Raw genomic sequence first — 261,399 nt, forward strand, 5'->3', positions numbered from 1 at the left:
TTACCAATGATCGGCTCCAGGATGATCACAGCCAGTCTCCCGTTACCAGTGATCGGCTCCAGGATGATCACGCACAGTCTCACGTTACCAATGATCGGCTCCAGGATGATCACAGTCTCATGTTACCAATGATCGGCTCCAGGATGATCACGCACAGTCTCACGTTACCAATGATCGGCTCCAGGATGATCACAGACAGTCTCACGTTACCAGTGATCGGCTCCAGGATGATCACAGACAGTCTCACGTTACCAATGATCGGCTCCAGGATGATCACAGACAGTCTCACATTACCTGTGAGGACTGTGACAGAAGACGCCTGTGTGACGCTAATCTCTTACCAAGAAGCTCCGCAAAGTGCCACTGTTAAAAAATTACATGTACTGAAGCGGATACAATGTGCCAAAGAACACATCAACTGGCCTAAAGAGAAATGGAGAAACATTTTGTCGATCGATGAAAGTAAAATTGTTCTTTTTGGATCCAAGGGCCGCAGACAGTTCATCAGACGACCCCCAAACTCTGCATTCAGCCTCAGTACACCCTGCACACAGTGAAGCATGGTGGTGAAACATCATGATATCGGCAGGTTTCTCTTACTATGGTGCCGGACCTATTCACCGCACACCAGGGGTCATGGACCAGTCTGCCGATATTATAATACCTGAAGAGATCATGTTGCCTTCTACTGAAGAGGATACGACCATGAAATGGGAGTTTCAACCAGACAACGACCCTGAACACACCAGGAAACAAGCAAAATCTTGGTTCCAGTCCAACAAAATTGAGGTTATGGAGCGGCTGGCCCAATCCCCGGACCTTAATCCGAGAGATCAGTTGTGGGGGGACATCAAAAATGCTGTTTCAGAGAAAAAGCCAACAAATGTCAAAAATGTGTGAGATATCGTCCGAGCATCCTGGGCTGGAATAACAGGTGACCCAGGCAGAAGGTGGTGACTCTGTGCAACATAGAGGTGAAGCCATTCTAAAAAAAACTGTGGGTAACAACAAAATATCAGGTCAGTGATTCACAGGAATGATAAATCCACAAAAAATACATATTGTGAGTGCGTAAAGACAAATGCAGACACTGCTGTTTATTAGAACAATGTTCATTATTTGTTATTTTCTGTTATAAATTATCTACATCTCTTCATGTTGCGAATTAGAAATCAGCGTGCAATGTTCCTAATGCTGGAAATAAAACTAGGAAAAAGATCCTGTGATAACTCCTGTTTGTGAACACCCGGCTGTTATTCTGAACACTACTGTATACATATTACTAGCTGAAGAGCCCGGCATTGCCTGGGCATAATAAATATCTGTGGTTAGCTATAGCACCCCACTTCTCTTATTTTCCCATCACGCCTCTCATTTTCCCAATCACATCTTTCATTTTCTCCCTCACACCTCTCATTTTCTCCCTCACTCCTCTCATTCCCCCCTAACACTTGTCATTTCGACCTCACATCTGTCATTTTCCGATCACTCCACTATTTTCCCTCACTCCTCTCATTTTGCACTCACACCTTTTCATTTTCACCTCAGTATATACATGTTTGTCATCTCCCTTATATATAGTATACACCTGTATGTCATCTCCTGTATATAGTATATACCTGTATGTCATCTCCCCTGTATATAGTATATACCTGTATGTCATCTCCTCCTGTATATAGTATATACCTGTATGTCATCTCCCCTGTATATAGTATATACCTGTATGTCATCTCCCCTGTATATAGTATATACCTGTATGTCATCTCCTCCTATATATAGTATATACCTGTATGTCATCTCCTCCTGTATATAGTATATACCTGTGTGTCATCTCCCCTGTATATAGTATATATCTGTGTGTCATCTCCTCCTGTATATAGTATATACCTGTAGGTAATATGCTCCTGTATATAGTATATACCTGTGTATAGTATATACCTGTGTGTCATCTCCTCCTGTATATAGTATATACCTGTATGTCATCTCCTCCTGTATATAGTATATACCTGTGTGTCATCTCTCCTGTATATAGTATATATCTGTGTGTCATCTCCCCTGTATATAGTATATACCTGTGTGATCTCCTGTATTAGACCTCGTTCACAAATTATTTGCTCAGTATTTTTACCTCAGTATTTGTAAGATAAATTGGCAGCCTGATAAATCCCCAGCCAACAGGAAGCCCTCCCCCTGGCAGTATATATTAGCTCACACATACACATAATAGACAGGTCATGTGACTGACAGCTGCCGTATTTCCTATATGGTACATTTGTTGCTCTTGTAGTTTGTCTGCTTATTAATCAGATTTTTATTTTTGAAGGATAATACCAGACTTGTGTGTGTTTTAGAGCGAGTTTCGTTTGTCAAGTTGTGTGTGTTGAGTTGCGTGTGGCGACATGCATGTAGCGACTTTTGTGAGATGAGTTTTGTGTGGCGACATGCGTGTAGCAACTTTTTGTGTCGAGTTGCATGTGACAGGTTAGTGTAGCAAGTTGTGTGCAGCAAGTTTTGCGCATGGCGAGTTTTGCGCGTGGCGAGTTTTATGTGTGGTGCCTTTTGAGTATGTGCAAGTTTTGTGTGAGGCAACTTTTGCATGTGTTACAAATTTTGTGCATGTGGCAATTTTTCTGCGTGTGGCGAGTTTTCCATGAGGTGAGTTTTGCACTTGTGGCGAGTTTTGCGTGAGCCTAGTTTTTGCATGTGGCGAGTTTTGCGCGTGGCGAGTTTTGAGCGGCGACTTTTGTGTTTCGACTTTTATGTGGCGAGGTTGGTGTATGTGTGGTGAAATGTGTGCTGAGGGTGGTATATGTGTTCAAGCATGTGGTAGTGTGTGGTGCATTTTGTGTGTGTTCATATCCCCGTGTGTGGTGAGTATCCCATGTCGGGGCCCCACCTTAGCAACTGTACGGTATATACTCTTTGGCGCCATCGCTCTCACTCTTTAAGTCCCCCTTGTTCACATCTGGCAGCTGTCAATTTGCCTCCAACACTTTTCCTTTCACTTTTCCCCATTATGTAGATAGGGGCAAAATTCTTTGGTGAATTGGAAAGCGCGGGGTTAAAATTTCACCTCACAACATAGCCTATGACGCTCTCGGGGTCCAGACGTGTGACTGTGCAAAATTTTGTGGCTGTAGCTGCGACGGTGCAGATGCCAATCCCGGACATACATACATACATACACACACACACACACACACACATTCAGCTTTATATAGTAGATGTATATACACATACAGGCGAACGGTACACCTCCGGAGATCATGTTGCACAGATGATGGGCAGTGACTTTCGCACAGCTGAGGGTCCGCTCCATTTCCCTCTTCCTCTTAGAGGAGGTGCTGTCCTTACACAACATGGAGAGCATATGCTGCCATGGGAAAGGAGGAGATGTGCACTCACTGGTGGCTCCTGATAAGAGTTGAGCAAATATTTTCGGAATCGGTCGCTGAATCTGAATTTGCCACATTCGTGTTATATCAGTACAGCATTCGTGCCGGATTTATATTTGACAATCAATTCCGAACATATTCGGTCGTTTCTACTCCCATTTACTCCAATGACGTTTGGCAAATATTCCAAATGCAATATTCTCTGGCGATCGTAATCGGAACCAAATTTTGAAGAATTCGCTCAACTCTAGTCCTGATACATGACATTCCAGAATACCAGGAGGCAGTAAGAATGTCCAACCTGGAATATTATGTCAGATAATTACATGACCAGCAATTCCTAAATCTTATTGTATGAGAGACACATAATCTCGTAACTCCGTCTTGTACAAGGACTATTAGATCTGCGTGAAGGCATGAGTAATGATGAGATCCCGGGGGAGGGTAATGATGAGTTCCCGGGGGGAGGGTAATGATGAGATCCCCGGGGGAGGATAATGATGAGATCCCCGGGGGAGGGTAATGATGAGATCTCCATCGGGAGGGTAATGGTGAGATCCCCGGGGGAGGATAATGATGAGATCCCCGGGGGAGGGTAATGATGAGATCTCCGGGGGGAGGGTAATGATGAGGTCTGCGCAGGGGGGTTGATGGGCATGAGATAAGAAATGGGGCTGGTGATAAGATGCACAGAGTTAATTGATCAGCTCTGTAAGGAAATAGGAAAGTTCTGATTACTTAACTTACACATACAGTGCTTTCAGCTGCAGTTTGCTCTGCCTGCCAACACAAGGCTTGAATTCTAAGCCACTCTTTCTCCCTCTGCCTGTGTGTGTAATCCTATACTTCTTTCCCCCTCCCTCAGGAATTTATATGGCTCTGTGCTGCAGCAGACTAGTCTCCCTACACTCATCTTTCCCCCCTCCCACCTGATACTGGCTAAAACTGGTACAGAATGCATGGGATTCTATTGTTAGTTTAAGGTTATGTATATTGGCACCAATCAGGGATATAAAGATTATATATTCCGGATGTCCATAGAGAGATGTATAACCCCCTGAAATCGCTAGGTGCTAAACCCAACGAGTGCAAAGAGCGGGTTTCTCCACAAGTGGGTCATGTAACTACGCCATGTTTACACTTAAAAGAATCCCCCCGACGTGGTGCACCTCCTGATCATTGTGTCGTCTGTATACGAGGTTCATACAGCGAGCTATGTCTAAAAATGATGTCACAACTCTAAGGAAGGGGAGGACTCAGCCCCTGAGTGAGGTCACCACAGGGGGAGTGCCTTGGTTTTAGGCTTGGAAATAAGTGAGTGAAGCAGCAGTCTTCACGGGTCTTTTGTCTGGTGCCTTGTTAACCGAACCCCAGTGGTCGCAGTTGCGGACCACGCTAGAACCCTTCCGGGCCATGTTCTCCAACTGCCCTGGAAGGATTGAGTTAGCGTTCCACGAGGTGGACACCGTGAATCGTGCCCCACTATGGCGAACACCCTATCGGATCTCCGACGAGGTGCAGCAGGTTATACGCCAGGAGATCGATGAGATGTTACAGCTGTGGGTGATTCAATGGTCAAAGAGCACGTGGGCCTCACCTGTAGTTCTCGTGCCAAAGAAAGATCGGACCACCCAATTCAGCATGGACTACAGGGGGCTCAACGCCATCACAGCCACTGATGCGCATCCAATGCGGCGCATCTAGGAGCTGCTTGAGCAATTAGCTGGCGCAGAGTATCTGACCATAATGGATCTGAGTCGAGGATACTGGCAGATTTCCCTGAGCCCGAGGCGCAGGAGAAGTCCGCCTTTATCACACCCTTCGGACTGTATGAGTCCACGGTCATGCCCTTCGGCATGAAGAATGCCCCTGCCACTTTCCAGAAGATGGTCAACCACCTGCTTTAGGGACTGGAGAAGTACACGGTGGCGTACTTGGATGACATTGCCATGTTCAGTTCCTCTTAGGATGAACACCTGCAGCATCTTCAAGAGGAAATTCACCAAGCAGGTCTGACCATCAAGCCAGGAAAGTGCCAGATGGGCATGAGAGAGGTCCACTACCTGGGGAACCAGGTAGGCGGGAACTCCATGAGGCCAGATCCTGGGAAAGTGGACACGTCCTAGCCCACCCCCAGGACCAAGAAAGAGGTGATGTCCTTCCTGGGCACTGCAGCGTACTAGAGGCGCTTCGTACAGAACTATAGTAGCCTGGCAAAGCCCTTGACGGACCTCACAGGAAGAAGCTACCCCAAATAGATGACTGGACTGACGGCTGTGAGGGGGCCTTCCAGGTATTGAAAACAGCCCTGTGCAACTCTCCCGTGTTAGAAGCAGTCAACAGTAGTCGACCGTTCCTGGTGCAGACTGACACCAGAGAGTTTGGCCTCGGTGCTGTGCTCAGCCAGGCCAATTCGGGGAACCAAGAACACCCAGTGTTATACCTGAGCCGGAAGATTCTGCCGAAGGAAGTGGCCTATTTCACCATAGAGAAGGAGTGCCTGGCCATAGTCTGGGCCCTGCAATGTTTGCAGCACCTTCACTGTGGTGACCGACCAGAACCCTCTGCACTGGCTACAAGCCATGTGTGGAACCAATGGAAGGTTGCTACACTGTAGCCTTGCCCTTCCGCAGTACGACTTTACAGTCAAACACAAAACGGACAGGGAGCATGGCAATGCAAACGGGTTGTCCCGCCGGGGCGAACCTGCCGAGGTGCGTATGAAGGAGTACCGCGAGGTTCTGCCTCCGTAGTGCAATCCAAAAGGGGAGGCGTCAGGAAATAGGAAAGTTCTGATAACTTCACTTACACATACAGAGCTCTAAGCTGCAGTTTCCTCTGCCTGCCAACACAAGGCTGGAATTGTAAGCCACTCTTTCTCCCTCTGCCTGTGTGTGTAATCCTATACTTCTTTTCCCCTCCCTCATGAATTTATATGGCTTTGTGCTGCAGCAGACTAGTCTCACTACACTCCTCATTCCCCCCTCCCACCTGATACTGGCTAAAACTTGTACAGAAAGCATGGGATTCTATTGTTCATTTAAGGTTATGTATATTGGCACCAATCAGGGCTAGAGGTATAAGGATTATATATTCCGGATGTCTATCAAGAGATCTATAACCCCCTGAAATAGGCTAGGAGCTAAACCCAACGAGTGCAAGGAGCGGGTTTCTCCACAAGTGGGTCATATAACTACGCCATGTTTACACTTACAAGAATCCCCCCAATGTGGTGGACCTCCTGATCTTAGTTCGCTGTATGAACCTCGTATACAGACGACACAATGTCTAAAAATGATTTGTCGTAACTCTAAGGAAGGGGAGGATTCAGCCCGAGTGAGGTCACCACAGGGGGAGTGTCTTGGTTTAAGGCTTGGAAATAAGTGAGTGAAGCAGCAGTCTTCACGGGTCTTTTGTCCAGGGTCTAGCTGCCAGACAGGGGTAATGCATCTGGATATATGCTCACCCATCCCCCCCACAGCACACAGCCAGCCATGAGATGACATGATCTGAACGCAATGTAAGTGTTCTCATCAACTTTAATCCCATTTTATTTGTAATTGTACTGTACATACGATACTTGTCTTCTTTATAATATCTTTTATACTTCTGTAAACACTGCCTATCTTTTTTGGAGAAAAATATAAAATTACTACTTTGTCTCTCCTTGCTCTATAACGTACGGTCACATCCTCTGAAGTGAATTACGCTACTAATCTGGTTTGGCTCCGGACCCGTAAATAATTAAGAAATCGTAGCTGGTGGCAGCGTATTTGTCCTGTGCGCTTGGGAGGGGTTGCAGTGATGGCGGCGTTAATAATTATTGTTCCCGCCTGAGTAGGAGTAGCTATATCGCTCTCACTGCAGTGAGCCCATTAGCCAGTACAAATTAAGGCAGCCTTTCTAGCGACTAATAATCCTAGGTGCAGTACCCGGTCTGACCTGAGGGTAAGGGGGGCTGCAAGTTCCAAACCGGAACTGGGAAGTGGGATATAGATAAATCCCCTTCAGAAAGAACCAGGGGCAACCAAACAACCCCGGATCATGACAAATTGGTGTGAGTGGTGGGGATGATAAAGGTATCCTCCTGGTGAACCGTGACAAGCTCCATGGCTGTGGGTGATGATAACAAATGATAAGATCCGCTGGGGAGAGGAAATGATGAGATCGGTATTGGAGGGAGATAATATCCATGTGGATGATTGATACGATCGTCAAGGAGGCCTAATGACACCACCGTGGAGCCAATAAGGGCATCTACAGTGTCATCGTTAGAAACCTTGCACACATTAGTGACATGTCTGTAGTGTTGATCATTGGGGATCTAGTAGCTAAGACCACCAGCAATCACTTAAATAATCAAGGGGTCTTTGGACTTTTTTATGAAGCTGTGCAGCGCTGGATCTGATCTCAGAGGTCGACTGGATAAAACGCATCAGAAAACTAGGGGCACAGCACTCAGCCAATCGCCTCTTCCCCTTTGTTTTACAGACCAGTGGGGGTCCCGGCGCCTGACCGGCTTCACCAATCAAAACTACCTACAAGTCACTATGACAAGTGCAGAGTTTGTAAGAGTGACAGGGTCTCTGTTATTCAGGGCATCTGGAGTTTTATAACCCCTCAAGTAGGCAGTTATCAATGGCACCTGCAGCAGGATCAGCGCCTGAAGGGTTAATAGTAGAATATTAATGGAGATGATTCCTATCTCAGCTTTAGGCAAAAGGGTAATTAGCGAGGGGCAGAATGCCAGTGTCCACCCTGCAGCACAATGGCCTAAATATGAAGCTGCCCCCTCCTGGCATCCAAAACCGCCCTAAAATCTGGGGTGCCGACATGTCAGACTCATGAATTGTTAGAAATGTCCGGCTACCAGGAAACTCCCCTGATATTAAGCTCACCAGAAAAACCACCGAGACGTGAGGCTAATACTAGCCGGCATTCTGCCCAAGCCGCGATCCACTGGGCTGACAATGCAGCTTCTCCTCTATGGAAAGTATGCACCAGCCGGCAGAAAAGGGCTGAGCATTGTAGTGCCCCCACCATGATACTGCAGCACTCCACAGCGTCCCCATAATAACAGTGATATCCACAGTGCTATCCATATTATAATACTGCCCCTATGTACAACAATATAACTACTATAATACTGCTCCTATGTACAAGAATATAACTACTATAATACTGCCCCTATGTACAACAATATAACTACTATAATACTGCCCCTATGTACAACAATATAACTACTATAATACTGCCCTCTATGTACAAGAATATAACTACTATAATACTGCCCCTATGTACAAGAATATAACTACTATAATACTTAGTGGGAAAAAAAAAAAAATCTTAATTTTTTTATTGTCCCTACCTATGGGGGTGACAAAGGGGGGGGGGGGGTCATTTATTATTTTTTTTATTTTGATCACTGAGACAGGTTATATCTCAGTGATCAAAATGCACTTTGGAACGAATCTGCCGGCCGGCAGATTCGGCGCATGCGCCCGCCATTTTGCAAGATGGCGGCGCCCAGGGAGAAGACGGCCGGACGGACACCGGGAGGCCGGGTAAGTATAAGGGGGGGAGATGAGGGCACGGGGGGGGGGCGTCGGAGCACGGGGGGAGGTGGGATTGGGGCACGGGGGGGCAGCCACACTGCAGCGGTTCTGCACCACAAACCGCAGAAAACCCGCAGATATTTGGAGGTCTATGGGTGCAGAACCGCTGCAGTTCCGCAAAAAGAAGCTTTTTTCGCGATTTTCCGCAATGTGGGCACAGCAGTTCCTGTTTTCCATAGGGTACATTGTAATGTACCCTGCATGGAAAACAGCTGCGGACCCGCAGCGGGAAAATCGCGGCGATTCCGCATGAAAAAAAGGATGGTGTGAACATGGCCTAATACGGTTCCTATGTACAAGAATATAACTAGTATAATACTGCCCCATGTACAAGAATATAACTACTATAATACTGCCCCTATGTACAAGAATATAACTACTATAATACTGCCCCCTATGTACAGGAATATATCTACTATAATACTGCTCCTATATACAAGAATATAACTACTATAATACTGCCCCTATGTACAAGAATATAACTACTATAATACTGCTCCTATGTACAAGAATATAACTACTATAATACTGCTCCTATGTACAAGAATATAACTACTATAATACTGCCCCTATGTACAAGAATATAACTACTATAATACTGCCCCTATGTACAAGAATATAACTACTATAATACTGCTCCTATGTACAAGAATATAACTACTATAATACTGCCCCTATATACAAGAATATAACTACTATAATACTGCTCCTATGTACAACAATATAACTACTATAATACTGCTCCTATGTACAAGAATATAACTACTATAATACTGCCCCTATGTACAAGAATATAACTGCTATAATACTGCCCCTATGTACAAGAATATAACTACTATAATACTGCTCCTATGTACAACAATATAACTACTATAATACTGCCCCTATGTACAAGAATATAACTACTATAATACTGCTCCTATGTACAAGAATATAACTACTATAATACTGCTCCTATGTACAAAAATATAACTACTATAATACTGCTCCTATGTACAACAATATAACTACTATAATACTGCTCCTATGTACAAGAATATAACTACTATAATACTGCTCCTATGTACAAGAATATAACTACTATAATACTGTTCCTATATACAAGAATATCACTACTATAATACTGCTCCTATGTACAAAAATATAACTACTATAATACTGCTCCTATGTACAACAATATAACTACTATAATACTGCTCCTATGTACAAGAATATAACTACTATAATACTGCTCCTATGTACAAGAATATAACTACTATAATACTGTTCCTATATACAAGAATATCACTACTATAATACTACCCCTATGTACAAGAATATAACTAGTATAATACTGCTCCCTATGTACAAGAATATAACTACTATAATACTGCTCCTATGTACAAGAATATAACTACTATAATACTGCCCCTATATACAAGAATTTAACTACTATAATACTGTCCCTATGTACAAGAATATAACTACTATATTACTGCTCCTATGTACATATGTACAAGAATATAACTACTATAATACTGCTCCTATGTACAAGAATATAACTGCTATAATACTGCTCTTATGTACAAGAATATAACTACTATAATACTGCCCCTATATACAAGAATATAACTATTATAATACTGCCCCTATGTACAAGAATATAACTACTATAATACTGATCCTATGTACAAGAATATAACTACTATAATACTGCCCTCTATGTACAAGAATATAACTACTATAATACTGCTCCTATGTACAAGAATATAACTACTATAATACTGCTCCTATGTACAAGAATATAACTACTATAATACTGCCCCTATATACAAGAATATAACTACTATAATACTGCCCCTATATACAAGAATATAACTATTATAATACTGCCCCTATGTACAAGAATATAACTACTATAATACTGATCCTATGTACAAGAATATAACTACTATAATACTGCCCTCTATGTACAAGAATATAACTACTATAATACTGCTCCTATGTACAAGAATATAACTACTATAATACTGCTCCTATGTACAAGAATATAACTACTATAATACTGCCCCTATATACAAGAATATAACTATTATAATACTGCCCTCTATGTACAAGAATATAACTGCTATAATACTGCTCTTATGTACAAGAATATAACTACTATAATACTGCTCCTATGTACAAGAATATAACTAATATAATACTGCTCCTATGTACAAGAATATAACTACTATAATACTGCCCTCTATGTACAAGAATATAACTACTATAATACTGCCCCTATGTACAAGAATATAACTACTATAATACTGCCCCCTATGTACAAGAATATAACTACTATAATACTGCTCCTATGTACAAGAATATAACTACTATAATACTGCTCCTATGTACAAGAATATAACTACTATAATACTGTTCCTATATACATGAATATCACTACTATAATACTGCCCTCTATGTACAAGAATATAACTACTATAATACTGCCCCTATGTACAAGAATATAACTACTATAATACTGCTCCTATGTACAAGAATATAACTACTATAATACTGCTCCTATGTACAAGAATATAACTACTATAATACTGCCCTCTATGTACAAGAATATAACTACTATAATACTGCCCCTATGTACAAGAATATAACTACTATAATACTGCTCCTATGTACAAGAATATAACTACTATAATACTGCTCCTATGTACAAGAATATAACTACTATAATACTGCTCCTATGTACAAGAATATAACTACTATAATACTGTTCCTATATACAAGAATATCACTACTATAATACTGCCCTCTATGTACAAGAATATAACTACTATAATACTGCCCCTATGTACAAGAATATAACTACTATAATACTGCTCCTATGTACAAGAATATAACTACTATAATACTGCTCCTATGTACAAGAATATAACTACTATAATACTGCCCTCTATGTACAAGAATATAACTACTATAATACTGCCCCTATGTACAAGAATATAACTACTATAATACTGCTCCTATGTACAAGAATATAACTACTATAATACTGCTCCTATGTACAAGAATATAACTACTATAATACTGCTCCTATGTACAAGAATATAACTACTATAATACTGCTCCTATGTACAAGAATATAACTACTATAATACTGCTCCTATGTACAAGAATATAACTACTATAATACTGCTCCTATGTACAAAAATATAACTACTATAATACTGCTCCTATGTACAACAATATAACTACTATAATACTGCTCCTATGTACAAGAATATAACTACTATAATACTGCTCCTATGTACAAGAATATAACTACTATAATACTGCTCCTATGTACAAGAATATAACTACTATAATACTGCTCCTATGTACAAGAATATAACTACTATAATACTGCTCCTATGTACAAAAATATAACTACTATAATACTGATCCTATGTACAAGAATATAACTACTATAATACTGCTCCTATGTACAAGAATATAACTACTATAATACTGCCCCTATATACAAGAATATCACTACTATAATACTGCCCTCTATGTACAAGAATATAACTACTATAATACTGCCCCTATGTACAAGAATATAACTACTATAATACTGCTCCTATGTACAAGAATATAACTACTATAATACTGCTCCTATGTACAAGAATATAACTACTATAATACTGCCCTCTATGTACAAGAATATAACTACTATAATACTGCCCCTATGTACAAGAATATAACTACTATAATACTGCTCCTATGTACAAGAATATAACTACTATAATACTGCTCCTATGTACAAGAATATAACTACTATAATACTGCTCCTATGTACAAGAATATAACTACTATAATACTGCTCCTATGTACAAGAATATAACTACTATAATACTGCTCCTATGTACAAGAATATAACTACTATAATACTGCTCCTATGTACAAAAATATAACTACTATAATACTGCTCCTATGTACAACAATATAACTACTATAATACTGCTCCTATGTACAAGAATATAACTACTATAATACTGCTCCTATGTACAAGAATATAACTACTATAATACTGCTCCTATGTACAAGAATATAACTACTATAATACTGCTCCTATGTACAAGAATATAACTACTATAATACTGCTCCTATGTACAAAAATATAACTACTATAATACTGCTCCTATGTACAACAATATAACTACTATAATACTGCTCCTATGTACAAGAATATAACTACTATAATACTGCTCCTATGTACAAGAATATAACTACTATAATACTGTTCCTATATACAAGAATATCACTACTATAATACTGCTCCTATGTACAAGAATATAACTACTATAATACTGCTCCCTATGTACAAGAATATAACTACTATAATACTGCTCCTATGTACAAGAATATAACTACTATAATACTGCCCCTATATACAAGAATATAACTACTATAATACTGTCCCTATATACAAGAATATAACTACTATATTACTGCTCCTATGTACATATGTACAAGAATATAACTACTATAATACTGCTCCTATGTACAAGAATATAACTGCTATAATACTGCTCTTATGTACAAGAATATAACTACTATAATACTGCTCCTATGTACAAGAATATAACTACTATAATACTGCCCCTATATACAAGAATATAACTATTATAATACTGCCCCTATGTACAAGAATATAACTACTATAATACTGATCCTATGTACAAGAATATAACTACTATAATACTGCTCCTATGTACAAGAATATAACTACTATAATACTGCTCCTATGTACAAGAATATAACTACTATAATACTGCCCCTATATACAAGAATATAACTATTATAATACTGCCCTCTATGTACAAGAATATAACTGCTATAATACTGCTCTTATGTACAAGAATATAACTACTATAATACTGCTCCTATGTACAAGAATATAACTAATATAATACTGCTCCTATGTACAAGAATATAACTACTATAATACTGCCCTCTATCTACAAGAATATAACTACTATAATACTGCTCCTATGTACAAGAATATAACTACTATAATACTGCTCCTATGTACAAGAATATAACTACTATATTACTGCCCCTATATACAAGAATATAACTATTATAATACTGCCCCTATGTACAAGAATATAACTACTATAATACTGCCCCCTATGTACAAGAATATAACTACTATAATACTGCTCCTATGTACAAGAATATAACTACTATAATACTGCTCCTATGTACAAGAATATAACTGCTATAATACTGCCCCTATATACAAGAATATAACTACTATAATACTGCTCCTATATGCAAGAATATAACTACTATAATACTGTCCCCTATGTACATGAATATAACTACTATAATACTGCTCCTATGTACAAGAATATAACTACTATATTACTGCCCCTATATACAAGAATATATCTACTACTAGATTGTGGCCCGATTCTAACGCATCGGGTATTCTAGAATATGCATGTCCCCGTAGTATATGGACAATGATGATTCCAGAATTCGCGGCAGACTGTGCCCGTCGCTGATTGGTCGAGGCAACCTTTATGACATCATCGTCGCCATGGCAACCATTATGACATCATCGTCGCTATGCCCGTTGCTGATTGGTCGAGGCCTCCAGGCCTCGACCAATCAGAGACGCAGGATGTCTACGTCCTTTATGACATCATCGTCGCTGTGCCCGTTGCTGATTGGTCGAGGCCTCCAGGCCTCGACCAATCAGAGACGCAGGATGTCTACGTCCTTTATGACATCATCGTCGCTGTGCCCGTTGCTGATTGGTCGAGGCCTCGACCAATCAGAGACGCGGGATGTCTACGTCCTTTATGACATCATCGTCGCTGTGCCCGTTGCTGATTGGTCGAGGCCTGGCGGCCTCGACCAATCAGAGACGCGGGATTTCTACGTCGATGCTGTGCCGGTCTCTGATTGGTCGAGGCCTGGCGGCCTCGACCAATCAGAGAGCAGGGATTTCCAGGACAGACAGACAGACAGACAGACAGACAGACAGACGGAAAAACCCTTAGGCAATTATATATATAGATAATACAGCCCCTATGTACAAGAATATAACTACTATAATACTGCCCCTATATGCAAGAATATAACTACTATAATACTGCCCCTATATACAAGAATATAACTACTATAATACTGCCCCTATGTACAAGAATATAACTACTATAATACTGCCCCTATATGCAAGAATATAACTACTATAATACTGCCCCTATGTACAAGAATATAACTACTATAATACTGCCCCCTATGTACAAGAATATAACTACTATAATACTGCTCCTATGTACAAGAATATAACTACTATAATACTGCCCCTATGTACAAGAATATAACTACTATAATACTGCCCCTATATGCAAGAATATAACTACTATAATACTGCCCCTATGTACAAGAATATAACTACTATAATACTGTCCCTATGTACAAGAATATAACTACTATAATACTGCTCCTATGTACAAGAATATAACTACTATAATACTGCCCCTATGTACAAGAATATAACTACTATAATACTGCTCCTATGTACAAGAATATAACTACTATAATACTGTTCCTATATACAAGAATATCACTACTATAATACTGCTCCTATGTACAAGAATATAACTACTATAATACTGCTCCCTATGTACAAGAATATAACTACTATAATACTGCTCCTATGTACAAGAATATAACTACTATAATACTGCCCCTATATACAAGAATATAACTACTATAATACTGTCCCTATATACAAGAATATAACTACTATATTACTGCTCCTATGTACATATGTACAAGAATATAACTACTATAATACTGCTCCTATGTACAAGAATATAACTGCTATAATACTGCTCTTATGTACAAGAATATAACTACTATAATACTGCTCCTATGTACAAGAATATAACTACTATAATACTGCCCCTATATACAAGAATATAACTATTATAATACTGCCCCTATGTACAAGAATATAACTACTATAATACTGATCCTATGTACAAGAATATAACTACTATAATACTGCCCTCTATGTACAAGAATATAACTACTATAATACTGCTCCTATGTACAAGAATATAACTACTATAATACTGCTCCTATGTACAAGAATATAACTACTATAATACTGCCCCTATATACAAGAATATAACTATTATAATACTGCCCTCTATGTACAAGAATATAACTGCTATAATACTGCTCTTATGTACAAGAATATAACTACTATAATACTGCTCCTATGTACAAGAATATAACTAATATAATACTGCTCCTATGTACAAGAATATAACTACTATAATACTGCCCTCTATGTACAAGAATATAACTACTATAATACTGCTCCTATGTACAAGAATATAACTACTATAATACTGCTCCTATGTACAAGAATATAACTACTATATTACTGCCCCTATATACAAGAATATAACTATTATAATACTGCCCCTATGTACAAGAATATAACTACTATAATACTGCCCCCTATGTACAAGAATATAACTACTATAATACTGCTCCTATGTACAAGAATATAACTACTATAATACTGCTCCTATGTACAAGAATATAACTGCTATAATACTGCCCCTATATACAAGAATATAACTACTATAATACTGCTCCTATATGCAAGAATATAACTACTATAATACTGTCCCCTATGTACATGAATATAACTACTATAATACTGCTCCTATGTACAAGAATATAACTACTATATTACTGCCCCTATATACAAGAATATATCTACTATAATACAGCCCCTATGTACAAGAATATAACTACTATAATACTGCCCCTATATACAAGAATATAACTACTATAATACTGCCCCTATGTACAAGAATATAACTACTATAATACTGCCCCTATATGCAAGAATATAACTACTATAATACTGCCCCTATGTACAAGAATATAACTACTACAATACTGCCCCCTATGTACAAGAATATAACTACTATAATACTGCTCCTATGTACAAGAATATAACTACTATAATACTGCCCCCTATGTACAAGAATATAACTACTATAATACTGCCCCTATATGCAAGAATATAACTACTATAATACTGCCCCTATGTACAAGAATATAACTACTATAATACTGTCCCTATGTACAAGAATATAACTACTATAATACTGCTCCTATGTACAAGAATATAACTACTATAATACTGCTCCTATGTACAAGAATATAGCTACTATAATACTGCCCCTATGTACAAGAATATAACTACTATAATACTGCCCCTATGTACAAGAATATAACTACTATAATACTGCCCCCTATGTACAAGAATATAACTACTATAATACTGCTCCTATGTATAAGAATATAACTACTATAATACTGCCCCTATGTACAAGAATATAACTACTATAATACTGCTCCTATGTACAAGAATATAACTACTATAATACTGTCCCTATGTACAAGAATATAACTACTATAATACTGCTCCTATGTACAAGAATATAACTACTATAATACTGCCCCTATGTACAAGAATATAACTACTATAATACTGCTCCTATGTACAAGAATATAGCTACTATAATACTGCCCCTATGTACAAGAATATAACTACTATAATACTGCCCCTATGTACAAGAATATAACTACTATAATACTGCCCCCTATGTACAAGAATATAACTACTATAATGCTGCTCCTATGTACAAGAATATAACTACTATAATACTGCCCCTATGTACAAGAATATAACTACTATAATACTGCTCCTATGTACAAGAATATAACTACTATAATACTGCCCCTATGTACAAGAATATAACTACTATAATACTGCCCCTATGTACAAGAATATAACTACTATAATACTGCTCATATGTACAAGAATATAACTACTATAATACTGCCCCTATGTACAAGAATATAACTACTATAATACTGCCCCTATGTACAAGAATATAACTACTATAATACTGCCCCTATGTACAAGAATATAACTACTATAATACTGCCACTATGTACAAGAATATAACTACTATAATACTGCTCCTATGTACAAGAATATAACTACTATAATACTGCCCCTATGTACAGGAATATAACTACTATAATACTGCTCCTATGTACAAGAATATAACTACTATAATACTGCCCCTATGTACAAGAATATAACTACTATAATACTGCCCCTATGTACAGGAATATAACTACTATAATACTGCCCCTATGTACAAGAATATAACTACTATAATACTGCTCCTATGTACAAGAATATAACTACTATAATACTGCTCCTATGTACAAGAATATAACTACTATAATACTGCTCCTATGTACAAGAATATAACTACTATAATACTGCCCCTATGTACAAGAATATAACTACTATAATACTGCTCCTATGTACAAGAATATAACTACTATAATACTGCCCCTATGTACAAGAATATAACTACTATAATACTGCTCCTATGTACAAGAATATATCTACTATAATACTGCCCCTATGTACAAGAATATAACTACTATAATACTGCTCCTATGTACAAGAATATAACTACTATAACACTGCCCCCTATGTACAAGAATATAACTACTATAATACTGCCCCTATGTACAGGAATATAACTACTATAATACTGCTCCTATGTACAAGAATATAACTACTATAATACTGCCACTATGTACAAGAATATAACTACTATAATACTGCTCATATGTACAAGAATATAACTACTATAATACTGCTCCTATATACAAGAATATAACTACTATAATACTGCTCCTATATACAAGAATATAACTACTATAATACTGCTCCTCTGTACAAGAATATAACTACTATAATACTGCTCCTATGTACAAGAATATAACTACTATAATACTGCCCCCTATTAGAATCTGCGCCTCTTTACAGGATCTGACGATTTTAAATCTTGTAGTTTTGTCACCGTTGTTATAAATGAATGAGTTTCTTTTCACATCGGATTTTGCTTTAGATTTGATATTTGGGGGTCCAGCCGCCCCCCGCACCACACATGGTCGTGTATAAACACTTCAGCCGTCCTGTGTAGAGAATGTGCAGATAACAGAGAGCACTTCCTCCGTTTACACTCATCTCATCCTTTGTGATTTGTTTCCTAAATACAGAGTGATGTCCCCCCTTCTGCCCCTGAGGGGTCTGCATGTAATATAAATAATGGGGGGGGGGGGGGGGGGGGGGCTGTTATTACAAGAGCTGTTAGCGGGGGAGGGGGGGGGGCTGGGGTCTTCTGCTGTGTGCGATTTCACAATGTACATTACCCCTACATATGATGGAGACCCCCAAGAGGAGGAGTTTGTTGTCTACAGATTTTCGTGGACAAGGAGAAATGAAGGAATAAACTTCACATTATGATGCGACTTTTCTGAGAGTTTGAGATTCTCCAACATTTCAAGATCTCTGTTGTCAGTGGAGGGGAACATTATTGTCAGATCTCAGACTTCCTACAGCTGAGGGTTTGTTACAGTTGTGTCCTGTCTGTTCTCTGTGGGATAAACACTGTAGACCTCAGACTGATACATTGTAACAAACAATCAGGACAGGTTTGTGCTCCTTTTGTCTGCACTTCTCTACGGTTTGGGTTTTCATTCAGTGAAAGGAAGCAGAAATCAAGAAAGACGAGAAATTGAAACACAAAGTCATTAGAAAGTTCCAGAACTTCTCAGATATTTAACAGTTTTTATATATAAGAGTCTAAAACACAACGAGTGACCAAGTGACTGGCGGCAGCGCTCCACCACGGCGGACATTGCAGCTTGTGACTTTGAATGCAGCTTCGGTTGTAACCGGAGAAAAGAGAATCTGAAGATTATGTCGTTATTTCCCATGTTACTAAGTCAGACTCTGCTACATCAGGTTACAATAATGGAGGGCGAGGGGGGTGTTTACTTTTGGAAATGGGTCCTTGTGGAAGCAATGATGGGAATGACAGTGTCTGGCGTCTTCTACTTCTTGGATACAATGGAGGATCCAGTGGAAACATCCGGAGAGGAACCCTGAGGAGAACATGTGCTCCGGTGCCCAGGACTGAGGGTCAAGTGGGCAGAACATCCGCCATGGACAGAGTCCAGCAAGCGGCTGCCGGAATCATGGACGTCGTGGGAATGTTACATTGTAACCAAATACAAAGGTATTTATCAATAAAATGGAGTCTGCAGACCGTCGTCCCCAACCACAGTTGGGGGTCTACAAGGGTCACCTACATCCCCATAAAGTTTGCCCCGGCCATATACACAGACACAAGGGACCAACAAATGACCCCAAATACCAAAAGCGAGTCCGAGATCCCCACAGTGATGCAACACGACACCCCCAGAGGTAGAAAGGTACAACGTAACACCCCCGGAGGGAGAGAGGTACAACGTAACACCCCCGGAGGGAGAGAGGTACAACATGACACCCTCAGAGGTACAATGCGACACCCCTGGAGGGAGAGAGGTACAACACGACACCCTCAGAGGTACAACGCCACCCCCCCGAAGGTAGTGAAGTACAATACGACACCCCTAGAGGTAGAAAGGTACAACGCGACACCCCCAGAGGTAGAGAGGTACAACACGACACCCTCGGAGGTAAAGAGGTACAACACAACGCATCCAGAAGAAGAGAGGTACAACACGACACCCCCGGATGTAGAGAAGTACAACACGACACCCCCGGAGGTAGAGAGGTACAACGTGACACCCTCGGAAGTAAAGAGGTACAACACGACACATCCAGAAGAAGAGAGGTACAACACGCCACCCCCAGAGGTAGAGAGGTACAACGTGACACCCTCGGAGGTAAAGAGGTACAACACGACGCATCCAGAAGAAGAGAGGTACAACACGACACCCCCAGAGGTAGAGAGGTACAACACGACACCCCCGGAGGTAGAGAGGTACAACGCGACACCCGCAGGGGTACAACACGACACCCCCAGAGGCAGAGTGGTACAACATGACACCCCCAAAGGCAGAGAAATACAACACAACACTCCCAGAGGTAGAGAGGAACAACGCAACACCCCCAGGGGTAACGGGGTACAAAACGACACCCCCAGAAGTAGAGAGGTACAACAGTACACCCCCAGAAGTAGAGAGGTAAAACACGACAGCCCCAGAGGTAGACAGGTACAACAGGACTCCCCCAGAGGTAGAGAGGTACAGCACGACACCCCCAGAGGCAGAGGTACAACACAACACCCCCAGAGGCAAAGAGGTACAATACGACACCCCCTGGAGATAAAGAGGTATAACACAACACCCCCAGAGGTAAGGAGCTACAACACACACACCCAGAGGTAAAGGGGTGCAACACGACACCCCCACAGCCAGAGAGGTACAACGTGACACCCCAAGAGGTAAAGGGGTACAACACGACACCCCAGAGGCAGAGATGTACAATACGACACCCCCAGAGGTAAAGGGGTACAACATGAAGCCCCCAGAGCCAGAGAGGTACAATAATATTTAGGAGGGTACGGGTTCTTTACCCCAGTATATTAAAGGCAGATTCATTTTGGGGGGTCTTCTGTGACAGATGTTTGGATAATGGGACATTGGAGGCATTAGGAGGAATCTGGTGTAGCGTCCCCCCTTACGCCCTTATACGCAGGGTCCCCTTTTAATAGTTGCTGCCAGTTCGGAGCAGACATGAGGTGCGGCACAAACCCCCAAATCCCAGAGGTCGAGACCCTGAGGAATGTGGAGAGTAGATTGATGTGGGGGCCCAGTCCTGGGCGTGGGGCGCAGGATGTGGTGTCTGGATCGGACTCCGTTGATTTGTCCACTTGTTTGGCTTTGACTTTGTGGAATGTTTATATGGAAACAACCAGAGATGGTCCTGACCCTCCAGCCCATAAATAACCCCCACTCCAGCACTGGGGCCAAACTTAACCCCTTCAGCTCTACCCACCCATAAACCAATACTGCAAGCATGAAAAATAATAGCGCCCCCTGCAGCTGAACACACAGCACATATGATGCCCGCAAATGTCCTGGTCACACAGCTGAGGGTTTGCGACAATGAATCAATGCCCAGAACAGGAGAAACGTATATCTTTAAATATGAGAGTCCTCAGTGGTTGATACCTTTTCATGGCGAACTGAAAAGATGGTAACAAATTACAACTTTCGATACTTCTCCGGTCTCTTCATCAGATATACTACATGTCATGTTTTCAGGATTTCCTTAGTCTTGCCCAGGTAATAATTGCATCACCTGTGCAATGCAAAGGAAATCCTGAAAACATGACCTGTTGGTGGGCCTTGAGGACTGGAGTTGGGGACCCCTGAGATATAGAATAATACAAAATCTGAAGAGTCACATATTTATGCACAGGAATAATGCAATAGATAAGACAAGTGACGGGAAGCAGATTCTCAAAAGCAATTTGAGGGGTACTGCCCCTCTGTGTATTGGGGTACTGCCCCTCATCTGATGAGGGACAGTACCCCGATACACAGTGTCTGCAAATTGAGATTGTGGTTTGGCTATTATCCTAGGTCATGTGACAAGGCTCGTTAAAGGGTCCACATTGACTTGTAGGATTGCTACCTTCCATAGGTGGCACTACAGTTCTAGTTCTCTTCCTCTCTGAAGAGACAATTTGCATAATTAGCATATTTCCCAGGGGAGCATTGCGGCTTTAAGTCTCCTCATTTTGGCATGCTTATCATGTCAATCTCCACAAGAAGAAACAATACTTCTTGTAATGTGAGACAGTTACCAGGAAAAGAAAGAAGATACAATGTTCAGTCTGAGCGCCGTCTCCCCCCGGTGGAGACTTGTGGTATTACAGGCGTTCTCGCTCCAGCTCTTGATGCCCTGAGGCTTCAGATCAAAGAGCACATGAAGGGGTCAGAAAGCGGCTCCAGACCCTGATTAAAAACTGTCTGTGATTGTGTCCTCACAAGAGCCCCATTCACTGCAGCCCCCTACCTGAATGCGTGAGAGCAGGGTGTGACAGACCAGAGACATGATGACTGCCAGGAATCACGACACCCTGGAATCACGACATCCTGGAGACATGACGACACCCTGGAATCACAATTACAGCCCGGAGACATGACGACACCCTGGAATCACGACAACAGCCTGGAGACATGACGACACCCGGAATCACAACACCCTGGAATCACAATGACAGCCCAGAGACATGAAGACACCCTGGAATCACAACTACATCCCGGAGCCATGACGACACCCCGGAATTACGAGAACAGCCCGGAGACATGACGACACCTGGAATCACAATAGCCCAGAGACATGAAGACACCTGGAATCACGACACCACAGAATCACAACAGCCCGGAGACATTACGACACCCGGAATCACAACACCCTGGAATCACGACGACAGCCCAGAGACATGGAGATACCCTGGAATGACAACAACAGCCCGGGGACATGACGACACCCCAGAATCACGACAACAGCCTGGAGACATGACGACAGCCGGGAATCACGAAACCACAGAATCGCGACAACAGCCCAGAGACATGACGACACACGGAATCACAACACCCTGGAATCACAACGACAACGCAGAGACATCCCAGAATCATGACAGCCCGAAGATATGACGACACCTGGAATCACGACAACAGCCTGGAGACATGACGACACCCGGAATCACAACACCCTGGAATCACAATGACAGCCCAGAGACATAAAGACACCCTGGAATCACAACTACAGCCCGGAGCCATGACGACACCCCGGAATTACGAGAACAGCCCGGAGACATGACGACACCTGGAATCACAATAGCCCAGAGACATGAAGACACCTGGAATCACGACACCACAGAATCACAACAGCCCGGAGACATTACGACACCCGGAATCACAACACCCTGGAATCACGACGACAGCCCAGAGACATGGAGGTACCCTGGAATGACAACAACAGCCCGGGGACATGACGACACCCCAGAATCACGACAACAGCCTGGAGACATGACGACAGCCGGGAATCACGAAACCACAGAATCGCGACAACAGCCCAGAGACATGATGACACACGGAATCACAACACCCTGGAATCACAACGACAACGCAGAGACATCCCACAATCACAACGACAGCCCGAAGATATGACGACACCTGGAATCACAATAGCCTGGAGACATTACGACAGCCCGGAACCACGAGAACAGCCCGGAGACATTACGACACCCGGATTCACGACACACTGGAATCACAACGACAGCCCAGAGACATGAAGACACCCTGGAATCACGATGACAGCCCGGGGACGCGACGACAGCCCGGGGACGCGACGACAGCCCGGAATAATGACAACTGCCCGGAATCACGACGACAGCCCGGAGACATGACGACACCCCGGAATCATGATGACAGCCCGGGGACGCGATGACAGCCCGTATACATGACAACAGCCCGAATACACGACAACAGCCCGGAATAATGACAACTGCCCGGAATCACAATGACAGCCCGGAATCACGACAACAGCCTGGAGACATGACGACACCTCGGAATCACAACAGCCCGGAGAAATGACACCTGGAAAAGATTGCAATGCAAAAAGAGCAGACCTGTCGGCCAGAGGGATAGGCCTCTTGGCTAGAAATGGCGGACAAAGGAAGAGGAACCGCACACAAAGGGAGAGAAACCGCCCACGGAAACAGAAGTGGTGGAGAGAGAGCGCGGGAAACTGTGCTGAAGCCGGAGCAGCAGTATACCCGAGTGACGCGATGGCGGAAGGAGGCGAGCCAGTGCCGGCGTGTGGGGTAGAGGACTCCCTCAGCCAACGGGAAGATCTGGGCCACCAACTGCCTGTCGCGGACCCGGAGCTCCTGGGCGCGAAGGTGGAGGAGCTGACCCGCCAGCTCAAACAGACTCAGCTGGCAGCAGTGACAGGATGAAAGCAGGCCCTGATGGAGAAATTATCCGGGCAGTGGACAGCCTCACCGCCAGTGACATCAACCCCGGAGGAGGGGAAGAAAGAGCCCAGCACCGAGGATATGCAGGTAACGAGCAATACAACAATCACCGAGGCTGAGGAAACACTGGCGGGGCCTCTGAGACCCCTGCCAGCCTGGCTGGGCATCCAGAAATGCATCCTAGGATCGGACGCCAGACTTCTTAGGCGAGATGCCAACCCCATGGACACCAGTGAGTGAGCCTCAGGAGGTGCGCACTGAGACTGTGGTATTTCAAGGGGGACCCCATGGGGCTGATATGATCGAGCTCCAGGGGGAGACCCCGGCCATCATGTGAGAAGAATATCGCAGCTACCAGCGGGTAGCAAAATATGATGCAGAGAGGAGGGCCCGGCAGGAGTGGGAGAAGAGGAACCTGCAGGCTAAGGCCCAAGCCTGTAAGAGCAAGCGCATTGACCAAGGCCCACTGCGGCAAGGGGTTGTAGTCAATTTCAACCTCAAAAGAGGTTGGAGCTTTATTAAAGAGCCCAAAATGATCAACGACCTTTTTGTCACCTGTCGGGATGTTGAATCACATTTATTGGAGGGCTATCCATTTAGAGACTTGCACCCGGGAGATCGGGCCACTTTCACCCGCCACATCAGTGAAAGGAGGTGGTATGCTCTGAACGTTAGAAAGTGTGAACCCATGCAGAAGAAACTAGCAGCTGCAGACATGGCAGCAGCCCCAACCACTGGAAGCGCAGCCAAGCCAGTCACCCAGAGCACTCAAGCCATTCAGACACCAGTGGTAGAGTCAACTTTACTTGCACTGTATGGTGCACCAGATGCACTATTTGATCCTGAACTTTCCCGGCCTGGGGGGGCAGCCACCTGGACCTGCCTGGAAGAAGTACATTTCTATGACTGCTGTTAAATGTTAAAATTACTGTATAAAATCACCGTTTGAAAGACGATAGGATCATGAACGGTGAGTGACCAGAAGTCATTTTGTAAATAGTTAGCACCCGTTGTGCTCCTGATTGGTTTTACACAGTACAGACCACAGAACAAAAACCGTCTGGCGTGGCTGAAGAAGTGGTCCAACGTGTAGACCAGCTATAGCTTGTAGTCACGTCCAAAGACCTACATTGGGGGTTTGAGACAGATCCCCCCATATTGCACTAAAGAGAGGGATGCCCGGTTTGGGATCTCATTGAAACCTACTGAACTTGATAGACAAAGTTTTATAGAATTGGACAGAAAATGCTTCATTGCACTTAATAGAGAATGTTCTATTGTCCTTAACTGAGAATATCTTATTGAATGTGAAAGAGAATGTTTACTGAAAGTGCTAATGCTTTATAGAGAGTAATATTAATGTTTTATAGGAAGTAATGCCTTTGCGTTATCTAAATGCAACGTTTAAGTACCAAATGCCTCCCACAAAGGGAAGAAGAGTTCACCTGTTGACGTGCATGTCCAAAAATATTTTGCATGTTTTCCTGTGATATCTGTTTTACTCTGTTCCAGCCCAAGGACATGCTGTGTTTAATGAGGGGGGGGGGGGGGGGCGGGGGGTTTGGAGGTATGCGTGGCGCGGCTGAGGGTTCAGTCGCCACAGAGGTACTGCACCTCATCCAGAGGTGTGGTAGCCCACTCTCAGGTAAGGATGGGGCACTACTCAGGACTCTAACACCAGCATCCATCACCTCACCACTCCAGTTAGGGCATCTGGGCGTACCCTACGGGAGGATGTCCTCATCCCTGTCTGGAGAGGACAACCATGTAGAGGATGTGGGTGGAGCCAGTAGTTAGGGGAGGAGCTAATTAGGAGGGAACGTGAAGGAGATTCTGAGGGGAGGGAGATGGAGTGAGACATGCTGAGAAGGAGCTCCCTGGGAGAGGGAGCTAGAGAGTGGAGAGGCTGAAGAGAGAAGAGAGAAGCTTCAGAAGCAAGAAGGGGTCCTAGGGGCACGGGTAGTGAGCAATCCACTCGTGGGGCCCGCATCCATCATCACAATTAACAACCTATATCTGCCCTGGGGACTAGCTCTGCCCGTGGAGAGCTGAAACATCTTAGCTGCGTCACCAACTGCCCCAGGGGATCTGAACTGCAGCGTTGGACATATTGACCGAGTATCACAGGTGGCGTCACGAACAATATCCCTCATAAACTTTATTCTCCTTTCAATTTATTGACTCTTATTGGACGCCCAGCGTCACGGACCGGGTCACTGCTGCCGTGACCACATCCCTTTAAGAACCAGCCCGGTACCTAGTATCCCCACATCCCTGGGGGGCACTCCATGTACTCCTCCTAGCCTCCTCTCTCAAAACTAGTCCAGCTCCTAGTCTCCTCTCTACAGATTCCTCTGTACCGCTCCTAGTTTCCGGTCTCGCTCCTAGTTTCTCCTCTCCTAGTCTCCACTGTTCCGCTCCTAGTCTCCTCTGTGCCTCTCCTAGTCTCCTCTGTCCCACTCTTTGTTTTCCCTCTCCTGCTCGCAGTTTCCACTCTATCTCGCTTAGTTTCCCCTCTCAAAGTCTCCTCTGTGCCGCTCCTAGTTTTCCCTCTCCTAGTTTCCCCTCTCCCACTCCTGGTTTCCCCTTTCCTAGTTTCCTCTCTCCCGCACCTAGTTTCCCCTCTCCCGCACCTAGTTTCCCCTCTCCCGCTCCTAGTTTCCTCTCTCCCGCTCCTAGTTACCTCTCTCCCGCTCCTAGTTTCCTCTCTCCCGCTCCTAGTTACCTCTCTCCCGCTCCTAGTTTCCTCTCTCCCGCTCCTAGTTTCGCCTCTCCCGCTCCTAGTTTCCTCTCTCCCGCTCCTAGTTTCCTCTCTCCCACTCCTAGTTTCCCCTCTCCCGCTCCTACTTTCCCCTCTCCCGCTCTTAGTTTCCTTTCTCCTGCTCCTAGTTTCCTTTCTCCTGCTCCTAGTTTCCTCTATCCTGCTCCTAGTTTCCTCTATCCTGCTCCTAGTTTCGCCCCTCCCGCTCCTAGTTTCCCTTCTCCCGCTCCTAGGTTCCGCTCTCCTGCTCCTAGTTTCCTTTCTCCAGCACCTAGTTTCCTCTCTCCCGCTACTAGTTTCCCCTCTCCAGCTCCTAGTTTCCCTTCTCCCGCTCCTAGTTTCCCTTCTCCCGCTCCTAGTTTCCCTTCTCCCGCTCCTAGTCTCCCCTCTCCCGCTCCTAGTTTCCCCTCTCCCGCTCCGTTTCCCCTCTCCCGCTCCTAGTCTCCCCTCTCCAGCTCCTAGTTTCCTCTCTCCCGCTCCTAGTTTCCCCTCTCCAGCTCCTAGTTTCCCCTCTCCCGCTCCTAGTTTCCCCTCTCCCGCTCCTACTTTCCCCTCTCCCGCTCCTAGTTTCCCCTCTCCAGCTCCTAGTTTCCCCTCTCCCGCTCCTAGTCTCCCCTCTCCAGCTCCTAGTCTCCCCTCTCCCGCTCCTAGTTTCCCCTCTCCTAGTTTTGCCTCTCCCGCTCCTAGTTTCCTTTCTCCAGCACCTAGTTTCCTCTCTCCCGCTCCTAGTCTCCCCTCTCCAGCTCCTAGTTTCCCCTCTCCCGCTCCTAGTCTCCCCTCTCCAGCTCCTAGTTTCCCCTCTCCCGCTCCTAGTTTCCCCTCTCCCTCTCCTAGTTTCGCCTCTCCCGCTCCTAGTTTCCTTTCTCCAGCACCTAGTTTCCTCTCTCCCGCTACTAGTCTCCCCTCTCCAGCTCCTAGTTTCCCCTCTCCCGCTCCTAGTCTCCCCTCTCCCGCTCCTAGTCTCCCCTCTCCAGCTCCTAGTTTCCCCTCTCCCGCTCCTAGTTTCCCCTCTCCCTCTCCTAGTTTCGCCTCTCCCGCTCCTAGTTTCCTTTCTCCAGCACCTAGTTTCCTCTCTCCCGCTACTAGTTTCCCCTCTCCAGCTCCTAGTTTCCTCTCCCGCTCCTAGTTTCCCCTCTCCCGCTCCTAGTCTCCCCTCTCGAGCTCCTATTTTCCTCTCCCACTCCTAGTTTCCCCTCTCCCGCTCCTAGTTTCCCCTCTCCCGCTCCTAGTTTCCCCTCTCCCGCTCCTAGTTTCGCTTCTCCCGCTCCTAGTTTCCTCTCCCCCACTTCCAGTCACCTCCGTCCTCTTCCCTCTAGATTACTCTGGAATCTGCATATCTACATGTAGAACTAAGGAATCTCCTTACATGTAAAGCGCCATGGAATAAATGGCGCTATAACAATAAATAATAATAAGAATCTCCAAAGGAATTTCCATGCACTGCTCCTGACAGCATCGATCTGGAGGCCGTCATACACATCACTGTTAGCCGATCCTGCCACTATCTGCTGACTTCGCTGACTGTAGTCTAATGTGTATGGTAGATAAACGAATGGGACAAGGAGGAAATCAGAGGGGATGCCTTTACCAAATAATAGCCTTATGTCTGTGCCTCAATCTGTGGACTAGTCACTATGTATAGAGGTAATGCACTGCTGTGGGGTCCGGAGGTTGCATGGCCCCCTCCTCTTTTGGTATCTTGTTTTGCATTGGGAATGGCGTTTAGAACATGACAGAGTAAAACCAGAGAACAAGGTTGTGACCAGGAGATGGAGGAGGATGGTGGAAAGAGTTAAGGCAATTAACCCATGACAACACTTCTTATAATGTTCTGCTGGGTCCAAATCACTGTCTACGTCACTGTTCACACTTAGCTACAGCTACTCCTTCCCTGCAGGAAAAATTTTTTGTTAGATATAAAATACTCACAACAAGAAGTGTTGTCATGGGGTTACAGGATTAAGGACTTTGTGTCTGCAACTGAAAACCCTAAGACTGAACAATGAGATGGAACCTAAAGTATGTGCACAAGGAGTATACAGCATAGTATATAGCACCCAGATATTCCGGCACGTTCTCATCTCATGATAACATATCTCATTCTGACCAGCACCTGCGAACAAGGAGTGAACAGGACCTAGCTGCTGTGACTGCATTATGTACAAACCAGGGTTCACAGCCGCATATATACACCAGGTTATCTTCTGGAAGTCATTGCTCAGGAGCAGGACCAGTGACAATGCTAACAGTAAAGGCTTTACTGGCCCCTGCTGGTTAACAGTGGGAATGCAGTTTGATATTTGTCTCTTGCTGGTTTTTATTGCCCCCTAGCGGCACAGAAGGTTTATGATAATTTGATGAGCCTCAATCAGGATTTATGAAACTATTTTCTTTCGGGGACCCAGTCAACAGAACATTGTGGCTGCCCACATGGGGCGCAGCATTTGTTTTATAAGGATTTGAGAACATTTGTCATTTTGAGGTGTTGGTGGTTAGGAGTATAGGTGAGGTTAGGATAGTTGGGCTGGAGGGATTATGGAGTAGTCAGGGATGAAGGTAAGTATTGGATACAATTGTGAAAAGTTACAGTGGATTTAGGATGGGAGTTTGGGTTAAGGTATTGGGGGCAAGTGTAATGCAGCCGCTTCTCAGCACGTGACTGCAAGGGTTAATCCATCTCCTCCCTCTCAGTACAGCATTCAGCCTCTGTCCTATGCTACAATGGGAGCACAATTCACACCCCGACACAGACCACACACCCGCTCATACACACTGCCACCATTCACCGAACACATGGGCGATGAGTCCCGAAAATACTACTGCTACTGTCTGCCAATCAACAGGGTCACACACTCTAAGGCTATGGATTCTTTAGAGCATACAAGATTCAAACTTATTAAAGTTTTAAGCTTTCATAGAAAAGGTACAGTGCTTACAATAAAAGATATAAAAATATGGGAATAAAAAGTGACATACAAATATGCAACAGTAATAAAAATAAAGGGAGAAAACTTGCAGAAATATCTAAACTTTGCAGTCCGCTTTCTGCTCCCTGAGGGGGGATGAATGTGGACTGGCTCACATCAGCTTGGCTGCCCCTCAATCTGTGACCAGCTTTCTATGTGTAAAGGCCTAATTCATAGAGTCAACCTGGAGGTCAAATTTCTAGACCAGCCTCTCATGTTAATAGTCAGAAGGTATGAAATGTTTCCACTTGTGTGTGGTCAGGACATCCCCTTGGGGTGAGACTAGGAAGCTTGTCTTTTCTCAGGATAACATAGGCCATGACCTTTGTCACGGATCCCAGGGAGGATATCATCCCCACAGCTCATACTAATGTGTCATGAGGGTTGTTTGGTTGCCCAGCTCTTTCTGAAGGGGATTTATCTATATCCCACTTCCGGTTTGGAACTTGCAGTTCTCTGGCGCCCCCAATACCATCAGGTCAGACAGTGTACTGCACCTAGGATAATTAGTCGCCAGAAAGGCAGCCTTACTTTGTACTGGCTAATGGGCACACTGCAGTGAGGACGATATAACTACTCCCACTCAGGCAGGAACAATAATTATCAATGCCGTCCGCCGCTACAAAGTCTCCCAAACGCACAGGACAAATCCGCTGCCACCAGCTCCAATTTCTTAATAACGGGTCTGGAGCCACCCCAAATTAGTAGCATAATTCACTTCAGAGGACGTGACAGTACATTATAGAGCAAGGAGACACAAAGCTAGTAACTTTATATATTTTACTCCAAAGCATAGGCAGTGTTTACAAAAGGGTAAAAAGGATATTATAAAAGAAGACAAGTATCGTATGTACAGTACAATTAAAAATAAAAAGGGATTAACAGAAGAAAAAACACTTACAGTTCCTTATATCATTTCAGCTCACGGCAGACCATGTGGCTCGGGGGAGGGTCGAGACCTCAAGATGCATTACAGAGCGTCTCTCAGCTAGCTTCCAGGTCAAAAGCTAGTGAAAACTGAGCTCTCTGGGTCTTATACCCCTTGGTCGTGACATCATTGAATGGGCGGCGTGATGGAATGCACTCCTGCTTTCTCAGAGAGAGTCAGAGTTATGGAACATTCATATCCACCATAGCTCCAGGATGCAACCTCATATAGCAACGGCGGAATCACCATTGATCTTGTTTTGTGACTAGCATTCTATTAAGAGCAAACATGACCTGGCTGTCCACCGTGAGTACGCAGTAATTTGTTTCTCAGGTACCAATGGTACAGGAAATTGGAGAACGCACTTGGTGATGGCCCGGCCAATGCACCTACCAAATATATAACTTTCATATCTGTCACTAATTGGGGTCAAGTTATGCCTTACTATTAAATTTGTACATTAAAAGAGCACATGGTTTCAGACAAGCTGGTTTTCTGTGCACTACTCCATACGAGGGGGGGGGGGGGATAGAGTCCCACACTGGAGTTTCAAGATACAGTTGTATTCAGGGGGGAGGGAGTTGCCTGCAGGCCAAGAGAGAAGAGCTTCCTAGGCAGAGTTAAGAGGGGGGTCGGAAAAGCCCACAGCATGTGTCTGTACAAAGCTTTAATGGACGTAGCAGAGCTGAGTGTGCGTGATCATAGGCAATTGAATATATCATGTTCCTGACAACCTTTGTGAAGAGCTACAGCCTAGAACAGATGCTAAGTTACTGCTGGTCATACATCCATAAATATACTGTACATATTCCACTACAGCTCCCTCCTTATGAACGTGCATGGGGGTTGACTTACAGGTCAGCTCCCGAGCACGTATCTGGTTCCGCCCCCACCTTGGCGAGACAGGCCATCAGCATTGCCATGATCAACTCCCTTCTTGTGCTGAATTGTGAAATCATATTGCTGTAATATCAGACTCCTTCTAAGCAATTTCCCGTTGTCCTCAACTACCCTGTTGAGCCAACTCAATGGGTTATGATCTGTGATCACGGTGAAGTTGCGCCCATAGAGATATGGTTACAGCTCCTGCAGAGCCGACACAATTGCTAAACATTCCTTTTCAATGGTGACATAAGCCACTTATCTGGGCAGATGTTTCCTGCTTAGAGAATTGGGTGTTCCTCACCTTGCTGGTTTACCTGGCTGAGGACCGCACCTAGCCCATAGGTGCTGGCATCTGTCTGCACTACAAACCGGCGAGTGAAATCTGGGGCCTGAAGGACGGGTGAACTAACCAATGCCGACTTTAGGGCAGAAAATGATTCCTCACACTGAGGACTCCAGGAGACAATTTTAGGAAGTCTCTTCCTGGTCAGATCAGTTAACGGTTTGGCCAGAGCACTGTAGTTTGGTACAAACCTCCTATAGTAGCCAGCCGTACCCAGGAAGGATAGTACCTGCTTCTTGGTTCGTGGGGTGGCCCAGGCTGTAATGGCTTCTACCTTCCCTGGCTCAGGTTTTAGCAGTCCTCCCCCCACCCGGTGTCCCAGGTATTGTACTTCCCGCATGGCTACCTAACACTGCCCTGGATTAACAGTAAGACCTGCAGTTTTAAGCTTTTGCAACACCTGAGACAGATGTACGAGGTGTTCCTCCCAAGAATCACTAAAGATGGCTATATCATCAAGATAAGCGACGGCAAAACCATCATATCCTTCCAATAAGTGATTGACCAACCTCTGGAAGGTGGCAGGGGCATTCTTCATACCAAATGGCATCACCAGAAACTCAAACAGCCCGAATGGCATTATAAAGGCAGACCTCTCCTGAGCTTCTCTGGTCAGGGGTATCTGCCAGTATCCCCTACTCAGGTCCATGATGGTGAGGTACGATGCTTTAGCTAGCTGCTCTAACAGCTCATCTATCCTCGGCATGGGGTAGACCTCACATGTAGTCAGTAGATTTAATTTCCTGTAGTCTACACAGAACCGGGTAGTATGGTCCTTTTTTGGGACAAGAACCACAGCCAAGGCCCAGGCACTCTGGGATTTTTGTATCACCTTGAGGTTCAGCATCTCCTCTACCTGTTCTCTCATGTGTGTCTTCACCTCTGCTGACACACGGTATGCAGACTGCCGTACTGGGGGATTAGTACCAGGGTCCACATGGTGAGCTGCTAAGTGCGTCCTCCCAGGCTCCCCTGTGAAGACTTCGGTGAACTCGCTGAGCGCCCTCATCAGCTCAGACCTCTGACTGTGGGATTGCTCAGGGTTAAACTCTGCTGACTCCAGGGACTCCATCTACTGAGTCCCGGCCCCCACATCCAGTAACAGATCAGCCTCCCCCTCTTCAGGAAGGCTACAGACAGGTAAGACACAGCTCTCCCTGGCATGATAAGCCTTCAGAATATTCACATGAAACACTTTCTGACGCTTTGCATGCTCATCTAGTGTCACCACATAATTAACAGCATTTAGCAGCTTATGTACAGTGTATGATCCCTCCCATGCGGCCTGCAATTTGTGCTGTAACACCCAAATCTTCTGCCCCTCCTCGTAGGCCTTCAGTCTGGCATTAAGGTCGTACCAGACCTTCTGGTTGATTTGGGCCTGGGTGACGTTCTGATGGGCCAGGTTGCTCAAGTTTTTGCATCCTCTCTCTGAGCCGCAGCACATATTCAACGACCGACACCCGCAGTTTTTCGGTCGTCCTCCCAACAGTCCTTAATCAAATCAAGTGGCCCCCTGACCCTCTGTGGTGAAATATGTGTGAATATATATATATGTGTGTGTGTATGTGCAGTGGACTATGTATAGATTTATTGTGTCACTGGCAATAACTTAACATCTGTCTTGAAAAGCTGCATGTTGCACCGAGGTGTTAATATGTACTTTCCTGGGACAAGTGGAATTCTGTCTCCAATCTCACCAGGGGGTCCTGCTGGAAGCTGAGAAGAAAGGTAACATTTGGCACCTCCTAGCCCTTGGAAGAGAGATGTTAATTACGGCCTGATAGTATCTCTGGGAGAGCTGTTACACAAAGGATTTCAAGAGAAAATAATATATTCATTGGGGGGAGTGGCCGTGGTCCAATCAAAAAACAAACCATTATGATATTAACCGGAGGGGCTGGTCTAGAAACCTGACCTCCAGACCAAAGTTATAAATTAGACCTGAATTCAGAGAATCGTGTTCACATATGAGGGCGACCTGAGAAGCTGATGTGTTCCACCAACTCCATTCAACCCCCCTCAGGGAGCAAAAGCAAAATACCATTGATTTCTGTAAGTTTTCTCCTTTTTTTTATACTCTTTTGCATAAGTTGTATGTCTTTTTATCATATTTTTATACATTTTCTTACTGTAAGCATTGACCCTTTTGTTATTAAAGTATAAAACTTTAACAAGTTGAGCCTTGAATGTTCTAAAAGAATCCATAGCCTAAGGTGTGTGAGCCTTATGAGTGGTAGACATTATCAGTATTAATATTTCTGGGACTCATCGCCCGTGTATTCGGTGAGTGGTGGCAGCGTGTATGAGCGGGTGTGTGGCCTGGGTCAGTGTGTGATTTGTGCTCCCATTAAAGCATAGGACAGAGGTTGGATGCTGGACAGAGTGGGGAGATAGATTAACCCTTGCAGACACACCCCAAGTCACGTGCTGAGAGAGGGCACATGACGAATTAGTTACACCATGGAGTGGGGAACCGAGACACCCTCCTGGCATAAACCAGTTCAAAGGGGGAAAATCCTGTAGACGCCTGGGGTACCTATACGTAGGAAAACAACAGATGGCGGAGGTACGGCTCCCAGTCTACACCAGCATTTTCAGCATTTCTTTTAATGTTCCATTAAAATGCTCGCAGAGTCCGTTGGTTTGGGGATGATAGGCGCTGACCACAAAATGCTGTACTTGTATTCTTTCGCAGAGGCTTTCCATCAGCTCGGATATGAACTGGGTTCTCTGATCGGTCAACATTACCCTGGGGAAACCCACACGAAAGAACACAGTTAGTAAAGCATCCGCCCCTTTGTCTGCTCGGATGGAGGACAGTGCCACAGCTTCCGGGTATTGTGTAGCATAGTCCACCACTGTGAGGATGTACTTTTTGCTAGAGCTGCTAGGGATTGCAAGTGGCCCTATGATATACACTGCCACTCGCTGGAAAGGCTCATCCATCACAGGCAGTGGTATCAATGGAGCTTTCTGTATATTCCCTGACTTTCCAACTCTCTGACAAACTACACATGATCGACAGTAATTGGCAATATCTGTCCCCATCTTGGGCCAATAGAAGTTGTGCGTCAGGCGAGCTTTAGTCTTTTGTATTCCAAAGTGTCCGGCCAGAGGAATCTCATGAGCAATTCTCAATAAGTGTTCCCTAAATGGATAAGGGACGATCAGCCGCCGTTCATAGTCCCAAGATTCTGTAGTGTCCGTGGGGATAGTCTCTGTATACAGTCTGCCCTGGTCCCAGTATATTCTCTGTCAGAAGTAGGGGGTTGGTCTGCAAGACATCTGAGCTTCTTTAGACTGACATCTGTCCGCAAAGCCTCCTGGAAGCTCTGTCAGTCTGCAGGCCCTGGCCTAGTGTGACTGCCAGGCCCTGGTCTGAAGCGGAGCCTTCAGGGTCTGTTATCAGGGACCTTGTTGGGTCTGCCATGTGAGGAGGCTCCAGGGTCACAGTATGGTCCTCCGGTTCTGGCAGTTCTGTCAAACTCATCCTCTAATCTCTGGGCCTGAGTCTGAGCCGCAGCCTGACTCCGGGTCACAGCTGCCACATACATACAGTTCTGTGCATTGGTACATTTGTCCTCCTTGCACGGGATCTCAGGTGGGTTCCTTTCTTCCACCTTCTCTGTAGCATTTACTTGCAAGGGAGAAACATAGTGGGACACCATCCTCCCCAGGTCCGTATCTAGCAACACATTGGTGGGAATAGCCTCTGATTCTCTCAGTCCTTTCCCTGCTCCCCAGTCCAGGTACACACGGGCCATGGGCACGGCATGGCTGACCCCTCCAATCCCGGTAATAGACATAGTCTTTCCTGGTATATCGGCAGGGGTTATCATGGCTGGATGCACCAGGGTCACCGCTGCCCCAGTGTCTCTGAGACCAATGCTGACTTTATTGCCAACAGTGACAGATTGACAGTTCTCATTAGCCCTCACATCAGAGCCGGCCACAAAGAGGACAGACGGTGGGGACACAGACGGCTTTGTGGTGGTAGTTGGGAGTTTCTCCCTATTATGGCAGACAGCGCTAACATGTCCCACTTTGTTGCAGAAGCACCGGCGTGCATCGCCTAGAGGATGTCTATTTCCCGGGGCCCCATAGAAGGTGGGCTTGGAAAGCACTGGTGATCGGCCAGCAGAGGGAGAAGGGTCCCCGTTTGACTTACCTCCCCTCCAGCTGAATCCTGATGGCTTCCGCACCTCAGGCATCCTGTTAGCCACATAGCAGTCCGCAATCCTTGCAGCCTGATCCACAGTTTGTGGCTCACGATTACACACAAATTGTCGTACATCTGTTAAGCCCTCAAAACTGTTAAGAGAAAGTCCCCTGATCCATTGGTGGAATGTGGTGCTCAAGGTGCTCACAACATCCGCACAGCTGTCAGTGGATCCACGATGTAGGTTCCGGAACATTCTCTGATACACTTCTGGTGTCAGGTTGTATTTCCTGATCAGGGCCTCTTATGGCCTCATAGTTCCCATCTAGCTCTGGTGGGAGGTCAGCAAAAATTTCCAGGGCTTTGCCTCTCAACCCTGGGGTTAGATACTGCGCCCACTGCTCACGGGGTAGATGGTACTGCCTGCAGGTTTTTTCAAACCCCCGAAGGAAAGTATCCAAGTCCGTATCCTTCTCCATCACAGGGAAGTTTTCCACACGTGGTCTCCTTGGATTTATGTCATGGGAGGGGGTTAGCTGAGGACTGTTACCCCTTTCTATTTGAGCCATCTGAAGCTTGAAAGCTCTGTCCTCCCGGCGCTCTGTAGCCCAGCCTCTCTCTCCTCCCGATCCCGACGTTCTGCAGCCTCTCTTGGCCCGGTCCTGGCATTCTGCAGCAGCAGCCTGATGGTACTGAAGAATAAGCTGCAGGCGCAGATTGGGATCACTTGTTCCCAGCTGTTGTAAGTCCATTTGTAAAGTAGAGTCCATAGGCTCCTCAGCACTGGCATCTCAAGAAGGTATCTCCGATGCAAGAGCTGCCATTGCTGGGTCTCTCTGAGGTGGTCTCTCTCCTTGGCCAGATGCTTCAGCCCTTTGCTCCATGTCCTGCTCGACCAAGGCGCATATCAGCAGTTCCTTGGATCTGTCGGCCGTCTCTATTTCTCTCTGCTCACAGAGGTCGGTCAGAGCTTCCTTGCTCTGCTTCTTGTATTGGGTTGCCATATCAATGAACAGCCTTTGCCAAAAAAAAGAAAAACGGGGAGGGGAAACTGTTTGCCAGTTTGTCAAAGTAAGCACTGAGTTGAACCTTGTAGAACTGGTGCACTCCTTGCAAGGATACCAATTCTTTAGTACAGGGAATAATTGCATAACCCATGCACTAATGCTTTAATATTGTTATTATATATAGCACCAATGATTCCATGGTGCTGTACATAAGAAGGGGTTACATACAAATTACAGATATCACTTACAGTAAGTAAACTAACAATTATAGACTGATACAGAGGGGCGAGGATCCTGCCCGTGCCGGCTTACATTCTACAGGATGGTGGGGAAGGAGACAGTAGTTTGAGAGTTGTAGAAGCTCCGGTGTTGGTGAGGCTCCGGTAGTGGTGAGGAGGCAGCAGGGTCAGTGCAGGCTGCAGGCTTTCCTAAAGAGATGGATTTTCAGGTTCCGTCTGAAGGATCCGAATGTGGCTGATAGTCGGACGTGTTGGGGCAAAGAATTCCAGAGGATGGGGAATATTCGGGAGAAGTCTTGGAGGCGGTTGGGTGAGGAGCGAATAAGTGTGGAGAGAAGGAGGTCTTGGGAGGACCTATCCCACCGCTCTGCCACCAATTTATCACGTATCTGCTTCTCAGCACGTGACTTGGGGTTGTGCCTGTAAGGGTTAATCTATCTCCCCTCTCTCAGTCCAGAATTCAATCTCTGTGTTATGCTGTAATGGGAGCATAAATCACACACCCGCTCATAAACGCTGCCACCACTCACCAAACACATGGGCGATGAGTCCCGGAAATATTACTACTACTGTCTGCCAATCATAAGACACGCACACTTTAAGGCTATGGATTCTTTAGCGCATACAAGGCTCAGACCTATTAAAGTTTTAAGCTTTAATAGAAAAGGTGCAATGCTTACAATAAAAGATATAAAAAATACGGGAATAAAAAGTGACATACAAATATGCAAAACAGTTATAAAAATACAGGGAGAAAGCTTACAGAAATATCTGAACTTTGTAGTCTGCTTTCTGCTCCCAGGGGGGGTGAATATGGACTGGCTCACATCAGCTTGGCTGCCCCTCAATCTGTGAACAGGTTTCTATGTGTAAAGGCCTAATTTATAGAGTCAACCTGGAGGTCAAATTTCTAGACCAGCCTCTCAGGTTAATATTCTAATCCTTGGTTTGTGACTGGATCTGGCTATTTTACCAATGAATACATTATTTTTCTTTGAACACTGTTTGTGTGACCTTTCTCATAGTAAGTAGGGTTAGGCTGCAATTGGTGTCTCTCTTCAAAAGAGTCAGAAGGTGTCAAATGTATCCACTTCTGTGTGTTCAGTACATCTTCCCCTGGGGTGAGACTAGAAAGCCTGTCTTTTTTCAGGATAACATAGGTCATGACCTATTGTGAAGAGCTGCAGCCTAGAACAGATGCTAAGTTACTGCTGGTCATAGGTCCATACATATACATATTCCACTTGTAGTTAGGAGTAGTGATGAGCGAGTATACTCGTTGCTCGGGTGGTCTCCGAGTATTTGTGAGTGCTCAGAGATTTATTTTTTGTTTACGCAGCTGCATGATTTACGGCAGCTAGCCAGCCGAGTACATGTGGGAGTAGCCTGGTTATTAGGGAATCCCCACATGTACTCAGGCTGTCTAGCTGCCGTAAATCATGCACCTGCGTCAACAAAAACTAAATCTCCGAGCACTCACAAATACACAGACACCACCCAGGCAACGAGTATACTTGCTCATCACTAGTTAGGAGTTTACGTGAGGTTAGGATAGTTGGGCTGGAGAGATTATGGAGTCGTCAGGGATGAAGGTAAATATCGGATACAATTGTGAAAAGTTACAGTAGGTTTAGGATGGGAGTTTGGGTTAAGGTATAAGGGGCTAGTATTGAGGTTACAAGGAACCTGTCACCCCAAAAATCGAAGGTGAGCTAAGCCCACCAGCATCATTGGCTTATCTACAGCATTCTGTAATGCTGTAGATAAGCCCCTGATGTATCCTAAAAGATGAGAAAAAGAGGTTAGATTATACTCACCCAGGGGCCAGTCCCGGTCCGATGGGTGTCGCAGTCCGGGGCCTCCCATCTTCTTACGATGACGTCCTCTTCTTGTCTTCATGCTGCGGCTCCGGCGCAGGCGTACTTTGTCTGCCATGCTGAGGGCAGAGCAAAGTACAGCAGTGCGCAGGCGACGGGCCTCTCTGACCTTTCCTGGCGCCTGCGCACTGGAGTACTTTGCTCTGCCCTCAACAGGGCAGACAAAGTATGCCTGCGCCGGAGCCGCAGCGTGAAGACCTGAAGACAAGAGGACATCATCGTAAGAAGATGGGAGAGCCCGGACTTGACCGCGATGCCCATCGTACCGGGACAGCCCCTGGGTGAGTATAATCGAACCTCTTTTTCTCATCTTTTAGGATACATCGGGGGCTTATCTACAGCATTACAGAATGCTGTAGATAAGCCCCTGATGCCGGTGGGCTTAGCTCACCTTCGATTTTGGGGGTGACAGGTTCCCTTTAAATGAAGGGGATATTGGAGAATGAAGTTTTTTTTCTTATACTCTGGTTCAGGTAACGTAGTGGGTAAGTTCCACAACTCAAATGGGTGATATACTCTCATATTTATCTCACATGCTTCATCATCAATCTTTCAATGCTGCATATAGACTATGGGCAGGGTGACGGGCTTTGTCATTGGAGTCACTATGGCCCCTAGATGCTATTCTTGGAGCTGAATGGCAGGTTATGTCATGGAGTCAGTGTGGCCCTTGCATGCTGACTGCGGGAGAAGGGTGATGGACTATGTCATGGAGTCACCGAGGCCCCTGCATGCTATTCTTGGAGCTGAATGACAGGTTATGTCATGGAGTCACTGTGGCTCTAGCATGCTAATTTTGGAGCTGGATGACAGGTTATGTCATGGAGTCACTGTGGCCCCTCCATGCTGACTGTGGGAGAAGGGTGATGGACTATATCATGGAGTCACCGAGGCCCCTGCATGCTATTCTTGGAGCTGGATAACAGGTTATGTAATGGAGTCACTGTGGCTCCTGCATGCTAATTTTGGAGCTGGATGACAGGTTATGTCATGGAGTCACTGTGGCCCCTCCATGCTGACTGTGGGAGAAGGGTGATGGACTATGTCATGGAGTCACTGTGGCCCCCGCGTTATGTCAAGGAGTCACTGAAGCCCCTGAAAAACATGGCAAGGTATACTCTGTATACTGCATATATTTACATCCCACTTTCCAATTATCACAAGTTGGAGAAATACATTCACCCCATCCCAATGCTTTATGGCACAGGTGGTCAGGGTATGCTGGGAGTTGTAGTTCAGTTAGTAGAATATACATTCGTATCTCTCGTGAAGAACACACAGGAGGCAGAAAGTGAATAGAAAACACAATCTTTATGGTCCACATTACAGTCATCAGGGAGGCAGGTGCTGCTTCAAGTTTAAGGCAAGATTTATATAAATATCAGTTTTTGTGCTTGATCTTTTCAAGAAAAAAAAAAAGAAGAGGAGATTGCAGGATCCCTCATTTACATCCATAATGAGAAGGGAATGACTCACTGCACCCAGTGGGGAATGCATCTGAAAAAAGAGTCCATGATGGTGGCCGGGCTCAGACAGAAGGCACTGACCCATTGTTGTGCATGTGATTGGTACCAGTTGGGGGGTAACAACATAATAAGCAGAATACAGAATGTTGTAAAATACAGAAGCTGGTGTGGAAATGTAACATGTGCCAAGTAACAGTTATATCATAACTAACACCCAGATGGCAACCATCTCTTTATAATCTCGGTACAAAGCTAAAATTGTGGCAGAAAAATGAAAAACACAACGGGCAGCGACATGACAACTGAAGCTGCAGCAAGATTACACCCTTGCACTTACAAAAGAAATTGTGCATGAAAACTCGGAAAGTGAGAAAAGAAATTAGTCCAACTTTTACTCCCAAAAAGTCAAATTGTGCAAAATTGTAGCATGTGTAACCTAACAAGCAGAAGACATAACCTTTAGGCATCAACGATACACAGGTTTCTCCATCAGTAGTGATTGTAGTCACCAATTAATGGAATGTTACATGTGGCATGTCTGCGTCCCCCATTGCGGTCCCGTTTATAAATTATAAGGTGATACATTGGTGATTGCTCAGTTTACCAGCATAATGGGCCATATTAACGGTGGAAAAAAACTCAAATTATCCATTGAAATCAGTGATTTAACCATAACTGGTGAGAGAAAGCAATCAGGATGTCATTTTTTGCAAATTAGATCATAATACAGGTGAAATACAAACCTGTCTTCACAATGACTTCAAGACTCAGCATCAAGACCCCGAGTTCTAGTCCATTCATGTCATTTATACAGGGCTAGGACAGAAATAAAGGACCATCTCCAATAAAAGGCAGTGGTTTTGTCCTATAATATAATGTTAGTTAGGAAGGGTTAAATTTCAGCCCAGTTTTCTAAACTACTACTTGCATTTTTTTTTTTAAAGGAAACATTGATGGTTTTTTCCACATTGAATCAATGAAATACATATTGCACAATGAGAAATAAAAATCATAAAAAACCTATAAAAAGTAATAGGGGCATTGTCTGCCACTTTTGTAACATCTTGGGAAACTAACACGATTGGTGCATTGATTTCTGTAATTTCCTATAAAAAGTTTCAAAAGATTTTCGTTAAGAAAAATATTCCAAAAATTCTCATCCCCACACCAAAATAATAAAAAAAGGACCAAAAATACTCCCATTACTGGTGAAACAGTCCATAGCGCCATACAGGCTTCTTGCATATATAAAAACAAAGAAACAGAATTGCAACAAAAGCATCATATAAGAGCAAGAAGTTTAGAAATTTAGTGCAAATATCAGTAAAGACCCCAAAACATAAAGCCCATAACCCCACCTCAAAGTACTATTCACCTCATTAAATAACCATATAGACAGTCCTATACAGCATCCAGACCAGTGACTCTCAACCACTGTCCTCAATGGTGATAAACCCATCGAATCTGCACAAAAAGCCGTAAACAATTCAATATACCCCCTCTCCCCGGCAGCGCCCTCCCCCGCAGCGACCTTTTCCACCCCTCGCATTGCATGTCCCTCCCTTTTGTACAAAAAGAAGAAAAAAAATCTCATATTTTGGTTTCCTCTGAACGAATCCATTTCAGTAACAGGAAGGAAATGATATAAAACATAGTAACGAGTCCTCAGGACGCAGCAACATGGGCGATATCAGCAGGAGAAAAGACGAGAGCACGTCGCAGCGACCAGCGCCAGACGAGGGGAAGAGACGGAGCCCCGGGATTAAGTGCAACATCCGCTCCGTCCGTCCACGACATAAAATATGTGACAGTGTTTACTACAAAAGTCAATAAAAAATACAGGAACGTGATAAAACGGCAGCAGGATGCGGATCTGATCACCCCAGAGCAGCAGCAGTGACCTTGTCCTCAATGGCGAGCGTACGTGGGTCGTCCATCCAACAAGGGAACATTGGGGGCGAACGCAAAAAGTCAAGACCCCACAGAAAGCATGAAACACGAGCAGCTGCTTCTTCTTTAAGGCAACGAGTCTGTAAGAAGGTGCATGGACCCCATCTTATTGCTTGTGGAGAGTGCAGGACCCCGATACGGCCAAACACTGACCCGGACTGGGGCTGTTGCCCTACAGGGAGCACATGTCATATCCAACCCAAAGGGTCCACATCCCGGAGAAGAGTCGGGGGAAGGTGTCATGGAGGCAGAAGCCATCAGGCACTGCAGGTTTTCCAATCTCTCAGACGTCCATCACTTGGACTCAGTCGCTCTGTACTCGGTTTCACCAGAAGACACTTGTGAAATGCGGCGAGTGGAGCCCCAGAGTTTCCTGGTGAATTGTCCTGTCCTCAACTACAGAGAAAAACAAGATCAGAAATCATAACATGTCCTAGAAGAAGGAGGATGGAGCCGAAAGCACCATAACTTATATTGTATTATACCCCAGAGCTGCACTCACTATTCTGCTAGTGCAATCACTGTGTACATACATTACATTACTGATCCTGAGTTACATCCTGTATTATACCCCAGAGCTGCACTCACTATTCTGCTGGTGCAGTCACTGTGTACATACATTACATTACTCATCCTGAGTTACATCCTGTATTATACCCCAGAGCTGCACTCACTATTCTGCTGGTGCAGTCACTGTGTACATACATTACATTACTGATCCTGAGTTACATCCTGTATTATACCCCAGAGCTGCACTCACTATTCTGCTGGTGCAATCACTGTGTACATACATTACATTACTGATCCTGAGTTACATCCTGTATTATCCTCCAGAGCTGCACTCACTATTCTGCTGGTGCAGTCACTGTGTACATACATTACTGATCCTGAGTTACCTCCTGTATTATACCTCAGAGCTGCACTCACTATTCTGCTGGTGCAGTCACTGTGTACATACATTACTGATCCTGAGTTACATCCTGTATTATCCTCCAGAGCTGCACTCACTATTCTGCTGGTGCAGTCACTGTGTACATACATTACTGATCCTGAGTTACCTCCTGTATTATACCTCAGAGCTGCACTCACTATTCTGCTGGTGCAGTCACTGTGTACATACATTACTAATCCTGAGTTACATCCTGTATTATACCCCAGAGCCACACTCACTATTCTGCTGGTGCAGTCACTGTGTACATACATTACATTACTGATCCTGAGTTACATCCTGTATTATACCCCAGAGCTGCGCTCATTATTCTGCTGGTGCAGTCACTGTGTACATACATTACATTACTGATTCTGAGTTACATCCTGTATTATCATTCAGAGCTGCACTCACTATTCTGCTGGTGCAGTCACTGTGTATATACATTACATTACTGCTCATGAGTTACCTCCTGTATTATACCCCAGAGCTGCACTCACTATTTTGCTGGTGCAGTCACTGTGTACATACATTACATTACTGATCCTGAGTTACATCCTGTATTATACCCCAGAGCTGCGCTCACTATTCTGCTGGTGCAGTCACTGTGTACATACATTACATTACTGATCCTGAGTTACATCCTATATTATACTCCAGAGCTGCACTCACTATTCTGCTGGTGCAGTTACTGTGTACATACATTACTGATCCTGAGTTACATCCTGTATTATACTCCAGAGCTGCACTCACTATTCTGCTGGTGCAGTCACTGTGTACATACATTACTAATCCTGAGTTACATCCTGTATTATACCCCAGAGCTGCACTCACTATTCTGCTGGTGCAGTCACTGTGTACATACATTACTGATCCTGAGTTACATCCTGTATTATACCCCAGAGCTGCACTCACTATTCTGCTGGTGCAGTCACTGTGTACATACATTACATTACTGATCCTGAGTTACATCCTATATTATACTCCAGAGCTGCACTCACTATTCTGCTGGTGCAGTCACTGTGTACATACATTACTGATCCTGAGTTACATCCTGTATTATACCCCAGAGCTGCGCTCTTTATTCTGCTGCTGCAGGTATGTGATTACAGTAAAACACAGTCAGTGGATCCCGACCTCTAGCGGTTGTCCAGCTCCCACCACGATCAGTTTTCCATCCTCTAAGCCCACCAGGATGTGACTATTTTCTTTGGTCACGGACACACAATGTACAGGAACCTTCATGGGCAGCGGAGTGACGGCGAGGCCGAGGCTGTGGAGAAGGGAGATTATTGCATCAGAAATGGAGGATGCAGCTTTGGATGTGACTAGAGTCTATGATATGAAGGTACAGGTGAATGGTCAGTGGGGTCAGTCTGGGGGATTTGGGCGGCTCTCACCTGCGGAGGTCCCGTATCTGCAGCGAGCAGTGCGCGGTGCCAAGGACGACGTAGTCCTGGGTGGCACACAGAGCGGACGCCTGCTCCTCCAGGCATACAGAGGACAGGTGCTTCCCATTCACCGAGTACAGGTGCAGCGAAAACTTATCCTAGAAAGCAGAGGCTGTTATAGGAGGGAGGTATGGGGAGGCTGTTATAGGAGGGAGGTCTGCAGAGGCTGTTATAGGAGGGAGGTCTGCAGAGGCTGTTATAGGAGGGAGGTCTGCAGAGGCTGTTATAGGAGGGAGGTCTGCAGAGGCTGTTATAGGAGGGAGGTCTGCAGAGGCTGTTATAGGAGGGAGGTCTGCAGAGGCTGATATAGGAGAGAGGTCTGCAGAGGCTGTTATTGGAGGGAGGTCTGCAGAGGCTGTTATAGGAGGGAGGTCTGCAGAGGCTGATATAGGAGGGAAGTCTGCAGAGGCTGTTATAGGAGGGAGGTCTGCAGGGGCTATTTTAGGAGGGAGGTCTGCAGAGGCTATTTTAGGAGGGAGGTCTGCAGAGGCTATTTTAGGAGGGAGGTCTGCAGAGGCTGTTATAGGAGGGAGGTCTGCAGAGGCTGTTATTGGAGGGAGGTCTGCAGAGGCTGTTATTGGAGGGAGGTCTGCAGAGGCTGTTATTGGAGGGAGGTCTGCAGAGGCTGTTATAGGAGGGAGGTCTGCAGTGGCTGTTATAGGAGGGAGGTCTGCAGAGGCTGTTATAGGAGGGAGGTCTGCAGAGGCTGTTATAGGAGGGAGGTCTGCAGAGGCTGATATAGGAGGGAGGTCGATAGAGGCTGTTATAGGAGGGAGGTCTGCAGAGGCTGTTATAGGAGGGAGGTCTGCAGAGGCTGTTATAGGAGGGAGGTCTGCAGAGGCTGTTATAGGAGGGAGGTCTGCAGAGGCTGTTATAGGAGGGAGGTCTGCAGAGGCTGGTATAGGAAGGAGGTCTGCAGAGGCTGTTATAGGAGGGAAGTCTGCAGAGGCTGGTATAGGAAGGAGGTCTGCAGAGGCTGTTATAGGAGGGAGGTCTGCAGAGGCTGATATAGGAGGGAGGTCGATAGAGGCTGTTATAGGAGGGAGGTCTGCAGAGGCTGTTATAGGAGGGAGGTCTGCAGAGGCTGTTACAGGAAGGAGGTCTGCAGACTCTGTCATCAGGACGGAGGAGGGGGATGAAGCTGCAGGAGGGACCGATGGGTGGGGGAGGTAAGGTACCTGCAGGGTCCTCACCTTCAGGGAGCTCCGGCCTTCAATGGTGCTGTGGAAGACAATCTGCCCCTCCAGGCCCACAGCGAGGTGGGAGACAGTCAGCGGGAGGGAGCTCTCACAGGGGGGCCTAATGCACCTCATGAAGTGCCCCCGCCGGATGGTGTGCACAATGACCGTCCCGTCCTGCAGCGTTACAGAAAAGCACAACCCATTGGGCTAATTAATCAGCGTTAGTAAGATCTCTGCTTGCTGTAAGAAAATGTCAACATTTCTTTCCATCCAGAGGCAGAAACCCGTCTGTCATCATCATGGTCACAGCTGGAGGTCTGTTACAATTGTATCCAGACAGTCCTGTGTGAGCTCCAGGCTGCTACAATGTAATGAGAGATTTGTGCTAATGTGATCAGCTCACGCTGGATGCTAAAACATAGGAACGAACCCTCAGCTGTAAGGAGCCTCATGTCAGGATGAGATTTACACCTCAGGAGAGAAAAAAGAAAATTTCCATTTCCTGACAGCAATCAGATGTTCACAACATTGTCATTTTCATTCAGTCTTGTTGCTGTGGTGGCACTACATCTCCCAGCATGGCCAGACAGTTGCTGGGAATTACTGCAATAGTAAAAAGGCCGACATGAGGACATCACCTTGGATCCAGAGACGGCCATGTCCAGCTCCGTGCTTATGGCCACACAGGTCACCTCGTCGTCGTGGCCGTACAGCACCTGCACCGGGTTAGGGGACAACCCAGCAGAAAGGCCGCCCTGCACCCAGAGGGAAAGATCGTCAATATACCGCACCCCACAAATCCCGCAGAATACAGGGCCACACCCCTCACCTGCTGCAGAACCTCCCAGATCATACACGTGGTGTCCCGGGAGCCAGATATGAGGTATATCCCGCACAGGTCCAGGGCCAGGCACGTCACCACATCTACCCCGGAAACAGAGACGGCACGGGTCAGACCACAGAGAGGCCCCAATGGTCTCAGAAGCAAAACGTGGCCCCCAAATTACCAATGTGTCTGGTGATGTGACCGATGACTTTGCCCCGGCTCAGGGAGGTGACCCGCAGGCTGTTGTCCCAGTGGCCACCGCTGAACAGTAACTTGGCGTCATGAGACACGACCAGGATCGTAGCAGAGAGGTCAGCGCCCAAAGCAAAGGGGCCGGAGAGGAAGCGATGGGTCCTATATAAAGAGATGTGGGGATCAGGCCGTGTGCCTCCTACACCCCACTGCGGTGGGACAACCCCACGGGAGCAACGAGCAGAGCACCGTAGGGTACTGGTCATTGGAGGCTCTTCTATAGGGACACCGGCGAGGCTCTCCAGCAGGGCCACATGTGGCGGGTCGGGGGTACTCACCTGGCGTTGGAGACAGTGGGGTCCTTTGTGAAGCTGAAGTAATTGGAGAAGTTCTTGTCGTAGGGCAGCCACCCATGAGTGCCCAGGAGGCCGTTGGCACTAACTGTGACCTGTGGGAGTAGAAAGGTGGGCTATGAGGACATCAGGAGAGGGGCTATGGGCCGATGACCAGACCGAGGACTCACCAGCACGTCTGGAGACCCCTGAGTCATGAAGGAATGAGCCTGGTATTTGGGGACCACAGCCTGCACCAACGGGACCCCTTCCATCATACCCTGTGGGACGGACACATGGCGTTACAAATGTGGAGGCCCCCCAACCACGTGAGCGGCCTCCCCCCGTGGCCTCACCTCCACGAAGAACGGCTTCAGCTCCGATAACTTCTCAAACAGATTGGGTGAGTAGGTGTCCATCCTGGAGAGTCTCCGGGCGGCGTGCTCGGCGGTCAGTCGCGGCGGGTGAGGCTCCTACACAGAATGAAATGGTCCAGAAAACAAACGCTCCCCCGCTGAAAGTGCCAGAAAATGACGCAAGAACTAACAGTGTTCCCTGTATCTGCTGCAGCTCTTTAGCGCCATCATTCTCTACACTGCAGCTCTGCTTCTCCAGACTGGCTGCTATGGACCAGCACAGTCTCAACAGAAAAGCTCATGGGGAGGAGGGTGACATATAGTGATATCATAGACTACAGGGGAAGAGTCTCATTATGGGAAGGGGCCTCAATAAGGAGAGGATATGTAAGGTTTCACGGCTGTTTTCATTCACAAACAGCATCACAGTACCATTGAAGAAAAAGGAGCAGAGCTGTAAATCCACACAACTCATGGTCAGGGCCGGCGGGTTAATGTGACGAGCAGCCATGGTTTTCTAATCCTGGAAGATCCCTTTAAAAACTGCTCTAAAATTTCCCTGCATTAAACGTAGCACCGCTCACACACATAGAATCATAAAATGTTAGAGATGGAAGGGACCTCCTGGGTCATCTGGTCCATCCCGCTGCTCAATGCAGGATTCACTAAATCATCCCAGACTGATGTCTGTCCAGCCTCTGTGTGAAGACTTCCATTGAAGGAGAACTCACCACCTCTCGTGGCCGCCTGTTCCACTCATTGATCACCTTCACGGTCAAAAAGTGTTTTCTAATATCATCCCATTGCTTCTAGTCTTTCCTTGTGCAAAATGAGAATAAAGATGATCCTTCTACAATGTGACCGTCCCTGAGATATTTGTAGACAGCTATTAAGGCTATGTGCCCACGTTGCAAAAATGCTGCGGAAATGTCTGCAGCATTTTCTGCAACTCCCTGCCGTGGGTAAAACGCATGCGGAATATGAATGCGGTTTCCCACAAAACACAAGCGTTTTGCAAGCATTTTTAGCTTGCAGAATGCTTGCGCTTTTCCAAACGATTTGAAACATCGCTTAGAAAAGTGATTGACAGGTTGGTCATAGTGCTTGACAAGTGCGACCAACTTTTTCTCTTGATGCTGCCCATGCAACATCAATAGTAAAAGATAGAATGTTAAAAATAATAAAAAAAATAAAAACATGGTTATTCTCACCTTCCGACAGCCCCCGTTCTCCTCAGCGGCGCTCCCGGTACGTTCTGTTTCCAGGGATGCTTTGCGCGAAGGACCTTTGCAACGTCACGGTCGCGTAACCGCGACGTCATCTCAGGTGATTTGCGCAATGCATCCCTGGGAACGGAACGTACCGGGAGCGCTGCTGAGAGGCGGGAGGACTCCGGGGCCATCGGAAGGTAAGTATATCCCTATTTTTATTCTTTTTTTTTTTTTTTTACAGGAATATGGATCCCAGGGCCTGGAGGAGAGTCTCCTCTCATCCACCCTGGGTACCATCTGCACATGATCCGCTTACTTCCCGCATGGTGGGCATAGTCACATGCGTAAAGTGAGCGTTTCAATGCAATCCTATGGTGCCACGATTCTGCAGAAATAATGAACATGCTGCGGATTTTACTGGTATGCGATTCCGCAGCGGGAAAATCCGCAGCATGCGCACAGCAACTGCAAAATCCCATAGGATTGCATGGGAATGCGGTTTTTAAGCATTTCCGCTGCGGTAAAATGCAACGTGGGCACACAGCGTAAGTCTCCTCTCAGTTTTCTTTTCTGCAAGCTAAACATTCCTAAATTCTGTAACTGTTCCTCATAGGACATGATTTGCAGACCAGTCACCATTCTGGTCGCTCTTCTCTGATCTTGCTCCAGTTTGTTGATGACTTTTTAAAAATGTGGTGCCCAAAACTGGACCCAGTATTCCAGATGAGGCCTGACCAAAAAGGAGTAGAGGGCAATAATGACTTCATGTGATCTAGACTGTATGCTTCTGTTAATACATCCCAGAATTGCATTTGCCTTTTTTGCTGCTGCATCACACTGTTGACTCATGTTCACATAATTAACCCCAGGTAACACACAATACCTTGAGGAGCTGGCAGGGCGTCTGCCCAAAGTTACTGATGATCCCCTCCAAAGCTTTCCTCTCCGTCTCATCCGCTATAGCATCTAAGTCCACCACACCTGCCAAAGAGAGAACGATTGGGAAACAAAACCCAAAGGAGCGAGTCCCCTTAAAATCTGCATAAACGCACTGTAACAATCCAAGAACTGTAAGGCTTCTGCCCTGTCCTAGGACCACCAGCATGGTGGCCGCTATCCCTCCCTCTATATAGCTGTCATATCACCTCTGTCCTAGGACCATCAGCATGGTGGAAGCCATCCCTGCCTCCACATCAGGTCATATCACCTCTGTCCTAGGACCACCTGCATGGTGGCTGCCATCCCTCCCCTCCATATAGCGGTAATATCTGCCCTGTCCTAGGACCACCTGCATGGTGGCCACCATCCCTCCCCTCCATATAGCGGTAATATCTGCCCTGTCCTAGGACCACCTGCATGGTGGCCACCATCCCTCCCTCCCTCCACATCAGGTCATATCACCTCTGTCCTAGGACCACCTGCATGGTGGCTGCCATCCCTCCCCTCCATATAGCGGTAATATCTGCCCTGTCCTAGGACCACCTGCATGGTGGCCACCATCCCTCCCTCCACATCAGGTCATATCACCTCTGTCCTAGGACCACCTGCATGGTGGCCGCCATCCCTCCCCTCCATACAGCGGTAATATCTCCCCTGTCCTAGGACCACCTGCATGGTGGCCACCATCCCTCCCTCCCTCCACATCAGGTCATATCACCTCTGTCCTAGGACCACCTGTATGTTGGCAGCCGTCCCTCCCTGCTCAAGGCGGACATATCTCCCCTGTCCTAAGACCGCCTGTATGGTGGTCACCATCTCTCCCTCCACAAGGCGGACATATCTCCCCTGTCCTAAGACCGCCTGTATGGTGGTCACCATCTCTCCCTCCACAAGGCGGACATATCTCCCCTGTCCTAGGACCGCCTGTATGGTGATCACCATCTCTCCCTCCACAAGGCGGACATATCTCCCCTGTCCTAGGACCGACTGTATGGTGGTCACCATCTCTCCTTCCACAAGGCGGACATATCTCCACTGGACTAGGACTTCCTGTATGGTGGTCACCATCTCTCCTTCCACAAGGCGGACATATCTCCCCTGTCCTAGGACCGCCTGTATGGTGATCACCATCTCTCCCTCCACAAGGCGGACATATCTCCCCTGTCCTAGGACCGACTGTATGGTGGTCACCATCTCTCCTTCCACAAGGCGGACATATCTCCACTGGACTAGGACTTCCTGTATGGTGGTCACCATCTCTCCTTCCACAAGGCGGACATATCTCCACTGGACTAGGACCGACTGTATGGTGGTCACCATCTCTCCTTCCACAAGGCGGACATATCTCCACTGGACTAGGACGGCCTGCAGGGTAGCCGCCATCTTTCCCTCGTTCTAGGACCACATGCAAGGCAGCAGCCATCCCACCCTCTCCCCCGTCCTCTCACCTTCATATGTGCAATAATAAAAGACGTTTAGCGCCTCTACAGCGGCCTCCCCCCGCTGCTTATAACCGAAGATCAAGTCTATCCATTCATGAAGATGTGCAGAGACGTACTCCGACTCCTGGTGGAGAAGACGTCACATCACATTATGACAGTGATCGCTGTCCGCCACGATAGATATGTGGCACTGACGTCACTCAGAGGAGAACCTACCAGAGCCTGCCGATGCTTGTGGATGAAGTCCTCCAGCGATGAGGCCCAGCGCGGTAACACAACGTCAGCCACCTTACTATTAGAGACCTGGAGACAGCCCAGATCAAAACCTGGAAGAATCAAAGGGGCGGAATTATTTCATAAACTTTATATAATATTATGGGAGATAAAGCTAATATATATATACAATATATATATATATATATATATATATATATATATATATATATATATATATATATATATATACATACCCGAGTATAAGCCGACCCCCCTAATTTTGCCACAAAAAAATGGGAAAGCTTAATGACTCGAGTATAAGCCTAGGGTAGGAAATGCAGCAGCTACCGGTAAATGTCAAAAGTAAAAATAGATACCAATAAAAGTAAAATTAATTGAGACATCAGTAGCTTAAGTGTTTTTGAATATCCATATTGAATCAGGAGCCCCATATAATGCTCCATAAAGTTTATGATGGCCCCATAAGATGCTCCATATTAAAATATGGCCCATATAATCCTGCATAAAGGTTAATAATGGCCCCATAAGATGCTCCATAGACACATTTGCCCCATATAATGCTGCACAAATGTTGATTATGGCCCCATACAGGCACTTGCCCCATATAGTGCTGCACAAACCTTGATTTTGGCCCCATAAGATGCTCCATAAAGATATTTGCCCCTTATAGTGCTGCACAAATGCTGATTATGGCCCCATAAGATGATCCATACAGACACTTGCCCCATTTGCTGTTGCTGCGATAAAAAAAAATCAAAAAAAAAAAATCACACACTCACCTCTCCGTCGCTCAGGCCCCCGGCACTTTCAATATTCACCTGACTTAGTTCCGGCGCCGCTCCATCTTCAACGTCTTCTGCACTGACGTTCAGGCAGAGGGCGCGCACTGACCACTTCACCGCACCCTCTGACCTGAGCGACACTGCTGAAGACACTGAAGACAGAGCGGCGGCTGGAACGGGGAACAGGTGAATATCGCGCAGCGCTGCGCTCCCCTCCCCGTTATACTCACCTGCTCCTGGTGCGGTGCAATCTCTGCTTCCCCGGCGCCGCAGCTTGTTCCTGTACTGAGCGGTCACCATTACTGCTCATTACAGTAATGAAGGAGGTGGAGCAGCATATTCATTACTGTAATGAGCAGTGCCATGTGACCGCTCAGTACAGGAAGAAGCTGCTGGCGCCGGGGAAAAGACGTGCAGGGACCGCGCCAGGAGCAGGTGAGTATAATTAGACAGCCCCGGCTCCCCCTCCCCTGCCGACCCCTGGGTATGAGTATAAGCCGAGAGGGGGACTTTCATTCCCAAAAAATGGGCTGAAAATCTCGGCTTATACTCGAGTATATATGGTATACAAAAAAAAAACATAAATCATTACCCGACTAGAGGAATAGTGAAGGGAACAGGCCAGGAAGGCGTTCTGTGACTGCTTACTTCCACCTCTCCATCCCCCGCACAATCGCTGACGCTGCACCCCTTCCCCCACGTACCATTCGCATTCTGAAGGAATTCGGGAAAATAGAAGAACTCTGGAATCAGCTCTTTGACATCCACAGGGTTCTCCATGCGGGCCTGCCAGGCGGCGGGGATGGAGTGGAACTGACGGTCTGAACAATCAAACCTGAGAAAGGGGGAAAAGAAGGGATAAGTACAGACTGCACAAACGTGTGCCGTAAACCATCCGGCAGGAAGGCCGCCCCCCCGCCTCACCGGCCGCTCTGCAGCTGAATGTGCAGGGTGGTGAATGGCTCCATGCGGATCATGTAATGCATCACTCCAGCTGCGTTGGAGTAGTGGGTGCCATAATGGAACTTGTCCACTGTTCCTGTGGGGTCTTCAAAGCTCTCGTATCTGCAGGGGATAAAAAAAATAAAAAAAGAGAATGACGCCGGCCACCAGATCTCAGCACGCATCACAGCTCCTCAGGGGCAGGGTCTAATCTACAAAGTGCTGTGCACATAATGAACGACCTAGAAGCCACCCAGCAATGATGGGGGATGTGCTCCCTACTTACTTCTCTTTCACCTCCCGCGCATGCCGCTCATTTACCACCCCGATGGGTTTGGAGAGGTCGCGGTATATCTCCGGGTCACTCAGGTCCAGGGTTTGAGAAATAAAATCTCGTAATATCCAAGGAAACTAGAATAGATGAAATAGACAATTAGAAACCTGGGTAATAGACCAGGGATGATGATGTACAGATGCTATATCACATCTCCGATCACATCCAAAGCTGCGTCCTGTACACTGATATATGGAGGAACTTCAAATCACAGCCATAAACCAGAAATATAATTTATAGGCAGTGAATAACCTAGCAGAATTGTGAACGCAGCTCTGGATATGACATATTGTGTACGCTCACCACAGGATACTGCGACAGGTCATTGTATGTCCTCCCAGCGATCGTATTCAGCTGCATAAGGTACTCGAAATTAGAAATCTGCCTCCACACCCATTTCTGCAGAAAGAAACGAGTCCAGTGAGAAGACGCGGCACAGCAGCAAAATAAAGCATGGTGGGTGCAAAGTAAAGCACGGTGGGTGCAAAGTAAAGCACAGAGGGTGCAAAGTAAAGCACGGTGGGTGCAAAGTAAAGCACAGAGGGTGCAAAGTAAAGCACGGTGGGTGCAAAGTAAAGCACGGAGGGTGCAAAGTAAAGCACGGCGGGTGCAAAGTAAAGCACGGTGGGTGCAAAGTAAAGCACGGCGGGTGCAAAGTAAAGCACGGTGGGTGCAAAGTAAAGCACGGTGGGTGCAAAGTAAAGCACGGTGGGTGCAAAGTAAAGCACGGCGGGTGCAAAGTAAATCACGGTGAGTGCAAAGTAAAGCACGGTGAGTGTAAAATAAAGCACGGCGGGTGCAAAATAAAGCACGGCGGGTGCAAAATAAAGAACGGTGGGTGCAAAGTAAAGTACAGTGGGTGCAAAGTAAAGCACGGGGCGGGGGGGGGGAAATGTAAAGCACGGTGAGTGCAAAATAAAGCAAGGTGGGTGCAATATAAAGCAAGTTGGGTGCAAAGTAAAGCACGGTGAGTGCAAAATAAAGCACGGCGGGTGCAAAGTAAAGCACGGTGGGTGCAAAATAAAGCACGGTGGGTACAAAGTAAAGCACGGCGGGTGCAAAGTAAATCACGGTGAGTGCAAAGTAAATCACGGTGAGTGTAAAATAAAGCACGGCGGGTGCAAAATAAAGAACGGTGGGTGCAAAGTAAAGTACAGTGGGTGCAAAGTAAAGCACGGGGGGGGGGGGGGGGAAATGTAAAGCACGGTGAGTGCAAAATAAAGCAAGGTGGGTGCAAAATAAAGCATGGTGGGTGCAAAGTAAAGCACGACGGGTGAAAAGTAAAACACAGTGGGTGCAAAATAAAGCACGGTGGGTGCAAAGTAAAACACAGTTTTTGTGTAATAATAAAATATGGTGGGTGCACAATAAAACACATGAAAGGATTTTCTGAAAATTCCTTGGCTGTTTCGGTCGTGATGGTCCCTGTTGGATCTTTATTTCCCTGTAGCAATGACATGACGTCGCACATCCACATGACCACTGTAGCCAATCATTTGTCTCAGTGGTCTTGAGTCATACATGCTTGCATCCCCGCTGAGGCCAATGATTGACTGCAGGGTTGCCCCGGATGTCCAGGACATTATATCATTGGCTCCAGATGCCCACTGAGTGTCACATACCTGGGTCAGTCCAGAGGCCTGAAGTAGCTCCTGTGGGGAACGTCTACCAAATAGAAACTGGTTGGGTGGATTTAATCCTAGGATCCGGGAATACACCACATTTCTGACCTACAAAGCAACAGAAAAGTGACTAATCCGAGAAAACGGAAAACTATAACTGGGGGATTGGATGCAGAGCTCCCTCTAGTGATGGCTGTATAACCCTATATGTAGGCAGAGGGGCTTAGTGCCCAGGAATGAAGGGGTCATCCTACGTTATGGATACAAGAGGTCACTGCTCCCACTGGTGAATGGCCCCTTCCTTACCCCATCATTAAATTTGCATCATAAAATTAATAACCAGCATCAGCTCCCTCTAGCGGAGGCTGTATAAATCTGAATGCAGTGAGCTTTCCCTAGAGGTGGCTGTATAAATCTGTATGTAGTGAGCACCCCCTAGTGGTAACTGAATAAATCTGTATGTATTGAGCTCCTCCTAGTGGTGACTGTATAAATCTATATGTAGTGAACTCCCTCTAGTGGTGACTGTATAAAGCTGTATGTAGTGAGCTCCCTCTAGTGATGACTGTATAAATCTGTATGTAGTGATCTCCTCCTAGTGGTGACTGTATAAATCTGTATGTAGTGAGCTCCCCCTAGTGGTTGCTGTATAAATCTGTATGTAGTGAGCTTCCTCTAGTGGTGGCTGCATAAATCTGTATGTAGTGAGCTTCCTCTAGTGGTGGCTGTATAAATCTATATGTAGTGAGCTCCATCTAGTGGTGGCTGTATAAATCTGTATGTCGTGAGCTCCATCTAGTGGTGACTGCATAAATCTGTATGTAGTGAGCTCCATCTAGTGGTGACTGCATAAATCTGTATGTAGTGAGCTCCTCCTAGTGGTGGCTGTATAAATCTGTATGTAGTGAGCTCCCCCTAATGGTGGTTGTATAAATCTGTAGTGAACTCCCTCTAGTGGTGGTTGTATAAATCTGTATGTAGTGAGCTCCCCCTAATGGTGGTTGTATAAATCTGTAGTGAACTCCCTCTAGTGGTGACTGTATAAATCTGTATGTAGTGAGCTTCCTCTAGTGGTGGCTGCATAAATCTGTATGTAGTGAGCTCCCCCTAGTGGTGGCTGTATAAATCTGTATGTAGTGAGCTTCCTCTAGTGGTGGCTGCATAAATCTGTATGTAGTGAGCTCCTCCTAGTGGTGGCTGTATAAATCTGTATGTAGTGAGCTCCCCCTAGTGGTGGCTGTATAAATCTGTATGTAGTGAGCTTCCTCTAGTGGTGGCTGTATAAATCTATATGTAGTGAGCTCCATCTAGTGGTGGCTGTATAAATCTGTATGTCGTGAGCTCCATCTAGTGGTGACTGCATAAATCTGTATGTAGTGAGCTCCATCTAGTGGTGACTGCATAAATCTGTATGTAGTGAGCTCCTCCTAGTGGTGGCTGTATAAATCTGTATGTAGTGAGCTCCCCCTAATGGTGGTTGTATAAATCTGTAGTGAACTCCCTCTAGTGGTGGTTGTATAAATCTGTATGTAGTGAGCTCCCCCTAATGGTGGTTGTATAAATCTGTAGTGAACTCCCTCTAGTGGTGACTGTATAAATCTGTATGTAGTGAGCTCCCCCTAGTGGTTGCTGTATAAATCTGTATGTAGTGAGCTTCCTCTAGTGGTGGCTGCATAAATCTGTATGTAGTGAGCTCCCCCTAGTGGTGGCTGTATAAATCTGTATGTAGTGAGCTTCCTCTAGTGGTGGCTGCATAAATCTGTATGTAGTGAGCTCCTCCTAGTGGTGGCTGTATAAATCTGTATGTAGTGAGCTCCCCCTAGTGGTGGCTGTATAAATCTGTATGTAGTGAGCTTCCTCTAGTGGTGGCTGTATAAATCTATATGTAGTGAGCTCCATCTAGTGGTGGCTGTATAAATCTGTATGTCGTGAGCTCCATCTAGTGGTGACTGCATAAATCTGTATGTAGTGAGCTCCATCTAGTGGTGACTGCATAAATCTGTATGTAGTGAGCTCCTCCTAGTGGTGGCTGTATAAATCTGTATGTAGTGAGCTCCCCCTAATGGTGGTTGTATAAATCTGTAGTGAACTCCCTCTAGTGGTTGCTGTATAAATCTGTAGTGAACTGCCTCTAGTGGTGGTTGTATAAATCTGTATGTAGGTAGCTCCCCCAAGTGGTGGTTGTATAAATCTGTAGTGAACTCCCCCTAATGGTGGTTGTATAAATCTGTAGTGAACTCCCTCTAGTGGTGGCTGTATAAATCTGTAGTGAACTCCCTCTAGTGGTGGCTGTATAAATCTGTATGTAGGTAGCTCCCCCTAATGGTGGTTGTATAAATCTGTAGTGAACTCCCTCTAGTGGTGGTTGTATAAATCTGTAGTGAACTCCCTCTAGTGGTGGCTGTATAAATCTGTAGTGAACTCCCTCTAGTGGTGGTTGTATAAATCTGTAGTGAACTCCCTCTAGTGGTGGCTGTATAAATCTGTATGTAGCTAGCTCCCCCTAATGGTGGTTGTATAAATCTGTAGTGAACTCCCTCTAGTGGTGGCTGTATAAATCTGTAGTGAACTCCCTCTAGTGGTGGTTGTATAAATCTGTAGTGAACTCCCTCTAGTGGTGGTTGTATAAATCTGTAGTGAACTCCCTCTAGTGGTGGCTGTATAAATCTGTAGTGAACTCCCTCTAGTGGTGGCTGTATAAATCTGTATGTAGCTAGCTCCCCCTAATGGTGGTTGTATAAATCTGTAGTGAACTCCCTCTAGTGGTGGTTGTATAAATCTGTAGTGAACTCCCTCTAGTGGTGGTTGTATAAATCTGTAGTGAACTCCCTCTAGTGGTGGTTGTATAAATCTGTAGTGAACTCCCTCTAGTGGTGGCTGTATAAATCTGTATGTAGCTAGCTCCCCCTAATGGTGGTTGTATAAATCTGTAGTGAACTCCCTCTAGTGGTGGCTGTATAAATCTGTAGTGAACTCCCTCTAGTGGTGGCTGTATAAATCTGTAGTGAACTCCCTCTAGTGGTGGCTGTATAAATCTGTAGTGAACTCCCCCTAATGGTGGCTGTATAAATCTGTAGTGAACTCCCCCTAGTGGTGGTTGTATAAATCTGTAGTGAACTCCCTCTAGTGGTGGCTGTATAAATCTGTAGTGAACTCCCTCTAGTGGTGGCTGTATAAATCTGTAGTGAACTCCCTCTAGTGGTGGCTGTATAAATCTGTAGTGAACTCCCCCTAATGGTGGCTGTATAAATCTGTAGTGAACTCCCTCTAGTGGTGGTTGTATAAATCTGTAGTGAACTCCCTCTAGTGGTGGTTGTATAAATCTGTAGTGAACTCCCTCTAGTGGTGGTTGTATAAATCTGTAGTGAACTCCCTCTAGTGGTGGCTGTATAAATCTGTATGTAGGTAGCTCCCCCTAGTGGTGGTTGTATAAATCTGTAGTGAACTCCCTCTAGTGGTGGCTGTATAAATCTGTATGTAGTGAGCTCCCCCTAGTGGTGGCTGTATAAATCTGTATGTAGTGAGCTCCTCCTAGTGGTGGCTGTATAAATCTGTATGTAGGTAGCTCCCCCTAGTGGTGGTTGTATAAATCTGTAGTGAACTCCCTCTAGTGGTGGCTGTATAAATCTGTAGTGAACTCCCTCTAGTGGTGGTTGTATAAATCTGTATGTAGGTAGCTCCCCCTAATGGTGGTTGTATAAATCTGTATGTAGTGAGCTCCTCCTAGTGGTGGCTGTATAAATCTGTAGTGAGCTCCTCCTAGTGGTGACTGTATAAATCTGTATGTAGTGAGCTCCCTCTAGTGGTGGCTGTATAAATCTGTAGTGAACTCCCTCTAGTGGTGGCTGTACACCTGTATGATGCACTTTAGCTGATATTGTGCCTTTGACTGGTAGCGTGACATTCATCAATTGACCCTGGTCCCTCCCCTAGTGGTGAAGATGACAGCCGCAGGTAGACAGTGATGACTGCTGCTATAATAACCTGCTTCTTAAAGTTGATGAAATAATTGGCCTGATCGATGAAGAAGAACTCCAGGGCAGATCTCCGCAGATTATACCGCCGCAGATGGACCTCACGGAGTTGCGACAGGGGACGTTTAAAATCATAGCCAATACCTGGGCACGGAAGGAAAATACTTATACTGTATTATAATTATTTTGATGAGTCACAATTTTCAAGATCTCTGCCTGTTGTCAGTGAATGTAGGAAACAGAAGCATCGTTACCTTCCTCAGTCTCCTCCTTGTCGCTGCTGAGGTCATAGAAGTAAATGTGCTGCGTGGTGACCTCCAGCCGCCCGGGGATGACCGCCACGATGGTGATGAGCTCGCAGTCCTCGGAGATCACCAGCTTCTCCTTCTGACTCTGCTCCTTGATCTCCACGCTGCGGCACAGGAGGCGAGAATGTCAGGAGACAAATCGGCGGACACCCAACTGCACGCAGGGGGCAGCGATGAAGGTAGAGGGGCTTAGTGCCCAGAAATCAAGGGGTCTGTCTCGGCTATGGGTACACGAGGTCACTGCTCCCACTGGTGATCGGCCCCTTCCTCACCTCCAACCATTAACATTGTATCATAAAAATAGTAACCGGCACTGCAGCCGAAAATCACATCATATCAATAATCTTTTACCCAATCTGCTAATTTATATCAGACCGAATAATGGGAGTGATACTGTGTGCTGGATATAAACAGGATGATGAGAGTGCTGCATTCTATCATCTGATGGGGAAATCAGAATGTGAAGGATGATGGGAGTGATACTGTGTGCTGGATATAAGCAGGATGATGAGAGTGCTGCATTCTATTGTCAAGGTGAAAATATATATCTTTATACTCTTTTGTACTTTTATATATTCTTATGCTGTGAAACAATAAGTTTTTCCTTCATGCTTGCTAATGCATATGTAATTGTACTTAAGATGGCTGCCAGTATTCACCTTTGCCTTAGTTTTTATTCTTGCCAAGAATCTACTTTCGTTTCTGAAGCTAAAGTATCGTTTCTGGAGAAATGGAAACTTAAAGTGATGTGGAGGCAGGAGGATCCATCATATGACGTCAGACCAACCAGAAGGACTGAATACTAGATACATTGCTTAAACCCTGTCTATCCCCGCCCTCTGCACACCTTCCCCCAATGGACCATATAATGTTGTGTATATGTATTAAAGAGTTCAGTTGCTGTGACGTTCCCACTACGTGTGGAAGTACGAGCATGCAATGAGTTTGAACCAGCATTTTGTCTGACTCATCCTTCACTCCGGTACCAACATGCTCTTAATCTGATTTGGAATGACTGGTGGATGAAGGGTATTGTCGTGACGACCCCGACACTATCATCTGATGGGGAAATCAGAATGTGAGGGATGATGGGAGTGATACTGTGTGCTGGAAATAAACAGGATGATGAGAGTGCTGCGCTCTATCATCTGATGGGGAAATGAGAATGTGAAGGATGATGGGAGTGATACTGTGTGCTGGATATAAGCAGGATGATGAGAGTGCTGCATTCTATCATCTAATGGGGAAATGAGAATGTGAGGGATGATGGGAGTGATACTGTGTGCTGGATATAAGCAGGATGATGAGAGTGCTGCATTCTATCATCTAATGGGGAAATGAGAATGTGAGGGATGATGGGAGTGATACTGTGTGCTGGATATAAGCAGGATGATGAGAGTGATGATGGGAGTTATACATTGTATCACAGGGAGAGTAGATCGTGGTCATCTGCGCTCATGGATACAGGAAGCAATGAGCTTAAACTGTGAGCCCCTGGAGGAACGGATGATGGGAGCGATATATTCACTGTGTGGCAGGGAGATCAAATTGTGTCCAAAGCACGGTGTAACTAATAGTAAAAAATAACTTTTAATAAATATACGCTAAAAAGTTGGCATAACCAACTACATACAAACATAGAAGACTCAACAAGAAAAAAGAATTCCCAAAAAATAAGGGAATAACACAATATTCAAATCCCCGAGAAATATAAATTCACATACTTAATACTCAAAATTAACACAAAAATGCTAAAAAAAGGTTTTTAAATGACTAATTGCACATGGATGGCGATATGATTTTGATTTTCTTACCCTGTACAAATGATGTAACGTGGTTTGGCGTGTTTTACAACCATGGAGGGGTTAATTTTGTCTTGTTTTGAGCGCTGCATCTGAACTTGCAGGAGGCGGATGCGGCGCGATTCTAAGACTCCGGAAAGTTACATGCAGCGACAACGCCTGGACTTGAGGTTACGGTCGGGTGTTGTGCTATTATGATAACTGGACAGGGGCAGGGCACCATTGGTGACATACATAGCCCCATGGTTTGCATTAGGACATAGATGAAGCACGCTACCATAGCAACCTGTACTAATACATACCGCCGGAAATGATGCGAGTGGGCGGAACATAGTACAATTCCAAGGGCTGCAATATGAGGGGACAGCGCGCTACCCTAGCAACCTGAAGAGCACGCGCCGCCGGAAATGACGCGTGCGGTCCAGGATATGCGTTCCACACGGGGCGCATTGCACTGACGTCACACCACCCAGCCCAGATAATGCCGGGCGGGCTATTTAAGCAAACGCAGCGCCGAGTCGCAGCGTTTGCCGGTATACCCCTATGCTGTGGATCCCCCATGGAGTTGAAGGGAGATAGCGTTTATTTTTTCCCCTGATGAGTGAACTATCACGAAACGCGTAGGGAAATATGTTTCTTCTTTTTGGGGTTTTACAAATCTGTTGAAACAGCGTGGATGGGTAAGAAGTGCGGCCAGAACTGCAGGCCCACCCTTCTGGATGCTGGATTCATGATAGGTCTCACCCACAAGAATAAGATAATATGAGGTGAGCCCGTTCCAATTATTATTTTCTCTGATCGTACCCACTGCATTCTCATGTGACAGGTGGGAACAGGTAACATGTGATCTGCAACATATGCAGCAGATGTGTGATATTTGTATGCTTTTATGTATTCATCCTACAAGGAGTGTATATTGCGCTCCAGCTTCTTTCCCTTTGGAGACTAACACAAGTATGTGAATTTATATTTCTCGGGGATTTGAATATTGTGTTATTCCCTTATTTTTTGGGAATTCTTTTTTCTTGTTGAGTCTTCTATGTTTGTATGTAGTTGGTTATACCAACTTTTTAGCGTATATTTATTAAAAGTTATTTTTTACTATTAGTTACACCGTGCTTTGGACATTATATTAGACTGGTGCGTATCACATTTTGTTTCGAGATCAAATTGTGAGCTCCTGGGTTCATGGATGAAGGGAGTGGTTTTTGCTCACTGGTTAATATTTGGCAGGTCTTCCTCGGCCAACTGGTCGTCCTCCTGTTCATTCACTTTTGCCTCCTTTGCAACAGCAAGCGGAAGAGAATCTCCCACTGCCTGGCCGGCATCAGTACCTGAAGGGGAAGATAAATGTCATTAATGGCAGATGTGCACGTGTCACTGACCCAACACCGCCCCTGAGCTGTGATCAGGAGACAGCATGCACACAGCCGTCTACGAGCCACTGATCCACCACCGCCCCTGAGCGGTGATCAGGAGACCGCATGCACACAGCCGTCCATGTGCCACTGATCCATCACCGCCCCCTGAGCTGTGATCAGGAGACAGCATGCACACAGCCGTCTACGAGCCACTGATCCACCACCGCCCCTGAGCTGTGATCAGAAGACCGCATGCACACAGCCGTCCATGTGCCACTGATCCACCACCACCCCTGAGCTGTGATCAGGAGACAGCATGCACACAGCCGTCCATGTGCCACTGATCCATCACCACCCGAGCTGTGATCAGGAGACAGCATGCACACAGCCGTCTACGAGCCACTGATCCATCACCGCCCCTGAGCTGTGATCAGAAGACCGCATGCACACAGCCGTCCATGTGCCACTGATCCATCACCGCCCCCTGAGCTGTGATCAGGAGACAGCATGCACACAGCCGTCTACGAGCCACTGATCCACCACCGCCCCTGAGCTGTGATCAGAAGACCGCATGCACACAGCCGTCCATGTGCCACTGATCCACCACCACCCGAGCTGTGATCAGGAGACAGCATGCACACAGCCGTCTACGAGCCACTGATCCACCACCGCCCCTGAGCTGTGATCAGAAGACCGCATGCACACAGCCGTCCATGTGTCACTGATCCAACACCGCCCCTGACCTGTGATCAGGAGACAGCATGCACACAGCCGTCCACGTGCCACTGATCCACCACCGCCCCTGAGCTGTGATCCAGAGACCGCATGCACACAGCCGTCCATGTGCCACTGATCCACCACCGCCCCTGAGCTGTGATCAGGAGACAGCATGCACACAGCCATCCATGTGCCACTGATCCACCACCGCCCCTGAGCTGTGATCAGGAGACAGCATGCACACAGCCGTCCATGAGCCACTGATCCACCACCGCCCCTGAGCTGTGATCCAGAGATCGCATGCACACAGCCGTCCATGTGTCACTGACCCAACACCGCCCCTGAGCTGTGATCAGGAGACAGCATGCACACAGCCATCCATGTGCCACTGATCCACCACCGCCCCTGAGCTGTGATCAGGAGACAGCATGCACACAGCCGTCCATGAGCCACTGATCCACCACCGCCCCTGAGCTGTGATCCAGAGACCGCATGCACACAGCCGTCCATGTGCCACTGATCCACCACCGCCTCTGAGCGGTGATCAGGAGACAGCATGCACACAGCCGTCCATGTGCCACTGATCCATCACCGCCCCCTGAGCTGTGATCAGGAGACAGCATGCACACAGCCGTCTACGAGCCACTGATCCACCACCGCCCCTGAGCTGTGATCAGGAGACCGCATGCACACAGCCGTCCATGTGCCACTGATCCACCACCACCCCTGAGCTGTGATCAGGAGACAGCATGCACACAGCCGTCCATGTGCCACTGATCCATCACCGCCCGAGCTGTGATCAGGAGACAGCATGCACACAGCCGTCTACGAGCCACTGATCCACCACCGGCCCTGAGCTGTGATCAGGACACAGCATGCACACAGCCATCCATGTGCCACTGATCCACCACCGCTCCTGGGCTGTGATCCAGAGACAGCATGCACACAGCCGTTCATGTGCCAGTGATCCACCACCACTCCTGGGCTGTGATCCAGAGACAGTATGTACACAGCCGTCCATGTGCCACTGATCCACCTGTGATCCAGAGACCGCATGCACATAGCCGTCCATGTGCCACTGATCCACCACCGCTCCTGGGCTGTGACCTGAAGACAGCATGCACACAGCTGTCCTCACCCATGTTGTCTCGCAGGGCGCTGGCCTCACTGTGTGCATCAAACTGGTAATTGGGCACCAGCTTCAGCCGCATTCTGGAGTAGGTCTCGGCACTGGACAGCTTCCACCGCACCTCTGCTGGGTTCCTATGAGAGGACAGATGGGTTACTGATGGATGGAGTCCCCAGCTGTGAGCGGAGACCCTAGATGAGGACTCACTGGTGGGCCCAGGCTCCGCGGGGGCCGCTCAGCAGGCGCAGCAGTGATCTCCACTGTCGGAGCACGGCGCTGTGGTGGCTGCTGATCTGCTTCAGCACGCTGTTATAGCGCTGGTTCTCCGAGCGGATCCTCTTCAGGACGGGCTCCAGCACCAGCTCCTGCACAAAAATGGCGTTAGAGGGACAAAACATGAGAAGTCATATCTACTTCTCCAAAAAAACACAGCCTATGTGGGCGATACTCCAATCACATCCAGAGCTGCAATCCTAATGAGGCAGCCTTCCGCCTAGATCTAGGGTTGCAAGACTTCATATCCCCCCAGTGCTTCCTGCAGCTTCAGCGTCTTTACAGATGTGTACGTAAAAACTGCAAAAAAAGAGCCAAGACAAGCTGGAAAAGCAGAAAGCTGCTCTGAATGTGACTAGTGGCTAAGACATGATGTGATAACAGAATAGCCACTGCAGCTCTGGAGGTGACTGGAGGATAAGACACAATGTAACAGCAGAATACTGAGTGCAGCTCTGGAGGTGACTAGAGGATGAGACCCGATGTAACATCAGAATAGTGAGTGCAGATATGGAGGATAAGACACAATGAAACAGCAGAATAGTGACTGTAGCTCTGGAGGTGACTGGAGGATAAGTCACGCTGTAACAGCAGAATAGTGACTGCAGCTCTGGAGGTGACTGGAGGATAAGTCACGCTGTAACAGCAGAATAGTGACCGCAGCTCTGGAGGTGACTGCAGGATAAGACACGCTGTAACAGCAGAATAGTGAGTGCAGCTCTTGAGGTGACTGGAGGGTAAGACACAATGTAACAGCAGAATACTGAGTGCAGCTCTGGAGGTGACTGGAGGATAAGACACAATGTAATAGCAGAATAGTGAGTGCAGCTCTTGAGGTGACTAGAGGATGAGACTCGATGTAAGATCAGAATAGTGAGTACAGATATGGAGGATAAGACACAATGTAACAGCAGAAGAGTGTCCGCAGCTCTGGAGGTGACTGGAGGATGAGACACGCTGTAACAGCAGAAAAGTGACTGCAGCTCTGGAGGTGACTGGAGGATAAGACACGATGTAACAGCAGAATAGTGAGTGCAGCTCTGGAGGTTACTGGAGGATAAGACACGATGTAACAGCAGAATAGTGACTGTAGCTCTGGAGGTTACTGGAGGATAAGACAATGTAACAGCAGAATAGTGACTGCAGCTCTGGAGGTGACTGGAGGATAAGTCACGCTGTAACAGCAGAATAGTGACCGCAGCTCTGGAGGTGACTACAGGATAAGACACGCTGTAACAGCAGAATAGTGAGTGCAGCTCTTGAGGTGACTGGAGGGTAAGACACAATGTAACAGCAGAATACTGAGTGCAGCTCTGGAGGTGACTGGAGGATAAGACACAATGTAATAGCAGAATAGTGAGTGCAGCTCTTGAGGTGACTAGAGGATGAGACCCGATGTAAGATCAGAATAGTGAGTACAGATATGGAGGATAAGACACAATGTAACAGCAGAATAGTGAGTGCAGCTCTGGAGGTGACTGGAGGATAAGACACGCTGTAACAGCAGAAGAGTGTCCGCAGCTCTGGAGGTGACTGGAGGATGAGACACGCTGTAACAGCAGAATAGTGACCGCAGCTCTGGAGGTGACTACAGGATAAGACACGCTGTAACAGCAGAATAGTGAGTGCAGCTCTTGAGGTGACTGGAGGGTAAGACACAATGTAACAGCAGAATACTGAGTGCAGCTCTGGAGGTGACTGGAGGATAAGACACAATGTAATAGCAGAATAGTGAGTGCAGCTCTTGAGGTGACTAGAGGATGAGACCCGATGTAAGATCAGAATAGTGAGTACAGATATGGAGGATAAGACACAATGTAACAGCAGAATAGTGACTGCAGATCTGGAGGTGACTGGAGGATAAGACACGCTGTAACAGCAGAATACTGAGTGCAGCTCTGGAGGTGACTGGAGGATAAGGCACAATGTAAGAGCAGAATAGTGACTGCAGCCCTGGAGGTGACTGGAGGATGAGACACGATGTAACAGCAGAATAGTGAGTGCAGCTCTGGAGGTGACTGGAGGATAAGGCACAATGTAAGAGCAGAATAGTGACTGCAGCTCTGGAGGTGAGGACTTACCTGAAATCTGCCCCTGCTCTCCCCTTTCTCAGTCTCTCTTCGTAGGGAGCTGCTCATTAAGGCATCGTAGCAGGAGTTCCAGAAGGACGACATCTGGTTGTGGCTTTTTGTAAATGTGTCCCTTTCTAGTTGCTCCATCGCAGGCTGGACCTGGTGGGGCGGAAGGAGCCGCGTTACACTGGCGTTATACGATGTCCCAGGCTCCAGGTCCTCCTTGCTGGGGATTGGTCGGAGGTTGAATGGAGTCACTGCCCCATAAGTCTCCGCTCCCATACAGTCACTGCTCCTTTAGGCTATGTGCACACGTTGCGGATTTCCTGCGGAACCGCAGCGTTTTTTACCGAGCAAAAACGCTGCAGATCCGCAAGTGGGAAAAAAAAATGCTGCGCTAATGGTGCGGAAAAATCCGTGCAGAAACGCTGCAGATTAAAAGAAGTAGCATGCCACTTCTTTTTTGCGGATCAGCAGCATTTTTGTACCCATTCCATTATAGAAATACAATGCATTCGTGCCCCCATACAGTCGCCACCCAATACATTCGTGCCCCCATACAGTCGTGCCCCCATACAGTCGCCGCCCCCATACAGTTGCCGCACCATTCAGTCATCGCCCCTTTACAGTCGTGCCCCCAGTCACAAGTCACCTCCGCAAACAGTTGCTGCCCCATAGTCGCCCCGCCATACAACTGCTGCACCAGTCGCAACCATATATAGTCGCCACTCCGCACTGAGGCAATCTACAGTGAAGGAAATAAGTATTTGATCCCTTGCTGATTTTGTAAGTTTGCCCACTGACAAAGACATGAACAGTCTAATTTTAAGGGTAGGTTAATTTTCACATTGAGATAGAATATCAAAAATAAAATCCAGAAAATCACATTGTATAAATTATATACATTTATTTGCATTTTGCAGTGAGAAATAAGTATTTGATCCCTCTGGCAAACAAGACTTAATACTTGGTGGTCAAACCCTTGTTGGCAGGCCCAGCAGTCAGACGTTTCTTGTAGTTGATGATGCGGTTTGCGCACATGTCAGGAGGAATTTTGCTCCACTCCTCTTTGCAGATCATTTCTAAATCATTAAGATTTTGAGGCCGTCGCTTGGTGACTCGGAGCTTCAACTCCGTCCATAAGTTTTCTATAGGATGAAGGTCTGGAGACTGGCTAGGCCACTCCATGACCTTAATGTGCTTCTTGTGAGCCACTCCTTTGTTGCATTGGCTGTATGTTTTGGGTCGTTGTCTTGCTGGAAGACCCAGCCACGACCCATTTTTAATGTCCTGGTGGAGGGAAAGAGGTTGTCACTCAGGATTTTTCGGTACATGGCTCCATCCATTCTTCCATAGATGCGGTGAAGTAGTCCTGAGTCCTTAGCAGAGAAACACCCCCAAAACATAATGTTTCTACCTCCATGCTTGACAGTGGGGACGGTGTTCTTTGGGTCATAGGCAGCATTTCTCTTCCTCCAAACACGGCGAGTTGAGTTGATGCCAAAGACCTCAATATTTGTCTCATCGGACCACAGCACCTTCTCCCAATCACTCACAGAATCATCCAGGTGTTCATTGGGAAACTTCAGACGGGCTGCACATGTGCCTTCTTGAGCAGGGGGACCAAGTTGCGGGCAGTGCAGGATTTTACACCTTTACGGCGTAATGTGTTACCAATGGTTTTCTTGGTGACTGTGGTCCCAGCTGCCTTCAGATCACTAAGTTCCCCCTGTGTAATTTTAGGCTGATCTCTCACCTTCCTCATGATCAAGGAGACCCCACGAGGTGAGATTGTGCACGGGCCCCGAGATCGATGTCGATTGACAGTCATGTTGTATTTCTTCCATTTTCTTACTATTGCACCAACAGTTGTCTCCTCACCCAGCGTCTTACTTATGGTTTTGTAGCCCATTCCAGCTTTGTGCAGGTCTATGATCTTGAAAGTTACAGCTGAACCGCGCATAAAGGGACCAAAACCACATAAAAAGTGAATAAAGTAAATAAGCAAACACTAGTACAGCCACTAAAACTAATATCCAGAGGGCTACTAGGGGCTGGACAGGACCACCCAAGGTGCGGATAGGGCCGCGAAAATGGAACCAGGACAGCTGTGCAGGAATGACTAAATACCTACACTGATAGTGCAGTCGGCCCCTTACCAGATATAAAGTATAGGATGGTAAATGTAAACATATAAAATGGGAACATACATATGTGGAGCTGGCGGACTTACCGGAACATGGATGCCGCAGCGGCAGCAGAATGGGCAAGCATGTAGTTCTACGGTGAGAAGCCCAGAACCTCGTGGATAGAATACCGTGCCGGCCAGCAAATCTGGAGGGGCTGCGGCGCTGAGCTGCACCGAGAGGAGGATCAATGAATGGATGCACGTGGGCGCTGTACCGGGAAGCCCTGAGGCGGGAAAGGGCTGAACACGAAGGCGAACCTGCAGGGGAGCGGGCACAGAATCGCTGTGTGGTCGCTACGTAGAGCCAGGGAATGCCCCGGCCGGTGGCGTCCCTGGATACGAGCAGGGGGAAGATGGCCGACAGAAGACTCAGCGTGTGACGTCACAGCTACGGAGCGGTACTGGGACCAGAATTAACCAACGCGTTTCGGAGGCACTACGTCCTCCTTCGTCAGGGTACCCTGGCTCTACGTAGCGACCACACAGCGATTCTGTGCCCGCTCCCCTGCAGGTTCGCCTGCGTGTTCAGCCCTTTCCCGCCTCAGGGCTTCCCGGTACAGCGCCCACGTGCATCCATTCATTGATCCTCCTCTCGGTGCAGCTCAGCGCCGCAGCCCCTCCAGATTTGCTGGCCGGCACGGTATTCTATCCACGAGGTTCTGGGCTTCTCACCGTAGAAATACATGCTTGCCCATTCTGCTGCCGCTGCGGCATCCATGTTCCGGTAAGTCCGCCAGCTCCACATATGTATGTTCCCATTTTATATGTTTACATTTACCATCCTATACTTTATATCTGGTAAGGGGCCGACTGCACTATCAGTGTAGGTATTTAGTCATTCCTGCACAGCTGTCCTGGTTCCATTTTCGCGGCCCTATCCGCACCTTGGGTGGTCCTGTCCAGCCCCTAGTAGCCCTCTGGATATTAGTTTTAGTGGCTGTACTAGTGTTTGCTTATTTACTTTATTCACTTTTTATGTGGTTTTGGTCCCTTTATGCGCGGTTCAGCTGTAACTTTCATTGTGCATATTTCTATAGCAGGATTGGCACTTACCTGCCCTGACTCCAGCTGCTAGGGACCTTGGGGTTTGATATTAGCGCTTGTGTGTTTCCTTCTTTTTGAGGTCTATGATCTTGTCCCTGACATCCTTAGAAAGCTCTTTGGTCTTGCCCATGTTGTAGATGTCAGAGTCTGACTGATTAATTGGTTCTGTGGACCGGAGTCTTTTATAAAGGGGACTATGTAATACAGCTGTCTGTAATGCAGGTAACGAGGTGATTAGCAGCGCCTAACCGGTCTGTAGGAGCCAGAACTCTTAACCCCTTTACCCCCAAGGGTGGTTTGCACGTTAATGACCGGGCCAATTTTTACAATTCTGACCACTGTCCCTTTATGAGGTTATAACTCTGGAACGCTTCAACGGATCCCAGTGATTCTGACATTGTTTTTTTGCGACATATTGTACTTCATGATAGTGGTAAAAATTCTTTGATAGTACCTGCGTTTATTTGTGAAAAAAAAGGAAATTTGGCGAAAATTATGAAAATTTCGCAATTTTCCAACTTTGAATTTTTATGCAATTAAATCACAGAGATATGTCACACAAAATACTTAATAAGTAACATTTCCCACATGTTTACTTTACATCAGCACAATTTTGGAACCAAATTTTTTTTTTGTTAGGGAGTTATAAGGGTTAAAAGTTGACCAGCAATTTCCCATTTTTACAACACCATTTTTTTTTTAGGGACCACATCACATTTAAAGCCATTTTGAGGGGTCTATATGATAGAAAATACCCACGTGTGACACCATTCTAAAAACTGCACCCCTCAAGGTGCTCAAAACCATATTCAAGAAGTTTATTAACCTTTCTGGTGCTTCACAGGAATTTTTGGAATGTTTAAATAAAAATGAACATTTAACTTTTTTTCACAAAAAATTTACTTCAGCTCCAATTTGTTTTATTTTACCAAGGGTAACAGGAGAAAATGGACCTTAAAAGTTGTTGTCCAATTTGTCCTGAGTACGCTGATACCCCATATGTGGGGGAAACCGCTGTTTGGACACATGGGAGGGCTCGGAAGGGAAGGAGCGCCATTTGGAATGCAGACTTAGATGGATTGGTCTGCAGGTGTCACATTGCGTTTGCAGAACCCCTAATGTACCCAAACAGTAGAAACCCCCCACAAGTGACCCCATATTGGAAACTAGACCCCCCAGGGAACTTATCTAGATGTGTTGTGAGAACTTTGAACCCCCAAGTGTTTCATTACAGTTTATAACGCAGAGCCGTGAAAATAAAAAATCTTTTTTTTTTCCCACAAAAATTATTTTTTAGCCCCCAGTTTTGTATTTTCCCAAGGGTAACAGGAGAAATTGGATCCCAAAAGTTGTTTTCCTATTTGTTCTGAGTACGCTGATACCCCATATGTTGGGGTAAATCCCTGTTTGGGCACACGGGAGAGCTCGGAAGGGAAGGAGCACTGTTTTACTTTTTCAACGGAGAATTGGCTGGAATTGAGATCGGACGCCATGTCGTGTTTGGAGAGCCCCTGATGTGCCTAAACAGTGGAAACCCCCCAATTATAACTGAAACCCTAATCCAAACACACCCCTAACCCTAATTCCAACGGTAACCCTAACCACACCCCTAACCCTGACACACCCCTAACCCTAATCCCAACCCTATTCCCAACTGTAAATGTAATCCAAACCCTAACCGTAACTTTAGCCCCAACCCAAACTGTAGCCCTAACCCTAACCCTAGCCCTAACCCTAGCCCTAACCCTAGCCCTAACCCTAACTGTAGCCTAAAGGTACCGTCACACTAGACGATATCGCTAGCGATCCGTGACGTTGCAGCGTCCTGGCTAGCGATATCGTCCAGTGTGACAGGCAGCAGCGATCAGGCCCCTGCTGTGATATCGCTGGTCGGGGAAGAAAGTCCAGAACTTTGTTTCGTCGCTGGATCTCCCGCTGACATCGCTGAATCGGCGTGTGTGACGCCGATTCAGCGATGTCTTCGCTGGTAACCAGGGTAAACATCGGGTTACTAAGCGCAGGGCCGTGCTTAGTAACCCGATGTTTACCCTGGTTACCATCGTTAAAGTAAAAAAAACAACCACTACATACTTACCTACCGCTGTCTGTCCCCGGCGCTGTGCTTCTCTGCTCTGGCTGTGAGCACAGCGGCCGGAAAGCAGAGCGGTGACGTCACCGCTCTGCTTTCCGGCTGCCCGGCGCTCACAGCCAGAGCAGAGAAGCACAGCGCCGGGGACAGACAGCGGTAGGTAAGTATGTAGTGGTTGTTTTTTTTACTTTAACGATGGTAACCAGGGTAAACATCGGGTTACTAAGCGCGGCCCTGCGCTTAGTAACCCGATGTTTACCCTGGTTACCGGCATCGTTGGTCGCTGGAGAGCTGTCTGTGTGACAGCTCTCCAGCGACCAAACAGCGACGCTGCAGCGATCGACATCGTTGTCGGTATCGCTGCAGCGTCGCTTAGTGTGACGGTACCTTTAACCCTAGCCCCAACCCTAACCCTAGCCCTAACCCTAGCCCTAACCCTAATGGGAAAATGGAAATAAATATATTTTTTTAATGTTTCCCTAACTAAGGGGGTGATGAAGGGGGGTTTGATTTACTTTTATAGCGGGTTTTTTAGCGGATTTTTATGATTGGCAGCCGTCACACACTGAAAGACGCTTTTTATTGCAAAAAATATTTTTTGCGTTACCACATTTTGAAAGCTATAATTTTTCCATATTTTGGTCCACAGAGTCATGTGAGGTCTTGTTTTTTGCGGGACGAGCTGACGTTTTCATTGGTAACACTTTGGGGCACGTGACTTTTTTTGATCGCTTTTTATTCCGATTTTTGTGAGGCAGAATGACCAAAAACCAGCTATTCATGAATTTCTTTTGGGGGAGGGGTTTATACTGTTCCGCGTTTGGTAAAATGGATAAAGCAGTTTTATTCTTCGGGTCAGTACGATTACAGCGATATCTCATTTATATAATTTTTTTATGTTTTGGCGCTTTTATACGATAAAAACTATTTTATACAAAAAATAATTATTTTTGCATCGCTTTATTCTCAGGACTATAACTTTTTTATTTTTTTGCTGATGATGCTGTATGGCGGCTCGTTTTTTGCAGGAAAAGATGACGTTTTCAGCAGTACCATGGTTTATATCTGTCTTTTTGATCGCGTGTTATTCCACTTTTTGTTCGGCGGTATAATAATAAAGCGTTGTTTTTTGCCTCCTTTTTTTTCTTTTCGTACGGTGTTTACTGAAGGGGTTAACTAGTGGGCCAGGTTTATAGGTCGGGCCGTTACGGACGCGGCGATACTAAATATGTGTACTTTTATTGTTTTTTTTTTTTATTTAGATAAAGAAATGTATTTATGGGAATAATATATATATATTTTTTTCATTATTTAGGATTTTTTTTTTTTACACATTTGGAAACATTTTTTTTTACTTTGTCCCAGGTGGGGACATCACAGATCGGTGATCTGACAGTTTGCACAGCACTCTGTCAGATCACCGATCTGACTTAAGGTACCTTCACACTAAACAACTTCACAACGATATCGCTAGCGATCCATGACGTTGCAGCGTCCTGGCTAGCGATATCGTTGTGTTTGACACACAGCAGCGATCAGGATCCCGCTGTGATGTCGTTGGTCGCTGCAGAAAGACCAGAACTTTATTTCGTCGCTGGACTTCCTGCAGACATCGCTGAATCGGCCCTGCGCTTAGTAACCCGATGTTTACCCTGGTTACCCGGGGACTTCGGGATCGTTGGTTGCTGGAGAGCTGTCTGTGTCGGTATCGCTGCAGCGTCGCTTAGTGTGAAGGTACCTTTACAGCACTGCAGGCTTCACAGTGCCTGCTCTGAGCAGGCTCTGTGAAGCCACCTCCCTCCCTGCAGGACCCGGATGCCGCGGCCATCTTGGATCCGGGCCTGGAGCAGGGAGGGAGGTAGGGAGACCCTCGCAGCAACGCGATCACATCGCGTTGCTGCGGGGGGCTCAGGGAAGCCCGCAGGGAGCCCCCTCCCTGCGCGATGCTTCCCTGCACATCGCGATCATGTTTGATCGCGGTGTGCCGGGGGTTAATGTGCCAGGAGCGGTCCGTGACCGCTCCTGGCACATAGTGCCGGATGTCAGCTGCGATAGGCAGCTGACACCTGGCCGCGATTGGCCGCGCTCCCCCCGTGAGCGCGGCCGATTGCGTATGACGTACTATCCCCTCGGTGGTCATATGGGCCCACCCCACTTCGACGGGATAGTACGTCTAATGTCAGAAAGGGGTTAATGGTTGATAGGGGATCAAATACTTATTTCTCACTGCAAAATGCAAATACATTTATATAACTTATACAATGTGATTTTCTGGATTTTATTTTTGATTTTCTATCTCTCAATGTTACAATTAACCTACCCTTAAAATTATAGACTGTTCATATCTGTCAGTGGGCAAACTTAAAAAATCAGCAAGGGATCAAATACTTATTTCCTTCACTGTATGTGATCTGAAAATCCGTCTGGATCTAGTCTGGCTCACACAACTGAGGGTGAGGAATACGACGAGGAACTGAAACAAAGTTTTAATTATTAGGACGGTTCTTACAAGGACGTCCAGATCACTCTCCTGACCTGCTTTTCTATGAAGACTTTCCATTCGTAGCTGTTGCAGAACCTCATGAGGTCATCATGGAAGGTCGGACTCCCATTAGTAGGTGGCAGGGAGGGCAGATGTTCCTGCAGCTGGAGGCACTCATAACACTGGTCCATGACCGTCCGGATGATGGGCACCAGGCCTAAGAAGGTCTCGGACTTGGCACTGACAGAGCTTAGGAGCACGACCTGCAGGCTGCCAAGTAAGAAGCAGGCCTCCTCCTTCTTCAGGGCGGTGGCGTACTTCAGGATCTCGTGAAGCTTTGAGGAGGCCGATAAATACATCTGAATGGACGAATCACAGGTTAACACCACGGGCACAACGGATAGCGGCAGTGGTCGGAGCTGGTTCTAGTCACTGCTGAGTCAGGCAGATGATCGTGTGCATTAGCTCCTGAGCCCACCCCACACATGCGGTCCCTGGTGCACATGTACTAGTACGAGGTTAATGGCCACTGAGACTGTCCTAATGCAATTAAGCCCCGTCCCGTCCGCCATGTGACCCTTCCCTCGGGTGTTTCGCGCCCTCACCTGTTGGTCATCGAGCTTGATAAATCCTATGATGATCCTGAGGCCGATCTGTGCCATCTCCTTCAGGTCCGACGTCCCGTTTACCAAGTAATTCCACACATCCAGCTTTTCCAGTAAATTAGTGACCCCCTCGAATATCTGACGAGATGCAGAAATTCTCTTTATAAACCAAGAAGCCTCTTAAATCTCGAAGTAAATGAGAAAACTAGAAAGTCACCTTCTCACTCCAGAGGATTTCATTGCTGTCCCCCTCGGAGAAGAGGAAATCCTGCAGGAGGCGCAGGAGCTTCAGCACGCTGTGCCCGAGGATGGCCGAAGACGACGCTTCCTTCATGTCCGTCAACGCCGATTCTAGCATCATCTCCAGGAGGCTGAGGACAGACGGAGGCGAGGAGCTGAGCAATCCCTCCATGATGTCTGTGGAGGGACAGAGTCCTCACCATCCCCATCACTCACCTCCTTTTGATCTCATCCGGGGGTCTCACCAGCTCACAGGCTGATCCCAGCTTGGTGAGGACGGAGAAGACCTGGCCCCGCTCCTTCCAGGCTCCATCTTCTTGACCTTCCACTCCCCTCCATGTGACGGAGAAGATGATGTTTGTGAGGAGGTTGCACAGCTCTTCTTCTGGGGTCTGCTGGAGGACAAGCACATATTACACGCTGGTGATACAGTGGGGGGGGTAGATATAGTGCAGCACAGGGCGGGGTAGACATAGTGCAGCACGGGACGGGGGAAACATAGTGCAGCACGGGACGGGGGAAACATAGTGCAGCACGGGGCGGGGGAAACATAGTGCAGCACGGGGCGGGGGAGACATAGTGCAGCACGGGGCGGGGGAGACATAGTGCAGCACGGGGCGGGGGAGACATAGTGCAGCACGGGGCGGGGGAGACATAGTGCAGCACAGGGGGAGACAGTGCAGCACGGGGCAGGGGAGACATAGTGCAGCACGGGACGGGGGAAACATAGTGCAGCACGGGGCGGGGGAAACATAGTGCAGCACGGGACGGGGGAAACATAGTGCAGCACGGGACGGGGGAAACATAGTGCAGCACGGGGCGGGGGAAACATAGTGCAGCACGGGACGGGGGAGACATAGTTCAGTAAGGGGCGGGGGAGACATAGTGCAGCACGGGGCGGGGGAGACATAGTGCAGCACGGGGCGGGGGAGACATAGTGCAGCACGGGGCGGGGGAGACATAGTGCAGCACGGGGCGGGGGAGACATAGTGCAGCACGGGGCGGGGGAGACATAGTGCAGCACGGGGCGGGGGAGACATAGTGCAGCACGGGGCGGGAGAGACATAGTGCAGCACGGGGCAGGGGAGACATAGTGCAGCACGGGGCGGGGGAGACATAGTGCAGCACGGGGCGGGGGAGACATAGTGCAGTACGGGGCGGGGAGACATAGTGCAGCATGGGGCGGAGGAGACATAGTGCAGCATGGGGCGGGGGAGACATAGTGCAGCATGGGGCGGGAGAGACATAGTGCAGCACGGGGCGGGGGAGACATAGTGCAGTACGGGGCGGGGAGACATAGTGCAGCATGGGGCGGAGGAGACAGTGCAGCATGGGGCGGGGGAGACATAGTGCAGCACAGGGGGAGACAGTGCAGCACAGGGGGAGACATAGTGCATCACGGGGGGAGACATAGGGCAACACGGGGGGAGACATAGGGCAACACGGGGGGAGACATAGGGCAACACGGGGGGAGACATAGGGCAACACAGGGGGAGACATAGTGCAGCACAGTGCAGACATAGTGCAACACGGGGGGAGACATAGTGCAGCACAGTGCAGCACGGGGAGACATAGTGCAGCACCGAAGGAGACATAGTGCAGCACGGGGGAGACCGTGTCACTAAGGCTAGAGATGACGGCATCGAGGGCTTGACCCTGGGCCAGCTCCACCGTCAGATGTCTGTAGTCACCGGCTGTGGCTCTGATTAGTAATTCCACATCATGCAGAGGTGATGATGAGGAGGCGGGGAAGGCGGCAGGTAAGTGATGGCTCACAGGGATCCATTATGGCGGCCATGGACTACAGACGTGACTGCGGATTGCTTCTATAGCACTGCTTGTCCTTTCATGTCGGCAGCACGTGTACACAGAGTGATGAGCTGCAGACACAGCAGTGATCGGCCCCGGACACCTAGAAGAGTAATGGCCGCTGCCTACCTGGGGGTTGCTGGTGTTGGAGATGGTGTCACTGGGCAGCGTTTCCTGGTAGCTGCTGTCGTCCAGAACATTTGACAGGCTGGAGCTCTTCCTCGCCCGCATCCCTGGGAAGGGTTTGAAGGTCTCCAGGGGCGAGGGCGTTCCTGGCTGGCTGACGGGTGTCTGGTTCCCGCTCTCGGCTGTGATGGCCGAGCTGGCGCTTCCCAGGTCCAAGCGCAGGTCAAACGGAGACATGGAGAAAGGGGAGAGGGGCTGGTAGGCATTGTCGTAGGGAGGTCCGTCCTGACAGCTGGCCTCCTCCGAGGCGTCAGCCATACTGGAGGAGCAGTGACTGGCTTGGTCTGAAGAGTCGAAGGACTTGAAGTTATAAGCGTGAAGTGGTTTCCCTTTCGCAGCCGGTGATACGGAGAGATCAGAAAAGCCTTCCGAGAAGTCGAGGTCACCAGCCTCAAAGGCCTGGAAAACGGGATCTGGATCCGTCTGGTCTATTGAGCTTTCCCGGTAAAGCCCCGGTTCCCCATCCTTACTGCCGCTCATCCTCTTCAGGGGGCTGCTCAGGCTGCAGGGTCTCGACTCGTACGACTCTTTGATGTAAAGCTTGGTCAGGAGATCCTGCCACCCGGTCTGCTTGGCGAGCTGCCGTACGATGTCTTGTTGGGAGTAGATCAGGTGAAAAAGCTGGAAAATACAGAAACATCCCGAGTTATGATGTGCCTTTCTGCAGTGCATCCTGCGAGATGTAGTGCAGAACTACCCCAAGTCATGGATGTGCCCCTCTGCAGCAGTGCATCCTGGGAGATGTAGTGCAGAACTACCCCGAGTCATGATGTGCCCCTCTGCAGCAGTGCATCCTGGGAGATGTAGTGCAGAACTACCCCGAGTCAAGGATGTGCCCCTCTGCAGTGCATCCTGGGAGATGTAGTGCAGAATTACCCAAGTCATGAATGTGCCCCTCTGCAGCAATGCATCCTGGGAGATGTAGTGCAGAACTACCCCGAGTGTTACGCCACCTCCTCATACTCACCTGTCCGGCTGGCGCACTCCCGATGCTCCCTCCTGCTCTCTGTCTTCCATCTTTTCCGGCGCTCGTCCATTCTGCGCGCAGACACGCTCCTTTGGTCGCTGGGGCTTCTGGGAGGCTGTGACCCGGCGACTCAGCCTCCAATATGGCGGCGCCCGTCGGGTACTTCTTCCCAGCGCCTTCCCTGCTTAGACGCCTTTGCGTCTATTGCGTTCGCTGGCTTACCGCCAGCATTCCCTTAGGTTCCTAGGCTCGGATCCGTGAAATCTTTGCTGTGTCTCTTACTGTCTCTGTTTGCCGTGTCCTGCCAGTCCCGTGTTCCTGCTGTGTCCTGCCAGTCCCATGTTCCTGCCGTGTCCTGCTAATCCTGTGTTCCTGCCGTGTCCTGCCAATCCCATGTTCCTGCCGTGTCCTGCCAATCCTGTGTTCCTGCCGTGTCCTGCCAATCCCATGTTCCTGCCGTGTCCTGCCAGTCCCATGTTCCTGCCGTGTCCTGCCAATCCCATGTTCCTGCCGTGTCCTGCCAATCCTGTGTTCCTGCTGTGTCCTGCCAGTCCCATGTTCCTGCCGTGTCCTGCCAATCCTGTGTTCCTGCCGTGTCCTGCCAATCCGGTGTTCCTGCCGTGTCCTGCCAATCCTGTGTTCCTGCCGTGTCCTGCCAATCCTGTGTTCCTGCCGTGTCCTGCCAATCCTGTGTTCCTGCCTTACCTTGCCAGTCCTGTGTTCTTGCCGTACCCTGCCAGTCCAGAGTCTCCGTTGTCTCAATCTGTTGAATGCTAGCATCTTACCGGTCAGTACCCTGTCTTTGCTGCCTCCATCTGTCCAGTGCCTCCGCCATTTTAGTCACTTCACTAATTCCGTCTCCCCTCTGTCTGCCGTTCTCTCTGTGTTCTAACTTCAGTCGTCCCTTTGGCTCCGGCAATTGCGGCTTCATCCTCCTTGGGCCTGTCCCTAAGGGTACCGTCACACTATACGATTTACCTACGATCACGACCAGCGATATGACCTGGCCGTGATCGTAGGTAAATCGTAGTGTGGTCGCTGGGGAGCTGTCACACAGACCGCTCTCCAGCGACCAACGATGCCGAGGTCCCTGGGTAACCAGGGTAAACATCGGGTAACTAAGCACAGGACCGCGCTCAGTAACCCGATGTTTACCCTGGTTACAAGCGTAAAACTTAAAAAAAACAAACAGCACATACTTACATTCCGGTGTCCGTCAGGTCCCTTGCCGTCTGCTTCCCGCACTCACTGACTGCCGGCCGTAAAGTGAAAGTGAAAGCACAGCCGCTGTGCTCTGCTTTCACTTTACGGCCGGCAGTCACAGTGCGGGAAGCAGACGGCAAGGGACCTGACGGACACCAGAATGTAAGTATGTGCTGTTTTTTTTTTTTTTTAGTTTTACGCTTGTAACCAGGGTAAACATCGGGTTACTAAGCGCGGTCCTGCGCTTAGTTACCCAATGTTTACCCTGGTTACAAGCGAACGCATCGCTGGATCGCATCGCTAGATCGCTAGATCGGTGTCACACACACCGATCTAGCGATGACAGCGGGAGATCCAGCGATGAAAGAAAGTTCTAAACGATCTGCTACGACGTACGATTCTCAGCAGGATCCTTGATCGCTGCTGCGTGTCAGACACAGCGATATCGTAACGATATCGCTGGAACGTCACGAATCGTACCGTCGTAGCGATCGAAATGGTATAGTGTGACGGTACCCTAACTCTCCCTGTACAGGAGGTGGCATCATCTGGTCCACTCGTCCTCAGGGGCTCTGAAGCCATGACCCAGAGGGTCCACTTCCTTAGACCTGATACCGAGTCATGATCTGCCCCTCTGCAGCAAAGCATCCTGGGAGATGTAGTGCAGAATTACCCCACGTCATGATGTGCCCCTCTGCAGCAATGCATCCTGGGAGATGTAGTGCAGAACTACCCAGAGTCATGGATGTGCCTCTCTGCAGCAGTGCATCCTGGGAGATGTAGTGCAGAACTACCCAGAGTCAAGGATGTGCCCCTCTGCAGTGAATCCTGGGAGATGTAGTGCAGAACTACCCCGAGTCATGAATGTGCCCCTCTGCAGTACATCCTGGGAGATGTAGTGCAGAACTACCCCGAGTCATGAATGTGCCCCTCTGCAGCAATGCATCCTGGGAGATGTAGTGCAGAACTACCCCGAGTCATTGATATGCCCCTCTGCAGTGCATCCTGGGAGATGTAGTGCAGAACTACCCCGAGTCATGGATGTGCTCATCTGCAGTGCATCCTGGGACATGTAGTGCAGAACTTCCCCAAGTCATTCATGGCTGGATGCGCTGGGATTACACCGCAGCACTGAGGATGTGGCACAATCATTATACCACTTACCTTACGACAAACGTCCAGCTTCACTGGCAGCTCTGCCTTGTGCGACAGGTAAACCACGGCCAGAAGATCCGTGTAATTAGGGGTCACATCTGCAGCCAAAAACAGGAGATGCTAGACCTGCCGACAGCACGGCCCCAGCACTGCTCAACGAGGCGGCACCAGGTCACAGTCTTACCAGAGCCCAGGACCTGCTCGGAGAGGCAGCGGATCAGCAGCATGGACACCGGGACGTCGCTGAGGAAGGAGATCAGACCCTGGTACCCAATGTCCTTCAGCTTCAGCCGATACTTCAGACGCTCGTTCACCTTCTCGTACTTCACCAACTTGTACAAGATCTGGCGGAAGTAACATAGTAACATAGTTATTAAGGTTGAAGGAAGACTTTAAGTCCATCTAGTTCAACCCATAGCCTAACCTAACATGTTGATCCAGAGGAAGGCAAAAAAAACCCTTGTGGCAAAGAGTAAGCTCCACATTGGGAAAAAAAATTCCTTCCCGACTCCACATACGGCAATCAGACTAGTTCCCTGGATCAACGCCCTATCAAGGAATCTAGTGTATATACCCTGTAACATTATACTTTTCAAGAAAGGCATCCAGTCCCCTCTTAAATTTTAGTAATGAATCACTGATTACAACATCATACGGCAGAGAGTTCCATAGTCTCACTGCTCTTACAGTAAAGAATCCGCGCCTGTTATTATACCTAAACCTTCTTTCCTCCAGACGTAGAGGATGCCTCCTTGTCCCTGGTCTATGATTAAAAAGATCATCAGAAAGGTCTTTGTACTGTCCCCTCATATATTTATACATTAACATAATATCACCCATTAGCCTTCGTTTTTCCAAACTAAATAGCCCCAAGTGTAATAACATATCCTGGTATTGCAGACCCCCCAGTCCTCTAATAACCTTGGTCGCGGAAGTTACACTTCATGTCCTATGCAAGCTACTGCTGCCTGGTCTCAGCCATAAAGGCTATGGAGAAAGCGAAGCATTCACGACCTGCAGAAAGCTCCGACATCTGCACGGCCAGAAAAAGTGAGAGAGGGAAATCACCGACCTTAAAGACTTTCTCCCTCAACTGATCAGAGAATTTCTTCTGCGCAAGAAGGAAATAGAAGACGTCAATGTTTCCTTGTTCCAGGAGGAAAATGTAAAGCAGCTCGTTATTAATGTTTCCCTTCAAGAGGCTGAGAAAAACGTCCAGGATCCCGCACACCTGGAATACAAGAAACACAGGGAGACCTGACATCATTATCCAGTAATATACTCAGGAGCTGCACTCACTATTCTGCTGGTGCAATCACTGTGTACATACATTACTGATCATGAGTTACATCCTGTATTATACCCCAGAGCTGCACTCACTATTCTGCTGGTGCAGTCACTGTGTACATACATTACTGATCCTGAGTTACCTCCTGTATTATACCCCAGAGCTGCACTCACTATTCTGCTGGTGCAGTCACTGTGTACATACATTACATTACTGATCCTGAGTTACCTCCTGTATTATACTCCAGAGCTGCACTCACTATTCTGCTGGTGCAGTCACTGTGTACATACATTACATTACTGATCCTGAGTTACCTCCTGTATTATACTCCAGAGCTGCACTCACTATTCTGCTAGTGCAGTCACTGTGTACATACATTACATTACTAATCCTGAGTTACCTCCTGTATTATACTCCAGAGCTGCGCTCACTATTCTGCTGGTGCAGTCACTGTGTACATACATTACTGATCCTGAGTTACCTCCTGTATTATACTCCAGAGCTGCACTCACTATTCTGCTGTGACAGTGGGCAGATCTGCGGGCTGTCATTTCATTATTTCTGGCCAACAACCTCATTCAATCACTATAATGTATAATGTACCTGTTCCTCGTCATTCACAGATGATGTGTAATTCAGCAGAGTGTGCAAGTCTTCAGGACTCAGGTTCTTGGAAAGGAAATCCTTAACAAGAGAAAAGAGCGACATCTGGACGGTCTTCACATTGTCAGCAGTGATCTGCTCCTCCTTTTGTGTCCTGTAGTTTAGATAAGAAGCTTATTACTTATTTGAAATTCTGTCTGCAGTCACCACTAGAGGGAGCTCCCTGTATACAGAGATACACGATAAGATCCTGTCTGCAGCCACCACTAGGGGGAGCTCCCTGTATACAGAGATACATGATAAGATCCTGTCTGCAGCCACCACTAGGGGGAGCTCCCTGTATACAGAGATACACGATAAGATCCTGTCTGCAGCCACCACTAGGGGGAGCTCCCTGTATACAGAGATACACGATAAGATCCTGTCTGCAGCCACCACTAGGGGGAGCTCCCTGTATACAGAGATACACGATAAGATCCTGTCTGCAGTCACCACTAGGGGGAGCTCCCTGTATACAGAGATACATGATAAGATCCTGTCTGCAGCCACCACTAGGGGGAGCTCCCTGTATACAGAGATACATGATAAGATCCTGTCTGCAGCCACCACTAGGGGGAGCTCCCTGTATACAGAGATACACGATAAGATCCTGTCTGCAGCCACCACTAGGGGGAGCTCCCTGTATACAGAGATACACGATAAGATCCTGTCTGCAGCCACCACTAGGGGGAGCTCCCTGTATACAGAGATACATGATAAGATCCTGTCTGCAGCCACCACTACGGGGAGCTCCCTGTATACAGACATATGTGATAAGATCCTGTCTGCAGCCACCACTAGGGAGAGCTCCCTGTATACAGAGATACACGATAAGATCCTGTCTGCAGCCACCACTAGGGGGAGCTTCCTGTACACAGAGATACATGATAAGATCCTGTCTGCAGCCACCACTAGGGGGAGCTCCCTGTATACAGAGATACACGATAAGATCCTGTCTGCAGCCACCACTAGGGGGAGCTCCCTGTATACAGAGATACATGATAAGATCCTGTCTGCAGTCACCACTAGGGGAAGCTCCCTGTACACAGAGATACATGATAAGATCTTGTCTGCAGTCACCACTAGGGGGAGCTCCCTGTATACAGAGATACACGATAAGATCCTGTCTGCAGCCACCACTAGGGGGAGCTCCCTGTATACAGAGATACACGATAAGATCCTGTCTGCAGCCACCACTAGGGGGAGCTTCCTGTACACAGAGATACATGATAAGATCCTGTCTGCAGCCACCACTAGGGGGAGCTCCCTGTATACAGAGATACACGATAAGATCCTGTCTGCAGCCACCACTAGGGGGAGCTCCCTGTATACAGAGATACATGGTAAGATCCTGCCTGCAATCACAAGAGGGAGCTCCCTGTATACAGAGATACACGATAAGATCCTGTCTGCAGCCACCACTAGGGGGAGCTCCCTGTACACAGAGATACATGATAAGATCCTGTCTGCAGCCACCACTAGGGGGAGCTCCCTGTATACAGAGATACACGATAAGATCCTGTCTGCAGCCACCACTAGGGGGAGCTCCCTGTATACAGAGATACATGTGTTATGGCTGGCAATCAGGCAACACAGCGTGCAGAAATCAGCGCACATACAGAGATCTGGCAATAACCAAAAACAATAGGACGAGCTCTGAGACGTGGAATCTCTGTAGACTGCAGTACCTGATCTATCCTCACACAACTATAAGCAGCAGTGGATTGCGCCTATCACTACCTATGCAACTCGGCACTGCCTGAGGAGCTGACTAGCCTGAAGATAGAAATACAAGCCTGACTTACCTCAGAGAAATACCCCAAAGGAATAGGCAGCCCCCCACATATAATGACTGTTAGCAAGATGAAAAGACAAACGTAGGAATGAAATAGATTCAGCAAAGTGAGGCCCGATATTCTAGACAGAGCGAGGATAGCAAAGAGAACTATGCAGTCTACAAAAAACCCTAAAACGAAAACCACGCAAAGGGGCAAAAAGACCCACCGTGCCGAACTAACAGCACGGCGGTGCACCCCTTTGCTTCTCAGAGCTTCCAGCAAAAGATAATAGCAAGCTGGACAGAAAAAACAGAAAACAAACTAGAAGCACTTATCTAGCAGAGCAGCAGGCCCAAGGAAAGATGCAGTAGCTCAGATCCAACACTGGAACATTGACAAGGAGCAAGGAAGACAGACTCAGGTGGAGCTAAATAGCAAGGCAGCCAACGAGCTCACCAAAACACCTGAGGGAGGAAGCCCAGAGACTGCAATACCACTTGTGACCACAGAAGTGAACTCAGCCACAGAATTCACAACAGTACCCCCCCCTTAAGGAGGGGTCACCGAACCCTCACCAGAACCCCCAGGCCGACCAGGATGAGCCACATGAAAGGCACGAACAAGATCTGGGGCATGGACATCAGAGGCAAAAACCCAGGAATTATCTTCCTGAGCATAACCCTTCCATTTGACCAGATACTGGAGTTTCCGTCTAGAGACACGAGAATCCAAAATCTTCTCCACAACATACTCCAATTCCCCCTCCACCAAAACAGGGGCAGGAGGCTCCACAGATGGAACCATAGGTGCCACGTATCTCCTCAACAACGACCTATGGAATACATTATGTATGGAAAAGGAGTCTGGGAGGGTCAGACGAAAAGACACCGGATTGAGAATCTCAGAAATCCTATACGGACCAATAAAACGAGGTTTAAATTTAGGAGAGGAAACCTTCATAGGAATATGACGAGAAGATAACCAAACCAGATCCCCAACACGAAGTCGGGGTCCCACACGGCGTCTGCGATTAGCGAAAAGCTGAGCCTTCTCCTGGGACAAGGTCAAATTGTCCACTACCTGAGTCCAGATCTGCTGCAACCTGTCCACCACAGAATCCACACCAGGACAGTCCGAAGACTCAACCTGTCCTGAAGAGAAACGAGGATGGAACCCAGAATTGCAGAAAAATGGAGAGACCAAGGTAGCCGAGCTGGCCCGATTATTAAGGGCGAACTCAGCCAACGGCAAAAATGACACCCAATCATCCTGGTCAGCGGAAACAAAACATCTCAGATATGTTTCCAAGGTCTGATTGGTTCGTTCGGTCTGGCCATTAGTCTGAGGATGGAAGGCCGAGGAGAAAGATAGGTCAATGCCCATCCTACCACAAAAGGCTCGCCAGAACCTCGAGACAAACTGGGAACCTCTGTCAGAAACAATATTCTCAGGAATGCCATGTAAACGAACCACATGCTGGAAGAACAAAGGCACCAAATCAGAGGAGGAAGGCAATTTAACCAAGGGCACCAGATGGACCATTTTAGAAAAGCGATCACAGACCACCCAAATGACCGACATTTTTTGAGAAACGGGAAGGTCAGAAATGAAATCCATCGAAATATGTGTCCAAGGCCTCATCGGGACCGGCAAGGGCAAAAGCAACCCACTGGCACGTGAACAGCAGGGCTTAGCCCTAGCACAAATTCCACAGGACTGCACAAAAGCACGCACATCCCGTGACAGAGATGGCCACCAGAAGGATCTAGCAACCAACTCCCTGGTACCAAAGATTCCTGGATGACCGGCCAGCACCGAACAATGAAGTTCAGAGATAACTTTACTAGTCCACCTATCAGGGACGAACAGTTTCTCGGCCGGACAACGATCAGGTTTATTAGCCTGAAATTTCTGCAACACTCTCCGCAAATCAGGGGAGATGGCAGACACAATGACTCCTACCTTGAGGATACTCGCCGGCTCAGATAACCCCGGAGAGTCAGGCACAAAACTCCTAGACAGAGCATCCGCCTTCACATTTTTAGAGCCCGGAAGGTATGAAATCACAAAATCAAAACGAGCAAAAAATAACGACCAACGGGCCTGTCTAGGATTCAAGCGCTTGGCAGACTCAAGATAAGTAAGGTTCTTATGATCAGTCAATACCACCACGCGATGCTTAGCACCCTCAAGCCAATGACGCCACTCCTCGAATGCCCACTTCATGGCCAGCAACTCTCGGTTGCCCACATCATAATTACGCTCAGCAGCAGAAAATTTCCTGGAAAAGAAAGCACATGGTTTGAACACTGAGCAACCAGAACCTCTCTGTGACAAAACCGCCCCTGCACCAATCTCAGAAGCATCAACCTCGACCTGGAACGGAAGAGAAACATCAGGTTGACACAACACAGGGGCACAGCAAAAACGACGCTTCAACTCCTGAAAAGCTTCCACGGCAGCAGAAGACCAATTAACCAAATCAGCACCCTTCTTGGTCAAATCGGTCAATGGTCTGGCAATGCTAGAAAAATTACAGATGAAGCGACGATAAAAATTAGCAAAGCCCAGGAATTTCTGCAGACTTTTTAGAGATGTCGGCTGAGTCCAATCCTGGATGGCCTGAACCTTAACCGGATCCATCTCGATAGTAGAAGGGGAAAAGATGAACCCCAAAAATGAAACTTTCTGCACACCGAAGAGACACTTTGATCCCTTCACGAACAAGGAATTAGCACGCAGTACCTGGAAAACCATTCTGACTTGCTTCACATGAGACTCCCAATCATCAGAGAAGATCAAAATGTCATCCAAGTAAACAATCAAGAATTTATCCAGATACTCACGGAAAATGTCATGCATAAAAGACTGAAAAACAGATGGAGCATTGGCAAGTCCGAACGGCATCACCAGATACTCAAAATGACCCTCGGGCGTATTAAATGCCGTTTTCCATTCATCTCCCTGCCTGATTCTCACCAGATTATACGCACCACGAAGATCAATCTTAGTAAACCAACTAGCCCCCTTAATCCGAGCAAACAAGTCAGAAATCAATGGCAAGGGATACTGAAACTTAACAGTGATCTTATTAAGAAGGCGGTAATCAATACACGGTCTTAGCGAACCATCCTTCTTGGCTACAAAAAAGAACCCTGCTCCCAATGGTGACGACGATGGGCGAATATGTCCCTTCTCCAGGGACTCCTTCACATAACTGCGCATAGCGGTGTGTTCAGGTACGGACAAATTAAATAAACGACCCTTAGGGAATTTACTACCAGGAATCAAATCGATAGCACAATCACAATTCCTATGCGGAGGTAGGGCATCAGACTTGGACTCTTCAAATACATCCTGAAAGTCCGACAAGAACTCTGGGATGTCAGAAGGAATGGATGACGAAATAGACAAAAATGGAACATCACCATGTACTCCCTGACAACCCCAGCTGGTTACCGACATAGAGTTCCAATCCAATACTGGATTATGGGTTTGTAGCCATGGCAACCCCAACACGACCACATCATGCAAATTATGCAGTACCAGAAAGCGAATAACTTCCTGATGTGCAGGAGCCATGCACATGGTCAGCTGGGCCCAGTACTGAGGCTTATTCTTGGCCAAAGGTGTAGCATCAATTCCTCTCAACGGAATAGGACACAGCAAAGGCTCCAAGAAAAACCCACAACGTTTAGCATAATCCAAATCCATCAGATTCAGGGCAGCGCCTGAATCCACAAACGCCATGACAGAATACGATGACAAAGAGCACATTAAGGTAATGGACAAAAGGAATTTGGACTGTACAGTACCAATAACGGTAGAGCTATCGAACCGCCTAGTACGTTTAGGACAATTAGAAATAGCATGAGTAGAATCACCACAATAGAAACACAGCCTGTTCAGACGTCTGTGTTCTTGCCGTTCTACTTTAGTCATAGTCCTGTCGCACTGCATAGGCTCAGGTTTACTCTCAGACAATACCGCCAGATGGTGCACAGATTTACGCTCGCGCAAGCGACGACCGATCTGAATGGCCAAGGACATAGACTCATTCAAACCAGCAGGCATAGGAAATCCCACCATTACATCCTTAAGAGCTTCAGAGAGACCCTTTCTGAACAAAGCTGCTAGTGCAGATTCATTCCACAGAGTGAGTACTGACCACTTCCTAAATTTCTGACAATATACTTCTACATCATCCTGACCCTGGCATAAAGCCAGCAGATTTTTCTCAGCCTGATCCACTGAATTAGGCTCATCGTAAAGCAATCCCAGCGCCTGGAAAAATGCATCAACATTACTCAATGCAGAATCTCCTGGTGCAAGAGAAAACGCCCAGTCCTGTGGGTCGCCGCGCAAAAAAGAAATAATAATCAAAACCTGTTGAATAGGATTACCAGAAGAATGAGGTTTCAAGGCCAAAAATATCTTACAATTATTTCTGAAGCTCAGGAACTTAGTTCTGTCACCAAAAAACAAATCAGGAATCGGAATTCTTGGTTCTAGCATCGATTTCTGATCAATAGTATCTTGAATCTTTTGTACATTTACAACGAGATTATCCATTGAGGAGCACAGAGCCTGAATATCCATGTCCACAGCTGTGTCCTGAAGCACTCTAATGTCTAGGGGAAAAAAAAGACTGAAGACAGAGCTAAGAAAAAAAAATGATGTCAGGATTTCTTTTTTCCCTCTATTGGGAATCATTGGTAAGGCTCCTTGTACTGTTATGGCTGGCAATCAGGCAACACAGCGTGCAGTAATCAGCGCACATACAGAGATCTGGCAATAACCAAAAACAATAGGACGAGCTCTGAGACGTGGAATCTCTGTAGACTGCAGTACCTGATCTATCCTCACACAACTATAAGCAGCAGTGGATTGCGCCTATCACTACCTATGCAACTCGGCACTGCCTGAGGAGCTGACTAGCCTGAAGATAGAAATACAAGCCTGACTTACCTCAGAGAAATACCCCAAAGGAATAGGCAGCCCCCCACATATAATGACTGTTAGCAAGATGAAAAGACAAACGTAGGAATGAAATAGATTCAGCAAAGTGAGGCCCGATATTCTAGACAGAGCGAGGATAGCAAAGAGAACTATGCAGTCTACAAAAAACCCTAAAACGAAAACCACGCAAAGGGGCAAAAAGACCCACCGTGCCGAACTAACAGCACGGCGGTGCACCCCTTTGCTTCTCAGAGCTTCCAGCAAAAGATAATAGCAAGCTGGACAGAAAAAACAGAAAACAAACTAGAAGCACTTATCTAGCAGAGCAGCAGGCCCAAGGAAAGATGCAGTAGCTCAGATCCAACACTGGAACATTGACAAGGAGCAAGGAAGACAGACTCAGGTGGAGCTAAATAGCAAGGCAGCCAACGAGCTCACCAAAACACCTGAGGGAGGAAGCCCAGAGACTGCAATACCACTTGTGACCACAGAAGTGAACTCAGCCACAGAATTCACAACATACATGGTAAGATCCTGCCTGCAGCCACCACTAGGGGGAGCTCCCTGTATACAGAGATACATGATAAGATCTTGTCTGCAGTCACCACTAGGGGGAGCTCCCTGTATACAGAGATACATTATAAGATTCTGTCTGTATCCACCACTAGGGGGAGCTCCCTGTATACAGAGATACATGATAAGATCCTGTCTGCAGCCACCACTACGGGGAGCTCACTGTATACAGAGATACATGATAAGATCCTGTCTGCAGCCACCACTAGGGGGAGCTCCCTGTATACAGAGATACATGATAAGATCCTGTCTGCAGCCACCACTACGGGGAGCTCACTGTATACAGAGATACATGATAAGATCCTGTCTGCAGCCACCACTACGGGGAGCTCCCTGTATACAGAGATACATGATAAGATCCTGTCTGCAGCCACCACTAGGGGGAGCTCCCTGTATACAGAGATACATGATAAGATCCTGTCTGCAGCCACCACTAGGGGGAGCTCCCTGTATACAGAGATACACGATAAGATCCTGTCTGCAGCCACCACTAGGGGGAGCTCCCTGTATACAGAGATACACGATAAGATCCTGTCTGCAGCCACCACTAGGGGGAGCTCCCTGTATACAGAGATACACGATAAGATCCTGTCTGCAGCCACCACTAGGGGGAGCTCCCTGTATACAGAGATACATGGTAAGATCCTGCCTGCAGCCACCACTAGGGGGAGCTCCCTGTATACAGAGATACATGATAAGATCTTGTCTGCAGTCACCACTAGGGGGAGCTCCCTGTATACAGAGATACATGATAAGATCCTGTCTGCAGCCACCACTAGGGGGAGCTCCCTGTATACAGAGATACATGATAAGATCTTGTCTGCAGTCACCACTAGGGGGAGCTCCCTGTATACAGAGATACATGATAAGATTCTGTCTGCAGCCACCACTAGGGGGAGCTCCCTGTATACTGAGATACATGGTAAGATCCTGCCTGCAGCCACCACTAGGGGGAGCTCCCTGTATACAGAGATACATGGTAAGATTCTGCCTGCAGCCACCACTAGGGGGAGCTCCCTGTATACAGAGATACATGATAAGATCTTGTCTGCAGCCACCACTAGGGGGAGCCCCCTGTATACTGAGATACATGGTAAGATCCTGCCTGCAGCCACCACTAGGGGGAGCTCCCTGTATACAGAGATACATGGTAAGATCCTGCCTGCAGCCACCACTAGGGGGAGCTCCCTGTATACAGAGATACATGATAAGATCTTGTCTGCAGCCACCACTAGGGGGAGCCCCCTGTATACTGAGATACATGGTAAGATCCTGCCTGCAGCCACCACTAGGGGGAGCTCCCTGTATACAGAGATACATGGTAAGATCCTGCCTGCAGCCACCACTAGGGGGAGCTCCCTGTATACAGAGATACATGATAAGATCCTGTCTGCAGCCACCACTAGGGGGAGCTCCCTGTATACAGAGATACATGATAAGATCTTGTCTGCAGCCACCACTAGGGGGAGCTCCCTGTATACAGAGATACATGATAAGATCTTGTCTGCAGTCACCACTAGGGGGAGCTCCCTGTATACAGAGATACATGGTAAGATCCTGCCTGCAGCCACCACTAGGGGGAGCTCCCTGTATACAGAGATACATGATAAGATCCTGTCTGCAGCCACCACTAGGGGGAGCGCTCCCTGTATACAGAGATACATGATAAGATTCTGTCTGCAGCCACCACTAGGGGGAGCTCCCTGTATACAGAGATACATGATAAGATCTTGTCTGCAGTCACCACTAGGGGGAGCTCCCTGTATACAGAGATACATGATAAGATCTTGTCTGCAGCCACCACTAGGGGGAGCTCCCTGTATACAGAGATACATGGTAAGATCCTGCCTGCAGTCACCACTAGGGGGAGCTCCCTGTATACAGAGATACATGGTAAGATCCTGCCTGCAGCCACCACTAGGGGGAGCTCCCTGTATACAGAGATACATGATAAGATCCTGTCTGCAGCCACCACTAGGGGGAGCTCCCTGTATACAGAGATACATGATAAGATCCTGTCTGCAGCCACCACTAGGGGGAGCTCCCTATATACAGAGATACATGATAAGATAATGTCTGCAGCCACCACTAGGGGGAGCTCCCTGTATAAGTGTAAAATAATATGTAAGGCAGAGATGGTTTCTTACCCATAATGCCTCCTGACAGAGTCCAGAATGTACTGCACCCCATATTTTCTCCGCACTCTCTGCTTTTGGTCCTTCATGATGGAGGACAGATACTGGATATGACCTGAGCAACGACCATGAATCAATTAGTGTCTCTCAATAAAGAAAGATCAGAACATGAAAACAACTAGAGATGGCACACAGGAGGCACAGAGGTGGCACACAGGAGGCACAGAGGTGGCACACAGGAGGCACGGGGATAGCACAAAGGAGGGATGGAGATGGCACACAGGAGGGACGGAGATGGCACACAGGAGGCACAGAGGTGGCACACAGGAGGCACGGGGATAGCACAAAGGAGGGACGGAGATGGCACACAGGAGGCACGGAGGTGGCACACAGGAGGGACGGAGGTGGCACACAGGAGGCACGGAGGTGGCACACAGGAGGCACGGAGGTGGCACACAGGAGGCACGGAGGTGGCACACAGGAGGCACGGAGGTGGCACACAGGAGGCACGGAGGTGGCACACAGGAGGCACGGAGATGGCACACAGGAGGCACGGAGGTGGCACACAGGAGGCACGGAGATGGCACACAGGAGGGACGGAGATGGCACACAGGAGGGACGGAGATGGCACACAGGAGGGACGGAGATGGCACACAGGAGGGACGGAGGTGGCACACAGGAGGCACGGAGGTGGCACACAGGAGGCACGGAGGTGGCACACAGGAGGCACGGAGGTGGCACACAGGAGGCACGGAGATGGCACACAGGAGGCACGGAGATGGCACACAGGAGGGACGGAGGTGGCACACAGGAGGGACGGAGATGGCACACAGGAGGGAAGGAGGTGGCACACAGGAGGGACGGAGGTGGCACACAGGAGGCACGGAGATGGCACACAGGAGGCACGGAGGTGGCACACAGGAGGGATGGAGGTGGCACACAGGAGGCACGGAGGTGGCACACAGGAGGGATGGAGGTGGCAGACAGGAGGGACGTAGGTGGCACACAGGAGGCACGGAGATGGCACACAAGAGGCACGGAGATGGCACACAAGAGGCACGGAGATGGCACACAGGAGACACGGAGATGGCACGCAGGAGGCACGGAGGTGGCACACAGGAGGCACGGAGGTGGCACACAGGAGGCACGGGGATGGCACACAGGGGGCACGGAGGTGGCACGCAGGAGGCACGGAGGTGGCACACAGGAGGCACGGGGATGGCACACAGGAGGGATGGAGATGGCACGCAGGAGGCACGGAGATGGCACACAGGAGGCACAGAGGACAGAACGGAGGATGCATGGAGGACGACACAGAGGACGGCACTCACCAAGCCGCACAGCAAAATCGCTATTGCTCCATATCCGGAAATCGAAGAGCAGGTGCTGGTAGAGGTGGTGGAGCAGGACGTTATGGCCGTCAGACGCCGTCTGGTCCATCAGCATCTGGGAGGCCATGAGCACGTTCATGTCCAGGGTGAGCGGCGACACCTGGGGCAGACGGAGCGGCAGCACGTTACCCCTGCCCGTTACCTCCGTACGATATCCCTGCCCATTACCTCCGCATGTTACCCCGGCAAGTTACCCCCGCACGTTACCTCAGCACGTTACCCCGCACGTTAGCCCCGCATGTTACCTCAGCACGTTACCCCAGCACGTTACCTCCGTACGATATCCCTGCACGTTACCCCACCTGTTACCTCAGCACGTTACCCCGCACGTTACCTCAGCACGTTACCCCAGCACGTTACCCCAGCACGTTACCCCGCACGTTAGCCCCGCATGTTACCTCAGCACGTTACCCCCCGCATGTTACCTCAGCACGTTACCCCCGCCCGTTACCCCCTCCTGTTACCTCAGCAGGTTACACCGCCCGTTACCTCAGCACATTACCCCCGCATGTTACCTCAGCACGTTACCTCAGCACGTACCCCCGCATGTTACCTCAGCACGTTACCCCCGCACGTTACCTCAGCACATTACCTCAGCACGTTACACCGCCCGTTACCTCAGCACGTTACCTCAGCACGTTACCCCCGCCTGTTACCTCTGCATGTTACACCGCCTGTTACCTCAGAACATTACCCCCGCCCGTTACCCCCGCATGTTACCTCAGCACGTTATCCCCGCCCGTTACCCCCGCATGTTACCTCAGCACGTTATCCCAGCACATTACCTCAGCACGTTACACCGCCCGTTACCTCAGCACGTTACCTCAGCACGTTAGCCCCGCATGTTACCTCAGCACGTTACCCCCGCCCGTTACCCCCTCCTGTTACCTCAGCACGTTACACCGCCCGTTACCTCAGCACATTGCCCCCGCATGTTACCTCAGCACGTACCCCCACACGTTACCCCCGCATGTTACCCCCGCATGTTACCTCAGCACGTTACCCCCGCACGTTACCCCCGCATCTTACCTCAGCACGTTACCCCAGCACATTACCTCAGCACGTTACACCGCCCGTTACCTCAGCACGTTACCTCAGCACGTTAGCCCCGCATGTTACCTCAGCACGTTACCCCCTCCTTTTACCTCAGCACATTACCCCCGCATGTTACCTCAGCACGTTACCCCCGCCCGTTACCCCCTCCTGTTACCTCAGCACGTTACACCGCCCGTTACCTCAGCACATTACCCCCGCATGTTACCTCAGCACGTTACCTCAGCACGTTACCTCAGCACGTACCCCCGCACGTTACCCCCGCATGTTACCTCAGCACGTTACCCCCGCACGTTACCTCAGCACGTTACCCCCGCACGTTACCTCAGCACATTACCTCAGCACGTTACACCGCCCGTTACCTCAGCACGTTACCTCAGCACGTTACCCCCGCCTGTTACCTCTGCATGTTACACCGCCTGTTACCTCAGAACATTACCCCCGCCCGTTACCCCCGCATGTTACCTCAGCACGTTATCCCCGCCCGTTACCTCACCACGTTACCCCCGCACGTTACCTCAGCACGTTACCCCCGCATGTTACCTCAGCACGTTACCTCAGCCCGTTACCTCACCACATTACCCCCGCACGTTACCTCAGCACGTTACCCCTGCACGTTACCCCCGCCTGTTACCTCAGCACATTACCCCCGCCCGTTACCCCCGCACGTTACCTCAGCACATTACCCCCGCCCGTTACCTCAGCACGTTACCTCAGCACGTTACCCCCGCCCATTGCCTCAGCACGTTACCTCAGCACGTTACCTCCGCACGTTACCTCCGCACGTTACCTCCGCACGTTACCTCCGCACGTTACCTCAGCACGTTACCTCAGCACGTTACCTCCGCACGTTACCTCCGCACGTTACCTCCGCACGTTACCTCCGCACGTTACCTCCGCACGTTACCTCCGCACGTTACCTCAGCACGTTACCTCAGCACGTTACCCCCGCCTGTTACCTCCGCACGTTACCTCCGCACGTTACCTCCGCACGTTACCTCAGCACGTTGCCCCCGCCCGTTGCCTCAGCACGTTGCCTCAGCACGTTACCTCCGCACGTTACCTCCGCACGTTACCTCCGCACGTTACCTCCGCACGTTACCTCAGCACGTTACCTCAGCACGTTACCTCAGCACGTTACCTCCGCACGTTACCTCCGCACGTTACCTCCGCACGTTACCTCAGCACGTTACCTCCGCACGTTACCTCCGCACGTTACCTCCGCACGTTACCTCCGCACGTTACCTCCGCACGTTACCTCCGCACGTTACCTCCGCACGTTACCTCAGCACATTACCTCAGCACGTTGCCTCAGCACGTTACCTCAGCACGTTACCCCCGCGCTTTACGTCTTCCTTTCACCCTGAGGACACAGCAGCAGCTCTCACCTTCTGCAGGAGGGCGCCCATGACGGCGGGGCCGTGGCACTGCAGCACGCTCTCCTGGTTGGTCGGATGACCCTGGATGAAGTTCTTCATCATCAGAAGGAAGGCCGCCACGCCATTCCGCTCCAGTCTGCTCTCTGCGGGAGAAGATGAAGGACGGCGTCACAGGAAGGAGTGACACCAGTCTACATACATTAAACAAAACACTTCCGCTAATCTGGCATCACTAGATACTAGATTATCAAAGGTTCTGGATTACTGGACATGATGTAACGAGAATATATTTTGCCGCTCATCATCTCCTTATTCTACTTATAGTTTCTGTGATTCCTGGTCACAGTAAGACTCCAGATTCCGGACTAGTGGACTTTCTGGATTAGAGGATGCCATATTAAAAGAATGTTCCTAAACTTTAGAATCCCATATTGACGCACCGGAGGATTTTCCCAGGGGCAGCTGCATGGACTGGGCGTTCCTGGAGGAGGTGAGCTCTGGACCCACCAGATCGTGTGTCTCCTGGACATTGGGGGCTTCGCTGGTCTGTGACGCCACCTGGTGCAGCAGGGGCAGGAGGACCCCCATTCCCCCGACACAGTTCACAACGTCCTGCGGGACAGAGGGCGAAGGTTATAGTAGAATATCCCCACACATTCCTCCCTGGACGAGGCCTTTGTAGTCTAGGGCGCCAGGACACCCCGAAAAGAGGTCATGTGATCTCAGACGCAGACCAATGGCAGGGTCCAGCCTGGGCTCTTAAAGAAACAGTACTTGCCTTTACATGCCATGTGACCACTCTGTGCCCTGTCAACCTCCCGTCAAACGCTCGACTTGGGGACAGGTCCAAGCAAATGTTATTTTTGGAAGCCTGAAAACAAAACACCAAAAAAAAAACACCCTGAAAATTACATGGAAACTGGAATAAAAAAAAAATCTAAATGTAAAAATTAATGAGAAAATTGCAAATAAAAACCTCATCACAGTCAGGAGACAGAAAATTTCCAAATAACTATGTGAAACATTGATCAAGGAGGAGGTCTAGCGGTCACAACTACAGCATCCACTAGGCCGCCTGGGATACTAAAAAATGTCTTGGTGGTTTCGGAGGTCAATTTTAATATGTTTGGTTGTTTCAGGGTTAATATTACTTTCATTGGTGGTCTACAGTAATTTACAGATTAACTATGGTATAACATCACAAATATAACTTTAACCCCTTTAACCCCAAGGGTGGTTTGCACGTTAATGACCGGGCCAATTTTTACAATTCTGACCACTGTCCCTTTATGAGGTTATAACTCTGGAACGCTTCAACGGATCCCGGTGATTCTGACATTGTTTTCTCGTGACATTGTACTTCATGACAATGGTAAAAATTCTTTGATAGTACCTGCGTTTATTTGTGAAAAAAAACGGAAATTTGGCGAAAATTATGAAAATTTCGCAATTTTCCAACTTTGAATTTTTATGCAATTAAATCACAGAGATATGTCACACAAAATACTTAATAAGTAACATTTCCCACATGTCTACTTTACATCAGCACAATTTTGGAACCAAAATTTTTTTTTGTTAGGGAGTTATAAGGGTTAAAAGTTGACCAGCGATTTCTCATTTTTACAACACCATTTTTTTTAGGGACCACATCTCATTTGAAGTCAGTTTCTATATGATAGAAAATACCCAAGTGTGACACCATTCTAAAAACTGCACCCCTCAAGGTTCTCAAAACCACATTCAAGAAGTTTATTAACCCTTCTGGTGCTTCACAGGAATTTTTGGAATGTTTAAATAAAAATGAACATTTAACTTTTTTTCACAAAAAATTTACTTCAGCTCCAATTTGTTTTATTTTACCAAGGGTAACAGGAGAAAATGGACCCCAAAAGTTGTTGCACAATTTGTCCTGAGTACACCGATACCCCATATATTGGGGTAAACCACTGTTTGGGCGTGTGACAGAGCGCGGAAGCAAAAGAGCGCCATTTGACTTTTCAATGCAAAATTGACTGGAATCGAGATGGGACGCCATGTTGCGTTTGGAGAGCCCCTGATGTGCCTAAACATTGAAACCCCCCACAAGTGACACCATTTTGGAAAGTAGACCCCCTAAGGAACTTATCTAGAAGTGTGGTGAGCACTTTGACCCACCAAGAGCTTCACAGAAGTTTATAATACAGAACCGTAAAAATAAAAAATCATATTTTTCCACAAAAATTATCTTTTCACCCCCAATTTTTTATTTTCCCAAGGGTAAGAGAAGAAATTGGACCCCAAAAGTTGTTGTACAATTTGTCCTGAGTACGCTGATACCCCATATGTGGGGGTAAACCACTGTTTGGGCGCATGGGAAAGCTCGGAAGGGAAGGAGCGCCGTTTGACTTTTCAATGCAAAATTGACAGGAATTGAGATGGGACACCATGTTGCGTTTAGAGAGCCACTGATGTGCCTAAACATTGAAACCCCCCACAAGTGACACCATTTTGGAAAGTAGACCCCCTAAGGAACTTATCTAGATGTGTTTTGAGCGCTTTGACCCACCAAGGGCTTCACAGAAGTTTATAATGCAGAGCCGTAAAAATAAAACAAATTTTTTCCCATAAAAATTATTTTTTTAGCCCCCAGTTTTGTATTTTCCCGAGGGTAACAGGAGAAATTGAACCCCAAAATTTGTTGCCCAATTTGTCCTGAGTGCGATTATACACAATATGTGGGGGGAACCACTGTTTGGGCGCATGGGAGGGCTCAGAAGGGAAGGAGCGCCATTTGGAATGCAGACTTAGATGGAATGGTCTGCAGGCGTCACATTGTGTTTGCAGAGCCCCTAATGTACCTAAACAGTAGAAACCCCCCACAAGTGACACCATTTTGGAAAGTAGACCCCCTAAGGAACTTATCTAGATGTGTGGTGAGCGCTTTGACCCACCAAGGGCTTTACAGAAGTTTATAATGCAGAGCCGTAAAATCAAAACAAAATTTTTTTCCCACAAAAATTATTTTTTAGCCCCCATTTTTGTATTTTCCTGATGGTAACAGGAGAAATTGGACCCCAAAATTTGTTGTCCAATTTGTCCTGAGTACGCAGATACCCCATATGTGGGGGAAACCACTGTTTGGGCGCATGGGAGGGCTCGGAAGGGAAGGAGTGCCATTTGGAATGCAGACTTAGATGGAATAGTCTGCAGGCGCCACATTGCATTTGCAGAGCCCCTAATGTACCTAAACAGTAGAAACCCCCAAGTGACCCCATATTGGAAACTAGACCCCCCCATGGAACTTATCTAGATGTGTTGTGAGAACTTTGAACCCCCAAGTGTTTCACTACAGTTTATAACGCAGAGCCGTGAAAATAAAAAATCTTTTTGTTTTCCCACAAAAATTATTTTTTAGCCCCCAGTTTTGTATTTTCCCAAGGGTAACGGGAGAAATTGGACCCCAAAAGTTGTTGTCCTATTTGTCCTGAGTACGCTGATACCCCATATGTTGGGGTAAACCCCTGTTTGGGCACACGGGAGAGCTCGGAAGGGAAGGAGCACTGTTTTACTTTTTCAACGCAGAATTGGCTGGAATTGAGATCGGACGCCATGTCGTGTTTGGAGAGCCCCTGATGGGCCTAAACAGTGGAAACCCCCCAATTATAACTGAAACCCTAATCCAAACACACCCCTAACCCTAATTCCAACGGTAACCCTAACCACACCTCTAACCCTGACACACCCCTAACCCTAATCCCAACCCTATTCCCAACTGTAAATGTAATCTAAACCCTAACCCTAACTTTAGCCCCAACCCTAACTGTAGCCCTAACCCCAACACTAGCCCTAACCCTAACACTAGCCCTAACCCTAACCCTAGCCCTAACCCTAGCCCTAACCCTAGCCCTAACCCTAGCCCTAGCCCTAACCCTAACCCTAGCCCTAACCCTAACCTTAGCCCTAATGGGAAAATGGAAATAAATACATTTTTTTAATGTTTCCCTAACTAAGGGGGTGATGAAGGGGGGTTTGATTTACTTTTATAGCGGGTTTTTTAGCGGATTTTTATGATTGGCAGCCGTCACACACTGAAAGACGCTTTTTATTGCAAAAAATATTTTTTGCGTTACCACATTTTGAGAGCTATAATTTTTCCATATTTTGGTCCACAGAGTCATGTGAGGTCTTGTTTTTTGCGGGATGAGTTGACGTTTTTATTGGTAACCTTATCGGGCACGTGACATTTTTTGATCGCTTTTTATTCCGATTTTTGTGAGGAAGAATGAGTAAAAACCAGCTATACATGAATTTCTTTTGGGGGAGGCGTTTATACCGTTCCGCGTTTGGTAAAATTGATAAAGCAGTTTTATTCTTCGGGTCAGTACGATTACAGTGACACCTCTTTTATATCTTTTTTTATGTTTTGGCGCTTTTATACGATAAAAACTATTTTACAGAAAAAATAATTATTTTTGCATCGCTTCATTCTCAAGACTATAACTTTTTTATTTTTTTGCTGATGTTGCTGTATGGCGGCTCGTTTTTTCGGGACAAGATGATGTTTTCAGCGGTACCATGGTTATTTATATCTGTCTTTTTGATCGCGTGCTATTCCACTTTTTGTTCGGCGGTATGATAAAGCGTTGTTTTTTGCCTCGTTTTTTTTTATTTTTCTTACGGTGTTTACTGAAGGGGTTAACTAGTGGGCCAGTTTTATAGGTTGGGTCATTACGGACGCGGCGATACTAAATATGTGTACTTTTATTGTTTTTTTTTATTTAGATGAAGAAATGTATTTATGGGAAAAATATATATATTTTTTTTCATTATTTAGGAATATTTTTTTTTATTTTTTTTTACACATTTGGAAAAAATTTTTTTAACTTTTTTATTTTGTCCCGGGGGGGGGGACATAACAGATCGATGATCTGACAGTTTGCACAGCACTGCTCTGAGCCGGCTCTGTGAAGCCACCTCCCTCCCTGCAGGACCCGGATCCGCGGCCATCTTGGATCCGGGCCTGGAGCAGGCAGGGAGGGAGGTAAGACCCTCGCAGCAATGCGATCACATCGCGTTGCTGCGGGGGTCTCAGGGAAGCCCGCAGGAAGCCCCCTCCCTGCGCGATGCTTCCCTGCACCGCCGGCACATCGCGATCATCTTTGATCGCGGTGTCCCGGGGGTTAATGTGCCGGGGGCGGTCCGTGACCGCTCCTGGCACATAGTGCCGGATGTCAGCTGCGATGTGAGCGCTACCGATCGCATATGACGTACTATCCCGTCGGTGGTCATAGGGGCCCACCCCACCTCGACGGGATAGTACGTCTAATGTCAGAAAGGGGTTAAGGATTAATTCTAATATCTATGGTGGTCTAGAGATAATATCCAATATCCCTGGTGGTCCAGAGATAATATCTAATACCCCTGGTGGTCCAGAGATAATATCTAATACCCCTGGTGGTCCAGAGATAATATCTAATACCCCTGGTGGTCCAGAGATAATATCTAATACCCCTGGTGGTCCAGAGATAATATCTAATATCCCCGGTGGTCCTGGTGCTGTAGGGTGGGATTAATGTTCGATATTAACTCCTTTGGTTTTTTTTCACCATTTCCTCCTTTTCTTCCAAAAGCCGTAACTTCGGTATTTCCCCACAGATGCGGCTGTGGTGGGGGGGCTCGTTTTCTGCACAGCGAGATGTAGATTTTATTGAAACAATTTCGGGGCACATAAGACGCTTTGATTACTTTTTAATTATTTTTTTTGTGTGGAAAATACGACGATAAAAAAAAAGATAATTTTGCCTTTACCGCGTGTCAAATATCTTACATCTGGATAGCTCGGACATTTACAGACTCAATGACAACTAATGTGTTTTTCTTTTTGTTTTTTTTTCTCCTTTTTAATTTCTTTATGATTTATGAAGGCGGCGAGTGATCAATACGTTCTGTTTAGCTACTAACTTCATACCTCAGTTTTGGCCTCTGGGGACTTGAACCTGCGGTCACATTGTAGTGAATAGGACCATGATACAGAAAAGTTCTCAGTGTATCGCCTCTGTGGCGCCACCTACCTGTGGAGTGTAGAACAGCAGCAGCTTGGTGCCGAGATCAGAAAACTCGCTCTCCGGGGTGAAGGGCGACACAAAGTTTGGTCCTGAAACAAATACAAAGGTAATAAAAACAAAAAACAAAGAAAACTCCTTATTATAGCATTCTTAATCCCCATAAAAAAATCTTATTGGAGGACAGTTACAAAAAAAAAAAAAAAAAAAAGCCCGAACCCTAAAATCTTCACTGCAGCAGCCGGGAGCTGCAATTGGAGCATAAAACAAAGTTTATCAGTACAAGACATCAGAAGCCGCGGCCAAGAGCCGCCAATAATCCACGAATATTAACGACACAGTGACATCATAACATGGTCACATCAGTGCTGGAGCGTTACAAGAGACCCCCTGTTGGCTCGTGCCCCCTCCCCGCCATAGGACCTACCCGCCAGGTACAAGGCCTTTACATGAGCCGGCTGAATGGAGTCATGAAAGATGGAGACGGTGCCGAGATGACCTTCTAATGAGGTGGGGGTCCCCCACTCTGTGTCCTGGGTTCCGGCCACAATGGTGGACACAAGACCCTCTCGCGAGCTCTGGGTGCCACCGAGACCCCATCCGTGTCCCACCGAGGTGGCTGGAAAGGACTGGGAGCGGCTGAGCAAGGAGTGTGAGGCGAAGGTGAGGTCCGGGGTATGAGATGGAGAGGACGACACTGTGGTGGTCGTGCGGTGGCCAGCGGACCCGATACAGCAAGAGGTGAAAGACTGCAAAGAGGAGACACAAGCTGTGGATGATGGAGCGCTCGTCCATGCAGAAGGTACACAATACACTCCCGCCCCATTCCGTGGCATATAATCATCTCCATGAACCAGGAGGCCCAGGATGAGCAAAGCCAAAAGCCCTTCCCAGAATAGATGTATGCTTTATGGTTACAAAACGACGACTTCCAGCATGCCTTTACATTCTGCAGAGGTCAGGGCATGCTGGATGTAGTAGTTCCTCATGGATTTACACATTTTCGTCTCAGTTTACCTCATTGAGTGATGGAAACCGGAGCGGTGCCATTTTCCTCGGCTGCCCGTCTGCGAAGACATGAACCATGTTCTGTCCGAATGGACGGCGCCCGGCCTGGTGCACGATGTCCACACAGTGCTGTCGGACAGAGAGGGGTGAACCAGGACTCGGCACTGCCCCCTGCTGACCAGCGAGAGCCCCGACACCCCGGGTCACTTACCCACATGGAGTCATTGAACTGCAGCTCAGGAACAGCGAGGGTCATATATTCCTTCTTCGTACAGACGGCCACGACCAGCATGCCGTCCGTGGTGAAGAACGCCTCGAAGCCCGTCCCGCTCGCTGCAAAGAAACTGAGACACAAACACTTGTCACGTCCGCTGAATCGCTGAGGATTGTGTCCGATCCATGGTCATGTCCTCAGGGAACGTGCAGTCCCATGTAAATAAGGTAAAGCCTTTGTATCACAATTCCTAAGCATTTTCAAGAGCTTTGCTAGCCATCAGTGAATCTTGCTCCATTGTATCTCTCTCCTAACTGACCGATACATTGTTACAGACCATCAGCTGTGAGCAGGACTGGATCAGTGGGATTTCAGGATGTCAATTGTGTTTCTGTTCACTGACATCAAGCAGAGATCTTTAGAATGGAGAGGAAATTAAACAGAAGAGAAAGTTGGGGAACGGTTCACGACATGGGAAATTTCTTCTAATTAGAATTTGCGGGCGCCGGATCATCAGATCATCTAAATATATCGGCCACAGGATTGTCAGATTTTCCGTATTGCTGAATGTTGTATTACAGGCATTTCATTCCACACCGGCCCACCCAAACACATGATATGTTCCTGAGGGTCTCAGGGGGTGTATATGGGAACTGTTCACACCTGGAGATACAGCCTTCGGTGGGATCACAGAGCAGTATACCTCCCGGTGTGTGTCCACCTCTCGGTACGGCCCCTCCGGCTCTATCCTCTGCAGTCTGGGGGTCCTCACCTGTACAGCTGCTTGCGTCTTCTTCCGGTCTGGAAATCTTCACTGGCGTCGTCGTTCAAACAGATCCAGGCGTGGAAGGCAAAGCCGGCCCCGGGCCACTTCTGCATGGTGGGCACCATAATACCGGACATACTGGGGGTTAAGTCAAAGTACTGCAATGCCCTCTCGGGCTCGTCCTTCCTGGCCATGGCTGACAAGGCCCGGATCACCTGCGTTGCATATGGATGTGCGGTGCTGCCGTTCACCCTGAGGAGTCGGATCAGGTCCCGGAGCTCGTTGGGTCTGATGGAAAGTCGCCCTAAAGCCTGCAGGAGGTGGATGAGGTTCTCTGCGCACTTTGCGTCCAGCTCGTGCTCGCTGCTCAGCGTGGCCAGGATGTGGGCCACCATTCCTGCCTGCACACAGGTCATGCGGTTACGCAGCGTGGAGTCACAGATCTGGTTTAACCACTCCGAGACCAAGATCTGCAGATGTCTTGGAGAAAGAAAAGGAATCCACTGGACCAAGATCAGCAGCGGCTGCTCGTTCTGAATGCAGTTTCTGGGATCGGAGTTGTATGGTCCTTCCACAGCCTGTAGGGGCAGAGTTCACATATGGATTAATGTTCTGGCACTTGCTCATTACTCATCTCTACCAACTTTGTATACAGATCCTGGTCTACAGCGACTGACACACCAGACAGATGAGGGGTGAACGCACGATTCGTCCTGAGAGTCTTGTATGCCGAGCACAGGGACCCCCGCAGAACAGGGCCGACGTTAGGGGCTGGCAGACTAGGCAGCTGCCTAGGGCCCCCACTCCTCCATGGGCCCCCAGCCAGTAGCGTGCTGATAACAGAAGCACACCATGTGGCCACTAAGGGACCCGTGAGTAAGAGGCACCCGGAGCTGCTCCCCTCCCGCATTCAACTTCTCATCAGAGATGTCGATACAGTTGAAAGCAGTGATGGAGGAGAGCACGTCAGATGATGCGGAGGAGGAGAGATAAGTATTGTGTGTGTGTGTCTGCACTATACTGTGTGGGGGTGGGGGGCCTGCATTATACTGTGGGTGGGGGCAGCATTGTACTGTGTGGGGACAGCATTATACTGTGTGGGAGGGACTGCACTATACTGTGCATGGGTGGGGGCTGCATTATACTGTTTGGGGGGCTACATTATACTGTGTGGGGGGATGCATTATACTGTGTATGTCGAGGGGGCTGCACTATACTGTGAGTGTGTGGGGGCTGCATTATACGGTGTGTGGGGGCTACATTATACTGTGTGGGGGACTGCACTGTACTGTGTATGTGGAGGGGCTGCACTATACTGTGTATGTGGGGACTGCACTGTACAGTGTATGCGGAGCGGGCTGCACTATCCTGTATGTGGGGACTGCACTGTACAGTGTATGTGGAGGGGACTGCACTATACTGTTTGTTGGGCTACACTTTACTGTGTGTGGTGCTGCCCTATACTGTGCTTGTGGGGGGCTACATTATACTGTGTTTGTGGGGGCTGCATTATACTGTGTGTGGGGGGCTGCATTATACGGTGTGTGTGGGGGAGAACTAAACTATACTGTGTGTATAGGGGGCTGCATTATACTGTGTGTGGGGACTGCACTATACTGTATGTGGGGAGCTACATTATACTGTGTGTGGGGGAACTGCACTATACTGTGCGTGGGGGGCTGCATTATACTGTGTGTGGGGCTGCACTAGACTATGTGGGGGACTGCATTATACTATGTGTGGGGCTGCACTATACTGTGTGTGGGCTACATTATACAGTGTGTGTGGGCTGCATTATACAGTGTGTATGGGCTGCATTATGCAATGCATGTGGGCTGCATTATACAATGCGTGTGGGCTGCATTATACAGTGTGAGGTGGGGGCCTCATTATACTATGTGTGGGGAGCTGCATTATACTATGTGTGTGCAGGACTGCACTATACTTTGTATGTGGGGGAGCTGCACTATACTGTATGTGGGGGGCTGCATTATGCTGTGGGCTGCATATAATTATGTGTGTGGGGGCTGCATTATACTGTGTGTGTGGGGGGGACTGCATTATACTGTGTTTGTGGAGCTGCATTATACTCTGAAGGGGCTGCATTATGCTCTATGAGGGGACTACATTATACTCTATGAGGGAGCTGCACATTATACTGTGTGTGTGTGGGACTGCATTATATGCTATGAGGGGGCTGTATTATACTTTGAGAGGAGCTGCATTATACTCTGAGGGGGGTGGCATTATACACTGTGTGTGGGACTGCATTATACTCTATAAGGGGGCTGCAGTACACCCTATGAAGAAGGCTGCAGTATACTTTATCAAGGACCATGGGGAGTGCATTATACTGTGTCGAGGACTATCAGTCCCCATCATTCTTCCTCAACCAGTGTAAAGAGGCCGGGAAACAAGAGTCAAACGACTTCAATATTGTCGATTGCTCGTTTAACGGCCTGAACTCAGCGCATGTAAAAACAATCCAAATGTTTCTGTGTGATGGTGCAATATGTTAACATTTGGGGCCCCACTTTAAAACTTTTGCAAAGGGCCCAACTTTGTCTAAAGCCGGCTCTGCCGCTGAGCATACAATGGGGGGGTTGTTTACTAAGCTGCTGCCAGACTGATTTATCCGCTATGTCTCTCTAACCCCAGTCCAGAGCCCTGGTCCACCCCCAGACTCTTCTGTCCCTCTCTGGACCCCTCTCCTCTGCTTTGCATCTACACCCCTTGGCCCCCTCTGGCAGTGGATTCAGGGTACCGTTCACACATTACATTGCTGTGGCTTCATGTACGGCACCTTGTTAGAGTTGAGGGGGCTTAGATTAGCGCTCAGGATTCCTCATTGCTGCTCTGTGCACCCTCTGATCCTATACAGGTGTTGATTACCTTATATCGCGCCCCTGTAGAGGGGACATCTTACACATCAATGACCTCAAACATCACAAAGGATCATGGTGACAACTTCACTTGGGGACTCTCAATTTACTGACCCCCTAGAAGCCACTAGACCGCCCTTATTAGCATTACCAGTCCTTACCATGCTCAGTAATTGCTGGAGCAGACGCTTAGTGGGCTGGCTGCGGCTCTTCAGCACCTCGTATAGATGTGGATACCCGATCCGCTCCTTGAAGACTTCCTAGGAAAACACAAAATACAGAGTACAGCAACAAACAGTCACACCAAGCACCCGGGACCCTGCACTGAACTCCAGACATTTGGGGTCCTCAGTGCGGGACCGTAGTGGAACCCTCTGAATAGGACAGCGGTGGGCTCCCCCGCAGCTTAGCACAGTAGTGGGGTTATCCCCCAAGCAGGACAGTAGTGGGGTCCCCCTATGGCAGGACAGTAGTGGGGTCCCTCCATGGCAGGACAGTAGTGGGGTCCCTCCATGGCAGGACAGTAGTGGGGTCCCTCCATGGCAGGACAGTAGTGGGGACACTCCATGGCAGGACAGTAGTGGGGTCCCTCCATGGCAGGACAGTAGTGGGGTCCCTCCATGGCAGGACAGTAGTGGGGTCCCTTCATGGCAGGACAGTAGTGGGGTCCCTCCATGGCAGGACAGTAGTGGGGTCCCTCCATGGCAGGATATTAATGGGGTCCCTCCATGGCAGGACAGTAGTGGGGTCCCTCGTGGCAGGACAGTTACCACTCACCTTGGCAGAAGGAGAATTCCTCATGATCGAGGTCAATACCCCGATGGCGTTAACGGTAATGGCGTCTGAATCGCTGTCGATCACCTAGAAAGTAAAAGATACACAATAAAAAGTAAAAGTAAAAGATCACAATACAGGCCGCAACACCAAGATGATTCCATGGAAAAGGCAGGAGAGCACAGGACCACCACCACCATTATCATCATCACCACCACCAGCAGCAGATTCTATCACGGAGGCAACCACCGATCACCAGGGGGCGTCACACACAGGAAGAGTTTTCTTTACAAATGCAGAATATTGCCGAATATTTGGCGTTTGAGCGCAAATCTCCATGGGAGGAAGAAAGCACACCTCAGATAACCAGTAATAAGGACAATTCCACTACCACCGCTTGCTGTTCTTGAATAGGACATTCCTGATAACACCTCCTGACCTGGTCCTGCTCACACAGCTGAGGACTTGTTACAATAGCAGAGGGTCTCCAAACCCTCACTAATCCTCTGACACCCCAGGATATACTGGGGGACATCACCCTGGGGTACACGCAGTGACGCTCTGCTGACAGCCGCCTCTAGTAACCGGGCACCTGAGACGCCCCCATTACAGGGACCCGGGGTCTGGGGACAGGCACGGACGAGGGGCACATCTGCTGCCAGACATAATTAACTCCCGGGGGCAGATACTTTCCTGCTGAAGGATAGACTGCAGACATGTGTGTCTCGGGGGACAACCACTCTCCTCATCATCAGGTTACTATATACGATGCACCTCCCCGGCGTCACCGTCCCCTGCTCAGACCTTTGCCCTTCACCTTGCATTGTCGGCCATATTATCTTTTATAGGAATGTTGCTCCTGCCATTTAGTCACCCGCATGTTCCTCCTCTTCCCTCTCTCTGCTCCTCCTGGCAGTCTTTTACCATGAGAGACCCCCTCAATCCTCGCTCAGATGAAAATAAAAACAATAAAACCAAGTCAGTTGTGGGGGCCGGATGGTAAATGAGGGAGGAAGTAGCTAACTTCTCCTAGATCCCAGGTTATGGAGACCAACGGCCCACCCTGATTTCTGACGACCCCCCGAGACGTGAATCACAATCCAAGGATGAAGCAAAGATCAGGAAGCATGGTGTCAGCGGAGGGGATATAACAGTGCGGTAATGGACTGGGGCCCCAAAATATTTCCCATCAAATGTTGTTGGGGGGGGTCACCGATGATTCTAGAGATTGCTATATAGAGAACAGTGATGGCGGCAACTGTGCATAATGATAGGGCTGGAGCCTCAGGAAGAGAACAGTGGCCCCAGACTAAGGAAAAAAGGGGCCCCAGGCAGAGAGGGAGGCCCTGAGACTCACAGGCAAGAGGAAGTGGCCTGGGCGCAGGAGCCAAGAGGAGACCCCTGGGAGCAGGAGCCAAGAGGAGACCCCTGGGCGCAGGAGCCAAGAGGAGACCCCTGGGCGCAGGAGCCAAGAGGAGACCCCTGGGAGCAGGAGCCAAGAGGAGACCCCTGGGAGCAGGAGCCAAGAGGAGACCCCTGGGAGCAGGAGCCAAGAGGAGGCCACCCCGGGCGCAGGAGCCAAGAGGAGGCCACCCCGGGCGCAGGAGCAAGAGGAGGCCCCCGGGCACAGGAGCCAAGAGGCGGCCACCCCGGGCACAGGAGCCAAGTGGAGGCCCCCGGGCGAAGGAGCCCAGAGGAGGCCCCCGGGAGCAGGAGCCAAGAGGAGGCCACCCCGGGCACAGGAGCCAAGAGGAGGCCACCCCGGGCACAGGAGCCAAGAGGAGACCCCCGGGCGCAGGAGCCAAGAGGAGGCCCCCGGGCGCAGGAGCCAAGAGGAGGCCCCCGGGCACAGGAGCCAAGAGGAGGCCCCCGGGCACAGGAGCCAAGAGGAGGCCCCCGGGCGCAGGAGCCAAGAGGAGGCCCCCGGGCACAGGAGCCAAGAGGCGGCCACCCCGGGCACAGGAGCCAAGTGGAGGCCCCCAGGCGAAGGAGCCAAGAGGAGGCCCCCGGGCGCAGGAGCCAAGAGGAGGCCCCCGGGCGCAGGAGGCAAGAGGAAGCCCCCGGGCGCAGGAGGCAAGAAGAGACCCCCGGGTGCCGGAGGCAAGAGGAAGCCCCCGGGCGCAGGAGCCAAGAGGAGGCCCCCGGGCGCAGGAGCCAAGAGGAGGCCCCCGGGCGCAGGAGGCAAGAGGAGGCCCCCGGGAGCAGGAGGCAAGAAGAGACCCCCGGGCACCGGAGGCAAGAGGAAGCCCCCGGGCGCAGGAGCCAAGAGGAAGCCCCTGGGCGCAGGAGCCAAGAGGAGGCCCCCGGGCGCAGGAGGCAAGAAGAGACCCCCGGGCGCCGGAGGCAAGAAGAGACCCCCGGGCGCAGGAGCCAAGAAGAGACCCCCGGGCGCAGGAGCCAAGAGGAAGCCCCTGGGCGCAGGAGCCAAGAGGAGGCCCCTGGGTGCAGGAGCCAAGAGGAGGCCCCCAAGCAGAGGAGGGGATACCTGACACTATTCTGATCTTAAACCACCACCTAGAGCAAGACAAAGAACATCCAGAAGAACAGGTCCCGCTACCTAGTGAGGGGGGGGGGGGGGGGGGGGCAGACATGGCAGCAGGGTGATCACACTGTATGACTCTGACCTATCTATTAGGGTGACCGTGACCCTGTGACCGTCTATTAGGTGGCGTTGACCCTTCATTTGTGACCAACAGTACATAAGTGATCTCCCGTACTGGACAGCGCCCCCCGCTGACACCATACCAGACATGAGGATGTATTAACAGAAAGCAATGGGACACAAAACAATTCACTGCACTCCATGACCAGGTAATACCTTCATGATATCGGGCTCGGTCAGCAGCCGAGTGGTCAGATCACTCCCACTCTCCTCTGGCCGGAGACCGCTGCTCAAATAAAGCTGTAGAGAGGTCACATGCACAAAGAGCTGTTAATCAGACGAGACGAGGGGCGCAGCAAGGGACACGATGGACGGTGTCAGAAGGTGGGACACAACATGGGGTATGATGGACAGTGTCAGAAGGTGGGACACAACATGGGGTATGATGGACAGTGTCAGAAGGTGGGACACAACATGGGGTATGATGGACGGTGTCAGAAGGTGGGACACAACATGGGGTATGATGGACAGTGTCAGAAGGTGGGACACAACATGGGGTATGATGGACGGTGTCAGAAGGTGGGACACAACATGGGGTATGATGGACAGTGTCAGAAGGGGGGACACAACATGGGGTATGATGGACAGTGTCAGAAGGGGGACACAACATGGGGTATGATGGACAGTGTCAGAAGGGGGGACACAACATGGGGTATTATGGACAGTGTCAGAAGGTGGGACACAACATGAGGTATGATGGACAGTGTCAGAAGGGGGGACACAACCATGAGGTATGATGGACAGTGTCAGAAGGGGGGACACAACATGGGGTATGATGGACAGTGTCAGAAGGGGGGACACAACATGGGGTATTATGGACAGTGTCAGAAGGGGGGACACAACCATGAGGTATGATGGACAGTGTCAGAAGGGGGGACACAACATGAGGTATGATGGACAGTGTCAGAAGGGGGGACACAACATGGGGTATTATGGACAGTGTCAGAAGGGGGGACACAACATGGGGTATTATGGACAGTGTCAGAAGGGGGGACACAACATGGGGTATGATGGACAGTGTCAGAAGGGGGGACACAACATGGGGTATTATGGACAGTGTCAGAAGGGGGGACACAACCATGAGGTATGATGGACAGTGTCAGAAGGGGGGACACATCATGAGGTATGACGGACAGTGTCAGAAGGGGGGACACAACATGGGGTATTATGGACAGTGTCAGAAGGTGGAACACAACATGGGGTATTATGGACAGTGTCAGAAGGTGGAACACAACATGGGGTATGATGGACGGTGTCAGGGGAAAGAACATAAGAAGGGGCACGATGGACGGTGTCACAAGGGGGAACACAACATGGAGCACAATGGACGGTGTCAGGGTAAAGAACACAACATGGGGCACAATGGACAAAAGCCAGAAGGGGGGACACAACATGGGGCACGATGGACGGGTGTCAGAAGGTGGATGCAACATGGGGTATGATGGAGAGTGTCAGGGGAAAGAACACAACATGGGGCACGATGGACGGAAGCCAGAAGGAGGGGACACAACATGGAGGACAATGGACGGTGTCAGAGGAGAGGACACAACATGGAGCACAATGGACGATGTCAAAGGAGGGGAAACAACATGGAGCACAATGGACGGTGTCAAAGGAGGGGACACAACATGGAGCACAATGGATGGTGTCAGAGGAGAGGACACAACATGGAGCACAATGGATGGTGTCAGAGGAGAGGACACAACATGGAGCACAATGGACGATGTCAAAGGAGGGGAAACAACATGGAGCACAATGGACGGTGTCAGAGGAGAGGACACAACATGGAGTACAATGGATGGTGTCAGAAGATGGGACACAACATGGAGCACAATGGACGGTGTCAGAGGAGAGGACACAACATGGAGCACAATGGACGGTGTCAGAAGATGGGACACAACATGGAGCACAATGGACGGTGTCAGAGGAGGGGACACAACATGGAGCACAATGGACGGTGTCAGAGGAGGGGACACAACATGGAGCACAATGAACGGTGTCAGAAGATGGGACACAACATGGAGCACAATGGACAGTGTCAGAGGAGGGGACACAACATGGAGCACAATGGACGGTGTCAGAAGATGGGACACAACATGGAGCACAATGGACGGTGTCAGAGGAGAGGACACAACATGGAGCACAATGGACGGTGTCAGAGGAGGGGACACAACATGGAGCACAATGGACGGTGTCAGAAGATGGGACACAACATGGAGCACAATGGACGGTGTCAGAAGATGGGACACAACATGGAGCACAATGGATGGTGTCAGAGGAGGGGACACAACATGGAGCACAATGGACGGTGTCAGAGGAGGGGACACAACATGGAGCACAATGGACGATGTCAGAGGAGGGGACACAACATGGAGCACAATGGACGATGTCAGAGGAGGGGACACAACATGGAGCACAATGGACGATGTCAGAGGAGGGGACACAACATGGAGCACAATGGACGGTGTCAGAAGATGGGACACAACATGGAGCACAATGGACGGTGTCAGAGGAGGGGACACAACATGGAGCACAATGGACGATGTCAGAGGAGGGGACACAACATGGAGCACAATGGACGATGTCAGAGGAGGGGACACAACATGGAGCACAATGGACGGTGTCAGAGGAGGGGACACAACATGGAGCACAATGGACGATGTCAGAGGAGGGGACACAACATGGAGCACAATGGACGTGGTCAGAGGAGGGGACACAACATGGAGGACAGCAGAGGATGATGAGAGAGGTGTAGGGATTAGGCAGTAAGAACACGCAGGGGTCTGGGGTTAGGTCAGTCCTGGCACATGGAGGGCGCTACACAACATTTTGCTCCTTGGATTCCAATGCAGTTTTTATCTCATTGATATATCTGCTGAGAGGGAGACAATTTGCAGTTCCCTCATCATTTTCCACTAGAGGGCGCTCTAACATTACAGACCTATGAGACTTCAGGAGATGGGGGGGGATTCTGAACTTTCGGAGACTACACCGGTTTTGACCCCCGCACAGACCTTACCTTGCTGTTCTGGATCAGACGTATGATGTGCTCAAAGCAATTATTGCTGAGGAATATCGCCTGTAGGACGGGGCGGTCGCTGCAGTCCAGCATCTGGGGAATAGCGCCTAAGATCAAGGAGAGAAGTCAGCGAGCGTCTGATGAAGCAACGTCCATACTAGATGCAATTCAGTCTTATGATTGGAAATGTCGGCGGTAATGAATTGTAAGTTATAGCACAGTGGCCCCCTGGCTTTCACAGGGTCCTGATGGCATCAGTTATGTAATCCTGGGTGCAGATTGGCGGTCATATTGGGTGCAGAATGGCGGTCATATTGGGTGCAGAATGGCGGTTATATTGGGTGCAGAATGGCGGTCATATTGGGTGCAGAATGGCGGTCATATTGGGTGCAGAATGGCGGTCATATTGGGTGCAGAATGGCGGTCATATTGGGTGCAGAATGGCGGTCATATTGAGTGCAGAATGGCGATCATATTAGGTGCAAAATGGCGATCATATTGGGTGCAGAATGGCGGTCATATTGGGTGCAGAATGGCGGTCATATTGGGTGCAGAATGGCGGTCATATTGAGTGCAGAATGGCGGTCATATTAGGTGCAAAATGGCGATCATATTGGGTGCAGAATGGCGGTCATATTGGGTGCAGAATGGCGGTCATATTGGGTGCAGAATGGCGGTCATATTGGGTGCAGAATGGCGGTCATATTGGGTGCAGAATGGCGGTCATATTGAGTGCAGAATGGCGATCATATTAGGTGCAAAATGGCGATCATATTGGGTGCAGAATGGCGGTCATATTGGGTGCAGAATGGCGGTCATATTGGGTGCAGAATGGCGGTCATATTGGGTGCAGAATGGCGGTCATATTGGGTGCTGAATGGCTGTCATATTGGGTGCAGAATGGCAGTCATATTGGTGCAGAATGGCGGTCATATTGGGTGCAGAACGGCGGTCATATGGGGGGCAGAATGGCGATCATATTGGGTGCAGAATGGCGGTCATATTGGGTGCAGAATGGCAGTCATATTGGTGCAGAATGGCGGTCATATTGGGTGCTGAATGGCTGTCATATTGTGTGCAGAATGGCGGTCATATTGGTGTAGAACGGCGGTCATATTGGGTGCTGAATGGCTGTCATATTGTGTGCAGAATGGCGGTCATATTGGGTGCTGAATGGCGGTCATATTGGGTGTAGAATGGCGGTCATATTGGGTGCTGAATGGCTGTCATATTGGTGTAGAACGGCGGTCATATTGGGTGCAGAACTGTGGTCATATTGGGGGCAGAATGGCGGTCATATTGGGGGCAGAATGGCGGTCATATTGGTGCAGAATGGCGGTCATATTGGGTGCAGAATGGTGGTCGTATTGGGTGCAGAATGGCGGTCATAATGGGTGCAGAATGGCGGACATATTGGGTGCAGAATTCCGGTCATATTGGGTGCAGAATGGCGGTCATATTGGGTGTAGAATGGCGGTCATATTGGGTGCAGAATGTCGGTCATATTGGGGGTAGAATGCCGGTCATATTGGGGGCAGAATGGCGGTCATATTGGGGGTAGAATGCCGGTCATATTGGCTGCCGGCTGAGGATCCGGGATGACACGGATGCTATTTGGCTGCATCACCCCCCATAGCCCCGGCCTTGGTGACCACTTACGCAGCATGTTGATGCGCAGGGCCAGCAGCCCTTCTTCCCAGTGGGACCCTGGCGCAGTCTCCGGAGAACACAGGGGCCGGTCGCAGTTTAGGACCTTGAAATAGCAGTCGAGGATGTATCTGATCTCCACCCTCCGGCGGTCGGGGCTGCTGCCGTGCAGGATGTGGGTGATGGCGATCAGGCAGTCCAGTGCCAGCTGCAGCAGCCGCGGGTCCCTGTCCTCCTGCGCCGCGCACCAGCTCTGCAGGACCAGCATCAGGACGTCCACGGAGGCCGGGGTGATGAGGTGCAGCGCGTTCCACTGACACACAAAAAAAAAACCCACTTTACTGGGCACGCATCGTGATTTTACAGCGTTTTCACAGCCGCCGATTCGGTGGAAGCACCCGAATATGACGCGGGAGACATTTCTGTATTCTCTAGAACCCTCTCTAATAATGAGGGGGTTTCATTAGCCGAGATCTCCCCCCACGAGACAGTTTATTTCTGGCACCGGTGGGGATTTCACTGGTAAAATCTCCACAAACTGTGATTAAAGGGGATTTCTAACGTTATCAATCAACCAGTCATAAACTGGGGCTCGTTAATGGGAGTCTCCCCTGTGGAAACCCCCAGTTACTATGGCAGACTAGGGGATCCTGTGATCACATCTGTCCTCAGGACATGAAGAATTAATGGAAGAACAAAGGTAGACCAATTTAGTAAAAGTACAGCCATTACAGGGGAGCCTCTATCTAATGGGACATCCGAAAATGGATCGTGAAAAGACCACATCCCCTTTAATGGGGCCTAGAGAAAAACATAGGTGTTGCCCATAACAACCAGCGTAGCTTTAATAGTCAAAATCATGTTGACAATGGCAACCAGTGTCCAGCAGTCATCTTCTCAACCACAGTCTATAGCAACCACAGCTCAGCGAATCTGTGTCCTTAGCAACCAGAGTTCAGCAAATCTATGTCCATAGCAACCAGAGTTCAGCTCTTATTATTTTATCACCTGCAGTGTTCATGTCACCAAGATTGGAGTTTTTAACTTTTTTTTCCAACACCAGCAACTATATTTTAGCAGACTTTTTCTGACCACCAATGTCCATATTAACCAATCAGCGATCGGCTTTCATCTTTCTAATGCAAGTAAGAAAATGACGCTCAGGTTGCTATGGACACCGAAGTCCAGAAACTGTGTGCTAAACCCTGACTGGTTGCTAAACCCTGACTGGTTGCTATGGACACTGAGGTCCAGAAACTGAGTGCTAAACCCTGACTGGTAGCTATGCATACCAAGGTCCAGAAACTGAGCGCTAAACCCTGACTGGTTGCTATGGACACTGAGGTCCAGAAACTGAGTGCTAAACCCTGACTGGTAGCTATGCATACCAAGGTCCAGAAACTGAGTGCTAAACCCTGACTGGTAGCTATGCATACCAAGGTCCAGAAACTGAGCGCTAAACCCTGACTGGTTGCTATGCATACCAAGGTCCAGAAACTGAGCGCTAAACCCTGACTGGTAGCTATGCATACCAAGGTCCAGAAACTGAGCGCTAAACCCTGACTGGTAGCTATGCATACCAAGGTCCAGAAACTGAGCGCTAAACCCTGACTGGTTGCTATGCATACCAAGGTCCAGAAACTGAGCGCTAAACCCTGACTGGTTGCTATGGACACTGAGGTCCAGAAACTGAGTGCTAAACCCTGACTGGTAGCTATGCATACCAAGGTCCAGAAACTGAGCGCTAAACCCTGACTGGTTGCTATGCATACCAAGGTCCAGAAACTGAGCGCTAAACCCTGACTGGTTGCTATGCATACCAAGGTCCAGAAACTGAGCGCTAAACCCTGACTGGTTGCTATGGACACTGAGGTCCAGAAACTGAGTGCTAAACCCTGATTGGTTGCTATGCATACCAAGGTCCAAAAACAGAGCTAAACCCCGACTGGTTGCTAAACCCTGACTGGTTGCTGTTGACACCGAGTTCCAGAAACTCAGAGCTAAACCCTGACTGGTTGCTATGGACCCTACAGATAAGGAAATGAAAGCTTCTAGCCTTAGAGGCCTACATTTTGTGCCATTGGCACTGCCCCAGCACACGATGGCACGGCGGTACAGACAGGACAGCAGCGGGCCTAGGAGTTGTCCCACAGTCTTCAGTAAACATGGCGGACTCACCTTAGAGCCGGTGATGATGGCTCCGAACAGATGGACCAGACGTAATTTGACCGAGTCAGGAAGATGATCTCCATTGTGGAAGGCGTCTACAAGAAATAATAAGCTTTACAAGCTATTGCTCTAAGTTATCAGCCACCCCAAACCTGGGAGGTCCTGACGCCATGTTGACCCTCCCCTTCCTCATTAGCGCTCTCTTCTGACCCTTACCATGAAAGAAGCTGCAGAACTCTTGGGGCAGCGCGGCAGGGGAGAACTTATATTTGCTCTTTTCTTTTGCGCTCACAATTTCCCTAAGAAAAAAACAGAGCAAAATATAAAAATCACCGTTATCGGCAAATATCTCCAGTGAGCAGCCGCGCTCCGCAGGACCCCGATCTGCACCCACCCTCCCTGCTGTCTCCTCCACGTCTGGTACGGATCGAAGAGGCATTCGCAGAGGTGCAGGGCGTAGACGGCGACGCTCTCAGTCAGCGAGCGCTGCGCTCGCAGCTCCTCTTCATGCACCGGACTCTTTAGCTGCAGGGAAGGAAAATAAAGCATTCTAATGACCCAGAATATTAAAAAGGCAAAAAACTAAATAAAATCTATAAAATGTGACATTTCTACCTTGATTGTAGATGCGGTTAATAGATGAATGACCTCGGAAACGAAAACCGGTGTCCGCTCCTTTTCCACATTCTCCAAATTCCTGGAAGAAGCCAGAAGTCAGTGAAAAAATATGGCGGCTAATGCAGATGAGAGCTAAATTATAGCCGGAGGGGTCACTGTGATTTAGAGACGCCCCACCCAAAAGACAGGTCCCCCTCCCCTCCGCGTCTGTGTGAGCCCCATGCTAGCGAGTTCTCTCCTGGACGCCATTTTCCGGGCTGGCGACTGGTCGGATGCGCTGCAGATATTTCAGCACCCAGAATCTGGTACCCACACTACGATCTGACGGCGACATGGAGAACTCGCCAACAGGCGGATGTACCGCTAGACGCAGTCATGTGACTACTAAGCTCCGCCCACAATAGGAACATGTCTAAAAAGTGACCGGGAGTGATGCATCATGGGATACGGTATTTGGACAAATTGCTCTCATGGGGACCCTTCATTTATAGAAGCCCCCTTCCCCATATTATCGGGGGCTGCAGGCCAATGTGGAGGATGCACCGTCCTGAATTTCACCCCTCTTCTATCCTGAAATCCTGCAGCCATGATGGAATTGGTTACCACGGTAACTGAAGGGTCCTGAGCTCTCACAGTGAGCAGAAGGAGGGGGGTTCGCAGGAAACCGCGGTCGCCCCCGCCGATGCCTCCTGTATCATTATACAGGCGGGCGAGATATTTATAACTGGGGTCCGCTCACGCTGCGTACGCCCCAGGGAGACGAGGACCATCCTGGCAGAGCGGGGCTAGCGGCCATGATGGGAGACACAGAGAGGACCGATGAGGTCTGAATGACCGCGCAGGGACCCCCGATTAGCAGGGACCCCCCGATCAGCAGGGACCCCCCGATCAGCAGGGACCCCCGATCAGCAGGGACCCCCCCCCCATCAGCAGAGCCCCCCCATCAGCAGGGCCCCCCCATCAGCAGGGCACCCCCCATCAGCAGGGACCCCCCCCCCCCATCAGCAGAGACCCCGATCAGCAGGGACCCCCGCATCAGCAGGGGCCCCCCCATCAGCAGGGACATCCCCCATCAGCAGAGACCCCGATCAGCAGGGACCCCCCCATCAGCAGGGGCCCCCCCATCAGCAGGGACATCCCCCATCAGCAGAGACCCCAATCAGCAGGGACCCCCCCATCAGCAGGGACCCCCCCTTCAGCAGGGACATCCCCCATCAGCAAAGACCCCGATCAGCAGGGCCCCCCCATCAGCAGGGACATCCCCCATCAGCAGAGACCCCGATCAGCAGGGACCCCCCAATCAGCAGGGACCCCCCCATCAGCAGGGACCCCCCCATCAGCAGGGACACCCCCCCCATCAGCAGGGACCCCCCCATCAGCAGGGACACCCCCCCCATCAGCAGGGCCTCCCCCATCAGCAGGGCCCCCCCCCGTCAGCAGGGCCTCCCCCCGTCAGCAGGGACCCCCCCATCAGCAGGGCCTCCCCCCGTCAGCAGGGACCCCCCCATCATCAGGGACCCCCCCATCAGCAGGGCCCCCCCCCCATCAGCAGGGACCCCCCCATCAGCAGGGACCCCCCCGTCAGCAGGGTGCTTCCTATACCATCGCCCCTGTACCTGCTGATGATGATGAAGAACTTGAGGAGGAGAAGCGCCTGGTTCAGGCTGACATCAGAGCCAATATCCTCCGCACACAAACCAAGCTGCTGGCTCAGGACCTTAAGAACATCTCTGGGTAACACCGGGATCTCCGACGAAGCGTCCTCCGGCCTGTAAGGAATAACACCAGCCTAATTACGTAACAGCATAATATAATGACCGCAGCTCTAGAGGTGACTGGAGAATAAGACACGATGTAACAGCAGAATAGTGAGTGCAGCTCTGGAGGTTACTGGAGGATAAGACGTGATGTAACAGCAGAATAGTGAGTGCAGCTCTGGAGGTGACTGGAGGATAAGACGTAATGTAACAGCAGAACAGTGAGTGCAGCTCTGGAGGTGACTGGAGGATAAGACGTGATGTAACAGCAGAATAGTGAGTGCAGCTCTGGAGGTGACTGGAGGATAAGACGTGATGTAACAGCAGAATAGTGAGTGCAGCTTTGGAGGTGACTGGAGGGTAAGACACGATGTAACAGTATAGTGACTGCAGCTCTGGAGGTGACTGGAGAATAAGACATGATCTAACAGCAGAATAGTGAGTGCAGCTCTGGAGGTTACTGGAGGATAAGACATGATGTAACAGCAGAATAGTGAGTGCAGCTCTGGAGGTTACTGGAGGATAAGACATGATGTAACAGCAGAATAGTGAGTGCAGCTCTGGAGGTTACTGGAGGATAAGACATGATGTAACAGCAGAACAGTGAGTGCAGCTCTGGAGGTGACTGGAGGATAAGACGTGATGTAACAGAAGAACAGTGAGTGCAGCTCTGGAGGTGACTGGAGGATAAGACGTGATGTAACAGCAGAACAGTGAGTGCAGCTCTGGAGGTGACTGGAGGATAAGACATGGCGGTCGCCCCAATTTCCCACCTTCTTGGCTCCAGCGTGTTCACAGTGATGATCTTCTCGAAGTTGGTGACAAAAGCTTCCAGCCATTGCTGCAGGTAATTCAGGTCTTTCTGCAAGAAGGAGGCAGGAGATGTGAGAGGCAGCCCCCCATAAGTCAGGACCCCCGACTGCTGTGAGACCCCGATGTGGCGGCCCCCTCGGCTGCTGCACGATGTGATGGGACTTATAATAACACAGGAGCCGCTGGACCGAGAGGCCGACGGCCAAAATCGGAGGCTCTCAGCCTCCGCAGAGAACTACATTAACCCTTTATGTTCATAGCATCCCCCAAAACCAAACCAAAAACTACAAGTGTGATGGCGGTGAGAGGAAACGCTGCCGAGAGCTCGCGGTTACTTCACTTCTGTCTCGTTTCCCATCCCGGTACATCGCGATTACACAGCGGGGGAGGGCTGTCCTAATTTGCTGTCGTAATTTGCTGTCGTAATTTGCTGCCGTAATTTGCTGTCGTTAGTTTTGGTATTTCATCATTTTTCTTTTAAGATGTTAACTTCACGTTCAGGTGGCGGTGATGATCGCATACAGATCGCAGGGCTCAGCAACGTGCTTCGCAATATTTAAAGGTGCACACGCGCCCGGGCCGGCAGCGTTATGTCTTTCCCATGCCATATTTTACCATAGCTGAGCAGATCTGCCGCTCAGGAATCTGGTAATGCTGGGTGTGGGAGCTGCAGTGACAGCCGTGATCCGGAACGCCCCGTGATCCGCCGCAGCGTCAGCGCTTTTAAAAGGTCACAATTTTCTCCTCTAAGAATCTGTATTCATTGAATAAGCAGAAATCTCTCTGCAGCCGGCGGAGATCGCATATCTGGCTTCACGGCGCACACGCGGGTCTCCTGAGGCGCCGCACACATCTACACCCCAGGGGTGAGGCTCGGCACTGGTTCTCCTCTACCTGCACGAACTGTTTCTGACATTTTTCACATTTTGAAAGATTAGGGTGCCTTTAAGGCTTAAAGTGACCTACTGTATCTACATTAAAGAACAGGTCACTTCAGACGTCATAACAACAACTGTCTCTCCAGAAAGACACAGATAGGAGAGCGGAAGAGAGAAGATGAGCAAACTGAAAAAAGAGCATTTCCCTTTAAGACAAATATAAGCCGTACCGCCCCTGCTGAAAGTGCCCACCCCCGCTCAGGAAATTAAAACAAAGATCTAGCTTTGCGTTTTCCTAGAGACACAGCCATCTAAAGAACGCCAGCTGATGTGGAAGTACATCTCCCACCATGCTGTTGGTCATCAGGGCATGCTGGGAGTTATAGTTTTACAACAGCTAGAGGGCCACAGGTTGCGGCAACACCCGCTTAAAGGATGGAGGGCGAGGGCCCGAGACGCGGCTCCTCAGCGGTGCACCGCCCAGGAGGAGGAAAACGTGGAGACATTGTCCTCACACATCAGCCAAAAAGACATCTGACGTTATCTGCCGGATCCGTCACCGCACGTCTGATCACAGCGGATCACTCACATAGTGGGGCTTGTTTTCCATTAGACAATCTGACGTGACATCACGTGGCTCCGTTATCTGCAGGATCCGTCACCGCACGTCTGATCACAGCGGATCACTCACATAGTGGGGCTCGTTTTCCATTATACAATCTGACGTGACATCACGCGGCTCCGTTATCTGCTGGATCCGTCACCGCACGTCTGATCACAGCGGATCACTCACATAGTGGGGCTTGTTTTCCATTACACAATCTGACGTGACATCACGCGGCTCCGTTATCTGCTGGATCCGTCACCGCACGTCTGATCACAGCGGATCACTCACATAGTGGGGCTTGTTTTCCATTAGACAATCTGACGTGACATCACGCGGCTCCGTTATTTGCCGGATCTGTCACCGCACATCTGATCACAGCGGATCACTCACATAGTGGGGCTTGTTTTCCATTACACAATCTGACGTGACATCACGCGGCTCCGTTATCTGCAGGATCCGTCACCGCACATCTGATCACAGCGGATCACTCACATAGTGGGGCTTGTTTTCCATTAGACAATCTGACGTGACATCACACAGCTCCGTTATCTGCCGGATCCGTCACCGCACATCTGATCACAGCGGATCACTCACATAGTGGGGCTTGTTTTCCATTAGACAATCTGACGTGATATCACGCGGCTCCGTTATCTGCCGGATCCGTCACCGCACGTCTGATCACAGCGGATCACTCACATAGTGGGGCTTGTTTTCCATTATACACTCTGACGTGACATCACACAGCTCCGTTATCTGCAGGATCCGTCACCGCACGTCTGATCACAGCGGATCACTCACATAGTGGGGCTTGTTTTCCATTAGACAATCTGACGTGATATCACGCGGCTCCGTTATCTGCAGGATCCGTCACCGCACGTCTGATCACAGCGGATCACTCACATAGTGGGGCTTGTTTTCCATTAGACAATCTGACGTGACATCACACAGCTCCGTTATCTGCTGGATCCGTCACCGCACGTCTGATCACAGCGGATCACTCACATAGTGGGGCTTGTTTTCCATTAGACAATCTGACGTGATATCACGCGGCTCCGTTATCTGCCGGATCCGTCACCGCACGTCTGATCACAGCAGATCACTCACATAGTGGGGCTTGTTTTCCATTAGACAATCTGACGTGATATCACGCGGCTCCGTTATCTGCAGGATCCGTCACCGCACATCTGATCACAGCGGATCACTCACATAGTGGAGCTTGTTTTCCATTAGACAATCTGACGTGATATCACGCGGCTCCGTTATCTGCCAGATCCGTCACCGCACGTCTGATCACAGCGGATCACTCACATAGTGGGGCTTGTTTTCCATTAGACAATCTGACGTGACATCACACAGCTCCGTTATCTGCTGGATCCGTCACCGCACGTCTGATCACAGCGGATCACTCACATAGTGGGGCTTGTTTTCCATTAGACAATCTGACGTGATATCACGCGGCTCCGTTATCTGCCGGATCCGTCACCGCACGTCTGATCACAGCAGATCACTCACATAGTGGGGCTTGTTTTCCATTAGACAATCTGACGTGATATCACGCGGCTCCGTTATCTGCAGGATCCGTCACCGCACATCTGATCACAGCGGATCACTCACATAGTGGAGCTTGTTTTCCATTAGACAATCTGACGTGATATCACGCGGCTCCGTTATCTGCCAGATCCGTCACCGCACGTCTGATCACAGCAGATCACTCACATAGTGGAGCTTGTTTTCCATTAGACAATCTGACGTGATATCACGCGGCTCCGTTATCTGCAGGATCCGTCACCGCACATCTGATCACAGCGGATCACTCACATAGTGGAGCTTGTTTTCCATTAGACAATCTGACGTGATATCACGCGGCTCCGTTATCTGCCAGATCCGTCACCGCACGTCTGATCACAGCGGATCACTCACATAGTGGGGCTTGTTTTCCATTAGACAATCTGACGTGACATCACACAGCTCCGTTATCTGCAGGATCCGTCACCGCACGTCTGATCACAGCGGATCACTCACATAGTGGGGCTTGTTTTCCATTACACAATCAGACGTGACATCATGCGGCTCCGTTATCAGCCGGATCCGTCACCGCACGTCTGATCACAGCGGATCACTCACAGAGTGGGGCTTGTTTTCCATTAGACAATCTGACGTGACATCACGCGGCTCCGTTATCTGCCGGATCCGTCACCGCACATCTGATCACAGCGGATCACTCACATAGTGGAGCTTGTTTTCCATTACACAATCTGACGTGACATCACGTGGCTCCGTTATCTGCAGGATCCGTCACCGCACGTCTGATCACAGCGGATCACTCACATAGTGGAGCTACTTTTCCATTAGACAATCTGATGTGATATCACGCAGCTCCGTTATCTGCCGGATCCGTCACCGCACATCTGATCACAGCGGATCACTCACATAGTGGGGCTTGTTTTCCATTACACAATCTGACGTGACATCACGTGGCTCCGTTATCTGCAGGATCCGTCACCGCACTTCTGATCACAGCGGATCACTCACATAGTGGAGCTTGTTTTCCATTACACAATCTGACGTGACATCACACAGCTCCGTTATCTGCAGGATCCGTCACCGCACGTCTGATCACAGCGGATCACTCACATAGTGGGGCTTGTTTTCCATTAGACAATCTGACGTGATATCACGCGGCTCCGTTATCTGCAGGATCCGTCACCGCACATCTGATCACAGCGGATCACTCACATAGTGGAGCTACTTTTCCATTAGACAATCTGATGTGATATCACGCAGCTCCGTTATCTGCCGGATCCGTCACTGCACGTCTGATCACAGCGGATCACTCACATAGTGGGGCTTGTTTTCCATTAGACAATCTGATGTGACATCACGCGGCTCCGTTATCTGCAGGATCCGTCACCGCACATCTGATCACAGCGGATCACTCATATAGTGGGGCTTGTTTTCCATTAGACAATCTGACGTGATATCACGCGGCTCCGTTATCTGCAGGATCCGTCACCGCACATCTGATCACAGCGGATCACTCACATAGTGGGGCTTGTTTTCCATTAGACAATCTGACGTGATATCACGCGGCTCCGTTATCTGCCGGATCCGTCACCGCACGTCTGATCACAGCGGATCACTCACATAGTGGGGCTTGTTTTCCATTATACACTCTGACGTGACATCACACAGCTCCGTTATCTGCAGGATCCGTCACCGCACGTCTGATCACAGCGGATCACTCACATAGTGGGGCTTGTTTTCCATTAGACAATCTGACGTGATATCACGTGGCTCCGTTATCTGCAGGATCCGTCACCGCACATCTGATCACAGCGGATCACTCACATAGTGGGGCTTGTTTTCCATTAGACAATCTGACGTGATATCACGCGGCTCCGTTATCTGCAGGATCCGTCACCGCACGTCTGATCACAGCGGATCACTCACATAGTGGGGCTTGTTTTCCATTAGACAATCTGACGTGACATCACACAGCTCCGTTATCTGCAGGATCCGTCACCGCACGTCTGATCACAGCGGATCACTCACATAGTGGGGCTTGTTTTCCATTAGACAATCTGACGTGATATCACGCGGCTCCGTTATCTGCAGGATCCGTCACCGCACGTCTGATCACAGCAGATCACTCACATAGTGGAGCTTGTTTTCCATTACACAATCTGATGTGATATCACGCAGCTCCGTTATCTGCAGGATCCGTCACCGCACGTCTGATCACAGCGGATCACTCACATAGTGGGGCTTGTTTTCCATTACACAATCTGACGTGACATCACGCGGCTCCGTTATCTGCAGGATCCGTCACCGCACGTCTGATCACAGCGGATCACTCACATAGTGGGGCTTGTTTTCCATTAAACAATCTGACGTGACATCACGCGGCTCCGTTATCTGCCGGATCCGTCACCGCAAGTCTGATCACAGCGGATCACTCACATAGTGGGGCTTGTTTTCCATTAGACAATCTGATGTGATATCACGCGGCTCCGTTATCTGCAGGATCCGTCACCGCACGTCTGATCACAGCGGATCACTCACATAGTGGGGCTTGTTTTCCATTAAACAATCTGACGTGACATCACGCGGCTCCGTTATCTGCCGGATCCGTCACCGCACGTCTGATCACAGCGGATCACTTACATAGTGGGGCTTGTTTTCCATTAGACAATCTGATGTGATATCACGCGGCTCCGTTATCTGCAGGATCCGTCACCGCACGTCTGATCACAGCGGATCACTCACATAGTGGGGCTTGTTTTCCATTAGACAATCTGACGTGACATCACACAGCTCCGTTATCTGCCAGGATCCGTCACCGCACGTCTGATCACAGCGGATCACTCACATAGTGGGGCTTGTTTTCCATTAGACAATCTGACGTGATATCACGCGGCTCCGTTATCTGCAGGATCCGTCACCGCACATCTGATCACAGCGGATCACTCACATAGTGGGGCTTGTTTTCCATTAGACAATCTGACGTGACATCAGGCGGCTCCGTTATCTGCCAGGATCCGTCACCGCACGTCTGATCACAGCAGATCACTCACATAGTGGAGCTTGTTTTCCATTACACAATCTGATGTGATATCACGCAGCTCCGTTATCTGCAGGATCCGTCACCGCACGTCTGATCACAGCGGATCACTCACATAGTGGGGCTTGTTTTCCATTACACAATCTGACGTGACATCACGCGGCTCCGTTATCTGCAGGATCCGTCACCGCACGTCTGATCACAGCGGATCACTCACATAGTGGGGCTTGTTTTCCATTAAACAATCTGACGTGACATCACGCGGCTCCGTTATCTGCCGGATCCGTCACCGCAAGTCTGATCACAGCGGATCACTCACATAGTGGGGCTTGTTTTCCATTAGACAATCTGATGTGATATCACGCGGCTCCGTTATCTGCAGGATCCGTCACCGCACGTCTGATCACAGCGGATCACTCACATAGTGGGGCTTGTTTTCCATTAAACAATCTGACGTGACATCACGCGGCTCCGTTATCTGCAGGATCCGTCACCGCACGTCTGATCACAGCGGATCACTCACATAGTGGGGCTTGTTTTCCATTAAACAATCTGACGTGACATCACGCGGCTCCGTTATCTGCAGGATCCGTCACCGCACGTCTGATCACAGCGGATCACTCACATAGTGGGGCTTGTTTTCCATTACACAATCTGACGTGATATCACGCAGCTCCGTTATCTGCAGGATCCGTCACCGCACGTCTGATCACAGCGGATCACTCACATAGTGGGGCTTGTTTTCCATTACACAATCAGACGTGACATCATGCGGCTCCGTTATCAGCCGGATCCGTCACCGCACATCTGATCACAGCGGATCACTCACATAGTGGAGCTTGTTTTCCATTACACAATCTGACGTGACATCACGTGGCTCCGTTATCTGCAGGATCCGTCACCGCACATCTGATCACAGCGGATCACTCACATAGTGGAGCTAGTTTTCCATTAGACAATCTGATGTGATATCACGCAGCTCCGTTATCTGCCGGATCCGTCACCGCACATCTGATCACAGCGGATCACTCACATAGTGGGGCTTGTTTTCCATTACACAACCTGACGTGACATCACGTGGCTCCGTTATCTGCAGGATCCGTCACCGCACATCTGATCACAGCGGATCACTCACATAGTGGAGCTTGTTTTCCATTACACAATCTGACGTGACATCACGTGGCTCCGTTATCTGCAGGATCCGTCACCGCACATCTGATCACAGCGGATCACTCACATAGTGGAGCTACTTTTCCATTAGACAATCTGATGTGATATCACGCAGCTCCGTTATCTGCCGGATCCGTCACTGCACGTCTGATCACAGCGGATCACTCACATAGTGGGGCTTGTTTTCCATTAGACAATCTGACGTGATATCACGCGGCTCCGTTATCTGCAGGATCCGTCACCGCACGTCTGATCACAGCGGATTACTCACATAGTGGGGCTTGTTTTCCATTAGACAATCTTACGAAACTTTTACAAGTGAAGCAAAAAGAAGACTCCATGGAGAGAAAAAAAAATTAAACTAAGAACTAGAATGAGAATAAACCTCATCTCATCACTGAATATAAAGCCGCGTCGCTCTGCACAGGGTCCGGCCAGGTTCACACCGAGGGACAGAACGCAGCATTATTTGTATCTGCGCCATGTGAACGCGTCCTTCACGTACGAGGAAGACTGCAGGATCCGCTGGAGTAATGTGACCATGTTCTATCCGCACTGGAACATTCACAGGAATAGTGACCCGAGATCTCAGGCTCCACAGCAGACTCCTCACACCGGCAGGCTCCTCGCACCGGCAGGCTCCACAGCAGACTCCTCACACCGGCAGGCTCCTCGCACCGGCAGGCTCCTCGCACCGACAGGCTCCTCGCACCGACAGGCTCCTCGCACCGACAGGCTCCTCGTACCGACAGGCTCCTCGCACCGACAGGCTCCTCGCACCGACAGGCTCCTCGCACCGACAGGCTCCTCGCACCGACAGGCTCCTCGCACCGACAGGCTCCTCGCACCGACAGGCTCCTCGCACCGGCAGGCTCCTCGCACCGGCAGACTCCTCGCACCGGCAGGCTCACTCTTTTTTTGGCACATTTGTTCCATGTGCTTTTCAAGAGAAAAAAAGACAGAACCAGCAAGGGCAGTGAGGTTTCGGGGGTCTCCTGCAGGCGCTGCGCGGACCTTCCTGGCGGCTGTGAACCATCAGTCCATCTTTACAGCTCTGCAGCGTCACGTTTATCAGTGTTTTTAACCCAAATGAATACATAAAAAACACAAAAAAAAGTAAAAACCATGTAAAAATGCATCAAAAACTATTCCTGTAGCTATTTCCTGCTAACATTTTATGGTGCCGAAAAATCTGCTGCCAATGAACAACATGTGCACCAAGCCTGAGGAGGCATGAGATGCCAGAAGTGCCACAGCCGGCGCTCACACTTTATGATCCAGTTCTTCACCATTTTCAGTAGTTTCCACTGAGCGCCAAGAACCCTGCACAGATGGAATCCTGCATTTGATACATTGTATCCCCTGACTCCATCTACACTGGATACATTTGTATCCTCAGCTGTGTAACAAGTGATCTCAGTCACTGACAGCAAGCAGAGATGGCCGCCCTCCCTCCCCGCAACCTCACGCTGTATCTCAGCTCACACCCAGGCACCGCCACATCATATTTACCCAGCTATGACCAGATTATCGCCTGTACGTGACCGCAGCCTCCACCGGCCGTGGGAAATGCCAACGTTACACCCCGCGGCTCCGCACGAAGAAGAGCAGAGGACTCCGGCTCTTAGACATTGGGGAATTGCACTTTCCAGCCATAATCCTATTAACTATAGCGGAGAACCGCAAAGGAGACATTGACCCAAGTGGGGGAGAAATGTGCGCGGGTTTTTACGACAGGGCGGCAAAAGTTGTCAGCAATTAGTTGTCAGACTCCTACTGCTATTACATTTCCCTTAGGTTGTCAGGAACGTTCACGTAGTGAACAATGGGGAGAAATGGAAAAGTGCAGAATGCACATAACGGTGTATATATAATGACCAATTATCACTGATCTGCTACGCGGAAAGGAAGGACATTGAGTAAAAATGTCAGAGGTGGACTATCCCTTTAAGGTGGCCATATTTGTCAGCCATAGTAGTAACGGAGTTATAGACTGGATTCAAGAGAGAAAAGCCAGAGCGAAAAACTAATCACACAAGACTTTATCCAAAGCAAAAGGACGACGGCGGCCATTACTGGGAATATCCCACTATACACGGGATCCAGTCAGTTACCTGCTCAGGTCGCAGCGTCATCACCCAGTCACAGGACGCCATTACTGGGAATATCCCACTATACACGGGATCCAGTCAGTTACCTGCTCAGGTCGCAGCGTCATCACCCACTCACAGGACGCCATTACTGGGAATATCCCACTATCCACAGGATCCAGTCAGTTACCTGCTCAGGTCGTAGCGTCATCACCCAGTCACAGGACGCCATTACTGGGAATATCCCATTATCCACAGGATCCAGTCAGTTACCTGCTCAGGTCGTAGCGTCATCATCCAGTCACAGGACGCCATTACTGGGAATATCCCACTATACACAGGATCCAGTCAGTTACCTGCTCAGGTAGTAGCGTCATCACCCAGTCACAGGACGCCATTACTGGGAATATCCCACTATACACGGGATCCAGTCAGTTACCTGCTCAGGTCGCAGCGTCATCACCCAGTCACAGGACGCCATTACTGGGAATATCCCACTATCCACAGGATCCAGTCAGTTACCTGCTCAGGTCGTAGCGTCATCACCCAGTCACAGGACGCCATTACTGGGAATATCCCATTATCCACAGGATCCAGTCAGTTACCTGCTCAGGTCGTAGCGTCATCATCCAGTCACAGGACGCCATTACTGGGAATATCCCACTATACACAGGATCCAGTCAGTTACCTGCTCAGGTCGCAGCATCATCACCCAGTCACAGGACGCCATTACTGGGAATATCCCACTACCCACAGGATCCGGTCAGTTACCTGCTCAGGTCGCAGCGTCATCATCCAGTCACAGGACGCCATTACTGGGAATATCCCACTATACACAGGATCCAGTCAGTTACCTGCTCAGGTCGTAGCGTCATCATCCAGTCACAGGACGCCATTACTGGGAATATCCCACTATCCACAGGATCCAGTCAGTTACCTGCTCAGGTCGTAGCGTCATCATCCAGTCACAGGACGCCATTACTGGGAATATCCCACTATACACAGGATCCAGTCAGTTACCTGCTCAGGTCGTAGCGTCATCATCCAGTCACAGGACGCCATTACTGGGAATATCCCACTATACACAGGATCCAGTCAGTTACCTGCTCAGGTCGCAGCGTCATCACCCAGTCAGAGGACGCCATTACTGGGAATATCCCGCTATCCACAGGATCCAGTCAGTTACCTGCTCAGGTCGTAGCGTCATCACCCAGTCACAGGACGCCATTACTGGGAATATCCCACTATCCACAGGATCCAGTCAGTTACCTGCTCAGGTCGTAGCATCATCATCCAGTCACAGGACGCCATTACTGGGAATATCCCACTATACACAGGATCCAGTCAGTTACCTGCTCAGGTCGCAGCATCATCATCCAGTCACAGGACGCCATTACTGGGAATATCCCACTATCCACAGGATCCGGTCAGTTACCTGCTCATGTCGTAGCGTCATCATCCAGTCACAGGACGCCATTACTGGGAATATCCCACTATCCACAGGATCCAGTCAGTTACCTGCTCAGGTCGTAGCGTCATCATCCAGTCACAGGACGCCATTACTGGGAATATCCCACTATACACAGGATCCAGTCAGTTACCTGCTCAGGTCGCAGCATCATCACCCAGTCACAGGACGCCATTACTGGGAATATCCCACTATACACAGGATCCAGTCAGTTACCTGCTCAGGTCGTAGCGTCATCACCCAGTCACAGGACGCCATTACTGGAAATATCCCACTATCCACAGGATCCGGTCAGTTACCTGCTCAGGTCGTAGCGTCATCACCCAGTCACAGGACGCCATTACTGGGAATATCCCACTATCCACAGGATCCAGTCAGTTACCTGCTCAGGTCGCAGTGTCATCACCCAGTCACAGGACGCCATTACTGGGAATATCCCACTATCCACAGGATCCGGTCAGTTACCTTCTCAGGTCGTAGCGTCATCATCCAGTCACAGGACGCCATTACTGGGAATATCCCGCTATCCAGAGGATCCAGTCAGTTACCTGCTCAGGTCGCAGCATCATCACCCAGTCACAGGACGCCATTACTGGGAATATCCCACTATACACAGGATCCAGTCAGTTACTTGCTCAGGTCGTAGCGTCATCACCCAGTCACAGGACGCCATTACTGGGAATATCCCACTATACACAGGATCCAGTCAGTTACCTGCTCAGGTCGTAGCGTCATCACCCAGTCACAGGACGCCATTACTGGAAATATCCCACTATCCACAGGATCCGGTCAGTTACCTGCTCAGGTCGTAGCGTCATCACCCAGTCACAGGACGCCATTACTGGGAATATCCCACTATCAACAGGATCCAGTCAGTTACCTGCTCAGATCGTAGCGTCATCACCAAGTCACAGGACGCCATTACTGGGAATATCCCACTACACACAGGATCCAGTCAGTTACCTGCTCAGGTCGCAGCGTTATCACCCAGTCACAGGACGCCATTACTGGGAATATCCCACTATCCACAGGATCCAGTCAGTTACCTGCTCAGGTCGCAGTGTCATCACCCAGTCACAGGACGCCATTACTGGGAATATCCCACTATCCACAGGATCCAGTCAGTTACCTGCTCAGGTAGTAGCATCATCACCCAGTCACAAGACGCCATTACTGGGAATATCCCACTATCCACAGGATCCAGTCAGTTACCTGCTCAGGTCGTAGCGTCATCATCCAGTCACAGGACGCCATTACTGGGAATATCCCACTATACACAGGATCCAGTCAGTTACCTGCTCAGGTCGCAGCGTTATCACCCAGTCACAGGACGCCATTACTGGGAATATCCCACTATACACAGGATCCAGTCAGTTACCTGCTAAGGTCGCAGCGTCATCACCCAGTCACAGGACGCCATTACTGGGAATATCCCACTATACACAGGATCCAGTCAGTTACCTGCTCAGGTCGTAGCGTCATCATCCAGTCACAGGACGCCATTACTGGGAATATCCCACTATCCACAGGATCCGGTCAGTTACCTTCTCAGGTCGTAGCGTCATCATCCAGTCACAGGACGCCATTACTGGGAATATCCCGCTATCCACAGGATCCAGTCAGTTACCTGCTCAGGTCGCAGTGTCATCACCCAGTCACAGGACGCCATTACTGGGAATATCCCACTATCCACAGGATCCGGTCAGTTACCTTCTCAGGTCGTAGCGTCATCATCCAGTCACAGGACGCCATTACTGGGAATATCCCACTATCCACAGGATCCAGTCAGTTACCTGCTCAGGTCGCAGCATCATCACCCAGTCACAGGACGCCATTACTGGGAATATCCCACTATCCACAGGATCCGGTCAGTTACCTGCTCAGGTCGTAGCGTCATCACCCAGTCACAGGACGCCATTACTGGGAATATCCCACTATCCACAGGATCCAGTCAGTTACCTGCTCAGGACGTAGCGTCATCACCCAGTCACAAGACGCCATTACTGGGAATATCCCACTATCCACAGGATCCAGTCAGTTACCTGCTCAGGTCGCAGCATCATCATCCAGTCACAGGACGCCATTACTGGGAATATCCCACTATACACAGGATCCAGTCAGTTACCTGCTCAGATCGTAGCGTCATCACTCAGTCACAGGACGCCATTACTGGGAATATCCCACTATCCACAGGATCCAGTCAGTTACTTGCTCAGGTCGCAGCGTTATCACATAGTCACAGGACGCCATTACTGGGAATATCCCACTATACACAGGATCCAGTCAGTTACCTGCTCAGGTCGCAGTGTCATCACCCAGTCACAGGACGCCATTAATGGGAATATCCCACTATCCACGGGATCCAGTCAGTTACTTGCTCAGGTCGCAGCGTTATCACCCAGTCACAGGACGCCATTACTGGGAATATCCCACTATCCACAGGATCCAGTCAGTTACCTGCTCAGGTCGCAGTTTCATCACCCAGTCACAGGACGCCATTAATGGGAATATCCCACTATCCACGGGATCCAGTCAGTTACTTGCTCAGGTCGTAGCGTCATAACCCAGTCACAGGACGCCATTACTGGGAATATCCCACTATACACAGGATCCAGTCAGTTACCTGCTCAGGTCGTAGCATCATCACCCAGTCACAGGACGCCATTACTGGGAATATCCCACTATACACAGGATCCAGTCAGTTACCTGCTCAGGTCGCAGTGTCATCACCCAGTCACAGGACGCCATTAATGGGAATATCCCACTATCCACGGGATCCAGTCAGTTACTTGCTCAGGTTGCAGTGTCATCACCCAGTCACAGGACGCTATTACTGGGAATATCCCGCTATACACAGGATCCAGTCAGTTACCTGCTCAGGTCGCAGTGTCATCATCCAGTCACAGGACGCCATTACTGGGAATATCCCACTATCCACAGGATCCAGTCAGTTACCTGCTCAGGTCGCAGTGTCATCATCCAGTCACAGGACGCCATTACTGGGAATATCCCACTATACACAGGATCCAGTCAGTTACCTGCTCAGGTCACAGCGTCATCACCCAGTCACAGGACGCCATTACTGGGAATATCCCACTACACACAGGATCCAGTCAGTTACCTGCTCAGGTCGCAGTGTCATCACCCAGTCACAGGACGCCATTACTGGGAATATCCCACTATCCACGGGATCCAGTCAGTTACTTGCTCAGGTCGCAGCGTTATCACCCAGTCACAGGACGCCATTACTGGGAATATCCCACTATCCACAGGATCCAGTCAGTTACCTGCTCAGGTCGCAGTGTCATCATCCAGTCACAGGACGCCATTACTGGGAATATCCCGCTATACACAGGATCCAGTCAGTTACCTGCTCAGGTCGTAGCGTTATCACCCAGTCACAGGACGCCATTACTGGGAATATCCCACTATACACAGGATCCAGTCAGTTACCTGCTCAGGTCGCAGTGTCATCATCCAGTCACAGGACGCCATTACTGGGAATATCCCACTATCCACAGGATCCAGTCAGTTACCTGCTCAGGTCGCAGTGTCATCATCCAGTCACAGGACGCCATTACTGGGAATATCCCACTATACACAGGATCCAGTCAGTTACCTGCTCAGGTCGCAGCGTCATCACCCAGTCACAGGACGCCATTACTGGGAATATCCCACTACACACAGGATCCAGTCAGTTACCTGCTCAGGTCGCAGTGTCATCACCCAGTCACAGGACGCCATTACTGGGAATATCCCACTATCCACGGGATCCAGTCAGTTACTTGCTCAGGTCGCAGCGTTATCACCCAGTCACAGGACGCCATTACTGGGAATATCCCACTATACACAGGATCCAGTCAGTTACCTGCTCAGGTCGTAGCGTCATCACCCAGTCACAGGACGCCATTACTGGGAATATCCCACTATACACAGGATCCAGTCAGTTACCTGCTCAGGTCGTAGCGTTATCACCCAGTCACAGGACGCCATTACTGGGAATATCCCACTATACACAGGATCCAGTCAGTTACTTGCTCAGGTCGTAGCATCATTACCCAGTCACAGGACGCCATTACTGGGAATATCCCACTATACACAGGATCCAGTCAGTTACCTGCTCAGGTCGTAGCGTCATCACCCAGTCACAGGACGCCATTACTGGGAATATCCCACTATCCACAGGATCCAGTCAGTTACCTGCTCAGGTCGCAGTGTCATCACCCAGTCACAGGACGCCATTACTGGGAATATCCCACTATCCACAGGATCCAGTCAGTTACCTGCTCAGGTCGCAGTGTCATCACCCAGTCACAGGATGCCATTACTGGGAATATCCTACTATCCACAGGAACCAGTCAGTTACCTGCTCAGGTCGTAGCATCATCACCCAGTCACAGGACGCCATTACTGGGAATATCCCACTATCCACGGGATCCAGTCAGTTACTTGCTCAGGTCGCAGCGTTATCACCCAGTCACAGGACGCCATTACTGGGAATATCCCACTATCCACAGGATCCAGTCAGTTACCTGCTCAGGTCGCAGTGTCATCATCCAGTCACAGGACGCCATTACTGGGAATATCCCGCTATACACAGGATCCAGTCAGTTACCTGCTCAGGTCGTAGCGTTATCACCCAGTCACAGGACGCCATTACTGGGAATATCCCACTATACACAGGATCCAGTCAGATACCTGCCAGGTCGCAGCGTCATCACCCAGTCACAGGACGCCATTACTGGGAATATCCCACTACACACAGGATCCAGTCAGCTACCTGCTCAGGTCGCAGTGTCATCACCCAGTCACAGGACGCCATTACTGGGAATATCCCACTATACACAGGATCCAGTCAGTTACTTGCTCAGGTCGTAGCATCATTACCCAGTCACAGGACGCCATTACTGGGAATATCCCACTATCCACAGGATCCAGTCAGTTACCTGCTCAGGTCGCAGTGTCATCACCCAGTCACAGGATGCCATTACTGGGAATATCCCACTATCCACAGGATCCAGTCAGTTACCTGCTCAGGTCGTAGCATCATCACCCAGTCACAGGACGCCATTACTGGGAATATCCCACTATCCACGGGATCCAGTCAGTTACTTGCTCAGGTCGCAGCGTTATCACCCAGTCACAGGACGCCATTACTGGGAATATCCCATTATCCACAGGATCCAGTCAGTTACCTGCTCAGGTCGCAGTGTCATCATCCAGTCACAGGACGCCATTACTGGGAATATCCCGCTATACACAGGATCCAGTCAGTTACCTGCTCAGGTCGTAGCGTTATCACCCAGTCACAGGACGCCATTACTGGGAATATCCCACTATACACAGGATCCACTCAGTTACTTGCTCAGGTCGTAGCATCATTACCCAGTCACAGGACGCCATTACTGGGAATATCCCACTATCCACAGGATCCAGTCAGTTACCTGCTCAGGTCCCAGCGTTATCACCCAGTCACAGGACGCCATTACTGGGAATATCCCACTATCCACAGGATCCAGTCAGTTACCTGCTCAGGTCGCAGCGTCATCACCCACTCACAGGACGCCATTACTGGGAATATCCCACTATCCACAGGATCCAGTCAGTTACCTGCTCAGGTCGTAGCGTCATCACCCAGTCACAGGACGCCATTACTGGGAATATCCCATTATCCACAGGATCCAGTCAGTTACCTGCTCAGGTCGTAGCGTCATCATCCAGTCACAGGACGCCATTACTGGGAATATCCCACTATACACAGGATCCAGTCAGTTACCTGCTCAGGTCGCAGTGTCATCACCCAGTCACAGGACGCCATTACTGGGAATATCCCACTATCCACGGGATCCAGTCAGTTACTTGCTCAGGTCGCAGCGTTATCACCCAGTCACAGGACGCCATTACTGGGAATATCCCACTATACACAGGATCCAGTCAGTTACCTGCTCAGGTCGTAGCGTCATCACCCAGTCACAGGACGCCATTACTGGGAATATCCCACTATCCACAGGATCCAGTCAGTTACCTGCTCAGGTCGTAGCGTTATCACCCAGTCACAGGACGCCATTAGTGGGAATATCCCACTATACACAGGATCCAGTCAGTTACCTGCTCAGGTCGTAGCGTTATCACCCAGTCACAGGACGCCATTACTGGGAATATCCCACTATACACAGGATCCAGTCAGTTACTTGCTCAGGTCGTAGCATCATTACCCAGTCACAGGACGCCATTACTGGGAATATCCCACTATCCACAGGATCCAGTCAGTTACCTGCTCAGGTCGTAGCGTTATCACCCAGTCACAGGACGCCATTACTGGGAATATCCCACTATCCACAGGATCCAGTCAGTTACCTGCTCAGGTCCCAGCGTTATCACCCAGTCACAGGACCCCATTACTGGGAATATCCCACTATCCACAGGATCCAGTCAGTTACCTGCTCAGGTCGCAGTGTCATCACCCAGTCACAGGACGCCATTACTGGGAATATCCCACTATCCACAGGATCCAGTCAGTTACCTGCTCAGGTCGTAGTGCCATCACCCAGTCACAGGACGCCATTACTGGGAATATCCCGCTATCCACAGGATCCAGTCAGTTACCTGCTCAGGTCGCAGTGTCATCATCCAGTCACAGGACGCCATTACTGGGAATATCCCACTGTACACAGGATCCAGTCAGTTACCTGCTCAAGTCGAAGCATCATCATCTAGTCACAGGACGCCATTACTGGGAATATCCCACTATACACAGGATCCAGTCAGTTACCTGCTCAGGTCGCAGCGTCATCACCCAGTCACAGGGCGCCATTACTGGGAATATCCCACTATCCACAGGATCCAGTCAGTTACCTGCTCAGGTCGTAGTGTCATCACCCAGTCACAGGACGCCATTACTGGGAATATCCCACTATCCACAGGATCCAGTCAGTTACCTGCTCAGGTCGCAGTGTCATCACCCAGTCACAGGACGTCATTACTGGGAATATCCCACTATCCACAGGATCCAGTCAGTTACCTGCTCAGGTCGCAGCGTCATCACCCAGTCACAGGACGCCATTACTGGGAATATCCCGATCTCCACAGGATCCAGTCAGTTACCTGCTCAGGTCGCAGTGTCATCACCCAGTCACAGGACGCCATTACTGGGAATATCCCACTATCCACAGGATCCAGTCAGTTACCTGCTCAGGTCGCAGTGTCATCACCCAGTCACAGGACGCCATTACTGGGAATATCCCACTATCCACAGGATCCAGTCAGTTACCTGCTCAGGTCGCAGTGTCATCACCCAGTCACAGGACGCCATTACTGGGAATATCCCACTATCCACAGGATCCAGTCAGTTACCTGCTCAGGTCGCAGCGTTATCACCCAGTCACAGGACGCCATTACTGGGAATATCCCACTATCCACAGGATCTAGTCAGTTACCTGCTCAGGTCGCAGCGTTATCACCCAGTCACAGGACGCCATTACTGGGAATATCCCACTATCCACAGGATCCAGTCAGTTACCTGCTCAGGTCGCAGCGTTATCACATAGTCACAGGACGCCATTACTGGGAATATCCCACTATACACAGGATCCAGTCAGTTACCTGCTCAGGTCGCAGCGTCATCACCCAGTCACAGGACCCCATTACTGGGAATATCCCGCTATCCACAGGATCCAGTCAGTTACCTGCTCAGGTCGCAGCGTCATCATCCAGTCACAGGACGCCATTACTGGGAATATCCCACTATACACAGGATCCAGTCAGTTACCTGCTCAGGTCGTAGCGTCATCACCCAGTCACAGGACGCCATTACTGGGAATATCCCGCTATCCACAGGATCCAGTCAGTTACCTGCTAAGGTCGCAGCGTCATCACCCAGTCACAGGACGCCATTACTGGGAATATCCCACTATACACAGGATCCAGTCAGTTACCTGCTCAGGTCGCAGCATCATCATCCAGTCACAGGACGCCATTACTGGGAATATCCCACTATCCACAGGATCCAGTCAGTTACCTGCTCAGGTCGCAGCGTCATCACCCAGTCACAGGACGCCATTACTGGGAATATCCCACTATCCACAGGATCCAGTCAGCTCCTGCTCAGATCGTAGCGTCATCACCCAGTCACAGGACGCCATTACTGGGAATATCCCAATATACACAGGATCCAGTCAGTTACCTGCTCAGGTCGCAGCGTCATCACCCAGTCACAGGACGCCATTAGTGGGAATATCCCACTATCCACAGGATCCAGTCAGTTACCTGCTCAGGTCGCAGCATCATCATCCAGTCACAGGACGCCATTACTGGGAATATCCCACTATAAACAGGATCCAGTCAGTTACCTGCTCAGGTCGCAGCATCATCATCCAGTCACAGGACGCCATTACTGGGAATATCCCACTATCCACAGGATCCGGTCAGTTACCTTCTCAGGTCGTAGCGTCATCATCCAGTCACAGGACGCCATTACTGGGAATATCCCACTATCCACAGGATCCAGTCAGTTACCTGCTAGGGTCGCAGCGTCATCACCCAGTCACAGGACGCCATTACTGGGAATATCCCACTATACACAGGATCCAGTCAGTTACCTGCTCAGGTCGCAGCGTCATCACCCAGTCACAGGACGCCATTACTGGGAATATCCCACTATACACAGGATCCAGTCAGTTACCTGCTCAGGTCGCAGCATCATCATCCAGTCACAGGACGCCATTACTGGGAATATCCCAATATCCACAGGATCCAGTCAGTTACCTGCTCAGGTCGCAGTGTCATCATCCAGTCACAGGGCGCCATTACTGGGAATATCCCACTATACACAGGATCCAGTCAGTTACCTGCTCAGGTCGCAGCGTCATCATCCAGTCACAGGACGCAATTACTGGGAATATCCCACTATACACAGGATCCAGTCCGTTACCTGCTCAGGTCGCACCGTCATCACCCAGTCACAGGACGCCATTACTGGGAATATTCCACTATACACAGGATCCAGTCAGTTACCTGCTCAGGTCACAGCATCATCACCCAGTCACAGGACGCCATTACTGGGAATATCCCACTATCCACAGGATCCAGTCAGTTACCTGCTCAGGTCGCAGAATCATCACCCAGTCACAGGGCGCCATTACTGGGAATATCCCACTATCCACAGGATCCAGTCAGTTACCTGCTCAGGTAGTAGCATCATCACCCAGTCACAGGACGCCATTACTGGGAATATCCCACTATACACAGGATCCAGTCAGTTACCTGCTCAGGTCGCAGCATCATCATCCAGTCACAGGACGCCATTACTGGGAATATCTCACTATCCACAGGATCCAGTCAGTTACCTGCTCAGGTCGTAGCGTCATCACCCAGTCACAGGGAGCCATTACTGGGAATATCCCACTATCCACAGGATCCAGTCAGTTACCTGCTCAGGTCGCAGCGTCATCACCCAGTCACAGGACGCCATTACTGGGAATATCCCACTATCCACAGGATCCAGTCTGTTACCTGCTCAGGTCGCAGCGTCATCACCCAGTCACAGGACGCCATTACTGGGAATATCTCACTGTACACAGGATCCAGTCAATTACCTGCTCAGGTCGCAGTGTCATCACCCAGTCACAGGACGCCATTACTGGGAATATCCCACTATCCACAGGATCCAGTCAGTTACCTGCTCAGGTCGCAGTGTCATCACCCACTCACAGGACGCAATTACTGGGAATATCCCACTATCCACAGGATCCAGTCAGGTACCTGCTCAGGTCGTAGCATCATCACCCAGTCACAGGACGCCATTACTGGAAATATCCCACTATCCACAGGATCCAGTCAGTTACCTGCTCAGGTCGTAGCGTCATCACCCAGTCACAGGGAGCCATTACTGGGAATATCCCACTATCCACAGGATCCAGTCAGTTACCTGCTCAGGTCGCAGCGTCATCACCCAGTCACAGGACGCCATTACTGGGAATATCCCACTATCCACAGGATCCAGTCAGTTACCTGCTCAGGTCGCAGTGTCATCACCCACTCACAGGACGCCATTACTGGGAATATCCCACTATCCACAGGATCCAGTCAGTTACCTGCTCAGGTCGTAGCATCATCACCCAGTTACAGGACGCCATTACTGGGAATATCCCACTATCCACAGGATCCAGTCTGTTACCTGCTCAGGTCGCAGCGTCATCACCCAGTCACAGGACGCCATTACTGGGAATATCCCACTGTACACAGGATCCAGTCAGTTACCTGCTCAGGTTGCAGCGTCATCACCCAGTCACAGGACGTCATTACTGGGAATATCCCGCTATCCACAGGATCCAGTCAGTTACCTGCTCAGGTCGCAGCGTCATCACCCAGTCACAGGACGTCATTACTGGGAATATCCCGCTATCCACAGGATCCAGTCAGTTACCTGCTCAGGTCGTAGCGTCATCACCCAGTCACAGGACGCCATTACTGGGAATATCCCACTATCCACAGGATCCAGTCAGTTACCTGCTCAGGTCGTAGCATCATCACCCAGTCACAGGACGCCATTACTGGGAATATCCCACTATCCACAGGATCCAGTCAGTTACCTGCTCAGGTCGTAGCATCATCACCAAGTCACAGGACGCCATTACTGGGAATATCCCACTATACACAGGATCCAGTCAGTTACCTGCTCAGGTCGTAGCATCATCATCCAGTCACAGGACGCCATTACTGGGAATATCCCACTATCCACAGGATCCAGTCACTTACCTGCTCAGGTCGTAGCATCATCACCCAGTCACAGGACGCCATTACTGGGAATATCCCACTATCCACAGGATCCAGTCAGTTATCTGCTCAGGTCGTAGCATCATCACCCAGTCACAGGACGCCATTACTGGGAATATCCCGCTATCCACAGGATACAGTCAGTTACCTGCTCAGGTCGTAGCGTCATCACACAGTCACAGGACGCCATTACTGGGAATATCCCACTATCCACAGGATCCAGTCAGCTCCTGCTCAGGTCGCAGCGTCATCACACAGTCACAGGACGCCATTACTGGGAATATCCCGCTATCCACAGGATCCAGTCAGTTACCTGCTCAGGTCGCAGCGTCATCACCCAGTCACAGGACGCCATTACTGGGAATATCCCACTATCCACAGGATCCAGTCAGTTACCTGCTCAGGTCGCAGTGTCATCACCCAGTCACAGGACGCCATTACTGGGAATATCCCACTATCCATAGGATCCAGTCAGTTACCTGCTCAGGTCGTAGCGTCATCACCCAGTCACAGGACGCCATTACTGGGAATATCCCACTATCCACAGGATCCAGTCAGTTACCTGCTCAGGTCGTAGCATCATCACCCAGTCACAGGACGCCATTACTGGGAATATCCCACTATCCACAGGATCCAGTCAGTTACCTGCTCAGGTCGTAGCATCATCACCCAGTCACAGGACGCCATTACTGGGAATATCCCACTATCCACAGGATCCAGTCAGTTACCTGCTCAGGTCGTAGCATCATCACCCAGTCACAGGACGCCATTACTGGGAATATCCCACTATCCACAGGATCCAGTCAGTTACCTGCTCAGGTCGTAGCATCATCACCCAGTCACAGGACGCCATTACTGGGAATATCCCACTATACACAGGATCCAGTCAGTTACCTGCTCAGGTCGTAGCATCATCACCCAGTCACAGGACGCCATTACTGGGAATATCCCGCTATCCACAGGATCCAGTCAGTTACCTGCTCAGATCGTAGCGTTATCACCCAGTCACAGGACGCCATTACTGGGAATATCCCACTATCCACAGGATCCAGTCAGCTCCTGCTCAGGTCGCAGCGTCATCACACAGTCACAGGACGCCATTACTGGGAATATCCCGCTATCCACAGGATCCAGTCAGTTACCTGCTCAGGTCGCAGTGTCATCACCCAGTCACAGGACGCCATTACTGGGAATATCCCACTATCCATAGGATCCAGTCAGTTACCTGCTCTGGTCGTAGCGTCATCACCCAGTCACAGGACGCCATTACTGGGAATATCCCACTATACACAGGATCCAGTCAGTTACCTGCTCAGGTCGCAGCATCATCACCCAGTCACAGGACGCCATTACTGGGAATATCCCACTATACACAGGATCCAGTCAGTTACTTGCTCAGGTCGTAGCGTCATCACCCAGTCACAGGGAGCCATTACTGGGAATATCCCACTATACACAGGATCCAGTCAGTTACCTGCTCAGGTCGCAGCGTCATCACCCAGTCACAGGACGCCATTACTGGGAATATCCCACTATACACAGGATCCAGTCAGTTACCTGCTCAGGTCGCAGCATTATCACCCAGTCACAGGACGCCATTACTGGGAATATCCCACTATCCACAGGATCCAGTCAGTTACCTGCTCAGGTCGCAGTGTCATCACCCAGTCACAGGACGCCATTACTGGGAATATCCCACTATCCATAGGATCCAGTCAGTTACCTGTTCTGGTCGTAGCGTCATCACCCAGTCACAGGACGCCATTACTGGGAATATCCCACTATACACAGGATCCAGTCAGTTACCTGCTCAGGTCGCAGCATCATCACCGAGTCACAGGACGCCATTACTGGGAATATCCCACTATACACAGGATCCAGTCAGTTACCTGCTCAGGTCGTAGCGTCATCACCCAGTCACAGGGAGCCATTACTGGGAATATCCCACTATACACAGGATCCAGTCAGTTACCTGCTCAGGTCGCAGCGTCATCACCCAGTCACAGGACGCCATTACTGGGAATATCCCGCTATCCACAGGATCCAGTCAGTTACCTGCTCAGGTCGCAGCATTATCACCCAGTCACAGGACGCCATTACTGGGAATATCCCACTATCCACAGGATCCAGTCAGTTACCTGCTCAGGTCGCAGTGTCATCACCCAGTCACAGGACGCCATTACTGGGAATATCCCACTATACACAGGATCCAGTCAGTTACCTGCTCAGGTCGCAGCGTCATCACCCAGTCACAGGACCCCATTACTGGGAATATCCCACTATCCACAGGATCCAGTCAGTTACCTGCTCAGGTCGCAGCGTCATCACCCAGTCACAGGGCGCCATTACTGGGAATATCCCACTATACACAGGATCCAGTCAGTTACCTGCTCAGGTCGCAGCGTTATCACCCAGTCACAGGACGCCATTACTGGGAATATCCCACTATCCACAGGATCCAGTCAGTTACCTGCTCAGGTCGCAGCGTTATCACCCAGTCACAGGACGCCATTACTGGGAATATCCCACTATACACAGGATCCAGTCAGTTACCTGCTCAGGACGTAGCGTCATCACCCAGTCACAGGACGCCATTACTGGGAATATCCCACTATCCACAGGATCCAGTCAGTTACCTGCTCAGGTCGCAGCGTTATCACCCAGTCACAGGACGCCATTACTGGGAATATCCCACTATACACAGGATCCAGTCAGTTACCTGCTCAGGACGTAGTGTCATCACCCAGTCACAGGACGCCATTACTGGGAATATCCCACTATCCACAGGATCCAGTCAGTTACCTGCTCAGGTCGCAGAATCATCACCCAGTCACAGGACGCCATTACTGGGAATATCCCACTATCCACAGGATCCAGTCAGTTACCTGCTCAGGTCGTAGCGTTATCACCCAGTCACAGGACGCCATTACTGGGAATATCCCACTATACACAGGATCCAGTCAGTTACCTGCTCAGGACGTAGCGCCATCACCCAGTCACAGGGCGCCATTACTGGGAATATCCCACTATACACAGGATCCAGTCAGTTACCTGCTCAGGTGGCAGCATCATCACCCAGTCACAGGACGCCATTACTGGGAATATCCCACTATCCACAGGATCCAGTCTGTTACCTGCTCAGGTGGCAGCATCATCACCCAGTCACAGGACGCCATTACTGGGAATATCCCACTGTACACAGGATCCAGTCAGCTCCTGCTCAGGTCGCAGCGTCATCACACAGTCACAGGACGCCATTACTGGGAATATCCCGATCTCCACAGGATCCAGTCAGTTACGTGCTCATGTCGTAGCGTCATCACCCAGTCACAGGGGGCCATTACTGGGAATATCCCACTATCCACAGGATCCAGTCAGTTACCTGCTCAGGTCGCAGCGTTATCACCCAGTCACAGGACGCCATTACTGGGAATATCCCACTATCCACAGGATCCAGTCAGTTACCTGCTCAGGTCGTAGCGTTATCACCCAGTCACAGGACGCCATTACTGGGAATATCCCACTATCCACAGGATCCAGTCAGTTACCTGCTCAGGTCGCAGCATCATCACCCAGTCACAGGACGCCATTACTGAGAATATCCCACTATCCACAGGATCCAGTCAGTTACCTGCTCAGGTCGCAGCATTATCACCCAGTCACAGGACGCCATTACTGGGAATATCCCACTATCCACAGGATCCAGTCAGTTACCTGCTCAGGTCGTAGCGTTATCACCCAGTCACAGGACGCCATTACTGGGAATATCCCACTATCCACAGGATCCAGTCAGTTACCTGCTCAGGTCGCAGCATTATCACCCAGTCACAGGACGCCATTACTGGGAATATCCCACTATCCACAGGATCCAGTCAGTTACCTGCTCAGGTCGCAGCATTATCACCCAGTCACAGGACGCCATTACTGGGAATATCCCGCTATCCACAGGATCCAGTCAGTTACCTGCTCAGGTCGCAGTGTCATCACCCAGTCACAGGACGCCATTACTGGGAATATCCCACTATCCACAGGATCCAGTCAGTTACCTGCTCAGGTCGTAGCGTTATCACCCAGTCACAGGACGCCATTACTGGGAATATCCCACTATCCACAGGATCCAGTCAGTTACCTGCTCAGGTCGCAGCGTCATCACCCAGTCACAGGGCGCCATTACTGGGAATATCCCACTATACACAGGATCCAGTCAGTTACCTGCTCAGGTCGCAGCGTCATCACCCAGTCACAGGACACCATTACTGGGAATATCCCACTATACACAGGATCCAGTCTGTTACCTGCTCAGGTCGCAGCATCATCACCCAGTCACAGGACGCCATTACTGGGAATATCCCACTATTCACAGGATCCAGTCAGTTACCTGCTCAGGTCGCAGCGTCATCACCCAGTCACAGGACGCCATTACTGGGAATATCCCACTATCCACAGGATCCAGTCAGTTACCTGCTCAGGTCGCAGTGTCATCACCCAGTCACAGGACGCCATTACTGGGAATATCCCACTATCCACAGGATCCAGTCAGTTACCTGCTCAGGTCGTAGCATCATCACCCAGTCACAGGACGCCATTACTGGGAATATCCCACTATCCACAGGATCCAGTCTGTTACCTGCTCAGGTCGCAGCGTCATCACCCAGTCACAGGACGCCATTACTGGGAATATCCCACTGTACACAGGATCCAGTCAGTTACCTGCTCAGGTTGCAGCGTCATCACCCAGTCACAGGACGTCATTACTGGGAATTTCCCGCTATCCACAGGATCCAGTCAGTTACCTGCTCAGGTCGTAGCATCATCACCCAGTCACAGGACGCCATTACTGGGAATATCCCGCTATCCACAGGATCCAGTCAGTTACCTGCTCAGGTCGTAGCGTTATCACCCAGTCACAGGACGCCATTACTGGGAATATCCCACTATCCACAGGATCCAGTCAGCTCCTGCTCAGGTCGCAGCGTCATCACACAGTCACAGGACGCCATTACTGGGAATATCCCGCTATCCACAGGATCCAGTCAGTTACCTGCTCAGGTCGTAGCATCATCACCCAGTCACAGGACGCCATTACTGGGAATATCCCACTATCCATAGGATCCAGTCAGTTACCTGCTCTGGTCGTAGCGTCATCACCCAGTCACAGGGCGCCATTACTGGGAATATCCCACTATACACAGGATCCAGTCAGTTACCTGCTCAGGTCGCAGTGTCATCACCCAGTCACAGGACGCCATTACTGGGAATATCCCACTATCCATAGGATCCAGTCAGTTACCTGCTCTGGTCGTAGCGTCATCACCCAGTCACAGGACGCCATTACTGGGAATATCCCACTATACACAGGATCCAGTCAGTTACCTGCTCAGGTCGCAGCATCATCACCCAGTCACAGGACGCCATTACTGGGAATATCCCACTATACACAGGATCCAGTCAGTTACTTGCTCAGGTCGTAGCGTCATCACCCAGTCACAGGGAGCCATTACTGGGAATATCCCACTATACACAGGATCCAGTCAGTTACCTGCTCAGGTCGCAGCATTATCACCCAGTCACAGGACGCCATTACTGGGAATATCCCACTATCCACAGGATCCAGTCAGTTACCTGCTCAGGTCGCAGTGTCATCACCCAGTCACAGGACGCCATTACTGGGAATATCCCACTATCCACAGGATCCAGTCAGTTACCTGCTCAGGTCGCAGTGTCATCACCCAGTCACAGGACGCCATTACTGGGAATATCCCACTATACACAGGATCCAGTCAGTTACCTGCTCAGGTCGCAGTGTCATCACCCAGTCACAGGACGCCATTACTGGGAATATCCCACTATCCATAGGATCCAGTCAGTTACCTGTTCTGGTCGTAGCGTCATCACCCAGTCACAGGACGCCATTACTGGGAATATCCCACTATACACAGGATCCAGTCAGTTACCTGCTCAGGTCGCAGCATCATCACCCAGTCACAGGACGCCATTACTGGGAATATCCCACTATACACAGGATCCAGTCAGTTACTTGCTCAGGTCGTAGCGTCATCACCCAGTCACAGGGAGCCCTTACTGGGAATATCCCACTATACACAGGATCCAGTCAGTTACCTGCTCAGGTCGCAGCGTTATCACCCAGTCACAGGATGCCATTACTGGGAATATCCCACTATACACAGGATCCAGTCAGTTACCTGCTCAGGTCGCAGCATCATCACCCAGTCACAGGACGCCATTACTGGGAATATCCCACTATACACAGGATCCAGTCAGTTACTTGCTCAGGTCGTAGCGTCATCACCCAGTCACAGGGAGCCATTACTGGGAATATCCCACTATACACAGGATCCAGTCAGTTACCTGCTCAGGTCGCAGCGTTATCACCCAGTCACAGGACGCCATTACTGGGAATATCCCACTATCCACAGGATCCAGTCAGTTACCTGCTCAGGTCGCAGCGTCATCACCCAGTCACAGGACGCCATTACTGGGAATATCCCACTATACACAGGATCCAGTCAGTTACCTGCTCAGGACGTAGCGTCATCACCCAGTCACAGGACGCCATTACTGGGAATATCCCACTATACACAGGATCCAGTCAGTTACCTGCTCAGGACGTAGCGTCATCACCCAGTCACAGGACGCCATTACTGGGAATATCCCACTATCCACAGGATCCAGTCAGTTACCTGCTCAGGTCGCAGAATCATCACCCAGTCACAGGGCGCCATTACTGGGAATATCCCACTATACACAGGATCCAGTCAGTTACCTGCTCAGGTCGTAGCGTCATCACCCAGTCACAGGGCGCCATTACTGGGAATATCCCACTATACACAGGATCCAGTCAGTTACCTGCTCAGGACGTAGCGTCATCACCCAGTCACAGGGCGCCATTACTGGGAATATCCCACTATACACAGGATCCAGTCAGTTACCTGCTCAGGACGTAGCGTCATCACCCAGTCACAGGACGCCATTACTGGGAATATCCCACTATACACAGGATCCAGTCAGTTACCTGCTCAGGTGGCAGCATCATCACCCAGTCACAGGACGCCATTACTGGGAATATCCCACTGTACACAGGATCCAGTCAGTTACCTGCTCAGGTCGCAGCGTCATCACCCAGTCACAGGACGCCATTACTGGGAATATCCCACTATACACAGGATCCAGTCAGTTACCTGCTCAGGTCGCAGCATCATCATCCAGTCACAGGACGCCATTACTGGGAATATCCCACTATACACAGGATCCAGTCAGTTACCTGCTCAGGTCGCAGCATCATCACCCAGTCACAGGACGCCATTACTGGGAATATCCCACTATACACAGGATCCAGTCAGTTACCTGCTCAGGTCGTAGCGTTATCACCCAGTCACAGGACGCCATTACTGGGAATATCCCACTGTACACAGGATCCAGTCAGTTACCTGCTCAGATCGTAGTGTCATCACCCAGTCACAGGACGCCATTACTGGGAATATCCCACTATACACAGGATCCAGTCAGTTACCTGCTCAGGTCGTAGCGTCATCACCCAGTCACAGGGCGCCATTACTGGGAATATCCCACTATCCACAGGATCCAGTCAGCTCCTGCTCAGGTCGCAGCGTCATCACACAGTCACAGGACGCCATTACTGGGAATATCCCGATCTCCACAGGATCCAGTCAGTTACCTGCTCAGGTCGTAGCGTCATCACCCAGTCACAGGACGCCATTACTGGGAATATCCCGCTATCCACAGGATCCAGTCAGTTACCTGCTCAGGTCGCAGCGTTATCACCCAGTCACAGGACGCCACTACTGGGAATATCCCACTATCCACAGGATCCAGTCAGTTACCTGCTCAGGTCGCAGCATTATCACCCAGTCACAGGACGCCATTACTGGGAATATCCCACTATACACAGGATCCAGTCAGTTACCTGCTCAGGTCGCAGCGTCATCACCCAGTCACAGGACGCCATTACTGGGAATATCCCACTATCCACAGGATCCAGTCAGTTACCTGCTCAGGTCGCAGTGTCATCACCCAGTCACAGGGCGCCATTACTGGGAATATCCCACTATCCACAGGATCCAGTCAGTTACCTGCTCAGGTCGCAGCATTATCACCCAGTCACAGGACGCCATTACTGGGAATATCCCACTATACACAGGATCCAGTCAGTTACCTGCTCAGGTCGCAGCATTATCACCCAGTCACAGGACGCCATTACTGGGAATATCCCACTATCCACAGGATCCAGTCAGTTACCTGCTCAGGTCGCAGCATTATCACCCAGTCACAGGACGCCATTACTGGGAATATCCCACTATCCACAGGATCCAGTCAGTTACCTGCTCAGGTCGCAGCATTATCACCCAGTCACAGGACGCCATTACTGGGAATATCCCACTATACACAGGATCCAGTCAGTTACCTGCTCAGGTCGCAGCGTCATCACCCAGTCACAGGACGCCATTACTGGGAATATCCCGCTATCCACAGGATCCAGTCAGTTACCTGCTCAGGTCGCAGCGTCATCACCCAGTCACAGGACGCCATTACTGGGAATATCCCACTATACACAGGATCCAGTCAGTTACCTGCTCAGGTCGTAGCGTCATCACCCAGTCACAGGACGCCATTACTGGGAATATCCCACTATCCACAGGATCCAGTCAGTTACCTGCTCAGGTCGCAGCGTCATCACCCAGTCACAGGGCGCCATTACTGGGAATATCCCACTATACACAGGATCCAGTCAGTTACCTGCTCAGGTCGCAGCGTCATCACCCAGTCACAGGACGCCATTACTGGGAATATCCCACTATACACAGGATCCAGTCAGTTACCTGCTCAGGTCGCAGCGTCATCACCCAGTCACAGGACGCCATTACTGGGAATATCCCACTATCCACAGGATCCAGTCAGTTACCTGCTCAGGTCGTAGCGTCATCACCCAGTCACAGGACGCCATTACTGGGAATATCCCACTATCCACAGGATCCAGTCAGTTACCTGCTCAGGTCGCAGCGTCATCACCCAGTCACAGGGCGCCATTACTGGGAATATCCCACTATACACAGGATCCAGTCAGTTACCTGCTCAGGTCGCAGCGTCATCACCCAGTCACAGGACGCCATTACTGGGAATATCCCACTATCCACAGGATCCAGTCAGTTACCTGCTCAGGTCGCAGCGTCATCACCCAGTCACAGGACGCCATTACTGGGAATATCCCACTATACACAGGATCCAGTCAGTTACCTGCTCAGGTCGCAGCGTCATCACCCAGTCACAGGGCGCCATTACTGGGAATATCCCACTATCCACAGGATCCAGTCAGTTACCTGCTCAGGTCGCAGCATTATCACCCAGTCACAGGACGCCATTACTGGGAATATCCCGCTATCCACAGGATCCGGTCAGTTACCTGCTCAGGTCGTAGCATCATTACCCAGTCACAGGACGCCATTACTGGGAATATCCCACTATACACAGGATCCAGTCAGTTACCTGCTCAGGTCGCAGTGTCATCACCCAGTCACAGGACGCCATTACTGGGAATATCCCACTATCCACAGGATCCAGTCAGTTACCTGCTCAGGTCGCAGCATTATCACCCAGTCACAGGACGCCATTACTGGGAATATCCCACTATACACAGGATCCAGTCAGTTACCTGCTCAGGTCGCAGTGTCATCACCCAGTCACAGGACGCCATTACTGGGAATATCCCACTATACACAGGATCCAGTCAGTTACCTGCTCAGGTCGTAGCGTCATCACCCAGTCACAGGGCGCCATTACTGGGAATATCCCACTATACACAGGATCCAGTCAGTTACCTGCTCAGGTCGTAGCGTCATCACCCAGTCACAGGACGCCATTACTGGGAATATCCCACTATACACAGGATCCAGTCAGTTACCTGCTCAGGTCGCAGCGTCATCATCCAGTCACAGGACGCCATTACTGGGAATATCCCACTATACACAGGATCCAGTCAGTTACCTGCTCAGGTCGTAGCGTCATCACCCAGTCACAGGACGCCATTACTGGGAATATCCCACTATACACAGGATCCAGTCAGTTACCTGCTCAGGTCGCAGCGTCATCACCAAGTCACAGGACGCCATTACTGGGAATATCCCACTATCCACAGGATCCAGTCAGTTACCTGCTCAGGTCGCAGCATCATCATCCAGTCACAGGACGCCATTACTGGGAATATCCCACTATAAACAGGATCCAGTCAGTTACCTGCTCAGGTCGCAGTGTCATCACCCAGTCACAGGACGCCATTACTGGGAATATCCCACTATCCACAGGATCCAGTCAGTTACCTGCTCAGGTCGCAGCGTCATCACCCAGTCACAGGACGCCATTACTGGGAATATCCCACTATACACAGGATCCAGTCAGTTACCTGCTCAGGTCGTAGCGTCATCACCCAGTCACAGGACGCCATTACTGAGAATATCCCACTATCCACAGGATCCAGTCAGTTACCTGCTCAGGTTGCAGCATCATCACCCAGTCACAGGGCGCCATTACTGGGAATATCCCACTATCCACAGGATCCAGTCAGTTACCTGCTCAGGTCGCAGCATTATCACCCAGTCACAGGGCGCCATTACTGGGAATATCCCACTATACACAGGATCCAGTCAGTTACCTGCTCAGGTTGCAGCATCATCACCCAGTCACAGGGCGCCATTACTGGGAATATCCCACTATCCACAGGATCCAGTCAGTTACCTGCTCAGGTCGCAGCATTATCACCCAGTCACAGGACGCCATAACTGGGAATATCCCGCTATCCACAGGATCCAGTCAGTTACCTGCTCAGGTCGCAGTGTCATCACCCAGTCACAGGACGCCATTACTGGGAATATCCCACTATACACAGGATCCAGTCAGTTACCTGCTCAGGTCGTAGCATCATCACCCAGTCACAGGACGCCATTACTGGGAATATCCCACTATACACAGGATCCAGTCAGTTACCTGCTCAGGTCGTAGCGTCATCACCCAGTCACAGGACGCCATTACTGGGAATATCCCACTATACACAGGATCCAGTCAGTTACCTGCTCAGGTCGCAGCGTCATCATCCAGTCACAGGACGCCATTACTGGGAATATCCCACTATACACAGGATCCAGTCAGTTGCCTGCTCAGGTCGTAGCGTCATCACCCAGTCACAGGACGCCATTACTGGGAATATCCCACTATACACAGGATCCAGTCAGTTACCTGCTCAGGTCGTAGCGTCATCACCCAGTCACAGGGCGCCATTACTGGGAATATCCCACTATACACAGGATCCAGTCAGTTACCTGCTCAGGTCGTAGCGTCATCACCCAGTCACAGGACGCCATTACTGGGAATATCCCACTATACACAGGATCCAGTCAGTTACCTGCTCAGGTTGCAGCATCATCACCCAGTCACAGGGCGCCATTACTGGGAATATCCCACTATCCACAGGATCCAGTCAGTTACCTGCTCAGGTCGCAGCGTCATCACCCAGTCACAGGACGCCATTACTGGGAATATCCCACTATCCACAGGATCCAGTCAGTTACCTGCTCAGGTCGCAGTGTCATCACCCAGTCACAGGACGCCATTACTGGGAATATCCCACTATACACAGGATCCAGTCAGTTACCTGCTCAGGTCGTAGCATCATCACCCAGTCACAGGACGCCATTACTGGGAATATCCCACTATACACAGGATCCAGTCAGTTACCTGCTCAGTTCGTAGCGTCATCACCCAGTCACAGGACGCCATTACTGGGAATATCCCACTATACACAGGATCCAGTCAGTTACCTGCTCAGGTCGCAGCGTCATCATCCAGTCACAGGACGCCATTACTGGGAATATCCCACTATACACAGGATCCAGTCAGTTGCCTGCTCAGGTCGTAGCGTCATCACCCAGTCACAGGACGCCATTACTGGGAATATCCCACTATACACAGGATCCAGTCAGTTACCTGCTCAGGTCGTAGCGTCATCACCCAGTCACAGGGCGCCATTACTGGGAATATCCCACTATACACAGGATCCAGTCAGTTACCTGCTCAGGTCGTAGCGTCATCACCCAGTCACAGGACGCCATTACTGGGAATATCCCACTATACACAGGATCCAGTCAGTTACCTGCTCAGGTTGCAGCATCATCACCCAGTCACAGGGCGCCATTACTGGGAATATCCCACTATCCACAGGATCCAGTCAGTTACCTGCTCAGGTCGCAGCGTCATCACCCAGTCACAGGACGCCATTACTGGGAATATCCCACTATACACAGGATCCAGTCAGTTACCTGCTCAGGTCGCAGCGTCATCACCCAGTCACAGGACGCCATTACTGGGAATATCCCGCTATCCACAGGATCCAGTCAGTTACCTGCTCAGGTCGCAGTGTCATCACCCAGTCACAGGACGCCATTACTGGGAATATCCCACTATAAACAGGATCCAGTCAGTTACCTGCTCAGGTCGCAGCATCATCATCCAGTCACAGGACGCCATTACTGGGAATATCCCACTATCCACAGGATCCGGTCAGTTACCTTCTCAGGTCGTAGCATCATCATCCAGTCACAGGACGCCATTACTGGGAATATCTCACTATCCACAGGATCCAGTCAGTTACCTGCTCAGGTCGTAGCGTCATCACCCAGTCACAGGACGCCATTACTGGGAATATCCCACTGTACACAGGATCCAGTCAGTTACCTGCTCAGGTCGTAGCGTCATCACCCAGTCACAGGACGCCATTACTGGGAATATCCCACTATACACAGGATCCAGTCAGTTACCTGCTCAGGTCGCAGCGTCATCACCCAGTCACAGGACGCCATTACTGGGAATATCCCGATCTCCACAGGATCCAGTCAGTTACCTGCTCAGGTCGTAGCGTCATCATCCAGTCACAGGACGCCATTACTGGGAATATCCCGCTATCCACAGGATCCAGTCAGTTACCTGCTCAGGTCGCAGTGTCATCACCCAGTCACAGGACGCCATTACTGGGAATATCCCACTATACACAGGATCCAGTCAGTTACCTGCTCAGGTCGTAGCATCATCACCCAGTCACAGGACGCCATTACTGGGAATATCCCACTATCCACAGGATCCAGTCAGTTACCTGCTCAGGTCGTAGCGTCATCATCCAGTCACAGGACGCCATTACTGGGAATATCCCACTATACACAGGATCCAGTCAGTTACCTGCTCAGGTCGTAGCATCATCACCCAGTCACAGGACGCCATTACTGGGAATATCCCGCTATCCACAGGATCCAGTCAGTTACCTGCTCAGGTCGCAGTGTCATCACCCAGTCACAGGACGCCATTACTGGGAATATCCCACTATACACAGGATCCAGTCAGTTACCTGCTCAGGTCGCAGCGTCATCACCCAGTCACAGGACGCCATTACTGGGAATATCCCACTATCCACAGGATCCAGTCAGTTACCTGCTCAGATCGTAGCGTCATCACCCAGTCACAGGACGCCATTACTGGGAATATCCCACTATCCACAGGATTCAGTCAGTTACCTGCTCAGGTTGCAGCGTCATCACCCAGTCACAGGACGCCATTACTGGGAATATCCCACTATACACAGGATCCAGTCAGTTACCTGCTCAGGTCGCAGCGTCATCACCCAGTCACAGGGCGCCATTACACTGGCGGCCATGATAGAAATAGAACATTCCTCGGAAACCATGTGGGGAGGAAGTGTCACAGGGTCGGGGGCACAAGCCGAGGAGATGTCAGCCCTCCAGCGAGACTTAGAAGAGTAAGAACCAAACGTCAGGAAATGCAGAGTCACCGGAGCCAGCGCAACACTTCCTCTGCTGTCTGCGCAACAAAACCACCACAAGTGAGCGCACCGCCCGCACCATGACAACCTGCGAGCCCGGGCATCCTCCCCCGAACACAGAGATGCAGGTCATCAGCATCTCTGGAAATGACGGACTGCCCCTTTAATGTTTGTTCTTTGACTTAAAGGGGCAGTCAAGATCCAAACACTTTCCTTGTGGTGAGGTCTTATCTTTTACTAGATGGTGGCCCGATTCTAACGCATCGGGTATTCTAGAATATGCATGTCCCCGTAGTATATGGACAATGATGATTCCAGAATTCGCGGCAGACTGTGCCCGTCGCTGATTGATCGAGGCAACCTTTATGACATCATCGTCGCCATGGCAACCATTATGACATTACGTCGATACTGTGCCCATCGCTGATTGGTCGAGGCGAATTCGTGGCAGACTGTGCCCATCGCTGATTGGTCGAGGCAACCTTTATGACATCATCGTCGCCATGGCAACCATTATGACATCTACGTCGATACTGTGCCCGTGTATGATTGGTCGAGGCGAATTCGCGGCAGACTGTGCCCGTCGCTGATTGGTCGAGGCAACCTTTATGACATCATCGTCGCCATGCTGTGCCCGTCGCTGATAGGCCTCGACCAATCAGAGACATGGGATTTCTAGGACACACAGACAGAAAAACCCTTAGACAATTATATATATAGATGGTCTCATTTGTATTATTTTTTGCTCCAATTACTCCAATAACATTTTTCATAAAATTCTGAAATCAGAGAGTTTACATTTTTCATCAGAATATGTCCACCAGGGGGCTGTATTCCAATGTAATTGTGGTGATAGATGCCCCCGCGTCACATCCTTATCATCCACCAGGGGGCAGTATGTGCTTAGGATGACATGAAGTCTACAACTGCTCCTTGTTTTACATCCTAATTTGTCCACTAGGGGGAGAGATAACGCGGCAGCGGCTCGGCAGCACAGACGATCAGGTACAAATACGACTGTACATGTTCTTCATGTCACGACCTCCGAGTGCAATGTTATCACCTGAGATGAATGAGGAGCACTGGCGCCGAAACGTAAAGGCAGAATCAGAAAAAAAAAATCATTAATGCAGACGAACAGTTAAAGTAAAGAAGACGCTGCATTCACAGTCCGTGCACAGAATGATCGCTAATGGTTGTTTTTTTCTGTGCTTTGTTCTCGGCAGCACATACTGGCTACACAGGGCGATGTGCTGCCGAGAATGATGAGTTTTAAGTAAGCCAAAATTTCACCAGAAACGGATCAATAACCGGTCGTGTAACACTGGGGATCGTTCCGGGTGATCCCAGCTCTACACTGCCGGATTATCATGAGTGAGCGCTCCGGGGAACGCCAATAACCGCGCAGTGTAAATCCAGCTGACGCCGCAACCAGCACAAGTACAGAGATCAATAAGATGATGGAACAATAATATGCAAATACACAAGAAGAACCTCAGACCACAGAAACAAGGAATCGAAAAGAAAAAAAAGAAATGACTAGAAAATGGAAACTGACTGACAGCGGGCACCAAACAGCAACGTCCGACCTGACCGAGGGCTGGAGATGGGCTGCAGCTCAAAGAGGAGGAGCGGACAGAGGACAGGCTGCAGCTCACAGAGGAGGACAGGACAGAGGACAGGCTGCAGCTCACAGGTGAGGACAGGACAGAGGACAGGCTGCAGCTCACAGAGGAGGAGCGGACAGAGGACAGGCTGCAGCTCAAAGAGGAGGAGCGGACAGAGGACAGGCTGCAGCTCACAGAGGAGGACAGGACAGAGGACAGGCTGCAGCTCACAGAGGAGGACAGGACAGAGGACAGGCTGCAGCTCACAGAGGAGGACAGGACAGAGGACAGGCTGCAGCTCACAGGTGAGGACAGGACAGAGGACAGGCTGCAGCTCACAGAGGAGGACAGGACAGAGGACAGGCTGCAGCTCACAGAGGAGGACAGGACAGAGGACAGGCTGCAGCTCACAGAGGAGGACAGGACAGAGGACAGGCTGCAGCTCACAGAGGAGGACAGGACAGAGGACAGGCTGCAGCTCACAGGTGAGGACAGGACAGAGGACAGGCTGCAGCTCACAGGTGAGGACAGGACAGAGGACAGGCTGCAGCTCACAGGTGAGGACAGGACAGAGGACAGGCTGCAGCTCACAGGTGAGGACAGGACAGAGGACAGGCTGCAGCTCACAGAGGAGGAGCGGACAGAGGACAGGCTGCAGCTCAAAGAGGAGGAGCGGACAGAGGACAGGCTGCAGCTCACAGGTGAGGAGCGGACAGAGGACAGGCTGCAGCTCACAGGTGAGGACAGGACAGAGGACAGGCTGCAGCTCACAGAGGAGGAGCGGACAGAGGACAGGCTGCAGCTCACAGAGGAGGACAGGACAGAGGACAGGCTGCAGCTCACAGAGGAGGACAGGACAGAGGACAGGCTGCAGCTCACAGAGGAGGACAGGACAGAGGACAGGCTGCAGCTCACAGGTGAGGACAGGACAGAGGACAGGCTGCAGCTCACAGGTGAGGACAGGACAGAGGACAGGCTGCAGCTCACAGAGGAGGAGCGGACAGAGGACAGGCTGCAGCTCAAAGAGGAGGAGCGGACAGAGGACAGGTGAGGAGCGGACAGAGGACAGGCTGCAGCTCACAGGTGAGGAGCGGACAGAGGACAGGCTGCAGCTCACAGAGGAGGACAGGACAGAGGACAGGTGAGGAGCGGACAGAGGACAGGCTGCAGCTCACAGAGGAGGACAGGACAGAGGACAGGTGAGGAGCGGACAGAGGACAGGCTGCAGCTCACAGGTGAGGAGCGGACAGAGGACAGGCTGCAGCTCACAGAGGAGGAGCGGACAGAGGACAGGCTGCAGCTCACAGGTGAGGACAGGACAGAGGACAGGTTGCAACTCACAGGTGAGGAGCGGACAGAGGACAGGCTGCAGCTCACAGGTCAGGACAGGACAGAGGACAGGCTGCAGCTCACAGGTGAGGACAGGACAGAGGACAGGCTGCAGCTCACAGGTGAGGACAGGACAGAGGACAGGCTGCAGCTCACAGGTGAGGAGCGGACAGAGGACAGGCTGCAGCTCACAGGTGAGGAGCGGACAGAGGACAGGCTGCAGCTCACAGGTGAGGAGAGGACAGAGGACAGGCTGCAGCTCACAGGTGAGGAGCGGACAGAGGACAGGCTGCAGCTCACAGGTGAGGAGAGGACAGAAAACAGGCTGCAGCTCACAGGTGAGGACAGGACAGAGGACAGGTTGCAGCTCACAGGTGAGGAGCGGACAGAGGACAGGCTGCAGCTCACAGGTGAGGACAGGACAGAGGACAGGCTGCAGCTCACAGGTGAGGAGAGGACAGAGGACAGGCTGCAGCTCACAGGTGAGGAGAGGACAGGCTGCAGCTCACAGGTGAGGAGAGGGCAGAGGACAGGCTGCAGCTCACAGGTGAGGAGCGGACAGAGGACAAGCTGCAGCTCACAGGTGAGGAGCGGACAGAGGACAGGCTGCAGCTCACAGGTGAGGACAGGACAGAGGACAGGCTGCAGCTCACAGGTGAGGAGCGGACAGAGGACAGGCTGCAGCTCACAGGTGAGGACAGGACAGAGGACAGGCTGCAGCTCACAGGTGAGGAGAGGACAGAGGACAGGCTGCAGCTCACAGGTGAGGACAGGACAGAGGACAGGCTGCAGCTCACAGGTGAGGAGAGGACAGAGGACAGGTTGCAGCTCACAGGTGAGGAGCGGACAGAGGACAGGCTGCAGCTCACAGGTGAGGAGCGGACAGAGGACAGGCTGCAGCTCACAGGTGAGGAGAGGACAGAAAACAGGCTGCAGCTCACAGGTGAGGACAGGACAGAGGACAGGTTGCAGCTCACAGGTGAGGAGCGGACAGAGGACAGGCTGCAGCTCACAGGTGAGGACAGGACAGAGGACAGGCTGCAGCTCACAGGTGAGGAGAGGACAGAGGACAGGCTGCAGCTCACAGGTGAGGACAGGACAGAGGACAGGCTGCAGCTCACAGAGGAGGAGCGGACAGAGGACAGGCTGCAGCTCAAAGAGGAGGAGCGGACAGAGGACAGGTGAGGAGCGGACAGAGGACAGGCTGCAGCTCACAGGTGAGGAGCGGACAGAGGACAGGCTGCAGCTCACAGAGGAGGACAGGACAGAGGACAGGTGAGGAGCGGACAGAGGACAGGCTGCAGCTCACAGAGGAGGACAGGACAGAGGACAGGTGAGGAGCGGACAGAGGACAGGCTGCAGCTCACAGGTGAGGAGCGGACAGAGGACAGGCTGCAGCTCACAGAGGAGGAGCGGACAGAGGACAGGCTGCAGCTCACAGGTGAGGACAGGACAGAGGACAGGTTGCAACTCACAGGTGAGGAGCGGACAGAGGACAGGCTGCAGCTCACAGGTCAGGACAGGACAGAGGACAGGCTGCAGCTCACAGGTGAGGACAGGACAGAGGACAGGCTGCAGCTCACAGGTGAGGACAGGACAGAGGACAGGCTGCAGCTCACAGGTGAGGAGCGGACAGAGGACAGGCTGCAGCTCACAGGTGAGGAGCGGACAGAGGACAGGCTGCAGCTCACAGGTGAGGAGAGGACAGAGGACAGGCTGCAGCTCACAGGTGAGGAGCGGACAGAGGACAGGCTGCAGCTCACAGGTGAGGAGAGGACAGAAAACAGGCTGCAGCTCACAGGTGAGGACAGGACAGAGGACAGGTTGCAGCTCACAGGTGAGGAGCGGACAGAGGACAGGCTGCAGCTCACAGGTGAGGACAGGACAGAGGACAGGCTGCAGCTCACAGGTGAGGAGAGGACAGAGGACAGGCTGCAGCTCACAGGTGAGGAGAGGACAGGCTGCAGCTCACAGGTGAGGAGAGGGCAGAGGACAGGCTGCAGCTCACAGGTGAGGAGCGGACAGAGGACAAGCTGCAGCTCACAGGTGAGGAGCGGACAGAGGACAGGCTGCAGCTCACAGGTGAGGACAGGACAGAGGACAGGCTGCAGCTCACAGGTGAGGAGCGGACAGAGGACAGGCTGCAGCTCACAGGTGAGGACAGGACAGAGGACAGGCTGCAGCTCACAGGTGAGGAGAGGACAGAGGACAGGCTGCAGCTCACAGGTGAGGACAGGACAGAGGACAGGCTGCAGCTCACAGGTGAGGAGAGGACAGAGGACAGGTTGCAGCTCACAGGTGAGGAGCGGACAGAGGACAGGCTGCAGCTCACAGGTGAGGAGCGGACAGAGGACAGGCTGCAGCTCACAGGTGAGGAGAGGACAGAGGACAGGCTGCAGCTCACAGGTGAGGAGAGGACAGAAAACAGGCTGCAGCTCACAGGTGAGGACAGGACAGAGGACAGGTTGCAGCTCACAGGTGAGGAGCGGACAGAGGACAGGCTGCAGCTCACAGGTGAGGACAGGACAGAGGACAGGCTGCAGCTCACAGGTGAGGAGAGGACAGAGGACAGGCTGCAGCTCACAGGTGAGGAGAGGACAGAGGACAGGCTGCAGCTCACAGGTGAGGAGAGGGCAGAGGACAGGCTGCAGCTCACAGGTGAGGAGCGGACAGAGGACAAGCTGCAGCTCACAGGTGAGGAGAGGACAGAGGACAGGCTGCAGCTCACAGGTCAGGACAGGACAGAGGACAGGCTGCAGCTCACAGGTGAGGACAGGACAGAGGACAGGCTGCAGCTCACAGGTGAGGAGCGGACAGAGGACAGGCTGCAGCTCACAGGTGAGGACAGGACAGAGGACAGGCTGCAGCTCACAGGTGAGGAGAGGACAGAGGACAGGCTGCAGCTCACAGGTGAGGACAGGACAGAGGACAGGCTGCAGCTCACAGGTGAGGAGAGGACAGAGGACAGGCTGCAGCTCACAGGTGAGGACAGGACAGAGGACAGGCTGCAGCTCACAGGTGAGGAGAGGACAGAGGACAGGTTGCAGCTCACAGGTGAGGAGCGGACAGAGGACAGGCTGCAGCTCACAGGTGAGGACAGGACAGAGGACAGGCTGCAGCTCACAGGTGAGGAGAGGACAGAGGACAGGTTGCAGCTCACAGGTGAGGAGCGGACAGAGGACAGGCTGCAGCTCACAGGTGAGGAGCGGACAGAGGACAAGCTGCAGCTCACAGATGAGGACCGCACAGAGGACAGGCTGCAGCTCACAGATGAGGACAGGACAGAGGACAGGCTGCAGCTCACAGGTGAGGAGAGGACAGAGGACAGGTTGCAGCTCACAGGTGAGGAGCGGACAGAGGACAGGCTGCAGCTCACAGGTGAGGAGCGGACAGAGGACAAGCTGCAGCTCACAGATGAGGACCGCACAGAGGACACAATGTAGAATTCTTGAAGGGATTGTCCACTTTAGCTGATCTGAAGGTAACAGGTGGATCGCCATCAATGACCCCTGGTTATGTGGCTGCACAGAGTGATGATCGCATCCTTATCGTGCCCAAAACAAATACAATCTGAAAGTCAAAGTGGACAATCCCTTTAATAAAGAGTCAGGCAATTCCTGCACTTTCTGCGTTTAGTACACGCGGTTTTCAGGATCTCTGCATGGAGTCAGTGAGTGAAAACCTCCAGCGCAGAGTTACCTGTGCGGTGATGTGCTGGACTCGCAGGTGCTCCGATCGCTGCACTGCAAGCACCTGTGCGGCCATCACATGACCAGCAGCGTCCTATCCGCTGGCTGCAAGCAGAGGGGTTACCAACATATCTACTGGCTGAACAAAACCAATGGAGGAGAAGCTTCTGGATTAACAGCTGCACCCAGTGGCTCCCCAGCTGTGGCCAAACTACAACTCCCATCATGGAGGCCAGAGAGTTGGGCTCGTGGCCCTGAAATGCGTCACCCTGAACAGCAGACGACCCATAGGCATCAGTGTAACCAGCCGACCCCAGAGCGGCTGGGCGATGTGCAGCAGGGGCGCGGGTGCCCTCTCCGGCCTGGAACCAGTTAAACCTTCCCAGTATAAACCTTCCACTTCCTTTATAAACAGTTACCATAACCGCTCTCCGCTTGTTTACATTCACGGCTGAGAACAGCGGCGCCAAGAAAACGCGGAAAAGTGAGAAGAAAAACGGAGATCTCGAAATATAAAATGTGATTTAAAGGGAAAGTGCACCCATCGCTGAGATACAACACATGCCGGAGATTATAGAACATAAACGTTACTGGACCCCTTTATTATACATGGAACGTTCCCCATCACTGGAGCCATGGAGTCTCTGTCCTGGAAGGGGCTTCCTCGTGTGCACTGCTGCCCCCTGCTGGATGATATGAGAAATACCAATAAAAACTGGGGAAGGGAATCAAACACGCTCATAAAATCTTCCATGAGGGCGTTACATGGTGTCTCCACGGCCACTTTATAAAACTCCTATGTACATTTCCAGGCACATTGGCCGACGTCCACGTCACGAGTCACCAGGCGGTCACAACGTGGAGCAGAAAGCAAATATCTGCAAAAGCAAAGCCAGATAAGAGTGAGGTGCGAGGCACCATGCCCCGTGTCTCAGCGGCGGGGTCGGAGTGGGAAATGTGTGCGTCCCCTTAATCGTCCGTGTCCCTTTAATCGTCCGTGTCCCCTGTACACCAAGGATGTAACGCCCGCTCGGAGGAATGAAGCGAACACATCCAGACACGACGCGGCTACTCCAGGAACAGGAAAATCAGGCTCTGGCCCCTGGGCGTCTCCGGCTCCACCTGCAGAGCAAATCCACCGCCGCACACGATGGAAAGAAAGGGCGCAACCAGCAAGAACGCAAAACCAGAAAGAAAGACCCAGACAGTCTGGGGACGAGCCCGCCAGACTTCCGGGAAGAGCAGAGTCACCCACAACCAGAGATCGGTGGGTCCAGGCTGGAGGGGCTGGGGGTCTTCATGATCAGGGCAGTGAGGGGTTCTGCACCCCTGAGGCTCATCCGGTGGCCATTAGCAAAGAGCAACGTCACCAAGAGTCACAGAAAGTTTATTTACACCGGGACAGACGTAAAGTGGCCTGATGGAGATGGAGGAGGAAGAAGAGGAGGACGAGGAAGAATAAGAGGAGGAGGAAGAGGGAGGAAGAGGATTAATAAGAGGAGGAGAAAGAGGATGAATAAGAGGAGGAGAAAGAGGATGAATAAGAGGAGGAGGAAGAAGAAGAATAAGAGGAGGAAGAGGAAGGAAGAGGATGAATAAGAGGAAGAGGATGAATAAGAGGAGGAGGAAGAAGAGGAGGATGAAGAAGAAGAGGAGAAAGAAGAAGAGGAGGAGGAGGAAGAAGAGGAGGGAGGAAGAAGAAGAGGAGAAGGAGGAAGAAGATGAATAAGAGGAGGAGGAAGAGGCGGGAGGAAGAAGAAGAGGAGGAGGAGGAGGAAGAGGATGAATAAGAGGGAGAGGAGGAAGAAGAGGAAGAGGAGGAAGAAGAATAGGAGGATGAAGAAGAGGAAGGAGGAGGAGGAAGAGGAAGAATAAGAGGAAGAGGAAGAGGGAGGAAAAAGAGGAGGAGGAAGAGGATGAATAAGAGGAGGAGGAGGAAGAGGATGAATAAGAGCAGGAGGAAGAAGAAGAAGAAGAGGAGGATGAGGAAGAAGAAGAAGAGGAGGAGAAGGAGGAGGAAGAAGAAGAGGAGGAAGAAGAGGAGGAGAAAGAGGAAGAAGAGGAGGAGGAGGAGGAGGAGGAGGAGGAGGAGGACGAAGAGGAGAAGCAGGAAGAAGAAGAGGAGGAGGACGAAGAGGAGAAGCAGGAAGAAGAGGAGGAGCATGAGGAATTAGAAGAGGAGGAGGAGGAGGAGGAAGAATAAGAGAGTGAAGAAGAGGAAAAAGAACAGAAAGAAGAACATACAAAAGAAGGAGGAAGAAGAAGAGGAGGATGAAAAAGAGGATGAGGAAGAAGAGGATGAAGAAGAGCTCGGTAGCTTTTCCTACATTCAGGTCACCTCTCTGGGATGGGGGCCCATCCTGTGGCTTGTAAGCCCCTGATGCGTGGCTTGTAGCTGTCTGCAGGAGCCACTCAAATGTATCAGAGTCCACAGGACATTAATACAAAAAATACAACTAAAACCGAGGGGCTGTCACCTCCACCGCTCACCGTCTTGTGGGCGGAGGTCTCTTTAGGCCCATGACCTACGGGATGGGGAGGAAAGCACCTGACGCCAGCGCCCCAAAGTACGGATACAATAGAAAGCCTTTGATGCACTCCTGTTTCCAGAGCAGTACAGCTATAGGTTTTTTAGTGATTGGTGGGGTAACAGGACCCGGACCTCCGCTGATCTGCCAGCAAAGAAATGGAAATAGAAAAAATATACAACATTATGTAAGAGACACTCAGGGGACATTACTTTATAAGGGGCAGACAGGACATTACTACTGGATCAGGAGCACTTGCAGCAGTATTACTTTGTAGAGGGACACAAAGGACATTACCATTTACTATGGGCCACTAGAGGAATAAGTGCCTTATAAGGGGGCATTGGGCCATTACTACTATAGTAGATGGTGTTGGGCCATTACTATAAGGGAGCACATGTGGCCTCAGTACTATATAAGTGGCACTGGGCCATTATTATAAGGGGGCACACGTGGCCACAGTACTGTATAAGGGGCACTGAGCTATTAAAAAGGGGTACATATGACCTCATAACCGTATAAGGGGCAGCTATTATAATGGGGCACATGTGGCCTCAGAACTGTATAAGGAGCATTGAGCTACTGTAATGGGGCACACGTGGCCTCAGAACTGCATAAGGAGCATTGAGCTATTATAAGGGGGCACACGTGGCCTCAGTACTGTATAAGGGGCAGCTATTATAAGGGGACACACGTGGCCTCAGTACTGTATAAGGGGCATTGAGCTATTATAAGGGGACACACGTGGCCTCAGTACTGTATAAGGGGCAGCTATTATAAGGGGACACACGTGGCCTCAGTACTGTATAAGGGGCATTTAGCTATTATAAGGGGGCACACGTGGCCTCAGTACTGTATAAGGGGCATTTAGCTATTATAAGGGGACACACGTGGCCTCAGTACTGTATAAGGGGCAGCTATTATAAGGGGACACACGTGGCCTCAGTACTGTATAAGGAGCATTGAGCTATTATAAGGGGGCACACGTGGCCTCAGTACTGTATAAGGGGCAGCTATTATAAGGGGACACACGTGGCCTCAGTACTGTATAAGGGGCAGCTATTATAAGGGGGCACACGTGGCCTTGGTACTGTATAAGGGGCAGCTATTATAAGGGGACACACGTGGCCTCAGTACTGTATAAGGGGCAGCTATTATAAGGGGGCACATGTGGCCTTGGTACTGTATAAGGGGCAGCTATTATAACGGGACACACGTGGCCTCAGTACTGTATAAGGGGCAGCTATTATAAGGGGGCACACGTGGCCTCAGTACTGTATAAGGGGCATTTAGCTATTATAAGGGGACACACGTGGCCTCAGTACTGTATAAGGGGCAGCTATTATAAGGGGGCACACGTGGCCTCAGTGCTGTATAAGGGGCATTTAGCTATTATAAGGGGGCACACGTGGCCTCAGTACTGTATAAGGGGCATTTAGCTATTATAAGGGGGCACACGTGGCCTCAGTACTGTATAAGGGGCATTTAGCTATTATAAGGGGGCACACGTGGCCTTGGTACTGTATAAGGGGCAGCTATTATAAGGGGGCACACGTGGTCTCAGTACTTTATAAGGGGTACTGAACTATTATAATGGGGCACACGTGGCCTCAGTACTGTATAAGGGGCATTTAGCTATTATAAGGGGGCACACGTGGCCTCAGTACTGTATAAGGGGCATTTAGCTATTATAAGGGGGCACACGTGGCCTTGGTACTGTATAAGGGGCAGCTATTATAAGGGGACACACGTGGCCTCAGTACTGTATAAGGGGCAGCTATTATAAGGGGGCACACGTGGCCTCAGTACTGTATAAGGGGCATTTAGCTATTATAAGGGGGCACACGTGGCCTCAGTACTGTATAAGGGGCATTTAGCTATTATAAGGGGACACATGTGGCCTCAGTACTGTATAAGGGGCATTTAGCTATTATAAGGGGACACATGTGGCCTCAGTACTGTATAAGGGGCAGCTATTATAAGGGGGCACACGTGGCCTCAGTGCTGTATAAGGGGCATTTAGCTATTATAAGGGGGCACACGTGGCCTCAGTACTGTATAAGGGGCATTTAGCTATTATAAGGGGGCACACGTGGCCTCAGTACTGTATAAGGGGCATTTAGCTATTATAAGGGGGCACACGTGGCCTTGGTACTGTATAAGGGGCAGCTATTATAAGGGGGCACACGTGGTCTTAGTACTTTATAAGAGGTACTGAACTATTATAATGGGGCACACGTGGCCTCAGTACTGTAAGGAGCATTGGGCGATTAATTTAAGCAGGCACTTGGACATTGTCTCCTTCCTGGGGTCACACACGGGGCTTGTGTGATTTCTTGGCTCAGAATTCTGGGGGTTCGGGTATTTGCGGCATCTACAAGGGGCTTGTACTGGTCACCAGTCCTGTAAGGAGATGTCCAGTTGTCTGGCACATCCGATAGCCCGGCTCCCCGCTGTCTTCATCAGGGCACCCTAGTAACAGAACCACCACACGCCTCCGCTTTCATCAGTGTGAATTTTTGGGTCATTGTCACCAGAACTAGTTTTTCCAACGGCATCAGAACATTCGTCTCTCGGGTTCAAAAGGCAAAAATACCAACGTTTCCTGCATCGTCCGTCTGCGATCCTGATGGTGCCCTCTGCCCGCTCCTCGAGGAGTTTACAGGCAGGACGAGTGGGCACAGGCCTGGGGGTCTCCACCACAGATAATGACAGAACCGGGCAAAGCCCTGAGCGGGACCATAGCATTAACCCATGCAGAGCTGGGACAGAAAGCTGCATGGTATCTGCCTCTGTAAGGCTTCCATGTGTGTATACATATATACGCTGTCTAAAGACAGACGTGTACAGGGCTCTGCAGTGATCCATACTGTATATACATATATACGCTGTCTATAGACAGACGAGTACAGGGCTCTGCAGTGATCCATACTGTGTATACATATATACGCTGTCTATAGACAGACGTGTATAGGGCTCTGCAGTGATCCGTACTGTATATATATATATACGCTGTCTAAAGACAGACGTGTACAGGGCTCTGCAGTGATCCATACTGTGTGTATACATATATACGCTGTCTATAGACAGACGAGTACAGGGCTCTGCAGTGATCCATACTGTGTATACATATATACGCTGTCTATAGACAGACGTGTATAGGGCTCTGCAGTGATCCATACTGTGTATACATATATATACGCTGTCTATAGACAGACGTGTACAGGGCTCTGCAGTGATCCATACTGTGTATACATATATACGCTGTCTATAGACAGACATGTACAGGGCTCTGCAGTGATCCGTACTGTATATACATATATACGCTGTCTATAGACAGACGAGTACAGGGCTCTGCAGTGATCCATACTGTGTGTATACATATATACGCTGTCTATAGACAGACGAGTACAGGGCTCTGCAGTGATCCATACTGTGTATACATATATACGCTGTCTATAGACAGACGAGTATAGGGCTCTGCAGTGATCCATACTGTGTGTATACATATATACGCTGTCTATAGACAGACGTGTACAGGGCTCTGCAGTGATCCATACTGTGTATACATATATACGCTGTCTATAGACAGACGTGTACAGGGCTCTGCAGTGATCCATACTGTGTGTATACATATATACGCTGTCTATAGACAGACGAGTACAGGGCTCTGCAGTGATCCATACTGTGTATACATATATACGCTGTCTATAGACAGACGTGTATAGGGCTCTGCAGTGATCCATACTGTGTATACATATATATACGCTGTCTATAGACAGACGTGTACAGGGCTCTGCAGTGATCCATACTGTGTATACATATATACGCTGTCTATAGACAGACATGTACAGGGCTCTGCAGTGATCCGTACTGTATATACATATATACGCTGTCTATAGACAGACGAGTACAGGGCTCTGCAGTGATTCATACTGTGTGTATACATATATACGCTGTCTATAGACAGACGAGTACAGGGCTCTGCAGTGATCCATACTGTGTATACATATATACGCTGTCTATAGACAGACGAGTATAGGGCTCTGCAGTGATCCATACTGTGTGTATACATATATACGCTGTCTATAGACAGACGTGTACAGGGCTCTGCAGTGATCCATACTGTGTATACATATATACGCTGTCTATAGACAGACGTGTACAGGGCTCTGCAGTGATCCATACTGTGTGTATACATATATACGCTGTCTATAGACAGACGTGTACAGGGCTCTGCAGTGATCCATACTGTGTGTATACATATATACGCTGTCTATAGACAGACGAGTACAGGGCTCTGCAGTGATCTATACTGTGTGTATACATATATACGCTGTCTATAGACAGACATGTACAGGGCTCTGCAGTGATCCATACTGTGTGTATACATATATACGCTGTCTATAGACAGACATGTACAGGGCTCTGCAGTGATCCATACTGTGTGTATACATATATACGCTGTCTATAGACAGACGAGTACAGGGCTCTGCAGTGATCCATACTCTGTGTATACATATATACGCTGTCTATAGACAGACGAGTACAGGGCTCTGCAGTGATCCATACTGTGTGTATACATATATACGCTGTCTATAGACAGACGAGTACAGGGCTCTGCAGTGATCCATACTGTGTGTATATATATATATACGCTGTCTATAGACAGACGTGTACAGGGCTCTGCAGTGATCCATACTGTGTGTATACATATATACGCTGTCAATAGACAGACATGTACAGGGCTCTGCAGTGATCCATACTGTGTGTATACATATATACGCTGTCTATAGACAGACATGTACAGGGCTCTGCAGTGATCCATACTGTGTGTATACATATATACGCTGTCTATAGACAGACATGTACAGGGCTCTGCAGTGATCCATACTGTGTATATATATATATACGCTGTCTAAAGACAGACGTGTACAGGGCTCTGCAGTGATCCATACTGTATATACATATATACGCTGTCTATAGACAGACGAGTACAGGGCTCTGCAGTGATCCATACTGTGTATACATATATACGCTGTCTATAGACAGACGTGTACAGGGCTCTGCAGTGATCCATACTGTGTGTATACATATATACGCTGTCTATAGACAGACGTGTATAGGGCTCTGCAGTGATCCATACTGTGTATACATATATATACGCTGTCTATAGACAGACGTGTACAGGGCTCTGCAGTGATCCATACTGTGTATACATATATACGCTGTCTATAGACAGACATGTACAGGGCTCTGCAGTGATCCGTACTGTATATACATATATACGCTGTCTATAGACAGACGAGTACAGGGCTCTGCAGTGATCCATACTGTGTGTATACATATATACGCTGTCTATAGACAGACGAGTATAGGGCTCTGCAGTGATCCATACTGTGTGTATACATATATACGCTGTCTATAGACAGACGTGTACAGGGCTCTGCAGTGATCCATACTGTGTATACATATATACGCTGTCTATAGACAGACGAGTATAGGGCTCTGCAGTGATCCATACTGTGTGTATATATATATACGCTGTCTATAGACAGACGAGTACAGGGCTCTGCAGTGATCTATACTGTGTGTATACATATATACGCTGTCTATAGACAGACATGTACAGGGCTCTGCAGTGATCCATACTGTGTGTATACATATATACGCTGTCTATAGACAGACATGTACAGGGCTCTGCAGTGATCCATACTGTGTGTATACAAATATACGCTGTCTATAGACAGACGAGTACAGGGCTCTGCAGTGATCCATACTCTGTGTATACATATATACGCTGTCTATAGACAGACGAGTACAGGGCTCTGCAGTGATCCATACTGTGTGTATACATATATACGCTGTCTATAGACAGACGAGTACAGGGCTCTGCAGTGATCCATACTGTGTGTATATATATATACGCTGTCTATAGACAGACGTGTACAGGGCTCTGCAGTGATCCATACTGTGTGTATACATATATACGCTGTCTATAGACAGACATGTACAGGGCTCTGCAGTGATCCATACTGTGTGTATACATATATACGCTGTCTATAGACAGACATGTACAGGGCTCTGCAGTGATCCATACTGTGTGTATACATATATACGCTGTCTATAGACAGACATGTACAGGGCTCTGCAGTGATCCATACTGTGTGTATACATATATACGCTGTCTATAGACAGACGTGTACAGGGCTCTGCAGTGATCCATACTGTGTGTATACATATATACGCTGTCTATAGACAGACGAGTACAGGGCTCTGCAGTGATCCATACTGTGTATATATATATACGCTGTCTATAGACAGACATGTACAGGGCTCTGCAGTGATCCATACTGTGTATATATATATACGCTGTCTATAGACAGACATGTACAGGGCTCTGCAGTGATCCATACTGTGTGTATACATATATACGCTGTCTATAGACAGACGAGTACAGGGCTCTGCAGTGATCCATACTGTGTATATATATATACGCTGTCTATAGACAGACATGTACAGGGCTCTGCAGTGATCCATACTGTGTGTATACATATATACGCTGTCTATAGACAGACATGTACAGGGCTCTGCAGTGATCCATACTGTGTGTATACATATATACGCTGTCTATAGACAGACGAGTATAGGGCTCTGCAGTGATCCATACTGTGTGTATACATATATACGCTGTCTATAGACAGACGAGTACAGGGCTCTGCAGTGATCCATACTGTGTGTATATATATATACGCTGTCTATAGACAGACATGTACAGGGCTCTGCAGTGATCCGTACTGTGTGTATACATATATACACTGTCTATAGACAGACGAGTACAGGGCTCTGCAGTGATCCATACTGTGTGTATACATATATACGCTGTCTATAGACAGACGAGTACAGGGCTCTGCAGTGATCCATACTGTGTGTATATATATATACGCTGCCTATAGACAGACATGTACAGGGCTCTGCAGTGATCCATCCTGTGTGTATACATATATACGCTGTCTATAGACAGACGAGTACAGGGCTCTGCAGTGATCCATACTGTGTGTATACATATATACGCTGTCTATAGACAGACGAGTACAGGGCTCTGCAGTGATCCATCCTGTGTGTATACATATATACGCTGTCTATAGACAGACGAGTACAGGGCTCTGCAGTGATCCATACTGTGTATACATATATACGCTGTCTATAGACAGACATGTACAGGGCTCTGCAGTGATCCATACTGTGTGTATATATATATACGCTGTCTATAGACAGACGAGTACAGGGCTCTGCAGTGATCCGTACTGTGTGTATACATATATATGCTGTCTATAGACAGACATGTACAGGGCTCTGCAGTGATCCATACTGTGTATACATATATACGCTGTCTATAGACAGACATGTACAGGGCTCTGCAGTGATCCATACTGTGTGTATACATATATACGCTATCTATAGACAGACGTGTGCAGGGCTCTGCAGTGATCCGTACTGTATATACATATAAACGCTGTCTATAGACAGACGAGTACAGGGCTCTGCAGTGATCCATACTGTGTGTATATATATATACGCTGTCTATAGACAGACGTGTGCAGGGCTCTGCAGTGATCCGTACTGTATATACATATATACGCTGTCTATAGACAGACATGTACAGGGCTCTGCAGTAATCCATACTGTGTATACATATATACGCTGTCTATAGACAGACATGTACAGGGCTCTGCAGTGATCCATACTGTGTATACATATATACGCTGTCTATAGACAGACGAGTATAGGGCTCTGCAGTGATCCATACTGTGTGTATACATATATACGCTGTCTATAGACAGACGAGTATAGGGCTCTGCAGTGATCCATACTGTGTGTATACATATATACGCTGTCTATAGACAGACGAGTATAGGGCTCTGCAGTGATCCATACTGTGTATACATATATATACGCTGTCTATAGACAGACGTGTACAGGGCTCTGCAGTGATCCATACTGTGTATACATATATACGCTGTCTATAGACAGACGTGTACAGGGCTCTGCAGTGATCCATACTGTGTGTACATATATATACGCTGTCTATAGACAGACATGTACAGGGCTCTGCAGTGATCCGTACAGTGTGTATATATATATATATATACGCTGTCTATAGACAGACGTGTACAGGGCTCTGCAGTGATCCATACTGTGTGTATACATATATACTCTGTCTATAGACAGACGAGTACAGGGCTCTGCAGTGATCCATACTGTGTATACATATATACTCTGTCTATAGACAGACGAGTACAGGGCTCTGCAGTGATCCATACTGTGTATACATATATACGCTGTCTATAGACAGACATGTACAGGGCTCTGCAGTGATCCATACTGTGTGTATACATATATACGCTGTCTATAGACAGACATGCACAGGGCTCTGCAGTGATCCATACTGTGTATACATATATACGCTGTCTATAGACAGACGTGTACAGGGCTCTGCAGTGATCCATACTGTGTATACATATATACGCTGTCTATAGACAGACATGTACAGGGCTCTGCAGTGATCCATACTGTGTGTATACATATATACACTGTCTATAGACAGACATGTACAGGGCTCTGCAGTGATCCATACTGTGTGTATACATATATACGCTGTCTATAGACAGACGAGTATAGGGCTCTGCAGTGATCCATACTGTGTGTATACATATATACGCTGTCTATAGACAGACGTGTACAGGGCTCTGCAGTGATCCATACTGTGTGTATACATATATACGCTGTCTATAGACAGACGAGTATAGGGCTCTGCAGTGATCCATACTGTGTGTATACATATATACGCTGTCTATAGACAGACGAGTACAGGGCTCTGCAGTGATCCATACTGTGTGTATACATATATACGCTGTCTATAGACAGACGTGTACAGGGCTCTGCAGTGATCCATACTGTGTATACATATATACGCTGTCTATAGACAGACGTGTACAGGGCTCTGCAGTGATCCATACTGTGTATACATATATACGCTGTCTATAGACAGACATGTACAGGGCTCTGCAGTGATCCATACTGTGTGTATACATATATACGCTGTCTATAGACAGACATGTACAGGGCTCTGCAGTGATCCGTACTGTATATACATATATACGCTGTCTATAGACAGACGTGTACAGGGCTCTGCAGTGATCCATACTGTGTGTATACATATATACGCTGTCTATAGACAGACATGTACAGGGCTCTGCAGTGATCCATACTGTGTATACATATATACGCTGTCTATAGACAGACGAGTATAGGGCTCTGCAGTGATCCATACTGTGTATATACATATATACGCTGTCTATAGACAGACGTGTACAGGGCTCTGCAGTGATCCATACTGTGTATACATATATACTCTGTCTATAGACAGACGAGTACAGGGCTCTGCAGTGATCCATACTGTGTATACATATATACGCTGTCTATAGACAGACATGCACAGGGCTCTGCAGTGATCCATACTGTGTGTATACATATATACGCTGTCTATAGACAGACGAGTACAGGGCTCTGCAGTGATCCATACTGTGTATACATATATACGCTGTCTATAGACAGACGAGTACAGGGCTCTGCAGTGATCCATACTGTGTGTATATACATATATACTCTGTCTATAGACAGACGAGTACAGGGCTCTGCAGTGATCCATACTGTGTATACATATATACACTGTCTATAGACAGACGAGTACAGGGCTCTGCAGTGATCCATACTGTGTGTATACATATATACTCTGTCTATAGACAGACGAGTACAGGGCTCTGCAGTGATCCATACTGTGTATACATATATACACTGTCTATAGACAGACGAGTACAGGGCTCTGCAGTGATCCATACTGTGTATACATATATACACTGTCTATAGACAGACGAGTACAGGGCTCTGCAGTGATCCATACTGTGTGTATATATATATACGCTGTCTATAGACAGACATGTACAGGGCTGTGCAGTGATCCATACTATGTGTATACATATATACGCTGTCTATAGACAGACGAGTATAGGGCTCTGCAGTGATCCATACTGTGTGTATACATATATACGCTGTCTATAGACAGACGTGTACAGGGCTCTGCAGTGATCCGTACTGTATATACATATATACGCTGTCTATAGACAGACGTGTACAGGGCTCTGCAGTGATCCATACTGTGTGTATACATATATACGCTGTCTATAGACAGACATGTACAGGGCTCTGCAGTGATCTATACTGTGTGTATACATATATACGCTGTCTATAGACAGACGTGTACAGGGCTCTGCAGTGATCCATACTGTGTGTATACATATATACGCTGTCTATAGACAGACGTGTACAGGGCTCTGCAGTGATCCATACTGTGTGTATACATATATACGCTGTCTATAGACAGACGAGTACAGGGCTCTGCAGTGATCCATACTGTGTGTATACATATATACACTGTCTATAGACAGACGAGTACAGGGCTCTGCAGTGATCCATACTGTGTGTATACATATATACGCTGTCTATAGACAGACGTGTACAGGGCTCTGCAGTGATCCATACTGTGTATATATATATACGCTGTCTATAGACAGACGAGTATAGGGCTCTGCAGTGATCCGTACTGTGTGTATACATATATACGCTGTCTATAGACAGACATGTACAGGGCTCTGCAGTGATCCATACTGTGTGTATACATATATACGCTGTCTATAGACAGACGTGTACAGGGCTCTGCAGTGATCCATACTGTGTGTATACATATATACGCTGTCTATAGACAGACGAGTACAGGGCTCTGCAGTGATCCATACTGTGTGTATACATATATACGCTGTCTATAGACAGACGTGTACAGGGCTCTGCAGTGATCCATACTGTGTATATATATATATACGCTGTCTATAGACAGACGTGTACAGGGCTCTGCAGTGATCCATACTGTGTGTATACATATATACACTGTCTATAGACAGACGAGTACAGGGCTCTGCAGTGATCCATACTGTGTATATATATATATATACGCTGTCTATAGACAGACGAGTACAGGGCTCTGCAGTGATCCATACTGTGTGTATATATATACGCTGTCTATAGACAGACGAGTACAGGGCTCTGCAGTGATCCATACTGTGTATACATATATACTCTGTCTATAGACAGACGAGTACAGGGCTCTGCAGTGATCCATACTGTGTGTATATATATATACGCTGTCTATAGACAGACGTGTACAGGGCTCTGCAGTGATCCATACTGTGTGTATACATATATACGCTGTCTATAGACAGACGAGTACAGGGCTCTGCAGTGATCCATACTGTGTGTATATATATATACTCTGTCTATAGACAGACGTGTACAGGGCTCTGCAGTGATCCATACTGTGTGTATACATATATACGCTGTCTATAGACAGACATGTACAGGGCTCTGCAGTGATCCATACTGTGTATACATATATATACGCTGTCTATAGACAGACGTGTGCAGGGCTCTGCAGTGATCCATACTGTGTATACATATATACGCTGTCTATAGACAGACGTGTACAGGGCTCTGCAGTGATCCATACTGTGTGTATATATATATACGCTGTCTATAGACAGACGAGTATAGGGCTCTGCAGTGATCCATACTGTGTATACATATATACGCTGTCTATAGACAGACGTGTACAGGGCTCTGCAGTGATCCATACTGTGTGTATACATATATACGCTGTCTATAGACAGACGAGTACAGGGCTCTGCAGTGATCCATACTGTGTGTATATATATATACTCTGTCTATAGACAGACGTGTACAGGGCTCTGCAGTGATCCATACTGTGTGTATACATATATACGCTGTCTATAGACAGACATGTACAGGGCTCTGCAGTGATCCATACTGTGTATACATATATACGCTGTCTATAGACAGACGAGTACAGGGCTCTGCAGTGATCCATACTGTGTATACATATATACGCTGTCTATAGACAGAAGTGTACAGGGCTCTGCAGTGATCCGTACTGTATATACATATATACGCTGTCTATAGACAGACATGTACAGGGCTCTGCAGTGATCCATACTGTGTATACATATATATACGCTGTCTATAGACAGACGTGTGCAGGGCTCTGCAGTGATCCATACTGTGTATACATATATACGCTGTCTATAGACAGACGTGTACAGGGCTCTGCAGTGATCCATACTGTGTATACATATATACACTGTCTATAGACAGACGAGTACAGGGCTCTGCAGTGATCCATACTGTGTGTACATATATACGCTGTCTATAGACAGACGAGTATAGGGCTCTGCAGTGATCCATACTGTGTGTATACATATATACGCTGTCTATAGACAGACGAGTACAGGGCTCTGCAGTGATCCATACTGTGTATACATATATACGCTGTCTATAGACAGACGAGTACAGGGCTCTGCAGTGATCCATACTGTGTATACATATATACGCTGTCTATAGACAGACGTGTACAGGGCTCTGCAGTGATCCATACTGTGTGTATATATATATACGCTGTCTATAGACAGACGAGTATAGGGCTCTGCAGTGATCCATACTGTGTATACATATATACGCTGTCTATAGACAGACATGTACAGGGCTCTGCAGTGATCCGTACTGTATATACATATATACGCTGTCTATAGACAGACGAGTACAGGGCTCTGCAGTGATCCATACTGTGTGTATACATATATACGCTGTCTATAGACAGACGAGTACAGGGCTCTGCAGTGATCCATACTGTGTGTATATATATATACGCTGTCTATAGACAGACGAGTACAGGGCTCTGCAGTGATCCATACTGTGTGTATACATATATACGCTGTCTATAGACAGACATGTACAGGGCTCTGCAGTGATCCATACTGTATATACATATATACGCTGTCTATAGACAGACGTGTACAGGGCTCTGCAGTGATCCATACTGTGTATACATATATACGCTGTCTATAGACAGACGAGTACAGGGCTCTGCAGTGATCCATACTGTGTGTATACATATATACGCTGTCTATAGACAGACATGTACAGGGCTCTGCAGTGATCCATACTGTGTGTATACATATATACGCTGTCTATAGACAGACGTGTATAGGGCTCTGCAGTGATCCATACTGTGTGTATACATATATACGCTGTCTATAGACAGACGTGTACAGGGCTCTGCAGTGATCCATACTGTGTGTATACATATATACGCTGTCTATAGACAGACGAGTACAGGGCTCTGCAGTGATCCATACTGTGTGTATACATATATACGCTGTCTATAGACAGACATGTACAGGGCTCTGCAGTGATCCATACTGTGTATACATATATACGCTGTCTATAGACAGACGTGTACAGGGCTCTGCAGTGATCCATACTGTGTGTATATATATATACGCTGTCTATAGACAGACGAGTACAGGGCTCTGCAGTGATCCATACTGTGTGTATACATATATACGCTGTCTATAGACAGACATGTACAGGGCTCTGCAGTAATCCATACTGTGTATACATATATACGCTGTCTATAGACAGACATGTACAGGGCTCTGCAGTGATCCATACTGTGTATATACATATATACGCTGTCTATAGACAGACATGTACAGGGCTCTGCAGTGATCCATACTGTGTATATACATATATACGCTGTCTATAGACAGACGTGTACAGGGCTCTGCAGTGATCCATACTGTGTATACATATATACGCTGTCTATAGACAGACGAGTACAGGGCTCTGCAGTGATCCATACTGTGTATATATATATATATACGCTGTCTATAGACAGACGTGTACAGGGCTCTGCAGTGATCCATACTGTGTGTATATATATATACGCTGTCTATAGACAGACATGTACAGGGCTCTGCAGTGATCCATACTCTGTGTATACATATATACGCTGTCTATAGACAGACATGTACAGGGCTCTGCAGTGATCCATACTGTGTATACATATATACGCTGTCTATAGACAGACGAGTACAGGGCTCTGCAGTGATCCATACTGTGTATACATATATACGCTGTCTATAGACAGACGTGTACAGGGCTCTGCAGTGATCCATACTGTGTATACATATATACGCTGTCTATAGACAGACATGTACAGGGCTCTGCAGTGATCCGTACTGTATATATATATATACGCTGTCTATAGACAGACGAGTACAGGGCTCTGCAGTGATCCATACTGTGTGTATACATATATACGCTGTCTATAGACAGACGTGTACAGGGCTCTGCAGTGATCCATACTGTGTATATATATATACGCTGTCTATAGACAGACGAGTACAGGGCTCTGCAGTGATCCATACTGTGTGTATACATATATACGCAGTCTATAGACAGACGAGTACAGGGCTCTGCAGTGATCCATACTGTGTATACATATACGCTGTCTATAGACAGACGTGTACAGGGCTCTGCAGTGATCCATACTGTGTGTATATATATATATATACGCTGTCTATAGACAGACGAGTACAGGGCTCTGCAGTGATCCATACTGTGTGTATACATATATACGCTGTCTATAGACAGACGTGTACAGGGCTCTGCAGTGATCCATACTGTGTGTATACATATATACGCTGTCTATAGACAGACGTGTACAGGGCTCTGCAGTGATCCATACTGTGTGTATACATATATACGCTGTCTATAGACAGACGTGTACAGGGCTCTGCAGTGATCCATACTGTGTGTATACATATATACGCTGTCTATAGACAGACATGTACAGGGCTCTGCAGTGATCCATACTGTGTGTATACATATATACGCTGTCTATAGACAGACGTGTACAGGGCTCTGCAGTGATCCATACTGTGTGTATACATATATACGCTGTCTATAGACAGACATGTACAGGGCTCTGCAGTGATCCATACTGTGTGTATATATATATACGCTGTCTATAGACAGACGAGTACAGGGCTCTGCAGTGATCCATACTGTGTATACATATACGCTGTCTATAGACAGACGTGTACAGGGCTCTGCAGTGATCCATCCTGTGTGTATACATATATACGCTGTCTATAGACAGACGTGTACAGGGCTCTGCAGTGATCCATACTGTGTGTATACATATATATGCTGTCTATAGACAGACGTGTATAGGGCTCTGCAGTGATCCATACTGTGTGTATACATATATATGCTGTCTATAGACAGACGTGTACAGGGCTCTGCAGTGATCCATACTGTGTGTATACATATATATGCTGTCTATAGACAGACGTGTATAGGGCTCTGCAGTGATCCATACTGTGTGTATACATATATACGCAGTCTATAGACAGACGTGTACAGGGCTCTGCAGTGATCCATACTGTGTGTATACATATATATGCTGTCTATAGACAGACATGTACAGGGCTCTGCAGTGATCCATACTGTGTATACATATATACGCTGTCTATAGACAGACGAGTACAGGGCTCTGCAGTGATCCATACTGTGTGTATACATATATACGCTGTCTATAGACAGACATGTACAGGGCTCTGCAGTGATCCATACTGTGTGTATACATATATACGCTGTCTATAGACAGACGTGTACAGGGCTCTGCAGTGATCCATACTGTGTGTATACATATATATGCTGTCTATAGACAGACATGTACAGGGCTCTGCAGTGATCCATACTGTGTGTATACATATATACGCTGTCTATAGACAGACATGTACAGGGCTCTGCAGTGATCCATACTGTGTGTATACATATATACGCTGTCTATAGACAGACGTGTACAGGGCTCTGCAGTGATCCATACTGTGTGTATACATATATATGCTGTCTATAGACAGACATGTACAGGGCTCTGCAGTGATCCGTACTGTGTGTATACATATATACGCTGTCTATAGACAGACGAGTACAGGGCTCTGCAGTGATCCATACTGTGTATACATATACGCTGTCTATAGACAGACGAGTACAGGGCTCTGCAGTGATCCATACTGTGTATACATATATACGCTGTCTATAGACAGACATGTACAGGGCTCTGCAGTGATCCATACTGTGTATATATATATACGCTGTCTATAGACAGACGAGTACAGGGCTCTGCAGTGATCCATACTGTGTATACATATACGCTGTCTATAGACAGACGAGTATAGGGCTCTGCAGTGATCCATACTGTGTATACATATATACGCTGTCTATAGACAGACGAGTATAGGGCTCTGCAGTGATCCATACTGTGTGTATACATATATATACGCTGTCTATAGACAGACGAGTACAGGGCTCTGCAGTGATCCGTACTGTATATAAATATATACGCTGTCTATAGACAGACGAGTACAGGGCTCTGCAGTGATCCATACTGTGTGTATACATATATACGCTGTCTATAGACAGACATGTACAGGGCTCTGCAGTGATCCATACTGTGTGTATACATATATACGCTGTCTATAGACAGACGAGTACAGGGCTCTGCAGTGATCCATACTGTGTGTATACATATATACGCTGTCTATAGACAGACGTGTGCAGGGCTCTGCAGTGATCCGTACTGTGTGTATACATATATACGCTGTCTATAGACAGACATGTACAGGGCTCTGCAGTGATCCATACTGTGTGTATACATATATACGCTGTCTATAGACAGACGAGTACAGGGCTCTGCAGTGATCCATACTGTGTGTATACATATATACGCTGTCTATAGACAGACGTGTACAGGGCTCTGCAGTGATCCATACTGTGTGTATACATATATACGCTGTCTATAGACAGACGAGTACAGGGCTCTGCAGTGATCCATACTGTGTGTATACATATATACGCTGTCTATAGACAGACATGTACAGGGCTCTGCAGTGATCCATACTGTGTATATATATATATACGCTGTCTATAGACAGACGAGTACAGGGCTCTGCAGTGATCCATACTGTGTGTATACATATATACGCTGTCTATAGACAGACATGTACAGGGCTCTGCAGTGATCCATACTGTATATACATATATACGCTGTCTATAGACAGACGTGTACAGGGCTCTGCAGTGATCCATACTGTGTATACATATATACGCTGTCTATAGACAGACGAGTACAGGGCTCTGCAGTGATCCATACTGTGTGTATACATATATACGCTGTCTATAGACAGACGTGTATAGGGCTCTGCAGTGATCCATACTGTGTGTATACATATATACGCTGTCTATAGACAGACGTGTACAGGGCTCTGCAGTGATCCATACTGTGTGTATACATATATACGCTGTCTATAGACAGACGAGTACAGGGCTCTGCAGTGATCCATACTGTGTGTATACATATATACGCTGTCTATAGACAGACATGTACAGGGCTCTGCAGTGATCCATACTGTGTATACATATATACGCTGTCTATAGACAGACGTGTACAGGGCTCTGCAGTGATCCATACTGTGTGTATATATATATACGCTGTCTATAGACAGACGAGTACAGGGCTCTGCAGTGATCCATACTGTGTGTATACATATATACGCTGTCTATAGACAGACATGTACAGGGCTCTGCAGTAATCCATACTGTGTATACATATATACGCTGTCTATAGACAGACATGTACAGGGCTCTGCAGTGATCCATACTGTGTATATACATATATACGCTGTCTATAGACAGACATGTACAGGGCTCTGCAGTGATCCATACTGTGTATATACATATATACGCTGTCTATAGACAGACGTGTACAGGGCTCTGCAGTGATCCATACTGTGTATACATATATACGCTGTCTATAGACAGACATGTACAGGGCTCTGCAGTGATCCATACTGTGTATATATATATATATATACGCTGTCTATAGACAGACGTGTACAGGGCTCTGCAGTGATCCATACTGTGTGTATATATATATACGCTGTCTATAGACAGACATGTACAGGGCTCTGCAGTGATCCATACTCTGTGTATACATATATACGCTGTCTATAGACAGACGTGTACAGGGCTCTGCAGTGATCCATACTGTGTATACATATATACGCTGTCTATAGACAGACGTGTACAGGGCTCTGCAGTGATCCATACTGTGTATACATATATACGCTGTCTATAGACAGACATGTACAGGGCTCTGCAGTGATCCGTACTGTATATATATATATACGCTGTCTATAGACAGACGAGTACAGGGCTCTGCAGTGATCCATACTGTGTGTATACATATATACGCTGTCTATAGACAGACATGTACAGGGCTCTGCAGTGATCCATACTGTGTATACATATATACGCTGTCTATAGACAGACGAGAACAGGGCTCTGCAGTGATCCATACTGTGTGTATACATATATACTCTGTCTATAGACAGACGTGTACAGGGCTCTGCAGTGATCCATACTGTGTGTATACATATATACGCTGTCTATAGACAGACATGTACAGGGCTCTGCAGTGATCCATACTGTGTGTATACATATATACGCTGTCTATAGACAGACGTGTACAGGGCTCTGCAGTGATCCATACTGTGTATACATATATACGCTGTCTATAGACAGACATGTACAGGGCTCTGCAGTGATCCGTACTGTATATATATATATACGCTGTCTATAGACAGACGAGTACAGGGCTCTGCAGTGATCCATACTGTGTGTATACATATATACGCTGTCTATAGACAGACGTGTACAGGGCTCTGCAGTGATCCATACTGTGTATATATATATACGCTGTCTATAGACAGACGAGTACAGGGCTCTGCAGTGATCCATACTGTGTGTATACATATATACGCAGTCTATAGACAGACGAGTACAGGGCTCTGCAGTGATCCATACTGTGTATACATATACGCTGTCTATAGACAGACGTGTACAGGGCTCTGCAGTGATCCATACTGTGTGTATACATATATACGCTGTCTATAGACAGACGTGTACAGGGCTCTGCAGTGATCCATACTGTGTGTATACATATATACGCTGTCTATAGACAGACGTGTACAGGGCTCTGCAGTGATCCATACTGTGTGTATACATATATACGCTGTCTATAGACAGACATGTACAGGGCTCTGCAGTGATCCATACTGTGTGTATACATATATACGCTGTCTATAGACAGACGTGTACAGGGCTCTGCAGTGATCCATACTGTGTGTATACATATATATGCTGTCTATAGACAGACATGTACAGGGCTCTGCAGTGATCCGTACTGTGTGTATACATATATACGCTGTCTATAGACAGACGAGTACAGGGCTCTGCAGTGATCCATACTGTGTATACATATACGCTGTCTATAGACAGACGTGTACAGGGCTCTGCAGTGATCCATACTGTGTGTATACATATATACGCTGTCTATAGACAGACGTGTACAGGGCTCTGCAGTGATCCATACTGTGTGTATACATATATACGCTGTCTATAGACAGACATGTACAGGGCTCTGCAGTGATCCATACTGTGTGTATACATATATACGCTGTCTATAGACAGACGTGTACAGGGCTCTGCAGTGATCCGTACTGTGTGTATACATATATACGCTGTCTATAGACAGACGAGTACAGGGCTCTGCAGTGATCCATACTGTGTATACATATACGCTGTCTATAGACAGACGAGTATAGGGCTCTGCAGTGATCCATACTGTGTATACATATATACGCTGTCTATAGACAGACATGTACAGGGCTCTGCAGTGATCCATACTGTGTATATATATATACGCTGTCTATAGACAGACGAGTACAGGGCTCTGCAGTGATCCATACTGTGTATACATATACGCTGTCTATAGACAGACGAGTATAGGGCTCTGCAGTGATCCATACTGTGTATACATATATACGCTGTCTATAGACAGACGAGTATAGGGCTCTGCAGTGATCCATACTGTGTGTATACATATATATACGCTGTCTATAGACAGACGAGTACAGGGCTCTGCAGTGATCCGTACTGTATATAAATATATACGCTGTCTATAGACAGACGAGTACAGGGCTCTGCAGTGATCCATACTGTGTGTATACATATATACGCTGTCTATAGACAGACATGTACAGGGCTCTGCAGTGATCCATACTGTGTGTATACATATATACGCTGTCTATAGACAGACGAGTACAGGGCTCTGCAGTGATCCATACTGTGTGTATACATATATACGCTGTCTATAGACAGACGTGTGCAGGGCTCTGCAGTGATCCGTACTGTGTGTATACATATATACGCTGTCTATAGACAGACATGTACAGGGCTCTGCAGTGATCCATACTGTGTGTATACATATATACGCTGTCTATAGACAGACGAGTACAGGGCTCTGCAGTGATCCATACTGTGTGTATACATATATACGCTGTCTATAGACAGACGTGTACAGGGCTCTGCAGTGATCCATACTGTGTGTATACATATATACGCTGTCTATAGACAGACGAGTACAGGGCTCTGCAGTGATCCATACTGTGTGTATACATATATACGCTGTCTATAGACAGACATGTACAGGGCTCTGCAGTGATCCATACTGTGTATATATATATATACGCTGTCTATAGACAGACGAGTACAGGGCTCTGCAGTGATCCATACTGTGTGTATACATATATACGCTGTCTATAGACAGACATGTACAGGGCTCTGCAGTGATCCATACTGTATATACATATATACGCTGTCTATAGACAGACGTGTACAGGGCTCTGCAGTGATCCATACTGTGTATACATATATACGCTGTCTATAGACAGACGAGTACAGGGCTCTGCAGTGATCCATACTGTGTGTATACATATATACGCTGTCTATAGACAGACGTGTACAGGGCTCTGCAGTGATCCATACTGTGTATACATATATACGCTGTCTATAGACAGACGAGTACAGGGCTCTGCAGTGATCCATACTGTGTGTATACATATATACGCTGTCTATAGACAGACATGTACAGGGCTCTGCAGTGATCCATACTGTGTGTATACATATATACGCTGTCTATAGACAGACGTGTATAGGGCTCTGCAGTGATCCATACTGTGTGTATACATATATACGCTGTCTATAGACAGACATGTACAGGGCTCTGCAGTGATCCGTACTGTGTGTATACATATATACGCTGTCTATAGACAGACATGTACAGGGCTCTGCAGTGATCCATACTGTGTGTATACATATATACGCTGTCTATAGACAGACGTGTATAGGGCTCTGCAGTGATCCATACTGTGTGTATACATATATACGCTGTCTATAGACAGACGTGTACAGGGCTCTGCAGTGATCCATACTGTGTGTATACATATATACGCTGTCTATAGACAGACGAGTACAGGGCTCTGCAGTGATCCATACTGTGTGTATACATATATACGCTGTCTATAGACAGACATGTACAGGGCTCTGCAGTGATCCATACTGTGTATACATATATACGCTGTCTATAGACAGACGTGTACAGGGCTCTGCAGTGATCCATACTGTGTATATATATATACGCTGTCTATAGACAGACGAGTACAGGGCTCTGCAGTGATCCATACTGTGTATACATATATACTCTGTCTATAGACAGACGAGTACAGGGCTCTGCAGTGATCCATACTGTGTGTATACATATATACGCTGTCTATAGACAGACATGTACAGGGCTCTGCAGTGATCCATACTGTGTATACATATATACGCTGTCTATAGACAGACGAGTACAGGGCTCTGCAGTGATCCATACTGTGTGTATATATATATACGCTGTCTATAGACAGACGAGTACAGGGCTCTGCAGTGATCCATACTGTGTGTATACATATATACGCTGTCTATAGACAGACATGTACAGGGCTCTGCAGTAATCCATACTGTGTATACATATATACGCTGTCTATAGACAGACGAGTACAGGGCTCTGCAGTGATCCATACTGTGTGTATACATATATACGCTGTCTATAGACAGACGAGTACAGGGCTCTGCAGTGATCCATACTGTGTGTATATATATATACGCTGTCTATAGACAGACGAGTACAGGGCTCTGCAGTGATCCATACTGTGTATACATATATACGCTGTCTATAGACAGACGAGTACAGGGCTCTGCAGTGATCCATACTGTGTGTATACATATATACGCTGTCTATAGACAGACATGTACAGGGCTCTGCAGTGATCCATACTGTGTATACATATATACGCTGTCTATAGACAGACGAGTACAGGGCTCTGCAGTGATCCATACTGTGTGTATACATATATACGCTGTCTATAGACAGACATGTACAGGGCTCTGCAGTAATCCATACTGTGTATACATATATACGCTGTCTATAGACAGACATGTACAGGGCTCTGCAGTGATCCATACTGTGTATATACATATATACGCTGTCTATAGACAGACATGTACAGGGCTCTGCAGTGATCCATACTGTGTATATACATATATACGCTGTCTATAGACAGACGTGTACAGGGCTCTGCAGTGATCCATACTGTGTATACATATATACGCTGTCTATAGACAGACGAGTACAGGGCTCTGCAGTGATCCATACTGTGTATATATATATATATACGCTGTCTATAGACAGACGTGTACAGGGCTCTGCAGTGATCCGTACTGTATATATATATATATATACGCTGTCTATAGACAGACGAGTACAGGGCTCTGCAGTGATCCATACTGTGTATATATATATATATACGCTGTCTATAGACAGACGAGTACAGGGCTCTGCAGTGATCCATACTGTGTATATATATATATATACGCTGTCTATAGACAGACATGTACAGGGCTCTGCAGTGATCCATACTCTGTGTATACATATATACGCTGTCTATAGACAGACATGTACAGGGCTCTGCAGTGATCCATACTCTGTGTATACATATATACGCTGTCTATAGACAGACGTGTACAGGGCTCTGCAGTGATCCATACTGTGTATACATATATACGCTGTCTATAGACAGACGTGTACAGGGCTCTGCAGTGATCCATACTGTGTATACATATATACGCTGTCTATAGACAGACATGTACAGGGCTCTGCAGTGATCCGTACTGTATATATATATATACGCTGTCTATAGACAGACGAGTACAGGGCTCTGCAGTGATCCATACTGTGTGTATACATATATACGCTGTCTATAGACAGACATGTACAGGGCTCTGCAGTGATCCATACTGTGTGTATACATATATACTCTGTCTATAGACAGACGTGTACAGGGCTCTGCAGTGATCCATACTGTGTGTATACATATATACGCTGTCTATAGACAGACATGTACAGGGCTCTGCAGTGATCCATACTGTGTGTATACATATATACGCTGTCTATAGACAGACGTGTACAGGGCTCTGCAGTGATCCATACTCTGTATATATATATACGCTGTCTATAGACAGACGTGTACAGGGCTCTGCAGTGATCCATACTGTGTGTATACATATATACGCTGTCTATAGACAGACGAGTACAGGGCTCTGCAGTGATCCATACTGTGTGTATACATATATACTCTGTCTATAGACAGACGAGTACAGGGCTCTGCAGTGATCCATACTGTGTGTATACATATATACTCTGTCTATAGACAGACGTGTACAGGGCTCTGCAGTGATCCATACTGTGTGTATACATATATACTCTGTCTATAGACAGACGTGTACAGGGCTCTGCAGTGATCCATACTGTGTGTATACATATATACTCTGTCTATAGACAGACGTGTACAGGGCTCTGCAGTGATCCATACTGTGTGTATACATATATACGCTGTCTATAGACAGACGAGTATAGGGCTCTGCAGTGATCCATACTGTGTGTATACATATATACGCTGTCTATAGACAGACGTGTACAGGGCTCTGCAGTGATCCATACTGTGTGTATACATATATATGCTGTCTATAGACAGACATGTACAGGGCTCTGCAGTGATCCATACTGTGTATATATATATATACGCTGTCTATAGACAGACGAGTATAGGGCTCTGCAGTGATCCATACTGTGTGTATACATATATACGCTGTCTATAGACAGACGTGTACAGGGCCCTGCAGTGATCCATACTGTGTGTATACATATATACGCTGTCTATAGACAGACGAGTACAGGGCTCTGCAGTGATCCATACTGTGTGTATACATATATACGCTGTCTATAGACAGACGTGTACAGGGCTCTGCAGTGATCCATACTGTGTATATACATATATACGCTGTCTATAGACAGACGTGTACAGGGCTCTGCAGTGATCCATACTGTGTGTATACATATATACGCTGTCTATAGACAGACGTGTACAGGGCTCTGCAGTGATCCATACTGTGTGTATACATATATACGCTGTCTATAGACAGACGTGTACAGGGCTCTGCAGTGATCCATACTGTGTGTATACATATATACGCTGTCTATAGACAGACGTGTACAGGGCCCTGCAGTGATCCATACTGTGTGTATACATATATACGCTGTCTATAGACAGACGAGTACAGGGCTCTGCAGTGATCCATACTGTGTATATATATATACGCTGTCTATAGACAGACGTGTACAGGGCTCTGCAGTGATCCATACTGTGTATACATATATACGCTGTCTATAGACAGACGTGTACAGGGCTCTGCAGTGATCCATACTGTGTGTATACATATATACGCTGTCTATAGACAGACATGTACAGGGCTCTGCAGTGATCCATACTGTGTGTATACATATATACGCTGTCTATAGACAGACGTGTACAGGGCTCTGCAGTGATCCATACTGTGTGTATACATATATACGCTGTCTATAGACAGACGTGTACAGGGCTCTGCAGTGATCCATACTGTGTATATATATATATACGCTGTCTATAGACAGACGAGTACAGGGCTCTGTAGTGATCCATACTGTGTGTATACATATATACGCTGTCTATAGACAGACGTGTACAGGGCTCTGCAGTGATCCATACTGTGTATATATATATACGCTGTCTATAGACAGACGTGTACAGGGCTCTGCAGTGATCCATACTGTGTATACATATATACGCTGTCTATAGACAGACGTGTACAGGGCTCTGCAGTGATCCATACTGTGTGTATACATATATACGCTGTCTATAGACAGACGTGTACAGGGCTCTGCAGTGATCCATACTGTGTGTATACATATATACGCTGTCTATAGACAGACGTGTACAGAGCTCTGCAGTGATCCATACTGTGTATATATATATATACGCTGTCTATAGACAGACATGTATAGGGCTCTGCAGTGATCCATACTGTGTGTATACATATATACGCTGTCTATAGACAGACGTGTACAGGGCTCTGCAGTGATCCATACTGTGTATACATATATACGCTGTCTATAGACAGACGTGTACAGGGCTCTGCAGTGATCCATACTGTGTATACATATATACGCTGTCTATAGACAGACGAGTACAGGGCTCTGCAGTGATCCATACTGTGTGTATACATATATACGCTGTCTATAGACAGACATGTACAGGGCTCTGCAGTGATCCATACTGTGTGTATACATATATACGCTGTCTATAGACAGACATGTACAGGGCTCTGCAGTGATCTATACTGTGTGTATACATATATACGCTGTCTATAGACAGACGTGTACAGGGCTCTGCAGTAATCCGTACTGTATATACATATATACGCTGTCTATAGACAGACGAGTACAGGGCTCTGCAGTGATCCATACTGTGTATACATATATACGCTGTCTATAGACAGACATGTACAGGGCTCTGCAGTGATCCATACTGTGTGTATACATATATACGCTGTCTATAGACAGACATGTACAGGGCTCTGCAGTGATCTATACTGTGTGTATACATATATACGCTGTCTATAGACAGACATGTACAGGGCTCTGCAGTAATCCGTACTGTATATACATATATACGCTGTCTATAGACAGACGAGTACAGGGCTCTGCAGTGATCCATACTGTGTATACATATATACGCTGTCTATAGACAGACATGTACAGGGCTCTGCAGTGATCCATACTGTGTGTATACATATATACGCTGTCTATAGACAGACATGTACAGGGCTCTGCAGTGATCCATACTGTGTATACATATATACGCTGTCTATAGACAGACATGTACAGGGCTCTGCAGTGATCCATACTGTGTGTATATATATATACGCTGTCTATAGACAGACGTGTACAGGGCTCTGCAGTGATCCATACTGTGTATACATATATACGCTGTCTATAGACAGACGAGTACAGGGCTCTGCAGTGATCCATACTGTGTATACATATATACGCTGTCTATAGACAGACGTGTATAGGGTTCTGCAGTGATCCATACTGTGTGTATATATATATATATATACGCTGTCTATAGACAGACGTGTACAGGGCTCTGCAGTAATCCATACTGTGTGTATACATATATACGCTGTCTATAGACAGACGAGTACAGGGCTCTGCAGTGATCCATACTGTGTGTATACATATATACGCTGTCTATAGACAGACATGTACAGGGCTCTGCAGTGATCCGTACTGTATATACATATATACGCTGTCTATAGACAGACGAGTACAGGGCTCTGCAGTGATCCATACTGTGTGTATATATATATACGCTGTCTATAGACAGACGAGTACAGGGCTCTGCAGTGATCCATACTGTGTGTATACATATATACGCTGTCTATAGACAGACGTGTACAGGGCTCTGCAGTGATCCATACTGTGTGTATACATATATACGCTGTCTATAGACAGACATGTACAGGGCTCTGCAGTGATCCGTACTGTATATACATATATACGCTGTCTATAGACAGACGTGTACAGGGCTCTGCAGTGATCCATACTGTGTGTATACATATATACGCTGTCTATAGACAGACGTGTACAGGGCTCTGCAGTGATCCATACTGTGTGTATACATATATACGCTGTCTATAGACAGACGTGTACAGGGCTCTGCAGTGATCCATACTGTGTATACATATATACGCTGCCTATAGACAGACGAGTACAGGGCTCTGCAGTGATCCATACTGTGTGTATACATATATACGCTGTCTATAGACAGACGAGTACAGGGCTCTGCAGTGATCCATACTGTGTATACATATATACGCTGTCTATAGACAGACGTGTACAGGGCTCTGCAGTGATCCATACTGTGTATATACATATATACGCTGTCTATAGACAGACATGTACAGGGCTCTGCAGTGATCCATACTGTGTGTATACATATATACGCTGTCTATAGACAGACATGTACAGGGCTCTGCAGTGATCCATACTGTGTGTATACATATATACGCTGTCTATAGACAGACATGTACAGGGCTCTGCAGTGATCCATACTGTGTGTATATATATATACGCTGTCTATAGACAGACGTGTACAGGGCTCTGCAGTGATCCGTACTGTGTGTATACATATATACGCTGTCTATAGACAGACGTGTACAGGGCTCTGCAGTGATCCATACTGTGTATATATATATATATATACGCTGTCTATAGACAGACGTGTACAGGGCTCTGCAGTGATCCATACTGTGTATATATATATATACGCTGTCTATAGACAGACGTGTACAGGGCTCTGCAGTGATCCATACTGTGTATATATATATATATACACGCTGGGTCAAATATAAAGTCCGGATACTTTGTGACAAGGACCATTAACCCTTCTGTGCTCTCAGCTTATCAAGTAGCAGATAACGAAGCCAAAGACTTTTCCACTTGTCCTGTAATGACCTCGGCAGCGACAGACGACAGAGGCGGCGCCGGGCAGGAGGCGACGTACTGCGCGAGATACAGCTCTGGCAAAAATGAAGAGACCACTGCAAAATGTTCAGTTTGTCTGATTTTCCTCTTTGTATTTTTGAGTAAAATGTAAATTGTTCTTTTATTCTATAAACTACTGACAATGTCTCCGAAGTTCCAAGCAATACATTTTGCATTTATTTTCTGAAAATAACAAATGGTCAAAATAACAAAAAATGCATTGCTTGCAGACCTCAAATAATGCAAAAAGAAAAGTTCATAATCATTTAGAAACAACAATACTAATGTTTTATTTCAGAAATCAATATTTTGTGGAATAACCATGAGTGTTAATCCCGGCTTTCCTGCGTCTTGGCAGCTTTCCTCCAGTCTCTCACTCGGCTCCTGGTACAATAATGTCAGCCGTTCTTCTGTGTTTCATGGCTTGTGACGATCCATCATCCTCCTGATTACACTCCAGAGGTTTTCAATGGGGTTTAGGTCTGGAGATTGGGCGGCCATGACAGGGATTTGATGTGGTGGTCCCTTAATTTTTGCCAGAGCTGTAGAACAGCGGCCGGACAGCCAAACGCCGGATTATCTAAATTTCTGGATTAGCGGGTTCTCCGGTTTAGTTTGGATGAAGAAGAAATTCAGGATGTGAATTACGAGCAGAAAGTCCGGATTAAACGTGCCCTAAAAACTCATTTGTTCAGACTGGCCTACCGCCTCAACACATTAACCTAACTATCCCTGTGTGGCCCATTCAAAAAATCTAAACCATAATCAGGTTCCTCGCATCATGTTCTCATTCACTTTATGCAGTTATTAGCCCTCTGTGTCTGTACTGCTACAGGCTCCGGATTATCAGAAGTTAATCTTACGTTTTATATCTTCTTCCTAGGAAGTTTCATCCCATCACCTGGTGAAGTCACAGCCCAACACCCATCCCCCACCGACATCACAGCCCAACACGCATCACCCAGCGACATCACAGCCCAACACCCATCACCCACCGACATCACAGCCCAACACGCATCACCCACCGACATCACAGCCCAACGCCCATCACCCACCGACATCACAGCCCAACACGCATCACCCAGCGACATCACAGCCCAACATCCATCACCCACCGACATCACAGCCCAACACGCATCACCCACCGACATCACAGCCCAACGCCCATCACCCACCGACATCACAGCCCAACACGCATCACCCAGCGACATCACAGCCCAACACGCATCACCCAGCGACATCACAGCCCAACACGCATCACCCAGCGACATCACAGCCCAACACGCATCACCCAGCGACATCACAGCCCAACACCCATCCCCACCGACATCACAGCCCAACACCCATCCCCCACCGACATCACAGCCCAACACCCATCCCCCACCGACATCACAGCCCAACGCGCATCACCCAGCGACATCACAGCCCAACACCCATCCCCACCGACATCACAGCCCAACACCCATCCCCCACCGACATCACAGCCCAACACCCATCACCCACCGACATCACAGCCCAACACGCATCACCCACCGACATCACAGCCCAACACCCATCCCCCACCGACATCACAGCCCAACACGCATCACCCAGCGACATCACAGCCCAACATCCATCACCCACCGACATCACAGCCCAACACGCATCACCCACCGACATCACAGCCCAACGCCCATCACCCACCGACATCACAGCCCAACACGCATCACCCAGCGACATCACAGCCCAACACGCATCACCCAGCGACATCACAGCCCAACACGCATCACCCAGCGACATCACAGCCCAACACGCATCACCCAGCGACATCACAGCCCAACACCCATCCCCACCGACATCACAGCCCAACACCCATCCCCCACCGACATCACAGCCCAACACACATCCCCCACCGACATCACAGCCCAACGCCCATTACCCAGCGACATCACAGCCCAACGCCCATCACCCACCGACATCACAGCCCAACACGCATCAGCCACCGACATCACAGTTCAACACGCATCACCCAGCGACATCACAGCCCAACACCCATCCCCCACCGACATCACAGCCCAACACCCATCCCCCACCGACATCACAGCCCAACACGCATCACCCAGCGACATCACAGCCCAACACCCATCACCCACCGACATCACAGCCCAACACGCATCACCCACCGACATCACAGCCCAACACGCATCACCTACCGACATCACAGCCCAACACGCATCACCCACCGACATCACAGCCCAACACGCATCACCCAGCGACATCACAGCCCAACACCCATCACCCACCGACATCACAGCCCAACACGCATCACCCACCGACATCACAGCCCAACACGCATCACCCACCGACATCACAGCCCAACGCCCATCACCCACCGACATCACAGCCCAACACGCATCACCCACCGACATCACAGCCCAACACGCATCACCCACCGACATCACAGCCCAACACCCATCCCCACCGACATCACAGCCCAACACCCATCCCCCACCGACATCACAGCCCAACACGCATCACCCACCGACATCACAGCCCAACACGCATCACCCACCGACATCACAGCCCAACACACATCACCCAGCGACATCACAGCCCAACACCCATCCCCACTGACATCACAGCCCAACACCCATCCCCCACCGACATCACAGCCCAACATCCATCCCCCACCGACATCACAGCCCAACACCCATCCCCCACCGACATCACAGCCCAACACCCATCACCCAGCGACATCACAGCCCAACACTCATCACTCACCGACATCACAGCCCAACGCCCATTACCCAGAGACATCACAGCCCAACATCCATCACCCAGCGACATCACAGCCCAACACCCAGCGACATCACAGCCCAACACCCATCACCCAGCGACATCACAGCCCAACACCCATCACCCAGCGACATCACAGCCCAACACTCATCACTCACCGACATCACAGCCCAACGCCCATTACCCAGAGACATCACAGCCCAACATCCATCACCCAGCGACATCACAGCCCAACACCCATCACCCAGCGACATCACAGCCCAACACTCATCCCCCAGCGACATCACAGCCCAACACTCATCACTCACCGACATCACAGCCCAACGCCCAACATCCATCACCCAGCGACATCACAGCCCAACATCACAGCCCAACGCCCATTACCCAGCGACATCACAGCCCAACGCCCATCACCCAGCGACATCACAGCCCAACACCCATCACCCAGCGACATCACAGCCCAACGCCCATTACCCAGCGACATCACAGCCCAACGCCCATCACCCAGCGACATCACAGCCCAACACCCATCCCCCAGCGACATCACAGCCCAACATCCATCACCCAGCGACATCACAGCCCAACACTCATCACTCACCGACATCACAGCCCATTACCCAGCGACATCACAGCCCAACGCCCATCCCCCAGCAACATCACAGCCCAACGCCCATCACCCAGCGACATCACAGCCCAACACTCATCACCCACCGACATCACAGCCCAACACCCATCACCCAGCGACATCACAGCCCAACACTCATCACCCACCGACATCACAGCCCAACACTCATCACCCACCGACATCACAGCCCAACACCCATCACCCAGCGACATCACAGCCCAACACCCATCACCCAGCGACATCACAGCCCAACGCCCATTACCCAGAGACATCACAGCCCAACATCCATCACCCAGCGACATCACAGCCCAACACCCATCACCCAGCGACATCACAGCCCAACACCCATCACCCAGAGACATCACAGCCCAACACTCATCACTCACCGACATCACAGCCCAACGCCCAACATCCATCACCCAGCGACATCACAGCCCAACACTCATCACTCACCGACATCACAGCCCAACGCCCATTACCCAGCGACATCACAGCCCAACGCCCATCACCCAGCGACATCACAGCCCAACATCTATCACCCAGCGACATCACAGCCCAACAATCATCACTCACCGACATCACAGCCCATTACCCAGCGACATCACAGCCCAACGCCCATCCCCCAGCGACATCACAGCCCAACGCCCATCCCCCAGCGACATCACAGCCCAACACGCATCCCCCAGCGACATCACAGCCCAACACCCATCCCCCAGCGACATCACAGCCCAACGCCCATCACCCAGCGACATCACAGCCCAACACTCATCACCCACCGACATCCCAATATCTGACCAACCTCTGTTTTTAGGAAGGACACATTTGTCAGAACTTTCTGATCACGCCCCCTTTTGCTTAGCCCCACCCACTTTTCTTGCTACTTTTTAAAAGTGTTACAAAACTTTAAAAAAAGCTACAAAACTGAATTGAAATATCAGTCACCAAAATAAAAAACAGACAGCCCCAAGCTCAGCATCCGCCCCTGCAGAGCTGCACACTGGAGCCCCAAGCTGTCAGTGTCCGCCCTGCAGAGCTGCACACAGGGGCCCCAAGCTGTCAGTGTCCGCCCTGCAGAGCTGCACACAGGGGCCCCAAGCTGTCAGTGTCCGCCCTGCAGAGCTGCATACAGGGGCCCCAGGCTGTCAGTGTCCGCCCTGCGGAGCTGCACACAGGGGCCCCAAGCTGTCAGTGTCCGCCCTGCAGAGCTGCATACAGGGGCCCCAGGCTGTCAGTGTCCGCCCTGCAGAGCTGCACACAGGGGCCCCAAGCTGTCAGTGTCCGCTTTGCAGAGCTGCACACAGGGGCCCCAAGCTGTCAGTGTCCGCCCTGCAGAGCTGCATACAGGGGCCCCAAGCTGTCAGTGTCCGCCCTGCAGAGCTGCACACAGGGGCCCCAAGCTGTCAGTGTCCGCCCTGCAGAGCTGCATACAGGGGCCCCAGGCTGTCAGTGTCCGCCCTGCGGAGCTGCACACAGGGGCCCCAAGCTGTCAGTGTCCGCTTTGCAGAGCTGCATACAGGGGCCCCAGGCTGTCAGTGTCTGCCCTGCAGAGCTGCACACAGGGGCTCAAGCCTCGTCTGCATGAGCTTCTCCAAGACAAAACTGAACGACAGAGCGGATCCAATAAGCTACAATGGCAGAATCACATCACGGTGACATGGCAGGATTATTCACAAGTATGGCTGCCGGTAGAACAACTACTTTGTGAGCTACATGTATAATGTAATTTATAATATTTATCACTTCGCTCTCCAGGGACCGGGCATCAGGAATAGACACCATATAACGCCCCCTCCCATAGGACACACTCATGAATGAACCCATACTTTTTAAATTATGTCAAACTTTTCACATCCCCATGAGCAGCGTCCTGCGCCATCCCCAGTGTGTGTTGCCTCTCCTGCACTATCCCCACTGTACACGGCCTCTTCTGCGCTATCCCCAGTGTGCACGGCCTCTTCTGCGCTATCCCCAGTGTGAGCGGCCTTTCCTGCGCCATCCCCAGTGTGCACGGCCTCTTCTGTGCTATCCCCACTGTGCACGGCTTCTCCTGCGCCATTCCCCAGTGTGCACAGCCTCTCCTGCGCCATCCCCAGTGTGCGTGGCCTCTCCTGCGCCATCCCCAGTGTGAGCGGCCTCTCCTGCGCCATCCCCAATGTGAGTGGCCTCTCCTGCGCTATCCCCAGTGTGAGCGGCCCCTCCTGCGCTATCCCCAGTGTGCACGGCCTCTTCTGCGCCATCCCCAGTGTGCGCGGCCTCTCCTGTGCCATCCCCAGTGTGAGCGGTCAATCCTGCGCTATCCCCAGTGTGAGCGGTCTCTCCTGCGCCATCCCCAGTGTGCACGGCCTCTCCTGCGCCATCCCCAGTGTGCGTGGCCTCTCCTGCGCCATCCCCAGTGTGCGTGGCCTCTCCTGCGCCATCCCCAGTGTGAGCGGCCTCTCCTGCGCCATCCCCAATGTGAGTGGCCTCTCCTGCGCTATCCCCAGTGTGAGCGGCCCCTCCTGCGCTATCCCCAGTGTGCACGGCCTCTTCTGCGCCATCCCCAGTGTGCGCGGCCTCTCCTGTGCCATCCCCAGTGTGAGCGGTCAATCCTGCGCCATCCTGTGTGAGCGGTCTCTCCTGCACCATCCCCAGTGTGAGCGGTCTCTCCTGCACCATCCCCAGTGTGAGCGGTCTCTCCTGCGCCATCCCGAGTGAGCGCAGCCTGGTCTCTCCTGCACCATGCCAAGTGTCAGCGGTCTCTCCTGCGCCATCCCCAGTGTGCTCTCTCCTGCACCATCCCCAGTGTCAGCGGTCACAAGTGCGCGGCCTCTCCTACGCCATCCCCAGTGTGCGCGGCCCCTTCTGCGGTTCCCCATGTGCAGCATCTTTCCTCCGCCTGTCTCTGTTATGTGCAGTCTCTTCCCCCTGCTGAGCTCTTACACCTCCACCTTTTATACAGTCTCCTCCCCCTGCTGTGCTCTTACACCTCCACCTTTTTTACAGTCTCTTCCTCCTTGCTGTGCTCTTACACCTCCACCTTTTATAGTATTTTTCCCCTGCTGTGCTCTTACACCTCCACCTTTAATGCAGTCTCTTCCCCCTGCTGTGCTCTTACACCTCCACCTTTTTAGTCTCTTCCTCCTGCTGTGCTCTTACACCTCCACCTTTTATACAGTCTCTTCCTCCTGCTGTGCTCTTACACCGCCACCTTTTATACAGTCTCTTCCCCTGCTGTGCTCTTACACCTCCACCTTTTTTAGTCTCTTCCTCCTGCTGTGGTCTTACACCTCCACCTTTTATACAGTCTTTCCCCTGCTGTGCTCTTAGACCTCCACCTTTTATGCAGTCTCTACCCCTGCTGTGCTCTTACACCTGCACCTTTTATACAGTCTCTTCCCCTGCTGTGCTCTTAGACCTCCACCTTTCTTACAGTCTCTCCCCCTGCTGTGCTCTTACACCTCCACCTTTCTTACGGTCTCTCCCCCTGCTGTGCTCTTACACCTCCACCTTTTATACAGTCTCTTCCTCCTGCTGAGCTCTTACACCTCCACCTTTCTTACAGTCTCTCCCCCTGCTGTGCTCTTATACCTCCACCTTTCTTACAGTCTCTCCCCCTGCTGTGCTCTTACACCTCCACCTTTTATACAGTCAGGTGCTTCCCTGTCTGCCATGTACAATCACCCTCTGTACAGCTCCTTCCGAACACAGGTCAGTGCATCTAAATACATCCCCCACCCACCGCGTCATTCAGCAGCTCCCACAATGCACTGCTACACTGTCAATGATTGACAGATGCCTCTATAAATGTAAACAAATGTAAGCGGCCAACGTAGCGGTGACCCCACTGAAGAGCAGATGGGGGCAAATATCCACCAAACAGGGAGGAGCTGTAAATGGACAATCAATTAACAAAGTAGCGAACACTTAGTAATGTAATGTATGTACACAGTGACTGCACCATCAGAATAGTGAGTGCAGCTCTGGGGGATAATACAGGATGTAACTCAGGATCAGTAATGTAATGTATGTACACAGTGACTGCACCATCAGAATAGTGAGTGCAGCTCTGGGGGATAATACAGGAGGTAACTCAGGATCAGTAATGTAATGTATGTACACAGTGACTGCACCATCAGAATAGTGAGTGCAGCTCTGGGGGATAATACAGGAGGTAACTCAGGATCAGTAATGTAATGTATGTACACAGTGACTGCACCAGCAGAATAGTGAGTGCAGCTCTGGGGTATAATACAGGATGTAACTCAGGATCAGTAATGTAATGTATGTACACAGTGACTGCACCATCAGAATAGTGAGTGCAGCTCTGGGGGATAATACAGGAGGTAACTCAGGATCAGTAATGTAATGTATGTACACAGTGACTGCACCATCAGAATAGTGAGTGCAGCTCTGGGGTATAATACAGGATGTAACTCAGGATCAGTAATGTAATGTATGTACACAGTGACTGCACCAGCAGAATAGTGAGTGCAGCTCTGGGGTATAATACAGGATGTAACTCAGGATCAGTAATGTAATGTATGTACACAGTGACTGCACCAGCTGAATAGTGAGTGCAGCTCTGGGGTATAATACAGGGGGTAACTCAGGATCAGTAATGTAATGTATGTACACAGTGACTGCACCAGCAGAATAGTGAGTGCAGCTCTGGGGTATAATACAGGATGTAACTCGGGATCAGTAATGTAATGTATGTACACAGTGACTGCACCAGCAGAATAGTGAGTGCAGCTCTGGGGTATAATACAGGATGTAACTCGGGATCAGTAATGTAATGTATGTACACAGTGACTGCACCAGCAGAATAGTGAGCGCAGCTCTGGAGTATAATACAGGAGGTAACTCAGGATCAGTAATGTAATGTATGTACACAGTGACTGCACCAGCAGAATAGCGAGTGCAGCTCTGGAGGAACTACCCATGCTTACAGACTGTGGTTGGTATTGCTGCTAGCATGCATTAAAGCCGTTGAGCTATAATATCACAAATGACCTATAGAAATAGATGTTGCTGTTTCTGGAAGAAAAAAAAACTACCGTACATATTTCAAGTCCTGGACAATCCCTTTAAACTTTGTGCTTGATTTTTAATGAATTTCATGGACCCCACCATTGTTGCAGCAGAGGTTCTGGATCTGTGTGCCTGCAGTGCACAGCAGCGGCACATTTCTCAGGTTGTAGGCAGGTTCGTTGTTGCTGTGATATGTTGTCATAGGAAATGGCTACTTCCTTCCCGGCAACTAAACTCAACAACAAGAAGCTGATAGGAAAATGGTGACTGGAGAGCGCTGGGTGCGGGCCGGTCAGCAAACATCACAAAGCCGCGATCTTACCGGACCCATCACCAGGAAATACCCCGCATGTGGCAGCACTGGCCCAGGGGTGCGGGCTGCGGTTTAGGGCCGGTATTCAGAGGGTTTGGAGCATTACGTCCCCTTAATTTGGGAACAGTTCCCCACATGCACTCAGCAATGTCAGAGGACAACAGTCTGACAGGGGGCAACCACAGGGAGCGACATGTAGACCCTCGTACTACAGAATGAAAAAGTGACCCCACAAATGAACGGTCTCAGCAGGATTCACTGCCGGCAGACACAGATGTAACAAACTGTCTAAAGGGGCTTCATAATAGTAATACTGTTATTTCTACAGCGCCAACATATTCCGCAGCACAGTACATTACAGGGGACTTGTACCGACAATAAACATTACAGCGTAACAATAATCACATAAACAGATTCTCATCCATGGAGGGGGTCACTCACAATGTGTGGGGGCTTCTCATCCATGGAGGGGGTCACTCACAATGTGTGGGGGCTTCTCATCCATGGAGGGGGTCACTCACAATGTGTGGAGGCTTCTCATCCATGGAGGGGATCACTCACAATGTGCGGGGGCTTCTCATCCATGGAGGGGGTCACTCACAATGTGCGGGGGCTTCTCATCCATGGAGGGGGTCACTCACAATGTGTGGGGGCTTCTCATCCATGGAGGGGATCACTCACAATGTGCGGGGGCTTCTCATCCATGGAGGGGGTCACTCACAATGTGCGGGGGCTTCTCATCCATGGAGGGGATCACTCACAATGTGTGGGGGCTTCTCATCCATGGAGGGGGTCACTCACAATGTGTGGAGGCTTCTCATCCATGGAGGGGATCACTCACAATGTGTGGAGGCTTCTCATCCATGGAGGGGGTCACTCACAATGTGCGGGGGCTTCTCATCCATGGAGGGGATCACTCACAATGTGTGGGGGCTTCTCATCCATGGAGGGGTCACTCACAATGTGTGGAGGCTTCTCATCCATGGAGGGGGATCACTCACAATGTGTGGAGGCTTCTCATCCATGGAGGGGGTCACTCACAATGTGCGGGGGCTTCTCATCCATGGAGGGGATCACTCACAATGTGTGGGGGCTTCTCATCCATGGAGGGGTCACTCACAATGTGTGGGGGCTTCTCATCCATGGAGGGGATCACTCACAATGTGTGGGGGCTTCTCATCCATGGAGGGGGTCACTCACAATGTGCGGGGGCTTCTCATCCATGGAGGGGGTCACTCACAATGTGCGGGGGCTTCTCATCCATGGAGGGGATCACTCACAATGTGTGGGGGCTTCTCATCCATGGAGGGGTCACTCACAATGTGTGGAGGCTTCTCATCCATGGAGGGGGATCACTCACAATGTGTGGGGGCTTCTCATCCATGGAGGGTATCACTCACAATGTGCGGGGGCTTCTCATCCATGGAGGGGTCACTCACAATGTGTGGGGGCTTCTCATCCATGGAGGGGTCACTCACAATGTGTGGGGGCTTCTCATCCATGGAGGGGATCACTCACAATGTGTGGAGGCTTCTCATCCATGGAGGGGATCACTCACAATGTGTGGGGGCTTCTCATCCATGGAGGGGGTCACTCACAATGTATGGGGGCTTCTCATCCATGGAGGGGATCACTCACAATGTGTGGGGGCTTCTCATCCATGGAGGGGGTCACTCACAATGTGTGGAGGCTTCTCATCCATGGAGGGGATCACTCACAATGTGTGGAGGCTTCTCATCCATGGAGGGGATCACTCACAATGTATGGGGGCTTCTCATCCATGGAGGGGATCACTCACAATGTGTGGAGGCTTCTCATCCATGGAGGGGGTCACTCACAATGTGTGGAGGCTTCTCATCCATGGAGGGGATCACTCACAATGTATGGGGGCTTCTCATCCATGGAGGGGATCACTCACAATGTGTGGAGGCTTCTCATCCATGGAGGGGGTCACTCACAATGTGTGGGGGCTTCTCATCCATGGAGGGGGTCACTCACAATGTGTGGGGGCTTCTCATCCATGGAGGGGGTCACTCACAATGTGTGGGGGCTTCTCATCCATGGAGGGGGTCACTCACAATGTGTGGAGGCTTCTCATCCATGGAGGGGATCACTCACAATGTGCGGGGGCTTCTCATCCATGGAGGGGGTCACTCACAATGTGCGGGGGCTTCTCATCCATGGAGGGGGTCACTCACAATGTGTGGGGGCTTCTCATCCATGGAGGGGGTCACTCACAATGTGCGGGGGCTTCTCATCCATGGAGGGGATCACTCACAATGTGTGGGGGCTTCTCATCCATGGAGGGGGTCACTCACAATGTGTGGAGGCTTCTCATCCATGGAGGGGATCACTCACAATGTGTGGAGGCTTCTCATCCATGGAGGGGGTCACTCACAATGTGCGGGGGCTTCTCATCCATGGAGGGGATCACTCACAATGTGTGGGGGCTTCTCATCCATGGAGGGGTCACTCACAATGTGTGGAGGCTTCTCATCCATGGAGGGGGATCACTCACAATGTGTGGAGGCTTCTCATCCATGGAGGGGGTCACTCACAATGTGCGGGGGCTTCTCATCCATGGAGGGGATCACTCACAATGTGTGGGGGCTTCTCATCCATGGAGGGGTCACTCACAATGTGTGGGGGCTTCTCATCCATGGAGGGGATCACTCACAATGTGTGGGGGCTTCTCATCCATGGAGGGGGTCACTCACAATGTGCGGGGGCTTCTCATCCATGGAGGGGATCACTCACAATGTGTGGGGGCTTCTCATCCATGGAGGGGTCACTCACAATGTGTGGAGGCTTCTCATCCATGGAGGGGGATCACTCACAATGTGTGGGGGCTTCTCATCCATGGAGGGTATCACTCACAATGTGCGGGGGCTTCTCATCCATGGAGGGGTCACTCACAATGTGTGGGGGCTTCTCATCCATGGAGGGGTCACTCACAATGTGTGGGGGCTTCTCATCCATGGAGGGGATCACTCACAATGTGTGGAGGCTTCTCATCCATGGAGGGGATCACTCACAATGTATGGGGGCTTCTCATCCATGGAGGGGGTCACTCACAATGTGTGGGGGCTTCTCATCCATGGAGGGGATCACTCACAATGTGTGGAGGCTTCTCATCCATGGAGGGGATCACTCACAATGTATGGGGGCTTCTCATCCATGGAGGGGATCACTCACAATGTGTGGAGGCTTCTCATCCATGGAGGGGGTCACTCACAATGTGTGGAGGCTTCTCATCCATGGAGGGGATCACTCACAATGTATGGGGGCTTCTCATCCATGGAGGGGATCACTCACAATGTGTGGAGGCTTCTCATCCATGGAGGGGATCACTCACAATGTATGGGGGCTTCTCATCCATGGAGGGGATCACTCACAATGTGTGGGGGCTTCTCATCCATGGAGGGGGTCACTCATAATGTGTGGAGGCTTCTCATCCATGGAGGGGATCACTCACAATGTGTGGGGGCTTCTCATCCATGGAGGGGGATCACTCACAATGTGTGGGGGCTTCTCATCCATGGAGGGGGTCACTCACAATGTGTGGGGGCTTCTCATCCATGGAGGGGATCACTCACAATGTGTGGAGGCTTCTCATCCATGGAGGGGGTCACTCATAATGTGTGGGGGCTTCTCATCCATGGAGGGGGTCACTCATAATGTGTGGAGGCTTCTCATCCATGGAGGGGGTCACTCACAATGTGTGGAGGCTTCTCATCCATGGAGGGGGTCACTCACAATGTGTGGGGGCTTCTCATCCATGGAGGGGATCACTCACAATGTGTGGAGGCTTCTCATCCATGGAGGGGATCACTCACAATGTGTGGAGGCTTCTCATCCATGGAGGGGGTCACTCACAATGTGTGGGGGCTTCTCATCCATGGAGGGGATCACTCACAATGTGTGGAGGCTTCTCATCCATGGAGGGGGTCACTCACAATGTGTGGAGGCTTCTCATCCATGGAGGGGGTCACTCACAATGTGTGGGGGCTTCTCATCCATGGAGGGGGTCACTCACAATGTGTGGGGGCTTCTCATCCATGGAGGGGGTCACTCATAATGTGTGGGTTTTTTCACAAATAAAAAAAAAAAACAATAAGAAGTGTAAAAACGCAGCAAATACGCAGCGAAACATGATTTGTCCAAGTAGCTTCTTTAGTGCCGAGAGAGAAGAGAGCTGTTTTGTCTGTATAAAAACACATAGCAAATGCGCAATGTGCAAACATAGCCTTAGGGGGCAGCACTGGGAACATTGAGGTGTTGCAGAAACTTCATGAATTTGTCAATAAAATGTAACAACTTATGGAATGTTTATAATTGTCTGTCAGTAACCATAGAAACAGCCGAATAAAAGAGTGAAAACAGTGAGGAGGGAAAATGTGAAAACCCAAATTTGCTTGTCAGAACAATTGGCCGCGACTGAACTCCTGATCGATTTACTGCACAGGGGATTGTCAGGATAGATTGCACTAAAACAAACCCTCAGCTGTGAGTAGTAATGGGACATTCACTGACAAAAAGTAGAGAGTACGTGTGTGGAGCTCTTCAGTGTCACCAAACCCCACCAGACTTGTCCTTCACTGCCCTGCCGTCCTAGTTAGCTGGGACTTGTAGTACCATTTCAGATGGGACAATTGTGTAGCTAAGGCTACTTTCACACTAGCGTTTTCTGCAATCCGTCACAATGCGTCGTTTTGCAGAAAAAACGCATCCTGCAAAAGTGCTTGCAGGATGTGTTTTTTCCCCATAGACTTGCATTGACGACGCATTTGCGACGGATTGCCACACGTCGCATCCATCGAGCGACGGATGCATCGTGCTTTTGCGGACCGTCGGGAGAAAAAAACGCTACATGTAACGTTTTTTTTCTCCTGACGGACCGCTTTTTCCGACCGCGCATGCGCGGCCGGAACTCCGCCCCCACCTCCCCGCACCTGACAATGAGGCAGCGGATGCGCCGGAAAAATGCATCCGCTGCACCCATTGTGCAATGCAGCAAACGCTAGCGTCGGAATCTCTGCCCGACGCATTGCGACAGGGAGATTCCGACGCTAGTGTGAAAGAAGCCTAAGGCATTGGTACAGTGGAAGGCGCTGGCATCAGGGCTCCGAGCTGCCCACCATAGAATACCACAATGTCTGTCATAATGTAAATTATCCAGCACCTGGACTGTTCTATGGGGGAGGACAGGGAGACGCAGCCTGGGGGCAGATTACCGAGGATTACACTGACATTCCTCCAGTCATCTTCACTTCTGAAGAGCTGGAATTCAAGGACAGAAGAAAGTCAGGAGCAACACTACCACTCCCACCATGCTCAGCACCAAGGACAACTACCTGCATCTATGTAAGAAAGCCAAGATGGACGTGACTCTCAAAGATTCGGGTGACGTGACGGGCTCCATATTGGCGTCTGTTCTACAGCGGCCCCGTGAGTGGGCCCTATAACAAAACAGCAGGGGTCTTCGGGTATGTTCACACTGCGTCTTGTTCTGCTGTTTAAAAACGTCTATCGAACAGAAGAGGCTTCAGGAACCTCCTTATATCTGGCTTTGTGTAACGCTGAAGTGTATTTTTCCATAACTTGGTTATTTCCTGAGTGGTTTTTGCACATTTTTCAGCATTGTTGGGCAGAAACGCTACAAATAATGCTCAAAAATATGTCCGGGCGTCTTCTCTGCACTTTTTAGCCCTCCCATTGACTTATATTTTAGATACGGAATGCCTGAAGAATGGATATGATCTATTTTTTTAATATACAGTGGGGAAAGTAAGTATTTGATCCTCTGCCAATTTTGCAAGTTTTCCCACCTACAAAGAATGGAGAGGTCTGTAATGTTTATCGTACGCACACTTCACCTGTGAGATTGAATCTGAAAATGAAATCCATAAAGTCCCATTGTATGATAATTACATAATTAATTTGCCTTTTATTACATGAAATAAGTAGTTTATACAATAGAAAACAGAATTTGGTTCAGAAACCTTTGTTTGCGGTTACAGAGGTCAGACGTTTCCTGTGGTTCTTGACCCGGTTTGCACACACTGCAGCAGGGATATTGGCCCCCTCCTCCATACAGGCTTCTCCAGATCTTTCAGGTTTCGGGGCTGTCGCTGGGCAACAATGAGTTTCAGCTCCTCCAAAGATTTTCCATTGGGTTCAGGACTTGAGACTGGCTAGGCCGCTCCAGAACCTTGAGATTATTCTTACGGAACCACTCCTTAGTTGCCCTGGCTGTGTGTTTTGGGTCATTGTCATGCTGGAAGACCCAGCCACGACCCATCTTTAATGCTCTTACTGAGGGAAGAAGGTTGAAAAAAATCTCACAATACATGACCCCATCCATCCTCCTTTCCAGACGGCGCAGTCGTCCTGTCCTTTGCAGAAAAGCACCCCCAAAGTATGAGGTTTCCCCCTCCATGCTTCACAGTTGGGGCGATGTTCTTGGGATTGTTCTCATCCTTCTTCCTCCAAACACGGCAAGTGGAGTTGATACCAAAACGTTCTATTTTGGTCTCATCTGACCACATGACTTTCTCCCATGTCTCCTCTGGATCATCCAGATGGTCATTGGCGAATTTCAGACAGGCCTGGACATGTGCTGGGGTGAGCAGTGGGAACTTGTACATGACGGTGTAGCATGTTACTAACAGTAATGTTTCAGACTGTGCTCTCCTAATTATTGACCAGGTCCTCCCCTTGTAGTTCTGCACTGATTCCTGACCTCTCTCAGAATCATCCTTACCCCACGAGGTGAGATGCTGCATGGAGCCCCAGACCGAGGAAGATTGACAGTCATCTTGTGTTTCTTCCATTTTCTAATAATTGTGCCAACAGTTGTCACTTTCTCACCAAGCTGCTTGCCTATTGTCCTGTAGCCCATCCCAGCCTTGTGCAGGTCTACAATTTTGTCCTAGTTGTCCTTAGACAGCTCTTTGGTCTTGGCCATGGTGGAGAGGTTGGAGTGTGATTGAGAGTGTGGACAGGTGTCTTTTATACAAGTAACGAGGTCAAACAGGAGCAATTAATCCAGGTAATGAGTACAGAAAAACTAACAGGTCTGTGAGGGCAGAATTCTTGCCGGTTGGTCGGTGATCAAATACTTATTTCATGCAATAAAACGCAAATTAATTATGTAAGAATCCTGCAATGTGATTTTCTGGATTTTACTTTTAGATTCTGTCTCTCCCAGGTGAAGTGAACCTACGATAAAGATCACAGCCCCTCAGATCCATTCTCTGTAGGCGGAAAATGTGGGACATAGGAGACTTTAGCACTTTAGAGAGTTTTTTTGCACACAAAAAACAGCAGAAAGAGTCACAATGTGAACACACCCTTAGGGTGAGACCTGGTACACATCACTCCAGTGTCTGGGACGTAGCAGCCACAAGATGCCACTGATCCCGCTCAGAAACTTTCAGGTTGAATGTGCTGCGAGTGCGTCATTGCCGCATCTTCCTGTTTACCAACCACGGAGAGCAAAAAGAAGACGTGAGACCCAAGTGACACTCGCACCTCTCTGCACTATAATTAGTGCCCCCCGAGTAGTAAGTTATGGGAAGTGACCTCCAGCATAAGAAAATAGAAGACACTAAAGTCTGCTCCATCTGAGCCTCATGCAGCCTGGATACAGTGCGTCTCTATAACCATCGCACCATGGAAAAGTGGTCACAATGTAACAAAACCTCAGCTCTGGATGATAAGATAATGTCTCCCGCTGTCATCATATAGATTTTCACAAACCCCGAGAGACAAATAACTATTTCTCTTAATGTGACCTTTACTGGAGGATGTGGCCCTTTAAAGAACAGAACCTCTGATCATGTGACTTGGGGAATGTTACTTTGTATCACACATGGGGTTCGGCTTTTACCAACCTCCTCTCGAACCCCACCAGCAATTCAGGGCGACAATACCCGTGACCGGGGGACAGGCCAGGAACCTGAGGAACCAGATCCACACACCTTCTGGGGCTATTTATGGGCTCCAGGTGTAAGGTGCGGATACGCTATCGTTAAAGGTCGCCGTCCAGAGTGTGAATTGCGCGAACAACCCAAGACGATGGAGCCGTGTCAAACATGGATGATTTCCCCCCCGGTCAGAGCTGAACTGAACTTTACTCTACTTAGGACGTAAATGGACCGTGAAGAGGCCGGAAAACCGCAACAGAGGATGGAAAACAGCAACAGAGGATGGAAAACAGCAACAGAGGAGTTTTCTATGTAAACACCTTGAGAATCCGAGGATGCCATGAAGATGGAGAGAAGAAGCAGGGGAAGGACACCACTGCCGTGTGACCGCCACGGGGGAGAGAAAAAAGGTCACGCTACAGTCATGTGACCGCCACGGAGGAGAGCAAAAGAGGGGACGCACGCCACCACCATGTGTCCGCCACAGAGGAGAGAAAACAGCAACAGAGGAGTTTTCTATGTAAACACCTTGAGAATCCCAGGATGCCATGAAGATGGAGAGAATTAGCAGGGGAAGGACACCACTGCCGTGTAACCGCCACGGAGGAGAGAAAAAAGGTCACGCTACAGTAATGTGACCGCCACGGAGGAGAGAAAAAGAGGGGACGCACGCCACCACCATGTGTTCGCCACAGAGGAAACAAAACAGCAACAGAGAGGAGTTTTTTTGAGAATCCCAGAATGCCATGAAGATGGAGAGAAGAAGCAGGGGAAGGACACGGTACTGTCATGTGACCGCCACAGAGGAGCGAAGAGAGGATGCACTCCAAACATATGACCACCGTAAAGGAGAGAAGAGGGGACGCACGCCACCACCATGTGACCACCGTGAAGATGGAGAGAAGAAGAGGGGACGCACGCCACCATCATGTGACCACCGTGAAGATGGAGAGAAGAAGAGGGGACGCACCACACCACCATGTGACCACCGTGAAGATGGAGAGAAGAAGAGGGGACGCACGCCACCATCATGTGACCACCGTGAAGGAGGAGAAAAGAAGAGGGGACGCACGCCACCACCATGTGACCACCATGAAGATGGAGAAAAGAAGAGGGGACGCACGCCACCACCATGTGACCACCATGAAGATGGAGGGAAGAAGAGAGGATGCACACCACCACCATGTGACCACCATGAAGATGGAGGGAAGAAGAGAGGATGCATGCCACCACCATGTGACCACCGTGAAGGAGGAGAAAAGAAGAGGGGACGCACCACACCACCATGTGACCACCATGAAGATGGAGAAAAGAAGAGGGGACGCACGCCACCACCATGTGACCACCATGAAGATGGAGAAAAGAAGAGGGGACGCACGCCACCACCATGTGACCACCATGAAGATGGAGGGAAGAAGAGAGGATGCACACCACCACCATGTGACCACCATGAAGATGGAGGGAAGAAGAGAGGATGCATGCCACCACCATGTGACCACCGTGAAGGAGGAGAAAAGAAGAGGGGACGCACCACACCACCATGTGACCACCATGAAGATGGAGAAAAGAAGAGAGGATGCATGCCACCACGTGACCACCATGAAGATGGAGAAAAGAAGAGGGGACGCACGCCACCACCATGTGACCACCATGAAGATGGAGAAAAGAAGAGGGGACGCACGCCACCACCATGTGACCACCATGAAGATGGAGGGAAGAAGAGAGGATGCACACCACCACCATGTGACCACCATGAAGATGGAGGGAAGAAGAGAGGATGCATGCCACCACCATGTGACCACCGTGAAGGAGGAGAAAAGAAGAGGGGACGCACCACAACACCATGTGACCACCATGAAGATGGAGAAAAGAAGAGAGGATGCATGCCACCACGTGACCACCGTGAAGGAGGAGAAAAGAAGAGGGACGCACGCCACCACCATGTGACCACCGTGAAGGAAGTGAAGAGGGGACGCACACCACCACCATGTGACCACCGTGAAGGAGAGAAGATGAGGGGACGCACCACACCACCATGAGACCACCACGAAGGCGGAGCCAGCACAGTGTACAGAACAACCCAGATCCATACATTGCTAAGGAAAGCTGTGGAAACGGCGGACACGATACATCCACGTATACCGGGCACTTCCGTCACCTGACCCCATACATCCTGAAGATTCCACTGTATAAACAAGAGGGCGGTGGATTTGCGCCATGGATAGCGGGCAGCAGTTGAGGACGTACCGACACCTGAGCATTCCCTACATAATTGATGCCCTCTCCCAGCTCGTGACGCTCTCGGATCAGTTTACGGACGGATACCTGTGAGATGAATGCGCTGCGGACTGAGGGGCACGGTCCACGCCGTAACTGAAGCGCTGTCCCAGCGACAGACATGACCGAATATCGGCTGTGGCCCATAAGGGTCAGGACGGCTCAAGAAAACCTTGTGGGGTCATTCCACACTATTTGGATAAGGACGCGATATAAATGCAGAATCCACCTCCAAGCATCAGATCTAGTCAGTAATTCCACGTTCCTGAAACGCATCACTTACAGATCTGCTGTTCAGGAGCCTCGGAAAGTGACTGACAACCAATATGGCCGCCGATCCACCTTATTCAGGAGTTGTCACCCAGCTTTCCCAGAGTCCTGAACAGCCAATCTGCCGGGCAGTGGAATCCATTCACTCACCAGCCTGTTCTGTATGACATGAGCTTTAATGGAGGCCATGTTTCCTGATCTTTCTCAGGTGTAGGCGAAGGGTTAATTCGCGCCCCCCACACCCTGTGTAAACAGAGGCGAACCTTCTCAGGTAGCGTGTCCGGCCCATCCATTGTGTGTGCGGTCGTACAATACAATACATTTGTCATGGAGCAGAAAAAACAGGAACGTGAGAATCCGAGGAGATGAAAAGTAACAGGCAGGCGTGAGAGCGTTCATCCTGAGCCACCTGGTTCATGAGTACAAAGCCAGAGTGCCTGGTGACAGCTCTTCAGGGCATTATATTGGCCGCTTTTAGCTGCTGTCACCATATAGGACACCAGAATATGATAAGACGTCACAGAAGGGACGGCGCCTGCGTTATAACCATATTACATGGCGGCAGATGGCTGAATACCGCGCTCTGCAGGTCCCACCGGCCGGAGGGTTGTGCTGCGACCCTGATAGGGGACAACTGATCGAGGACACTCGGGAATCTGGCCAGAATCCACCAGGAGAGACCGGCAGAGCGGAGGGACGGAGGGGGGTGAGGACATGGCCGGGTATCATCCTGCAAGGCCTGATGGCGCCATTATAATGGTGGCAAGATTGGTGCAGCGACAATCCTGCAGAGCAGCCACATGGCCGCATGATGGTGTGAGCGGAGCCGGCCACCACGATGGTGAGCGGAGCCGGCCACCATTATGGTGTGAGCGGAGCCGGCCGCCTTGATGGTGTGAGCGGAGCCGGCCGCCTTGATGGTGTGAGCGGAGCCGGCCGCCTTGATGGTGTGAGCGGAGCCGGCCGCCTTGATGGTGTGAGCGGAGCCGGCCGCCATGATGGTGTGAGCGGAGCCGGCCGCCATGATGGTGTGAGCGGAGCCGGCCGCCATGATGGTGTGAGCGGAGCCGGCCGCCATGATGGTGTGAGCGGAGCCGGCCGCCATGATGGTGTGAGCGGAGCCGGCCGCCATGATGGTGTGAGCGGAGCCGGCCGCCATGATGGTGTGAGTGGAGCCGGCCGCCATGATGGTGTGAGCGGAGCCGGCCGCCATGATGGTGTGAGCGGAGCCAGCGGCCATCGAGTTACTACTACTACTGTCTGCAACCGGACAGTGAAACATGAAGCGGCCCAACCTAGTAACCTAAGCAGCGAGCTGAGGACTGCGCCCACCACCCCGGGCAGCGCCGCATCCGGCACTCATCCCAACCTGCATCTAAGCCCGGCTGTGTGATACTGCCTGCTCAGCGGTGAATCTAATCCCATCATGTGTGATACTGCCTGCTGAGCTCTATATCTAAGTCTGTCATATGGGATACTGCTTGCTATGCAGTGTACTTAACCCTATACTGTGTGATGCTGAGATGCGTATCTAACCTTATCATATGTGATACTGCCGGTTCAGTGGTGTATCTAATGCTATAATGTGTGATACTGTCTGCTGAGCTATGTATATAATCCTATCCTGTGTGATACTGATTGTGTATCTAATCTCATCATGTGTGATACTGAATGTGTATCTAATCCCATCATGGGTGATACTGTATGGATCTGGATAGGTTGGAAACTTGGGCTGAAAGGTGGCAGATGAGGTTTAACAATGATAAATGTAAGGTTATACACATGGGGAGAAGGAATCAATATCACCATTACACACTGAACGGGAAACCACTGGGTAAATCTGACAGGGAGAAGGACTTGGGGATCCTAGTTAATGATAAACTTACCTGGAGCAGCCAGTGCCAGGCATCAGCTGCCAAGGCAAACAGGATCATGGGGTGCATTAAAAGAGGTCTGGATACACATGATGAGAGCATTATACTGCCTCTGTACAAATCCCTAGTTAGACCGCACATGGAGTACTGTGTCCAGTTTTGGTCACCGGTGCTCAGGAAGGATATAATGGAACTAGAGAGAGTACAAAGGAGGGCAACAAAATTAATAAAAGGGATGGGAGAACTACAATACCCAGATAGATTAGCGAAATTAGGATTATTTAGTCTAGAAAAAAGACGACTGAGGGGCGATCTAATAACCATGTATAAGTATATAAGGGGACAATACAAATATCTCGCTGAGGATCTGTTTATACCAAGGAAGGTGACGGGCACAAGGGGGCATTCTTTGCGTCTGGAGGAGAGAAGGTTTTTCCACCAACATAGAAGAGGATTCTTTACTGTTAGGGCAGTGAGAATCTGGAATTGCTTGCCTGAGGAGGTGGTGATGGCGAACTCCGTCGAGGGGTTCAAGAGAGGCCTGGATGTCTTCCTGGAGCAGAACAATATTGTATCATACAATTATTAGGTTCTGTAGAAGGACGTAGATCTGGGTATTTATTATGATGGAATATAGGCTGAACTGGATGGACAAATGTCTTTTTTCGGCCTTACTAACTATGTTACTATGTTACTATGTATATAGTCCTACAAGGGATGCTGTCGGCTGAGCGGTGTATCTCAGCCTGGAGCGCCGTTGCTCCGGATTTATCAGTTTCCAGTTGCTCTCCCGCAGATTTTCGGGGTCGGCAGGCAGCTCTGGGGTCGGGGGACAGCCGATGCTCCATCCTCTATCCAGGCATGAAGCGACAGGACGCGGCAGGTCTGCTCCCGGAGAGCCTGAGGCGCCGGACTCCACACCTGTGCCAATTACACGTGGAGAGGCGGAGGCCCAGCGACAAAGCTCCCGGGCAGCACGGCATCCAATGCCGGGAGCAGAGCAGATCCCCAAAGTATCCAAGGGCACGTGGACGATATCCGACCGGCGGCCACAGACAGGAGAGAAGGAGCAGAGTTACACACAACCGCCCCCCGTCCACGAACACAGCGCCCCCTCCCATCAGCATCATGTATGACGCCCCCTCCCATCAGCATCATGTATAACACCCCCGACCTGACAGTGCGGCACACCCCACAAGACCTGTCGTATACCGGGAACACCCCACAAGACCTGATGTTTTGGAGATGCTGTAACCCAATTGACTAGACGTCACAGTTTGTACTGTCAGTGTCACTGCCGCCAGCACGGGATCCAGAGGCACGCAGCACTGCCGCCAGCACGGGATCCAGAGGCACGCAGCACCGCCGTCAGCACGGGATCCAGAGGCACGCAGCACCGCCGCCAGCACATGATCCAGAGGCACGCAGCACTGCCGCCAGCACGGGATCCAGAGGCACGCAGCACTGCCGCCAGCACGGGATCCAGAGGCACGCAGCACTGCCGCCAGCACGGGATCCAGAGGCACATAGCACTGCCGCCCGCACAGGGATCCAGAGGCATGCAGCACCGCCGGCCGCATCGGGATCCAGAGGCATGCAGCACCGCCGCCAGCACCGGGATCCAGAGGCACGCAGCACTGCCAGCCGCACCGGGATCCAGAGGCACGCAGCACCGCCGCCCGCACCAGGATCCAGAGGCACGCAGCACCGCCGCCCGCACCGGGATCCAGAGGCACGCAGCACTGCCGCCAGCACGGGATCCAGAGGCACGCAGCACTGCCGCCAGCACGGGATCCAGAGGCACATAGCACTGCCGCCAGCACGGGATCCAGAGGCACGCAGCACTGCCGCCAGCACCGGGATCCAGAGGCACGCAGCACTGCCGCCAGCACGGGATCCAGAGGCACGCAGCACTGCCGCCAGCACGGGATCCAGAGGCACGCAGCACTGCCGCCAGCACCGGGATCCAGAGGCACGCAGCACTGCCGCCCGCACCGGGATCCAGAGGCACGCAGCACTGCCGCCAGCACGGGATCCAGAGGCACATAGCACTGCCGCCCGCACCGGGATCCAGAGGCACGCACTGCTGCTCACACTTCTCATTGCTGAGGGTTTGTTACAATTATAACCAGTATGGACAATCCTCTTTCCTGTGCTGTCTGCTACAATGTATCAGTCTGGAGTCTGACCATTTATATACAGGCTGGATACAATTGTAACAATCCCTCAACTGAAAAATGCATCAGATCAGGACAAGTTTTCAATCCCTGGATGTGACCAGGAATGCTCTTATTCACCAACAGCAAGCGGATGTCTTGAAAACAGTAAAAACTGAATTTATATCTTAAAGTTGCGGATCTTTTATTATAGGCGGCTTTATCTGTGGCCTCATGATTCACATCCGGTTTATAAAAATGTGGAGAACAATTAAAGGGCCGGCACTCCTATTTGTCGGAGGCAGTCGGATCGGTGGCCATGTGGGAGTTATACTTGGTCCCAAGAATCTACAGAAAATAGGGCGAGCACATGAGTCACACAGCGACCTGCAGCAACAAGCCCGGCCCCTTATCTTATCAGGCCTGACTATGCCCTGCTGCACCCAAAACAATGGGCCCCGGGGCCACGGCAGCTCAGACCTCATTACAGGATGCCTGAATGCCTCCATGATCGTGGACAGAGAAGACACCTGATCCCAGGGGCACAGTCCTCACAGTGGAGTAATGGCTGATAACTGGGGACAATCGCTTACATTCAGCTGCACAATAAGCAAGGGTCTGACCTGCAGAGAAGGAAACCCTTCCTGGCACTATCACCCCCGTCATCGGCACAATGGGGGGGGGGGGGAGAAACAGCCACGGCACAATGGGGGGGAGACACGGCCACGGCACTATGGGGGAAGACACCGCCACGGCACAATGGTGGGAGACACGGCCACGGCACAATGGTGGGAGACACGGCCACGGCACAATGGGGGAGACACGGCCACGGCACAATGGGGGAAGACACGGCCACGGCACAATGGTGGAAGACACGGCCACGGCACAATGGGGGAGACACGGCCACGGCACAATGGGGGAGACACGGCCACGGCACAATAGGGGGAGGCACGGCCACGGCACAATGGGGGAAGACACGGCCACGGCACAATGGGGGAAGACACGGCCACGGCACAATGGTGGAAGACACGGCCACGGCACAATGGGGGAGACACGGCCACGGCACAATGGGGGAGACACGGCCACGGCACAATGGGGGAGACACGGCCACGGCACAATGGGGGAGACACGGCCACGGCACAATGGGGGAGACACGGCCACGGCACAATGGGGGAGACACGGCCACGGCACAATGGGGGAGACACGGCCACGGCACAATGGGGGAGACACGGCCACGGCACAATGGGGGAGACACGGCCACGGCACAATGGGGGAGACACGGCCACGGCACAATGGGGGAGACACGGCCACGGCACAATGGGGGAGACACGGCCACGGCACAATGGGGGAGACACGGCCACGGCACAATGGGGGAGACACGGCCACGGCACAATGGGGGAGACACGGCCACGGCACAATGGGGGAGACACGGCCACGGCACAATGGGGGAGACACGGCCACGGCACAATGGGGGAGACACGGCCACGGCACAATGGGGGAGACACGGCCACGGCACAATGGGGGAGACACGGCCACGGCACAATGGGGGAGACACGGCCACGGCACAATGGGGGAGACACGGCCACGGCACAATGGGGGAGACACGGCCACGGCACAACTATTCTGAGATGCCCCAGCCATAAACTTCTAAAGGAGTTCATTTTCTCAAATAAAATGGACAAATGTCCAACGTTCAACTTCTCATCTGTTCTCTTTAATAAGATATGATAACCTGATTTCCAGATCATTGTATTCTGTTTTTTGTTTTTTTTTAACAAGTGGTCAAATGGTTTTGCAATCAGGGTTGTACATGACTGGTTTATATGTGACTATTACATACACAGCCAGCATGTATCTATAGGTGGCAATTACATGTGGCGGCTTTATAAGTGACTTCTATACTTGTCCAGAGTTTATGCGACTGTTGTATACATGTACAGATGCAGTACACTGTGCGTCACAGCGAATTTATTTCACTTCTTCCAATACAAAAAGTGAATCTCCTATATTCTATAGAGTCATATAGAGTGCTTGTGCACCTTTTTCTACCACGCTTTTTCCTTCCACTCCACTTTCCATTAATATTCTTGAATCCAGCACTGTGTAAACAGTCGGCTTCTTTACCAATGACCTTTTGTGGCTTCCCCCTCCTTGTGGAGTGTGTCAGTGACGCCTTCTGGACACCTGTCAGGTCAGCAGTCTTCCCCATGATTGTGGAGCTACTGAAACAGACTAAGGACCTTTATAAACACTTAGGAGCCTTTACAGGTGTTTGTTTATTTTTCTAATTTACTGAGATAATGACTTTTGGGTTTTCATTGGCTGTAAGCCATAATCATCAACATTAACAGAAATAAACACGTGAAATAGATCACTCTGTGTGTAATGTCTCTACAGAATATAGGAGATATATATATATCTCTCTCTCGTATATACTCGAGTATAAGCCGACCCCTTAATTTTGTCACAAAAAACTGGGAAAACTTAATGACTCGAGTATAAGCCTAGGGTGGGAAATGCAGCAGCTACCGGTAAATGTCAAAAGTAAAAATAGATACCAATAAAAGTAAAATTAATTGAGACATCAGTAGGTTAAGTGTTTTTGAAAATCCATATTGAATCAGGAGCCCCATATAATGCTCCATACAGTTTATGATGGCCCCATAAGATGCTCCATATTAAAATATGCCCCATATAATGCTGCACAAATGTTGATTATGGCGCCATACAGACACTTGCCCCATATAGTGCTGCACAAACGTTATGGCCCCATAAGATGCTCCATACAGACACTTGCCCCATTTGCTGTTGCTGCGATTAAAAAAAAAAAAAAAAAAATCACATACTCACCTCTCCGTCGCTCAGGCCCCCGGCACTTTCAATATTCACCTGACTTCGTTCCGGCGCCGCTCCATCTTCAGCGTCTCCTGCACGGACGTTCAGGCAGCGGGCGCGCACTAACCACATCACCGCACCCTCTGACCTGAGCGTCACTGCTGAAGACAGAGCGGCGCCGGATCGAGGAGCAGGTGAATATCGCGCAGCGCAGCGCTCCCCGTTATACTTACCTGCCCCTGGTGCGGTCCCTGCACGTCTGTTCCCTGGCGCCTGCTGCTTCTTCCTCTACTGAACGGTTACCGCTCATTACAGTAATGAAAATGCGGCTCCACCTCTATGGGAGGTGGAGCCGCATATTCATTACTGTAATGAGCGGTACCATGTGACTGCTCAGTACAGGAAGAAGCTGTCAGTGCCGGGGAAAAGACGTGCAGGGACCGCACCAGGGGCAGGTGAGTATAATTAGACAGTCCCCGCTCCCCCTCCCCTGCCGACCCCTGGGTATGACTCGAGTATAAGCCGAAAGGGGGACTTTCAGCCCACAATAATGGGCTGAAAATTTCGGCTTATACTTGAGTATATACGGTATGTATATTTAGGTTCCATATATCACCATCCACTTTTGTTTTGAACGTGAGACTCCCATCATTTTATAGACAATCATCTTGGATATCTCATACATAAATGTGACTTGCAGCTATTTTGCACATGATTAGTTCTGCAGATTCTCGTCCTGTCGCTGCATTGTTACTGTTTTGCTCCTAAGAATATAAACTTTCACTATTTTGTCAGTATTTTGTAAATCCCCTTTGGCTTTCACCACTGTCTGGATCCTTCTGCTCTCCTTCAGATTCAGGCATGTCTCCACCGACATCTGGTCCCAGGCCTCTTCTCCACGACCCCCGTGTTGGTGCACACTGGTCGCCTCACTGGGGTCTGTATACAGCAGTTTCTTCTCCTCCACCCACAAGTGTTGGATTGGGTTGAGGACTGGGGACAGTGGGGACAATCCAGCTCCTCTACTTCATAGTCACTGACCCTCTTCTTCCCCAATCTCGCCGTGTGCTTTGTGTTGTTCTCCTTCTGGAACACCATGTCGTCCTTTTCATACCCATAGTACTCGAGTGTATGAAGTAACTCGTCTTGTAGGGCACTCACATATAGCTCAGCACTGAGACCACCATCGATCCTGGCCAAGTACCCAACGCCTCTGGCTGTGAAACATCCTCATATCATCAGGCTTCCTCCATCGGAAGTAACAGTTCCTTCCATTTCTCGCTCCGTTAGCCCCTTCTCCCTTCTTTCCTACAGACCCGTTTGCACCCATCAGAGCCGTCTATTGACTTTCATCTTATTGCTCCATATCACCCGTTTCCATTCTTCTACCGTCCACTTCTCGTACTTTTCTGCAAACTCGAGCCGACGCTTCTTATGACATATTGAAGTTGAGGTTTCTTCACCTTTTCTTGGGCCGCTATTCCAGACTTGTGTAATGTCCGTCTGTGATCTCACTATTATGAAGCATACGAGCCTCCACTGCCGTGTTTGTTGCTCCAGAACCGACGGACCTTGGGATGAACCGACTTGCTAACCCCGATATTTTGCCTGGACGTCCTCCTCTTGGCTTCTGAATGGATGGCCGGGCTTCATCTCTTATTCCTCCAGCTGTCATGGCGCTCACATGATGCAGTTTGGTCATTTTCTTCACCGACAGACGGCTATCGATGAGCTGGATTTTCTTAGGAAATCTTCATGGCGTCTCCTCGGTTCGCACCGGTGACCTTTCACTTGGGAATCATCCTAATAACACACGGAGCTGCTAGGGAATGTGAGGACAGGTTGTGATATGCAGTGTTCAGGAAGACAAAGGTTATTCCACCATCAGCAGCAAAACAGAAACAATGCAGCAACATGACAAAAATCTGAATAACTAATCATAGGCTAAATAGCGGAAAGTCACATTTCTGTATGAGACAGAAAAGAGGATTGTCTGAAAATGATGGTGGCCTCACATTCAGCAGTAGTGGCCTCACATTCAGCAGTGGATGGTGAGACCTGGAGCCTGAATATTATATATTGGCGGAAGATGTTGGACAGAAAATGAAGTATCTCACCCAGACAATTATTACAATTCCACATGTTTTGTTACACACAGGTTTATTTCCTCGGTGTGTATTGGAACAATAAAAAAAACTGAGGAAAAAAAGGTAAATTGGACATAATTTCACATTAAATCCCCAAAATGGACAGCACAAAATTGCTGGCACCTTAACAAAATTGTGAGCAAACAACCTTGCTTCAAGCATGTGATGCTGGTTCACACTCACCTGTGGCAAGTAACAGGGGGGCAACATGAAAATCACATCTGAAACCGGATAAAAAGGGGAGAAATTGCCTAAATCTTTGCATTGTGTGTCTGTGTGCGACACTAAGCATGGAGAACAGAGGAGAAGAGAACGGTATGAGGACTTCAGAACAAAAATTGGTGAATATCAACAATCTGAAGGTTACAAGTCCGTCTCCGGAGATCTTGATGTTCCTTTGTCCACAGTGCACAACACAATGAAGAAGTTTACAACCCATGGCACTGCAGCTAATCTCACCGGACATGGACAATGATGAACGGTTGCAGGATAGTCCGGATGGTGGATAAGCAGCTCCGAGTAAGGTCCAAAGACATTCAAGCTCAGGGAGCATCAGTGTCAGTTTAAACTATCCATCCACATGTGATCGAAATGAAACGCTATGGTAAGAGACCCAGGAGGACCCCACTGCTGACACACAGACATAAAAAAACGCTAAACTGTAGTTTGCCAAAATGTATGGAGTAAGCCAAAATCCTTTTGGGAAATTGTATAGTGGACAGATGAGACCAAGAGAGAGCTTTTTGGTAAAACAAATCATTTTACTGTTTACCAAAAATGTAATGAGGCTCTCAAAGAAAAGAGCACAGCGCCTACAGTCAAATATGGTGGAGGGTCACCGATGTATTGGGGTTGTTTTGCTGACTCAGGTACTCGGTGCATTGACTGTGAACAAGGCATCATAAAATAAGATTACCAAAAAAATGTTGAGTTGCAATGTAGTGCCCGGGGTCAGAAAGCTTTCATCCTAGGTCACAAGACTTCCAGCAGAACAATGACCCCAAACAAACTTCAAGAAGCTCCTAGAAATGGATGGAAACAAAGTGCTGGAGAGTCTGAAGTGACAGCAACGAGTCCGGATCTAAATCCCATTGATCCCCTGTGGAGAGATCTCACAATCGCTGTTGGGAGAAGACGACCTCAAAACTGAGAGACCGGAGCAGCTTGTGAGAAGAAGAGGCGTCCGACATTCCAGCGGAGAGGAGGAAGAAGCTTGTGAGGGTCACAGGAACTTATTTATTCCATAGGGGGGGGGGACCAAATATTAAGGAGGGTGACAACAATTTTGTTTTACCGTCATCAGTATCTGGTGACTGACGATGGAGGCGACGGGCGGTCACCAGATACTGATGATGGAGGTGACAGGCGGTCACCAGATACTGATGATGGAGGTGACGGTCAGACACCAGATACTGATGATGGAGGCGATGGGTGTTCATTAGATACTGACAATGGAGGCGACGGGCGGTCACTAGATATGATGATGGAGGTGACGGGCGGTCACCAGATACTGATGATGGAGGTGACGGGCGGTCACTAGATATGATGATGGAGGTGATGGGCGGTCACCAGATACTGATGATGGAGGGGACGGGCGGTCACCAGATACTGATGATGGAGGAGACGGGCGGTCACCAGATACTAATGATGGAGGAGACAGGCGGTCACCAGATACTGATGATGGAGGAGACAGGCGGTCACCAGATACTGATGATAGAGGAGACAGGCGGTCACCAGATACTGATGATGGAGGTGACAGGCGGTCACCAGATACTGATGATGGAGGTGACAGTCAGACACCAGATACTGATGATGGAGGTGATGGGCGGTCACCAGATACTGATGATGGAGGTGACGGGCGGTCACCAGATACTGATGATGGAGGAGACGGGCGGTCACCAGATACTGATGATGGAGGTGACAGTCAGACACCAGATACTGATGATGGAGGTGACGGGCGGTCACCAGATACTGATGATGGAGGTGACGGGCGGTCACCAGATACTGATGATGGAGGTGACGGGCGGTCACCAGATACTGATGATGGAGGAGACGGGCGGTCACCAGATACTGATGATGGAGGCGACGGGCGGTCACCAGATACTGATGATGGAGGTGACGGGCAATTCTACACACTGCTGGTATACAGGTGACCATTATATACATATTCACTATCTGTACTTCCAGGATTTGGGTGATCACTGTACATGTGACTTAGATACAATGCCAGAATGTAGGAGACAATTCCACAGATGACACTTACACTTCTGGGATATATATGAGCACTATAGAAGGGATTATAAACAGTGCAGGGACGTAGTGATCATTATATAGAGGACTAATATACACACTGCTCTCCTCTACACAGGGGATGACTACAGACCCGCCGGGGCCACAGATGTGTACACTGACAGCCGCGCACGGTTCACGCTCAGGTAATTATCATATTTATTAACGATGTCACACACAATTATCAGTCACATGACCGCTGCATCAAAAGGGGCTGCACCTATGTATACCATGTAACACTACAGAACACTCCGCCTGTACACGGCTATACACACCCGCAGCACGTGGACCCCTATATACCCACAGCACGTGGACCCCTATAAACCCACAGCATGTGGACCCCTATACACCACAGCATGTGGACCCCTATACACCACAGCACGTGGACCCCTATACACCACAGCACGTGGACCCCTATATACCCACAGCACGTGGACCCCTATACACCACAGCACGTGGACATGGATTATTGGGGGCTGTACCTGTCTGGATTATTGGGGGCTGCACCTGCACGGATTATTGGGGGCTGTACCTACACTATTGGGGGCCGTACCTGTCTGGATTATTGGGGCTGCACCTGCACTATTGGGGGCTGTTCCTTTCTGGATTATTGGGGTCGTACCTGTCTGGATTATTGGGGGCCGTACCTGTCTGGATTATTGGGGGCTGCACCTGCACGGATTATTGGGGGCTGTACCTGCACTATTGGGGGCCGTACCTGTCTGGATTATTGGGGGCTGTACCTATTTGGATTATTGGGGCTGCACCTGCACTATTGGGGGCTGTTCCTTTCTGGATTATTGGGGCCGTACCTGTCTGGATTATTGGGGGCCGTACCTGTCTGGATTATTGGGGGCCGTACCTGTCTGGATTATTGGGGGCCGTACCTGTCTGGATTATTGGGGGCCGTACCTGTCTGGATTATTGGGGGCCGTACCTGTCTGGATTATTGGGGGCCGTACCTGTCTGGATTATTGGGGGCCGTACCTGTCTGGATTATTGGGGGCCGTACCTGTCTGGATTATTGGGGGCCGTACCTGTCTGGATTATTGGGGGCCGTACCTGTCTGGATTATTGGGGGCCGTACCTGTCTGGATTATTGGGGGCCGTACCTGTCTGGATTATTGGGGGCCGTACCTGTCTGGATTATTGGGGGCCGTACCTGTCTGGATTATTGGGGGCCGTACCTGTCTGGATTATTGGGGCCGTACCTGTCTGGATTATTGGGGGCCGTACCTGTCTGGATTATTGGGGGCCGTACCTGTCTGGATTATTGGGGGCCGTACCTGTCTGGATTATTGGGGCCGTACCTGTCTGGATTATTGGGGGCCGTACCTGTCTGGATTATTGGGGGCCGTACCTGTCTGGATTATTGGGGGCCGTACCTGTCTGGATTATTGGGGGCCGTACCTGTCTGGATTATTGGGGGCCGTACCTGTCTGGATTATTGGGGGCCGTACCTGTCTGGATTATTGGGGGCCGTACCTGTCTGGATTATTGGGGGCCGTACCTGTCTGGATTATTGGGGGCCGTACCTGTCTGGATTATTGGGGGCCGTACCTGTCTGGATTATTGGGGGCCGTACCTGTCTGGATTATTGGGGGCTGTACCTGTCTGGATTATTGGGGGCCGTACCTGTCTGGATTATTGGGGGCTGCCATTCACCTGCGGACACTTCCTGCCCCCCTGGCAGTGACAGGAGCCCCCTCGCCTGCAGCCCCCGCGCTGCTGTCTCTTCCTCCTGCTGTCACGCGCGGGCCCCCGGGGGCCACACTCGCCGCTCACCTTGGTGAAGTAGAGGAGCCACAGTTCGTAGAGCTTCTCCTTGGACGCCATGCTCCCGGGCTCAGGCTGCGCTCCCGCCTCACGTCCGCACAGGCTCCGGCTCCATGTGTCTCCCCGGCAGGTGCGGGAGGTTGTGAGCTCCGGGAGGTGCGAGAGCAACAGAGGGGCCGAGAGCAGCCGCCTCCTCCCGGCGGAGACGGGCGGCACCGGGCGACACCTGCGGACACTGCCGGTACTGCAGGCGGCGGGAGACACGGGGAGAAACCCCAGAACTGAGGAGACCGGAGAGAGAGAACCCCGCCAATACTGGGGAGACCGGAGAGACCACCACAATACTGAGGGGGACGGGAGAGACCCCCAATACTGAGGGGACGGGAGAGAGAGAACCCCGCCAATACTGGGGAGACCGGAGAGACCACCACAATACTGAGGGGACCGGAGAGAGAGAACCCCCGCCAATACTGGGGAGACCGGAGAGACCACCACAATACTGAGGGGGACGGGAGAGAGAGACCACCGCAATACTGAGGGGACCGGAGAGACCACCACAATACTGAGGGGGACGGGAGAGAGAGACCCCCAATACTGAGGGGACCGGAGAGAGAGACCACCGCAATACTGAGGGGACCGGAGAGAGAGAACCCCCGCCAATACTGGGGAGACCGGAGAGACCACCACAATACTGAGGGGGACGGGAGAGACCCCCAATACTGAGGGGACGGGAGAGAGAGAACCCCGCCAATACTGGGGAGACCGGAGAGACCACCACAATACTGAGGGGGACGGGAGAGACCCCCAATACTGAGGGGACGGGAGAGAGAGAACCCCGCCAATACTGGGGAGACCGGAGAGACCACCACAATACTGAGGGGACCGGAGAGAGAGAACCCCCGCCAATACTGGGGAGACCGGAGAGACCACCACAATACTGAGGGGGACGGGAGAGAGAGACCACCGCAATACTGAGGGGACCGGAGAGACCACCACAATACTGAGGGGGACGGGAGAGAGAGACCCCCAATACTGAGGGGACCGGAGAGAGAGACCACCGCAATACTGAGGGGACCGGAGAGAGAGAACCCCCGCCAATACTGGGGAGACCGGAGAGACCACCACAATACTGAGGGGGACGGGAGAGACCCCCAATACTGAGGGGACGGGAGAGAGAGAACCCCGCCAATACTGGGGAGACCGGAGAGACCACCACAATACTGAGGGGGACGGGAGAGACCCCCAATACTGAGGGGACGGGAGAGAGAGAACCCCGCCAATACTGGGGAGACCGGAGAGACCACCACAATACTGAGGGGGACGGGAGAGAGAGACCACCGCAATACTGAGGGGGACCGGAGAGACCACCACAATACTGAGGTGGACGGGAGAGACCCCCAATACTGAGGGGACGGGAGAGAGAGAACCCCGCCAATACTGGGGAGACCGGAGAGACCACCACAATACTGAGGGGGACGGGAGAGAGAGACCACCGCAATACTGAGGGGGACCGGAGAGACCACCACAATACTGAGGGGGACGGGAGAGACCCCCAATACTGAGGGGACGGGAGAGAGAGAACCCCGCCAATACTGAGGGGACCGGAGAGACCACCACAATACTGAGGGGACGGGAGAGAGAGACCACCGCAATACTGAGGGGGACGGGAGAGAGAGACCACCACAATACTGAGGGGGACGGGAGAGAGAGACCACCACAATACTGAGGGGACGGGAGAGAGAGACCACCACAATACTGAGGGGACGGGAGAGAGAGACCACCGCAATACTGAGGGGGACGGGAGAGAGAGACCACCACAATACTGAGGGGGACGGGAGAGAGAGACCACCACAATACTGAGGGGACGGGAGAGAGAGACCACCGCAATACTGAGGGGGACGGGAGAGACCACCACAATACTGAGGGGGACGGGAGAGAGAGACCACCGCAATACTGAGGGGACCGGAGAGACCACTGCAATACTGAGGAGACCGGAGAGAGAGAACCCCGCCAATACTGAGGGGGACGGGAGAGACCACCACAATACTGAGGGGACCGGAGAGACCACTGCAATACTGAGGAGACCGGAGAGAGAGAACCCCGCCAATACTGAGGGGGACGGGAGAGACCACCACAATACTGAGGGGACCGGAGAGAGAGACCACCACAATACTGAGGAGACCGGAGAGAGAGAACCCCGCCAATACTGAGGGGGACGGGAGAGACCACCGCAATACTGAGGGGGACGGGAGAGAGAGACCACCGCAATACTGAGGGGGACGGGAGAGAGAGACCACCACAATACTGAGGGGGACGGGAGAGAGAGACCACCGCAATACTGAGGGGACCGGAGAGAGAGACCACCGCAATACTGAGGGGGACGGGAGAGAGAGACCACCACAATACTGAGGGGGACGGGAGAGAAAGACCACCGCAATACTGAGGGGGACGGGAGAGACCACCACAATACTGAGGAGACCGGAGAGACCACCACAATACTGAGGAGACCGGAGAGAGAGACCACCGCAATACTGACGGGACCGGAGAGACCACCGCAATACTGAGGAGACCGGAGAGAGAGAACCCCGCCAATACTGAGGGGACCGGAGAGAGAGAACCCCGCCAATACTGAGGGGACTGGAGAGAGAGAACCCCCGCCAATACTGAGGGGACCGGAGAGAGAGAACCCCGCCAATACTGAGGGGACCGGAGAGACCACCGCAATACTGAGGGGACCGGAGAGAGAGAACCCCGCCAATACTGAGGGGACCAGAGAGAGAGAACACCACAATACTGAGGGGACCGGAGAGAGACCACCAATACTGAGGGGGACGGGAGAGAGAGAACCCCGCCAATACTGAGGGGACCGGAGAGACCACCACAATACTGAGGGGACGGGAGAGACCACCACAATACTGAGGGGACCGGAGAGAGAGAACCCCGCCAATACTGAGGGGACCAGAGAGACCACCACAATACTGAGGAGATCGGAGAGACCACCACAATACTGAGGAGACCGGAGAGAGAGAACCCCGCCAATACTGAGGGGACCGGAGAGAGAGACCACCACAATACCGAGGAGACCGGAGAGACCACCACAATACTGAGGAGACCGGAGAGAGAGAACCCTGCCAATACTGAGGGGACGGGAGAGAGAGAACCCCGCCAATACTGAGGGGACGGGAGAGAGAGAACCCCGCCAATACTGAGGGGGACGGGAGAGACCACCACAATACTGAGGGGACCGGAGAGAGAGACCACCACTATACTGAGGAGACGGGAGAGACCACCACTATACTGAGGGGACCGGAGAGACCACCACTATACTGAGGGGACCGGAGAGAGAGAGAACCCCGCCAATACTGAGGGGACGGGAGAGAGAGACCACCACAATACTGAGGGGACCGGAGAGAAAGAACCCCGCCAATACTGAGGGGACCGGAGAGAGAGAACCCCGCCAATACTGAGGGGACTGGAGAGAGAGAACCCCGCCAATACTGAGGGGACCGGAGAGAGAGAACCCCGCCAATACTGAGGGGACCGAAGAGACCACCGCAATACTGAGGGGACCGGAGAGAGAGAACCCCGCCAATACTGAGGGGACCAGAGAGAGAGAACACCACAATACTGAGGGGACCGGAGAGAGACCACCAATACTGAGGGGACGGGAGAGACCACCACAATACTGAGGGGACCGGAGAGAGAGAACCCCGCCAATACTGAGGGGACCGGAGAGAGAGAACCCCGCCAATACTGAGGGGACCAGAGAGAGAGAACCCCGCCAATACTGAGGGGACCGGAGAGACCACCACAATACTGAGGGGACGGGAGAGACCACCACAATACTGAGGGGACCGGAGAGAGAGAACCCCGCCAATACTGAGGGGACCGGAGAGACCACCACAATACTGAGGAGACCGGAGAGACCACCACAATACTGAGGAGACCGGAGAGAGAGAACCCCGCCAATACTGAGGGGACAGGAGAGAGAGACCACCACAATACCGAGGAGACCGGAGAGACCACCACAATACTGAGGAGACCGGAGAGAGAGAACCCCGCCAATACTGAGGGGACGGGAGAGAGAGAACCCCGCCAATACTGAGGGGACGGGAGAGAGAGAACCCCGCCAATACTGAGGGGGACGGGAGAGACCACCACAATACTGAGGGGACCGGAGAGAGAGACCACCACTATACTGAGGAGACGGGAGAGACCACCACTATACTGAGGGGACCGGAGAGACCACCACTATACTGAGGGGACCGGAGAGAGAGAGAACCCCGCCAATACTGAGGGGACGGGAGAGAGAGACCACCACAATACTGAGGGGACCGGAGAGAGAGAACCCCGCCAATACTGAGGGGACCGGAGAGAGAGAACCCCGCCAATACTGAGGGGACTGGAGAGAGAGAACCCCGCCAATACTGAGGGGACCGGAGAGAGAGAACCCCGCCAATACTGAGGGGACCGGAGAGACCACCGCAATACTGAGGGGACCGGAGAGAGAGAACCCCGCCAATACTGAGGGGACCAGAGAGAGAGAACACCACAATACTGAGGGGACCGGAGAGAGACCACCAATACTGAGGGGGACGGGAGAGAGAGAACCCCGCCAATACTGAGGGGACCAGAGAGACCACCACAATACTGAGGGGACGGGAGAGACCACCACAATACTGAGGGGACCGGAGAGAGAGAACCCCGCCAATACTGAGTGGACCGGAGAGACCACCACAATACTGAGGAGACCGGAGAGACCACCACAATACTGAGGAGACCGGAGAGAGAGAACCCCGCCAATACTGAGGGGACCGGAGAGAGAGACCACCACAATACCGAGGAGACCGGAGAGACCACCACAATACTGAGGAGACCGGAGAGAGAGAACCCCGCCAATACTGAGGGGACGGGAGAGAGAGAACCCCGCCAATACTGAGGGGACGGGAGAGAGAGAACCCCGCCAATACTGAGGGGGACGGGAGAGACCACCACAATACTGAGGGGACCGGAGAGAGAGACCACCACTATACTGAGGAGACGGGAGAGACCACCACTATACTGAGGGGACCGGAGAGACCACCACTATACTGAGGGGATCGGAGAGAGAGAGAACCCCGCCAATACTGAGGGGACGGGAGAGAGAGACCACCACAATACTGAGGGGACCGGAGAGAGAGACCACCACTATACTGAGGTCTCAGAGGTTTGTGTGAGATCATTAGGGATCAAACAGCATCATGAAAACCAAGGAGCTCACCAGACAGGTCAGGGATAAAGCTGTGGCGAAGCGTAAACTTGAGTTAGGTTATGAAAAATAGCCCAAGCCATGAACATCTCATGGAACAGTGATCAATCCATCATCCAATAATGGAAGGAGTATGGTACAACTGTAAACCTACCAAGACATGGCCGTCACCTAACCTGACATCCCAAGCAAGGGGAGCACTAATGAGAGAGGCAGCCCTCCGAGAGGCCCATGGTCACTGAGATCCACAGCTCATGGGGGAAGAATCTGTCGACAGGACGACTATTAGTCATATTCAAACTTAATGTGGCCTTTATGGAAGAGCGGCAAGAAGAAAGACATTTTTGAAACCCATGAGAAATCCCGTTCGCAGTTTGCAAAAAGCCATGTAGGGGACCAAAATTAAAAACTTGGACAAAATTGTGGGCCAACCTTGATATTTATTGAAAAATGTTTATAATTGAGAACATTCTTCTTTATCAAATGTAATGATTAAACTTTTTGTGTGGAAACAAACTTAAAGGGCTTTTCCCATGAACAAAGTACATTTTATCAATAGATTTTAGACTAAAAATAGCACATAATAACAAATGGAGCATACTGGAAAAATAGAATATGATATGTAACAGCAGTGACAAGCATATGGCCTAATATAAATATGTAATAACAAAAGGTTAAAAAAAAACCTTGAATGAATAAGTATAATGGGCCCCACATAGACCTCCATACAGTATAATGGGCCCCACATAGTCCTCACAGTAAAATGGACCCCACGTAGTCCTCCATACAGTATAATGGGCCCCACATAGACCTCACAGTAAAATGGGCCCCACATAGTCCTCACAGTAAAATGGACCCCATGTAGTCCTCCATACAGTAAAATGGTCCCCACATAGTCCTCCATACAGTAAAATGGTCCCCACATAGTCCTCCTTACAATAAAATGGGCCCCACATAGTCCTCACAGTAAAATGGACCCCACGTAGTCCTCCATACAGTAAAATGGGCCCCACATAGTCCTCCATACAGTTAAATGGGCCCCACATAGTCCTGACAGTAAAATGGACCCCACATAGTCCTCCATACAGTTAAATGGGCCCCACATAGTCCTGACAGTAAAATGGACCCCACATAGTCCTCCATACAAGTATACAATCCCAAGTATGAGGAGAAGTTAGCTGCTTCCCTCCATGGAGCCACTATTTGCCTGCGCTCTGACACATCCCTAGTGCTCATATTTACACTATGTGCACAATTTTTAGGCAATTTGTATTTTTGATGATTCATTTTATTATTGAACATTTCCAGTGCTGTTGGTCAATCCACTTTGTAAGAGCAAAATCAAAACTTTTCTGCACTATAAAAACCACATTATAATCAAGGCTTCACATCTTCAGCAAAAACGCATCGAATACGAGGGAAAATAAATTAAAAATGCACTAAAAATGCAATAATCACAGCTCCCTCTGACAGCTCTTCCTGCCAGGTTAGAAAGAATTGGTAAATAGGTGTAGCCAGGGCCATGGGCAAGATTTGCAGCATAGTTTATCCGTCTTTATGTTCTGTGAAAGTTGTTCAGCACCAGTGTGTAGCGGGTGTATGAAGCAGGTTCATGGGGTGAGGTCGCCCCATACCCGGCAGGGGGTACAGCCAGGACCTGCCTCCAACGGCCACGGGGAGAGAGAAGCTTCATGCCTTTTACTAGGTGCAGCAATACTTTGTATATAGCACAAGCAATCAGACAACCACAGGGTCAAGTCCCCTAAGGGGACCAATAAATAAAGTGAAAAGTAAAAATAACGACTTCTAAAAAATCTGAAAAAAACCCTAAAACTTCAAATCACCCCTTTTCCCCCATTAAAAATAAATAGAACAAAAATATACACATATGATATCGTCACATCCAGGAAAGACCAATCAAAATCTAAAATTAATAATCCAATTGGTAAACACCGTTCTATCTATCTCAGAATGGCATCAATCAAAACATTGTCTCGTCCCGCAGAAGATGCGTCCTCGACCAAAAAATGAAAATGTTACAGGTCTCAGAATACTGCGACACAAGCAAAAATCAACCTGGATAAGTTTTATTGCCGTAATTGTACTGACGAGGAGAATCTTATTGTAAGCTGCTTTTTACCACACAATGTACGCTGTAGAAACAATTTAAAAAAAACAACGTCAGAAATGCAATTGTTTTTGCAATTCCAATGCACTTGGAATTTTTTACATTTTCAGTACAACTTGTCCTGCAAAAAACAAGCCCTCGTATGTCTGTGTGCACAGAAAAATACAAGAGTCATGGCTCCTGGAAGAAGGGGAGAAAAAAAAAAAAACAGAAAATGGAACTTGAACATTGGGAATGGTTTAGTAATCGCAGTCCACTTCACTGACGTCTGAGGGGAAGTGGAGGTCTGTGCCCGGTACTGATCCAACCCCGACCGTCCATCTGCTCCGTCCAGAGTAGTCTCATCTCATCACTTCCATCAGTCCAGAAAACCTGTGAACAGTCTGTATCAGATAATGCTTGGCCCAATCCTGAGGTTTCCCTTTCTGTGTCTTGCTCAGTGCTGGTCGGGCTCGGCCTCCTCACCTCGGCTGTGACTATGAGCACTTTGTACTTGTGTCTTGCTCAGTGGTAGTCGGGCTCGGCCTCCTCACCTCGGCCGTGGCTATGAGCACCTTGTACTTGTGTCTTGCTCAGTGGTGGTTGGGCTCGGCCTCCTCACCTCGGCTGTGACTATGAGCACCTTGTATTAGTGTCTTGCTCAGTGGTGGTCGGGCTCGGCCTCCTCACCTCGGCCGTGTCTCTGAGCACTGAACACCTTGCACTTCTGTGTCTTAGGGTACCGTCACACAGTGGCATTTTGATCGCTACGACGGCACGATTTGTGACGTTCCAGCGATATATCCGTGACGTTCCAGCGATCTCGCTGTGTCTGACACGCTCCTGCGATCAGGGACCCCGCTGAGAATCGTACGTCGTAGCAGATCGTTTGAAACTTTCTTTCGTCGTCTAGTGTCCCGCTGTGGCGGCATGATCGCATGGTGTAACAAAGGTGTGCACGATATTGTATACGATGTGCGCATAGTAACCACGGCTTTTACATCGCACATACGTCATTAAATTATCGCTCCAGCGTCGTACATTGCAAAGTGAGACAGCAGTCTACGACGCTGGAGCGATATTGTAACGATGCTGGAGCGTCACGGATCGTGCCGTCGTAGCGATCAAAATGCCACTGTGTGACGGTACCCTTACTCAGTGGTGGTTGGGCTCGGCCTCTTCACCCTGGCTGTGACTGAGCACCTTGTACTTGTGTCTTGCACAGTGGTAGTCGTGCTCGGCCTCCTCACCTCGGCCGTGACTATGAGCACCTTGTACTTGTGTCTTGCTCAGTGGTGGTCGGGCTCGGCCTCCTCACCTCGGAAGTGTCTCTGAGCACTGAACACCTTGCACTTCTGTGTCTTACTCAGTGGTGGTCGGGCTCGGCCTCCTCACCTCGGCTGTGACTATGAGCACCTTGAACTTCTGTGTCTTGTTCAGTAGTGGTCGGGCTCAGCCTCCTCACCGCGGCCATGTCTCTGATCACCTTGTACTTCTCTCATACTCCGTGGTGGTCGGGCTCGGCCTCCTCACCTTGGCTGTGTTTCTGAGCATCTTGTACTTGTGTCTTGCTCAGTGGTGGTCGGGCTCGCCCTCCTCACCTTGGCTGTGTTTCTGAGCACCTTGTACTTCTGTGTCTTGCTCAGTGGTGGTCGGGCTCGGCCTCATCACCTTGGCTGTGTCTCTGAGCATCTTGTACTTGTGTCTTGCTCAGTGGTGGTCGGGCTCGCCCTCCTCACCTTGGCTGTGTTTCTGAGCACCTTGTACTTCTGTGTCTTGCTCAGTGGTGGTCGGGCTCGGCCTCCTCACCTTGGCTGTGTTTCTGAGCACTGAGCACCTTGTACTTCTGTGTCTTGCTCAGTGGTGGTCGGGCTCGGCCTCCTCACCTCGGCCGTGTCTCTGAGCACCTTGTACTTCTGTGTCTTGCTCAGTGGTGGTCGGGCTCGGCCTCATCACCTTGGCTGTGTCTCTGAGCATCTTGTACTTGTGTCTTGCTCAGTGGTGGTCGGGCTCGCCCTCCTCACCTTGGCTGTGTTTCTGAGCACCTTGTACTTCTGTGTCTTGCTCAGTGGTGGTCGGGCTCGGCCTCCTCACCTTGGCTGTGTTTCTGAGCACTGAGCACCTTGTACTTCTGTGTCTTGCTCAGTGGTGGTCGGGCTCGGCCTCCTCACCTCGGCCGTGTCTCTGAGCACCTTGTACTTCTGTGTCTTGCTCAGTGGTGGTTGGGCTCGGCCTCCTCACCTCGGCCGTGTCTCTGAGCATCTTGTACTTGTGTCTTGCTCAGTGGTGGTCGGGCTCGACCTCCTCACCTTGGCTGTGTTTCTGAGCACCTTGTACTTCTGTGTCTTGCTCAGTGGTGGTCGGGCTCGGCCTCCTCACCTCGGCCGTGTCTCTGAGCACCTTGTACTTCTGTGTCTTGCTCAGTGGTGGTCGGGCTCAGCCTCCTCACCTTGGCTGTGTTTCTGAGCACTGAGCACCTTGCACTTCTGTGTCTTGCTCAGTGGTGGTCGGGCTCGGCCTCCTCACCTTGGCTATGTTTCTGAGCACCTTGTACTTCTGTGTCTTGCTCAGTGGTGGTCGGGCTCGGCCTCCTCACCTCGGCCGTGTCTCTGAGCACTGAACATCTTGCCTGATAATTCTGCACGTGGTGCACAGCGCACATAACAATGCTGCTATACGCTGCTCATATAATAATGCTATAAGGGATGGGGACTTCAGACTCTGGGACGCTGCCCCCTGCTGGGAGATTTCTGCACTCTCGTCCTAATGTAAACGGCCCTATAGGACATTCTATTGACAGAAATACCTCTAAATGAACATCCCTTTAAAGGTCCTGATGTCTGAAGGTTTTAAAGCGATAATAATGTACATTTCCTAAAACCGATATAAATCGATTGTACCCAATTAGATGAAGCCGCTCACTCCTGCATTCCTCATCTTAGTGTATTTTCTTCCTTGAACTTGTACTGTTTGGTATAAAGCCCTAGATCATAGCTGGGGGCGCTGTTGTATTAGTATCTATGGCAAATCAATGCTCTCAGCAGTGGTGGACAGCGGTACTGCAACTGATCATGCATGTTGAACCCCTTAACGAGCGTTGATGTGTATATCCATCATAGGTCGCTTCCCTCTCTTTACTTTTGCGGCACATGACAGATTATCTGATCAGCTGACATGTGCCCCTAACAGCGGCGGATGGAACCGCGATGCACTCGCGGCTGTTAACCAGTTAAATGCCGCTGCAAATCTCTGACAGCGGCATTTAAATCGCGCAAACTGGATGCACAACTTAGCTCTGCCCATTGGCACCCTTGTCACATGATCGCGGGTTGGCATGACAGCCTGGGGTCTGCAGGAGACCCCTGTGGTTGTCGTTGCCTGGTGGCTGGCGCTCATAGCAGGTGATTATTTTTGTTATACATTACATAGCAGGGCTGCAGCGCAATGTGTAACACAAGCCATGAGATGATCGCAGATTCTAGTCTCGTATGGACACTATTGAAGCCAGTGGGGGGAAAAAAGTTTTAAAAAATATTTAAAAAATTTAAAAAAATATTAAAAGTTCAAATCACCCCCCTTTTTGCCCCATTCAAATAATTAATAAAAAAATACACTTTTTTGGTATCACCGCGTTCAGAATCATCCGATCTATCAAGATATAAAAATAATTAATTCGATGGGTAAACGGCGTAATGAAAAAATCTATGCAGCAGAATCGCGTTTTTTTTTTTGTTGCTGCAACATTGCAATAAAATGCAATAACGGGCGATCAAAAGATTATATCTGCTCCAGAATGGTATCCATAAAACGTCAGCTTGGTGCGAAAAAAATAAGCCCACACCCAACCCGAGATCACGAAAAATGGAGACGCTACGGTACAGATATGGGAAAATGGCGGGGATTTTTACATTTTTATTACAAACTTTGGATTTTTTTCACCACTTAATTAAGAAAGAATCTAGACATGTTTGGTGTCTATAAACTCGTAATGACCGGGAGAATCATAATCGCACGGTGAACATGGTGAAAAACTATTGTGGAATTGCACTTTTTTAGCAATTACACTGTACTTAGAATTTTTTCCCGTTTTCCATTACACGATATGTTAAAACCAATGGTGTCATTCAAAACTACAACTCGTCTCGCAAAAAAAATAAGCCCTCACATGGCCACATGGAAGGAAAAATATGAAAGTTATGGCTCTGGAAAAAAAGGGGAGAAAAAAATGGAAACCCCAAAACAGAAATACCCCTGGTCTTTAAGAGGTTAAACTGCTGTCAGTGTCACGTTCATTGTCACCAGTGTGGGGCGCTCTACAGGACGCAGTGGCTCTTATAATATGATAGATTTCCTTTCAATGAGCAAATAGCGAGCCCAGGACATGCCACTGACCTCACTCTGCCACGGAGACGTCATCTCACAAGCCCCACGTGGACTGCTCCGGGTCTGGACACGTCATAGGGTCCGTGGCCCATTAGGTGGGAGGAGTGGGGATGAGGACCTGCTCATCTGCAGAAGGCCCAAGAGACGGCCGCCCGATTCTCCAGTGCAGAAGTGACTGGTAGCCACAGTCAGGTATCAGTGATTCACCCCAGGGACGGCTGCGCTGTCATCACTGGAGCAATTAAAGGCTTTATTCTGGTGGTTCCACCATTACATCCCATAGAGCAGGGTTAACCCTCCGGGGGAAGGCCTCTGGTGACTGCATGTGTATGACAAGGACGGAGCTCGACTGGAGCCAGCGATCAAGTGGGTCCGCACAACTAGAAGAGGTAGTGGGGCCAGGATAGAGGTCTGACCAATGATCTGCAACAGGTTTCACCATCATCATCCTCCTCAAAGATGGCCAATCATTACTGTAGAAGAAGTTAGGCTGTGGATTCTTTACTAAAGCCAATGATTCTTTACAGTACGAGCACTCAGGCTACAGATTCTTCTCTAAGCAGTGAGACTATGGATCCATTACTGTACGAGCAATGGAACTATGGATTCTTTAGTACAAGCAGTGAGACTATGGCTTCTTTACTGCATGGATAGTCAGGTTATTGATTCTTTACTGTACAGGCAGTCAGGCTGTGAATTCTTTATTGTACAGGCAGGCTGTGGATCCTGTTGTGAATTCTGTTGTCGGGCTCCCTCCTGTGGTCATGAATGGTACTTCGGCTGGTTCTGTCCATGGACTTCCTCTGGTGGGTGTTTCTGAGTTTCCTTCCACAGGTGACGAGGTTAATTCGTTAGCTGGCTGCTCTATTTAACTCCACTTAGATCTTTGCTCCATGCCACCTGTCAATTTTCCAGTATTGGTCTAGTTCACTCCTGGATCGTTCTTGTGACCTGTCTTCCCAGCAGAAGCTAAGTTCCAGCTTGTATTTCTTCGGTTTGCTATTTTTCTGTCCAGCTTTTTGCGCCCTCTGCGTGGTCTTTTTGTAGGTTTTTGTGCTGACCGCAAAGTAACCTTTCCTATCCTCGGTCTGTTCAGTAAGTCGGGCCTCACTTTGCTAAATCTATTTAATCTCTGTGTTTGTATTTTCATCTTTACTCACAGTCATTATATGTGGGGGGCTGCCTTTTCCTTTGGGGAATTTCTCTGAGGCAAGGTAGGCTTTATTTTTCTTTCTTCAGAGCTAGTTAGTTCCTTAGGCTGTGCCGAGTTGCATAGGGAGCGGCTATTTCTAGTGTGTTTGATAGGATTAGGGATTGCGGTCAGCAGAGTTCCCACGTCCCAGAGCTCGTCCTTTATTATCAGTAACTATCAGGTCATTCCGTGTGCTCTTAACCACCAGGTCCATTATTGTCCTGACCACCAGGTCATAACAGTACAGGTGGCCCAAAGTACTAATGCATCTCAATAGAGGGATAAAAGAAGTTCAGAGACCATTTTTTTTTCATTGCACTGTGTTTTGTCTCTCTTTTCCCCTTTACCTCTGGGTGGTTCAGGACACAGGTGTAAACATGGACATTCAAGGTCTGTCCTCTTTGATGGATAATCTCACTACAAGGATACAAAACATTCAAGATTTAGTGGTTCAGAATCCGATGTCAGAGCCTAGGATTCCAATTCCTGATTTGTTTTTTAGTGATAGATCTAAGTTCTTGAATTTCAAAAATAATTGTAAATTGTTTCTTGCCTTGAAACCTCGCTCCTCAGGTGACCCTGTTCAACAAGTAAAGATCATTATTTCTTTGTTACGTGGTGACCCTCAAGACTGGGCATTTTCCCTTGCGCCAGGAGATCCGGCATTGAGTGATGTTGATGCGGTTTTTCTGGCGCTTGGATTGCTTTATGACGAACCTAATTCAGTGGATCAGGCAGAGAAAATCTTGCTGGCTCTGTGTCAGGGTCAGGATGAAGCAGAGATATATTGTCAGAAGTTTAGAAAGTGGTCTGTGCTCACTCAATGGAATGAATGTGCCCTGGCAGCAATCTTCAGAAAGGGTCTCTCTGAAGCCCTTAAGGATGTCATGGTGGGATTTCCCATGCCTGCTGGTCTGAATGAGTCTATGTCCTTGGCCATTCAGATCGATCGACGCTTGCGTGAGCGTAAAGCTGTGCACCATTTGGCGGTACTATCTGAGCATGGGCCTGAGCCTATGCAATGTGATAGGACTTTGACCAGAGCTGAACGGCAAGAACACAGACGTCGGAATGGGCTATGTTTTTACTGTGGTGATTCCACTCATGCTATCTCCGATTGTCCTAAGCGCACTAAGCGCTTCGCTAGGTCTGCCACCATTGGTACGGTACAGTCTAAATTTCTATTGTCCATTACTCTGATTTGCTCTTTGTCATCCTATTCTGTTATGGCATTTGTGGATTCAGGCGCTGCCCTGAATTTGATGGACTTGGAGTTTGCCAGGCGCTGTGGTTTTTTCTTGGAGCCCTTGCAGTATCCTATTCCATTGAGAGGAATTGATGCTACGCCTTTGGCCAAGAATAAGCCTCAGTACTGGACGCAATTGACCATGTGCATGGTTCCTGCGCATCAGGAGGATATTCGCTTTCTGGTGTTGCATAATCTGCATGATGTGGTCGTTTTGGGGTTGCCATGGCTACAGGTTCATAATCCAGTATTGGACTGGAAATCTATGTCTGTGTCCAGCTGGGGTTGCCAGGGGGTACATGGTGATGTTCCATTTTTGTCTATTTCGTCTTCCACTCCTTCTGAAGTTCCAGAGTTTTTGTCGGATTATCGGGATGTATTTGATGAGCCCAAAGCTAGTGCCCTACCTCCTCATAGGGATTGCGATTGTGCAATTAATTTGATTCCTGGTAGTAAGTTTCCTAAGGGCCGAATGTTCAATTTATCTGTGCCAGAACATGCCGCTATGCGGAGTTATGTAAAGGAATCCTTTGAGAAAGGCCATATTCGCCCGTCGTCATCACCGTTAGGAGCAGGGTTCTTTTTTGTGGCCAAGAAGGATGGCTCTTTAAGACCTTGTATTGATTACCGCCTTCTCAATAAAATTACAGTCAAATTTCAGTATCCTTTGCCGTTGCTGTCTGATTTGTTTGCTCGTATTAAAGGGGCTAGTTGGTTCACCAAGATAGATCTTCGAGGGGCATATAATTTTGTGCGTATTAAACAAGGCGATGAATGGAAAACAGCATTTAATACGCCCGAGGGCCATTTTGAGTACCTGGTTATGCCATTCGGACTTTCCAATGCTCCATCAGTATTTCAGTCCTTTATGCATGACATCTTCCGAGAGTACCTGGATAAATTCCTGATTGTGTATTTGGATGATATTTTGGTCTTTTCGGATGATTGGGAGTCTCATGTGAAGCAGGTCAGAATGGTGTTCCAGGTCCTTCGAGCAAATTCCTTGTTTGTGAAGGGGTCAAAGTGTCTCTTTGGAGTTCAGAAGGTTTCATTTTTGGGGTTCATTTTTTCCCCTTCTACTATCGAGATGGACCCTGTTAAAGTCCAGGCCATTTACGATATTACTCAGCCGACATCTGTGAAGAGCCTGCAAAAGTTCCTTGGCTTTGCTAATTTTTATGGGCGCTTCATCAATAATTTTTCTACTGTTGCTAAACCGTTGACTGATTTGACCAAGAAGGGTGCTGATGTGGTCAATTGGTCTTCTGCAGCTGTAGAGGCTTTTCAGGAGTTGAAGCATCGTTTTTCTTCTGCCCCTGTGTTGTGCCAGCCAGATGTTTCGCTCCCGTTTCAGGTTGAGGTTGATGCTTCTGAGATTGGAGCAGGGGATGTTTTGTCGCAAAGAAGTTCTGATGGCTCGGTGATGAAGCCATGTGCTTTCTTTTCTAGAAAGTTTTCGCCTGCTGAGCGTAATTATGATGTTGGTAATCGTGAGTTGTTGGCCATGAAGTGGGCATTCGAGGAGTGGCGTCATTGGCTTGAAGGAGCCAAGCATCGCGTGGTGGTCTTGACAGATCACAAGAATTTGACTTATCTTGAGTCTGCCAAACGGTTGAATCCGAGACAGGCTCGATGGTCGTTATTTTTCTCCCGTTTTGATTTTGTGGTTTCGTACCTTCCAGGCTCTAGGAATGTGAAGGCTGATGCCCTGTCAAGGAGTTTTGTGCCTGACTCTCTGGGTGTTCCTGAGCCGGCGGGTATTCTCAAAGAGGGGGTAATTTTGTCTGCCATCTCCCCTGATTTGCGGCGGGTGCTGCAAAAATTTCAGGCTGATAGACCTGACCGTTGCCCAGCGGAGAAACTGTTTTTCCCTGATAGATGGACTAGTAGAGTTATCTCTGAGATTCATTGTTCAGTGTTGGCTGGGCATCCTGGAATCTTTGGTACCAGAGATTTGGTGGCTAGATCCTTTTGGTGGCCGTCTTTGTCACGGGATGTGCGTTCTTTTGTGCAGTCCTGTGGGACTTGTGCTCGGGCTAAGCCCTGCTGTTCTCGTGCCAGTGGGTTGCTTTTGCCGTTGCCGGTCCCGAAGAGGCCTTGGACGCATATTTCTATGGATTTTATTTCGGATCTCCCCGTCTCTCAAAAGATGTCGGTCATTTGGGTGGTTTGTGATCGCTTTTCTAAGATGGTCCATTTGGTACCTTTGTCTAAATTGCCTTCCTCCTCTGATCTGGTGCCATTATTTTTCCAGCATGTGGTTCGTTTACATGGTATCCCGGAGAACATCGTTTCTGACAGAGGTTCCCAGTTTGTTTCGAGGTTTTGGCGATCCTTTTGTGCAAGGATGGGCATTGATTTGTCTTTTTCCTCGGCTTTCCTTCCTCAGACAAATGGCCAAACCGAACGAACTAATCAAACTTTGGAAACATATCTGAGATGCTTTGTTTCTGCTGATCAGGATGATTGGGTGTCCTTTTTGCCGTTGGCTGAGTTCGCCCTTAATAATCGGGCCAGCTCGGCTACTTTGGTTTCGCTGTTTTTCTGCAATTCTGGTTTCCATCCTCGTTTCTCTTCAGGGCAGGTTGAGTCTTCGGACTGTCCTGGTGTAGATACTGTGGTGGATAGGTTGCAGCAGATTTGGACTCATGTGGTGGACAATTTGACATTGTCCCAGGACAAGGCTCAACGTTTCGCTAACCGCCGGCGCTGTGTGGGTCCCCGACTTCGTGTTGGGGATTTGGTTTGGTTGTCGTCTCGTTATGTTCCTATGAAGGTTTCCTCTCCTAAGTTTAAGCCTCGTTTCATTGGTCCGTATAAGATTTCTGAGGTTATCAATCCTGTGTCATTTCGTTTGGCCCTTCCTGCTTCTTTTGCCATCCATAATGTGTTCCATAGGTCGTTATTGCGGAGATACGTGGCGCCTGTGGTTCCATCCGTTGATCCTCCTGCCCCGGTGTTGGTTGAGGGGGAGTTGGAGTATGTGGTGGAGAAGATTTTGGATTCTCGTGTTTCGAGACGGAAACTCCAGTACCTGGTCAAGTGGAAGGGTTATGGTCAGGAAGATAATTCCTGGGTTTTTGCCTCTGATGTTCATGCTGCCGATCTGGTTCATGCCTTTCATTTGGCTCATCCTGGTCGGCCTGGGGGCTCTGGTGAGGGTTCGGTGACCCCTCCTCAAGGGGGGGTACTGTTGTGAATTCTGTTGTCGGGCTCCCTCCTGTGGTCATGAATGGTACTTCGGCTGGTTCTGTCCATGGACTTCCTCTGGTGGGTGTTTCTGAGTTTCCTTCCACAGGTGACGAGGTTAATTCGTTAGCAGGCTGCTCTATTTAACTCCACTTAGATCTTTGCTCCATGCCACCTGTCAATGTTCCAGTATTGGTCTAGTTCACTCCTGGATCGTTCTTGTCACCTGTCTTCCCAGCAGAAGCTAAGTTCCAGCTTGTATTTCTTCGGTTTGCTATTTTTCTGTCCAGCTTGCTATTTTTATTGTTGTCTTGCTTGCTGGAAGCTCTGGGACGCAGAGGGAGCGCCTCCGCACCGTGAGTCGGTGCGGAGGGTCTTTTTGCGCCCTCTGCGTGGTCTTTTTGTAGGTTTTTGTGCTGACCGCAAAGTAACCTTTCCTATCCTCGGTCTGTTCAGTAAGTCAGGCCTCACTTTGCTAAATCTATTTCATCTCTGTGTTTGTATTTTCATCTTTACTCACAGTCATTATATGTGGGGGGGCTGCCTTTTCCTTTGGGGAATTTCTCTGAGGCAAGGTAGGCTTTATTTATCTTTCTTCAGGGCTAGCTAGTTCCTTAGGCTGTGCCGAGTTGCATAGGGAGCGTTAGGCGCAATCCACGGCTATTTCTAGTGTGTTTGATAGGATTAGGGATTGCGGTCAGCAGAGTTCCCTAGTCCCAGAGCTCGTCCTTTATCAGTAACTATCAGGTCATTCCGTGTGCTCTTAACCACCAGGTCCATTATTGTCCTGACCACCAGGTCATAACAGGATCCCCATTAGTGTTCGATCAGTGGAACTATGGGTTCTTTACTGCACAAGCAGTGAGCCTATGGATTCTTCTATACAAGCAGTGAGACTATGGCTTCTTTATTGCACACACAGTCAGGTTATGGATTCTTTACTGTACTTGCAGTCAGGCTATGGATCCATTACTGTATGAGCGGTTGAACTAGGATTTTTTACAGTACAAGCAGTGAAAATACAGAGTGCTTACTGTACAGGCAGTCAGGTTATAGATTCTTTACTGTTCAAGCAATGAGACTATGGATTATTTCCTGTACGAGCAGTCAGGCTGTGGATTCTTTACTGTGCAAGCAGTGAGACTATGGATTCTTTATTGTATGAGCAGAGAGACTATAGATCAGTGTTTCCCCAAACTCCAGTCCTCACGGCCCCGACAGATCAAGTTCTCAGGATTCCCATAGTATTGCACCGATGATGTAAGGATCATCAAAGCATCAGGGATTGTAACAGGTTCTGTAACATGTGCAATACTAAGGAGATCCTGAGAATGCAGATACTAAGGAGATCCTGAGAACACGATACTAATGAAATCCCAAGAACACGATACTAATGAGATCCTGAGAACACGATACTAAGGAGATCCCGAGAACGCGATACTAAGGAGATCCCGAGAACGCGATACTGAGATCCCAAGAACGCGATATGAAGGAGATCCCGAGAACGCGATACTAAGGAGATCCCAAGAACGCGATACTAAGGAGATCCCGAGAACGCGATATTAAGGAGATCCCGAGAACACGATACGAAGGAGATCCCGAGAACACGATACTAATGAGATCCCGAGAACACAATACTAATGAGATCCCGAGAACACGATACTAAAGAGATCCTGAGAACACGATACTAAGGAGATCCCGAGAACACGATTCTAAGTAGATCCCGAGAACACGATACTAAGGAGATCCCGAGAACACGATACTAATGAGATCCCGAGAACACGATACTAAGAAGATCCCGAGAACACGATACTAAGGAGATCCCGAGAACACGATACTAAGGAAATCCCGAGAACACGATACTAATGAGATCCGGAGAACACGATACTAAGGAGATCCCGAGAACACGATACTAAGGAGATCTCGAGAACACGATACTAAGGAGATCCTGAGAACATGATACTAAGGAGATCCCGAGATCACAATACTAAGGAGATCCCGAGAACACAATACTAAGGAGATCCCGAGAACACAATACTAAGGAGATCCCGAGAAAACGATACTAAGGAGAGCCCGAGAACACGATACTAAGGAGAGCCCGAGAACAAGATACTAATGAGATCCCGAGAACACAATACTAATGAGATCCCGAGAACACGATACTAATGAGATCCCGAGAACACGATACTAAGGAGATCCCGAGAACACAATACTAATGAGATCCCGAGAACATGATACTAATGAGATCCCGAGAACACAATACTAAGGAGATCCTGAGAACACAATACTAAGGAGATCCCGAGAAAACGATACTAAGGAGAGCCCGAGAACACAATACTAAGGAGATCCTGAGTGAGAACACAATACTAAGGAGATCCTGAGAACACAATACTAAGGAGATCCCGAGAACACAATACTAAGGAGATCCCGAGAACACAATACTAAGGAGATCCTGAGTGAGAACACAATACTAAGGAGATCCTGAGAACATAATACTAAGGAGATCCTGAGAATATAATACTAAGGAGATCCCGAGAACACAATACTAAGGAGATCCCGAGAACACAATACTATGGAGATCCTGAGAACACAATACTAAGGAGATCCTGAGAACACAATACTAAGGAGATCCTGAGAACATAATACTAAGGAGATCCCGAGAACACAATACTAAGGAGATCCCGAGAACACAATACTATGGAGATCCTGAGAACACAATACTAAGGAGATCCTGAGAACATAATACTAAGGAGATCCCGAGAACACAATACTAAGGAGATCCTGAGAACACAATACTAAGGAGATCCTGAGAACACGATCTGTCGGTGGCCGTGAGTACTGGAGTTTGGGGTAACACTGCCGTAGATGTTATACCCAGATGGGCAGGATGACACGGCCATGCTCGCCACGGACAGGAGGGGACATCAGATGGACGACTGCTCAGCACTGGGTGCTAACAGTTTCATTATAATGTCCAGTTGGCTGAAAATAAGATTAGTAAAAATTAATGTTCAAGGGGTTTTAAACTATTATGGTATTGAAAACCAATATCAGATCGGTGGGGGTCCGACAGCTAGAAGCCCCTCAAATAGCGATTATCATCTCTGGTGGTAAGAGGACCTAATCAGTGTACATCGAGGAGCTCCCATCACAATGTGCATTGGTCTCCTCCGCACTGGAGATGACCTGCAGTACCAGCAGCTGCCACTACCCAGGTGATGGTGCTGCAAGGTGAGACGTGCTGCTCGCAGCTCTGGAGGATAATACAGGAGGTAGCTCAGGATCAGTCATGTGAGGTACACTCATGGCTACAAGTGTTGGCATCCTTGAAATTGTTCCAGAATATTACATGTTATGTTATACTCGTTTATTTCCTTTCTGTGTATTGGAACAACACACAAAAAAAGCAAATTGGACATCATTTCATACAAAACACAAAAAATGGGCAGGACAAAAATGTTGGCACCCTCAACATATGGTCAACTCCTTTGGAATAAATAAATGCAATCAATCGCTTCCTATAACCCTCACAAGCTTCTTCCTCCTCTTCGCTGGAATGTCGGACGCCTCTTCTTCTCACAAGCTGCTCCGGTCTCTCAGTTCTGAGGTCGTCTTCTCCCAACAGCGATTGTAAGATCTCTCCACAGGGGATCAATGGGATTTAGATCCGGATTCATTGCTGCCACTTCACAACTCTCCAGTGCTTTGTTTCCATCCATTTCTGGGGGCTTCTTGAAGTTTGTTTTGGGTCATGACCAATGACATAGGACACAGCCAGCTTTCTGACACTGGGCACTACATTGCCACCCAAAATGCTTTGGTAATCTTGAGATTTCTTGATGCCTTGTACATACTCATGGTACCCAGAGCCAATCCCAAAACATCAGTGAACCTCCACCATATCTGACTGTAGGTATTCTGTTCTTTCCTCATTCCGCTTTCCTTGCACCATAGAATGATGTGCTTTACCAAAAAGCTCCATCTTTCTCCCCTCTGTCCAAAAGACCCTTTACCAGAAGCAGTTTGGCTTCCTCACTTACATTTTGACAGACTACAGTCTATCTTTTTTATGTCTCTGTGTCAGCAGTGGGGTCCTCCTGGGTCTCCTGCCAGAGTGATTCATTTCATTCACATGTCGACGGATAGTTTGCGCTGACACTGATGCTCCTTGAGCCTGAATTTCTCTGGACCTTGATCGGGGCTGCTTATCCACCATCCGGACTATCCTGCGTTTCAACCTTTCATCAATTTTTCTCTGTTGTCCGCGTCCAGAGAGATTGGCTACACTGCCATGGGTTGTGAACGTCATCATTATGTTGTGCAACGTGAACAAAGGAACAAGATCCCTGGAGATTGACTTGTAACTTTGAGATTGTTGAAAAAATTCTTCAATTTTGGTTCTCATGTCCTCAGACCGTTCTCTTCTCCTCTTTCTGTTCTCCATGGTTAGTGCGGAACACACAGACACACAATGCAAAGATTGAGGGAACTTCTCCACTTTTATCTGGTTACAGGTGTGATTTTCATATTGACTCAGGATCAGTAATATAATGTATGTACACAGTGACTGCACCAGCAGAATAGTGAGTGCAGCTCTGGGGTATAATACAGAATGTAACTTAGAATCAGTAATGTAATGTATGTACACAGTGACTGCACCAGCAGAATAGTGAGTGCAGCTCTGGAGTATAATACAGGATGTAACTCAGGATCAGTAATGTAATGTATGTACACAGTGACTGCACCAGCAGAATAGTGAGTGCAGCTCTGGAGTATAATACAGGATGTAACTCAGGATCAGTAATGTAATGTATGTACACAGTAACTGCACCAGCAGAATAGTGAGTGCAGCTCTGGGGTATAATACAGGATGTAACTCAGGATCAGTAATGTAATGTATGTAGACAGTGACTGCACCAGCAGAATAGTGAGTGCAGCTCTGGAGTATTATACAGGAGGTAACTCAGGATCAGTAATGTAATGTATGTACACAGTGACTGCACCAGCAGAATAGTGAGTGCAGCTCTGGGGTATAATACAGGATGTAACTCAGGATCAGTAATGTAATGTATTTACACAGTGACTGCACCAACAGAATAGTGAGTGCAGCTCTGGAGTATAATACAGGATGTAACTCAGGATCAGTAATGTAATGTATGTACACAGTGACTGCACCAGCAGAATAGTGAGTGCAGCTCTGCAGTATAATACAGGAGGTAACTCAGGATCAGTAATGTAATGTATGTACACAGTGACTGCACCAGCAGAATAGTGAGTGCAGCTCTGGAGTATAATACAGGATATAACTCAGGATCAGTAATGTAATGTATGTACACAGTGACTGCACCAGCAGAATAGTGAGTGCAGCTCTGGGGTATAATACAGGATGTAACTCAGGATCAGTAATGTAATGTATGTACACAGTGACTGCACCAGCAGAATAGTGAGTGCAGCTCTGCAGTATAATACAGGAGGTAACTCAGGATCAGTAATGTAATGTATGTACACAGTGACTGCACCAGCAGAATAGTGAGTGCAGCTCTGGGGTATAATACAGGATGTAACTCAGGATCAGTAATATAATGTATGTACACAGTGACTGCACCAGCAGAATAGTGAGTGCAGCTCTGGAGTATAATACAGGAGGTAACGCAGGATCAGTAATGTAATGTATGTACACAGTGACTGCACCAGCAGAATAGTGAGTGCAGCTCTGCAGTATAATACAGGAGGTAACTCAGGATCAGTAATGTAATGTATGTACACAGTGACTGCACCAGCAGAATAGTGAGTGCAGCTCTGGGGTATAATACAGGATGTAACTCAGGATCAGTAATGTAATGTGTGTACACAGTGACTGCACCAGCAGAATAGTGAGTGCAGCTCTGGGGTATAATACAGGATGTAACACAGGATCAGTAATGTAATGTATGTACACAGTGACTGCACCAGCAGAATAGTGAGTGCAGCTCTGGAGTATAATACAGGATGTAACTCCGGATCCAGTGGCGTAGGAAGGGGGGTGCGGGGGGGGCGGTCCGCCCCGGGCGGCACAATGCGGGGGGCGGCCGGCGCTGCAGGAGAAGAAGAAGAAAAAAAAAAAAAAAGACGCCCCTTTAAATCTTCGGGCGGCGCCATCCGCCGCCACGACCAGGGCCAGCTCCCCCCACCCCCGGGCCCCGCCCCCCGCTCTAATACTCACCTCTCCTGGTTCCTGCGGCTTCAGCGTCCTCTGACTCTGCGACGTCTCAGAGCAGAGGGCGCGATGACGTCACTACTGTGCGCGCCGCTCTGCCTCTCTGTCTTGAGCGTCGCAGAGCCGGAGAGACGCTGACTGGCTGCACCGGACCAGCGCTAGGAACGGGAGAGGTGAGGATTTTACTTTTTTTTTTTCTTTATGTCTGACTGTCTGTGGGCAATGCTGGACACACTGGGGCAATACTGGAGACCATGGGGCAGATTGCTGGACACACTGGGGCAATACTGGAGACCATGGGGCAGAATGCTGGACACACTGGGGCAATACTGGAGACCATGGGGCAGATTGCTGGACACACTGGGGCAATACTGGAGACCATGGGGCAGATTGCTGGACACACTAGGGCAGTACTGGAGACCATGGGGCAGAATGCTGGACACACTGGGGCAGTACAGGAGACTATGGGGCAGATTGCTGGACACACTGGGGCAATACAGGAGACCATGTGGCAGATTGCTGGACACACTGGGGCAATACTGGAGACCATGGGGCAGAATGCTGGACACACTGGGGCAATACAGGAGACCATGTGGCAGAATGCTGGACACACTGGGGCAATACAGGAGACCATGGGGCAGATTGCTGGACACACTGAATACTGGAGACCATGGGGCAGATTTCAGGACACATTGAGGCAATGCTGGAGACCCTGGGGCAGACTTCTGGACATACTGGGGCAATACTGGAGACCATGGGGCAGATTGCTGGACACACCGGGGCAATACTGGAGACCATGGGGCAGATTGCTGGACACACCGGTGCAATACTGGAGACCATGGGGCAGAATGCTGGACACACTGGGGCAATACAGGAGACCATGGGGCAGATTGCTGGACACACTGGGGCAATACTGGAGACCCTGGGGCAGATTTCTGGACACATTGAGGCAATGCTGGAGACCCTGGGGCAGACTTCTGGACACACTGGGGCAATGCTGGACACTGGGGCAGATTGCTGGACACACTGGGGGTAATATGCTGGACACACTGGGGCAATGCTGGACACTGGGGGTAATATGCTGGACACACTGGGGCAGACTGCTGGACACACTGGGGAAAGGCTGGACACTGGGGCAGATTGCTGGACACACTGGGGGCAGTGCTGGACATACTGGGGCAGATTGCTGGACACACTGGGGGTAATATGCTGGACACACTGGGGCAGATTGCTGGACAACATGGGGGTAATATGCTGGACACACTGGGGCAGATTGCTGGACAACATGGGGGTAATATGCTGGACACACTGGGGGCAGGACTTGAGGCATGGGCAGAATGTAGATACGAGGCATGATTGGGTCATGGGGCAGGACGGATACGATGGAGGCTGGTGGGGCAGGATGGGGAGATCATATGGGGTAGAATGGATACTCATGAGGGCAGGATGCGAGAACGTATGGCTGGAGCCAGGAATGAGATAAACGGGGCCAGGGTGGGGAATAGTATTACCATAGGGGCTAATTAAGGGATGTTATTACTGCAGTGATGTATTTATTTTATTTTTTGAGTATACTGTTTTAAATGGGGGGGGCGGTCCTGTTACTGTGCAGAGTGACACTATATCACCTTTTTTTCTTCATGTGATGTAATGTAGAAGTTGTGAAAAATTAAGTTATGTGTTCTGCAAGCGGAGCTCGAGATAACTGTGTTATTTCCTGCAGAAACGAGTCCTGGCTGGAAGGAATGATGGCGGTCTGTGCTGGATGAAAGATGAAGGACTTCACCTAGAGACGTCACTGGTGAGTCAGTGTTACCTATACACTGACACTATACACTGTATACTATATAGAGGTCCTGTGTATAATGTCACCAGTGATCTCTGTATTACCTCTACACAGACACTGCATACCAAGTACAGATCTCCTGTGAATACTGGCACTTATGGTGATAGTATTGTGTTTTTTTTTTTTATTACTGATCAGTATTGTAGTATTCAGTCACTATGTGGTGGTAATATGTGGTCTGGAAATGGTGCGGTGGTATTTGTCCCTTGTATGTAGTATTATTCGGTCACTATGTGGCCTGGTCATGGTGTGGTGGTATTAAGTCACAGGTGTGGCATGTGGGGGTGACACCATTAGGCCCAGTTTAAAGGGACACTGTCACCTGGATTTGGAGGGAACAATCTTCAGCCATGGAGGCGGGGTTTTGGGGTTTTTGATTCACCTTTCCCTTACCCGCTGGCTACATGCTGGCTGCAATATTGGATTGAAGTTCATTCTCTGTCCTGTGTAGTACATGCCTGCACAAGGCAATCTTTCCTTGCGCAGGCGTGTACTATGGAGGACAGAGAATGAACTTCAATCCAATATTGCAGCCAGCATGCAGCCAGCGGGTAAGGAAAGGGTGAATCAAAAACCCCAAAACCCCGCCTCCATGGCTGAAGATTGTTCCCTCCAAATCCAGGTGACAGTGTCCCTTTAAGTTCTACAAAACAGGAAAACCATTTTTGGTAACCTTTGTGTGTATTGAGCCGGGGGGGGGGGGGGGGGGGGCGCCAAACTCGGGAACAGCCCCGGGCGGCAAAAGCTCTAGCTACGCCTCTGTCCGGATCAGTAATGTAATGTGTGTACACAGTGACTGCACCAGCAGAATAGTGAGTGCAGCTCTGGGGTATAATACAGGATGTAACTCAGGATCAGTAATGTAATGTATGTACACAGTGACTGCACCAGCAGAATAGTGAGTGCAGCTCTGGGGTATAATACAGGAGGTAACTCAGGATCAGTAATGTAATGTATGTACACAGTGACTGCACCAGCAGAATAGTGAGTGCAGCTCTGGAGTATAATACAGGATGTAACTCAGGATCAGTAATGTAATGTATGTACACAGTGACTGCACCAGCAGAATAGTGAGTGCAGCTCTGGAGTATAATACAGGATGTAACTCAGGATCAGTGCTAGCTTAGAGACAGCAGCACCAGGTGGATGATGAGGATGTTTGCGTGGATCACCACCTTGCAGTGTATGTGGCTCTATGTATCTTTCTGCTTTATATCCAGTGTCCGATATTCTGATGTTTTCTGTCCAGTTGCAGTGACATCGGAGCTTTTGTCTCACACAGATGGATCCATCACGGAGCCATAATCTTTCTGGTCACTGATATGTTATCTGTTTCCCACAGTCTGGTATTACAGTCACCATCATCTCTGGTGCAGGCGGTAGATCATTCTGATATCCTATCCTCACAGAGGACAATTTACTGACGGTCACATGGGGGTAAATTTATGTGAATAAACTGCGACCAAACAGTACAGATAACCGCACCAACTGGCTCCATATATCTCCTATAATACCGCTCCTGTGTACAAGAATATAACTACTATAATACTGCCCCTATATACAAGAATATAACTACTATAATACTGCCCCTATGTACAAGAATATAACTACTATAATACTGCCCCTATATACAAGAATATAACTACTATAATACTGCCCCTATGTACAAGAATATAACTACTATAATACTGCCCCTATATACAAGAATATAACTACTATAATACTGCCCCTATATACAAGAATATAACTACTATAATACTGCCCCTATGTACAAGAATATAACTACTATAATACTGCTCCTATGTACAAGAATATAACTACTATAATACTGCCCTCTATGTACAAGAATATAACTACTGTAATACTGCCCCTATGTACAAGAATATAACTACTATAATACTGCTCCTATGTACAAGAATATAACTACTGTAATACTGCTCCTATGTACAAGAATATAACTACTATAATACTGCCCCTATGTACAAGAATATAACTACTATAATACTGCTCCTATGTACAAGAATATAACTACTGTAATACTGCTCCTATGTACAAGAATATAACTACTATAATACTGCTCCTATGTACAAGAATATAACTACTATAATACTGCCCCTATGTACAAGAATATAACTACTATAATACTGCTCCTATGTACAAGAATATAACTACTATAATACTGTCCCTATGTACAAGAATATAACTACTATAATACTCCCCCTATATACAAGAATATAACTACTATAATACTGCCCCTATATACAAGAATATAACTACTATAATACTGCCCCTATGTACAAGAATATAACTACTATAATACTGCTCCTATGTACAAGAATATAACTACTATAATACTGTCCCTATGTACAAGAATATAACTACTATAATACTCCCCCTATATACAAGAATATAACTACTATAATACTGCCCCTATATACAAGAATATAACTACTATAATACTGCCCCTATATACAAGAATATAACTACTATAATACTGCCCCTATGTACAAGAATATAACTACTATAATACTGCTCCTATGTACAAGAATATAACTACTATAATACTGCCCTCTATGTACAAGAATATAACTACTGTAATACTGCTCCTATGTACAAGAATATAACTACTATAATACTGCTCCTATGTACAAGAATATAACTACTATAATACTGCCCCTATGTACAAGAATATAACTACTATAATACTGCTCCTATGTACAAGAATATAACTACTATAATACTGCCCCTATGTACAAGAATATAACTACTATAATACTGCTCCTATGTACAAGAATATAACTACTATAATACTGTCCCTATGTACAAGAATATAACTACTATAATACTGCTCCTATGTACAAGAATATAACTACTATAATACTGCCCTCTATGTACAAGAATATAACTACTGTAATACTGCTCCTATGTACAAGAATATAACTACTATAATACTGCCCCTATATACAAGAATATAACTACTATAATACTGCCCCTATGTACAAGAATATAACTACTATAATATTGCCCCTATGTACAAGAATATAACTACTATAATACTGCCCCTATGTACAAGAATATAACTACTATAATACTGCCCCTATGTACAAGAATATAACTACTATAATACTGCTCCTATGTACAAGAATATAACTACTATAATACTGCCCCCTATTCTTTTAGTGTTTCTTAAAGCCAGCCAGTTGCCATTAGAAATGTCTGTAGTTTTGTGTCGTGTCTGTGATCGGCTTTTTTTCTACAAAATTAAACAACTGAATGAGCGTCCTCCAAGGTTGGTGATTCCATCATTTTTGCCAGGGGTTGTAGAAGGATATGTGCACAACAGTTTTAAGGATTGCAAAGTTAAGGAGTTTTCTATTGGTATCGCTCCTCCTTTTGGACTTTTCTGTTTTTTTTTCTGATGCTTTTTTTTGCTTCCTGTGTTTAGTTCGGCGCAGTGCACGGATTGACCTCAATGTTCTTTTTTCCACATCAGGCATTTTGTAAAGTGATGTTACAATCTGAAGAATTTTTCTCAGGTGTTCTTCTGCGCGGCCTCCATGAAATCACCTGTAATATCTGATTTGCATTCTGTATGTAAATCTCGGGGCGCTTGCACATTCGCACGGTTGCTCCGAGTCACGTGACTGAGCAGCGGAGAACAATCCGTCTTTGACGTCCTCCGCACGCTGCACCCAAGTCTGAGGTCACCGCCAAGAACGGAGCTGAGTGCGAGAAGGAGGGAAGTGGAGGAACCTGTTGTTCCTGTGGAAATAATCTGCCTGTGAGGCGCAACACCGGGATATCAGGGGTGATGGCGCAGTCACCTGACAAGACCGGCGGAAACCGGGCCGCTCATATCCATGCCTGCAAATCACCTTCAGATCCCCCATAACAGTGCGTCATCCCCAGATCCCCCATAACAGCGCGTCATCCGCAGATCCCCCATAACAGTGTCATCCCCAGATCCCCCATAACAGCGAGTCATCCCCAGATCCCTATAACAGCGAATCATCCCCAGATCCCCCCCATAACAGCGCATCATCCCCAGATCCCCCCCATAACAGCGCATCATCCCCAGATCCCCCATAACAGCACTTCATCCCCAGATCCCCCATAACAGCGCATCCTCCGCAGATCCCCCATAACAGCGAGTCATCCCCAGATCCCCTTAACAGTGCGTCATCCCCAGATCCCCATAACAGTGTGTCCTCCGCAGATCCCCATAACAGTGCGTCATCCCCAGATCCCCCATAACAGCGAGTCATCCCCAGTGTTGTGAATTCTGTTATCGAACTCCCTCCTGTGGTCATGAATGGTACTTCGGCGAGTTCTGTCCATGGACTCCCTCTGGTGGCTGTGAGTGGAGCTGCTGCTTCTGAGGTTCCTTCCACAGGTGACGTAGTTTATTCTTTGGCTGGCTGTTCTATTTAACTCCACTCAGATCGTTACTCCATGCCAGCTGTCAATGTTCTTGTACTGGTTCAGTTCACTCTTGGATCTTTCTGGTGACCTGTCTACTCCAGCAGAAGCTAAGTCCCTGCTAGTTATTTGTTCATTGTTTCCTTGTCCAGTTGGCTATCATGATTTTGTCTTGCTAGCTGGAAGCTCTGGGATGCAGAGTGGCACCTCCGCACCGTTAGTCGGTGCGGAGGTCTTTCTGCACACTCTGCGTGTTTTTTTGTAGTTTTTTTGTGCTGACCGCAAAGATACCTTTTCTATCCTCAGTCTGTTTAGTAAGTCTGGCCTCCCTTTGCTGAAACCTGTTTCATTTCTGCGTTTGTGACTTTCATCTTAACTCACAGTCATTATATGTGGGGGGCTGCCTTTTCCTTTGGGGAATTTCTCTGAGGCAAGGTAGGCTTTATTTTCTATCTCTAGAGCTAGCTAGCTCTTAGGCTCTCTGAAGAGGCGTCTAGGTCGTGTTAGGTACGCTCCACGGCTATTTCTAGTTGTGTGATAGGATTAGGGGTTGCGGTCAGCAGAGCTCCCACTTCCCAGAGCTTGTCCTGTGTGAGTTTAACCATCAGGTCGTTCTGGGTGCTCTTAACCACCAGGTCCATAACACCCCAGATCCCCCATAACAGTGCATCCTCCGCAGATCCTTCATAACAGCGCATCATCCCCAGATCCTCCATAACAGTGCGTCCTCGCAGATCCCCCATAACAGCGCATCATCCCCAGATCCCCATAACAGTGCGTCCTCCACAGATCCTCCATAACAGTGCGTCATCCCCATATCCCCATAACAGTGCATCATCCTGAGATCCCCATAACAGCGCGTCATCCCCAGATCCCCCATAACAGCGTCATCCGCAGATCCCCAATAACAGTGCGTCATCGGCAGATCCCCCATAACAGCGCCTCCTCCGCAGATCCCCATAACAGTGGGTCATCCCCAGATCCCCCATAACAATGCGTCCTCTGCAGATCCTCCATAACAGTGCATCATCCCCAGATCCCCCATAACAGCGTGTCATCATCAGATCCCCAATAACAGCGCGTCATCCTCAGATCCCCCATAACAGCGCCTCCTCCGCAAATCCCCATAACAGTGGGTCATCCCCAGATCCCCCATAACAATGCGTCCTCTGCAGATCCTCCATAACAGTGCATCATCCCCAGATCCCCCATAACAGCGTGTCATCATCAGATCCCCAATAACAGCGCATCCTCCACAGATCCCCAATAACAGCGCATCATCCCCAGATTCCCCATAACAGCAGCACCGCAGATCCCCAATAACAAGGCGTCATCTGCAGATAATGCAGATTTTAACAGTATATCACAAGACTGGATTAGATACACAGCTCAGTATCACGGTGTGTGAGATACAGTTTTGTGTCACGGTGGATTGGATACCCAGCTCAGTATCACGGTGCATTAGATACACAGCTCAGTATCACGGTGCATGGGATACAGTTTTATATCACGGTGGATTAGATACACAGCTCAGTATCACAAGGGATTAGATACCTAGCTCAGTATCATGGTGGATTAGATACACAGCTCAGTATCATGATGGATTAGATACACAGCTCAGCATCACTGTGGATGGGATACAGTTTTGTATCACAGTGCATTAGATACACAGCTCAGTATCACGGAGGATGAGATACAGTTTTGTATCACGGTGGATTAGATACACAGCTCAGTATCACGGAGGATTAGATACACAGCTCAGTATCACGGTGCATTAGATACACAGCTCAGTATCACGGTGCATTAGATACACAGCTCAGTATCACGACGGATTAGATACACATCTCAGTATCACGGTGCATTAGATACACAGCTCAGTATCACACAGGATTAGATACACATCTCAGTATCACGGCGGATTAGATACACAGCTCAGTATCACGGAGGATTAGATACACAGCTCAGTATCACGGTGCATTAGATACACAGCTCAGTATCACGGTGCATTAGATACACAGCTCAGTATCACGACGGATTAGATACACATCTCAGTATCACGGTGCATGGGATACAGTTTTGTATCACGGTGGATTAGATACACAGCTCAGTATCACAAGGGATTAGATACACAGCTCAGTATCATGGTGGATTAGATACACAGCTCAGTATTATGATGGATGAGACACAGCTCAGTATCACTGTGGATGGGATACAGTTTTGTATCACAGTGGATTAGATATACAGCTCCGTATCATGGTGGATGAGATACAGTTTTGTATCACGGTGGATTAGATACACAGCTCAGTATCACGGAGGATGAGATACAGTTTTGTATCACGGTGGATTAGATATACAGCTCTGTATCACTTTGGATTAGATACACAGCTCAGTATCACGGAGGATTAGATACACAGCTCAGTATCACGGTGCATTAGATACACAGCTCAGTATCACGGAGGATTAGATACACAGCTCAGTATCACACAGGATTAGATACACATCTCAGTATCACGGCGGATTAGATACACAGCTCAGTATCACGGAGGATTAGATACACAGCTCAGTATCACGGTGCATTAGATACACAGCTCAGTATCACGGTACATTAGATACACAGCTCAGTATCACGACGGATTAGATACACATCTCAGTATCACGGTGCATTAGATACACAGCTCAGTATCACGGTGCATGGGATACAGTTTTGTATCACGGTGGATTAGATACACAGCTCAGTATCACAAGGGATAAGATACACAGCTCAGTATCATGGTGGATTAGATACACAGCTCAGTATTATGATGGATGAGACACAGCTCAGTATCACTGTGGATGGGATACAGTTTTGTATCACAGTGGATTAGATATACAGCTCAGTATCATGGTGGATGAGATACAGTTTTGTATCACGGTGGATTAGATACACAGCTCAGTATCACGGAGGATGAGATACAGTTTTGTATCACGGTGGATTAGATACACAGCTCTGTATCACTTTGGATTAGATACACAGCTCAGTATCACGGAGGATTAGATACACAGCTCAGTATCACGGTGCATTAGATACACAGCTCAGTATCACAGAGGATTAGATACACATCTCAGTATCACGGTGCATTAGATACACAGCTCAGTATCACGGAGGATTAGATACACAGCTCAGTATCACTGTGGATTAGATACACAGCTCTGTATCACTTTGGATTAGATACACAGCTCAGTATCACGGAGGATTAGATACACAGCTCAGTATCACGGTGCATTAGATACACAGCTCAGTATCACGGTGGATTAGATACACAGCTCAGTATCACGGTGCATTAGATACACAGCTCAGTATCACGGAGGATTAGGTACACAGTTCAGTATCACGGTGGATTAGATACACAGCTCAGTATCACGGTGCATTAGATACACAGCTCAGTATCATGGAGGATTAGATACACAGCTCAGTATCACGGAGGATTAGATACACAGCTCAGTATCATGGTGGATTAGATACACAGCTCAGTATCACGGAGGATTAGATACACAGCTCAGTATCACGGTGGATTAGATACACAGCTCAGTATCACGGTGGATTAGATACACAGCTCAGTATCACGGAGGAATAGATACACAGCTCAGTATCACGGTGCATTAGATACACAGCTCAGTATCACGGTGGATTAGATACACAGCTCAGTATCACGGAGGATTGGATACACAGCTCAGTATCACGGTGGATTAGATACACAGCTCTGTATCACGGAGGATTAGATACACAGCTCAGTATCACGGAGGATTAGATACACAGCTCAGTATCACGGAGGATTAGATACACAGCTCAGTATCACGGAGGATTAGATAGAGCTCAGTATCACGGTGGATTAGATACACAGCTCAGTATCATGGTGCATTAGATACACAGCTCAGTATCACGGAGGATTAGATACACAGCTCAGTATCACGGAGGATTAGATACACAGCTCAGTATCACGGTGGATTAGATACACAGCTCAGTATCTCAGAGGATTAGATACACAGCTCAGTATCTCAGAGGATTAGATACACAGCTCAGTATCACGGTGCATTAGATATACAGCTCAGTATCACGGTGGATTAGATACACAGCTCAGTATCACGGTAGATTAGATACACAGCTCAGTATCACGGAGGATTAGATACACAGCTCAGTATCACGGTGGATGTTACACAGCTCAGTATCACGGTGGATTAGTTACACAGCTCAGTATCACGGTGGATTAGATACACAGCTCAGTATCACGGTGGATTAGATACACAGCTCAGTATCACGGTAGATTAGATACACAGCTCAGTATCACGGTGGATTAGATACACAGCTCAGTATCACGGTGGATTAGATACACAGCTCAGTATCACGGAGGATTAGATACACAGCTCAGTATCACGGTGGATTAGATACACAGCTCAGTATCACGGAGGATTAGATACACAGCTCAGTATCACGGTGGATTAGATACACAGCTCAGTATCACGGAGGATTAGATACACAGCTCAGTATCACGGAGGATTAGATACACAGCTCAGTATCACGGTGGATTAGATACACAGCTCAGTATCACGGTGGATTAGATACACAGCTCAGTATCACGGTGGATTAGATATACAGCTCAGTATCACGGTGGATTAGATACACAGCTCAGTATCACGGAGGATTAGATACACAGCTCAGTATCACGGAGGATTAGATACACAGCTCAGTATCACGGAGGATTAGATACACAGCTCAGTATCACGGTGGATTAGATACACAGCTCAGTATCACGGTGGATTAGATACACAGCTCAGTATCACGGTGGATTAGATACACAGCTCAGTATCACGGTGGATTAGATACACAGCTCAGTATCACGGTGGATTAGATACACAGCTCAGTATCACGGTGGATTAGATACACAGCTCAGTATCACGGTGGATTAGATACACAGCTCAGTATCACGGTGGATTAGATACACAGCTCAGTATCACGGTGGATTAGATACACAGCTCAGTATCACGGTGGATTAGATACACAGCTCAGTATCACGGTGGATTAGATACACAGCTCAGTATCACGGTGGATTAGATACACAGCTCAGTATCACGGTGGATTAGATACACAGCTCAGTATCACGGAGGATTAGATACACAGCTCAGTATCACGGTGGATTAGATACACAGCTCAGTATCACGGTGGATTAGATACACAGCTCAGTATCACGGTGGATTAGATACACAGCTCAGTATCACGGAGGATTAGATACACAGCTCAGTATCACGGTGGATTAGATACACAGCTCAGTATCACGGAGGATTAGATACACAGCTCAGTATCACGGTGGATTAGATACACAGCTCAGTAT

At 48.9% G+C, this 261,399-nt stretch overlaps 1 protein-coding gene across 5 annotated transcripts; it reads right to left on the minus strand.

Annotated features, from left to right (window-relative positions):
• Nucleotides 1-41,407: 41,407 nt before the first annotated feature.
• Nucleotides 41,408-226,354, minus strand: NBEAL2 (neurobeachin like 2). Of its 5 annotated transcripts, none has more exons than XM_069729156.1 (55): nt 226,217-226,354; nt 121,440-121,528; nt 120,526-120,678; nt 118,907-118,988; nt 118,686-118,816; nt 118,508-118,590; nt 118,301-118,386; nt 116,135-116,435; nt 114,476-114,582; nt 111,613-111,696; nt 108,798-108,881; nt 108,182-108,280; nt 105,145-105,716; nt 104,370-104,502; nt 104,168-104,287; nt 103,578-103,899; nt 103,160-103,242; nt 97,888-97,980; nt 97,550-97,721; nt 97,119-97,252; nt 94,618-94,777; nt 93,299-93,401; nt 83,803-83,956; nt 82,984-83,142; nt 82,096-82,255; nt 81,921-82,009; nt 78,530-79,207; nt 76,808-76,983; nt 76,569-76,722; nt 76,352-76,489; nt 75,800-76,105; nt 67,953-68,102; nt 65,806-65,963; nt 65,608-65,732; nt 63,608-63,725; nt 60,536-60,693; nt 60,292-60,425; nt 56,308-56,415; nt 54,989-55,084; nt 54,638-54,762; nt 54,334-54,474; nt 54,114-54,244; nt 52,607-52,716; nt 52,397-52,514; nt 50,893-50,990; nt 48,799-48,915; nt 48,634-48,723; nt 48,449-48,558; nt 48,100-48,272; nt 47,922-48,016; nt 47,731-47,847; nt 47,105-47,266; nt 45,861-46,009; nt 45,598-45,733; nt 41,408-43,928 (listed from the first exon to the last, which is right to left on the minus strand). In XM_069729156.1, the coding sequence occupies exons 1-55, from the start codon at nt 226,265-226,267 to the stop codon at nt 43,827-43,829; spliced, it is 8,277 nt and encodes a 2,758-aa protein (XP_069585257.1). In that variant the 5' UTR covers nt 226,268-226,354; the 3' UTR covers nt 41,408-43,826. The 5 variants fall into 5 exon arrangements, with proteins under 5 accessions (XP_069585257.1, XP_069585254.1, XP_069585256.1 ...); XM_069729153.1 differs by having other exon boundaries at nt 65,506-65,732; XM_069729155.1 differs by having other exon boundaries at nt 76,808-76,986.
• Nucleotides 226,355-261,399: the final 35,045 nt, after the last annotated feature.

Source organism: Ranitomeya imitator, chromosome 6, assembly GCF_032444005.1.
Source record: "Ranitomeya imitator isolate aRanImi1 chromosome 6, aRanImi1.pri, whole genome shotgun sequence".
In the NCBI taxonomy this organism is placed as follows: Eukaryota; Metazoa; Chordata; class Amphibia; order Anura; family Dendrobatidae; genus Ranitomeya; species Ranitomeya imitator.

Bases quoted from the DNA above. Each gene is read 5' to 3' on its own strand.
- NBEAL2 (XM_069729152.1), bottom strand. From the start codon at position 226,267: ATGGCGTCCAAGGAGAAGCTCTACGAACTGTGGCTCCTCTACTTCACC. The intron at 118,817-118,906 runs GTAGAAATGTCA...CCTTCCCTGCAG, and splicing joins TAACCGCATCTACAATCAAG to CTAAAGAGTCCGGTGCATGA. The intron at 48,916-50,892 runs GTATTGTGTGTT...CATTCTGTGTAG, and splicing joins CGCCCTGCCAGCTCCTCAAG to GAGCCTCACCCGCCGCGACT.